The sequence below is a fragment of the Myotis yumanensis genome, unplaced genomic scaffold, assembly GCF_028538775.1.
Source record: "Myotis yumanensis isolate MYYU_CA2020_CCGP unplaced genomic scaffold, mMyoYum1.0.hap1 SCAF_7, whole genome shotgun sequence".
In the NCBI taxonomy this organism is placed as follows: Eukaryota; Metazoa; Chordata; class Mammalia; order Chiroptera; family Vespertilionidae; genus Myotis; species Myotis yumanensis.
This window is the reverse complement of record NW_027223758.1, coordinates 66,072,749-66,361,106: the sequence shown is the minus strand read 5'-3', so window position 1 is coordinate 66,361,106 and position 288,358 is coordinate 66,072,749. Positions and strand designations below refer to the sequence as shown.

Genomic DNA, 288,358 nt, shown 5'->3' with positions numbered 1-288,358 from the left:
AGGGTCAGGCCAACATGCCCAGTGTTGCTGGGGCCAGAGCTGGGGGTGGATCTGCCCCACCCAGGGGCTGATGTCATAAAGGGCCTGGTCTCAGCTCTGCCGGGGAATCTGCCCCTGCCTGGCCCCACAGCGGCAGTGTCCCTCCCCTCCCCCCACCCCTTTCAGTGGAGGTGTCCACCTGTCCCTGAAAGCTGCTACTATGAAAGGGTAAACTCGCTGGGCAGAGCCACGCCCAGAGCCAGCAAGACCTCTGCTAAGGGACCCACACCAGCTGCTGCCTCCTCCGCACCCACCCTAATCACCTGGGCCCCTGGGCCCACCTCACCTTCTCACACACCTCTGCCCCAACTCCTCCTTCAGCATGGTTAACTATTATGAAGTGCTGGGGGTACAGTCGAGTGCCACCCCGGAGGACATCAAGAAGGCCTACCGGAAGCTGGCCTTGCGCTGGCACCCTGACAAGAACCCTAACAACAAAGAGGAGGCTGAGAAGAAGTTCAAGCAGGTGTCCCAGGCCTACGAGGTCCTGTCTGACTCCAAGAAACGCTCACTATACGACCGGGCGGGCTGTGACAGCTGTGAGGCCGGCGGTGGGGCCAGCACCCCTTGCAACAGCCCCTTTGACAGCGGCTACACCTTCCGGAACCCCGAGGACATCTTCCGCGAGTTTTTTGGTGGCCTGGATCCTTTCTCCTTTGACTTCTGGGTCGCCCCCTTCAACAGTGACCGTGCCAGCCAGGGCCATGGCCTGAGGGGCGCCTTCTCCAACTGCTTCGGTGAGTTCCCAGCCTTCATGGAGGCCTTCTCCGCTTTCGACAACCTGGGCCGTGGGGGAAGCGCTACCCGCACCACCTTCTCATCCACCTCCTTTGGGAGCTCTGGCTCTGGCAGCTCAGGGTTCAAGTCAGTGATGTCGTCCACCGAGTTGGTTAACGGACACAGGGTCACCACCAAGCGCATCGTGGAGAACGGGCAGGAGCGTGTGGAAGTGCAAGAGGATGGGCAGCTGAAGTCGGTGACCATCAACGGCAAGGAGCAGCTTAAACGAGTGGAGAGCAAGTAACCATGGCCACCCAAGTCCTGCACCCACCGCCTGACCGCCACCGCAGGCTGATGGTTAATAAACGTTCCAAGTGAGTGCATCGAATCAGCTGGCCTGGCTTTGGGGTGGGGGCATCTACGTAGACCTGCGCAGCGCTGGCTCCAGCACAAGTGGATGTGCAGAGGGGCCTGGGCCTCAGGGCTGCAGGCACTGCCTCCCAAATGCCGCCGTTGGGGGCAGGGACGGGAGGATGCAGGGGTGGTTCTGCAGGTGATTTATGATCTCTCATCTGTATCGCGTCAGTTGATAAATGTCATGACCATCGATCCATCTCAATCCAACCTTGTGTTCTACATCTACTATTTTTTAAAAAAATGTTTGTATTGATTTCAGAGAGGAGGGGAGAGGGAGAGAAACATCAATGATGAGAGAGAATCGTTGATCGGCTGCATGCCCCACGCTGGGGATCGAGCCTGCGACCCGGGCATGTGCCCTGACCGGGAATCAAACCATGACCTCCTGGTTCATAGGTCAATGCTCAACCACTGAGCCACGCCGGCCGGGCTCCACACCTACTATTAACGCCAGTGTGGTGACATCATCCTCACCAGGCTTTGGCCCCAACTTCCCGCCCCTCACAGGGATTCTTCACAGTGTTGTGCTAATGCCCACACCGCATCATGTTACCCACCTTGCTTTAAACCTTCAGTGACACCCTTTGCTCTGAGCATAAAGACCTCAGGCCTCATCCTCATCATGAGACCCTGGGGACCTGGCCTGCCCACCTTCCTGGTCTCACTCCCACCAACCCTCATTCTCTGACCTGCACCCATCCTGGCCTTGCCTCTGTCCCTTCCTTGCACCCCATGCCTGGGAGCCTCAGGGCCTGCGCACAGGCTGTCTCCCACGTGAATGTCCACTCAGCTTCAGGCCTCTGCTCAAACATTGCTTCTTCAAGGAGTCCTGCCCTGACACCCCTGTTCTGAATTAGCTCCCCACCTGCCTGCTCTACTTTCTCCCGGCCCCCCTCACCTGCTTTTCCATGGCCCTTACGTATCCATCTGTGTTAGATGTGTGCCTCTCAATCACCCTGAGGAGCTAGGGAGCAGGGTCTGCCCTTGTTTGTCCCTCACTGTGTCCCCAGCTTCTAGAGCAGTGGTTCTCAACCTTCCTAATGCCGCGACCCTTTAATACGGTTCCGCATATTGTGGTGACCCCCAATTTCATTGTTACAAATTGAACATAATTAAAGCATAGTGATTAATCACAAAAACAATATATAATTATATATGTGTTTTCCGATGGTCTTAGGCGGCCCCTGTGAAAGGGTCGTTCGACCCCCAAAGGGGTCGCGACCCACAGGTTGAGAACCGCTGCTCTAGAGCAATGCCTGGCACCAAGGGCAGGGCACATATCTGTTGGGAGAATAAATGTCTCTGGGTGTTGTGGTGGGGGGGGGGTGGTGAGTGTAGTAGGATGTGTGCAAGTGTGTGTGATGTGATATGTGGGGGTGGCGATATGTGTAATGTGGTGTGGTGTGTGTGAGTGTGTCGTGTGTGTGATGTGATATGTGGGCGTGGCGATATGTGTAATGTGGTGTGGTGTGTGTGATGTGATATGAGCTGGAGTGTGGTATGTATGAGTGGTGTGTGTGTGATGTGGTACGGGGGTTTGGTGTGTGAAGTGGTGTGTGTGACGTGATGTGTGTGAGTGTGGTGCGTGTCTGTGTGTGTGTGATGTGTGCACGGTGTGTGTGTGTGATGTGTGCACGGTGTGTGTATGGGTGCGGCATGTGTGTGGTGAGGTTTGTGTGATGTGGGGTGGGTATGTGTCAGTGTGGTGTGGTGTGTGTGTGTCCATGTATGTGAGTATTGGGTGCTGGGGCATGTGTGATGACTCCAGGCAGGACAAATAAGGGCCTACTGTTGGGAGGAAGTCGGTGCCAGAGCAGGAGATGGGACAGGAGCTGGGCCTGCTCAGGCCCCAGGGACAGTTTCAGGTGGAGGCTCCTGCTGCCTCTGTGGCACTCTGGGACCTGAGGGAGGGCAGCCTTCAGAATCAGGGCGGGCTCTGGGTGTGACACTCTAGTGTGGGCACTGAGGTGGTGGTGGGCATTCTTCGAGCAGTTGTTGGCTGTGGTGGGGGACACAGATACACGGGAGAGTTCACAGGTACATGGCCGCTGTGGGCAGACAGACGGTGGGCACCTGGGAGAACTGCTGGCGGGTACTCTGAGGACTGGGACCTTCTTATATGACTTCCAGGTGATGCCCACGTGACCCTATGTGGGCGGGGGTCTGTGTCATATGTGTGGGCACTATTGTGTGTATGTGCAGCATGGAGCAGTGGAGGGCGGTTTGATTACAGTCTGCAGCCCCAGGAAACCATAAACTCTCAAAAACAGGAGCTCTGTTTTCCTCATTGCTGACCCCAGCACCTGGCTCAGGGGTTGTGAGGAGCCTGCTTGTAGCCATGCCTACGAGCCTAGGTGAGGTCTTATACCTGGGCCCAGGGCCTGTCCTCAGCATTGTATCCTCATTGAAGGAGCCACCAAAGGCACAGACCTCACACTCTCTGACACACTCAGCTGGGAGGGGAGCAGATCCAAGAGCTGTTGCCCAATTAGAAATAAGAAGATGCCCAGTCCTGAAAACTTGTAAATAATTCTGCTTTAAAGAGATGAAGGACGTTAGGCTGGGGAGCCCTGGCTGGGCCAGCAGTGGGTGGGCCCAAGCTTTGTGTGACTACAAGGGCTATTTCAGGCCATGAGAGCAGATGCGTCTGAGGCTCAGAGATCAGACCGAGGACCCTCTAGGAGGGGTGGGTGTCACAGAAGTAGGTCCTGTGGAAACAGCTTTCTCCAAGTCAGAGCGAGGCAGACTCCCTGAGGGTGAGTGAGCTTCCTGTCATGGGAGGGGTGCTGGTGCTGAAGACGGAGAAGCTGTGTTCTGATTACCTGTGGGCCTACTGAGTGACAATCTTTTAAAACTATATAAGTACATATTTATTTAAATGTTTTTATTGCCTTTTTTTGAGAGAGAGAGAGAGAGAGAGAGAGAGAAACATTGATGTGATAGAGAAACATCCATCAGTTGCCTCCCATATGCACCCCAACCAGGGATTGAACCCACAACCTGGGTATGTGCCCTGACAGGGAAGTGTACCGCAACCTCTCCATGCACAGGACAACACTCAACCAACTGAGCCACACCAGCCAGGGTTTAAAGTATATTTTTATCTTGAAATAATCTCAAACTCAAATATGTGTCAGGCACTTTTAATTCAATGCAGTCTAGAAAATATGTATGTATTGAGCCATGGGGATACAGCAACGGGCAAAGTGGTTAGATTCCTGTCGTGTGGAGCTGACACTGTTGGGGGAGCAGGTAACAAACAGGTGTATAGACTATTGTCTCCAGTAGCAGTGAATGTGAGAGAGGAAATGCAGGTAGGTAAGCTGATGGAGGAGGATGGGTGTAGGGGATGGGCAGGGGAGTTTTAAGGCAGGTGGTCCCGGAAGGCCTCTCTGAGGAGGTGGCATTTACCAGAAACTGCAATGAAAGTGATACCGTGGACTATGTAGCTATCTGAGGGGAAAGCAATCTGGGCAGAGGGAACAGCAAGTGCGAAGACCCTGAGGCAGGAAAAGGACTGCCCTTTTTGAGGAAAAGAAAAGAGGCCAGTGAGGTAGATACAGACAGTTCAATTTAATGCCCACAGCTCTCCCAGACTGGGGCCATTGACCATGTTACACAACTGGAAACAGAGGCATGGAGAGGAGCCACACAGCTGGCAAGTGGCTGAGCCAGAATTTCATCCAAGTTATTGACTCCAAAGGATTTGCCTTCAAAATAATTAATAATAATAATAAATAATAATAATAATAAATAATTGCAGCTAAAGTAGGTGTGCCCCTGGGAGTACACGTGTGTGTCTGTGTGAAGCATCAGTATGTTGGCAAGTCCTTGTTTTGTGGGGGCTGGAGTGGAGTCAGAAAAGGAGGTGATTCCAGGTTTCAGGGTTGAAGCTGACTGTGACAGGGTTTCTGTCACTATTAGCTTCCCAGGCTGGGAAGAGAGGAGTGTGGGCATGACCAGAAAAGGTGCTGGGAGTGCCATTGGGCGGGGACCTAATCAGATTTTGCTCAGCCGTGCATGGCAGCTCCTAGCCCAGTGTCTGGCATGTAGTAGGTGTCCAATAAGTAACGGGAAGTGAAAGGAAATGGGAGCAGACTGTTCCAGGGAATGACAAAAAGCAGGGGGTATGCTCAGAGGATAACCTCTGGAGCTCAGATGGGAGAAGATGCTGGGAGGCCTTGAGCCTGGGGCGAGGCTGAAGCCTGACACAGAGAAACCTGGGGAGGAATCCATCCCACGTCTAGATGTAGAGCAGGGATGAACACCCCTGGTGGGGGTGCTCAAGGCCCAGAGGTGGGCCTGGGTGCTGGTTCTCCCAGGGGAGCTTGTTAAAGGCTTCTTCTAGGAAGCCAAAGGGCATCACCCCAACATCTTTTGGGGTTGCAAATCCCTCTGGTGCTGCAAGTGCCCTGGTCAGGAGAACACAGCAGGTGACCTGGGTGCTCAGCTGCACCTCCAGCCTCAGCCCAGGCTCTGGCTGGGTCCCACCTCCAGGAGCCCCTGGGACAGGCTGGCAGCTGGAGGTCCCCTAACCACATTACTCAAGGGGCAGGAGAGTCCCGAGATGCACAGAAGGCCGAACCCCAGCTTCCAGTCCTGCAGGGACTAACTTCATCAAAACCCCTACTACAGCATTAACCACCTGACCTCTGCCCCTGCCGACCTGCTAATTTCACCAATTACTGGCCAGCCGAGCTTGTATCAAGTGGGCCTGCTTAGCTCTGACAGCTGCTGGGAAAATCCAGTTACGGCTCAGCAGCCCAGGTGGTTGCATGTTCCTGGGGTTGGGTGCCCAGCAGAGATCTGGGTGCTTGGAAGGCACTGGTGTTCCTGAACACTCCAGAGACCTCAGGGCCAGGGCTCCCTGTCTGCGCTGCCTACCTTTCACCAAGCCTCCCACCTGAAGCTGGGGCCTTCCCCCGCCACACAGACCATCCGGGCATTCCCCTGCTTCAACTCATCCTGGAGCTACCGAACATGGCGGCTGACGTACCTGGCTGAGCATCCGACATGTCCTCAACTACCTCCCTAAATCTTTGTCTCACCCCTGAGCCCCATTGGACAGATGGAGAAACTGTCAGACAGGCTGAGGAGCAACTAGAGGTGCACCCAAGATAAAGTCCAACTCCCTACACTGTCATTCAAGGCCCCTGCTGTGTTTCCAGGCACCGCCTGCCCCAGGCCCTGTGAGCATCCACGTCTTGTGCATGCTGTTGCCCTCATCTGGGCCACGCTTCTCGTCTCCGTCAGGCCTGTTAAATTTATTTTTGGAGGCCTCCTTGCTCCATATCGCCTCCGTGGCCAAGCTGCACTGGAGCAGGCCATTCTGGCCAAGGAAGCCTCACCAGGAGCCCGCTCGGGGCCTGTGTTCAGGATGCTGTGACCACAGCCGTGAGGAAGCCTGGGGACCCTCCACAGACCCTCCCCCCCCCACAACCCAGCGCTCATATCCTGGCATGGGACCTGCTGGTCAGGTCCAGCATAGTCCAGCCTCCCACACAGGAGGGCCCCTCTGTTGGTCCAGCCCCAAGTTGTCTCCTGGACATCGCACCAGCCTCCTCCCTGACCTCCCTGCCTGCTCCCGCCCCCTCTTTCACCCCGTTCCCATCCCAGCAGCCAAAAGGAACTTGTAAAAACCTAAGAGTTTTGCAAGACACTCAAACTAAAAGCCAAAGTCTTCACAGTGGCTCCCAAGGCCCTGCGCCATCTGGCCCCATGTCCTCCCTGCTTCCCCAGCCTCCCCGCCTCTTCGCTGTCCCGCACACACACCTGGCTCCTGCCTCTTCCCAGATCTTCCCGAAGCCCCTCTCCTCTGCCTCCTTGCAGGTCTTTGCTTATCTTCCTTCGGACTCCCTCACTCTCTATTCTCAGCCCCTCCCCACCTCCTTCTTGGCTCAGGTCTTAGGCACATAGTGACCCCCCTGCTTGAAACTCCTACCAAGCTCACTTGGCCTCCGGTGCCACTTCCCCAGGGAGGCCTCAGATCTGTAGGGTCCCACCTCCTCCACCCACCACTCCTGGGTTCTCACATCCTGACGGCCTAAATCCTGTGGAGAGGGAGTAGTCTCCCCATTGAGGGGTGGACAAGATGGCATCCCCGTTTCCTCCTGGCAGTAGGATCCAAGACCCTGGGGCCTTTTACAAGGCAGGACACCAAAACCCCGGAGAGGGAGGGTGCACCTCAGCTCACAGAGCAGGCAGGGAGCCAGGTCTGCACCTTCCCTCTATGAGTGGCCTGAGCGAATGTCCTGGCCCCTGAGCCTGGCCAGGCAGTTACCCCACAGTGGAGTTTTCCACCAGCGTCTGGTTTCTTTGTGAACTGCGGGCGGGGTGCAAGGTTCTCAGCCCCACTGAGCACACCTGAGGCACTTTGCTCGCACACATTCCCAGAGACTTGCACTGGCCCCAAGAAAGAAGGGTGCCTGTTTGTCCCATTTTACAGATGGGGAAACGGAGGCTCAGAGGGTAGGAGACTTGGTCAAGATGACAGACACATTGAAAGCTGGCCCTCCTCGTCCTTTCCCCTTGCATCCAGGGCCTGGGACCGGTGGGTGGGGTTCAGGCAGCCTCCTGCCCGCCCGCCCTCCCTCTGGCCAGTCGATGTTATGATGTTATCACAGCTGATTTAATTTCAAAGACGGATTGAGCTGTGGTGGGAGGGAGAGCAACTACTCGAAGCCATCTGCCCTGTTGTCATGGGGATGGGCTCCCAGCAATTGTGCAGGGGCTGGACCTAGATAAGGGCACCGAGTGGGCTGGAGGGGACTGCATGGCTGGGGTGGGGATGAGTGGGCTGATGGGGAAGCAGGGAGAGACATGGAAGGAAGGAAAGACCCAGAAAGAGAGGTCGGGACACAGAGACACGAGGGCACAGAGATGAGGGCCAGGGAGACAGCTCACACGTGCCAAATAAAGACATGGAGAGACAGAAAGACACCTGGAGACAGCTGTGGAATGGATGCTGAGCACGGTCTCAGGGCAACAAGCGGTGACAGGGATGCCTTGCCTGCCCACTGCTCTCTCTTCCACAGCCCCCCACAGGGCCCTTGCTGAGCCCTGGCCTCCCACAGCAATGCTCCTACTGGGACAGGGCCGTGGGGGATCTTCAGACCTCGTCTGGCTCCTCTGCCACAATAGGTTTCACAGACCCCAGGGTCTCTCTCTGGACGGAGCCATAGATGTGAGTCTACAGGAGCTGGGTAGGGCTGTTGAGGACAGGATGTTGTGGACATCACCCATCCATAGGGTCGCCAGGAGTCCAAGCTAACTCTACAGCACATAACATACACCTAACATAGAATTCACCATTTTAACCATTTTTAGGTGTTCAGTTCAGTGACATTAAGTATGTTCACATTATTGAGCAATTATCACCATCGTCCATCTTGAGAACTTTTTCATCTTCCCAAACTGAAACTCTGTCCCCATTAAACACCAACTCTTCATTCCCCCTCCCCCCGCCCCTGGCACCTAGCATTCTAATTTCTGCTTCTATGCACTTGACTCCTCTAGGGACCTCATATAAGTGGAATTATACTGTATTTGTCCTTCTGTTCGGCTTCTACTTACTGCTTGGACTTGCCCTGCTCTCTCTGGACTTCAGTGGGCAGACATTCTCACCCGCAGTGGGTAGAGTGACTGGGTGATTTTGGGCAAGGCTGACCCCACCCAGAGGCAGGAGGGCGGGAAAAGCAGTAACTGGGAACAGTCTTGAAAACTTCCACTGCCCTTTACACACTAGTACGTGGACAAGTTTGTATGACAAATTTGAAATTTATTTTGCAGCCTGTGCTTATTGTAACAAATTTAAAATGTATAAAAGAATATAAAATAAAAATACTCTCACAGGCACACCCAACACCTGGCTCTCCAGAGGTTTCACTGGCGCGATTTGCAAAGTATTCTAGCCAAAATGGGCACCATTCCATATGTGTCGTAATGCCTCTTGCTTTGGCCACATAACAATATATTGTGGACAGTAGCTGCTCTCTATGTCGCCCCATCTCACAGAAGGGGAAGCTGAGGCCTCATGAGGGAAGGGTTGTTTGAGTTCACCCCGCAGGAAGTAGAGGAGGGTGTCCCGATTCCCAGTCACTAAGTGACAACCAGCCTCCTACTGCCTCCAACTGAGTCTTCTCTCCTGGAGACAGAGGCCCAGTGGCCCCTGATGGGAGTGGAGGCCTCAGCTTCATCTCTGTTGGGCGATTTCCGTCATTAGGCCTGTCAGAACTCAAATGGATGCCCGCCTTAGGGAGTTGTGGGGAGCAGGGTATACAGATCTCCAGCCGTAGGTGAGATGCCCACCCGGGTCTGATAGGAGAGATGAAGTTTAGAGTCAGAGAGATGGGGGTCCAGTCACTGGGCAAGTTACCTCACCCCTCCAAGCCTCAGTTTCCTTATCTGCCAAAGAAGGCATTTCTACCCACTACATGGTACCCCTCACACCAGTGCAGGAGGGGAGTGTGTAGAGCAGGGGTCCTCAAACTACGGCCCGCGGGCCACATGCAAATATAAATATTGTATTTGTTCCCGTTTTGTTTTTTTACTTCAAAAGAAGATATGGGCCGTGTACATAGGAATTTGTTCATAGTTTTTTTTAAAATTATAGTCTGGCCCTCCAACATTCTGAGGGACAGTGAACTGGCCCCCTGTTTAAAAAGTTTGAGGACCCCTGGTGTAGAGTAATGGCATATAGGTAATGTCTCCCGTGCTCATGTGCCCTTTCTCCCTTCAGTGTCCATGTGGTTGGGATGAGGGTGGGGGCAGTGAACTTGCTTTCTGCTGCCCGCAGGCCACCCTCCCAGGCCCCCTCCAGCCTTTGCTCACACTGTTCGTCATCTCTAGACTATCCTTTATTTTATAATTCAGAGTCTTCACTTTCTTTAGGATCTCTCTGGGTAGGAACCTATATTTGTTTCTTATTGTCACTGTAACAAACTACCACAAATTTAATGGCTTAAAACACACACATTTATTCTCTTACAGTCCTGGAGGCCAGAATGACAAAATGGGTCTCACTGGGCTCGAATCGAGGTGTTGATAGAGCCGAGTTCCTTCTGGAGACTCTGGGGGAGAATCTGTCTCTGTGCCTCTGGAGACTTCCTGCAGTCCTTGGCTAGTGGACCCACCCTCCAGCTTCAGAGCCAGCAGTGTAACCTCGCCTATGTCTCTAACTCTGATCCTCTTCCTCCCGGATGATCTCTACATCTCATGCCCTTAACTTAATCACATCTGCAAAGTCCATTTTGCCATCTAAGTAACATACATATTTGGGGGATTATAAAGTGGACATCTTTGGGAGCCATGATTCAGCCCAACACAGGGCCTTTAGAGAGAACGGAGGTCAGAACAGCTCATGGCCACCTACTTCTCCAATGACCTCCTGCCTGAGAGGGCGCTTGAATATACAGATCCCTGGGGCAGGACATGGCCCCAACTCTCATTCCATGAAGGGGAGCCTAGTGGGAGAAGGCTATACTAGTACCTGGAATCAGAACAAAGAAGAAATCAGGAGGCCACAGCTGGGAGCCAGGACTAGGAAGGAGGACCTGTAAGGTGGGGCTGGAGCCAGTGTCTGTGCGTGTGGCGAGTCTGAGAGGCAGCTGTTGGGGTCCTGGATGTACTCAGCCCCACTTGCTGGAGACCCCAGACATGTCCCTCCCCCTGTTTGGGGCTTGCTTCTCCATCTGTCAAAGCTCTCCCTCTCCTCTCCCCAAGGCTGTGCTGCCTGCCCCAGAGCCCCTGACATCTTGTTCATCCAGAGGCATGAGTCACTCTCCATTGAACCCTGTGAGTAGTCTAGGCACAGGTGCCTGGGAAGGCCCAGGATCACAGGGCAGAGCTGTCCTGGGTGATTGTCCTAGGATGCCAATAGACACTAGGACATCTGCAAGGGCAGTTTAGATCTAAGTAAAGGTTTGATTACAGCTTCTTCAGCATCTCAGAGGGGCCCACCCAAGGGTGAGCGTGACCTCAGATGACATCTCTGAGCTCCCCATCTCCCAGTCTCCCATCAGGGCTGCCTGGCCCCATTTCCTCGCACCTGACACTCCCTGGCTTGGTGGGGTGTGGCCAGCGGATGAGCCTCCCCTCCATGAGTCCTGGGAGGCATGGGAGCTGAGTAGTGCTGGGGTAGGGCCACCAACCACACTATGCTGTCACACCCCCAAAGCAGGAACCTGGCACCACCAGCCACTTGAGCCCCCAGGCGCCGTGGTTACTCCTGCGGTCACCGGAGCAGCCAGTCAGGAAACCCCTGGGGTCGTGGAGTTCTGGATGGCAGCAAGGGTATGTACAAGCCATCTTCTCTCCAGATGCTTGGGCTGCCCTGTACCCCTTGAGTCCTTACCACACCAGCGCAGCCTTTCCGCTACCGCACCTCTGGCCATGTAGCTCCACTCCCAGCATCCTTCCAACTCTTCTCCATCAAGGCCAAGTGGAGCCTTGGCCTTCTTATGGCCCATGGTCTCCCCATCCCGTTTCTCCCTCTTTTGGGACCATAGGAACCAGTGTCTACACTTGACATTCCCGCACATCTTCCACCTGGCATGCATGCTGGCCAATGCCTTGAGGGTAGGGACATTCTCTGCTCTGCCTCCAGAACCAGAGGAAGCCCAGTGGTGGGGGTTCTCAGGTAACTGCTGAGGAGAGAAAGCTTTTCCTTGCATGCCTAAAAGAGACAGCACAGGGTGGAGCTGGGCCTTGCCTCTTCCCCACTCTGCTGTCTCCCGCATGGCCTTCCTGCAGCCCGGCTCTTTGACAGACTCCCTTTAGGAAAAGAAGGCAAGGGCATTTATTGAGAGACTGATTCCCATACTTGTAGACAGCTAAGGAAGAGATGCCAAGTAACCACTTGGATACATGATCTGGGGCTCGGGAAGAAGGCCAGGACCAGGCTGAAAAATTGAAATCTAAATTATGTTGCGGTAACAATTCCCAAATTTTCATGACTTAACCCAGTAATTGTGTATTTCAAGCTCATGCTGTATGCCTCATTCTGGTCCATGGGGGCTCTGCTCCACACAGTCACTCAGGGATGCAGGCCAATAGTCAACCACCAATTTGTAGTGGCACCATCTAGAGCAGCTGTCTTCTTAGTTGCCATGGCACAGAAAAAGAGGCTGGACTATCTTCTTTTAAAAAATATTTACTATGAAAAGTGTCAAATACCTGAAAATCAGAGAGTGGTATCATGAACCTCCTTTCACCCATCACCTAGCTTTGACAATTAACAGCCTATGGACAATCTTATTTCATTTATATCCCCCACCAGTCCACCAACCTTGGACTATTTTTAAGCAACCCCCTGACATCATAGTTCATTCATAAAGATACAATAAAGACTTAAAAACATAATCACAATGCCTTTATCGTACATAAAAAGCAATAAGTCTTAATATCACCATCAAGTATCTGGTCATTATTCAAATTTCACTGATTATTTTTGATTTGTCCAAAACAGCTTTCAAATAAGACCCATAAGTTGTATTTGACTACGTCTTTTTAAGCTCTTGCGTTATAATTTCCCCATCCCTTTGTTTTTCTTTTCAACTCATTTGTTGAAGAAACATTTTCTATTTGCCAATTATATCCCAGGGGTGTCATTGAACATGTTCCTGTAAGCCCCGTGTTTTCCTGAAGGTCTATAGGCTTGAAATAGGTATAGAGGCTTGATCGGTTTTAAGCAATCGATTTTGACAAGGGTCTTGCATAGATGGCATAGTGTACGTCCTATGGTATCACTCTAGGAGATTAATGTCTCATCACTTCCTTTTTGTGAGATTAAGATTGACAAATGGTTCAGGGGTTCTTAGCCTGGCTCATCCTTTATAATATGAGTGGGGAATGACTGGCCTGCGGGCCATCCCATGAAACCATTTGGTCTGGCCTTGCCAAAACATTAGGGGCAAGTTAATTAAATGTTTGACCAAATATAGCAGGCTCATTTTAAAGTTGATAATTTTGTATGGCCCATGAATGATGTTACAGATATTCAAGTAGCCTCTGGCAGAAAAAAGTTTCCCCACCCCTACTTATTAGGTGTCTCATCTGCTTCTCATTAATGATTCTGATAACCACTGATGATCATCCCTTACTTGGTTAATAGGGATTGAAAGTGGTGATAGTCTCTCATTTCCTTTTCTATAATTTTCCTAAAGAGAAATTCCCTCATCAAATAGTTATTCAGAGGAATAGTTCATATAGGAAATGGAGGATAAATGGTTGTTGTTTCCTTTTATTTAAAAGAATTTTTTTGGGACAAGTTAGTTCCTAGAAGACCCAAAATTGACCAATAAGGTTTTTAGCTATCCTTTTATACATGTGGATTTTTAACATCTTTGTAGTATTTCAGTCTACTGCAGTGTTTTCTGATGTTAAAATTGTCAGTGTGGGAGCCTGGGCAAGTTAGCTCTTGAGTCCTCTTTTCATGACCCCACAGACTTGGAGCATTCCCCTTGCATTCTGTATAAGCTATTGCAGGCTCATCTCGAGTATTCTCTGCTCCAGACCTGGAACCAGACATGTATCCAATGAGCCCCGGCTCCTTTTTGTGGGACATGGTATTTAAAAACCAGGAGGATGGAGGACTGCAGGGGGCCTAAAATGTAAAGGAGAAATATAAGTATTTGGCTATGGAGGCCTGAGGATGCTTCAGATTCATTGTGAAGAAAACAGTTGCATGAAAAAAGAAAAAGTGTGTGTGTGGAGAGAGAGAGAGAGAGAGAGGAGAGAGAGAGAGAGAATGGCTGATAATGCACTTCTCTTGGAAAAGAGGGATGAGCTGGGTCCAAGGCACAGGTGAATAGACGGAGCTTGGTTGGAAGCAACAATTCCTCTACAGCAGTGGTTCTCAACCTTCCTAATGCCGCGACCCTTTAATACAGTTCCTCATGTTGTGGTGATCCCCAACCATAAAATTATTTTCATTGCTACTTCATAACTGTAATTTTGCTACTGTTATGAATCGTAATGTAAATATCTGCTATGCAGGATGTATTTTCATTGTTACAAATTGAACATAATTAAAGCATAGTGATTAATCACAAAAACAATATGTAATTATATATGTGTTTTCCGATGTCTTAGGCGACCCCTGTGAAAGGGTCTTTCGACCCCCAGGTTGAGAACCGCTGCTCTACAGCAACAGTAGAGAGGGAAGATGGATACAGGTGTGCTTGGTCACAGCTCCTTCTTCTTCCCCTTCCCCTTCCCCTTCCCCTTCCCCTTTCCCTTCCCCTTCTCCTTCCCCTTCCCTTTCCCCTTCCCTTTCCCCTCCTCCTACTCCTCCACCTCCTTCTTTTTTTAAAAAATTGAAGGTGAGGTCATTTTCAGAGAATAATGTGAGAGAGGAGAGCAAGGGAGAGAGGGTGGGTTTGGGGAGGGTGACGTTTTGAAATGGCTGTTTAGAAAGTTGGAGGATAGGTTGGTCAAAGAAGCATGATGAGTGGCACATCGCTGGGCAGGGTGGAGGGCCTGAATCCACACTGAAACCAATTTGCCTTGGTGTGTGGCTTTCTCTTCTGGGCTCAGTTGCTGTGGAGCAGGCAAAAAGAAGGTAGATAGTTGTGGGAGCTAGCATCCAAGCTGACCTCCTGGTATTCAGGCCCCTGTGTTATCCCCTCCCACCCTAGATGGGCTCATGCATGGAACTAATAGGATATTTCAGAAGTGACTTCTGAGGTCAGATCATAAAAGATATTGTGGCTTTTATTGTCTGCTCTTGGGTCACTTGCTCTGGGGGAAATTAGCTGCCATGTCATGAGGACACTAACTCCATGAGAGGTGCAAAGGGTGAGGAACCAAACCACCTCTCAAGAACCAGTGTTTGCTTACAGCCCTGTGCCGTCTTGGCAGCGAATCCTCCATCCCCAGTCAAGCCTTCAAACGAGGAGAGTCAACATCTTGATCACAACCTTGGGAGAGATCCTGAGTCAGAACCATTCAGCTTGTGTTCCTGGCCCACAGAAACTGTGGAAGAATACATTTGTTGTAGTTAAAAGCTGCAAACTTTGGGGGGTAATTTATTGCACAGCAAAAGACAACTAATATCATGATTGTGACCCAAAAAGACAGTGGGGCCAGGAGGAGATAGTGGTCAGGGTGTGGGGTGTTTGAATTAGTGATCCTGGAGAAGGGACCAGCAGGAGGAGGTCCTTGAAGATGAGGCAATCAGTAACTGAAAGGCCAGATATGGAATAGATTGTCCAGGTGGACATAAAATCCTCCAGGAAGATAGAGCAGTTTGAGATCTAGGGAAAGTCTGTGAGCCAGTTTGCAAAATCTTCAGTGAATGAGGAGTTACCAGGAAATGAGGAGATGCAACATCAAGGATGTGGAAGCCTGATGGTTTGGCCCTCAGAGGGAAGGTTGGACTTTGAGGATTTGTTTTGGCACGAGGAGGAAGAGTACTAGCCAGAAAGGAAATTAAAGAGCAAGGATAAGACCAACTGGGATAAATGGGAAGTGAGAAATTGAAGACCCATCTACAATGTTACTGTCAGGCAACCACCACCACCATCTCCATCATCATTGCCACTACATCACCATCACCATTGCCGCCATCACCATCAGTGTCTGCAAAACCTTGACCATTACCACAAACATCAACTTTACCACAAACATCAACTTCACCACCAACATGAATATCATCAACACTGCCATAACCATCACTACAACAACAAAAACACTACCATCAACACTATCACAATCCACCATTAAACACCACCACCATTGCCACCATCGCCTTTACCACCACCACCTTCATGATCATCTCACAATTACTACCACCACCTAGACTTCCCCATCATTGTTGCCCCTGCCACTGGGAATGCCACCATGACCATCACAAACATCATCACCTATACCTCCATCACCACTGGCATTATCACCACCATTGATTCTAACATCACAGGGAGGAGCTGCTAGATGTCTGCCTCAATATCTGTCCCCTTTTTTCTTTAGACCTAAGATGCCAGATTCTTTAGTGGGTACAAGGCCATGTGGAACAAAGACCACATTTCCCAGGCTCCCTTGCAGCTAGGTGAAACCGGGAGTTTTAGCTGATGGGTTATGAATGGAAGTGTAGGAGACTTCCAGTGTGATTTTTCAAAGATGGATCAGTCCTTCAACCCCCATTTTTATCTCTATGGTGCAGCAACCATTTCCTCTTATCCACGTTATTACAATAGCTTTCTAATGAGTCTTTCAGATTCCCCCTTTGCCTCCTGACTCCATGTAGTAGCCAAAGTATCCCAAGATAAGGTAAATCAGACCATGTGATTCCCTCGTTTAAAACCTTCCAATAGTGCCCTGGCCAGGTGGATCAGCTGGTTGGAACATCGTCCTGTGCACCAAAAGGCTGCAGGTTCAATTCCCGGTCAGGGCTCATGCCTAGATTGTGGGTTTGATCCCTGGTAGGAGCACATAAGGAAGGCATCCAGTCAACATTTCTCTCTATCCCTTCCTTTCTCTTTAAAAATCAATAAAAAAACAACATATCCTTGGGTGAGGTTTAAAAAACAACAAACCCTTCCAATAGCCTTCCAAGGTATCTAGGATAAAATTCAAACTTTTTTTCCTGGCCGATAAGGTTCTAAAAGATGGAGTCTCTATCCAACTCTTCATTCCCATCTCCCACCAGACTCTCTCTTGCTTACTATTCTCTAACTATGCTGCACCCTTTCTGGAGTATCTAATGAATTAATCTTCTGCTCACCGCAGAGCCCTTGAATATGTTGTTTCCTCTCCCAGATGTTCTTCAAGCCCTAACTTCTATGTATTCTTCAGTGTTCAGCTAAAATATCTTTTATACCAGGACCCCTGCCCTGACCACCCCTCCCCCACCCCAGCCATGTCAGGTTCTTGATACCCTTGCTTCATGGCTGGTATCATTGCTTATGACAATATATTTGTGTGCTGACATGTTTAATGTGTATCTCCCCACATATCCTTGAAGGCAGGGATATATGGAGGGGTAGGGGTATGTGTTTGCTAACTTCTATTTCCTCAAAGCCAGAAATAGCACATGAAAGTATTTGTTGAAAATAATAAATGCATGAGTGCATTAATGCTGGCTCCATCTCTAGATGTAGACTCCTGCTTCCGTTTCCTTCAGGCAAGTTACTAAATGGCCCCTTGTCTCGGTTTTCTCATCTGAAAAATGGTGCTAACAATAGACCCTACTTCATAGGGCTGTTTGGAAAACCGAATGAGCTAATACAGATAAAGCATTTAGAACACAGCACACACTAAGGGCCACATCAATGTTGACGGTGACTGTTCTCGCTCCTCCTGCCCTTTGGGTCTGCTTTAATGGCACTGGAGCCCTCTCTCACGTCCAGGCTGCTTGGTGGATGTTGCCCCTCCCCTGGGGCCTGGACCTGCTCCCTACGTGGCAGCTTCTGGCAGGTTCAGACTGTGCCAATGCCCTCCCTACATGATCATGTCTCCTCTTTGTGAACCCTGGCTCAAGGCACAACTGAGTTTACTCTCCAACCCTCCTCTGGGGCACCCCTTGCCGTGCTCAGTGTTGGTCCCTGTAGCCTGGGCTGCACATTGTGGCATATGGGGTGCATTTAGCAGTGCTCAGTGAAGTTTTAAAATGTTATTAAAAAAAACACTAACATACTTAATTTAAAAGTCGAACAACAGAACAATTAAGAAACAAAATTAAATAATCCCACCACCCCAAATAATCATCAACAACCTTTGAGGGAGCATACTTTCAGATGCCTCTTACATGGCCATGCCACGGAGAGGCAAGGAAGTACGGAGCTGGGTCACTGGTATAGAAATGGATCATATTATGCTGGCAGTTTAACAATGTTAAAGGACTGCATTTAACTTCATCTGAATTTAATTGAAGAGAAAAAAAGCTTGCTGTACCAAGAAATGAACTACTGAGTGTGCATGTGCCACCAAATGTCACACTACTTGGACCTGGGGCAGGTGTGCACGTATCCTCATTATCCTAGTGAGACAATGAGTAGTTTGCCAAATTAGGGAAGATTTTAGGGATTCCAAGGTCTGGGGCATGCTGGGAAATCCCTTTTGGGGAAAAGGACAAGCCCTTTTTCTTCCTGCCTCTGACCACGGTTTCCAGGATCTGGGACGCACAAATATCACACTCAGGAATTCTGCCCCAGCCCCCTCATCAGGTGACTGCCCGCTCCAGGTAAGGCCTAGAGCAAGAGAAGTCTCTGCGGAAGGCTCAGACTATGGTTAAGCTACTCAGACTTGGGTCACATGACCTGCAGATCTATCTGTCTGATAGTGGTGACACCGCCCCAGGTGGAGCCTCTGGCCAGCCCTAGTAGGAGTTGCAGTGCCATGCTCGGAATCCTGCAGCAAGGCCCTGCTATTCTAGAAGCAGCTTCTGGAATGCCACAGGGGCTCTGCAGGGCTTGAGCATCTCATGATGGGACAACACGTGACCTTGTGACTGGAGCTAGTCATCAGATCCACCGAATCACAAGACCGATTGTCCAGGGGCGATCCGTTGTGTGATGAAAGTGGTGCACTCGGGATGGGGCCTGAGCAGGTCCATAGCACAGGTCTGTTAAGGAGGTGCCCAGACACGCACACTTTTACCTCTGTTGTTCCTCTCCCACCTTTAGCTTGATGGGAAGTCAGTTCCCTACAGTCAACTGATGAAGGAGGAAAAAAATTAAAGCCTGGCTTACAGATGGGTCTGCAACCAAATGTGGATCTCCGCCATCCTACCGCCCCTGGGAGCATCCCTAAGGGGGAGTAGGATTGAGAGATGCCCCCAGGGGCAGTGTGGTGAGCTGTGCACTGGATTATGACAGAGTAGGGAGGAAGAAACGGCCAGAGGAAGGGTGTGTATAGACTCCTGGGCAGCAAGCAATGGCTTGGCTGGTTGGTTATGACCTGAAAAAAAGCAAGAATGGATGACAGGAGAGAAGGGCATCTGGGAACTAAGTTACAGGGTGGATACAGAAGAGAGATGTCGCAGCTGGGGTAGACTGACCTGCCTAGTGGCCACTCCCGTGTTTGCATGATGAGTCTGTGAACAGAGCAGCTGTGGGTGCTGGCAGACTCCATGCACACAGCCAATAGCATCCAGGCACTGCTGCCAGGAATTGCCTGCTTTCCAGCAGCAGAGACCAGTGCTGAGTCCCTGATGGGGCTGGCCCTTGAGGATGCTGACCAGCTACCTGATGGCAGCTTGGTTACATGAACCCTTTCAACCCTGTAGAGTCCAGCTACTTCTCCTTCCTGGAACTAACCTCTCTGGGTGGCCTCCACCAGTGTCCCCATCCAGGAGCTTATGGGGGTTCAGATGGTCATAGATTTTGAACAGGGGTAGGTGGCTTCCCAATCAGTTTCCCATCTGAACCAAGCACACAAAGATAGAAAGGCGACTTAGGTTCTTAGAGCTTCATTCTCTCAAGGAGCCCTGGTGTCCTGCACTCTACTGTTTCAGATAAGAAGGGGACAATGTGACTATACCCATGGGATCATTGGCCACACTCCATTTCACATCGTTCAGAAGCAGCTAGTCTAAAGGGAAGGCTTAGCTCTGGTGCCAGGCTGGGACATCTGGAGGGCTGGGGCTTGTCCTCCAGGATGCAGCACATGCATGGAGCCCAGACCAGTATGTGGTGTGGGGCCCTGTAGCTGGAGCACAACCAGGGGGTGTACCTCCCGTGTGGGCAACCTCAGGCCTGTGGGACTCTTCCCCAGGAGCACCTCTTTCTGTGCCACCTCTCACTGCAAGCAGGGAGATGAGTTTCAGAGAGTGCACTCAGGTGGCCCCCAAAAGCTGGTGACAGCCACTGGGGTAAGACAGGTGGAGACCCATCCCATCTCGGAATCAGGCTGGGCCTGGGCCACCCCCAGTCTGCCAGCTTGGGTCTCCTGCCCAGCAAACCAATCTGTACAGACCTTATATCTCGGCCATCCATCAAGAGCCACCTGGACTAACCAGTCCTGCCAGAAACTGGATCTGGCCATAAAGGCCCCTCCCTGGAGAGGGGTGTGCGTGATCAACCCCCACCTTCCACTAGCCTTTCCCGCTTCCCAGAGCCAGAGGGCCAGGGCCCAGGGGTGGAGGTGGTGGGAAGCTGTTCTTGCCTCCCCTCTCCTGCTTCTCCTATAACAGGCCAGGTTGAGTCTGGTCTGGGATTGACACACAGTCCAACAGACAGACTGACTGGTGTCCCCACCAACCACCTCAGCCTGAGCCGGGACATCCTGGCTCAGCTTTCAGAGCCAGGGTCAGGGAGGGTGGGGGCCAGCAGCGGATGGCACTGGGGAGAGCCTAGGAGCCACCCAGTGAGCTCCAAGACCAGGTTTTCTTTGTTTAAAAGGAAAACTGAGGCCCAGAGAGGCTCTCATCTCCATTTGTTGACCGATCATAACCCATCATCTCCAAACACTCTGCTTTTCCTTCATGCAAATCATGTGCCTCAGGTGCCCCTGGGGGCACTCTGCCTGTGGAGGGGTAGATGTCAGGGCTGTTCCCACCTTCTCAACGAGGACACTGAGGCCAACTGTCCAAGGTCACACAGGCCAAGGTCCCACAGGCCAAGTCAGGACTGCAAACCTCTACTCTTGGAGAGCCTTCTAGGCGTCAGGGAAATATACACGCTGGCCCACTCATCCTGTCCGTTCCTTTTAAAGATAAAGATGAGTTCCTGGATGTGAAACCACTGGACCAAAGCTCCTGCAAACTGGGAGCATGATTCGTATTGACAAACAGCCTGTGGGAACCCGGGCACTCACGGTGGAGAGGACCCTTGGCAGTGCCCCGCACTTGTCAGTGTTCCTGCTCTGCACCTGGGAGATGGGCAATGCTGTCTTGTTACTCCATTTGCACATCCTGGACTCCGAGCATCTTGTCTAAGCGTCTTGGTCACTTCTGTATCATCTGGCATGAATTCCACTCCTCCATTCTTTGCAGGCAAAGATAAGGGCTGGGGCGCCGCTGGTCCCTGGCCTCAGGCTCCTCATCAGCAAAATGGGGAGAGAAAGTGCTCCCAGGGAGGACCAGGTGACTGACGGGCTACCAGATGGGCCAGGTACTCCAGCCGCAGGAGCGTTTCTCCTCCCCGTCTTGCCCAGGTCTGCCTCCTCACTGCAGGCAATAAATAACTTGGATCACCATTTTGGTGAATCTTTTGCTCTGGGGAAGGGGGGCGTGTCCCCAATCAAGGCCCCACCTCAGCTACCCTCGGAGGCGCCTGGCTGGGTGGGAAGAGGGCAAGTACTTGGAGGGTGGGAGCCCTGGTGTGGTGAACATCTGCTCCATCACCAAGCACACCCACCTTTCATTTACACCCTTATGTCCATCCGCCTACAAGCCTAGCATCACCCAGTAACTCTCCCTGCCTCTGGGCCCAGCCCTCAAAGCACAGAGGGAAGACGGAGGCCCGGTTCCTTTTAGTGAAATCCACGAAAAGCACACAGTCCCAGGGAAGCCCAGCGACTGGAGCAGGCCGCCCAGCATAAAGGAGATTGGGGTACCGGGCGGGAGGATAAAGCGGGTCTTTGCCGCGGGCCCGGGCCAGATCTGGAAGCTAAGACAGTCCCCGCTTCCACCCCTCACCGCCCCCGCCCCCAGGTCAGCTGTTGGAGCAGCGGCGCCCGGCCGCCAGCGGGTCATTTACATGACAAAGGCGCGGCCGTCGGGTGGGAGGGGGCTGGCGAGCGGCTCCTAGCGGAGGCGGCCCCGCCCGGCCCCGGCCCCGCAGCTGCCCTGCTAAGCCTCCACCCCGCGGCCCGAAGATTTGGGGGGCGGGGGCGGCACGCGAGCTCCGGCGCTCAGCTGTGTTTGCTCCCGGGACGCCACGCGGGGCGGCGGGGCGGCGGGGCGGCGGGGCTGGGGCGCGGGACAAAGGGCCGGATCTGTCCGACCCCGCAGGTGGCGAGGGGGGAGGGGAGGCGCGTTGGGGAGTGAGCCCGAGGGGGAGGGGAGGGCCCAGGCGGCGCGGGCGACCGGAGCCCCCGGCTGCCTGATGTTCCCAGCTACCTGGCCTGGGGTCAGGGGGCCCAGGATCCTGGCTTCACCTGCCTGGGTCCGAGTTCCGGAGCTGCTTCCAACCCCCGCCCCGCCCCGCCCCCCGGATCCGAAATGACAAATGATATTAGCATCCATCTTAGCTTGCCCGGGGCCATAGTGTGCTACGTCCTCACTCCACCTACATTTGGCTCTGGGTGATGCCCAGCGTTATGTCCCTGGCGGGCCCTCTCCTCCCAGCCGCCTCCCTCCCGCTCCTTGCCCGCCTGTCTGCCTCAGTTTCACAGCCACCCCAACCAGCTTTCTCGGCCTCCCCCACCCCAGGGAATGGCACTTCCATCTTCTAGACGCAGGAACAAAAAACAGCACAAAAACCCGTGCTCTTTCTCTTTCCCTCGCCCCTTCTGCTGGCTCCACCTTCAAAATCTATCCAGAATCTAAGCAACTTCTCCCAGCCCCTGGTCCAGTCCCCATCATCTCTGGCTGGACTGTCACAGTGGCCTCCTCCCTGTTCTCCCTGCTTCTGCCCCAGCAGCAGTCAAAACCAAAGTCAGACCTCACCCCCCTTTGCCCTACACCAAGCGTGTCAAACTCAACGGCTAACCGGGGCCAAATAACAAGGTTTAAGTTTATGTGGGCCTCAAAAAAACAAATGCTTCGATTTTCATAGAAATGTAGGTTTATTTCAATAGAGACATGCTGAATACAAAGGGCTGCAATAAATGAGTAATCATTAACATAAAATAATAGAACATTTTAATAAAAATTAATATTTTTTCTTGAACATTAACTTACCAGACAACCAAACAAGTCAGTCCAAGACTAATGACGTGGCAATTGGCTGATAAAATACTCGCTGCTAGTATTAGTGGAAATGGTGTGCCTGCGCGTAAGGTGCTAAGGGAAATGAATGCAACACGATTATAGCAATCAGTCATTAGTGAACGTTGTAGTTTGTTATTAATAATTATGGCCCTAACCGGTTTGGCTTAGTGGATAGAGCCTCGGCATGCGGACCAAAGGGTCGCAGGTTCGATTCTGGTCAAGGGCATATACCTTGGTTGCAGGCACATCCCCAGTAGGGAGTGTGCAGGAGGCAGCTGATTGATGTTTCTCTCTCATCGATGTTTCTAACTCTCTATCCCTCTCCCTTCCTCTCTGTAGAAAAATCAATAAAATATATTTAAAATAATAATTATGTATAACAGGATATTGTAAAAATTAAGCAAAGTTTTTATTAAAATGTTTCTTACATACCATCATATTGGCTGGGCCGCAAAAATATTCCGTTGTGGGCCGCATGCGGCCCTCGGGCCACGATTTTGACATGCTTGCCCTACACCCTCCACAGCTCTCACCTCACTCAGAGGAACAGCCCAAGTACTACCAGGGGCCTGATCTGCTAAACCCCCCTCCCCCCCCCCCTCACTGGCCCCATTCTTTTCACTCCAGTCACACCAGTCTCCTTGCTGTTTCTGGAGCTTCCAGGCCTCAGGGCCTTCCGTCCCTCTGCTGGGAACACATATCCCCCTGCCTCTCCACACGTTTCCTTCAGGTGTTTACTCAAATCCACTTCCGTGTGAAGCCCTCCTTAGTCATGCAGTCTAAAATGTCAGCCCTACCCCCTCAACTCTTTTTGCCCCGCTCTCTGCCTCATTTTCTCCCTTCAGCACTTCTTGCTACATGGCATTTCTACACGAGGGCTTACTCATGCTGCTGTCTTCTGTCTCCTGTGGACTGTTAGATGTACCAGGGCAGAGAGTTTTGACTCTTTTGTTCATTGTTGTGCCCTCACCCCAAACCTAGTACTGTCCCTGATGTACAGTAGATGTTCAGTAAATACTTGCTGAATGAATGAATTAACGCACTTAGTCCTCTGCAGCAGCCCTGTAAGTAGGCACTGATATCGTCATTTTACAGATGGAGGCACGGATTGTACAAGCAACTTGCCCAAGCTCACCCAGCCAGAAAGCCTGGGAGGCAGGACTTAAATCCAGCCCCTCACTTCCTAGTGAGGTCTCAAACTAGAGGCCCACAGGCTGGGTTTGGCCCCCCAGAAGGTTTTGAGTGACTTGAACCATTTGTGGCCATTTTAAAAATCAGGAGGTTTATGTATAAACCGATTGCTGAAGGAACCTCTGGCCACACTGGGCCCTCCATCCCACAGGCAACCGTGGGCTTGAGCTGAGCAGTAGTCGCCCCTCAAACAGGGAATGAGCTGTCTCATTTGCCCCAGTCACCACCAGGTTGCTTCCCACCAGGCCCTGCAAACCCTCCTCTTGCCCAGGCCTCCCTCCTGTGAGCTTTCATTCCTGTGGGCTTTGGCCTTTGCTGGTCCTTCTGCCTGGAATGCTCTCCCTATGCTTCTTAGTCACTCAGGTTTCAGCCCAAATGTCACCTCCTCAGAGAAGTCCTCCCTGATTACTCTGGCTAATCGTCATTATCTGAATTATTTCATTAATCTCTTTGGTGTATGCTCATTGTCCGTCTCCCAGTAGCATGGCAGCCAGAAGGGTAGGGCCCAGGTCAGTCTGGCCACCCCCACCAAGACAGTGCCTGTTCCTGCAGACACGGGGTGCATACTTGTTGACTGACAGAATAAGTGAGCAAACGAATGAATGAAGGGGTTGTCTGTTCTAAGCACTTTCTAGGCATCGAATCCTCAAACTTGTGTACAACAGCCTCTGCAGGAGCTCAAAGGATCTGGGGTAAGGTCACACGCAGGTCCCTCGCTGGGGGTACAAACCACAGTGGTTTCTGGTTCTGTAACAACCTTGACCACTCCAACTCCCAGCTCCCCAGCTCCCTGGGCTCTCACCACAGAACTGGAGCTCTGAGTCCTCTGGGTCAGCTGAGTTGTACTGCACCAGGGTCCTCCTTCTAGTGTGCCAGATGCAGCCCTGGGCCTGCCTGCCCGCTGGCCTCGATCTCCAATAGGCCTCATCAGGTTAGCCTTTCAGGAATAGCAGGGTAGCAGGTGGGCTGACTGGCATACAGGCTCTAGCTCATGTCTGGCTCCATCCAGTTCTCCCTGTGTGACCTTGAACAACTTAGCTAGTTTCTCGGAGCCCATCTCCCCCTCCATAAACTGGGACCCCTGCCCCTCCTGGAGACTTGAGAGAGCTTGTGCACGGCCCCTAGTGTGTAGCAGATCCTCAGGACAACAGCAGCTCCAGCCCACATGGGGCCTCTCCAACTGGCCGCCAGGTGGAAGAGCCAGTGGGTGGGACTTCAGGAGCTCACTGTCACTCTGCATGGGCCAGTGGGATGTCTGGGACCCTGTGCTCACTTATGGCTGTGGTCTTGGGTGACTGTATGTTCTATGTGTGTGCATGTGTATGTGAGTGAACACAAGGAGAGTGTGTTTGACAGTGTGGCTGTCAGTGACATGTACATGTGTGTGACAACGGCGGGGGTGGGGGTGGGGGCCGGAGATACCTCACTGGCCAGGGTGGGGTGGGTGGGAGCAGGCTGGCCAGCCCCTCCAGGCAGCCCATGGGGCAGCTGTTCACTGGGTCCCAGCTAACCAGGGCTGGCTGGTCAGCCTGAGCCAAAAGGAACTGGATGCGTTGGGGAGGGAGACCTATACCCCCAGAGCAGCCAATTCCTAAGACCTGGCCCTGCCACTCATTCTCTAGGTCCCAGGACCAGGTCACAGGGTGGGAGGCTGGGCCTTAACGTTGGTCACTGTAGCCCTGGAAGCGTGTCCTTTAAACTTTTGAATTAATAAGGTCCCATGTCTGGGAAGGGCCTAAAGCCTGCATGCTGGCCCCTCCCTACTTGTCCTCCAGCCTGAGGGCCAAAACCTGGCTTCCCTGTTCCCCACACCTGTGTCCACATGACTCTCCCACCCCAGGAGTGGACACCTGGTAAGAGCAGGGTCTCTCATAGTCGCTGCCATGTGGCCACAGGGCTCAATGCATTCATTCAACACGCATCCAGTCCTTCAGCATTTGCTAACTGCTGAGTAAAGTAGATGCACGGCTACTTCTGCCCCTGGTGGGGGCTGCCCCAGAGCTTGTCCCTGGGCCCCAGGCAGGCTTGGGCTGTCTGCCCCACCCCTCCCCAGTTTCTGAGGGGTTCTTCGGGATGCCCAGAGCCTCCCCCCAGTCGCTGCTTTCCATATCCTGAAGCCACTTCTGACTTTGCTTCCTCTGCCAAAAAATCCAAGCTCCGCTGGCGGGGTCCGCCCCACACTCCCTGTCTGCCTAATTCCTGAGGGCCTCAGGTCCACTGAGCAGAGCTTCCCACCAGCCTGGACCTGTCAGAGAAACCTGGCTCCACAAGACTCAGTTTCCCCCCATTGCTCTCTGGGCTACTTGCCCAAGGAGAGCCTCCCTCAGCCTGTCGTTAGTCCAGAGGAGGACATGGCTTGCCGGTGGGGGCAAGGCGAAGACCCCCGGTGAAAGCTGTCCTTCCCTGCCTGCTCCTCAGGAGCCACGGGCAGACTTAGAGGGAGTGCAGGGCCCTGGCTCAGCGGAAGCAGCATCAGCCAGGGGAGCCAACTGGCCCTGTTTCCGGAGTGTCAAACCTGGGATAGAGGCACAGAGACAGAGAGACAAACCAGGAAACACACACACACACACACACACACACACACACACACACACACGTGCACCACTCGGGAGTCAGCTGGAGACAGTACATGGGCCCAGAGGCTTGTGGTCTTCTTGGATCTGGACTCAGAATACAAATCAGAACCCCAACCCCAAGCATCCTGTGTGCATGTGTGCATGTGTGCCTGCAGGTGCAGGAAGTGTTGGTGCTGCTGGTCTGTCTTCAGGGCCTGGCCACGCGAGCAGTGCATAAGCACGCCAGGGCGTGGGGTCTCTGGTGTGTGCCGGGTGTATGAGAGGCAACCTGTGGGCATCCGTGACTGTGTTTGAGTCTCCCTGTGCAAATGTTTGTGATGGCCACACCAGAGCCAGCCCAGAGGCCCTAAGCAGCCCAAGCCAGGAGCTCCTGCCTGCCCCCACCCCCACCCTCCCCCCATCCCTGGGCTTTTGTCCGTTTCTGAAGTGACAAGAGACACACAAAAGGGCTTTTAATTAAATCAAAGGAGGGGGAAACAGACCAGGCGGGCTGCTATTATGTTACCAAATGTGAAAATGAAAACTTATATTTAAAGCTCTGGTATTAATTTGAGATTATTCAGATAGTTAATTAAAAGTGCAGCATGTGTTAAATATTATTTCAACAAAGATTTTCATCGGGCCTCCATGTAATGTGATCTGAGGGCTCGGGGAGCTGTATGCAAATGCTCTGCAGCCAAGAAAGGACCCACAGCACCGGTGGCCGGCCGGCCAGGGCAGGCCCACTCCTCACCTCAGGTCTGGCTCTTTGGGACACAGATAAAGTGGCAGCCAGATCCCTGTGCCCAGGCCCTGGGTGAGGAGGGAGACCACCAGGCCGATCCTGGGCCTCTCAGCCAGCAGCAGGGCCTCCAAAAGTGCTCCAGATGGCACTTGGGGCCTTCAGGGGATGCTGGCTGCACCCCTGTGGCTGAAGGCCAGCACATCTGCAGGTATGTGTGCCTGGGTGTGAGCAGGGGCCGTGCACAGGAGTGTGGACGTGTGTGCCCGTGAGGTCATCACCGACTGGATGTAAGCAGGTAACATTTGCACATGTCCCCGCTGGGATGTTGACAGTGTGCATTTGGGCACTGGTCCATCCATCTGTTACACATGGATCCTTGCATACATATTCGGGCACTTGCCTGTGTGTTTGCGAATGCATGTGTGAACCTGGGCATGGGGCAGCACTGTTGGGTGTGTGCAAGCTGTGTCCATACTCAGTGCCTCAGTTTCTCTATCCATGAAATGGGGATGATCATGGTACAGGCTTCAGAGAGAAGATTAGATGAAGTATTAAGCGGGCGAACAGACTAGTGTATGTAGGCAAGCCGTGTCCTGTACAAATAGAACATGGCCACAAATGAGAGTCAGGCATGTCACTTTCAATTTTAAATAGCTACACTTGAAAAAATAAAAGCGAAATTTATTTGATATATTTTAAAATCCAGTATATCCAAAATGTTATCTTCTCAACATGTGATCAACACAAAAAATGATTAATGTGATCGTTTAGATTCTGTTTTCCATACCAAGCCTTTGAAGTCCGGTAGGTGCGGGACACTCAGCACATCTCAGTTCGGAGGTCACATTTCAAATGGACTCGACAGCTCTGAACCTGGGAAAGGCCCTGCAAGTGGAGCCAATCCTCCCGGGTTCTGCAGGCCACTTTCTTGAGGGAGACGGTGTCGGGTCCCAGGGATTCAGCTGCGGAGGAAGGGTTACGGGTTATCCAAATCCGGGGCGCCGGAGGGTGGGGAGGGGGGAGATGACCAAGGTCTGTCAGGCTCTCTGCGCCCCTCCCCCGCGTCCGGAACTGGGTTCCTGTCCCTGGGTCGTGCGTCCCCCGACACAGACTGACACACACAGGGGTGCCCAGGTCCGGGCCACACTTCGGGACATAGCCCGTGAGCGGCCCGCTGGCTGCGGGCGCCCTTAGGCTGGCATCCTGCGCCCGAGCTGCGCCCGCGCTCCCGGCCGGCGGCGAGGTGCGGGCAGCTCCTGCCCTCTGTCGGCCCCCGGTGGCAGCGCAGCGCTGCGCTCACTCACCCCCAGGGTCCTGGCTGGTTGGGACCCTGCCCCGCTGAACCGCCATGAGTCCACGGCCTGCTGCCAGGACGCCCTGCCAAAATTCTCACCGAGGGCTGCACGGAGGCAACACCAACCCGTTTTACAAACGGGAAGGCACCAGCAGGACTGCAGGGAGGGCTCCGGCTGAGCTGGGGCCCAGGTGTGAAGCACAGTTCTGAGTCTCACTGGGCTGTGTGCCTCCAGCAGGTAACACCTTCCGAACCTCATAGTTCTCAGCTATCAGCTGGGGATGACAGTGATCCCTCTGCTAAGGGTTGCTCTGGGGATCAAATAGGAAAATGTCTTTAAGGTTTACAGCATGTCCCTGGCACATAGTAAGTCCCCAATACATTCATCACAGCCACCGTCATAGTATGCGTGACATGCCTACCGCAGGGCCTTTGCACCTGTCAGGGCCCTGCCTGGAGCCCTTTGACCTGGATCTTGGATCAATGGCTCCTCCTCATCAAACTCACCTCCTGAGGGAGACCCTCCCTGAATGCCCTCTTCCTTCATGTCACCCTGCTTTATGTCCTCAGAGCCCTTATCACCATTCGACGTGATCCTGTAAGTTCATGGGTTATCTTGTTTCTTATCTGCTTTTCTTATTGGATTGTCAGCCCCAAGAGGGCAGGGCCTTGCTCATCTTGGCCACTTTCACCCCTGACCTACCACAGTGCCTGATAAGAATGCAAAATGGTACAGCCACTTGGGAAAACAGTTTGGCAACTACTTATAAAGTCAAACATACCTGTATCATACAGCCCAAACAAAAACTTATGCTCATACAAAAACCCATAAATGAATGTTTATGGCAGCATTATTCATAATCTCCAAAACTGAAAACAACCCAGATGTCCCTCAGCTGGTGAGATAAAAAAAATATAGTAGTATATTCACACAGTGTAATACGATGCAGCAACAAAAGGAAGCAACTCGGATACACACAGGGCATGGGTGAGTCCCTGAGGCACACTATACTACTAAGCAAAAGAAGCCTCACTCTAAAGGCGATGCATGCGCTGGCTCCCGTGGCTCAGTTGGTTGGGCGCCGTCTCGTACACCAAAAGGTAGCCAGTTCAACTCCCGGTCAGGGCAGTTACCCAGGTTTCGGGTTCCACCCCTGGTCAGGGTGCCAGCAGGAGACAAACCGGTTGATGTTTCTCTTTCTCCTTCCTCACTTCCTCTCTCTCTCAAATCAATAAAAACATAGCAAAAATTTCTAATTAAAAAAAAAAGGCGACGTATAATGTGACATTCTAGATGATACAAAACTATAGGGACATGAAACAGCCCAGTGTTTGCCAGGAGTGGAGTGTAGGGGAGGTGTGCTACAGGGGCAGAAGGACCTGAGAGCGGGCCACTGCTCTGTGGTGTTTTTTTTTGTTTGTTTGTTTTTTTAAAAATATATTTTATTGACTTTTTACAGAGAGGAAGGGAGAGAGATAGAGAGTTAGAAACATCGATGAGAGAGAAACATCAATCAGCCGCCTCCTGCACATCCCCTACTGGGAATGTGCCCACAACCCAGGTACATGCCCTTGACCGGAATCGAACCCGGGACCCTTCAGTCCGCAGGCCGACGCTCTATCCACTGAGCCAAACCGGTTTTGGCTGGTGTTTTGACTGTGGTGGGCGTCACACAACTGTATGTGTTTTTCAAAACGTGTAGAACTGTATATGTAAAAGGGTGTTTTTTACTGTGTGTAATAAGCAAGCATCACTTTTTAAAAACAGTCAGAGCTGTAAATGGTTTTCGTGTGTTTACAGAGTTGGGCAACCATCACCACAATCCTAGTTTACAGCATGTTGTCCCCCCAAAAGAGGAATGCCGTATCCACTGTTAGTCGCTCCCACCCTTCCCATGCCCCCCAGCTCCTGGCAACCACAAATCTACTTTCTGCATCTATGGATTTACCTCTTCTGGGTGTTTTACATACATGGAGTTATACAGTATGTGACCTTGGGGTCTAGCTTCTTTCACCGAGCACAGTGTTCCCAGGGTTCTTCCGTGTTGTAGCATGTATCAGTATCTCATTCCTTCTTATGGCTGGTAATATTATTCCATCATATGTGTCAATCACATTTTATTTACCCATTCACCAATTGATGGACATTTGGGTCATTTCCACTTTTTGGCTAATCCGAATCATGCTGCTATGAACCGTCATGTCCAAGTGTTTGTGAGGGCGTATGCATTCAGTTCTCTTGGGTATAGACCTAAGAGTGGAATTGTTGGCTCATATGTTAACTTCACTGTTTCGTTTTTTAACATCTTTATTGAGATATAATTTACATACCACACAATTCCTCATTTAAAGGGTGCAATTCAGTGGCTTTTAGCATATTTACAGGGCCTACATCCATCACCACAATCTATTTTAGAACATTTCCATCAACCCCAGAAAGAAACCCTGCACCTTTCAGTCAGGGCACTGAGATGCTGGCCTGGGAGGGGAGGGGCGCCCAGCACTGCCCTCAAGTCTTTGCAGTTGTCCAGGGCTCCGGGGATGAGCAAAGCTGCAGATCAGAGGGCAGAACTGGGACCCAACCCGGTTCTGAGAGTCAGCCACAGCCCTGAGCACCTGGCGCTGTGCTGGACATCTTGTCTTTATGTCTCCCCAGCGATTTGCTCTATCAGCTGTCAGTGGGCCTGGATAGCATGAGGAGTTTGTCATGCCTGGGAATGTGTAAAGGAGGCTTAACTTGGAGAGATGGGGCAGCGGTAGGGCCCAGCCTAGCTCCAGGTGACTCAGGCTCAAAGACTGAATGAAGACCAGGGTCCTGACTATGCATGATGTCAGCAGGTGGGCCAGGATGGGTGGGGGTGGGGAGTGGCGGGTCGGTGGTGGTGGTGGTGGTGGGGGGGCATTGGATTGGTGGTGGTGGGAGGGGGGTCTAAGGCCCTGGAGGGCAGCCCAGACCTCAGTCCTGTGGTGATGGTGAGATAGGCCTAGGCTGCAGGCCGCCCAGGAGGAATGCTCATAAACCTGTTCTTCCTCCTCCCTGTGTGCCGGAGGTCATTTGGAGGTCACCCTCAGGAAAAGTTGGCACAAGAGGCACCATGGTCAGCTCTAGGCTGTTCAGAACCAGGGGCTACCATAGGTCCACACCTGACCTGGGCAGGGTGGGGCGGGTACAGGGTCAGGGCCTCAGGGGGCTCTCAGGGTGAGGCCCACAGCACAGTTCAAATTCTTGGGGATCATGGAAGCCCCACTCAGAAGTTGTATAGAATACAGCCCCCGAGTGCTCAGGGATTGCAAAGACAAGATCTCAGAAGACACAGGCACGAACAGCAGGCTTCTTCCCATGTCTTGCCATCCGAGTGTCTACATGGGCTCCGTGGAGTTAGGAGTTGCCCAGCTCAGGATGAGGCTGAGCCTGTAGGAGCTGGGCTGTGGGTAGGCTGTGCTTGCTTAAAGGTTGGACAGGTCAGGACTCTGAGCTCAGCTGGGTCACCCTGCCTGTGCCTGGCCCCAAGCAGGATGTGGGCCTGGAGAAGCTGGCAGCAGAGACAAGGCTGCCCTTGGGGTAACCCCAACAAAGGGCACAAAGTGTGGGATCAGCCGGGGTCTTGAGCTCCAGCAGGTGTTTGCCTGCCGGGAAATCCTGTCAGTTTCAGCGAGGCTCAGGCTCCGTTAGCTGTCTGGGATGGCAAGAGAAGGCGGGGGGCCCTGACGACAACCCACTAAAAGGGAGAAGGGAGGCTCGGGGGGCTTCCCACTTATGCCATAGGGGACTCTCCTACCATCTCTCACTGTGGCTGTCCAGACATCAGACTATGAGAGAGACTGATGAGTCATAACTCTGGCCTTGGCCTCACACTCTGCTATGGAGACAGGGAGTGGAGGGGCCCTTATAGGGGGGCTAATGCCTGCCAAGCTTCATAGGACCATCCATCAGCCAGGAGCCCCAGAGGAAAGGCTCTTATCCCGGGGCTGTGCCGGTCCCTCTTCTGAGGCTGTGGGCCCAGCCCTAAAGGCCACCCCACCCCCAGCCCACCTGCCAGGAGCTGTTCTCATGTGTGCAGTGAGGAAGGAAATTGCAAATTAATCTTTATTTCCATCTTGGAAGAAAACCTTAATTCTCTGCATGGAAATGATCCTCGTCATCCCAGGGAATCAATTACGGGCTTTAATTGCAGTCAGTCTTGGCCAATCAGAGCAGGGCAGCCCGCCTGGCCTCTCTCTCCTCCTGCTTCTAGCTCTCTGGAACTCTCTCTTTGTCTCTTTCTGTCTTGGTGTCTGACTCTTTCATTCTTTCTTTCCCTCTGTGTGTCTCCTCCCTTCTCTCACTGTGTGTTTGTGTCTTGGTTGCACTCTTCCCTGCAAGCACAGGGCTCAGGCATGACCCGCCAGGTTTGACAAGCCTCCCGGGGACTGGGTGGTCCGCAGTCTCCACTTTCAATCTATCTTTAGCCCTGAGCTGCAGCTTTAAGGGTGGGAGCTGAGATTGGGATGGGTTATTGGCCTGTCCCTATCCCCTTGGGTCTCTGTAGGAGTCACTCTCTTGCTGACCCATACTTACCCAGGCAGAGCCTGCTTTCCCTGGTCCCACCTGGTCATCAACATCTCTCCGGCCACCCTTCCAAGCCAGAGTCACCGTTAAGCTCTTGCCTGGGGGTTTGGGTTGGGGTCATGAAATGGGGTGGAGCGGTGGGGCCCAAAGAATCTGGAGCCCAGGGACTCCTGGGCCCTTAGGGCAGGAGCTGCTCTGAGTGGGGCCCAGGAAAGGATTCAGAGCAGCCACAGAGGAGTGTCAGGGTCTCACTCCTCAGGACCAGCCTTTTGCAACCAACTTGGCAATGACCAGACAGCTGGTCTTCAGGAAAAGAGGGTCAAGGGGCTGTGAACCACAAGGTGCCTGCATGACCCCCATGATCACCCGTGCCTCTGTGCTTCATATCACATTTTTCCTTGTTCATTTTTAATTCGTGGCTAATATACAAATACAGCCTCTGAACAGAATGAAAAGATAAGGCCCTTTGTCCACCACTGCCCTTTCTAGTTCCCTCTTAGGGCAGTCACGGCTCATTGGTTTGCAGCGCATCCTTGCATGCTTTTTCCTACTTATTTAAATACATATATACCTATATTCATAGAGCACAAATCGTATCCTTTATGGAATTTCTTTTAAGTGTAAAAGGTATCGAGGGGTTCCACTCAAGATGGCAGAGTAGGTAGACACTGCACTCCCTCCCTCCCATGACCACATCAAAATTACGACAAAATCATAGAACAGCCAACCTGCATAACTGTTGGGGGTGATGGGAACAGCACCAGGTGTTAGACCTGTGGGGTCAGAACGGATCTGGGTTCAGTAACCTCGGTACTTGAGTTCTGGCTAGGAAAGGATTCAGAGCCAAGACTTAAAGTATAAGAGAGCATTTATTTGGGAAAATCACAGAGGTAGAAGAAGTAATTTGTAGAAGAAATGGGCTTAAGAGACAAGTTAGAGAGGCAAAGGAAGGGCCCTTGGAATTAAGAAGTGAGGAAGGTAAAGGTGACTTGCCTTGGGAGGATGAGAAGGGGGAAGGGAAAGGCTCTGAGTCCTTTGTCCTGAGGGTTCTAAGGGCGGAGACTTTAGGGGAGGGCCCAGGGGAAGGTCTCAATAGAATATTCAGCAGCTTCCCAGGTGTGTCCTTTCCAGGGTCTACCAGTGATGGCGAACCTATGACACGCGTGTCAGAGGTGACACACGAACTCATTTTTTGGGTTAATTTTTCTTTGTTAAATGGCATTTAAATATATAAAATAAATATCAGAAATATAAGTCTTTGTTTTACTATGGTTGCAAATATCAAACATTTTTTATATGTGACACTGCACCAGAGTTAAGTTAGGGTTTTTCAAAATGCTGACACGCCGAGCTCAAAAGGTTCGCCATCACTGGCGGGTCTCCACTGATTGGTTGGCGCCAGGGCGGGGTCATTATTCAATGCAGCTGGTTCTGAGGTCAGGTATGGATTGCTTCTCTGGTTTTGCTGCTTTTCTGGGTCTGGAGCTGAAATACAACAGAGGCTAAGATGTTATCTCTAAGGAAGAAAAGTCAGGGGGTCCAAACCTCAGGATCAGTGATATGCTAGGGGAGGAGAGATCACCCTGGGGGTGAAGTCCCACCCTATAATTTTCCTTTGCTAGGCACCTGGGCCTTTCACCCTGGTGCTCTTATGTACTTAGCCCATCAGCCTTGCTCTGCTCATGTCTGTCTAACTGCCTACCACATAACCAGCTGAAGACTACCTGAACAGAAGTCCTGTAACTAGGGATATAGAGAAGAAGCCATGTTGAGACTGGTAAGAGGTGTGGAGACGTGAAACAGGCTGGCCCCACAACCACATGTGGTGGTTGAGCATCCAGAGGGATAGCTCAGCTGCAGAGGTTCCCCTGAATATCGAGGGGGTCTCCGTCCAGCGTCAGGCTCCCCAGCCCAGAACACTAGTGAAAATATGTGGGAATTCCATCTGTCCGGGTGAGACAGAGGCTGTTGGAGACCCAGGAGTACCTTTAAAGGGTGCGCACACAATCTCTCACTTGCAGGCGCTCACCGCGGGCTCCATGGATGTGTAAACTAAAAGGAAAGAAGATGTAGGCAGTTAGACAGACATGAGCAGAGCAAGGATGATGGGATAGGTAAAGAAGGTCATCTGGGTGGAAAGCCCTGGCTGCCTAGGGAGGGACAATTGTAGGGTGGAACTTTGCCCTCAGGGCGACCTTTCCTCCCCTAGCATATCACTGATCACGAGGTTTGGACCCTCTGACCTTTCTTCCCTAGAGATAACATCTAGGCTTCAGTTGTATTTCAGCTCCAGGCCCAGAAAAAAGCAGCAAAACCAGACAGGCAAGCCATGACTGACCTCAGAATGAGCTGCATTGGATAATGACCCCCTGCCCTAGCGCCAACCAATCAATGGAGACCTAGAACCTGGAAAGGACACATCTGGAAAGCTGCTGAATATGCTATTAAGATCTTCCCTTGGGCCCCCCTAAAATCTCCACCCTTAGGACCCTTAGGACATAGGACCCAGAGCCTTTCTCTTCCCCCACATCATCCCCCCAAGGCATGTCACCTTTACCGTCCACATTTCTTAACTCCAAAGGCCCTTCCTTTGCCTCTATAACTTGTTTCCTAAGCCCATTTCTTCTATGAATGATTTCTTCTACCTCTGTGATTTTCCAAATAAATGTTCTCTTCTAGTTTGAGTCTTGGCTCTGAATTCTTTCCTAGCCAGAACTCAAGTACTGAGGTTGCTGAACCCAGGTCCAGTTGGACCCTACAGGTCTAACACCTGGTGCCTACAACAGATGGACAGCAGCTCAAGGGGTGCCAGAGAAAAACAGGGAGAAACTGTGTTGTGTGAATTCAGGGTGAGGGCAAGAGGGATGGGCGGCTGCCGTTATCCCTGTGTTGGGTGCCATCCTTCCTGTGTTGAGCCATCCCCCCACACACAGCCAAATCTGAACCTGCATTAGCTGGTGAGCTCCACTATTTCCATCCTTACAAATTCCTGAGACTCTGCCCCACCCAACTAGCTCATTGCCTGAGGTTCTTTTGGTGGCAGCCAGCCTGGGCCTATTGCAGTTTTATAAAACTCAAGAAATTCCCCTCAAGCTCTGGGGTTGCCAGGGACATACAAGGAGAAACTGAGTTGTGTGGCTTCAGGGTGAGGGCTGCCACAGCTGATGGGCACCATATTTCCTGTGTTAAGCCACCCCCCACACAACCAAATCTGAATCAGCATTATCCCTGGTGAACTTTACTAGCTCCACCTGACAACTCCCTGAGTCCCTGCTCTACTACAAAGGTTCCCAGGTTCCAGGTGAGTGGCAGCTACCCTTGGTTACCCTGAGACTTTTGCTAAGTGGCCTCAGGCTCAACACTGGTGTCAAATCAGAATCTGCATTAACCTGGTGAACACTATTCACCTCACCCTGGTGACTCCCTGAGACCATACCTCAACCAACTCATGTAATGCTCAAGACTCAGTGGTTGAACCTTATAGGCAGCCAGCAGATGGTGGCAGATCTGGGAGTGTCTTGTTTCTTTCACTCACCTGCTTCAGGCCCAGTACTGGTAGCAACCAGCTTCATTCACCATGTGGCCTCTCCCACATGCATCCAGGTCCAGCTCAGACCGCTACCAAACATGGATCACTTTTAGCTCTCCCTCTCTTTTTTTAATCCTTACCTAAGGATATTTTCCCACATTTTTATAGTGGAAGAGAGAGGGAAAAACAGAGAGAAATATTGATGTAAGAGAAACATGTGCCCTTGGCCAAAATTGAACCTGGGACCCTTAGGTCCACAGGCCAACGCTCTATCCACTGAGCCAAATCAGCTAGGGCTCACTTTTAGCTCTTGACAGGTAGTATCGGGCCAGTCACAGGCAGAGTCTGACATTGGCTTGCTTTGGTAGCTGGCTTTACTTTTTATTTACTTGTTTTTGTTATTTATTATTTTTCAATATATTTTTATTGATTTCAGAGAGGAAGGGAGAGGGAGAGAGAGATAGAAACATCAATGATGAGGGAAAAATCATTGATCGGCTGCCTCCTGCATGCCCCCAACTGGGGATTGAGCCCAAAAACCCCGGAATGTGCCCTTGACCAGAATCGGATCTGGGACACTTCAGTCCACAGGCGATGCTCTATCCACTGAGCCAAACCAGCTAGGGCTGGTAGCTGGCTTTAGACCACAAAAGAGCACCACCTGGTTAGCTCCACATGTGGCACACCCAAAAGGTGGTCTTGGCAGTCACCAACCCTCCTGGGGTGAATCTGGCTCCATGGGGTCAGTTCCCGCACAGCAGCTTGTAAGCTGTGGTCATGGTCAATCTTCACAGCCAGACAACCTGAGGGTCCCTCCAATCAAGGCTCAACTACACAACCCAAACAAGGGACACCCCTGGAGCACTTGGCTCAGGTGACCAAGGAGACTGTGCCACTGGGCTTCATAGGATACCTTCTAACATAAGGCTACCCTGCCAAGACTGGGAGACGTAGCAGATTTACCTAATACATATAAATAAAAAAAGAGACAGCAAAAATGAGGAGACAAAGAAACATGTGCCAAATGAAAGAACAGGAGAAATCTGATGAAAATGAAATGGAAGCAAGCAGTCTACCAGATACAGAAATCAAACCAATAGTTATAAGAATGCACAATAAACTTAGAAGAAGAATAGATAAACTCAGTGAGAAATTCAATAAATAAATAGTAAGTATAAAAAAGATAGAGCCTGGCCAGCGTGGTCCAGTGGTTGAGCGTCAACCTATGAACCAGGAGGATTCTATTCTCGGTCAGGGCACATGCCTACGTTTCGGGCTCGATCCCCAGTGTGGGGCATGCAGAAGGCAGCCGATCAATGATTCTCTCTCATCATTGATGTTTCTATCTCTCTGTTCCTCTTCCTTCCTCTCCGAAGTCAATAAAAATATATTTTTAAAAAAATAGAAAACTAAAAAGAACCAGTCAGAAGTGAAGACTACAATAACTGAAATGAAGTATACATGACATGGAATCAACAGCAGAATGAGTGAAGCAGAGGATTGAATCAGTGATTTGGAAGATAAGATAGTAGAAAACATCCAAGCAGAAGAACAAAAAGAAAAAAGAATTTAAAAAATGAAGATAGTTTGATACTTCTGGAACATCAAGCATAACAACTTCTGTACCATAGGGATACCAGGAGGAGAAGAGTAATAGCAAGGCACTGAAACCCCATTTGAAAAAAACCAATGACTGAAAACTTCCCTAACCCGGTGAAGGAAATAGGCATACAAGTCCAGGAAACACAGAGATACCCAAACAAGATGAACCCAAGGAAGACCACCAAGACACAACATAATTAAAATAGCAAAGGTTAAAGACAGAGAGAATCTTTGAAAGGGCAAGAGAAAGGCAGATAGTTACTTGCGAAAGAGCTCCCATAAGACTGTCCCTGGAGCTCACATTCACAGGGGAGACACTGACAATGAGCGAGGTAAAAAGCAAACTAGTAAGAAAGAAAACTAACGCAGAAGAAGACGAGTAGCATGGGGGGACTTTGAGGTGCCCAGGCAGGGCTGTACTGAAGAGAGTGAGGGGCAGGCTGGGGGCTGTCGGAGGTCAGCAGGTACCAAGGTTCTGAGGTAGAGACCAGTGGGGCTGGAGCAGGTGGGTGAGGGGGAGGGTGGTAGGATAGGAGGTGAGGAGGTCCCAGGGCAGATAGTACAGGGCCTCGGGGGTCACGGTGCGGATGTTGGCTTTACCCTGAGAGAGGAGAGGGCCCTGGGAGGGTTTTTGACAGAGGGGAGATGTGACCTGACAGGTGTGAACAGGACCTGTCTGGTTGCTGTGAGAGTCTGTGGGAGCAGATGGAGCAGAGACCATTAAGAGGGGACTGCAACCTGATGAGCAAGAGACATGAGGTCTGGCCAGGCCGGTGGCAGTGGGATAAGGAGAGATGGGCTTTGGGTAGGTTCTGAGGGTGACACTGTGCCCTGCTGATGGGTCTTATGAGATGGAGGGGGCCACGGGCACTGCTATTGTTATCCCCAGCTTTCAGAAGGAAACACTGAGTTATGTGCAAGAAGCTTAAAGTCCTTAAAGTTAGTAGGTGGAAAAAAATTGTATTTTTACATAAAATCTACCATATGAAAATGCTGCCGTGTGGCGCACACCGGCTGAGCTGTGCGGCGGTGCACTCTGAAGCACAGCCTGGTCTTGGGGCAAAGGCAGGTGGGCAGCCTTGAGAATGGACCCAGGATGCTGATCTGTGCCCAACCCCGCTGGGCTGCTGGAGGAGCCCAGGCCAGAGGGCAGTTGTGTGCTTGGTAAGGGAGGGCAAGGGACCTGTCCAAGGCCCCACAGCTGGATGTGAATGCCGGTCATGCGAAAACACTGGGCAGGATTGAGGATCCAGGGGTACACAGTGGTATGTATGGGCCCCTGGATGTCTGTGCAAGTGCACCCAGGACCAGGGCATGGTCCAGACTGGCCCGCACTCGAGAGACACAGCTCACTGATTCTGCCCGTGAGCACTCCATGGGTCACAAGCAGGAGCCCACTCCAACAGGCTTCAACAACAAAGGGAGTTTACTGCTTCATGTAATGAGGGATCTGGCTTCAGGCGTAGCTGGGTCTAGTGCTTAGCTGACGCCTCGGGAATTTGTCTCCTATCGCCCCATCTATCTTCCTCAGTGTAGACATCATTCCTTTGTGGTATAAATTTCAGTCTCTTCATGGTGACAAGATGGCCAGAGCAGATTCAGGTTCACACCCACCAACTCAATAACCCTAGCGGGAAGACAGGGCCTTGCTGCTGACGTCTCCAGCAAAAGAACCCAGTGATGCGCACAGGGAGTGGGGGAGCAGGTCAGGAGGAACCTGCTGACCCAGAGTTCTGGAGGGTGATGGTCTGGAGCCAGAGAGACCTGGGCTTCCGCACCTGTGACCTGTAGAGGGGCTGCCCCCTGCCGGAGCCTCCGCCCACCTATGAAGTGGGCCAATTACAATGATGCAGAGTAAGGATGACGAGATGCAGAAGGTATCTTGGGGCTGCTGGCAACATCTGGGAAAGGTGTAGGCCCTGGGCCCTTTCAGGCCCGGTGTCAAGTCCCCACCTGCCTCCTACTCCCGGTGACCTCCTGTGAGTCCTTGAGGAGTCCTGAGACTGCAGCCTTGAAGCCCCACCGGGGCGAGAGCAGGAAGGGGAGCTGGGTGTGGGGCTTCGGGTCCTCAGCGATGATGAACCTCACTCCTGTCGCTGGTGCCCAGCTCCTCACAGCTCCTGACTAAACTCTTGCCTGTGCACCCCTCAGCCCCAAGCCAGGCCTTGGCCTCCAGTGCCCTAACGACTGCCACCGGGCTGTGTGACCCGATAGAGAGCACGTGGCACACTCTGAGTCAGGCCTGTCACCTGTAAGTGAGGTCCCCACGTCCCCACCCTTACTCTGTAACACTTGCAATGTCCCTGCCCTGAACCATTCTTCTTGGCCGGGTAGTCACCCTGTTAGGAGCAAGCTGTGCCTGGAACAATGAGCAGGCGACAGACCTGGTGGAGAGGGTGTCAGGCAGGGGCACAGCATGAGAAGGGTGTGATGGTGGGAAGAGTCTGGCATTTGAGGGGCCCTCAGAAGCTTGTTTGGGGCTGTCTGTGGCTGAGGTGGGACTGGGGGTAGGCAGAGGCTGGAGGCGAGGTGGGGCTCCAGCTGTGGAAAGTCTTGCCAGGTGGCCTCGGGCTTGGCCTCCCCTCCCCAGCATGGTGTACAGCAGCTGCCCAGACGCTTGGCGAGGGCCTCCACTGGGGGGTGGGGGGTGGATGGGGAAAGGAGGTCCTGTTCAGAACCAGCAGCCTCAGTGTTTCCACCCGAGATGTGGGCACCCCCAGGACTGGGCCTCCTCCACCCTCTTCCGGCCACTGGAGATGCTTGTCTGTTTTATCAGGGGCAAGCTGTGACTCTGACAACTGTCTCTCCTTATCAGCAGCCCACCAGCTGTCCGTGGGGTGGGAGCGGCTCCGGTCAGCCAGTGCGTAGACACGCACCCAGACTCCCAGTTCCCAGGGCCAGGCCACCCGCAGGTCTCCCTGTGCTGGGAGTGCGGGGGCGGAGGACCAAGCCTCCCTCCTCCTTCGCTTCCCTTCTGTGAGGGAAGTCCCCAAAGATGCCCCTTAGGACAGGCCTTCCACCCACTCCTGCGCCAGGGGCAGCAGTGCTGGGGGACAGGGCAGACACCTGTGAGTCCCGGCTCCTGTCTGAGCACCACTGTCCTGGGTTCCCCCTCCCACTCTAGCCATCAGGAGCCAGCTGTGAGGGGAGCCCTCGGCCCAGAGAGAGGAGGGGGCTGGTCTAAGATCCCACCAGGAGGCAGAAGGAGCAGTGAGAGCGAAGGCCAGGGAACGCGGGGTCCCCTCAGGGTCAGGGCAGGTGGTGGGCCTTGATTAGCTTGGGCTAATCAGGGGAGCTGGGCTTCTGTGGAGGCCCCGCCCTGGATGGAGGTGCACTTCCTTCCCCTGCTGACCACTGAGAACCAGTGAGGTTGGGGCTATCGCCCGCCGATCACCCAGCGTCACATCTGATTAGGAAGCAAATGGATTCATCTCACACCACACCCATTACACAACAGTCCTGCCAGGTGCCCACCACACCCCCTGCCACCCCGAGGGGCCAACCCCCTTCTACCAAACCCTGCCTGCCCTGCTCTGCCTGCCGCTGCTCTGCCTGCCCCTGCTCTGGCCTGGCCCATCTTCATGCAACGTCTACCACCCCAGGCACCTCAGAGCACACCCTGGTTCCCCCACCCCCCTCCTCTGTCTTCCTTCTGGGCTCACTGGTGCTGCCCGAGTCTCAGTTTGAGCTCCCCCCGCCCCCCAACTTGTCTCGGGCCCTTTTCCCTTCTCTTTCTACTCCCTCCTTGGTCCCACACGTCCCTTGGCCTTGTATGAAAGTGCCATGGCCCCTCTCAGTCTCCAGCCGGACTGCTCCCCGAAGGCCCCGAGGGGTAGCTCAGGAGTCCCACATGGAGTTGTCAAGGTGTCCTGCCCAGTCCCGCCCTGCTGCTGGGCTCCATTTGTGGGCCTGCGGGCAACCAAGCACCCTGACCCCTCCCTCCTGCTCCCCCGCCTGCCCCATTAGTGCCATGGCCAGTGATTTTACCTCCAGCTCATTCCCAATCTGCCCCTCCTCCCTCTCTTCATTGAGCCCACACCTCACACCTCACCTCCCCCCTGGCCAACTGCCTTATGCTTCTTCCCACTGGCCTGCCCTCCCCACAGCCTCCCACACGAATGTGAGGAGGTCCCTGGTGATAGTGGTGAAGGAGGAGGTGGTGGTCTCAGGTGCTGGCGAGCTTAGCCATGGTGATGGTGACAGTACAGGGACAGGGTGAGGGACTGGCTTGGGAGGTCCTACTTGGGTACTGAACTGAGAGGGCAGATGAAGGGCCAGGATGCTGGCTTCCGTGGCCTGGTCTGAGCCCCACCTCTGGACCCTTGGGAAATTTGGGCTTCCAAGGCTTCTCCTAGCTTCAAGGGAAGGTGTGGTTCTTACACTCCACCTGGTCTGCCCCCACCTTTTATATCCCCAGCCGAAAGCCTCCCAGTCCCTCTCACCCACTAGAAGGAACTTAAGAGACGGGAGGAGGAGGGGCCTGGCAGAGCTGCAGGATGGGCCATGGGGTGGAGGTGCAGGTGCAGGTGGAAAAGGCAAGGAGAGAGTGCAGTGGACTCCACAGGTGCTTTCGCAGGTCTCAGGCCACAGACTGGTGCCCCCAGCTTCACCTCCAACCTGCCCCCCTGTGGTTTGCTGCCCAGGGCCAGGCCCTGGCCTCGGGGGCTGGCAGGTGGGACAAGTGAATGGACTGTGGTTGGAGCCAGGCTCACCATAAAGGACAAGAGAGATATGGATGTGGGGGAGAGGCAGAGGCTGGAAGGAGGAATGGAAGGAGGGTGTGTTGGAAGGTAGAGTGCACAGGCCTCACCACAGGCTCAGATGGCCCCTTGGTCAGCCCAGCGAGCACGGCTGTGACAGAGGTGACACAGGCACCCTCACTGGTCACCCGCCTCGACAGGAGGCCTCAGTGAGGAGGGAGCAGAGGCTCTGGCCCATGGGAGTGAGGTGGCAGTTAGCAGCCCGAGGCCTGCCCCCCCCAGGTGGTGATCTGTGGGAAGCCCAGAAGCTGAGGGCTGAGTCAGTGGGGTGTCCCTCAGGGGTGAGACAGGTGGCTGAAATTGGCCCCTTATCCCAGCCTTCTCAGGTTGGTCTGGGCTTCTGGCTGGCCTTTATCTGGAGCCGCAGCTATGGCCGCAGGAAGTGGCCGTTTCTCTGTGCTGCGCTGCCTCCCCACCAGACCCAGTGATAACCTGGAGGGCGTGCGGGGATTGAGCAACACCTTGTGGTGGGGCACATGGGAGACTCCAGGCACATGAGCTCGGACCTGCTGGCCTGAGCAGCGTGGGGTGGGGTGGGGTGGGGTGTAGCCCATCCTGCCTGACAGTAGCACTGCCCAGAGGACAAGCCTGGGCACAGGGTTGCAGGCCACTTCGCGGGACTGTGGGGGGGTGGCCTCCAGGCTGCTGGTGCCCAGCCACATCAGCAAGCACTGGGCTGTGCCCTAGGCCCCCACAGGAGGCACTGATAAATGTGGAGTCATCAGTTTTGGGCCTCTTCCCCAACCCATCCCGATTCCCATGTTCCACTCCTGTGCTTAACCCCAAAACTCCCAGCTGTCCCCTTCCTCCTCCAGGGCCTTAGCCTGAATGGCGCCCTCCCCCAGGCTCGTTCAGCCAATCAACGATCCTGGTGGTCGCCTCCAAACCCCGTCTCTGCCTCTGGTGGGGAGGCAGTGTTGAGTGTCTAGAGCTAGCGGAAGTTGGGGGCCAGAGGGTCTCTTGAAACCCTGACAGTCTCCCCACCTGTGCCCTCAGGACTATAACAGCTTCGAGGCTCCGCCTGCCCAGCCTGCTGCCACAGCTCCTCTACTGCTGGCTCAGTAGCAGCACCGGCTTCCATGGCAGAGCCTGCAAGCCCAGAGCTGGGGTCAGCCACCCCCAGGGAGCACACAGCGTGCCCCGCACCTGCTGTGCTGCCTCCCAGTGCTGGCTGAACTGGGCCAATTAGTGGCTAGCTGGACTCTGTTATCAGCCAGGTGGCAACTGCGCTTTTTGATCAGAGCCACCTGTGTGGAGGCTCCTGCAGGCCCAGCAGGGGCTGGAGGAGATGGGGGACCCATGGCTGCATCTCTCCTGCAGGTCATCAGCGGTGGCCTTGGTCTCCGGAAGGGAACCTGAAAAGCTGAATCCCAGGTGGCCGCCGACCAGGCAGAGAAGGCTGGACCAACCCAGGGAGAGCTGGCACCGAGAGGGTCCAAGACCACAGAGGGACTCTGGGTCTGGGGAAGGGGGTGAGGGGCCCCCTCCCAACCTACCAAGACCTGAGGAAGAGGCCCCACCTCCCTGCAAGCCCCTGCAGCCCAAATAACAAACTGGCCCTGCACACTGGGTCACCTCCCTATGCACACCGGACCCAACATTCCCCTTCTTCACCCTCCTCCCACAGAGACACACACACACAGCCTGACAACCCTCGCTGGTACACGCACACACACACCCAGACACAACAAGGTCCACACACACAGCAGACATGGACAGACACCCAGACACGGGGCACCCCCCTCACCCCTCAACCCCCACACGCACCCCCCAACCCTCCTCCCTCACACACAGGAACTGCAAAGAAAACAGAGGCTGCCCTGCTCCTGCCTGGCCCCTAGGACTTCCCTTTTACAAGACTTTATTTATCAAAACGATATTAACCCAGAAGCCTGTTTCCATCAGAGTCTCGATTCCAGGGACATTTCCAGATAAGCCTTATCGCATTGCTGGTGCATTAGCCTGGCTGGTCCGGGGCCTGCCAATCATGGCTGCCCCTCCTGCCCTGCCTGTGGCAGGGTGCCTGCCCATGACTTCATTCTGGATGGCAGGCAGTGGGGGAGCAGGGCATGGGGCAGCCACGGACACCTGGGTCCAAAGCAGGGCTCCAGAGGGCACCTTGTCCTAAGGGCACACTCAAGGCACTACCGTCAGGGGGAACTCCAGGGTCATCCAGAACTTAGGTTCAAACCCCGGTTCCACCCGAGGCAAGGGCTGGGCCAGCGGCGTCCAGTCCCCCCAACCCCCACCTGTAAAATGGAGCGACACCTCCCAGGCACCCCTACAAGCAGATTCAGTGAGTTTGTGTGTATGGCGGTGGCTGTGGTGGGCTTAGCACAGCATAGCCAGGGGAGGGGGACAGCCCTCAGAAGGCTGGGCAGGCCCCTCCTGCCCACAGCCCCACTCGCTTCCCCTCAGAGGCTGAGCCCTGGCCGCCCCTGGCTCACTGGCGCTCAGGCTTCAGTGGGTCCCAGGCCTGATGGAGGCCCACTCTGGGCGGCCTCTCCCTGTGGCACAGCACAGCTGTCTCTTCCCCTCTCACCTTGTGTCCTCCACCTGAGCTCCCACCCTCTCTGGGCTTGGAGGGGTGATGTCTTCAGAGGAGGTGTGAGGTGGGGAGGAAGGGATGGGTGAGTATGGGGACCCGCACAGAGATCCTGGAAACATGGCAGTGCTGGGTCTGGGGCTGCCTGCACCACCCCTAAGGGGTTTGCAGGCCCCTCAGCTCTCAGTTGGGAACCTGCAATCAAGGTTTGAAGTATGTACCCTTGACCAGGAATGGACCCCGAGACCCTTTGGTCCTCGGGCCGACTCTCTAACCACTGAGCAGAACAGCTGCTTTTATTCTTACTTTGTACATGGGGACACACAGGCACAGAGGTTTGGGGCTGGCCCAACGTCACAGGGCTAGAGGGGCCAGGGCTAACCCAGGCGGTGGCTCGAATTCACCATGTCTGCTCATATCCCCACCCCCATGGATCTGTCCCAGAACTAGTTCCTGCTTACTAAGCACCCTTCCACTGGGAGGGGTGGTTCCACTGGGTCACATGATCCCTCACTTAGAAAGAGGGACAGTGACGTGGCCAAGGTCACATAACCTGTGCAGGACAGGGACCTTCAGCTGAGCTCAAGCTACTCTTTGTCCTAACTTGCAGGGTCCCTAGAGGGAGCCTGGATGGAGGCTGGGCCTCACACCCTTGGTCAGGGAGGACTTGGCCTGACTGGGGCGGGGCACCTAGAGGCTCTGGCCTGAGCCCCTCCCACGCTGAGAATGATGGTGGATGGAGGAAAGTCCTGAGGGACCCCAGCTCCGATCATTTGCATTCACTCCGAAGGGCTGCATGGCCATGGGGAGGGCCAGCCCAGGACCTGGTCTGTGGTGTGGGGGTGGAGGTTACACATGGAGGACCAAAGCCTGGCCTGCAGCAGGGGAGGAGGAGAGGGCCACACAACAGGACCCTGACATTATTGGAGGCATCCCCTTAGGTGGCAGCAACGAGCTCCCAGGAGCTGGAGGTCGAATCCCTGGGGAGCTCCACAGCAGCAGGAGCTGTGGTCAGGGCACTGCTTCGCTCCCCCAAACTCCTCCGGGTTCATTTCCAGCGCAGGGGGAAGAGGGGCCGGACCTGGACACTCCTTGCCCACCCCACCCTCCACTGTTGCTGCCCCCTGAGGTTGGGGTGCCTCTGAGGGTCAGCGAGGGGCGCAGGCCACCTTCACCTGCACCCTCACGAGGGGCCTGTCCTGCCGCTGGCGTGGGATGAGGGCTGCCTGCCGCCACCTCGCCCAGGACAGTGTGTTCTGCAGCACCACCCCTTCCTCTCTGCCAGAGCTCCAGGGCTTACTACCGCCAGGCCGTTTGATCGGAACCTGTCCCTGTTCGTATACTTAATGTCATTTTTGTAAATGAAAGCATAATGCACTGATTACCGGGATAAAAGGGTGGCCTCTGCGTCTGTCTGGAGGCCAAATAAAGGAACGCTGGAACATCTGTTCGTCCCACGGACGTCTCTAAAAGCTTTGGTTCCCCCCAGCCAGGTCGCCATGCCCCCTTTGCTGAGTGTCAGCAGCTTGGCCTCCAGGTGGGGTGGCCTGTGATGCAGGGACAGGAGCAGGGCAAGGCTTACACCTTGGCCTGCAGCATGCTTCTGTGCAGGGCTGTTATCAGCCCTCACTCCACACTCTGGGGAGAGGGTGGGAACTTCTGGAGTGGGGATGAATGAGCAACCCCTCCAGCCAATGCCCTGGTCTAGTGCCCCATGCTCCCTGACATCCCTTGAATGTCCTTCCTGGCCTTGGCTGCCCAGAGAACCCCCATGCCCCCTGAAGGCCCAGGAGATTCTGGGGCCACTCAGTCTTGTCTAGGGGCCCAGCACCCTGTGGATTTCTCAGCCCACTGGGCTCTGAGCTGGGTCCCTCCGCAGGAGCCCTAGTGGTTCCTGGGTGGTTGGTGGTGGGGGAACCCTCAGATAAAAACACAGAGAGATGAGCAGTGAGGGGCCAGCACAAGACATTTATTTGCAGCTGGCAAGTACCCAGCTGCCTGATGTCTGGGTCCCTCTCCAGCTGAGGCCCCTTCCTACTTGGGTGCTGTCCTCCAGCAGGAGGGTGCAGGGTGGGGCACTGCCGTCTGCTGAACGCCGGGCCCGGGGGCCTGCTGCCTGTGGAGCTGTGGGGAGACTGCAGGAGGTCGAGGCATGTCTGGTTGGGCATTTGGCACTGTGGTCCAGCCTGGGCCCAGGCAAGGTGGCCCAGGGCCACTCAGGGAGACTGGACCATATGCTTGTGGGTGTCGAAGACATAACGCTTGAAAGACAGGCTGAGTGTCACGTGCTGCGCAGGCTCCTGCCGCTCCGCACCCTCCTCCTGCTTGGCCATCTCCCCTTTGCTGGCCCGACTCCGCTTCTTGAGTGCGGGTGTCAGGATCTTCTTAGACTCCGGGCCGAGGCCACCTGCAAGGCACAGAGGAAAAGTCTGCCATCTGCCACTCCTCAGCTGGCCCACTCGCCACCCGGATGGGCACCTGGACTGGCCCACCCTCACACTCCCTTAGGCTGAGCCAGGACCCCAAGGTCCCTCTGCTTCCTTCCCCAGCCAACGCACCCAAGGCCTGCAGTCCCCTTTGCCCCCTAAATCCTTGTATGCCAGCCCCTCCCCTATGCTAGTCCATGCCCCAGGTCCATCCAGCTTGGAGCTCAGCAGGGCTTCCCATCTTGGTCTCTGGGTCTCTTGCCCATCCACCCGCCCTGCACTCCGCCCTCCATGGGGATCAACCCCATGCCCAGTAGTCATGTCCTTCCTCTGCACTGAAGTGTTCTGTTACTTTCCAACACACTCATGCTGAGACCCGCACCCCGATACTGAGGCCCGCTGGTGTAGGTGTTCTCCACTCGCCCTTCTGCAGCCTGGGAGGCTGGCTTCTCCTAGGACATCGTGGGCCCCTGTGCCCTCTGGTTTAGCGTATGGTGCCCTAGCATATCAGAGGGCAGAGGAGAGAGCAGCTGAGGTGTGAAGCCCCTTCTTTTGGCCAGAACTTCTGTTGGAAGATGCTGTCTCTGTGCCCTGCAGCCTCCTCGCTCTCCATATCTTACCCGCCCGCGCCTCAGCACAGACCCTCCGCTCCCTCCGGCCAGGCTACTGAGCAGACAGCCGTTTCCTGCTGACACCTGGCTGATGCCCGCCCGACTCCCCCAGCGCCCCCACCACTATTGTGGTGCTTTCCCTACAGTTCGAGGAACACAGGGCTGCTCCTGGGCTCCAGTCCCACTTGGGCCTCTGCACGGACTGTCCCTTCCTGCCGCAATCATCCTGAAACACCAGGCTGCAGTACTCTTTTTCGGGTGTTTGTCTTTTTAAAAAATCCTCACTCATTTTTCCCATTGATTTTTTTTTTTAAGAGAGAGTGCAAGGGAGGAGAAAGGGAGAGAGAGTGAGAGACACACACAGAGAAAGAAACATAGATGTGAGAGAGACACATCAATTGGTTGCCTCCCACAGATGCCTCAATGGGAGGCAGGAATTAAACCTACAACCCAAGTCCCTGCCCTTGACCGGGAATCAAACCCATGACCCTCCAGTGCGCAGGCTGATGCTTTAACCATTGAGCATGCTTGGCAGGGCTCAGGGGCTTGTAGCCTCCTTGTGGGCTGCCGGCAGGGCGAGACCACCTCCTGGCCCCGAGCACAGGGGCCAGGCCCCATCTCAGCTCGACATCAGGGGAGTGCCCTGGAACCACCATTCACCCTCTGTGAGCACCACAACCCCACTAGGGCATCCTGGTGGGAGCAAGCTGGCAGGGCTGTGGCAAGGCTGAGCTGAGGGGGCACCAGGAGATGGGCATGAGGCAGGGAGGCCCAGCAGGTGGCAGTGCCTAGGACTTCTGCTGGGGGAGCTGGGTTCGAAGCCTTCATAATCTGGTGAGTGCAAGCCCACAACCTGCTTCCCAAATGAGGGATCCTGATAGGCCTCCGCGGCCCCCCAGAGAGGACACCCACTTCTGATTTACTCGCAGGGGCTGCATCAACAGGTGCTGTTAGAGGCTGGGTGCCCAGAGCTGGCAGACAGCTGGGGATAAGCACAAGGCTGAGGGCTCCCCTCCCTGCACACCCTGCTCTGTCTGCTGGCCTGGTCTTGCTGGGTTAGCTCCACAGAGAAGCCAGCCGTGGAGCTCAGGCATCAAGCTTCAGTGCTGAGAGGACCCGGCCTGCGTCTCGACCAGGGAGGGAGGGCTGGCGGCAGGGGCGGGCAGGCTAGCTCTTGCTTCAGCCAGGCACTCCATGCTGTCAGCAAACCTTTCAATCTGCAGATGGGAAAGCGGAGCCTCAAAAGGGCAGTGACATACTCAAGGCCCCACTGTGAGCCGAGAAGAGCCAGGATGTGATCCCTGGACCAGCATCCAGTGGCAAATGCAGGCCACTGCCCGCGAGCCCATCACTCCAGGAGGAGTCCACCGTAAGCAGACTCCTAAAAATGGTTCTGTGAGAACATCTTCTACCGGCCCTGCAGCTCTGACATTTAAAAAGGTGCCCAGGAGACTGGTTCAAGGGATACCTATGGAGTCAGTAAAGAACAGCCCTACCCACTGGGAGGAGGGACTCGGCCTTCCTCTTCACAGGAGACTGCCAGCCATTGCGAAGCCTGCCTCACCTGGGAAGGCCGGCCGGGCACACAGCTGATGTTAATGGGGCTCCAGGACGAAACAGGCCTTGGGGGCCTGTACGGAGGCAAGGTTCCCTCCTGCCGGGCGGCAAGGTATCTAATCACAGGCTCCACGCCCGGCTGATCTGCGCACCTCTGAGAATGGCCCCGGGCCAGCCCCTATGAGCAAATGCCAGGCCTGCAGGTATCTGGCCTTCCCTCTGCAAACAGAGAAGGTGGCCGGCACCAGACGCTGACAAATGACATGGGCGGCCTGTCTCCCTCTGGTGCCAGGAGGTCTGATGGCTGAAGAGGAAGGGGGCTCCCCGGTGTCTGCGTCTGGCTGGGAGACAGGCGTGGCCCAACTGGCGGCCCACCTTGCCTGAGATGGCTCTCGTTACATACAGCGCATACCTCCCCTGCCCAAAGAAGGCAGAGCCAGAAAATCTATCTGGCACTGGGAGAGACGTGGCCATTTAATTGCTCTTCTAAGATGGCAAGGCCTGTTTACCACTTATCCATCCCAGGGTGGCCTGGACACAATGCCCAGGAAGCCTGGCCCATACAGACCTGTCTGCTGGGGCTACTGGGCTGTTTGGATTCATGGCAAATGTCACTGGGAACTGCTTTGTTCACAGTGGCCTTTTTTCCTTATCCAATGGCAAATGGAAGGAAGTAAAGGGCAGGCCAGCGTGTTGGGTGCTGGAGCTCATGGGCACTCAGTCCTGAGCCATGCCCAGCTTCGCCCACCCTGTCCCTGCCTTTCACTTGAAAGCACTTCTGGACGCTCCAGGACTGGGAAACACTGGTGGTGAACATGCAGACCAGGACCCCAACCCCACAAAGTTCACTAATCTGAGAAGGGCAGATAGTAATCAAGCCAGCAAGACAGTCCAGAGAGCCACAGACAATCAAGGAAACAAAACCACTGTGTCCCTGGGAGCAGAGGGCAGCCAGGTGCCATGTGCCGAGGGCAGACTTCCCTGAGGAAGAACGCTGGAACTGGGCCAGCCACACGGAGATCTTGGGCAAGGGTCTGAGTGCCGAGGGCTTGGTGGGAATGAGTGTGACACTCGAGGGTGGATGAAGGTGTGTGGCCCACAGCATACCACATCCACAAGGCGCCTCGTGTGCCCCGTTCTGCAGGAACCCAAAACAGAGAGGGTTCTGGCCAATTTGGGGGTCAGAGTGGTGAGGGTGGTGGCTGAGTGCCAACTGCCCGTCTGCCCAGTGGTCCCTAAGTGTTTCCTGTAGGCCTGGGGACACAGAGGCAGGTAGGGCTGTCCTGTTCTCATGGAACTGCCATCCTCTCTCAGGGACCTCCCACTGGGAGGTCATGTGGGCTGAGCAGCAGTGCGTGGCCCCTTCTGGGATGGCTCCTGGCCTCTGGCTTCTGTGCCCGCCTCTTGGGGGACTTGGCCTATACTGCATCTTAAACTTTCCCCCTCGCCCCCCATGCTCCAACACACCAGGCACACTCCAAACCTGGGCCTGTACATTAGAAGATTTCTCCTCAGGAGCTCCAATGGCTCTCAGGTTCACCTTTTTGGAATCACCGAGCACATGTTACCTCCTGGTGAGGCCTTCCCCGTCACCGTCACTGTCACCTCCCTGCTGCCCTAACCACCCTCCCCGCTCTATTTCCCAAGCTATTATCACCTTCAAACATATGCTATTATTTCCTCGTTTGATGTTGGTCGTCTGCCTCTGCTAAAATATAAATCCTACCTGGCAGGGACTGTTGTCTCTCCATTCATGCTATAAGCCCAGTGCCTAGAACAATCACCTGTAGCAGGGGCTCCAAGAACACTGCTGAATGAATCAGTCCTGGACGAGGCCCACTGGGCATGAACTAGCTGCTATGCTCCCCAGATGGTCACAGTAAGGACCCAGCAACCCACTTCTAGGAGTCCAGGTCTATCAAGCAAGCTGAGATTTGCGTCACCACACATTGGGGCACTTGATCTTCACAACACAGTGTGGAAGAAACAGGCCCAGAACAGTAACTGGCCCACGTCTCTCAGCTCTGGAGAGACGGAGATGGACTGACTCAGCGCGGCATCTGACCCAGGTCTGTGTGCGCACCAGGGAGAGCGTGCCCACCAGGGAGACTAAGAGGAGGGCCGTCAGGACAGGACCAGCATGCATCTGCTGTGGCAAGGTATTCTGGGAGATGAAAAGTGGTACCTGAGAAGAGTTTAAAGTTATACAAAGACTGATGCTATAATGTTAATTTAAAAAATGCAGGAATAAAAAATTTTGCAAGAGTTCTGCTACAGCTCTGGATGCAGAAAGAAGAGACTAGAAGACCATCTGGGGTCCGTAGTGCAGTGACAAGCAATCCTTTCTTTTTCTTTCTACTTTTCTCTATTTCCCAAGGTTTCTATCATGACCCTGGGTCCTCACAGGGCCACCTACTACAGGGGTCCTGGCATGTCCTCCCACACACATGTCCGAGCCCAGAGGAGGCAGTGCCCACCCAGTACAGTCTGGCTGCTGAGTCCATGGGCGCTTGGGGAGGCAGCGAGATGGGGAGGAGGCCCCCTAGTGATGGGAGGGAGGGCAGGTGGTGAAGGCTCTCAGAGCTGCGTGGGCCAGAAAGCCCACTGCCATCTCTAGGCCATGGTATGGTCCCTGCAGCTCTCAGCTCTGCTCAGTGAAAGATGGGGCCCGAGCAGAACCCCGGGGGCAGGTGATGCTCCCGGCGGCCACTTCCTGGCGTTAGAAGTGTGTGTTTCTGACATTGTTGCTGCATCAAGATCAGTAACTGAGAGGCACAGGCTTAGGAATTCGCCCTCCACAACCTCTCCTGCAGACCCAACCTCTGTTCCCCAACTTTGCCTCTCTCTGACCTCTCCCCCACAGCGGAGGAGCTGCTCTAATCACCATCTGGGCTTGGCCCCACCACCAGCAGCAGAGTCCTCTTATTTGGTAGCCGGGGCCCTGCATCACCTACCGTGTGCCTTCCTCTGTGCCTCACCCCTGCTCACTCCTCACCCCTATCTCCAACCACGCTTCTAGCTCCAACCAAAAGCAATTAAGCAGGGCCTCCTAACACACACTCCCTTTATCAGAAACCCCCTTCTTGCCTTTCCTGTATGGCCAGCTCCTGCTCAGCCACTATCTCCCTGGGAGGGCACAGGGCTCAGGGCAGGTTTGCTGGATGAAAACAAAGGGAGTGAGCACAGTTTCATCCAGGAGTGCAGGGCATGGAGGGAAGAGAAGTGCTCCCACACAGCACGTGCCTCCAGAACTAGGGATACCAGTCTGCAAGCCGTGGCCCAGGGAGGAGCCCAGGCTCAGAGAGCAGCCCCTCCACCCCACCCCACGTGGTCTGGAGCCTGGCTCCCCACTTTGCAGGGTGAGCACGAGGGGAAGTGTACTACGTGTATACAGTTCACACTGTGGCCATCATTCCACGGGGCCTCAGCAGACACCCTCTGCTCTTTCTTCCCAAACCAGGGGTTCTTGCAGCCAGGGTCCTGCTCTACTCTGGATGAGCCCAAACCAAGAAGGCAGTGGGGGCGGGCTGATGTGACCCTGGGGTGACGGTGCTGCCCGTGGCTTTTCTTGGGGACACTCTCCCAGGGCCCGGCTGGCCTTTCTCACTGAGTGCCAGCTCCACACAAAGGCACAATGGGCTGGAGGCTGCTGGGTCTTGGCTCAGGCTGGGGGTAATCAGGGAAGAATGTGGGAAGCACAACTGTTTCCCAAGCCCTGGCTGAGGGTGCCGCCCTGACATGGCCATCAAAGGCCGGCAAATTGCCTCCAATTGCTGGTGTCGCTTTCATGTTGGGGGCCAGACTGGAAAAGGGGCCTCCATGCTGGTGGGTGGCTTGTATCCTCCCAGTGGGAACTGAACCCTTGCAAGCAGCTAGGGGTCACTGGCCCCCTTGGTGGCCTGATGGGGCCGTAGCTAACTCTAGCCACTCCAGCACTTCCCCCTCCTGGAAAGGGCAGCTTTGGAGAGAGCTGAAATGACAGGGCAGAAAGAGAGCCAGGCCAAGGGGCAGGGCCCTTTCTGTGGTGATGACGAGATGGGCTGTGGGCTCAGAGGGACATGCCTGGCAGCCGGGCAGGGTGACATATGGGGTGGCCTGGCTGGGGTGGACAGAAGACCTTGAATTCAGCCAGACCTTGAGTCTGGACTGGATACTTGACCTGTGAGCAGGTGGGGCTGCCCAAAGGAGGGTCCTCCCTCAGTGAGGGGGTCCCGAGCACTACGGCTGAGGTCCCTGAAACAAGCTGCAGCCCCCAACAGTGAGCGCCAAAATCACACTACACCTAGAGAGAGGGTCTCTGCCCACATGCCCTTGGTTATGACGCTACCCAAATAGGTCACAGGGGACCACAGGAAGTTTGGCAACACAGGGCCTGACGAGACCCTTCCCATGTGGTTAACGTGGCAATCTGTGCAGGATGTGCTGCTGGGGGTGAGGCCGGAGGTGGGCCTGGCTGGGAGGGGACCCAGGGGGCAGAAATGGGCCAGGGCAGGACCCAGTCATGTCTGATAAGCACAGGCCTGCTGTTGCCGCCCCATCCTGCAGGTGACCAGCCGAGGCATCGAAGTGCGAGGACTTGCCACGGCCCATAGTAGTCAGTGGCGAACTGAGGTTTGAACCCCGCTCCCTCTGCCTGCCAGCCGGCCAGGGCAGTGTGGGCCCTGTAAAAGCTTAGCCCTGACAGAGCCAGCAGGGATGGAGAGGGCCGTGCAGCGCTGGGATTGCCAAGTGGTTAGGGAGAGCTGGGTGGGCGGCAGGGGCCAGTGTGAGTGCCCCTTGGGCAGAGAAAGTGGGCTCACTCCTGCTGAGTCCCTGAGCTCCTGGAGACTGGAATCCTCTGCCATCTCCTGGACAGGTCTGGTTTTCTGAATTTATCTTTGGGAGCTGAAGCCTTTAAGCATCCAGCTGGAGTGGAGGGCTGCCTGGTTTTCCTTCTTTCCCTTCTTGCTATGGACCCCGTATATAAACAAAGATGCAATTTGCTTTAAAAAGATAAGGTGATTACGTTTTTATCAGACGTGCACTCCGCTGACCCTGCAGCAAAGGGAATTAGGGGAAGGCAGGAGACAGAACAGGCCCTTTGTGGAAGCCCTCTCTCTGAAGCTCTAGCGCACACTCAACAGGCTCCACGCGGCCCCTCTGCTGGGGGGGGGGGGGGGGGGGGGGAGGTGAGGCAGTGAGCATCTGCACCTCCATTTTGATGTCTTAATGTTGCTTAATTCCTCCTTTAATTTACATTAAGCTCCTTAGCAGCAATGATGAATTCTTCTAAAACAAAAAAGGATGCTTTGCAGAAATCTTTGCCACGCCGTGTAAATGAAAATTAAAATGTAGTCAAGGCTTTGGAGATTGGGGGTGCGTGGGGAGGGAAAGCCAGTGCATTATGTGGAAGAATGATGTTATTTTAAGGCAAAAACAGAACCATTCTGATATAGAAAATGACTTGATCTAGAGAACCAGACAGGGACTCAGTTATTAGAGGAGCAGCTGAAGCAAAGGAAAATTTGCTTCACACGATGGGAGAGGGTGGAGAGGTGGGGGACAGCCACAGTTGTTGTGGGGCTGGTAATGGTTCTGAACTACCCAACACCATCCAACATTGGCTCTTGTCCATCCCTCTTGGCGGAGGCCCAGGGCAGGCATGGCACTCACCTGGGATGGGGCCAAGCCCCCCTGAAAACAGGTCACTAAAGCCATTCCTGGTGTGCAGCCTGGAAGCCCAGGAAGGGTTCAAACCCTCACCTGAAGCTTCACAGCTGTGACAGGGGAGCCCCCCTGGCATCTTCGGTGGCTTGCCATGAGGGTCTCTTTTCTCGGCACCCCAGCAGGTCCTGCAGGAGTAGGTTCTTGGCACCGAAACCACGGTACTGACCCCCTGGCATGAGCCACCAGGTTTTTGTCCCATTAGCTCCCTCTTCTCATCTGCCCTTGGGTCTGTTGTCAAAGAGATTCCTCTAGAACAAAACCTGATCACCTCTCACAGCTTAGATATCTCTAGCCATTCCTCAGTGGGTGTCCAAATTCCTCTAAGCAGCCCCTTACCAAATGCCTCCTGCAGACTCAACCTTACTCACCAGCACCACTCAGCCCTGCACAGGGACCCACCACTCAGCCCTGCACAGAGCTCACCACTAGGCCCTGCACAGAGTCCGACTATTCAGCCCTACACAGGCCCCACCACTCACCTCTACCCTGGCTCTATACAGGTGCTACTGCAGCCTGGGGTACCCATGATGCTATCTACCTGGCAAGCCCTACTTTTGCTTTAGTTCTCAGCAATAGACTTAGCATCTTGGTTCATCCCCTCTGATACTTTCCTGGCCTCTCTCCTTCATGAGGACCAAGACTCTACACACTCTGCCCCACATCCAGACCCCGTGTCCCCAGGAGACAGGCTGCAGCAGTGGCCAGCAGCTCTAGGAAAGGGCATTGCTGGCAGCCTCAGCCACCTGTACTCTATCTCGTCTGCCAGTGGCTGGGTCCCGAGAGCTGGCTCTTTCCCAAGGGCAATCTTCTTCCCCAGGGGGTCAGAGCTCACTCATCTGCTAGCCTGGCTCCTCATCGCCATCCCAGAGCCAGGTAGCAGAGGCAGGCCCTGTCAGTTTACAGGAGACCTGGGGAGCAGGACATCAGAGGAGGCTGGGCTGGGGAGGAGACGGGAGCTCATTGGCCTGCTGTCTCACATGCTGAGCCCAGCCAGCTTTGGAGGCTTTCTCCTCTCCCCTCGTCCTTTCCTCTCCGCTCATGCTCCCTGTATGCACAGGCAGGAACGGCCATGTGGACACCTGCCTGTTCAGGGGGATGGGCCAAGTGCTTCATGAATGGCAGATGTGCTGGATAGGGGCAGGGGCCCTGCAACCCAGGGATGGAGCTGCGCTGCCTCAGAGTGATGGCTTCCAAAAGGTAACCCAGGGCAGAAGTGCTCCTGGGGAATCTTTCTGGCTGAGCTGTGGGCTGAGGTTTGACAAAGTCCCTGGTTAGCAGGGCAGGCTGGCGTGTAGGGCCTGGGCCCGGCTGGAACCCTGCTGTGCTCTGAGGGAGGGAGAGCTGGGGTGAGGTGGGCTGACAGTCAGCGGATATCCTGTAAGTCAGTCTCTAAGCAGGGGAGGTGGCTGCCCAAGGTTGCATAGCTGGTCAGGGAGCAGTGATTCAAATTTAGGCCTGGGGCTTTCCAAAGCCCTCAGCCTGCTGCAGGCTTGGGAGTCTGTCTGTGGGCCTGGCCACCCCAGGGACCTGCTGTTTCTGGGAGCAATGCTGTGGGTTGGCGGGGGGAGAGGGGGAGGCACTAAAGCTGCCTCTGAGCGGGGGCGGGGGGGGGGGGGGAGAAGATGGCAAAAGGCAAGGGTGTGGAATAGCTGGGGGACACCCCAACTCTGGCAGCGTGGGGTGGGTACCTCATCTCCAGAAATTCCCAGGGATGAGCCCAGGGGGCCGCTATGCTCTGGGTCCTAACAGTGGGTGTGGAATAGGAAAACAATGGCCGTGGCCACTGCCCAGATAGATGCTGAAATGGCCCAAACAACAGAGAGGAAGTCTGAAGTGGAAAGACTGTCTTGTATGTAGCAGGCCTGACCCATACTGCTCCCCAGCCAGTTCCCCACAATCACAAAAACACCAACATCAATGCCAGCCAACATTGGCGATGCCTTTGCCATATGCCAGGCCCTGTTCAGAGCCTACATAACAGTGCTCCAAATTCCACAACCACTCCCTGGGGGCCTACTTACATACAAGGAAACCAAGGCACACAGGGTGAGGGGATGGGCTTCAGAGCCAGACTCCTTTCTGCTGTACCAAGGCCTGGCAACTACCAGGCCAACCTCAGGCGCTGGTCCTGACCCCGCACGACCTACGTCACAGGTGTACCTGAAGGGAGCTCACTTCTCTAACCAACTGCAGCTCTCTGAGGGCAGAGACTAGATCAGCCGTGGGCAAACTACGGTCCGCGGGCCGGATCCGGCCCGTTTGAAATGAATAAAACTAAAAAAAAAAAAAAAAGACCGTACCCTTTTATGTAATGATGTTTACTTTGAATTTATATTAGTTCACACAAACACTCCATCCATGCTTTTGTTCCGGCCCTCCGGTCCAGTTTAAGAACCCATTGTGGCCCTCAAGTCAAAAAGTTTGCTCACCCCTGGACTAGATCCTGGAGCCTGACACAGGGCCTGGCCCAGGAAGGATTGGAAAAGTACTTTTCCTCAACTCACATGAGGAGGGCACACTATCTACTCTATCACTGAGAGGGAAACTGAGGCCCACAAAGTGACTCTCCCACGGTCACAGAGTCAGTGGTAGAGAAGTAATCACATGTCCTTATTACTATCTGGAAGGACCCAAATTCTTTTCCAGGTAGTTGGGGGAAAGGACTATCTCCTCTCAGACAGCACCGCACAGGCCCCTTTGTGCCTGACTGATGGTGAGCCCAATGCTGCCAGAGAAGCACGAACATGTGCATGCATACACATGTAGGCATGTACAACATGTGCGCGCACACACACACACACACACACACCTCTCAAACAAGAGATCTCCTAAAGGGCAGGGTCATGCCTTCAGTAGGTCCTGCTCAGCTCCTGGAACACAGTGGCCACTGAGCCAGCCTTAGATAATTATTACAGGACAGGGACCAGGCCTCAGTGAGAGCTGTGAGGGCAGGGGCAGGCAAGGGACAGGTGATGTGCTGCTGGAGCTCTGAGCCCTTGGTCTGGTCTGAATGGTGGCACGGTGGCCTTACTGTTCTGCTCTTTCCTCCCTAGTGGGCTCTCAGACCAGCCTGCCTGTTGGATGACATCTCCCAGGCCACGGGCCAGAGAGGTGGGGATGCTGAGCTCAGTGTCAGCCTCAGAGCCCGCTGGCGCCCTGCATGAGGGTGGAAAGGGAACCAAGAGTCAACAAGGCAGTGCATGTGAAACAGTCAGTGCGTGCACAGCACCTGGTAAACAGCAGTGTCACTATTGTCAGGGAGCTGACTTGTAGCAGGCTCACCGAGCTCGTGGGAGGATACCCTGCAATCTCTATAGCTGCTGTCATAATCTGGCTGTCTGTGAGTCAGGTTAGGTCCCTAAAGGTTCTTTAAAAACAGTGGATCAGTTGCCAACACTGAAAAATGTGGGTCTGCATTCCCAGGGCAACATGTGGTCTAGGAGAGCATGGGCCACTCCTTCAGACAGGGCTCGGTCCCCAGCACTGTGGCCAGTGCTCCCCACTGTAGTCCTCCGCAGGGCCACTCACCTGTGCTGCTTGCTTGGCCCTAGCGGCATTCTAGTTTGCTAGGCCCACCCTAAAAGCTGTCTGAGCTACAGCGGCCACTGACTGGGGGACCTTGGTGGCTGTTGGAGAGCCTAGAAGAATCCAGACTGCCTGTTACACCTTGGGGTGGCCCAGGGAGATGCCGCAGGAGGAGGGAGCTGGGCTGGGGTGGAGAGCCTGGACGCTGTGCCCCTGCCACATGGTGCCCTTTTCTTATTTCTGAGCACTGTGGGGTTTGGAGAAGTCACAGTGTAGGAGGACATTCAGTACTGCTCCTCCTCACAGTCACACAAAACCCCAGGGAGGCCTGGGGCCCTACTTTACTTTTGCTGCTACTGTGAGGGCAACCCTGGGCCAGCCCCGTACCTTTCTAAAGTCAGTTATGTCCTCTGTGAAACGGGTAGCACCACTGCTTCCCAGGCTGCCCCTCACCAGACCATGGGAGGAGGAGTAAGAAAACCCCCGGTACACTTGGTCTAGCAGGGACTCAGAAGCACCGCTGAAGGGGAAGTGGAAGCTCTGCTCCGCACGACTCCTCTCTAGCCTTGGTTGCATTCACGCAGGTGAGTGACAACAGAGTCAGCTCAGGTCTGTGCCCTCTCCCCTCTCCCCAGCAACTGGTGTACATGTGCAAGCGTGTGCATGTGCATGTATGAGTGCATGCAGGTGTGCATATATCTGTGCATGCAGAGGGGAGACGGGCAATAACCGTGCCTCCTTAACAGGGTTGCTGTGAGGCCTATGTGCATTAGCAAAGTTACCTGGGCTGGGCTGGATCCTAAGCAACCACTCAATCACTGTATCTGGTCTTCTTATCTCTTTCTGCCCTTAGAGCCTGGAGCCCCAATCACCCTAACCCCGCACCTCACAAAGCACCCATGAGATCTTCTGGAGGCTGGCTCCCTAGGCTCTTGCCAGAAGCCTTCACACACCTGCCATCCCTCAGAGGGAACCCTGACCTCATCAGGAGCCAAGGTGCCCTGGGTCCCCCAAAGTTCAACCACTCTGGGCAGTGGGAGGGGCAATGCCGAGGCCCTCCAGCCTGAAACACCCTCCCCCAGGCGGTCTCCCACACCCTGCCAGGCTGAGCTCAGTGCCACCTCTTCCAAGAAGGCCTCTTCCCGAAGTGCAGCTGCTGCTTCTCTCTGTGCCCACAGGCAGAGGTGCCTGGCCCTCCTTTCTGAGATCTACCATTCTCATCAGAGACAAAAGAGAAAAATGCCAGCCGGGGAGCGAACACCAGCCCTGCTGCATTTCTGAAATATCTGAATGACTTACTCACCTTCAAACTCAGGACATTAAACGTACAATTCTGGATTTTTAGTTTGTCTTGAAAAACCTATCTTCACATCCCCTGAATGCACCAGTGGGTGGACAGGCTGCGGCTGCCCCTCACGGCCTGTGCTGTGCCCAGGGCCATCGGCCACTTTCTATCATTGCCATGCACTGCTTCTTTTATCTGAGACTGGCTCCCCTCTTGCAGGTCCCTTGCCCATCCATGAAGGCACCCGAGTCCCTTCCTCCAGCCCTACAGCTCCAGTGCCTCTGGCCTGGGGTCTGGCAGAAGGCCAGGAGTGGTGGCGCCGGCCAAGTGCTGGCTATCGTCTGTTGGGCAGGATTCAGTCCAGGTAGCGGCAGCTTGAAAGGGCACACGCTGTCTCCCTGTTGTTCTCCCTGGGGAATCAAGTGTAATGGCCAAGAGCTCGAGCTGAGCACCGGACTGCCAGGACCCAGACCCTGGCTTAGGCTCTGGTCAGGAGTGTGGCTTCATATAAGCCATCTGACTCTGTGCCTCAGTCTCCTCATCAAAAAATGCGAATGACCATAGCACTTTACAGGCTGTTCCTAAGGCCTGAGTGGGTTAATCTAATGGAACGATAGGATCCATTTTTATTATTACACCCCATCACAACCACCTATGGCTAGCTACCATGTAAGTGCTCAGTAGATATCTTACACGTATCTACTGAGCACTTACAAGGCACCTGTTCCAGGTGTGGGGGATACAGCAGTGCATGGGTTAAGTTTGCAAGGGGGACAGACTTACAACCAATAAATAAACCAAGGAGAAAATTTCTGAGAGTGGTAAGTGCTATGAAGGAAGTACCACAGAGCAACTCAGTGATGGCACTGAGTCCAGAGCTCGGGGATGCTGTTTTGGATGGGGTGGTCAGGGAGGCCAATCCGAGGCCTCAGAGACCAGAAGGAGCTGTCTGCAAAGATCGGAGCGGGGAGCAAACGAGGGGCTTCACTCAGGACCTCTGGGGGGCAGGAAGAAGGCTGGGGGGAAGGTTTGGGAAGGCAGGCTGTGCAAACCTCATTCTGGTCAGACAAGGTGGTCTACCTCTCAGGGAGGCAGCAGGTGGAGCCCCAGTCTGGACCCTCCACCAACATCCAAGGGGGAGCTGAATCCAATGTGCCCCCAGCACATCTCTCCTCTCCCTCTTTTCTCTTTTTTCAGGTTCATCCTAGTATGGTTGTGAGGATGTGGAGGGAGAAAGGGCAAGAGTTGAGAGTGGCAGGAATTTATGAGCGCAGAGTGCAGCATGCCTTTGGTGAGGGTGAGGGGAAGAGGGCTCCTTTTGCCAAAACAATATTCAATTTTTTTAAAAGGCAGCTACAAAGCCATGATTAAGCTCAGAGCCCTAAAAGAAGCCCATAAAATCGAAAAATATTTATCTGGAAGGGTGGCAAGTCCAATAAAAGTTTTATGAATGTTTTACAACTGCCCTGTCAGGAAGCTGGCCTCTCACTCACCTCCCTCCTGTGAAAAAAACAACACACACAAACACACGCTGTCACTGGCACAGACACACACACTCACTAAGGCAGATACACACACTCACTGGCACAGATGCACACGCACTGGCATACACAGACCCACAGTGTGGACACATGCAGACTGAGACACACCTGCAGAGACACGCCGCCTATACCAGCTCCTCTGGTACCTTGTTCTCTTGGTGAGCATGGGCAGTGGGAGAGGAGGCGGAGCAGTAGTGCCTCTCTGAGCTTGTACAGTCTTCAGAGATCTGCACCCCATGGGCCAGCTAAGAGTGGCAGGGCCTCAGCTCTGGGCATGCCTCCTCCTCCTCTGCCATGCGTCTGGCTCTTGGCTGCCATCTACTCTTGGCTGGCACAAGGCCCCAGGTCCTCCTGTTGTCTGTGTTCACAGCGGGCCAGCTGGCACCCCACTGTCCCAGGAGAGTCACATCAAGGTCTAGGAGTTGGAAGGCGGCTTTCTGATTTGAGGCCTTGAATTCCTCTCCTCTAGCGGCCCAGGAGGCCAGACTGCCAAGGCTTTATCCTTGGTAACAACCTGGGAGAGTGTTAGGACCCTGTTTTAGAGGAAGAAACTGTCTCACAGAGATGCATGCTCAGGCCTGTCTCTGGTGGCTTCTCCTGTCCTAAGGCTGTGGACAAAGTCCAATACCGGGTCCAGGTGTGAGTGAGCGCCACAGACGTATCCCACTGCTCACTCCCACCCCTGGGCCCAGCCACAGGGCCTTTGTACAGACTTCTTTCTCCTGGCCCCCTTCTGAACTCGCTGCCATGCTGCTCCCTAAACAGTGCTCCAGATCCGCTCCAGGCCCGGGTGAGCCCTGCCTTCTTGCTCTGCACATGCATCCATCCGGAAGCACAAATGCTGTGGGACTGCCTGGCTTCCCCTGGAGAGCTCCAGGCAGGGCAGAGGCAGCCTGAGCCACAGGGAGGTGCAAAGTGCATGAATGAACAAGCATCAGGCTCCAGAGCCTGGAGATGTGGGTGGCTTCTCCAAGGTCCCCACTGGTCACAGGCTGGTTTCTAAAGGCCAAGGCTGACATTGCTCAGGCTGCTGTAACTCAGCCTTGCCTGCCAGAAGCTCACCCTCACCTCCTCCTCCGAGATCAAATCATCCTCACCTGGGGAGAGGCCCTGCCCACAGGCCAGCTTCTAGCAAGCAGTAATCCCCTTTCTAACAACAATAAGGACTGGAGCTCAGGCAGAGGAACTCCTCAGCAGGCACCCACCAGGTGCTTCCAGGTCCCAGCTCCAGATCTGTGAAATGACCACAGTGGGGGGAGGGTGCCCATTCGAACCTACAGCTGTCTGACTCTCAGTTATGAATGGGAAGTGGCCTCTAGCAGATACTGGACAGAGCAAACCAGGAGCCCAATTCCTGATGAAACACCCAGGTTTCGCTTCACCGCTGGTAAGAGCCAACAAGACCCTCCAGCTCCACTCCACCTGGGAGGCTGGAAGGATTCCTACAAAGGCCTGGTATTTAGGGTCAATCCTGATCCTCCAACAAACCAGGCTGAGGACAAGCTTCTAGCAAACCTGACAATGGCATCTCTCAATTGGTGAGACATGGCAAGTGGGGCAAGGCAGAGGTTGGTGGGAGAGGGCAGAGGAGAGGCTGGCAGATGTGTAAGTGGGCACTGCCACCTGGCCAGCCCTCATCTGTCTGCAGACACTCACACTTTAGGGCCAGACCACCACACTCCCAGTGCCCACCTAGAGAAATGCTGACACTGCTCTGCAGAGAAGTGGGGAACAGGTGCATGCGGACTATGGGGTAATGCACAGCAGTGAAATGAGTCAACTAGAACTGTTGGCTAGAATTGCAAGTGCTAAAACAAAAACAGCAAGTGTCCCCAAATCACTTGGTTCGGTGCGAGACCAAGTATGTAGGAACTTAAAGCACACATAAACCATCAAAGCTGTTTGGGTTGCAATCTTATGTAGGGAGAACACAAAAACCCATCATGGGCACGAGGCCCCTGACTTAGGGGAGTGGATGCTACCCACAGGGGAGTGTGGGGGGTTCGCTTTATCAGAAACATTCCATTTCTTAAAGACAGAGAAGAGAGAGAAAGGGTGAGAGACTGGAAGCACATGACATATCGGTTTGATCTTGTTGGCATTAGGGTTGTCCATTACGTTCTGTATCGCCAAAAGTTTTCATGGTTAAAAACAATTTTTGTCTTTTTTTTTTTAGAGAATCGAGAAAAAGATGTCAGGGACAGAGTACGCAGCCCAGCTGAGCTCTGGGCAGTCCCTGTCTACACACATGCACTCGGACCCTCAGCTTCTTCGTCTGTGCACTGGGGACAATGACACCCGTCTCAGAAAGCCATGAGAGCTGGCTGGGCTACGTGAGCCCCACAGCTGTAATGTGTGGCGGAGAACCCCACTGGTCAGGACTTGGACACCTCTACCACACGAGGCCACTTCCCCCGCACCCCCTTGCTCCTTACACACACTGGCCTGAGGCGCAGGAAAACGCGGACTCCCTCACGGGACACCCACGGAAACAATGCAGAGTCGAAGTGCTGTGACAGAGAAGCGGCGGGTGCCTTGGGGATAACTGACCAGGCTTAACCCCATCTAGGGTCAGGGAAAGGTTCCTGGAGGAAGCTGTGACCCCAAAGATACTTCCTCAGCCCTCAGCACTCTTTTGTTCATGAACTTACTTGTAAATAGGTCTCAGTCCACAGGGCTAGGTTGGCTGCCAGGGCACATACCTCCAGCCAGCCTCTTCCTAGGGGCCACATTGTCACCTGGGCCACAGTGAGAAGCCCCTGGCACCACTCTGTATGGATGACATGGGACCATGCCCAGGGTAGGCTGGTGGGCAGATGGTTTCTGTCCACTGCTCTGTGTTTATGTTAATTGCAGATATTTCTAATGTATTGTGTTACTCCATCCATCTTTGTGAACGGTCCGTCTTGTAAAATTCTTTTGATGATGTTATTTTTTCTTGCCTAGCTTCATCATCTGCAATTATTTATAATATCATTGTCTTTGTTTCAAACACTGGATATAAACATTGTTGTAACAGTTCTTCGATGGGGTTCATATCATTTTTACAATTGCTTTGAAATGCTTCAATAGCCAAAGGGGGAGGAGTTTGGTCATTTGTTACGGAAAAATACAGCCCAAACTGCTCTCTGCCCTTGCTGCAAGGTCCTCCTCTGTCAGGGTGGCTTCCGGGAGAGGCTGGCCTTGTCAGGGGTGGTCCCTCCCAGAAAGCGGGGCAGCCTTGCAGGGTCGGGGTTTGGCAGCAGCTAGCTGGCTGCTGGATTAGGTTTCAGTCGCCTTCCCCATAGACATTGGGGCAAGATCCACAAAGGCCACTGTCAGGGTAACATGCCAGTGAGAAAGACGGATGGCTTGTTTTAATTTTTATTGGGATTTTCTGAAACCTCAACTTTCACCCCTCACCTCTTTTAAACTCTTTTCTCCCAAATCTGTTTTCTAGTCTCCTTGGCCGGCTGGCGTGCTGTGTGGTACAGAGCCCAGTGGAAATGCCCAGGGCTGCCTGGGGAGAGTCCAACCTTGCCTTGGGGTCACTGGGGCTATCCTGATAAAGCCAGCTTCAGTCCTCTTGGTCCAGGGACAGCCAGCTTGTGGACAGTTAGCTGTTGGAGAAGGGTCAGCCTGCAGTTGGGCAGCAGCTGGCCTGGTGTGTGGGGGAACAGAGAGAGGGCGACCGGAGGCTTCTGCCCCTGTGCCTGCTCTCCTGTGCTCACTGGGCATTCCCAGGGGCTCCCAGGGGCAATCTGCCAGCCCCTCTAGACCACCAGTACCAACATCCTCCTCAAACACACTTCAGATCCTGGCCTCCTCTGACCAAACACCCTCAGTGGTTCCCCAGTACCTGGTAGTGAGCCCCGGCCAGGCCATCTCTCAGCTTCACACCAAGTCCCCTTGCCTCACTTTGTGCCTCCAGGTAGCTAGGTGTGCCTGCCTGCCTGCCTTCCTTGGATGGTGCCAGGCCCTTGGGATGTAGGGGTGCACAGAACTGTGAGCCCCCTGTCCTTAGAAGGCTCACAGGTGGTCCTTGAGTCTAGCAAAGGGTGATTCATCCTTCAGGCTCTAAGAAGCCCCCCAATTCTTAGTTTTCTCCTGCAGTGTCTCAGACAGACCTCCTCCACAGCCCTGGCCAGTGGTGGGTGATGGAGCTGCCTACTTGTGACATAGCCATGCTGCCTGGGGACTGAGCGGCTGAGGACAGGCCCTGAGTCTGGGCTCTGGGTTCAGGACTTATCACAGGGCCATGTGTAGAGGGATTTGCATTGGGTGGAAGAGAGAGGGTCTTGATGCCTTGGGACTAGAGCTGTGAATCTGAGGTGGACAAACGGCCATCTTTGCAGGTCTTCCTACTTGCACAGGGCTGGGGGACACGAAGTTTACAGCAGGGGTATTCAAAGTTCAGAATCCAAGAGGGACTCAGACCCCAGGCTGGGAGCCCGGGTAGGGAATTCCGGCAGGCATCCATAAACACGCCTGGCTGTAAACTACACCCTCCTCTACTATACCTGCTTCTTTTAATTCTCTTTAAAGAAACCTGAATATGGCAAAATGGTTGACATCACTAATTACCAAAGAAATGCAAATAAAAATATCAAGATGCCATTTTCCATGCATCAACTTAGCCAGAATAAATAGCAGAGGGTCGGCCTATGCCAGTGACACGGTGGAAAAATAGATGCCTTCAGACTGTGCTGATGGGAGTACAAAATGATGTGATACTTTTGGAAATCACTTTCCAGGAGCTTTCAAGAAGTTGAACTTTTTAAATGTTTAGAGTATTTTCTTTTTAAAAATAAGAACTCAACTTCTGATAATATTTAGATAAGGTTGATACACAAAGATGTTCCCAGCAATGCTATTTCTGATAGAGAGAAGCTAGAAACACCTAAGCAAAAGGTGCTGTGGTTCAGCCTTGGGGGACGACTGACACAGCTCAGGTTTGCTGTGCACCAGCTGTGTGCTGGGAACCGTGCTAGTGTAGGTGCTTTCACATCTCACTGCACTTGTAGGTCTCACAGCCCCCAGGCAGGGCACACTCTTATCTCCAGATGAGGAACTAAGGCCTGGAGGGGTCCAGTCACTCACCCAAGGTTATCAATCTGGTAAGTAGTGGACTGGGGTTTGAACCAAGCTCTGTTGTAGGCCAGAGCCAAGCTCTCAACACTACACCATTCAATCTTCCCTGAAGACTACAGTGTAACATAGAAAAGGAGAAAAAAAGTTGTATAATTATAGTAATTGAAAAGAATCAAACACAAAATTGTATATACCATAACCTCTAGGCTACATAAAAAGAAACCCATGAAGAGAAAAGAAGAAGAAGGAAAAATATTAATGATGGGATTAGAGGAGACATTGTATTTTTCTGTAACATGCAAATTTCATTGAATGAGATTATATTACTCTTGGTTATAAAGAAAGTTTATGATTTTTTCAAACCACATAAAACATGTCATTTGGAAGGAGATGCCTGGCGTCAGGCCTTGACCCCTGTGTGGGAAGGTGCCCCTGCTGGGACAGAAAGAAGCCTTCTTTCCCCAAGTGACAGCAAACATGTGTCAGTCAGCAGGGTGAGGGTCCCACCAAATCCTTGGGTCCAGAACAATCACCTGTTCCTGCCACAGGTTCTCAGGGGAATTCTCTCCCATTTCCCGAGAACCATGGCTATGCCCACTCTGCTGAGACTTCTGAGACCTGAGCAGGCCACTGGAAAATCCTAACATCCTTAATGCTTTGCCTTCACACATGAGTGGGCTAGGGCTGATGAGAATGAACGACCTAATCCTTGCCACTAGATCAAGCACTGTGATCGGAAAAGGGAAGGTTGTACAGCTGAAGGGACAGGGCTCCTTCCTAGCCCGCCATGTGTGCACCATGGGGCTTCCTGCGAGGGGCCCTATGACACAGGGAGATCAGCCAGGACCCTCAGCCTAGAAAGGCTCACCTCTGGGGGAGGCTCCTAGGGAGACAGGTGAGAGGCCATAGCAATCCAGAGGTTGCAGGAAAAGAGGCGGGCCCAGGATGCTAAGGGGGTCCTGCAGAAGGTACCGCGCACTACACTGAGGCTGAGCGGAAGCCAGGGGTGAAAGGAAGGCCATTCCAGCAGTGAGAACAGCCTGGCACAACCACTTGGCACATCTGCTAGTAGCAAACATCTGTCACTTCACTTCTGCTACTTCTTGCAACAGCCCCTGGCTTTCCTTGGGGTGCAGAGGTAGAAGCAGGGTCCACCTTTGGAGCCAGGAGCAGCCATGACCTCAGCTGCCTGGTGCATGCACCCAGCCCTGGCACTGTTTTGGGATGGGTATGGAGCTCCAGTACTTTGGTGGGACTACTAGGAGAGAGACTCTTTCTCACTAAGTTTGCAGCTAGGAAGGCCATCGTGGGAGAGCCTGGCTAGGGGAGCCATGGAGTTAAGGCTTCAGTAGTCTATTCTTCAATCCCACCTGGCTCAGTGCAGGGTGATGGTCCGGAGCATCACAGGGGCATGCTCACACATGGCCCTGCAGGCGACAGGCAAGGGCAGAGGTGGCATCTGTGCAGAGCCCAGAGGATCCAGCACAGGCAGCAGAAGGAAGGACAGCTGCCATGGGCCCTTACAGGGCTGAAGAGTAGCATGGGGGACAGAGGGACAGAGTGCAGGAGTGGCAGGGTAGGCAGGTGGGTGGCTGAATGGGAAGAAGCTAAATATAACTAATGAGCTGAACTCTGCTCTGGACAAGAGGGGATGGTCATGGCAGCCCCCACGACAAGTGGGTCTGTGCCCACAGTAAGGGGGGTTATAGGCCAGGGCCTAGTAAAGCAGGAGCTATGAGGACTGGCAGACGTATGTGTTCACAGTCAGGTGCTGGCAAGGGTTATCTGAGAGTTAGGACATTTGCTGGTCCCCAGAGACACACAGACATGAACTTCTGGTCTCATCCTATGCTTCATTCCCAAGTGACAGCCTACAACCTCCATGCACAGAAAAAGAAAGAAACTCACACTTACCGAACGTTTACAAGAAGCCAGGCACTTTATATACATTTTCTCACTTACCCATCTCAACCCTGAAGGCAAGAAAGGCTCCCCTCCTTCATACAGGAAAACTGAGATCCAGGGCATTACCATAACAACCCCAGCAGTGGGGTCAAGCAGAAATTGGAACTTCTGGAATTTCCAGTTGTTGGGCCCTAAGCTCGGGCCACATAGAGCAGATGGACAAGAGGATAAACTGTCAGAGTGGGGAGCAGAGGGGTAAGAGCAAGGGCTGCAGTCAGATAGCCTGGGTTCCAATCTCCATGCTGGAACTCAACAGCTGTGTGACTTTGGGCATGTTCCTTTGCCTCTCTGTGCTTCTGTTTCCTCAATTGTAAAATGGCAATTTCAGTAACTCTAATTATGATGGCATCTTCTGTCAGGTTTGTTGTGAAAATGAAATGATATTAGTACATGCAAAATACAGAATAGTACATGGCACACACTAACTATATCATTGTTTTCCATACATTTATTTCTAACACTGATCACTGAGTCACAAACACTGAAAAAATTCACCTGGTTTTGACCAACTTTTGTCATTATGTATTTATTGAGCGCCTACTACTGCCTTTATTCAATGTGCATTTATTGAGCCCTTACTACTGTCAAGCAGTGGGGTGGGCTCTCCCTGAGCATCCCCCCTCCCCCATCTGCTAGTGAAACTACAGGCATCTATGTGAGAGTGAGGAAGTACCTACTGACGGAATGGTTCAAATTCAAAGCCTGATGCATGAGAAAGGCATGCGAAAGTTCAAAGATGACTTCGTGAGCTGCGTGACCCTAGAGAAGGGCCAGTGTGAGTCAGGTGACTCTAAGAGAAGACGCAGCACAAGCTGAGTGTGCAGTGTGCCATGTCTCAGAGACTCACATGAACAATGCTGCCACTGACTAAAGTCTTCTCTGCGCCAGGCTCTGAGCCAGGCCCTTCGCACATGCTCCAAGCTGCTGTTCTCTCAGCCACCTCATGAGGAGCGAGCACTGGTCCCCTCCTACAGACCACACTGAAGCCCAGAGAGGCAGCGTGACTGCTCCAGGGGTCACAGCTGCTAGGGAACAGGGCAGAGGTAAACTCTGACTCCTGACCCTGAGCTCTTTCTGCCACACAAAGTGACACCTGAAGAAGTCCTGGGAGGAGTCCACGGTAGTGTCACAGAAGTGGGGAGCCTGTGGGTGGCTCCTCCCCTCACCCTCCCCACCCCCCGATTTGTAAGCTTTCTCTCTAATGTAACCATGCAACTTTTATAATGAGTGAGAAGTGGGTTAAGATAAACACGTGACATACGGGTCTTTCTGGTTCCCTACCTCCATCCAGAAGTGACTGACCCACAGATAGGCCGCCGAATGAGCAGCGGGGAGTCAGACAGACCGCTCTACACGAGAGCTCTCTGGGGCTGTGCAGGCAGCAACTCAGACTGTTGAGCCCTAAGTAAACAAACATCAGGCCACAGAAGCCCTGGTCCCTAACTCAGTAGCAGGCAGCAGCAGCACACTCAGCAAAGGGCCAGGCCCCCTGTGAGCCACGGACAGGAGCTGCCTGAGCAAGACAATGGCCACCCACAGCTCACCAAGTGCCATCTAAACTCAGCAGGGTCTGTGGCCTGGTGAGAAGGCCCTGTGGGAGGTGGAGGGCAAGAGTGAAGTGAGCCCAGAGCCTACCTAGAGCAGCAGCAGCAAACCCTGGGTGAGCACTGACCTCCCCATCGGAATGCCAGGTTCTCTCTACCAGCCTGTCCTGCCTGGCTCCAGGTATCCTGGACTTCTACACTCTGCTGGGGTCCAAACCTGTATCCCCCTCTACTGCCGAGCTACATGACCTATGCAGGGTCTCACTGAGACATCTGTACAGTGGAGACCATGTGAGGCACTGGTTACAAAAATCCTCTGCCTTGGGTGGTTCTAGAATGGCTCCTATGGGTGCAGGCAGAGACCAGTGTTACTGCTGTGATGATCACTGCCTCACCTCATCTTCTGCAGTGTACCCCATCAGGGAAGAAGCACAGGGGAGACTCAAAGGTGGATGGAGCAGAACCTAAAGCAGCAGCAGCAAACCCTGAGTGAGCACTGACCGCACCAGGCACGATTTTAGGTGCCTGTGTGGATAACTTGTCTCCTCCCAACCGCAGTCTCTCTAGGAGGGCTGCTATGCAGTGTGGCCCTACAGGCAGAGGGTAAGACCTGAGCAAGTGATTTACGAGTAACATGTGGACAGTTCCCAGCTCTGAGGGCTGTGGGAGAACTACATAATGTAATTTAGGGACGGCATTGAGGAGAGTCTGGCACGCAGCAAGGGCTGAACACTGGCCAGCAGCAAGGGCTGAAGCAGTCCGTGCTTGACCTTGCCCTCCTGCTTCAGGCTCTCCTGTGTTCCAGCATTTGGCTGGGGAGAGATTTTCCTTGGCCAGCCATCCTACCCCTTGTTAATAACTATAACGACAAGGCTCTATGAACACGTGACATGTTTCTGTTAATAAGGTGAATTCTCTAGTGCGGGAAAACTAATGCACGTGAGGTTCTTGTTCCTCGCACAAGTCTTTGGTGGCCTTGAGGTTTGGGGGTGCATGACTAGCTTCAGTCCAGGGCAGTAGGTATTAAGACACAAGAGCTGGCAGAACTGCCCAAGCCAACATCGTTCCGCAAGAGGATGTGGGGTGGCTCTGGTTTCTGGGACTTTCTTTCAGATATTTAAGACTGCTGGTCAGTGGTTATACATCAAGGCTTTCTGGAGAGAGTACTTAGCTAATCACAAAAGTGTCACCACTGCCTGAAACATTAAAACAAATACTCAGTTTGCTCATATGACTTTATTTAGACAGCATAAATTATATGAAAAATACAAATTTTCCCTAAAATCACAAACTGGTAAAAAATTTAAAAGCTTAGGAGATTTATAAACAAAGAGAAATATTTCCCAAAGACGTTTCACTCAGCTTGTAAGAATCCAGGTAATGGTGCTGTGCTCCTAGCACACATCAGGCTGCAAAAAGCCTCTCGCACCCCTAAGGCTGCTGGGTCAGATATCGGGGACCTCCCACCACCCCAGTGCCAGGAGAACATCCCAGGACACGAGACCTCAGGGATGAAGCAGACACAGTGCTGTGCATTGCCTGTCTCAGGGCAGCGCTAGAGTAACCCGAGGCCTCCCTGGGACCTGCCTTGCTGGCCATGTGGCACCCAGAGGAGGCCTGACGTAGAGGCTCTTTGAGAAGCCCTTCCTCACCGCAGCCCACCCAGGCCTGCTCTCCAGCGCCCACTGCCCCAGCCTCGGGGCCTCAGTTTCACCACCTCCTATCAGCTGCCAGGTAGAGCTTTCTGACTAGGCCCCTCCCTGCATACAGGCTCTGCAGCTTCCCCCTCTGCTTAGACTGGTGGTTCTCAACTGCGGCCATTCAGCCTTCCAGGGAAACGTCCAGAGAAGTCTTTTGTGGTCACAATTAGAAAGGGGGTCTGGGGGTGTGTTACTGGCACCCAGAGAGCAGAGGCCAACCCGCAGTGCACAAGGAATGACCCAGCCCCAAATGTCGGTGGGGCTGAGGCTGATGAACTGACCTGACAAAGGCCAGATGCCAAGCATGGGGTTCAGGGCCTCAGGCCCGAGGCCTGGAATTGAAGATGAACAGTAGGAGGATCCCTAGGGGCTCAACTGTGGTTGATTCCATGTAAGCTTTATTCAGAAGAAAAAGTTCCACTGCTTTAAAAAAAGTTCCAAAACCACCATTTTAAACACACCAAACTAAGTTAGTTAGCAACATAAAGAACATTTAGAACAATGTCATACATATTACAGTAAGCAATAAATATGCTGCCCTCTTTCTAGCCTCTGTGTTAGAGACCGTTTTCCCTGTCCTGAATGCCTTTCTTCCTTTCCTTTACCTGGGAAAACCCCTCACCTTCAAGGCCAGATCAAGCCTTACTGTGCCCTACTCCACTCTGGAAGGGAGTGGTCATGCATCCTCCCTGTCCACATGGCCCATAGCATGCCACCATGGTGTTGGTTACTTTCTGTAGTCATCTCCAACAGACTGTGCCCCCCTGGGGAGGGGCGGGCACCAACTCTCTGTGTGTTCAGGTCTGACTTGAGCAAGGGCGAGGGGGGTTGGCAAGGAGACAGATAAAGGGATAGAGAGGACTCTGAAGATTTTGGGAAATAGTAGCTCTTCCTTCCAGATCCTGGCTTAGCCCCATGCAGCTTTGGGGAGGGGGTAGACACCCCTGAACTGGGGCCCACAGAGCCAGCTCTACTTCCCTGCTGCCAGACCAGGGCCTTAACCATGAGTTGCAAAGGAACCTCACAGTGTCCTCCCCTAAGTAGGCCACAGAGGCCTCACATGTGGGCACACCTGCCTCATGCATGGGCACAGCTGCCCTGCACTCTCTTCACACCAGCTATCTTTGGTCCACAGGCTGTCTCCATCTCCTCATTGACCCCCCTAACAATCACCTTAACCAGTGATCAAACTTACATGACCCACGATGGGCAAATGGACATAGCATGCATCCCAGGTGATGCACTAAAGACACAAGGTTGCCTCTGTGGGGTTCCTTCTACATATGCACACCAGAACCTAGTCACGAAGAAACACCAGACAGACCCCAAGAGCACGCCTGGAAAACAACCCACCTAGAGTCCAAAGATGTCAGCATCATGAAACTAAGAGACATGACAACCAAATGCAGGGACAATTGGGGAAATAAAAATGGACTGTACCTTGGGTCATATCATGTCGATGTTAAATTTCTCAAATGACAATCGTATGGTGATCATAGAAGAGAATGCCCTAAACCTTAGGGGGCACATGCTGAAGTATGCAGATGTAAGTGAGTTCCACAGCTAACATTTAAATAGTTCAGCACATACACGGAAAGCAAATGTGATAAAGATATTAACAATGTGAAATCTAGGTTCAATAAACTATTCTTTCAACTTTTCTGTACCATTGAAGTTTTTCAAAAAGTTGGAAGGAAAAACCCTCAAAATAACTCATCTTACAGATGAGGAAACCAAGGCTCACAAAGGTTAAAATTCTAGCCAAGATTCCACCACAGGTCTGGCTGACTCTGAAGCTCTTGTTCTTTGAAGGTACCCTGCTTTCAACCTCCCAGAAAATGCCAAGCAGCACAACCCCAGCCCTGCCAACATCTTTCAATAAAAGTCAATTTGCAGCCGGCTAAGAATGACGATGAAATCCTGAGGACAGGCTGCCCAAGAATCCTCTCCAAACAGAGTCTACGGTTGTGACTGGGTGGGTGGGTGCAGAGAATACATTTTAAAGAAAATCAGTTTTATGTCAAACCCTGGAGGGAACATGCCCAGGGCCTGTTTATGGGAACACAACACCCACAACCTCAGGGCTCCTGCGGGCCCTCACTATGGCACCAAGATGAGTCTTAATTCTCTTTGCTGGGTTTTCCAGAAGCTGAATGATGCCCATGAGAGAGACCCACTTCCCCCTGGGGCCTCTGGGTCCACTGGACCAGTCATCTGCTCCTCAGAGCCTTGGTGTGCCCTTCAGAGCAAAAGGAAGAGGGCTGCAGCAACAGGAGGAGGCGGCACATCAAGGACCTGGCACCAGCAGGCCAGGCACAGTGGCCCACATTTGAGAACTGGAAGATTTCATGTAAAAATCTGGTTTCCTAGTCTCTCTTGAAAAACTGGAGATCTGATCACACTGTCACCATCTTGCTGCCCCAAACACCCACAATGGAAGTGAGCGGTAGCTGCCCATTACGACGGGGTGGCTCGAGCCAGCCCCCTGCCTGGAGGGGTCTCTGCCCTTTCAGGTGACAGCACACAGCAGGCAGATCAGGGCATCTTTGTACAGCAGCCTGTTACAGGCCCTCCAACAGCTTCTCTCTGCACTTAGAGAGTCAAATATCTTCCCTTGGCTTACCAGGCCCCACGTGGTAGCCCCTGACAGTCCAAAGAGCGCCGACTTGCCCTCCAGCACCCAGTGCAAGACCAATGCCTGGGTTCTGCTATAAACTCTCCTGGCACCTCACATTGCTGCACAGCTTGATGCAGTTTGCCAAAATACAAATCTTGTAGGCAGGTGGTCTGCTTACTGCCTGTCTTCCCAACTGCTAGGGGCTGAATTGTGTCTCCCCTCAATTCCATGTTGAAGTCCTAACCTCCTGTACCTCAGCTGTGGCTGTATTTGGAGACAGAGCCTTTCAAGAGGTAATTAGGTGAAATGTGGTCACTATAAGCAGAGGAGATACACACACACACACACACACACACACACACACACACACAAACGGAGGGCCAGCTGAGGACACAGGGAGAAGATGGCCATCTACAAGCCAAGGAGAGAGGCCTCAGGAGAAACCTCAGGGGACACATGCTACCCCAGGTGAGGATGGATGTCTGGTGAGCAAAAACAATGCATGGCCCAGCCACCATTTTTGGAGCCCCTGTCCTGGGTCAGAGACTGCAGGCAGGGATTATGTGATCTCAGCCTAACTTCCTCTCTGGAAATCAGAATTATTCATCCCATGTTAGCACTGAAGGGCTACAGCTCGGAGTGGGAAATGGCCTGTGGCAGTGAAGGGCTTGGCACCTGACTCTGGAGGCCAGTCCCTGTGCTGAGCCAGGAGATCCTCCAAGGAACTGGGCCAATGCCCCCTGCAGTCCTGGCCTAGCCTGCCCACCCTCCTAACCAATGTCAGGCACTGAGAGCCAGTGATGCAGTAGGGGAGGTGCTGCTCTGCTGAGCGCTGAGGCTAATGCAGTGCCCAGGATTCTCTCTGCACAGCCAGCATCCAGGACCTCCCTCCCTGGCCCGGACTCCATTTCCCCTGGCACATCAAGGGCCCAATAAACAGCTAATGAAAGCCAGGTGCATGGAGGCCCCGGCTGCCCCTGTGAGTCTGGGACACAAAGGTGATACTGTCTACCCCCTGTTTTGGTGCAAGGGCTGTGAAGTGGTCTGCCTGAACCTGAGAACCGTAAAAGGGCTGGAAGGGCTCTGACAGAAGAACCACCTGGCAGCACCTCGGTGCCCCTCACTTCTGGTGGCCACTGTGCGGTGCTCCTGGGGATGAAGAGGCAGAAAGAGACTCTGGGTAATTACTGGTTGGGCAGCCATGAGCAAGGGGCCTCAGTTTCTTCACCTGCAGAATGGGACAAGTGGAGTAAACAGAGGCCCTCCCTGCCTTCCCAGCCCAGGCCTCCTTGGCAACGCTGTGGGCCAGAGAGGAGTGCCAGGCACACCTCCACAGAGGAGGGGTCTGGTTTGGGCTTGAAGAATGGTATGGGCAGCAGAGGGAGAAATGGGGCCCCAGGAAAAGGCAAAGTGAGAATTCCCACATCCATGACTCAGATGCAAGAAATGGATCTCAGCGCAGGCAACAGGGGCCTGGACCTGCACTCCCCATCCCATGGCATTTCTCACTGGCCACATGTGTCTAGACCAGTGGTCGCCAACCTTTCGGACTTCATGGACCACCGGTTGGTGACTGCTGCTCCAAAGGTTTCCTTAAACCAACCGTCACCAACCTTTTGGACCTCACGGACCACCAGTGGTCTGCGGACCATCGGTTGGCGACCACTGTTCTAGAGAACATCACATCTCTAATTCCAGCCTTCTCCACACGCCTTCTTCTCCTCTTCCTTTCCAATCCCTGCTTGAACAGCATCTCCTCCGGGAAGTCTGCCCTGACTCTTCCTCAAAGTGGTCACTGTCCCCACCTCATTCTTGACCCTGTGCTCCTATGGACACCCACTGTGCTGACTGCGAATTGCTGGTCTGTGCCATCGTCTCCCATAGGGAGGTGCTTTGGGGCAGGACACTGTCAGAATCATTTTGGCATTCCCAGTCCTGAGCCTGGAGTTTGCTAAGTTGGATGGACTAGTGCCCTTTAAACACAACTTTAAAGGACCAGAGTCTTGTTCTAAAGAACTGTAATCAGGAGATAGCTGTGCTGAGGAAGGCCAATGACCCTGGTGCCTGCCTGAGTGGGATGAAGTTCTGGGGAGGCCCACAGCACACCCACCAAGCACCAGGCTTTTTGGCTCCCACAGGCCTAGGTTCATCCATTTGTCCATTCCAGTCTGTTCCAGTGAACTCCATTTATTCATTGTGCAGGCAACATTTCCTATTCCAGGGGAGCCACCCCCTTTGGCTTGGCAAACCGTGACCGGGATGGTACACTGAGCCCTAGAGCCCTAACCCTGGGGCAGAAGCTGCAGCCAGGAGGCCTAGGGATCCTCCTCAGAACACCCTGCAGAGGTGAGCAGGTGGTGGCTCTCCTGATGTCCAGCCACACTCTCAGGGGCCAGGCGGTAGCCTCCTGTCCCATCAACAGCGACCTCACAGACCTTCTGCTCAAGGGCCTGCCCAGCAGCTCTCTTGGCACCTCTTCTCATACACAGCCCAAGGGACAGAGCTTACCACCTGCCCTGTGCAGGAGAAACCAAGGCTGAGGGAAGTCTCAGGCAGATGTTTCGGGTTCAAATTCCAGCTCTAATGCTTACTAGTATGGAACATGGGCAAGTCACTGCTTATCCTCCAAGCCACGGTTTCCTCCTCTGTGAAATGGGGATACTTACTCCAAGTGCTGAGGTATAAGTAACAGCCAGCCTTTCTGGGAGCTTCCTAGAGCCCTTCTCTGACTGTTGCCATGGCTCCTCAGTGTTGGCTCCTTCTGAAGAGCAGGAAACAGAAGTTCCTTCTGGGTTCTTACTACAAGTACAATTCTATAGATTTCTCTTTCCCTCATCTGCTTAGAGTCCATTAAGTTGTGATTAGCAATTATTAAAAGATTATTAAAGATCACCAAAATTTGATGACCCTAAATGAAAATGAGCAGGACCCATGTCAGGTTTTGATTGAGAATCTGGCAGTGCCACACAAGTTCCTGGCATATAAGTGGACTCTCAGCAAGTGGGGGGGTGGGGGGGGGGGGCGCCCATGGATATGATGAGGCTGTTGCTGTGGCCGCCAATGGCTGTGGGTCTCAATCCCTGCTGCTCTGGCTTTTCTAAGGTGAGTGTCTGCCCGCAGTTCTGTGACCTGGTCAGATTCGTTTGCTGTGACTTGTGTGGTCACCGATGAGGGGCAGTGGTGCCCATCACACCAGTGGTACTTGGAGCCTAGAGTTTTCCAGCGACAAGGCTGTAAGCTGTGTGTGCACTGTGGGCCATCCCCACCGGAGTGCTAAAGTAGACCACACACAACCCTCCCCAAATTGGCAGGTTCTGGAGCACCTTGTGTGAGACGGATCCCCTGCCACGAATCTGGGCTCCTCAAAAAGCTTGCTGTATCCTATCAAGGCACACATAACAGCCTACTGGGTCATTTTAGGGTTAGGAGACTGTTTCAGAAGATGAAAGTGCATGCATATGTTTGCCTTCACTCCTAGAGTCAATAAGCAGGGATTCATAGTGACAAGTCCATTCATCCTCTCACTCTGCCTTTCTCTGGTTGGATGTCATCAAAGAAGTTCTTTCCCCTGCACAGTGGATGTGCAGGGCTGGCAGGGGCTGCTGTCCAGCCCACCATCCAGGCTGCCTCTCATAGTGGGAGCTGGTGCCTGAGGCACTGACACAGAATGGAGGGTGGGAGCAGCAGGACAGCGCTGGCCAGGTGAGCTACAGAAGCCCAGGCCACTATGCTTTATCAACCGCTCAGCAGGGGGGCATCTCCCACCATGTGTGTGCCCCATGGTGCCAAGCCCCCTGAAGCCTGATGGCTCTCTAAGCGCCAACTGGGGAGGCAGATGCTGCACACCCAGAAAGACCCTGGGCAAGGTGCCTCCCCTCTGCTCCCCAGGCCCCACCTTGAGATGCAGATAACAAGACCAGCTCTGACATAAAGCACCTGGCACCAAAGCAGCACTCAGGAAGCAGAGATGGGATGACACGGCAGGAGTCAGGCTGGTCTGGAGGAACCTCACCTCCACCTGGCAAAGTCCTCCGACTATTCTCTCCACCTGCAATGTGACCCAGAGGGCTCCTAACTCATCTCACAGGGCCTCCCAGCCTCACGGAGGCAACTTTGAAGGGAGCAGTTATATAAATGTGGGGCTTTTCAACCTTGAGGTCCCCTAAGACTTTCTGGGAAGGCTCCTTGGGTGACAGAATGAGCCATGCTTTAAGCTACTCTTATTTCCAAGAGTGTCTTCTGGGGAAGCAATGGGCCTAAGTGTCAGGACCCTGTCTCTTAGGCCTGCATCTACAGTGCCATAAAACACTGTTTGCATCTTACATGTCAGCTTCCACTTCTGAATATGAGGTCCAAGTGTCCTTCCTGAAATTCAGGAGTCGCAAGTCACTACAGGCAAAACCCAGCCAAAGGCATGTTTTGTTTGGTTCAGACAACTTTATTTTTTAATCAGGAAATTTTACATAAAAGTTAAATCAGGTAAAATTCTATCCCCGGGCCTATATTTCATATAACAGGAGTTGGCTGGATCCAAGTAGTTCTCCAGGTCCCCACAGTCCCCACCACTCACTATTGCCTAGCACCTGGCCTCTTCAACACCTGCTTGGCCCTGTCAGCATCTGGCCTTGAGGTCAGGGGCAGAGGGGAGGACACCCAGAGGGTTCTCCAGTCTGCCTTCCCCAGCGGAGTCACCCTACAGAGCCAGCAGGGAGGCTGGTAAGCTGCGTTTGAACCAGCTGCATCCACGACCCAAGGGCTGAGACAGCCCCTGAGCTGCTTCCTGCTCCAGGGAGCCTTAAACTGTGCAGCAGCACAACCCCAGGCTTCTCCACCCGGCATTCCCAACGTGCAGCCAGCAATGCTATCCTCCTCCACCTGGCACTGGATGGCTTGGGTTTCCTGAAGAGTCTTTCACAATTAAGGCACTTAAAAATGGTTAAAAGTAATTCTTTATGGGAGGAATCGGCAGGAAAAGACAAGCAGGAGGTGGGGGTGGGCAGTGGGGGTGGATGGGCTGAAGGAATCTGACCAGTTATATTTAATAAAAGGCTTAAAAGCCACAAACAGGAAGCAGACCTATTAAATAGACAACACTGATCTAACAAAGGAATGTGAACTCGAGTTGACTGAAGCAGCGTCACCATGTCTCCCCTCCCTCCACTCCCACCCAGCACCCAGGGCCCCCAAACAAGCCTCCTCCTGCGTCTGGCCTATTCTGGGAACACCCCCAACTCGGAGTTTGCCTTGGGCTAGACGAAAGGGAGCTGAGAGGAAGGTCAGCACGATCCCATCCACCCCCAAAGAAGCAAACAGACGTGCCCTCCCTTCTGTCTGCACCAGCAGAGGCCCGAGCAGCCTGGGGAAGGGGCAGTGCTGTGGTGCAGCCCTCCCTCAGGCAGCTCTGCTCCCTGCACCCTCCTCCCCAGAGAGCTCCACAGGTACTGGCCCAGGCCTGGGCCTGAGGCCTGGACACTGCCTGGCTCACGCCCTGTGCATGTTCCCTGGAGCCTGGAGCAGGGCACTGAGCACCCAATTTGGCTGAGGACCCGAGCAGCTGAGCACTGGATTGGACAGGGCAGGCACTTGAAGCTGGGTCAGGGCTAGAGGTTCCCAAGCGTGTGTTGCCTCACCTGCCCTGAGGGAGTCTCTCCTTAGGGTGATGAGGCTCAGCCCCACCTTGGCAGGGCCTCAGGGCACCGACAGCACAGCCAAGCGTGCAGGGAAGCAGGCCTCTGCTGACCACTCCCTCCCTCAGGAGAGGGCAAGTGCACATGGCCTCTGGACTTCAGGAAGATTCGGAGGCAGGATTCCAGTCAGGCCTTAGGGAGAGTGGAAGAGCTGGCTTTACCTGGTGAGATGCCAGGGCCCTGGGAGTGCTACTTGCTAGCTGGGGCCAGGGTACTACCCTACCTGGAGATTTTACTAAAAAAGCTACCCACACATCTCCACGCTCAGGCCACTCCTGCCCAGCATCCACCCCTCAGGACCTTCTCACTGGTCTCCCTCCCTGTCTGCAGTATGTTCTTCCCTGGGGATTTGCGTGGCTCCCTCCTTTCTTCAGTCAGGACTCCACTCCACCATGACCTCTTCAGAGAGGCTTTTCCTGACTGCCCTGTCCAGGCAGCACACTCGCCAATCCTCCCGATTTATTTTTCTACACCAGTCTATCTTCACTCAGTGTGTTCACACCTGTCCCCTCCCGTGACCACAGCTCTATGTCTGGTACACAGTAGGATGTCAGGAAAATGGGTGTGGGCAGAGCGCATGAGTGACACATCCAAGGTCACCCCAATGGTCACAGTGAAGCGAGAACTCATATTCAGACCTTGACCCCCGCTCAAACCCGATGCTAACTCCACACCAGGCTCCTCCAGGATCCAAACTGGCTTTCCAGCCACAAATGTGGGACCAGAGGCCATGGTGGACTGAGCTCTGCACGGCAGCACAGCAGGCCCAGGTACTGTCAGGGCACGGTCGTTGCTATTTCTCCATGGCCTGCCCACCCCCGAGAGCAAGAGGAAATAACCATACTCACCAGGGATGTTGATCTTAAACTTGCCACTCTGGCCAAAGGAGCTGTCAATGACGCCCAGCTCCCCAGTGGACAGGTGTACCTTGAGCCCCACAAAGAGCTGGATGTTGGTCTCCTTTTTGAACAGGGAGCGGCCGATCACGCTGTAGTCATCTATTACCTGTTCCCACACCCAACCCCGGAGAGAGAAAGTATCAGTGTGTGCTGGTGAAGGCCAAGGCCAAGGCCTGCCACACCCTCCCAGGTAATCAGTCCACCTTACAGATAATGGAAGGCACTGGAACCATTACGATGACCGGCCCCCTTGTTGTTATCACCACCCACCACCACCGACACCTACAGAGCCATGGCTGTTGTCAGGTGGCTGTGAAGGCTTCATGTGAACAAATACGCTTAGCGCTTAGCCCCAGGGCAGCAACATGAGGGAGGCACTTTCTCCACTTTATAGATGTGGAAACTGAGGCACAGCAGAGTGAGGCCATCTGTCTAAGGTCACAGAGCTCCTAGGGCAGAGGTAGCTGAGAATGTAAAGCTGCTCCGCCTACACCTGCCTCTGTGTGGATACCATGCCCCACCTGCCCCCAGCACTAGTTGAATGATAGCAAGTGGTACTCTCCCCATGAAAGCTTTCCTGGATAGGCAGGCTGAGAGGATGATGTCCATCCCTGAGCCTGAACCCTCCTCACTCTCTTCCTGGCTCCCACTCCCATGAGGAATCTCTGAGAACCCGCTCTCTACCGCCCCATCCTGCTACACCCACACACACATTTATGCCCAGAGCACCCTTTCTGGCCTGGCCTACATCTATTCCACAGTTCCACTGCCCCCTCCTCTGTGACACCCTCCTGTCTCTATCTCAGCAGAAGTCCGATTTCCCTCAGCTCCCTAGTGTTCATGCCAGGCCCTATGCTGTAGAGCTTGCACCCCTTCGCCTTTTGGTGGAGACCTGGGCTGAGAGGAGGAACATACATGTGTATGGAAGTCAGCTAGGTGCAGCCTTGATTTCATCACAAGCTATATTCATCTTGAACCTTCTCCCCAAGGGAAAAACTGAAGTGTTACTCTCCCCTTCTTGAGGTCTCTCAAAGCTTAGATTCTCCTTTGGGGAAGATGGCATAGTCAGGAGACCCCCACCAGATGGCCTCCCTGTCCTGCCCAGCTCATCTCCAGGGCCTGTGCAGAAAGCTGCTGGGCCTCTGTGTAAAGAGAAGGGATGTGAGTGTGTGCATGCATGCATGTTAAAGACCAGCCCCTCCCCCAGATGACCGCAGCAGGGCAGACACGATTTCTTCCTGAGATCTGCTGCTCTTTGGAGCAGGGCCTATGCTCCACCTGGACTCGGTTGCACTAGGTCCTGCACAAGGGCCACGGGAGAAATTGGGGAGTTCCTTCTGTTGTCCAGGCCCCAGGCATGGGCCTGGGTTCTTTCTGGGGACATTCTGGTCTGAGCAGGCACTGGCACGGGCAGCAGTGCCAGAGGTGTTGCCAGTGGCGGGACCTACTGCCTCCACCGGGCTCCCTTAGGGAACTCCTGGGGACCCCTGAGGGCTGGGCTGTCCTCAGCCTCAGAAACACCTCACTTCTGCCCAAGATTCATCCAAAGGCCCCGATAGATTGTTTTGAAAAGGAGAAACTGTCCCATTTACCCTAAAAACCTTTTGGAAAAACATATCCTATTCTATTTGATTCATAGCACCAGATAAAAGGTACTCGCATTCCTCCTCTCCAGGGTGATGGATGAATCGGATACAAATAATGATAAGAATAATCATTTCCACTTGCACAGCCTTTATAATTCACAAATCTCATTCCCACACATGAACTCCCCCTCATTCTTCTGGACTTGGCTTCAGCAGAGCAAGCCTTGCAGGCTGGGGCTGCTGTGGGCTCTGCCCTTCCTCCCGGCTCTGCCCTGACTGTGGGTGATGCTGTTCCCACTACAGCAGGCGTCCAGCAAGGCTGCTGGGTGAACTGAATGCGGATGGTTCCTCAGACCTGCAGGACAGCAGAGTCCAGATGAACAGATATCACCAGCCCCAAGTGCTTTCCCATACTTCCCAGCTCCCAGGACCCCAGTCCCATGAGAAGGCCACCTATTCACATTCAGCAGTCCAGCCAGGTGCAGTAGGTATCCAGAACCAATGAATCGCTCTGGACTAGCCATTCCCCATTTCCCATGACTGAAGGGCTCATTGCCGTCTCCTGTCCCCAGCTCAGCCTCTGCTGCTAAAGAGAAAAGGAGTGCCCCAGAGTCCCTCAACTCTTAGAGCCCCTTAGCCCCTCAGAGCCCCTCAATCTTCAGAGCTCCTCAGCCCCTCCCCCCACACCCAGAGTCCCTTAGCCTTGCTCACCGAGACATTAAGGGGCCCCTTGAGCACCTTTGTCTACAAGGGTTTTCATTCCTACTTCAGAGCGGGCAGAGCTGAAGTCAGAACAAGACCTGAGTGGGCTGCGGCCACCCAAGGCAGCGGCACAGCAGAAATGCAAACCCAAGTCTGCAGGGCCCTGCAAAGCAGAGCAAGACCACGCTGACTCGTGCCAAGCTGGAGAAGCGGTAGGTGGTGCTGCCAGGATGTCCTGGTCCCACTGGCCTTGACTATACTGAGACAGATATGGCTGAGACACAAGACCTGCTCCGACGCTGAGGCTAGCTGAGAAACGAAAGAGGACAGTGCTTGCACGAGGAGCTTCCACCCTATACAGAGAACCACCTTTTAAAGACACTGGCAGAACCAAACAAGCCACCCAGGCAGGTGTTCTCTCAGACAGCAGGTCCTCACCACATTCACAGGACCGTCTGCCCTTCTTCCACTGAGAGTCTGCCACGTGCACGGCATGTGGTTAACAACAAATCCAAGCTCCTGCCTCAAGGGATGCATGCATGCCCTAAGAGAGGTAAGGTTTACACCCCCCTTTGTCCCATTGCCTGTGGACGTGCACTGGCAGAGACAGGGTGCCCATCTCTGTGCCAGCTCCTAGTGCCCAGCAAAGGTCCTAGTCAAGGACTTTGTGCCTGCAGTGTCCTGGAAGCCATGTCTCACTACCCCTTGCTCCACCCCCTTGTTCCTCTGCAACCCCTTGGCCCATCTCTGTCTTCAGAGCACAGAGCGCTCCTTGACATAGGCCACAGTTTTATCTTCACTGCTCCCAACCAGGACACAAGGCCATGAAGGCAGAAACATGGCTCCTCTACGCGGTGTCTCCTCGCTGGGTGCTCCCTGAGTGCACCCAGTGCTGGAGTAAGTTCAGGATGTACACCTCACCATGGTTGCTGGGGCGTGTGCAGTACTCACTCGTGTCTGTGGGCTCTCATTTTTTTAACAGCTTCATTGAGGACAACTGATATACAACAGCATGCACATATTTAAGGTATCCAATTTGGTAAGTTAGGATATATGTATAAACTCATGAAACCATCACCACAATCAAACTACTGAACATACCTATCACGCCCCAAATTTCCTCATGTTCCTTTATCACACTTCCCTCCCTCCTACCCTCTCGTGCTCTTCCCAGTTCAGCTTGGGCAGCTTTCCCCACAACAGGCCCCTCCTGTCCCGAGAGTCTGGCAGTTCTGTCTCATCACTGACAGCTGGCCTGTCAGTCTCCCTCACCAAAGACTGGGAGTTCTGTCCAAACAGCCCTCACCCTGTCCCGTGGCAGGTCCCAGTAAATAAGCACATGATATGGAGGTGGGGAGAAGGTGGCTCTTGGCTCTTTGGGGATAAAAGTAAATGACGTAAGTGGACATGCGGTTGGAGGATATGGCCATCAAAGAGTGAGCCAGCCAGCCTGCTCTGGGCCTAGCTGTCTTGCATACCCAGAGCAGGCTGGGCCTCCCAGTGACCAAAGCCCTGGGGTGGCAGGTGCCCCCTCCTTTCTTTTGCTTATAAAATATTAACTTAAAAAGCTAAATGCCACAGAGACAGCAAAGGATCTCTCATTCCCCAAGCCAGGGTCTTGCAATGAGGGCAGACTAATTTTATTAACTTCTGGGGAACTTCAAAAAGCTTCAGGGCTTTCATGGCAGACGGTGAAGACCCCCAACGCTGGTTTAAGTGCTACATAAACAGGTCTAGGGCCAGGAAGTGAGGGCTCTCAGCATTTCTTGTTTACATTCTCATCTGACAGAGTGGGCTGGTGGGCGGGCAGGGCCTGTAATCCTGCTGGTGTGCGATGCCATTCAGTTCACTGACCTACATTACTACAATATTTTTATAAGCCTCCGGGATAAGGTTGGGCGTGAACAGGCTTCTTCTGACCCTCTGAGGAGGCCCGAGGGGCTCCTCTTGCGGCTGGCCTCATGGTCTCACTGGTGGTAGAGTGGCAGTTTAGAAAGGATTTCAGGTTCAAAGGGAGCTCCTGCTTGCTTGCTTTATTATGATGTAGCCAGAAGATACAATAGCACTGACACAACAGCGCTGACTGGATGCTCTCATTACCCACTGTGTCTTTGCTTCCATTTGTAAGTCGGGTGGTGAGGTGGGGAAGTTGGCCTTCAGCACACCACCAGGAACCTGGTCTCAGGAACTCTGGGATGCCCTGTCCACTGAGAGTCGCACTGTCATGTTATAGCATCCTAGAAGAGTGGATCCTTCTAGGAGCCAGCCGCAAACCCCTCTTCTTGCAGACTCCCAGCCTTTGTCCCACCCTCCCACGTGGCCTGCAGCAGGTGGAAGCCACCAGTCGTCCTCAGCCATGCTCTTGGAGAGGTGTCTCCACACCATTAATTAATCTTTAGAAAAGCCCTGCAGGGACTCAGCAAGGTGAAAGGATTTGCCCAAAGTCACATATCCAGCTTTTCCTGCCTTGTGGTGTCCCAGGGGAACAAGAGCCAAGAGGAGGCGGAGGTTTGGCAGGAGTGAAGGAGCCCAGCAATGGCATTTTCCATCCCTTGGGCTCCCTGGAACCAGGCCGTAACTGCTGAACCCAAGATGGCCTGCAAGTCTGGCCCAGGCACGGCTGCCCCATCTCCCCAGTCCCAACTCCTGAAACCCCAAGTTCCTGGAGGAGCTGATCCCCAAGTGCAGGGACCCAGCCCCCATAGGCTATCTACAGGGAAGGAGACAGGGAGGGAGGACGGATGGAGCGTGTCCACAGGAGCAGGAACTGTGGTAGGCCCAAGCCCCTTACCTTCAAAGGAAGATATGCCAGCCCAGACGCACTGCTGTGGAGCGCTGCAGGCCAGACACAGAACGCATGAAAGGCAACTGATTCCCCAGGCCTCCAGTTTCCTCACCCACAAAATGAGGTTGGAGAGAAGGTGAGCTGTCCCCCTCTGTGGTGCTGGTGAATTCCAAGTAACCAGTTCTAGTACAGGCCTCTGAACTTGGGAAAATATGGCACACTACAGTCAAGAGAATACTCAGGGCAAAGGTTATGAGAATGGGGCCAGGTGTGAGGAACGACGAAAGGAGCTAAGAGCAGCCTGGAGTGCTGCATCCAACCAGATTTTACTAGTAAGGTTTCACAGCAGAGAGGGGGATCTAGAGAGCATGGTGAGCTACTGCTTGCGTTGTGGATTGGAGCCAGGGCTGAAAGCCCCAGTCTGGTGGCCTGGAGGACTCTGGCCTGTGTCCTAACTTGTATGGGCCTCAGCTCTAGTCTGCCAAGTGGGGAAAGAGAGTTGCTGCAGCTTCACATGAAGCCTCTGTTGCCCAATCCCCCAGGACTCCCCCGGTTGTGCCATACAGGACCACAGGGCCGTAGGTAAGGTTCTATGCATCCAGCACCACTGGCCACTGACCCGCAGACGTGAGCAGACCTTGTTAGCTGACACAGCACTCTTCCACAGCACCCTGCCAGTCACAGTATCCCTATTCAAAGGCTGTGGCGGGAGCAGCCAGGACGAAGCCTGTGTATAGGTCTCCCAGTACAGCCGCAGCTGGCCTGTGCAGGGTGGCCCTGTTGGAAGTGTGTGTGTGTGTGTGTGTGTGTGTGTGTGTGTGTGTGTGTTTGTGTGTCCTGAAAGGTAGGAGCTGGCCTAAGCACATTTCTGCGTCTTTGAGCTAACCCCTCCCAGAAATCACTGGGGCTGGGGTGGGTGCTAAGAGGGGACTCATCAAATGTCTGCTCATTGAATTAAGTCTGGTTAGAGGAGAGGCGACAGCCCCTCCTGCTGCAGGCAGTGAGGCCTATGTCTCTGGAGAGCTTCCAGAAGACCAGGGATCGTCATCTGTCCTGGGTGTCAAAGGCAGAAGACTGGGGAATGGCTCTCCTCAGCCCTATCCATCTCTAGAATATGTGTATACGCATGCGCATGTGCAATAGTTGGACTCCTCTCCAAGTCACAGACTCTTCACACTGAAGGAGAGACCTCAGAGATCAGACACCAGCACATCCAATAAGGAAAACCCCTCAAAGAACAATTGGAGGTTTTTCATCTTGAAATCAATCACTGTAACATCAAACCAAAGGCGATGCATGTGGGATTTGCTCGGTAGGACTTGCTCCTCGGAAACAATGCTGAAATGGGGCCAGCATAGTTACAATAACTCTAAGAAGGGACTTTCACTGTTTGCATGAATAATTTGCTTCATTTATTAGCTTGCAGTCATTGGAGCAGTCACTGGCTGCACATGAAGCCAGGTCCTGGCTTACATGCCAGGTGAGTCCCCACTGTCCCCAGCTTTTGAGTGGGGACTTGGCTGCCTGTGCAAGTAATTATGTCATTACATGTGTGTGTCTCTCTCAGAGCCCGGCTCCCATGATGAGGCTTGGGAACTGCCCAAGTTCTGAAGCCGGTATTCTAATTAAAATTGGAGAAGTGGCACCAAGGAAAGAGGGTCAGCAGGCTGTGAGATGGAGCTCTGTGCCAGGTCTGCTGTGAGGAGGACTAAAGAGAGAAAAGGAGCTAGGAAGTCTTGAGTCCTGCCTCTGCCTCTTCCAGCGCTACGATCTTGGGCAAGGGACTTCTCTGAACCTCAGTTTCTTCCTCTGAAAAAAGTTGGTGTTGGGGTTAGGGGTATTGATGTGGACTAGAACACCTAAGACTTGGTAGCAGGATGACCACCCAGAGAAAAGACTGGCACAATGTCAAAATGGGAAAAGCTCAAGTGAAGCGCCATTTGGTACAGGGGATCTTCTAATACACTCAGAAAGCACAAGATATAGAGACATCAAACCTGCTGAAGAAAAGCAAGGATGCTAATACATACTCAGCACAGACTACCTGCCAGGTCCTGCCCTCAGATCTCCCCTCAGAACCCAATCCCCTACCTCCCAATCAAAGTCTTCTCCGAGGCTCCCTACAAATAGGGCGTTAATTCTCCAGGGCACTTGAAGGCCACCAGAATGGACAACTTTGCCAAGAGTCCCTGGGATAATGATGACACTCTTGTATCATCCATTCTTGTTTAGCATAGGAAATATTTCACCAAGACTGGCATTTCCCTCCTCCCAGTGCAGGGCCATGGCAAGCCAAGTCGCTCCTATGAGCCTCAGTGTTCTCTCCTGTGAAACAAGAGCAAACATAGCCACCTCCAAGATTGTTGTGAGGAAGAAATGAGATTTCTGAATGAAAGTATGCTGTCAGTGAGGACCAGCCGCATTGCAACCCCTTAGGGTTAGCCCAGACAAGGAAATTAGCCTTCAATTCATCTCTTTTGTCAACTGAGTTCCAGAGGCCCAGGCTAGGAAGACCTAGGGTGGGCCAGGATCTGCACGTCACAGAGGGCACCCACCCAGGGAGGAATCTGCCCCACACTCCCCACAACCAGCTCTCAAGACTAGCCAGCTCTGCCCATTGGTGACAAGCCCTGACTGCTAGCTCCCTCCTCCCTTACAACCTCTTATCCGCATTGAATCCCTCCTTCTTTCTGTTTTCCATCACCCAGGCACCCATGCAGGTAAAGTTCCTGTCAGTGGCTGATCAGGAGGTACCAAGGAATGGCTCCCAAAGGCAGCTGCTTTTTCATGGAGAAGAAAGGAAACTGACATTTTACTGAGCACTTAACTATACTAGTATACCAGGCTCCATGCTTGGCCTTTTGCATATATGCCCTGGCTGGTGTGGCTCAATTGGCTGAGTATCATCCCATGCACCAAAAGGTTGCTGGTTCGGTGCCCGGGGCAAACATATGGTATTGGGGTGCATATGGGAGGCAGCCAATTGATGTTATCCTCTCTCTTCCCCTCTCCCTCTCTCTCTAATCAATTAAAACATTTTTAAAAAAGAAGCAGGTTCTGAGGCAGGAGTAGGGGGAGAGGGGAGACTTGTCCACAGTCAGGCCAAGCCAGCGCCTAGGCGCTCAGTGCATTGGTCTCTAGAACCAGCTCTTTCTACCATGTCAATCTACCTCAACTCTGTGTCTGTATGCAAACAAAAAAGCAATTTTCAAGGCAGGCTAACAGGCCCTTCAGCAGCCAAGCAAGACTCTCAGCTATCAATGCCGATATCTGTAAGAGAGGCTGAGGATTTGGGCCAGGGGCCAGAACACTAGGACAGGCATCTGATCTTATCCTTAAGGAGGGCGCCTTCCAGGCCTCTGCTTCAGGGGCACCTGTCTTTTCCAGTGGCCTGGGGGCTGACACAGCCTTCAGTCTGCTGACAGGGACTGGGGGAACAAGGGACAGCCACGCAGGCCAAGTGCTGCTTCCTCCAGGGGATGGGGTTCTGAAGTTGCCCACCTGGGCTGCCAAGCCTGCCAGATGGCCCCTGGTCAGGAAGTATAGTCCCTGCTTACCAGCGGTAGTCACAGACTGGCCCGAACCCCAGCCAGGCACGTTTAACAACCATCAGCTGTGCAGGGGGCAAGCCAGGAGCCGGGAGGCAGCACTGTTTCCTACTTCAAAGCCAGCCAGTGCTCCTGGTGGTGTTTGCCTATTTACATTTGGTTGGGTGGATGCCACAGGCTCCTCTGGCCCAGCCCTAAGGCCTTCCTACCTGGCACCAGTGGGTGCCAGACCCAGAATGACCAGCATGCCTGGCCCAATCCCAGCACAGGGGGAGGGGGTACCAGCTTCTTGCCACCACCCCAGCTGGGGACCCAGGCATGTATGCCATGAGGCAAGTCTGAGTAAACAGCAATGAGGATGCCTCTGCTCCACAAAAGCCTACCCTGTGCCAGTTACAGCATCTTACATGGACTGATCTCCCTTTCTTATACCACCCCTCAAAAAATAGAGGCAAAGCCCCTATTCCTCTAGTAAGGAAACTGAGGGGAAGAGAACTGCCCAAAGTCCTACACCTTCAGGAGGTCCACCCAGCAGGCCCTGGGACTCTTGCAGGCTGGAGCCTGAGCTTCCTGGGCTGCCCATAGCTGTAGCCTGCAGACACCACCATGCTTGGCCCTCTTCTCTCCTCCAGTCCTGGTCTCAAGGAAGCATCCACTTGGCCCACCTGCCTGCCTTCCCGGCCTGCCACTCCCTAGCACCCACGGCTGGCTTGCCACTAGCTTCACAATTAGTGGCAGGCCAGCCGTGGTGTGTTAAGGTGTGAGCATTGTCTTTGTCCTGGTGGTGAGGTGGGCCAAAAGAGATTTTTGAGCAGGAGCTGGCAGGACTACCTTTGTTTTGTAGAAAATTATTGGGGTGGAGCTGTGCAAGATGCCAGGGCAGGAACGGAGGCAGATGGATGGGGAGGTGAGGAAGGCCTCCTGGGGTGTGGCAATAGAAGGTATAAAACGGAGCAGGCAGGGGTACAGAGCACTCACAGTCCTTGGCACTGAGCCCTCATTTGCCCACTTCTTTTCATGCTATTGTTACAAGTAAGAAAACAGGTGACTTTTGTGATGGCCAGATGATTCAAATCAACTAGAAGGCTGGGTGAGAGGGGCGAAGCTGGGGACGAGTGGACAGCCTCCCTGTAGGCTGCTCTGCTAGCCCTGCTCAGAGCATTTCTCTACTACAAGTTGAACAAACCTCCCCTAAAACCCAGTCTTGCAGTGTTTCCCCTGGTTGAGGATAAAGAGCTTGGCTTCAGTACCTGGCCTGGTCTGCCTCTTGGAGCTCCTGATCCCTGCCCTGCAGCTGCTGGAGACCCTGGGCTCAGGGTTCTTTTCCAAATGGCCAGGGCCTGCATGACAGCTCTGTGCCTCTGCGGAAACAGTGCCTGGAACTGGGAAGCCCCTCTTCCATGTCCTCCTCCACCACCACCCTGCCCCCAATATCTGAACAGTGACGAGACACACCTCAAAGGTCATCAGCTCTTTCGTGCTTTTCCCTGACCAGACCACTTCCTCCCACCTCAGCAGTTCTTGCTTCTCTCCTGGCCCCTGTAGCCCTCTGGATGTCCTTCTGGCATGGGCAGGAGTCTGTCCTGCACTAGGAAGACCCCGTTTCCTGTGAGACTCTGTCCTGAGCGCCCTAAGAGAGGAGCTGCTGGCTCAGGTGCAGGGACCTCTGGGGACAGGGCCAGCATCTCCCAGCCTTGGCTGTGGCACATCCTTCACCCCTCATTACTTTCACCAGATCTTAGCATACGTGTACTATTATTTATTTAATAGTTTTCTTTAAATATATATGTTTAAAAGGAAAACTTCACATGGTACTCTAAAGAGAAAACTAGAGTGGCCTGTCATAAACAGGAACCTGATGGTAAAAGGAAATACAATGAAGAAAATGCACTGAATCCTAGTTCTATACTGCTGCTATGGAAGGGTCTGAATCTTGGCCCTGTGTTAAAGTCATCTTCAAGGGAACCTAAAGCTGTCTGCAATGTAATAGAAGGATTGCAAGAAAACTCAAAAAGAGAAAAAAGTTATTACTAAGGGATTCAACATTATATAATAGTATGAGAAATGGCCTTAACCAATGGACAATTTACTGTTTGCTAATTTCCAAGCAGAAAATATATGAAAGAATGAACGAATAACTGAATACACAAACTATATATCTATAGCCATATCTACATATAAATTCTTCATTTCTAATTTCAATGGTTTATGATTTCTACTTTAAAAAATCCTTTGGGTTTTTTCTGTGGCTTCAAGTACAACTAAAATTCAAATTCCATGAGAGAAGGGATTTTTCTTTTCTTATTCATTGTTATATCTCCAGCCCTGAAAACAGCACATAGTGAGTGTTCTATAAATATTTTAAAATGATTACTGCTGAATGCTCAGTTTCTGTAAATGTGGCATACATATAGGAAAAAGTATATATTCTCTATTCATGGGATGTAAGAATTTCCATCTGCCTATCTAGAAATCAAGCATAGTGACTGTATTACGTCTCTTTATCTTTTATCTGCTGTCTAGTGGACCTGTCCAATTCTGAAATATGCACTCGCAAGTGTCCCACTGCAATTATTATTCCATTTTTTACCAAGTTCTCCTTTGTTTTTATATGTTTTGTGTATACAAGTTTGTAACTGTGCCTTTTATCGTGATGTCCTCTTTATCTTGGTTAGTATTCTTAATCTTAGATTCTACATTGTCTGAAACTAATATTATTACTCATACTTTCTTTTTGTTTATAGTCACCTAACATCTTTCTATTCTTAACCATTGTTTATCACTTTAAGTGTGTTTCTTATAAACAGCATATAACCAGATGTTGTAGTCTCTGTATTTATTTATTTATTTACTTATTTATTTTTTTTAAAATATATTTTTTATTGATTTTTTACAGAGAGAGGAAGGGAGAGAGATAGAGAGTTAGAAACATCGATGAGAGAGAAACATCGATCAGCTGCCTCCTGCACATCTCCTACTGGGGATGTGCCTGCAACCCAGGTACATGCCCTTGACCGGAATCGAACCCGGGACCCTTGAGTCCGCAGGCCGACGCTCTATCCACTGAGCCAAACCGGTTTCGGCTAGTAGTCTCTGTATTTAAATAGGAGAACTCAGCTAGTCACATTTAGTGTGGCTAAAACTTAATTTTGTTCCTTCTGTTTTTGTTATTATTTATGAGCAGTGATCTTGTTTTTCTTATTTTTGTTGGTTTAATTAAATTCATTGCAGTTTTTCCTTAGTTACTGTGGAAATTCTACTACACTTCTTATGCCATTCATAGTTTCTTTTCTTTTATCTGTGTTCATAACCTTACATTTCTATATTTTTACTTAAAAATGGGATATTAACAATTTCCCTCATCACCATATGCTCTAATTCCCTTCCCCAAGCCCTCTCCCTAGAAAGACAGCTCTTTAGAACACTTTCACTTCCCTTTATTCAGCTGGGGTGAGAGCTCTGCACCAGCTCTGTTAACGAAGGCCCACCGGAGAACCTGACTCCTAGGGAATGCAGAGAGAGAGGAGGACTTATAGCGTAGGTGACAGACTTTTCCTTGCAGTATGTGTATTCTATTTCAAGACTCCTATTTACCATTTAGATCAGGGGTTGAAAAACTATAGCTAGAAGGCCAAATCCTGTCCACTATCTGTTTCTGTATGGCCTTTAGCTAAGAATAGATTTTACATTTTCCAGTGGGTTGAAAAATATCAAAAGAAGAAGACTTTTATGATGGGTGAAAACTATAGGAAATTCAAATGTCAGCATCTATAAGTAAAGTTTACTGGCACTCAGCCACACTGACTCCTTTCCATCTTGTTCACAGCATAGAGCTGAGCAGTTGCAACACAGACCTAGGAGGTGCCAGGTGCATGACAAATTGCAGTGACACAGGGAGAGCTCCACAGCATCGCATCCAACCACACGTCTTAGTTATTTACTTGTATTATCAGTGCACATCCACCATTGCATATTCAAAACAGAAAAAGTGGACTTTGAATGTCATACTTCTAAGGCTCTGTGGGGTGTGGATAGTATTTAGTTGAATCACATGGCAAAGTGTTGTGTTTGTTACCGGCTCTGCTGACAGAATACAGTATACACTGACATCACATACAGTCCCAGCTCACAGAAAAACAATGGTCAGAAAAGTGAGAAAATTTCAAACAGTATAAGTCATCACGGCATAATTTCTTCACAAAAATAAAAAATGAGAATGAGGCTGCATCCAATGTCAGTTCCCAAGTGACTCATTTGTTGCTGAGCAAGGAAAGCCACTTCCAGTGGTGAGTTGATTATGTTGTATTTGATTGCAGCAGCTCAGAAAGAGATCCAGAGAAAACTAGCACAGGAAGAGGAAAGGCTGGAGGCCTGAAAGCTGGCCTCTGCAATGTGCCATGCACAGTCTTCAGCATTTCCCAGTTACCTCCCTCAATTATTTTCTTTCTAGAACTTACTAAAATGTGCCCAATCTACTATTCTCTGCCAGTCCCCCTTGTGAAGACAAGAACATTGTCCATCTTGTATCTCCAGTGCCTGTCACACACAGGAGCTCAGTAAACATCTGACCATATCTATATATATAAAAGCCTAATATGCAAGTGTCCCCTTGGGAGTTCGATCACTTGCTATGATATGTGCTGACCACCAGGGGGCGGCGCAGAACGAAGGAAGGCCCCAGCCAGCAGCCAGCAGCCAGAAGGCCTTGATTGGCCCTGATCGCTGGCAAGGCCTAGGGACCCTACCTGTGCACAAATTTTGTGCACTGGGCCTCTAGTCTATATATATAAAAGCCTAAGCGACCATACAACTGGTTGACTGAATGACTGGTCGCTATGACATGCACTGACCACCAGGGGGCAGATGCTCAACGCAGGAGCTGCCCCCTGGTGGTCAGTGTGCTCTCATAGCCAACTTCCTGTGGTCCCTCCCCCCAGCCGGCCACCCTGATTGGCCTTGATCGCAGGCCAGGCTGAGAGACCCCACCCATGCACAAATTCGTGCACTGGGCCTCTATTGAATGAATAATATATTTTAGGTGATAGGTTCAGAAGGCCTATATACTTTAAGCCCTCCAGGTGGAAAGTGTTCATTCAACACATATCTATTGAGGGCTGGGCCTTCCTTCTCTATGAATGGAGGACCTCCCAGAAAGCTGACTGTGCCTGCAGAGCACACAATGAGCCTGCCCATTGTGCTCTGTCCTTATCCCAGGACAGAGTAAAGGCTGGGAGTTGGCTTGCCATGGTGGTGAAGATCCATCCTGGGAGATTGAATTTAACCTGTTCAAGATGCCTTGGCCTCTTTGAGACTTCTTTGAATGGAGGCATGCCCGGGATGCTAGGAGATAGCTGTGATGTGTCCAAGAAGTTTTGGAGGCAGCTAAGTACGGCCAGGGAAAGATCAGCATGGGGCTTTCCCTGCCCTGGACAACTACAACCATGGGCCAGACTGGTTTTTAGCTCCCTCCCAAAACATGCCACTTCCACCAGCCCTGGGTGGTTCTTGACAGGGGTCAGGGCACTGGTCCCTGTGCTTCAAAGAGGGATAATGATATCCAGGGGGAAGGAGTGAAATACCATTTTGGCCCCAAGCTCTAGGAGTTATTATTATGATTCTAAGAGCTTAAAAATTAATAATCATGAAAACAGCAAGCACAGAGTTAGGAGCCAAGTACTAATCTCGGGCCCTCACGTGTATTCCATCTTGTCTCCCTCTGACCTCACAGGGCAGCACTGCAATATACCTGAGGTGCAGGGAAGTCTCATAACCATCCCATTTCTACCTCAGGAGGTGTTGAGGGTGGAACTGACCCAAGGCCTGCCAGGCCTTCGTCCTACACATCTGACCAGTCTCCCACATGGCCCAGACTGTGGCTGACCAAGCGATCTGAAAATCTCTGGGCACTCTGGCTCTTGCTTAAAGCAAACAGGGCCACCCCTCACAAACAGTCCAGCCTTCTGGCTGCATCTGCACTAGAACTCTTACATGTGATGCCCTGTGCTATGGTGGCTCCTTCAATCTAACCCTATGAGGTTGTAGTTTGCCCTGAATGAATGAGGATGCTGAAATAAAATGGCTGTCCTTGGTATGCTGATGCCCAAGTTCAGTGCCTTACCAACCTTACCAGGAAGGAAAGTCTCCCACCAAGGACACCCTAGCTTGATTCATTTTAGCAATGTGTTACTTGCTCCTCACAAACCCAGGCTCCTGTCTTCAAAGGAGGTGACTGCTGCCCCACCACTGATAGGCTTGTGTGTGGGCAATTAGATCCATGAATACACCAAGTGGGGCATTGCTCCACGGTAGATATTTCACCACAAAATAATTATACTCCATAATGCTGCTAACAAATCAAGCTAGACAAATGAGTGATGTGTGCCTTATCACCTTCATCGTCAACAGTCTTTTGGGGCTGGCCTAGGGCTGACGGGGCCCTGGAACAGGCCCCCATTGTCAGCCTTCAACACTTTCCAGTGACCTTAGGAGCTTAGCATATGCCACTGCTCTGCAGATGAGAAAGCCGACATTCACATGGACAGTCCCCTGCCCAGAGAACAGCAGAGGTGGGATGTAGACCCAGCTCCAGGGGCCACACACCGAGTGACCGAGTTGTGCTTGGCTGAGTTGGAGGGCTGTGTTCATCGATTTAGGAATCCTGAGTTTCAGATCTGTGAGCGGGTAAGGAAAGGGTTGCTCTCATTTCCCCACTGGAGGGCAGATTAGGAGTAGGAGTAGGAGAAGAGGGACAGGTCCTGAGTACCTAGGAAGCATTGCGAGATGAGGAGGGGAGGGGAAGGGTCTGCAATGACAGAAAGTTCCAGAGGAGAAAACCTGGGTATCTGGAAGAAGAAAGGGAGACGGGAGGGTGGTAGGCAATGGGAACTCCAACACTGTCTAATGCACAAGGCTCCGGGAACCTTCTCCTGAGCACCTGCTCAGTATAGGTCTGACACTGTCTGAGGAGCAGAACTCTAAGGCCTGCTGAGAGCCTCAGGGCACATTCCACTAGGAGCCTGAGTTCCCCAACACTGGGGTTGCAGCACTGCCATGCTCAGTCAGTTACAGCCAAGTCCCAGCCCTCCTCCTACCTTTCCCCCCCCTAATGACCATCCCTTACCTGCATAAACCCACATCCAGGCAGCCAGCTCCAGAGACCGTGAGATTTGCACATTTGTCCACCCATTCATTTGAGGACCAGTAGGTATGGATTCCTACTCAGACCTATATGGATGGATGTTGAGGGTGGGCAGGTCCACCCAAGGGAAGAAGAGGGTTCCAGGACTTTGGGACCCTGTGTAGGCTCTCTCAGGCCATCATACCCATCCACCCTAATGATAGGCCTATAAACTAGACTGGCTTACTCACACATTTAAAAACTGCCTCCAGTGATATCAGATACCCCAGAAAGCCAGCAACCTGGACCCTCCCTCCCTGTCATCTTCCTGTACCTTCCGCCTCTTGCTCTCTGGAACCCCCTGCTACCATTAGCCCCTACTCACCCACCCTACAGACTTGACCCAGTATGGCCTGTAAGACCAGTCATATACTTCCTCCCCTTGACATAACTGGCTTGGGGCAGACACAGCAGCCACCCTGCCTGATGAAAGCTCAGGCTCCCCTTCCCCCCGCCCCTGGCCCTGAGAGTCAGGGCCTGGCATCAGGGTGATAGGGCAGGACCCAGCCTCCCCTTCAAGGCTCAGGAAGGCCAATGATACCAGTGATTGCTGGCCTAGGTGAAACGCTGCTGCCTGAAACTGGCTGTGTGAGAGCCAGGCCTTCTCTCCCTGTGTGGGCGCCTTTACTCCCTGAGGGCTCCCTGCCTGGGTGTAGGCCCTGGCACAGTGACTAACGAGAGAACTTGGGCCACTTGACCCCTGAGGGCCTCAGTTTCCTTGCCTAAAAATTACCGAAGTTGAGATCAGGTCTCTGATGCCTTCCTGGCTCTCATCTCAGATGCCAAACTGTGCCCATCCCAGCCACCAGAGCCCGGCAGAAGGGCAATGGGCAGGGAGGAGCTGCTTACCCGCTCCACAAAGCCGTGCTTGTGCTTCAATTTGTACACTCTCAGCTTGGGCAGGAGACTCTCAGTGTAGTTCTTGTCCTCCAGCCCATGCAGTAGGATGCCATGGAAGGCCAGCCGGCACATGTTGGAGTGAATGTCCGCATTTAGCCTGAAGCCAATCACCAGGCACAGCTGAGGGCAGGTGACAGGCTTTTCAAACTCCACGAGGGCCCACTGCTGTCGGGGACAGAGGCCTTCTATGGCCTGGACTGCCTTCTCGGTAGCCTGGTCACTTCCTGTTGACCCTTGCTCAAGATCCTTACAGAGGTACTGTTCCTGGAATAGGTATTCTCGGGAGAAATCGAAGGTGTTCAGCACAGGCTCGTGGTCAAAGTTGTCTGGGGCAGGGCTGAAGAACATCAACCGGCCCATAACCGTCTCGTGGCCCAGTGTGATGTGGAACTTGGCCTTGGTCTGCAGGGGTCCCCGGAAATATGGGATCTTCTCCACGGAGATGATGGCCGCATGGACAGTGTGCAGGGACTCAGGGGCACACACCAGGCCACGCTCTAGCAGCTTGGGATCAAACTGAGTGACACAGATGCCCAGCCGGTCTCCCTGCATGGCCGAGGTGACAGGCATGTGGAACATCTGCATGGACTTCACCTTCTTCACCACCTAGTCAGGAGCAAGAGACAAAAGCTCATGAGACCCACAAGCCTGGAGGTTGAGGTGAGGGGCGCCAGCTGAAGAAATCCCTGTCCCAGTGCCGCCAACACTCACCTGGCACCTGGTGTGCCAGCCAAAGGGAGCTCTGGGGCCGGCCAGACTCCTCTTGGACAGAGAAGGCTCCACCCTACAAATACAGGCCTAGGTCCACAGGGCACCTAGTCCAGGATGTGGGCAGTGGTCACAGCAACCAAATCCTGCACTACCTTAGTTTCCTCCAACCTTCTAGTCCCTGCTCTACCCCAAGCCCCATTCCCACACTTTTTTGCCTTAAGCCCTCTTATATAGGCTTGCCACCCCATGCAGAATAGCCCCCCATTTCCTCAGCCTGCCAAGTTATGCTCATCTGTCCTTGAAAGCCAAGGCCAAACACCACTGCTCTGGGAAATCTGCCCAGACTCCAGTGGGTAGGATCTGTCTCTTTCTCCGTGGTGCCACCTCAGCCCCTCTGAATCACACTCAGCCTGCTGTGCTATCACTGCTTAATTTGTGCCTGCCTGCCTCCTAGTCTGTGGGCTCCTCCTGGGCAGGGCCACTCTTCATTCATCAACACATAGACCCTGGCTATGTGCCAGGCACTGTTCTAAGGGTAGGAATAGAATGAAGTCTGTTTCTAAAGAAGTTAGTATCCAGAAAAAAAATTACAAATAAAGTAATATATTAATATTAACTAAATTATATTAATACAAATAAAATACAAAATTTTATGTTTAAGTATATATAACTAATATACTAATATAATATGCGTATTATATAAGTATATATAACTAATATACTTATATAATACGCATATTATATATAACATGTTATAGAGAAGGCCTGAGGTTGAGGGAGGGTCTGGCTTTTTTACTTTTATTTTTTTATTTTAATATCTTTTATTGATTTTTTTAAAGAGAGGAAGGGAGAGGGATAGAGAGTTAGAAACATCGATCAGCTGCCTCCTGCACATCCCCTACTGGGGATGTGCCCGCAACCAAGGTACATGCCCTTGACCAGAATCGAACCTGGGACTCTTCAGTCTGCAGGTCGATGTTCTATCCACTGAGCCAAACCAGTTAGGGCGGGCCCAGCTTTTTTAGATCAGTGGTCAGGAAAGACCTCTGTAGAGGCGATGTCTGAACCAAGACCTGATCAGAGGAAGAAGCTGTGTGAAGGAACAGAAAAAGTTCTAAACAGGGGAACCAATGAGTGCAAAGGCCTGAAAGAGGCTTGTTCAATTTGAGAAATAAACAAAGAGGTGGGAGGGCTTCAGCAGGGAGGGCGGGGAGGGGAGGGCAGGCAGGCGGAAATCACCCAGGAGTTTAGGCAAACTTGATTTTATCTCTGCTTCTAAACCATTACACTGACTCTATACCAGGCAGATTTCTGCACCCACAGTTTGTAAATCAGGAACAGACATGGGATAGGCTCTAACAAATGGTCACAAAATAAATGAATGCTCCTACAAAGATCCACTGTCTCGGAGGTGAGATGAAATCATGTTCATGGATTTCTGCTTAGCAAAGCAGAGAAATGTATATTTCAGAAAACCTACCATCAAAAACTGTTAAACTAAAGACAATTTTGATCTTTAGGTCACAAACATCCCTGTCTACAAAGTGGGGTGTGGGGCATACTCATTTTCTCCCTGGATAAAGGGAGAATGCTATGCTGACATCAGGCCCAGGTCCCTTCCTGGAGAGCCATAATACTCAAGTGTTTGTTTAAAGATCATTAACTACCTACCCAAGAGGTCAGGGGGCAGAGAAAGTGAGAAGCACAGTGTCAAAAGCCACAGCCAAGATCAATCAAAGAGAAACATAAAACATCTCTGAAATGGTCTGTAAGGGCAATGGGAAACTTAGATTTTTAGGAATGCATCTCAAAGTAACTGGAGAATTTGAATATTATCTTACACTAAGTGTCTGCTCAGTGAGGTAGAAACCCAAATCACAACTCTTCTTCTAAGAACTGCAACAGCCCAGTGTGATGTTCTCTGGCCTGAAACCCTGCTCTCCCTCCTCCCAGCCAGCTTTCTAAAACACAGGTTTGATGATGCAATCCTTTGGCACCAACATGTACATGGGCTCCTATCTCTACATCATGACTTTCTAATCTTTTGGGTGAAACTGTTATTAACAGGAAAATGCTTTGGTCAACTGAACTTCTATGGGGAACCAGTCCCTCCCAGTGAGTGACATGCTCAGGGTAGGTGGGGGCTGCCATGGCTCCCAGCACCTTCTCTGCTTGTTGGACTCCTCTGCCTTCACTGAAGCCTCCCACCATCAGGCCCATCTTACAGCTCTTCCTGACCCATGTTCTCCCAACCCTTTAACCACAGCCAATGGAAGCTTTCATGATTCATTACACACCCTGTAGTTCTGTATGTCTCTGCCCTGGGTCCATGAGGCTCCTTCTCCCTGGGACTTCTTTCACCTGGCAAATTCTCATTTATCCCTAAAATCCCAGCTCTCGGGGTACCTTCTGGGAGGGACTCCTCTGGACAGAGCTGCTTACTATCTTCTGTGACTCTGAACCTGACTTGTCATCGCTGGTTGACGGCCCTGTCAGTCCCACCTCTATGTGCTAAATGATTTAAATGACAATATAATAAACTAGATGCCCAGTGCACAAAATTCCTCACCCCAGCTGTACCCTCTCGCAGTCCAGGAGCCCTCAGAGGATGTCCGACTGATGGCTTAGGCCCGTTCCCCATGGGTAGCAGGCCTAAGCTGGTGGTTGGACATCCTTAGCACTGCCACGGAGGCGGGAGAGGCTCCAGCCACCGCTGCTGAGCTCGCCAGCCATGAGCCCAGCTCGGGGCTTCTGGCAGAGCAGCGCTCCCCTATGGGAGTGCACTGACCACCAGTCTCCTATAGATGGTCACTTCTAAATCTTTAAGACAGGGGCCATGGTCTACCTACTGCTGCATCCTCAGTGCCAAGCACAGGAGGCTGCTGAAAAACCCAGTACCTCTGAAGAGAATGATTGCCCCTGATTCTGGAAGAGAAATGCCCTTCGTGGCAAAAACACACCTGGCAGAGCACAGAGCTGAGATTCCAGCCCTGCAGGGGCCTGAGAGACCCTTGTGTTTAAGAGCCTTCCTGTGAGGTGAGACTGGAGGAGAATCGAAGATGGCGGCATAGGTAAACACCGGAGACTGCCGCCGTGGACAACCACTTCAAAAATACAACTAAAAGTCGGAACGGACATCAACCAGAACCACGGGAAGGCTGGCTGAGGAGAGTCTCTTCAACTAGAAGCAAAAACAACAGCATTCCGACGCTCAGCGGAGGCGCAGTGTGGAAAATTTAAAGGTACGGAGGTGCGGTGGTGAGGGTGCGCGCGCAAAGCGGGCTGGCGGCTGAGGGCGCGATTGTCGTTTTCAATCAGGAGCGAGTCTCAGACTCTGGGCTACAGATCCGGGCGAGTCTCTAGGGACCCAGACTCAAACGGGAGAAGCGGGACTGTCTGGCTACGGCCCCTCCGAGGTTTGCAGCGATTGCTGGGACAGAGAGGCAGAGCCCCTGGGGACGGACTGAGAGCAGCCATAGCTGCTCCCTCCCCCCGCCCTGTTGATCCCGCCCCGCCCAAATCCTGCGCACAGCCATTTGCCGATCGCCTCAGGCAAGGGCTGGACTAGCGCCTCCCCTGAGGACTGAAGTTTTCCCACAGGTGATTTCCACAGCCAGTCGGCCTGGTGGTCAAATCCCTCTAGTGTTAACTACAACAATTAAGGCTTGGCTAGAACAAGACTGCGCACAGAGACCACAAGGGGGTGCACCAAGAAAGCATAAAAGATGCGGAGACAAAAAAACATGACAGAAATGGAGGATATGGAGCTAAGAATCGCAATTTTGAGGGCTTGCCATAAATTTGTGCAGAGCCTCACGAAAACTAATGAGACCCTCGATGCTACGATAAAGAAATTAGAAAGTAAGCATACACGGACTGAAATAAAGAATATTATACCCAATAGCAGACCAGAGGAGCACAAGAACCAAACCAAAGATTCGACAAAAAACACCCAATTGGAAAAGCAAAATGAAAAAAGAATCCGAAAGTGTGAAGATAGTGTAAGGAGCCTCTGGGACAGCTTTAAGCAGACTAATATCAGAGTCATTGGAGTGCCAGAAGATGAGAGACAGCAAGATATTGAAAACCTATTTCAAGAAATAATGGCAGAAAACTTCCCCCACCTGGAGAAAGAAATGGACTTACAGGTCCAAGAAGCGCAGAGAACCCCAAACAAAAGGAATCCAAAGAGGACCACACCAAGACACATCATCATTAAAATGCCAAGAGCAAAAGACAAAGAGAAAATCTTAAAAGCAGCAAGAGAAAGAGGCTCAATTACCTACAAGGGAATACCCATACGACTGTCAGCTGATTTCTCAACAGAAACTTTGCAGGCCAGAAGGGAATGGCAAGAAATATTCAAAGTGCTGAATACCAAGAACCTACAACCAAGATTACTTTATCCAGCAAAGCTATCATTCAGAATTGAAGGTCAGATAAAGAGCTTCACAGATAAGGAAAAACTAAAGGAGTTCATCACCGCCAAACCAGTATTATATGAAATGCTGAAAGGTATCCTTTAAGAAGAGGAAGAAGAAGAAAAAGGTAAAGATACAAATTATGAACAACAAATATGCATCTATCAACAAATGAATCTAAGAATCAAGTGAATAAATAACCTGATGTACAGAATGAACTGGTGACTATAATGAATCAGGGACATAGAAAGGGAATGGACTGACTATTCTTGGGGGGAAAGGGGTGTGGGAGATGCGGGAAGTGACTGGACAAAAATCATGCACCTATGGATGAACTCAGTGGGTGGGGAGTGAGGGTGGAGGGTGGGGTGGGAGCTGGAAGGAGGGGAGTTATGGGGGGAAAAAAGAGGAACAAATGTAATAATCTGAACAATAAAGATTAAAAAAAAAAAAAAAAGAGCCTTCCTGTGAGAGAGGGCAGCCAGAGCCTTTACCAACAGCCCCACCCCCACCATGGAGCTGACTGCCTAGCAGGCTTTATTCAAAGCATGTTCTCTTTTCAACAGGGCTCGTGTTCTTAGGATTAAAATAATAAAGAATGCCTTAAGAGGGCACCGTGAAGAGCAGAAAGACTAATAACTGTGCAAATCAAGATTTTAAGGGCCTCGACAGGAAATTGTGAAACAGATAAAGATAGGGACAGGGTAGTGTGACACTACTGTGGGCTCTCACAGGGTGCATGCAGATAGCATTGCCACATGGAGCATTGGCAAGTCCTCATTCCACCAAGACACATTTCAAGAATATAAAATTCCATTTAGGACACCAAAAATAGAGAAAAATAGGTAGTTTTACCAACTTAAGAATGGGAAAAACAGACTTGCCTTTCAGTCATTTATTTTCTACCCATCTTTTTAACAACTCACTCACCCAATATAGGGGTAGGCAAAAGTATGTTTACAGTTGTAATACAAATAAGTAATACAATAATAAATAAATAAGAATAAGTGGTGTTTCACACACTCACAACTGTAAACCTACTTTTGCTCCCCCTATATCTACTAATATCCATGTCAAGAGGCTGAGGCACTGTATATGCACTCATTCAACCCATACCTATTAAGTTTCTCTCACGCATCTCAATGATACAGGGGTAAGTAGAACAGAAACAGTTCCAGTCCTATGCTTGTGGGGGGCGGTGGTGGTAGTGCATGAATTAAATAATCAACTAATAAGTTCAGGATTACAAAACTATGGGAGGTACTATTAGACAAAACAACTGGAGTACCTAATTCCTCCTGGGTGGTCAGGGAGGGCTTCCGTGAGATGGTGGCACTGAAATTGACCAGCTGGATGAGAAGGAACCACCCAAAGGGACTCCAGGCAGAGGAAAGGGCAGGGTGGAGATGGGAAAGAATGTAGTTTGTTTAAGGGACTGAAAGACAGGGAGGCTGGCTGAGGGGAGTGGAGTCAGGCTGGAGACAAAGACCAGCCACCTTCACTATGTGAAGAATAACAGAAAGCCACTGGTGGTAATGAGTTGAGCAAAGGAACGACACCTTTAAATGTGCACTTTTAAAAAACCACTTTGGCTACATGGTGTGCAGAATAGATTAGGAGAAGTGGAGAAATATGAAAGGAAAGAAGGAGACTAGCAAGGAAGAGACTCAGAGGACTCTTTCTGCAGTAAAAGGATGGGATGGTATAACAGACTGGATGTGGACTGAGGAGAGATTGGCACATACAGAAGAACTCCCAGACTTCCAGTCTGAGGGCCCACCTTACACTAACTGGGAGAGAATACGGACGAGGTTTTGGAGGGGCAGCTGTGAGTTCTGTGATCAGATGTCTCAGAAACAGCACAAGAAAAGGACCTGGCAGCTCCAGGAGAGGTGAAGTTCGGGAGCTGGGAGAAGACATACCTAACAGTCTCCTGGCATTTGCACTTGGATGTCTGGTGGAATCTCCGCCTCATTATGTCTAAGACCTATCTCCTTCAGTCCAATTGTTCTCAGAAATGGCAGTTCCACGTTTTCAGACACTTGGGAGAAATGTGGTTCCATTTTGGCTCTCCTCGGCTCTCTTGTACCCAAATCCAGTCATCAGGTGATGTAATGGGCTTTATCTTCAAAACAGGTCCCAGCTCTTCCCACTACATCCACTGCCTACCCTGGTCACTGACCCATTGGGCTTTGTTATGTCCTTCCCCCTGCAATCCATTCTCCACAGCGTAACTTAAATGTAAGATGATATGACACTGGAGTTTTGCCTCCAAGCTCTCTACCAGCTTATCATCTCGCTCCTAAAAAGCTAACGTCCTTACTATGACAAGGCCCTGAAATCAGCCCATTATTCCCTTGACTTTATTTGCTGTGGTTCCCCTGCCCCCCAACTGGTTCGTGTCACTTCAGTAACATAAGCCTTCTTGCTTTTTGCTCCCTAAACATGCCAAGCATCCATTTACCGAGGGCAGCGGTTCTCAACGTGTGGGTCGCGACCCCTTTGGCGGTCGAACGACCCTTTCACAGGGGTCGCCTAAGACCATCCTGCATATCAGATATTTACATTACGATTCATAACAGCAGCAACATTACAGTTACGAAGTAGCAACGAAAATAATTTTATGGTTGGGTCACAACATGAGGAACTGTATTTAAAGGGCCAGAAAGTTGAGAACCACTGACCTAGGGCCTTTGCATTTGCCTCTGACTGGGATGCTCTTCCCCCAGATATCCCTATTTCCCTTTCCTCCTTCACTTCGTGTCTCTTTATCAGAGTCCATCCTTGACTCCCCAATAAGAGATAGGACCACCATATTCTTTTCCTTGTTTTATTTTTCTTCATAGCACTCACTACCACCTGGCATATTTGTTTACTGACTGTCTCTCTATACTGGAATGTAGCCTTTATGACAATGAGGGCTTTGTTTTTTCCATCTTTATTTCTAGTGTTGAGCACACTGCCTGACAAACAGGAGACCTCAATATATATTTGTGGAATAAATGAATGGAGTCATAGATAGGTACAACACTGTCCCTGCCCTTGGAGAATTCCAGTCCAAGTGTGGCATCTACATATCCATAAAGGTCCATGCAGATACATCCCCTTGCTGTGGGAGCAGGACTGGCTGGGCACTTAGAGGTTCCATTCAACCTCCAGGGTAAGGAGCCTTCTAAGCAGAGGAGAAGTAAGGCTGAGGCTCACCAGGGCCCCATGTTTTCCTGGCGAAGTGTAGTTAGAATGGCAGCAGAGGAAGATGGGTGACAGAGCAGGAGGGTTACTGCTGCCGGACACCTGTCTGAGAGGGACAGGAAAGGACCACCAGTCAGGCCCAGCTCCTGGTCTGGCTCCCCACAGGGTATGGTTGTCTCTTCTTGTCTGCCATCTGCCTGGCATCAAGCACTTCTGGGGAAGAGAGGAATGGACTCAGGAAGGGAGGAAAAATACATCAAGCAAGAAACAATTTTTAAAACCTGAGTTCATGCTTGCTAAGCAGTTTGGCCCTTTCTGATGAACAAAGAAGCTTTACCATCATCTGGGTCAGTTATTCTTCATAAAAACCCTATAGGGCAAGTCAATATTTTTACATTCAATTTTATGGATGAAGAAACAGAGGTTTTGATGTCTCCAAGGTCACAAAGCAAATAGGATGAGACTTGGGACAATAAACTCTGGGACAAAAGGCAGGCCCTGTCTCCTGACCAGCTGAGCAGAATCTGTGCCATGGGCTGGCTGGAGCTGGGGGCAGAGTAGCTCGGCCCTGCCAGGGGCTGGGGGGTCTGGATGACGGACAATGCAGTGCCCCCAAGGGATGAACCCAGAAAGATGGCTCTGGAGAAGGAGCAGAGGGAAGATCCCTCACCAGCCACTGTGATAGGAGCCCTTCTCAGGCATGGAATAAAGCCAGGAAAGCCAGGCCTGCCATGAGACCCAGGCTGCAGAGGCAGGAGCAGTCCAGCTCTCTCTCCTCCTGCCATCAGCTGCTGCAGCTGCCCTGGCCAAGGTCAGCAACAGCCTCCTGCTGGCTGAGCCCAGTGATTGGTTTCAGACCTGACTTTCCTGGTGTCTGTCTTTGGGTAGCACGGTAACCCCTAGCACAGGACAGACACTCAGTAAATGTTTGCTGATTGAGCAAATGAACCCTTTCTGTCTCCTCTCAGACCTGACATGGTTAGATACTCTCTCTGGTCTACTATCTGCAATTTGGTTTTCCAGCATTCTGAGGATTTTGCAGGATACTGTGCCCAGAAGGACCTGGTTTCTCTTTCTGAGGCTACTGAAAACCACCAATGGAAGCGATTCCAGGTGGAAATCATCATGAGTTCACCCGTTCTCCTCAGCACATTGCATGGAATAGCAAGCACCCAATGAATGTTCCAATGGACTTCATCATGTCACCACGTGGCCCACAGAGAGATAAAAAAGACACACATTCCACATCTGCTGGATACCTACGCCCTGTGAGGAAGCTTTACAGACCACAGTCCATATAATTCTCCTAACAAGCTCTGAGGTGGCTCACCATGATCTCAGTCTACAGACAAGAAAACTGAGGCCCCAGAGTATAGGACACATATCTGTAGCATCCAGATCTGCCTGTCATGAGAGCCCGTACTCTATTACTCTATCAAACCACAAATACATGTCCACTCCACCACAGAAAACCAAAATGATACACAATCACTACTGTGAATTTCACTTGCCCACAGGGAGGTCTTTGGCAGCATTCCTTCTATAGAATACGAAATGGACAGGCCCAACACCATCACACAAACTAAGGGGACAGCAGTGTTTGGGATCCTCCTGGCATTCTAGAGAATTAACAGATGCTTGAAAGAAGTGGGCAAAACCCTGTGCCTAGGAGTCTTTATGATGTGCAGAAATTTTTGTAATAATGGTATTGGCTGTAATGAGATTGAACTTCTATTATCCATTATCGTTCCATTAATGAGCCTGGGAGCTCCTGGCTGTGCCAAAGGCGAGGGTCGGGGCCTTGCAACTTCATCTTACTTAATCAAATGTAAATCGAAGAGGAAAAGAAACACACAAGATTTGACACTAATAACCTTACAGCAGGATCAGTTACTTCAATTCAAAGAGGTTCAGACCGGAGCGGGGAAAATGAAATAAGCTTTTAAAGATCAGTCTAGGTTTGGCTCCATCAGACCTAATAAGGTTTCAATCTGGCTGCTCTTCTTCGAGCTATGTACAGATAAGACATCCCCCACGTAATGCATTAACTGAGAGAGCAGCGTGAGCCCCTGGGGGATGCCAGCTTTTCCCTTGTTGTTCAGACCCCAACTTCCCTGGCACCACCTCTGGGATGCCAGAACGGAATGTCAAATGAAACTTAGGGACTCAATTCTCACCCACTTATTTTTTCAAGGAATGAAATTCATTCAGAAAGGAAATCAAATAATAACCACCTTTGTTCTCACCATCCGGAATTGACCAAGATATTGTCATTCATACTTCAAGTCTTGATGTTGAGAAAGAAGTCCCCCTGTCCTACTCCTCTCCCTCAAAATCCCCTGTAGCAATTACCTTCATGAATTCTTTATGTCCTTCTATTTATATATTTACACCCATGTATGTGTCCCTAATAGTATATTTGTTTGTTAGTTTATACAAATGGTACCATATTATCACTTAACTCTACTACTTACCTCCTTCCTTCTGTATTATGTTTTTGACATCTATTTATATTGAAAGATATACAGATTTATAGATCTATTTATATGTTTATATAGATCTAGATATACTTCTACCTATCAATCTATCTAGGCTATTATTTCTTACTGCTATATAGTGTTCTTTTAAAAAAATCCTCACTTGAGGGCATACCTACTGATTTTAGAGGGGCTCAAACCCACAAACTAGGTATGTGCCCTGACCAGGAACTGAACCCACAACCTGTCCGTGTATAGGACGATGCTCCAACCAACTGAGCCACACCAGCCAGGGTCAGTATTCCTTTCTATGACAACTCCACCTTTTATTTATCCATGCCCTTATTGACAGCCACCTTGGCTGCTATTCTTCACTACTATAAATAATGTTGCAGTGACTATTCCTGTAGTCATCAACTTATACATGTGCACAGTGCTTTTCTAGTGTAGGTATCTGGATGGAAAACTGGTGTGTGGGACCCATTTTCTGTTTCACTAGGTCTTACTGATTGCTCTGTGAAGTGGTTAGCTTACAGCCCCACCATCAGTGCAAGAGAAGGCTTCTTCTCATACTCTCACTAGCATTTGATTTTGCAGGCGTTTCTAGTGTTGCTAGGCTGATAGATTAGGCATGGTGTTCCATTGCTGTTTTCCCTCAATTATTAGGGAAGGGCTCTGTGAAGTTGACCCCAGAGACAAAGGGGTGAAAGCTCCCCACCTACTGTGACTTTGCCAGGCCCCACTCAGCACTTGGGAGAAGGGGTGAGACATGATGGGGGCAGGGAAGCAATGAGGTGGAGATCTGCATAGGCCTCTCCCTGCTGCCCAGCCCTTCTCCTGGGGTCACAGCCCTCTGGGTGCCAGTGCCAAGAAATGTGGTCCTGGCAGCACTTGAGACACGTTTCCTTCCACCTGGCCTTGTTTTCAGGGAATTGTGCAGGCTGACCAGAGCTGGGATCTGTTCTATGCAAAAACTCCATTGAAGCCTCAGCAAAAGCCCAACTGTCCCATGGGGAGAGAGAGGAAAGAGATGGGGAGCCCTTTCTCTCAGGGGTCCCTGCTTAGCAATGAGAAATGCCCCCTATGAAAAGAAAATGATGATCTTCAGAAGCCTGGAGACCCACAGACACCCAAAGAACCAGACACCCAAAGACCCAATTCCGGCTCACGGATGGGCAGAGCTTTGCCTGTCAATGTGTCTGTCTGCTCTGATCCCTCCTCCCCAACCCAAGCACCCAGGCCAGGCTCCTGAACCCAGGGTGATCAGTGTGCACAGGGGCCCGTGCATCTTCCCTACATACACAACTTTCTCACCCTCCCTAAGCCCCTCGGCCCCAGGTCAGCTCAGGTCATCTGCTCAGAGACTTGGAGCACCCTACAACGCTCCTCACAGCACTCACAGCACCTTATCATAATTTCCAATAGGTGCCTATGTGCTCAGTTGTTTTCTGTGGGGTTCCCACTCCAGGTGGACGAACAGCCACTGTGGGCAGGCTGGGTTGATTCTGCTCACTGATGGTCCCTGCAAGTGCCTGTCACATGGTGGGCTCACAAGGAGAGAAGGAATAGATTTGGTTTCCTACCACATGGCCTGCTGAAGGCCCCTGCCCGTCCATGGCGACCTCACAAACAAACTGTGGTGATTAACCTCCCAGTCGCTGCAACAATGAAGAACCATAAAAGTGACAAGGGGCCTGCCTGCCAGGAAGCTTTATGCTCCTCCTCCCAGCCACCCTCCACACATTTGTTATCCCATAAAACTTTAAATTGAATTACACCAATGTTTGATTCTTCTTTTTTCTAGACGACCGGGGCTTTGTTTTTAATGATATCCCTGGACTTTTTAGGGGGTAAAGGAATCCTTGGGAGGCAATCCAAAGGAACCAGCTTTGTCTTCAGGGCTAGGCCCAGAAAAACTATCACTGTGGAGCAGTGAGCCAACCGCAGCACATCTGAGAGCCCCGAGTCTGCGCAAAGAACCCAGGCAGGCTTGGATCTCAAAGGGTCAGGTCCAGGTGGAGAGAAAGGGGTCTACAGCCCTGAGGCTCCCCTTTCCTTCGGTAGGGTTTACCAAAGCCATGTCGCCCTTACATGAACACACCCCTCCCCATGGTCCCCTGTTCCCAGGAGGGCACACTGGGCCCTTCACTCTAACTCTAAAATTTGGGCAAGTTTTATAATGTTTCTAAGCCTGTTTCTTCACTAGTAAAATGGGGCTAATATGTCCTAGGCCAGAGGGATTCCGTGAAAATAAGGAGGCCTGTGTCTAGTATCTGACAAAGCACTTGCTGAGTGCCAGGCCCACTGAATGTGGTGGCTCTAGTTCCACTTCCGTCCACACTGCAGCCTCTGGCTTCCTCCTCATCCTTCGAGTTTTCATAGCCAATAAGCTGGCAAATCCTGGGGTTCACCTGACTCATACCATCTCTTCCCATTCAAAGGGCCTCATTTCCCACAACAGCCACCTCTTCCCCACGTTTCTCTTAGACTGCCCGCCAAGTATAGAGGCCAGGTCACACAACCCACTAGCACTCAGCCGGACTTCCTCTCCAGCCTGATCGCTTTCGCATCTGTGGAGGGCTCTCTGGAGCTCTCAGCTGGGCCCCCAGCATGCTCCATGTTTCTGTTCCTACTTGCATACCCAGATTGGACAGCAATCTGAGGGTTTATCAGTGGGACAAGCTATGTGCAATATGAAATACCCACACAGGCAGTGGCCAAGCGGTATAGCAGCTCTGTATGTAGGGACGAGGTGAGATATCTAAGATCAATACTGGGAAAACCAGAAAAGTGCAAAAATCATATGATATGATGTCAAACATTTACAAAATGGCATTATGTTGTTGTTTTCTGAATCCTAACTTGAGGATATGTTTTACTGATCTTAAAGAGAGGGGAAGGGAGACAGGGAGAGAAATATTGATGTATGAGGGAAACATCCATTGGTTGCCTCCTGTACATGCTCTACCAGGGATCGAACTTGCAACCTAGGTATGTGCCCTGACCAGGAATCGAACCAGCAACCCTCTGGTGCACAGGACAATGCTTCAACCAAATGAGCCACACCAGCCAGGGAACATTATATAATTTTAGAGATATACATATATAGGTAATGCATAGAGGGGGTTCAGACTGATACACTCAAAAGCAGCGGTCACCAACCTTTCGGACCTTATGGACCACCAGTGGTCTGTGGACCAATGGTTGGCGACCGCTGCTCAAAAGAATTAACAGTGGTGTCTCCTCTACATAGGTAGCAGAATGGGGTGTGATGCAACGACCCCTTTCCCCTTAGCTGAAAAGTTTCACTTTTGTTACAAGAGGCATTCATGAATTAGTTGTGTGATGAAAAAGATAGACATTTAGTTAATTAAATTTAATAGAATAATGTTCCAATAAATGTATGCAATAAAGACTGATAGCCTACTCTGAGCCAGACTTTGGGCCAAGAAAAGTGGAAGATGGAAGTGTACTGGGCAGGCAGGGAAGCTGGAGATTTCCTACTCTCAGCTCAGTGTCCTAACTGTAGACTGAGCCTCCTTCCCCAGCAACACCCTGAAGTCATGGCCACAAGACAAGGAGTCAGAGTGTGAGTCTGGTCTAACTCACACTCTCCACATGGGGAAGTTGAAGTAACTCTGGCTGAAGCAGCTGGCACAGGATGGGAGACTGTCTCTTGTTCCTCCTGAAACCTATGGAAACAGCCATGCCATAGCCAAGGTGAGGACAAAAGAGATGGCGCAAGTCTCAGCTGTTCTGAACATTCCCAGTAGTGCCCAGCACAGCAGCTGGCTAGTAGAAGGCGCAGCCCCAGACCAGGCCCAAGAGCCAGGTGCTCTGAAACACTAAAATATTCTGTCCCAAACTTGAGCAGATCCACCCCAACTCCACCTCAGTGCTCAAAGGCAAGGACCTGTTCTTCATGTAATCACCCGGAGACAAAGACAAGCCCCCTATACCACCATCCCTACTGGCACTTGAGATCATGTTGGTCCAGCCTTTATTAAAGGGCTAATTGCTGCTACATTTTATGGCCAAGAATCCCACCTCTAAGAAAGTCTCCAAATGGCAAAGATGAATCACTCAAATATTCACCTCACTCTTGCTTATGATAGCCAAAAGATAGCAACAGCCTAGCTGCCCAACAGTAGAGAAATGACTAAATAAACCGTGGATGAAAGTATAATAGAGACAGACTCATAGAGAGCAAGCAGACAGCTTGGGTGGGGTGGGGTGGTGGAGGGATCGAACAAAAAAGGAAAGAAAAAAAGAGAGAACTCATGGACATGGACAACAGTGTGGTGATTGCAGGTGTAGAGGGGAATGGGTGGAGGTGGAAGAGGGCATAGAGGGGATAAAAGGTGATAGAAAAATAAATAAATAAATAAAGCATGGATGAGATGTCATATAAATAATCAAATATATGAAGCAATTTTAGCAGCTTGGAAACGGGATTTTTCTACAATACTGAACAAATAATCAAGGCATGAAAATAAATTTAAAATATTATCTTAACTATACATAGCAGTTGCCTCTGGGTGGTGGGCTTCTTAGTGAGGATTTTTTTCTCCTTACTTTCTTTATAGTTTGTAGAAATTTCTAAAGTAATCATGCATTGCTTTGATTTATGGAGGGGGAAGGAAGCTTTTTAAAAACTAAATTAAAAGAAAAAGAAAGACCATCCCACCCAGCTGCAATGTGTTGTCCCTGCAGAAAGACCATCTGATAGATTCTTTCCCGAACTAAATGTCCTCACCCAAATTGAACGTCATTCTCTCTGTTTCTCATAATTCCCCTCCATCCCCGGAAGCAGGTACTGTCATCACCATTTGACAGGTGAGGAAACAAAGTCAGCAACTGCCCAAGGTCACTTAGCTGATAAACAGTGAAAGAGGACACAAATCCAGCACTGCCTGGCCCTGAAGTGCAAGTTCAGTGGCCGACAGCAATGGCTATGGCTGGCACAGAGGTCTAGCCCCAAATCTGCAGCAAAGTGAGGAAGTGGTCACAAAGATGACTTGGGTGTTGTCAGCAAGGCTTATCACCTCTGCCCCCAGAGAGAAAAAAGGGGGTGTAGTCTCTCTTCTCCAGGAATGAAACTGCAGAAACCATAGGGTATGGGCCAGCAGCCACTGTGGGACTCAGGCCCACCAGGGGGACTGAAGAACGCCCCCTCCAGGAGAGAGCAAGGCCTCGGAGAAGGGTCTAGGGCAGTGATGGCGAACCTATGACATGCGTGTCAGAGGTGACACGCGAACTCATTTTTTTAGTTGATTTTTCTTTGTTCAATGGCATTTAAATATATGAAATAAATATCAAAAATATAAATCTTTGTTTTACTATGGTTGCAAATATCAAAAAATCTCTATATGTGACACGGCACCAGAGTTAAGTTAGGGTTTTTCAAAATGCTGACACGCTGAGCTCAAAAGGTTCGCCATCACTGGTCTAGGGGCTCGGCTCTGCCTGTGGTAAGTAAAGCTGCCTCTGAGTGGCCTTTGTCTCTTTTTTTTGTCATGAAGCTGACTTCTAATTATGAATTTATAAGTACTTGCTCAGAAAGTAGTTTGAGTTTAGTTAAGGACAATGAAAATTACTTTTGTGGACCCTGATATCTACTGAAAGAAGATTACTACTAAAAACGGCTCCTGGTGACTAACTGTTCAAATTAAAAAACAAAACAAAGCAAAACAAACAACAAAGAAAACTGCACTTCAGGGAGAAGCCTGCACTGAACTGCCTGCCTCCGCACTGAACTGCATGCTGGCATTGTGTTTCTGCCTTCTGAGCCAGCCCTTATTAAGGAGTTCCTGGAATCCTACTTTAACCAATATGACTGAATAGGACTGAGGCTTTCCCCATCCAATCAGAGCTGCACAGCTATATTTCCCCATAAGCTTCTTCAATGACCAATCAGAGTGGCTCCATTCTAACCAATCAGGACACTGCCTTTTGGACCAATCAAAACTGTGAGGGGAAAAAAACCACAAACCACAAAAAACTGTGAGGATTTGGAGACTTCATTTGCATGAGGACGGATCAATCAGAGACCAGTGGGGGAACTTCTTTCTATGTGAGTCAGCTCCTCTCTGGCTCTGAGAAGGTACTTTCCCTTTCCATTGAACTAACTGTGTGTTTTTCCCACTGGAGCTCACTGGAGCTGGAATACCAACGTCTTATTGGAGCAGAGCAGACTAGTACAGGCAGCCAACTGGCACAGAACAGGGCAGGCCAGACAGAGTGGAGCAGGCCAGTGCAGGGCAAAGAAGATCAGCAAGGAGCAGAGCAGGCAAGTAAAGGGCTGAGAAGAGCTGTCTAGCTGGAGAGGGGCCTGACTCGGGCTGCCTCACAGCCATGGAGCCATGCTGTATCACAACTGAGCTGTTTTGCACTGAATAAAGTTTCCTTCTTCACCGCATCCCAAATTTGGGATTCCTGTTGGTGTTGAATTGGTACCATGAGCTGACACTTTAAACATGTAAATGGGAAATGTTTGAATGGCAGAACATCAAGGGTGCCACTGGGTGGGGTAGAAAAGCTGCACTCTACCAGCCTGGAGAGTCAGAGGGAGCTTTCCATGGAGCTGACAGCTCTATGTCAGCAAAATAAAACAGGACAACAGGAACAGCATGGGCAAAGGTGGGGGATGGGCAGAAGCAGACTCCAAATCACCCCTGTTAGGCTTCCCCACCACTCCCCCTGCCTCCCTGGCCCAGCACCTTCCTCCCTGGCTCCAAACTGCCCACCTCAAAGGCCTGGGTAAGGTGACAACAGTTAGGTTCAACACCAAGTTTCTGCCCTATCAGCTCAGCTACATTCTTCAATAAAAATTAGTGATTAACACTATTGCTATTACTAGTTCATCATCCATAGAATGGCGATGAGCATCCCAACTTTATTTGGATTACTGTGACAATGACATTAAGATATGTGGGATGCCCAGGTGAGGCCTGGCACAGAGAAAGAACTCAAAAGAGTGGTGTGAAAAGGGGCCCTTTGCCAGCTTCCTTGCAGCCCATAAAGAGTTGCAAACTTTATCAGGTGGTAAATATTTTAGGCTCTGCGGGGCAAACACAGTTCTGTTGCAATTCCTCAACTCGGCCACTGCAGCGACCACCGAAGAGAAAGCTCTATTTACAGGAACAGGCAGCTGGCCTCAATGTGCTGCCCCCTGCCATGCACTGGGGGTCAGGCCATTGTGAGCCGAACCACCCAGATGAGAAACACCAACCCTGTGCTGCAGCAGCCAGACACACCTGGTCAGATCGAGGGCAAGAGCACCGAGAGTGTCAACCACTCAGGAACATTTACTCAGCATCATTTTCTGAGCACCTGCTCTGTTCTGGGCACAATAGGCAGAATAAGGCACAGTTTCTGCAACTGAGGGACCAGCGGCCCATGAGGGGAGGCAGCACTGGAAATGGACATGATGGGGACATTCAGTTCAGTTCTCCTCATCTGTAACCTGGACATAGAATAATACCACATGTTGTGAAGCAGAACGAGAACAATGCTCAGAGGCCCTGGTGGTGGCTGGAGTGATTGTTATTCTCACTGGTCTCCTAGGAAGCAGAGGGACAGGGCAATTCACTTGAGATGACTTTTGGAAGCTTAATGGCATAAGCTTGTGCAAAGTCTGTTTGGGGTAACTCACAGGCCAATGTGAGTCATGTTATATCGCAAATCACAATCAGCCCATGAATATCCATAATCCCCAAGATAAATCTCCCAATCTCACAGCAGTAATAGAGCCACCCTTCCTCACCAAGCCAGGAATATTTACCATCCTCTGGCTTTACTGGTCTCGATCTCGGTTCAATTTTGCAAATTAAAATGAGGGCTGCGTGGATAGAGAGATTACAGAAGAGCCTCCTGAAGCCTGCTGTCCCCGGTCAGGGAGCCAGTTAGGGTAAGCTGGCTCCTTCCCAGTGGCCTAGTACTTCTGTCTTGAGGGTCAGAAGCAACAGAAAACGGGATGCAGGAAGAGGTGGGGGGTCAGGACTTTGGAAAGTTCACTGAGTGGGAATAAAGTGGCATCTAAAATGTTCGCGGTGGGAAAGCTGTGAAAATGCCCAAGGTTTCTCCCTATTCTGGCTGAGAAGAGTTTCCCAGTAGCCATAAGAGTGGGCACTTTAAAACCAGATAGACCGAACCACCTGGGTTTAAAGCCTGTTCTGGTCTTGAACCTTGGCATGCCATTTCAACTCTCTGGGCCTCAGTTTCTTCATCTGTAAACGGGAGATAAAAATTGCTGGTATGAGAATCAAGGAGATGCTATACACACCAGGTGCTTGGCCCAGAACACTCATTCAGTGTGGCAATACATCGACCACCTCTCTCCCACATCTGCTGTCTGTTGGCATATGTACTATGCAGGAAGGGACATGAAATTTGGTCATAAACCAGAATGGCAGAAGCAGTGATGCTGGCCAATGAGGAAGCTCTGACTTGTGCATTGAGCATAGCCTTTTCCCAAGGCAATCCTGGCATGGTATCCAACCAGCAGCCTGGCAGCAGTCTACATGGATTTACTAAATGCCTGTCGTGAGGCTGAGAAAGACGCCAGCATTTCCAGCTGGGTCTTGCTGGTAGAAGGGAGCAGGCACAAAGCACACTCTGCTCCTTTGCTCTCCTGGGTGAGAAGGGCAAAGAGAAAAGAAAATCAAATGGCAGCGTAGGGATGGGGGTGCTATGTCAGGCAGCTCAGGAAAACTGCTGGCCTCCAACAAACTCAGGACATCTGTCTGTCTACCACAAGACCTGGTTCCCTAGAAACCAAAAGCCAGAGAAGGATAGGATCACTTAATCTGCCTCAGCTAATCTCAGGGCTCTAAAAAACTAAGGAAAAAATTTGTGTGAAATTTAGTCCAACAAACCTTTGCAAGGACAGCACTACAAACTTTATGAGCACCTATGCTGCGGATATCAGATGAGGCCCTTCCTAAGAATGCTCGGTACCCACAACAGTCTGGGGAGGGATTCCCAGGCAGGCTTTGCAGCTCAGGAGTCTGAGGCTCCTGAACTCATGTAGCTAGTCACAGAACCTCACAGTGCTGAGACCAGGGTGGGCACACCTGGCCAAGGGGCCTCCTGTGCACAGACCTTGGTGCATGCCCTGCACTATATGCCAGGTCTAAGAAGATACAGATGGATCAGACATAACTACCCCAAACGTCAGGAGCTTCCAGCCACCTGCCAACCTGCTCCTCTGCAGGAAACTTGGGGCAGAAATCCAGAGGGGAGGTGATGTTTGTGCTGGGCCTTGAGGATGAGAGGGCAACCTAGGCAGAAGAGGAGTAAAGGCCCAGGTGCCTAAAGAGGATATAGAAAGGATGTACCAGGGTCAGGGGACAGTGAGAGCTTAGCATGTGAGTATGAATGGCTGCAGCTAAGGCTGGAGTTGGCTGTTCTCAAAGCCCCAGAGGTCAGGATAAGGCACTGCAGCTTCTCCCTGCTGGCAGGAGAGACATTGTGGCACGAGGTGAGGGTGAGGAAGGGTAAAAGTCAGAAAGACCCCCCACAGTAGGCCATGTAAAAAAAGGGCTGATGGGGAAAAAACAGAAGACAAAGCAGAGAGGAGAAGCTGGAACAGCAGGCAGGATGCTGGCTCCAGAGGCTGGGCCTTTGTCTTGTTCACAATAACAACAGAGTACTGTGATTTGTCTGGCACACAATAAGCACCAAATAAATGTTTGTTGAGTGAACAAAAGAGCAGAATGAGAGTCTGAACTCAGAAAAGCATGTATGAGAAAATGCAAGGGCCACAGTCTGGGGAATGAGAGGACACTTGGACAACATGTCTGGATGAGTAAGAAGCATGGGCTCTTTCCCTGGCCGGTGTGCTCAGTTGTTAGAGCGTCGGCCTGCAAGCTGAAGGGGCACAGGCTCGAGTCCCAGTAAAGGGCACGTACCTGGATTGCAGGTTTGATCCCTGGCCCCGGTCAGGGCACATGTGGTGCAAGGCAACCAATTGATGTGTCTCTCTCACATCAATGTTTCTCTCTCACTTTCTCCCCATCCCTCTCCCCTTCCCTCCCTTCATTTTCTGGGCACAACAGGCCACTTTCCCCCCTACTCTCTCTAAAAAGCAATGGGAAAATAATATCCTCAGGTGAGGGTTAACAAAAACAAAAAAGAAGCACTGCTTCTTGAGCCTGGCAACAGGCAGCTGGAAACCACCGCTGGCAGCCCGGTCCTTGTATCCTAAGTTAGCAGCACACACCGGGTCTGCAGGGCCCACACGGTGCTGGTGAGGCCTGAGACCAAAGGGTTACTTGCTGCACTCAGAAAACCCTAACCCCCAGCCTGACTAAATGTCTTCTATTTTTCTTTCTGCTTTCTTTAAGACCCCAGATGTGTTCTTGCACATCAAAAGAGAGCAACTTAGAAAGTTAAACTAAATCAAGAGCTTTTGTTCTGAGGCATCGTTGCTGAACTAATTATTCCTGTATGTTGTTTAATGAAATAGTGGTGCCATATATTAAACCAGTTAACAGGATGAGCACATGAGTTACAAGGAAGGTCGGGGCTGGGATTATAAATTTAACTTTTTCTTAAGAAGAGATGAAACAAACCACTCAACTCCCTGCTGTCGTATGTCATGGAAGGGGAAAATGATGGCACCGAGCAGCACTGAGGGAGGGCTGTGCCCTGGTTCATGGATGCTGGCGGCACCGAGCCGGGAGGTGTGTGGAGGGCAGAGGGCCCCAGCTTTCTGGCTCCCAGCCCTGGTTTCTCTGCACCCAAGCTCCAGGCAGGCTCAGTGCTTGCTCCTTATCTTCTGCATCCCCTTAGTCACTAGACCTTGATCTAGGTCCACATAACATGGTGCACAGGCAAACCCCACCAAGCTGAGAGCCATCTAGAAAGTGAGAAATAGTCCAACAATGCTGCACACCCAGAGATGCTGTGCAGTACCCTTCCCCACAGCCAGAAGCACCAGGAACAGTCCTCATGTCAATCGCGAGGGAAGGGGAAATAGTGTGATACCTCCCTTCTGTGGATCAGAATATGTGAAGACAAATGAGTGATGTGTGAAGATTCCACTATATATTAAATGAAAAAATTAACATAGCCAACAGTGTATATAAGAGAAGCCCACTTTGTTTTTTAATTAAATACACACACACACACACATATGAGTATGTATGTGTGTATGTGTTGCATATATGTGCACTAAAAAAGTCTAAAATGATATGTGGCATGTTCTTAACATTGGTTCTTCCTGGAGAGAAGAGTTTTAGGGAACTTTAACTGTCAACATTAGGGGATAGTGTGTTAATTTTTCACAGTAAGCATGCATTTCTATAGTAATTGAATAAAGGAATGAGTAAATAAATATCATTCTTCAAAAAATAAATACACAAACAAGCAGCAGTACCCCTGTGCCAGAGACAAAAGCTAAGAAGGTGATTAAAAAGGACTTCACCTCTTCTGGCAACACATGAAGAGCACAATAAAAGTGTACTTCACATATTACTTGCATAATTAAGATTAATTTAGAAAATTTAAGAAAACATTTAACATAAAAATAATATTATGCATATATTATGCACCTTAAATTTATACAGTGCTACATTTCAACTATATCTCAACAAAACTGAAAGAAAGAATAATATTATGCAAGCAATAAAATGGCAACTAACCAAGAGTTTTCAAATATATAAGGCTGTGTTTGTGAAACAGTGGTGCCAAGAGGCATCAAAACCAATGATATGATATTAAGTAAAAATTAAATACAGTGATTTCCACTGTGCAAATATATACCATATAATCAGAAGCAAGTGAATTAAAGGAAAATCATATAAAAATGACTACTAGAATTATAATCAATTTTTCCTTACACTTTTCTATATTGCTTTTATAAGTAGGAAAAAAAAAAAAGATGTCATCACTAAGAAGGAGAAAAGATTGAAAAGTGTGTCCACGCCAGGGCCCATAATCCCAGCTGCCGTGGCAGTGGAGGAGAGGGCCGGGATCCAAAGGTAGGGTGCTGGCTGTTCAGGGTGACTCAGCAGGCCCCTGGCAAGTGTGCAGGCTTCTGGTAATAGGGCCTCACCTTCCATACCACCAACACTGCAGAGACCAAGGGCCAGGGAGCACTTCTGCCAAATGATTAATTGGCTACAACACACGGTACCAATCGCAGACTCTGGCTCTCTTCCCTCCTCCGGAGCCGGAGCCGAGCCATGCCTTCTGGATGAATGAAAGCAGAGGGCTACATCACAGCAGTCTGGCCCTCGCCCTGGCTCTGCTCCCTATGACTTACCAGCCCTGCAACCCTGAAATGGAGCAAGGTTCTCCATTCCTGAATGTAAACGGGATGAATATCCCTACTACTCATGACTGTAAGTAAATCTAACTGCAACCATCAGTTCAAAGATAAGGCAAAGCAATCATTTTGTTTGTTTTTCTGTAGATAATAGCCATGAATTATCTGACAGACATGAAGATATACCACACACCTGGCACGATGCTAATAAGTAAATGCTCTCTCTACAGGCACGAAGATATTAACCCCACACCAATAAGGTAGCTACTATTATGCCCATTTTCAGCTGAGACAAATGAGTCCAAGAAGAGGCAAGTGTTCTATCCAAAGTGGCAGCATTTTATCCAGAAGCCACAATGTGCCAGGTGCTGAATGTGGTCATCCTCATAGCAATGCCATGACAGGGCATGATGTACAGACAAGAGGACACGACCGGCAGGACTTCTGTGACTTGACCAAGCCCACACAGCCAAGAAATGGTAAACCTGAGATTTCACCCCAGAGCTATACAAGTCCAAAACTAATGTTCACCCCAAAAGAGGCCATCTTCCCAGAATCTCTCTCCGCTGGGTATTCTTTTACAAAAAGATTTAGCTAAATGATTAGGAGAGGAGGGGAAGGAAGGAAAGAGAGAAATTTAAGAGGACCTCCCCCTCCCTGTCAGCCCAGGACCCTTGCCATGTCATGCAACCAGAAGATGCAATGAAATGCAGCCCTGGCATGATCTGTACCTCGAGAAGCAAGTCCGGATCTGAGGCAAGGCTAGCCCCAAGGATGGTGGCCCACCCATCTCTCAACTATTCCTCATTAGCTGGAACATTCCATTTTTCAGCAACCAAGGACATCTATGTCCCTCTTTGAGGGCAAGGGTGGACCCTCTTCTGAACACTGGTATTTTCCTGGTGAGTGCACACAGCAAACAAAGGCTCTCCTATCCCAGCACAGCCTGGTGACACATAGGCACAGGTCCATCTGCCCATCCCCTATGCATGGGAGCAGCCAACAGGTGGACAGGGCCAGAGCTCCAGAGAAAAGAGCCTGGCCTGAGAAGGGGCCCCAAGCCCAGGAGCTGACACAGGTCCAGGAGCAGAGAGGCATCTGGGAGGACGCTGCCTGTCTGAAGCCCAAGATGCCATGTAATCCAGGCACAGGGCTCAGTCCTTTGCACTTGGGTTCTTTCATATCAGAGTGGAAAGGATTAGAACAGCACCTATTTCACTTCACAGGATTATCTAGGGTTAAATTAGAAAGGAAGACATGAAGAAAATGCTTAGCTCCTTATCTGCCATGTAGTGGGGGTCTTTCCCTTTTACTAAAGTTCTTTCTCAGAATCTCCCCAATACAGGTCCGTTGACCACCACAACTAATCCATTAGAGGTGGGAGTGGGGTGTAGCCTCTCTGAAGTCCTTTATGAATCCCCTGAGGGTAGACTGACATTGATGAGCTCTCAGTGGGACCAAGCACTGTGCTAGCAGTTCCAAGATGGAGAGATTAGGAGCCTTCACTCAGGAAGCACAGAGTCCAGCAGAAGAGAGCTGGCGCTGAGAGGACCTGGGCTGAGCTCCGGCCTTAGTACAGACACAGCCCCAGGAAAAGGGGATGTTCCAATGTTCCAAGTGAACTCTGAAAGATCTCTGAGTGTTTCAGATGGTTGGGTTGGAAAGGGCATCCTAGGCAAAACAACAATGATGACAAGTAACACTCTGAGTGCCTCCTCTCTGTACATCATATGATCAGTGTCTCCACAGGACCACTCTGGCCCAAGCTCACAAAAGGAACAGTGCTGTCAAAGCCCAGAGGAACTAAACTAGCTCTGTGGGCCTGGAACTTCACAGGGGGGATGCACAGGGCAGGGCTGCAGCTGTACCACCTGAGGCTTCAGTTCGTGTCCTGAAGATCATGGGACCACTGTGAGTTCGTTGCATTAGCACAGTTTCCCTCCTTTCCTGCAGGAGCCTGGTTTCCCACTCTTTAACTATTCTGGCTCCTCTCCTGACTACCTTTCAGATTCTTTGTAGTAAAATGGCAGACCTAGAACTAGGCTTGGGACTATCAAAGAGAAGACCTTGAATGTATGGATACCAGGGAAGGAGAACTCCTTGCACTTCCCACCCACTAAACATTGCCCAGGGGCCTCTTTTAAAAACTGCAGATAGATCAAATTTCTGTAAAGTTAACTATATTTTCAATGAATGAAGGGACCAAGCAATTAAAGAAAATATCATGGTTAGTCCTTTTCTAAAATATACCATCCTCTCATGAGACTCGGTCAAAATCAAATTTTAATTTTTAAAATTTTCTTAGATATATCCCACATTATAAACAATCTTTGTTAACTTATTTTTCCAGTTCTATTTGCTTCCTTACCTAGACTCTGTTAAAAAAAAAAAAAGGCTTTACCAAGTGGGCTTTTCCCCACAGAGTGTTGCTTTAACAGAAGGCTTCCCTGCCAATGCCATTCCAGGACACACGGACAGCCAAGGTCAAAGGGTGCTGTTGCAGCCAAGGGCAGACCAAGACCCCATGTGGATGGGTTGAGGCAGCAAACTACTTGTTTTCAAAAGCTGAGTTGACAATTCAGGGGGTCAAAACCAAATATTCTCTTTTTCAGTGAAAAGGAACAGAAAAAATGGAGTAAAGTGCAATGCAAAAGGACCCAGAGGTAAATGTATTTGCTGCCTTGTAAAAACTTCCATTTTCTCTATCTGTATGTGTATTTGGGTCATGATGTAAAAATCTGTCTCTGCTGTGGATTGTGGGGAAAAACAGTGCTATTGTGTGCTTACAAAGAAAACAGCAGCATCCCTTGGCCCTTGGGCTTCAGTCCCAATTGCAGACATGTTGTAGGGGAACTGGGGGCAGAGGTGACATGCTGAGAGGCAGTCTACCAGCTCTGACCCTGTACAATGTTAGGAATTCTCAAGGAGTCTAACTACAAGGTTGAGGTGAGAGCCACAACCCCACCGGGGTCAGCGGGAGTGGCAGCAGCACCCTGTCGGCCTCCAGGTCAGCCCTGCACCTCCAAGCACAGGCGGAGGCTTCAGCTATAGACGGCAGGAAATGGTTCTCCGTGGCCCCTTCCTTACCAGGGGAAAGGAGGAAAAACATAGGAAATCCTGCGACTTTCTCCTGGCTTTAATTAAATACACATCTCTGGTGAGCCCTAATTCCTAACCTTGCCAAAAGGCTCCTTGTAAAACACGCCACAGGACCGTTCTCAACTGTGCCTCAGATGGTCTAAACCAGCGGTTGCCAACTGGTGGTCCCCGTCCACTAGTGGTCCGTGAGGTCCAAAAGGTTGGCAACCGCTAGTCTAGATACATGTGGCCAAAGGCCACGCAGATGATAATGGTGACACCTGCTTATCCTCCTGAGAAGTGCAGATACTTCACTGCCTTTGGTTCCGTTAGGACTTCATTAAGCTGCACAAAGTATATGTGTTAACTGAAACAGAACTTTCCCGCTCAGAAGGACAGAACTGGCATGAGGGGCAAAAGCTTGGGTTTTGAGAAGATTGGTTTTACACGCTGTGGCACTGGCTTCCGTTTTTTGTGTGGGTTTTTTAGTAACCTGCAACAAGGGGGAAAGAATACCAGTTTTGGAAGATTCTTTTGAAGATTAGTATGTAGAAAGCCTAGTTCAGCATATGGCACACAGTAGGAACTCAGTAAAAGCTATGTCTTCTCCCAATTCATGCTCCGTCCCCTCTGCCCAACACACATTAAGCCCAAAGTGAATCTGGTCCTGGAAGAACTGAAGTTAGATCCGTGGCCCCTGTCCAAGACGGAGCCATGACTGAGCCTGGCAGGGAGCCCCATTCTCCTGAGGCCAGCTCCAGGACTTGCACAGCAGAGACCTGAGCTCCCTGCTGACAGCTCCACTTTTCCAACTGCACTTATCTGTGTGTGCAGGACGGTTCAAACTTCTTGGCCCATTCACCCTGAGCCACACAGCCCAACTGACAAGACAGACTAATGGTGAGCTCACTGGGACCACACACTGGAGAGGCATCACAATTTAGAGACTGAAGAGAAATGCTGGTCTCACAAAGTGCCAACAAATAGGCACTCTTCTCTCTCAAGCAGAGAGCACAACTGAAACCATCTTCATCATTCCCCAAAATGGAACAAGATAAGGTCCAAGTCTGCAAACAGCATCATCTCTGCTTTGCAGAGAAGGCCCTAAGAAACTCAATGATGGCCACCTTCATGCAGCTGGAAGTGGTGAGGCTGGACTCATGTCCTGCTTGGTGTGAGCACTGACCTAGTGCTCATCTTAGAGCGAGTGCCACATGCTCCGTGTTCTGTCTAAATACACCTCTCTGTCTGTCCTTTTGCAATAAAGCAGCGTAATCAGTTCCTTGCCTACTTCGCCCAGCCAACATTCAACATTCACTGAAGACCAACTAGAATCAGGCCCTGGAGGGACAGAGACAAAAATGAGTGTGAGCCATAGCTCAGGACACTCTGTAAAGACCTTCCAGGCACAAAAAGGGCTGTGGAAGCCAGGCCCCAAGTCCTTCCTCCTCGCTGATAGCCTGAAACATAAATCACACCCAGGAGAGGATCTAGAAAAATCTCCCCTCACCACCAACGAACAAGCCCTTTCCTCTACATTCAGCACTGTGGCCTTGGCCCTCTAAACTGGCTGTCATTTTTCTCCAAGTCTCTGGCTCCATCTGCTGTCTCTGTATGTCACCGGAAAAAGTGCAAAGAGGGTAACTACATTTCGGGAAGGCTTGGTGAGAACCAGAGCAGGAGCAAGAAAGGCCCCGTGCATGACCAGACCCCCACACCCAGCAGCAAAGCTGCCCTCATCCTCAGAGGATGGGGTAGGGAAGAGAGTTACTGTTTGCTTGACCCTTGAGCCCACTGCAGTCTGGTTTTAATTAAGTACAAAAATGAGTCTAGTTACTAGGTTACCCTACTTGCCACAACTCGTCTGAAAAGCCAAAAATCATTCCACGTAGGGTGACCTGGGGTTTCATCCATGGTGCTATAGTTGCTATATAGGCTGAGTAGAAAGTACGGATTTTGGAATTAGAAAATCCTGGATTGGGGATGAATCACAGCTCAAATACTGATTAATGGTGCTACCTTGAAAAAGTCGCCTTCCTGGGTCTTACTTTTCTCCTCTGTCAAAGGCAATAAGAAGTATCTGGAAAGGATAGCATTAGGTAAATTGAGATAATGTATATAGAGTGAATAGCACAAACCTTGTCTTATTCAAACATTTTGTAGTTAAAGATTACTCACTTTATAGATGGAGAAAGTGAAGTTCAAAGAGCTATGTGGGACTTTTAAAATTCATTTTGATTTTTAAAAGGCTACTATGTATTGTAAATAAGAATCACATCTAAAATAACAGGATTCACACAAACTAAAAGTAAAAAAGATAAAGATTACTATGCTAACAAATGAAAACTAGATTACATAATTTAAATCTAACAAGCCTAAATTCTAGGTTGAAAAGGTTAAATGAGTCAAAGGGGCTACTAATGATTAATGAAAGTCTTAATTTGCAATGAGAATATGAATCATAAATATTCACATAACAAAAAGCAGAGCAACAAAATACGTAACACATAAATTGCAGGCAAGGAAAGAAAAACATAAAACAACCAATTTTCACCCGTGAGAAAGAAAAAGTAATATTAGAGGATCTGAACAAAATAAGTGATTAGCTTAAACTAAGATCCAAATATATGTGAAATATAAGGTGTGTGTGTATTTATATCTAAGACTTTATATTCTGATAACAGATAAGTCTTTTTAAAAGCTCCTGGAACATTTACAAAATTGTATATTAGGCATGAAGAAAAAAACTCAATAAACTCCAAACAGCTGACATGACACAGTCCACATTCTCCCCCACAGTGCAATAAAAACTCTAAATGCATAACAAAACTAATAGGAAAAAACCCAATTTGGAAATAAAGAAGATTTTCTCATTAAACAACTCTTAAGTCAAAGGAGGACTTAAAATGGAAGTTGCAGAATATCTAGAAAGTAACAGTAAAATATGTAGTGGAACACATCTAAAACAGTGCTCAGAGGACATTCACAACCTTACCACCTAGATAACTACATAAGATCAACACATCTAGCTTCTAAGTCAGGAAGCTAGAGAAAAAACAAAATTAACCCAAGGGGAAAAGTATGGAGCAAAGAGAACAGCATAAGTTATTTAATTAGAAAAGAGAATAGTAGCCCGGTTTGGCTCAGTGGATAGAGCTTCGGCCTGTGGACTGAAAGGTCCCAGGTTCGATTCCGGTCAAGGGCATGTACCTTGGTTGCGGGCACATCCCCGGTAGGGGGTGTGCAGAAGGCAGCTGATCAATATTTCTCTCTCATTGATGTTTCTAACTCTCTATCCCTCTCCCTTCCTCTCTGTAAAAAATCAATAAAATATATTAAAAAAAGAAAAGAGAACAGTAGAATTGATAGATAAATGCAAAAGCAAGTTCTTTAAAAATGGTAAAGCATAAATATACAAAATTAGAAGTTAAAAAATAGGAAATTAATATTCATAAAAAATGAAAAGACTTACTGGCAAAATTCAATGCAAATAAATTTGAAAATATAACTTAAATAGATAATTTGCTAGGAAATATATTATCAAAATTATCTCTAGAAGAGATGAGAATAAGAAAGATGCAAAGGGAAAAAAATTAAAGTTATCAAAGTGCTATCCTCCAAAAGTAAGCTCAGATGGTTTCAGAGACAAAGTCCTTCAATATTCTAAGGAACTGATAACTAAACTGTTCAAAAAAAATAGAGAAGAAAAGCACCCAAATGCCTTTTGTGAAACTAGCAGACTGATACCCAAACTTAACATGATAAAGTCAAACAGATATTTCAATTATGAATATTAATGTAAGCATCTTAACCAAAATACCTGAAAATATAGTTCAATAGTACAGTAAGAGAAAAATATACTACAACTAAGGAGGATACATGCTGGAATGTGATATTAGAGAACCTGTTAATATAAAACAGGTCAAAAGACAAAAACTATAAATCACTCCAAAAGAGTCTAAAAACGGTTTTTAAACTTAACAGCAATTCTTGATTTTAAAAAATAGGAATGAATGGCTATTTCAGGGGTAGGCAAACTTTTTGACTCGAGGGCCACAATGGGTTCTTAAACTGGACCGGAGGGCCGGAACAAAAGCATGGATGGAGTGTTTGTGTGAACTAATATAAATTCAAAGTAAACATCATTACATAAAAGGGTATGGTCTTTTTTTTTTTTTTAGTTTTATTCATTTCAAACGGGCCGGATCCGGCCCGTGGGCCGTAGTATGCCCACGGCTAGATTTCCTTACTATGAGGAAAAAGATATATGAGACCACATTCTCATTAAAATTACAAACAAAAAGATGCCTGCTATTTGGAATGGAACTTAGTAGTTCCAGAACAATGTAATAAGACAAGTAAAGTAAATTGGAGATCTAAACATTGAAAAGGAAGTATGGAAACTATCACTTTCTGCAAAGGATATAATTATATACATAGAAAACTCAAGAGAATAAATTTTTTTAAATAAGAGAAACAATATTGAAGTCTGTTTTAGTGGTGGATTTTAGCATTAATATTTTAAAAAATCAATAGCTTTTCCATACAAAGACAAATTAAAAATTACAATGAAAGAAAAAATGCTCTTGATAATAAGCAAACCCAAAAGATGAAATGTTTAGTAAAAATGGAAGAAATATGTAGGATCTATTTGAAGAAAGTGCAAAAACTCTGGGTAAATAGAAAAACATATAGTGTTCTCAGGAAGAACAGAGATTATAAAGATCTAAACTCTCTTTAAATTAATCTATATTCAACTGAATTCTAATTATAATATCAGAAATTACCTTTTGGCAATTGAAAAAGTTCATCTGAAAAATAAACATGAACAATAGCTGCGAAGATACTAAGACAAATCCTAGCTGGTTTGGCTCAATGGATAGAGCATCAGCCTGGTTTGATTCTAGTCAAGGGCACCTCCCTGCCGGCCTGGTCACTAACTGCCCCCACCCCCAGCCAGCCTGGTCACCCCTTACTGCCCCTCTCTGCTAGCCTGGTTGCCCCCAACTGCCCCCCCCCAGCCTAATCGCCCCCAACTGCCGCCCCCTGCCAGCCTGGTCACCCCCAACTGCCCCCCTCTACTGATTGGTAGCCCTCAACTGCCCCCCCCCCTGCTGGCCTGGTCGCCCCCAACTGCCCCCCCCCACTGGCCTGGTCACCCTTCATGGCCCCCACGCTGGCCTGGTCACCCCACGAAGCCTGCTGTTCAGTCGTTTGGTCGTCCTCACTAACCCCTCTGCCGGCCTGGTTGTAGGCAGCCATCTTGTGAGGGCTTGAGGGTTAATTTGCATATTACCTCTTTATTATATAGGATATAAACAGCTATGTATAAGCATAAATTTTTTTCTAGGAAAAATTTAGAAAAGTTGTTAACACTAGTTATAAGAGTAGGCCTGGGTTGGAGTAGAGAGGCTTTTACCCTTCGTCCTGTAACTTTTGTGCTTTTTAAAGTTTCTAACCTTGTATATAAAAGAAAAATCAAGGGTTTTCTGAAAAAATGAGATATTGAACCATTTTCTCTTCTGCATTAAAGAAGAAATAAATGTTTTTAGATATTTTGCTTATAAGCCAAACATTTTAAATAATTATTTTAGAATTTTTATTTTTTAATTTCATGGCTGGAAATGAGGGCATTGAGTCAGTCTGTCTGTAGGGTTGCTCTCTGCTATTGTCAGCATTGCCAGGTGAGGTAATGCCCATCTCATCCTGTCTCCTTCCTGGGAGAATATGACCACTGGTGGTGTTCTACTTTGAAATCAGGCACACAGTTACAGCTAAATGAACACTAATATTATAAGTGAGAATAAAAATTAAATACTATTAAAATAGCATCTTTCTACCACAAAAGGAATAGCATATATCTCTGTGTATATCTCCCTCTCCCCCCACCCCCCACCTCATCCCCTTTTTGGACCAGAATGATAAATGTCATGCCAAGAAAGTTATCATTATAACCAATCCACTAGGAAATGGAGGAGAATGATTTAATTTTGACAACTAAATGAGCTTTGACAAATGACTTAACTAACACTCAAACCAACTTGCCCTGATAAAAATCGGGCTGTTTTTCCACTTAAATGAGAAAAATTCATCTTCACCCTACCACACAAATGCTAGCAGCCACCCAGGCTCTTCAGTGGCCACTCCGCACAGGCCCGCAGGCCCACCTTCCCAGTGGGATCCTCTGTCAAATCTCATGCCCTTCTACCCATGGGCCTTTCTCCCAGGACCATACAGCCTCTCTGCTCATGCCCACCTCATGAAATGACTAAACATTTGAAAGTCTCTCTGGGCACCAGGCCCTCCTCCCACTCCCGCCCCACGGAGCTCCTCTCCCCTCCAGCCTGTCAGGAGTGTTATAGCTAAAGATGAGAAACAAGTTGCCATGCAGGGAATAAAGAACAGGGAGAGAAGGGAAAGGGGCTCACAGAAGACACTGGACAGGCAGAGTAAAGAGGAGGGAGAAGAGCAGGGAGTCTGAATTCACAGGTCTGGAATCAACACCTGTCTCCCTTACATTTTAACAACCTCCTGGGAAGCATCTCCCAGGGGCCAGAGGGGGCTTCCTTGCACTGTGAAGTCCAACCAATTCACCACCTTACGTTTCACTTCTGCAGATGACCCCAAGTCCTGCCTGTATGCTGAGCCCAAAGCACAGGAGAGCTCACAGAGGACACAGGCTGTGAGTCAATCCCTCATGGAGGCGTGGGAGCTCACTAGGCAGAAGAGAGAGCAGGAACAAGTGTGCATACCTAAGAATCTGCCAGTGTGTGGGCACAAGCTGGAAACCAGGGCACTATCAGAGATGGGAATTGGGGGGGGGGGGGGGGGACTGCCCATCTACATATCCTTTCACCATTGCTACCAAGTCTCCAAGGCTTCCTCTGCTGCTCCAACTTGGTAAAGTCCCCTTTAAATTATGGCCCCAGTATGAGACACCACACATGGCATGGTCTAACCTGGGAGCCAGCAGGTAGGCTCTTTGGCACATCTGCTGCAATCCTTCCTTGGGGCAGACAATCATATCACCACCTATGCTGACAGAAAATTGTGTCTCTATTCATGGAGGTGGTTTGGGAGAACCAACTACCGAATTTTGCATTTATCCCTATTTAACTTTAACAATCAAGTGCAAACACTTGGAATCATATTAAATACCCAATAAGAAAAAATAATTTATAGTGCATGCAATATACTTCACTGCTTTTAGGAAAGGAGGAGGGATAACATTAATGTGGAAAAAAATGCCTAAGCATCAAACAATAAATATAATGTAGTCCTAGTTGTTTAAAAACCGTTACATATCTATTTATGTTTATATATACACTAGAGGCCCAGTGCACAAAAATTTGTGCACTCGGGGGGGGGTCCCCTAGCCCGGCCTGTGCCCTCTCGCAGTCTGGGACCCCTCAGGAGATAACGACCTGCTGGCTTAGGCCTGCTTCCGGGTGGCAGAGGGCAGGCCCAATCCCTAGGCGCAGCCCCTGGTCAGGCTCAGAGCAGGGCCAATTGGGGAGTTGGGGCGCTGCCCCCTGTCACTCACAGAGCAGGGCGGATCGGGAGGTTGCGATGCCACCCTCAGTCACGCTCAGGGTAGGGCCGATTGGGGGGTTGGGGCACCGCCCCCTGTCACACTCAAGGCAGGGTCGATGGGGAGGTTGCAGCACCACCCCCTGTCATGCACAGAGCAGGGCTGATCAGGGGGTTGGGGCGCTGCCCCCTGTCACTCACAGAGTAGGGCCGATAGGGGAGTTGGGGCACCGGCCCCTGTCATACACAGAGCAGGGCGGATCAGAGGGTTGGTGCACTGCACCCTGTCACACTTAGGGCAGGGCCAATGGGGAGGTTATGGCTCTACCCTGTCACACACAGAGCAAGGCTCATGGAGGGGGGTTGGGGCACCACCCTCTATCACCCACAGAGCAGGGCCGATCAGGGGGTTGGGGCGCCGCCACTGTCACACTCAGGGCAGGGCCGATGGAGAGATTATGGCTCTACCCTGTCACACACAGAGCAGGGCCCGTGGGGGGGGGGGGGGGGCGGTTGGGGTGCCGCACCGTGTCACACACAGAGCAGGGCCGATCAGGGGGTTGGGGCACCGCACCCTGTCAAACACAGAGCTGCAGGGCAATCAGGGGATTGGGGAGCTCCCCCCTATCAGGCACAGAGCAGGGCAGATAGGGAGGTTGTGGCCCCACCCCCTGTAACACACAGAGCAGCAGGGCGATCAGGGGGTTTGGGCACTGCCCCCTGTCATGCTGATCCCGGTGTCGGGAGCCTCGCTGCTCTGCTGATCCCGGTGCTGAGAGGCATATTACCCTTTTACTATATAGGATAGAGGCCTGGTACACGGGTGGGAGCCGGCTGGTTTGCCCTGAAGGGTGTCCTGGATCAGGGTGCGGGTCCCCACTGGGGTGCCTGGCCAGTCTGGGTGAGGGGCTGAGGGCTGTTTTCCGGCTGGCGAGTGACTGAAGCTTCCAACCGCTCCTTGTTTTCTTTTTTTTTTTTTTTTTATTCTGGGCCAGCTTTAGCTCTGAGGCCTCGCCGCTGAAAACATCGATACAATGTTGCTAAAGCCCGGCTGAATGAAAGCCGGTTTCTGGGGTTTTGTTTATCTTCTTATTTGCAACATAGTACACAGTTGGTTAGAGTTGTAGCTCAGAGGCCGGCAAGTGAGGCGGGGAAGGTTGGAGTCCACAGCAAGCAAGCCTCATGTTCGCTTCCAGCTGCCTGGCTGTCGGCCGCCATCTTGGCTGACAGTTAATTTGCATATACTCACTGATTAGCCAATGAAAAGGGTAGTGGTCGTATGCTAATTACCATGTTTCTCTTTTATTAGTGTAGATAGGAAATATCTGGAAGAGCAAAATTTCCAACTTCTTGGAAAAGTACTGAAGGGGCTTTTACTTTTTGTATAGCACTAGGATTATTTCTTCGACGCACACAGTATGTATGTACACACACACACACTCGCAGCACTCTAAGGCACACACAGCTTGGAATCCCAGCCCCAATCATCTACTAGTGAAAGCTCCAGGCCAGCACTGTGACCCCTCTATTTCATCTCCCCAAACATGGTACTGTCCATTCCCTACAGGGCAGTTGTGTGGATTCATGTAAATTTATGCACATTGTCTAGCGAGCACTCCAGATATAACAGCTGTTTCTGTGACTGTAAATTTTATTGCTGTGGCAGGCAGAGCAATGGTCCCTGAGAGGTGTACAGGTCCTCACCCCTGGAACCTGTGGTATGTTATGATACACAAGGGGGAATTAAGGTTGTAGACAGCATTAAAGTTGCTTATCAGCTAACCTTAAAAGTGGAAATGTTCTGGATTATCTGGGTGGGCCCAATGTTACTGCAAGGGTCCTTAAATAGAGAAGAGTCAGCAGAAGAGTCAGAATTAGAGAGATCATCAAGATAAAGACTTCATTAGCCATCTACACTAATAAAAGAGAAACATGCAAATTGGTGTCACTCTGCCACACCCACCAGCCAATCAGGATGACTATGCAAATTAACCCAACAAAGATGGCAGTTGATTTGCATATGCAGGCACCGGAGCGAAGACTGAAGATGACTGAAGACTGAAGAGTCTTGGCTTCTCTGCTGCGGCCGGGTGGGTCCTGGGTGCCAGAGGAAAACCGGTGCCAGCAGCCAGGGGAAGGAAGGCCTATTGCACGAATCTCTTCGTGCAATGGGCCTCTAGTTGGAGGAATAAAAATGAGGCAGGAAGCTCTGGGATACATCAAGTAATTGTGGACTCAAGATTACCTTGAGGTCATGGCGGCTATTATGCCAAGCTTCCCAACATCAGGTGTTTTCCTCCCTGACACAGCTTCCATCCACCTGAAGTTTGGAAGGTTCTTTACCACCCTCTCTTCCCATGAATGAAACCAGAGCAGAGTCCTCAATCCAAAATCAAAGATGGAGGCATTGGTGAAACCAAGCCTCCAGAAAGTAGCTCCAGGAAGAGTTTTTTCCCCCCTAAAATAATTCTCAGAAAGTTATCATCAAACCTAGTGGTAATCAAGAGAAGGGAAAGCATATATCCTAAGCAGCTACTATGTGCTAGATTTCCAATTTATCCCAAGCTATCCCTCCCTTGGGGGATCAAGTGTCTTCACTACGTGTTTCTCCCCTACCCCAGTCCCTGACCACTCCTCCCAGACCCTGGATCCAACAGTAAGGCCCACGCTGCATGTCCTTATTCCACTGTGTTGCTCCTCCCTGCTGCTCACCTCTGGTCTCCCAGGAAGAACGAGCTCACAGAGGATGGAGCACAGAGGCCAGCGCCATGCTGCCAATTCAGCGAGGGGTCACCATCACCTGGGTAGCATGCTTGCTTTATTTCTTTTACAGAAAAGACTGCAGAAGCTTTTACAAATCTCTGGGGCTCTAGGAGATCCCCTCACCTGGGCGATGCAGAACATGAGGTGCAGCTTTTGTGACCAGAGGCACTGAAGGGGACTTTTAGCCAATGCACACTTCCAGGGTGCTGCCTGCAAGGTAACAGTGTCAACTGGTGGTTAGAGGCCAGCGGAAGAAAGGGGTGGATGTGTATAGGTGGAGAGGCAAAAGATGAAGTGCCTACACAAATGCTCCTGACAGAAGAGGGAGTACAGGTCCCACAGGTCATATATGGCCAGCAGGAGGCAAAGGTGTCTAAGGAAACATGAAAATTCTGTTTGCCGTGGCAATGGAGTAAGGCAGGGCACATCAGGATGGCCTTGAATGCGAGACTTTGGGGTGTTGTACAGAGGAGACCAGGGAGTTTTCTGGATGCCCGGGACAAGGTCAGAGGGGCATTCTGTAGTGTCGGCCACAAGGGACAGTCAGCTCAGATTCCCTCCCTCCCCTTGCCTCTGCCCTACCTTTCTCCCTACCAAGGGGTGGGAGGCCTGATCCAGCTGGTTATATTTTAAGATTCTATGTGGACTACACTTTCCCGGGGTGAGGCTTTGGAAGTTTCCAGAGCCAGCCATCCCAATGTGCCCACAAGGCCTGCCCCTCACAGGAGACATACCCATCTGATGCCCTGCCAGGACCCTGTCCCCCAGAGGCAGCTAGGATAGCTCAGCCCTAGGGACCAGAGCCACCTCACCTTCCACTGTCTGTCTTTCCTCCTCTCCTGGGCTGACAGAGGTGCTCCATTAGGCAGGAAAGGCAGAGCCTGCCCCACAGGCCAATGCACACCTAAGAGCTAAGAAGTAAGTGCTGGGGCCTGCTCGGGCTTGCTTTCCTCCTATTCCCCACTTTCACGCTTTCCATGGGGACTCTGTGGGCAGGAGAATGGCAGGGCTGAGAAAGAGCTGAGAACTTCTTGGGTTCCCACCACCCCACTGAGACTGTGTACCAATGGGGAAGGCAGGCCCCACTGCAGGGTGGTTCCTGCTGCATCCTGGGATGCCTGCTGGATTGTTGCCTTTGATCTACTAATTAACACAGGACACTGACAGGGAGCAACCCGGGACCATGTGACTTCATCTTCCCACCCCAATCTCAGCCCCAAGAAATATTTTTTAAAAAGACTAGTGACTTTAGAAAGGCCATATTAAGTGGTTTGGAATTGTTTACTTTGTAAACAAACCAATGGCAATAATTTATGCTGAACTTTTAATAAGATGCACATCATATTAGGTCTACATTTTTGCCAAAAAAGAAAAAAAAAAGGTAGGAGGAAATAGAGAGAGAGAGAGAAAAATGCCTTGAAGTAAAGATCACAAAAGGGGTTTCCTGTTATGAGATACGGATGCATTTCCTTGACCAAAAACAGACTGATCAAAATGCCAAATCAAAAATTAAGGAAACTACAAACAGGTGACAGATTCAAATTTGCTTCCTTTGCAGTCCAGATCTCAGGAGGTAGCCTGGGGGCCCTCCAGCTCTTGTAGTTGGCAAGTGCTTTGCCATCACCACAGGCAGCACGGAGGGGCTGCTCACTTCTGCTAGTGCCAAGCAGAAAGCATCTTGGGGGCCTGGACTCTGTTGCAGCTTTATGAATCAGCCCCCTTTTGTGTCACTTGAGTCTGGATGACCAAATAAAACAAATCACCCGACTGAGAACATTCCAGTGCTGGACAACACACACAGGCTCTAGCCAGCAAACACTCTGCATCGGCCTCTGCTGGCACGACCACAGACATCCTCCCAGGCCTCACAGGGACAGCTCTCCATGATGGGCACAAAAGAGGCCTAGAGGAACACATGAGAGGCTATTTCTTGGTTAAAATGGCAGCAATATGCAATGGAGTGATTGTTTTTGCTTTTGTTTTATAATAATTGTGATTTCAAACAAAAAGGTCAACTATCACAGAACAGTCTTTGCTATTCCATTATTCTGGGTCTTTGCACATGCTGTTGCGTCTGATGGGAATGCCCTTCCCTCACTTTTCCACCTAGTAAACTCCTGTTTGTCTTTTAGGTGCAGGTCATATGTTCCTTTCCTCTCAGGGCCCTCCACATCTCCAAGAAAGCCAACCAGTCCTTTTCTCCCAGCCCCCCTTCTCCTGAGTATGCTCCAGCGTTCAGGTGCTATCCTTCCAGGTGCTCTCTCTCCCACAGATCATGTGCTCTGATCATGTGTCAGAGCCAGTGTCTAACTTAGGTCTGGGCCCCTACCACTCAGCCCAGGGGAGGCACTCAGCGCAACTGTTAAAGACTCACCCTCTGTGCCTGGCAGAGAATTGGCTTGTCATTTCTAGAGGCCCAACACTTGACTTATTTTAATCCTCATCCAAGGATATGTTTAGAGAGAGGAAGGGGGGAGGGGAGAGATAGGAGGAGAGAAAGAGAGAGAGAGAGAAACATCAATGTGAGAGAGAAACATCGAGCGGTTGCCTCCCATACGCAACCTGACAGGGATCGAACCCACAACCTAGGTATGTGCCCTGACTGGGAATCAAACCCACCTTCTGGAGCATAGGACAACACTCCAATCAACTGAACCACCCGGCCAGGGTGCACCTGACATTTTTTAATGTTCAGATATGACTGGACTGAAGTCGCTTTTCCCCTTTAAGTTCCTCTTCCTACAACAAACTTTCAGGAAGATACAGGTCTTCCTTTGTGCCTTTCAAATGTCAGGCCTCAGTGAAGCCAGCAAACTATTCCTGGCAACTTTTAGGGGCAGAGGGAGAGAATGTCCTCCTGCCTGGGCCTGGGGGAACCCTCTTGAAAGGACTGCCTGTTTAGAAAGCATCCCGTAAAGCACCCGGGCAGGGACCACTGATGGCTCTCCATTCCCAGCATCTCCTGCGAGCACCAGCACAGCCAGTCTACAGGAGTCCTGGCTCTGCACGGACTGATCCTGAGGCCAAGGGCAGGGAGCAGCCTTCTCACCAGTAGCAGAACACACATTCTGACTATAGCCCAAATGGAAGCAGCTACCTGTGCATGTAAGTGTTCCTAAATTCCCTGAGTACTGCTACAACTAAAAATACCTACCATTTACAAAGCCAAGACAATGAAGAAAGGCATTTTATACATTTCTCATTTAATAACCCTTCCAACAACCCCACGGGGAAGGTATTCCATTCATTGTTTTAAAAAGTTAACCGAGGCTCAGAAAAGTGAGGTCACTTGTCCAAGGTCACAGAGCCAGGAAGTGACAGAGGTGGCATTTTAAATCACTACTTTCTGACTCTGAGACCCTGTGATTCTATAAGAGAGGTTTAAAAAGGCTGCAGCAAATACAGATGCCTACAAGAAGCAGACAGACACAGAACTAGAGAAGGAGAGGATGTCCATTGCCTGCCTCTCTACATTCCTGTCATTGCATAGGCCATAAAGTAATTATCAACACATTTAAGAGGACTAAACCATAAAAGGTTTGTTCTCTGACCACAGCAGAATGAAAGCATAAGTCAACAACAAAAAGTTAATTAGAAAATTCTCAAATATTTAAAAATGAAGCAACACTTTTATAAATAACTCATATGTCAAATAAGAAATGGCAATAAAATTTCTTAAATAGTTTTAACCAAATGATAATTTAAATATATGACATAATTAGATAAAGCTAGAGTAGCACTTAGAGGAAAATTTGTAGTTCTAGTGGGTTGATAATTAAGGATCTAAGCTTTCATCTCAAGAAACTAAATAAAGAACAGCAGAGTAAACCCAAAGAAATAGAATTATTATTTTTAAAATAAAGAGGAGAAATCAGTGGAACAGACACAATGAACAACAATGAAAATCAACAAAGGGAGTCATCTTAAAAGATTAATAAAATTGATAAACACTTAGCAAAACTGATCAAGAAACAGAGATTAAGGAAATAAAAATTATCAATTTCAGAAATAAATGAATATCACTACAGATTTCAAAAAATGTTAAAATATAATAAGATATTATTATTATATGCCAATAGACAAAACTCAGTTAATTCCTTGTAAAAAAAGTAACAAAACAGATACAAAAAGAAATAAAAATCTAAACAGTCACATATATATGTGATTAAATTGATAATTAAAAGCCTTCTCATAAAGATAACTATAGGCCTTCATAGCTTCACTGGTGAATTATTCCAAACTCTTAAGCAATATACAATAGCAACTTTATATAAGTTCTTCCAGAGAATAAAAGAAAGCAGAAACTTCTCAACTCTTTTTATGAGGCCAGAATAATGTTAATACTAAAATGTCATGACATGGGTATTATAAAAAAGAGAAGGAGAGGATGGAGCAATGTATCTGATTAACATAGACCAAAAAATGCTAGACAATCATGGAGCAATGTATCTGATTAACATAGACCAAAAAATGCTAAATAAAATGTTAGCCAATCAAACCCAGCAATATATAAAACGGACAATATTCACCAAATAGGATTAATTCTAGGAATGGCAAGGTGGATTTGACATTCAAATATCAATAAATGTAATGCACTACCATAACAGAATAAAGGAGAAAACCTGTATGATCATTTCAATAAAAGCAGAAAAAACATTTTAGCAAATCAATACTCAATTGTGATTTAAAAAAACACAACACATTCAGCAAAACTGGAATAGAAAGGAATGTCCTCAATCTGAAAGGATATACATGAAAAACCCCATGGCTAAGATAATATTTAATGATGGAATAGTAAACACTTTCCCAGAAACATCAGGAACAAGACAATGAATGATATCTGTTCTCTCCACTTCCACTGAACAGTGTACTGGAGGGCCTAGTAAGTGAATTAAGGCAAGAACAAAAAGGTAAAAATGGCAAGATCTGGCTGTGCCAGCTCTGCATCTCCCTACATAGCTGAGGTGAACACAGTGCTTCTGCGGTACATCCAGGTCTCCATTACTTACACAGGGCACGGAAGTATAATCCTTCCTACATGCTCTGTCCCTCCAAAAGGCACGTGAGTTTATGATCTAACTCTAGACCTGTATCTAGGAAAGACTCTGGAAGGCACTTGAGAATGTGCAGAAAGCAGAAAGAAAGGCGGGGATGTGATGGTGGCCTCTAGGTCTTTGTGAAGTAGTTCTTAATACAGGGAAAACATCCACACTTGAACTGCTTCAGGGGCTAGCATTTGGGCCATTCAGGAAAAATTCCAGAGGCTGATTGGTGTTGCCAAGAGAAAATGGCAGCCAGAGGGTCCAAATGGTCACAGCACAGCTGCCTTGAGGGAAAATGTGCTGGCACGTATTGAGGAGCACTGTCAAGGAAGCTAGCCACATCCCGCCACCCATTCCCATTACCACACTCTGACCTCTGACCTCTGCAGGTTGCTACAACAATTGAACATGCCACTATTTCAAGGAATCACAATCACCTTCCCTGAATAGCCCCATGCACTCAGGTACAAATGGGCCCAAGAAAAACTGCAAATGTTTCAAATAGGAAATCCTTTGACTACAAATAACTTCTTAAACCTCTGGGAAATGACTGGGCTGTCTGCGATGACCTAATCCAAAAGCACAGACCTTAGGATCTGACAACTAAGCTGCTCTTCTCACAGAAACTCTTTGTATGATGGGGCAGAACATTTCCACCCGGAGACTTCTGTTGGTGAAATAAATACCTGCACCAGAGAAGTATAACATAAAGACCTTCTACTCCAACCCCAATACACCAGCAGATTGCCAAATCCTGTGAGTACTTCCTGAAGCCAATGGCCACAGTGTACCCCAAATCCTGGGGCTCAGGGGTGCATATTATTCAACAAGGGGTTCCTAATCCTTGCTCTGGGCCTGGCCCCATGCTGTGGTCCCAGGGATGAGTCACCTCAGGGATAAACCCAACCACAGCCCACTGATGTGCAGATCACTGTTAAATAGAGGCAGGAACTCAGTCTATTGCTCTGAAATATATAGATATAGATATAGATATAGATATAGATATAGATATAGATATAGATATATGACTTATGTCTCCCAGGATTAGAAAATAATGAAAAGGGCACTGGTGGGTAGTCAAGAGACCCAGATTCAAGTTCCTGTTTAGCACCTCTATGATCTTAAGCAAAACATCATTTACCAGAGCCTTGATTTTTGTCTTTGAACTATCTGCTAAAGCCATCTCCCAGGATCCTGTGAAAATGTTTAACAAACCAAAATTCACTTACCCAGAGTAATTGAAAAAACACTGTGGCCCTAGCTGGTTTGGCTCAGTGGATAGAGTGTCAGCCTGTGGACTGAAGGGTCCCAGGTTTGATTCCGGTCAAGGGCACATGCCTGGGTTGCAGGCTCGATCCCCAATAGGGGATGTGCAGGAGGCAGCTGGTCGATGATTCTCTCTCATCATTGATGTTTCTCTCTCTCTCTCTCTCTCCCTTCTTCTCTAAAATAAATAAAAATATATTTAAAAAACAAACAAACAAAAAAATCACTGTGTCATGAATTTACACTTTGAGACAAGAAACAGAAAAGTCAAGCAGAAGATCGAAGCAACAGAAGTGTCTGTCACTAGAAGAGCTGTAGGAGAAACCAAGATGGCGGCATAGGTAAACACTGGAGATTGCTGCCTCGCACAACCACTTCAAAAATACAACTAAAAGACGGAACGGCCCTGACCGGTTTGGCTCAGTGGATAGAGCATCGGTCTGCGGACGGGGGGGTCCCAGGTTCGATTCCAGCCAAGGGCATGTACCTTGCTTGCGGGCACATCCCCAGTGGGGGGTGTGCAGGAGGCGGCTGATCGATGTTTCTCTCTCATCGATGTTTCTGACTCTCTATCCCTCTCTCTTCCTCTCTGTAAAAAATCAATAAAATATATTAAAAAATAAAATAAAAGACGGAACGGACATCATCCCAAACCACAGGAAGGCTGGCTGAGTGGAAATTCTACAACTAGAAGGAAAGAGAAAAGCATACCGAGAATCAGAGGAGGCGCAGTGCGGAGGTGAAATACTAAGGTGCGGATGTGCGTGCGGAGCCGGCTGGTGGCTGAGGGCTCGGTTGTCGTTTTCAATCAGGAGGGAGTCTCAGGCTCTGAGCTCCAGTTCCGGGCGAGTCTCTAGGGACTTAGACCCATACAGGAGAAGCAGGACTGTGTGGCATCGGTCAGAAACCGAGGGCAGCTTTCTCTCCAAGGAGCTTGCAGCGATTAATGGGACACTGAGAAGCAGAGTCTCTGAGGGCAAGACTGAGAGCAGCCATAATTGCTAACCCCGCCCTGTTGATCCCCTGGGACCCACCCCGCCCAAGTCCGGCAGGGAGACTTTTGCTGGATAGCCTCAGGCAAAGGCTAGATTAGCACCTCCCTAGAGATCCAGGAGCCAGGAAGCCCAGAGGTCAGAGTGGGACCATCCAGTTTGAAGCTCCATGGAACCATAAAAGACACACTCAGGGGGCAGACTCAGTGAGCACCAAAGCCCCACTGAAGCAAGTCTTGCTCCATAAGGGTGTCTTCAGCACAGAAGTTCTCCCAGCATAGACACAGCTGATTTTCACAGCCAATTGGCCTGGAGGCCAAATCCTCCCAGTTTTATCTACAACAATCAAGGCTTAACTACAACAAGACTGTGCACAAAGCCCACAAGGGGGTGCACCAAGAGTGTCCACCTCAGGTAATTGGGACACTTAGCACAGAAAGCCACTCTATCGACACAGCAAAGCATAAAAAAATGCCGAGACAGAGAAACAGGACACAAATGACAGAAATGGAGGAAAGCAAACTACTGGATATAGAGTTCAAAACCACACTTTTTAGGTTTTTCAAGAATTTTCTAGAAACCGCCGATAAATGTAGTGAGATCCTCAAGAAATCTAGTGAGACCCTCGATGTTGTGATAAAGAACCAACTAGAAATTAAGCATACACTGACTGAAATAAAGAATATTATACAGACTCCCAACAGCAGACCAGAGGATCGCAAGAATCAAGTCAAAGATTTGAAATATGAAGAAGCAAAAAACACCCAACCGGAAAAGCAAAATGAAAAAAGAATCCAAAAATACGAAGATAGCATAAGGACCCTCTGGGACAGCTTCAAGCGTACCAACATCAGACTTATAGGGGTGCCAGAAGAAGAGAGAGAGCAAAATATTGAAAATCTATTTGAAGAAATAATGACAGAAAACTTCCCCTACCTGGTGAAAGAAATAGACTTCCAAGTCCAGGAAGTGCATAGAACCCCAAACCAGAGGAATCCAAAGAGGACCACACCAAGACACATCATAATTAAAATGCCAAGAGCGAAAGACAAAGAAAGAATCCTAAAAGCAGCAAGAGAAAGAAAATCAGTTACCTACAAGGGAGTACCCATACGACTGTCTGCTGATTTCTCAACAGAAACTTTGCAGGCCAGAAGGAAGTGGCAAGAAATATTCAAAGTGATGAATACCAAGAACCTACAACCAAGATTACTTTATCCAGCAAAGCTATCATTCAGAAGTGAAGGTCAGATAAAGAGCTTCACAGATAAGAAAAAGCTAAAGGAGTTCATCACCACCAAACCAGTATTATATGAAATGCTGAAAGGTATCCTTTAAGAAGAGGAAGAAGAAGAAAAAGGTAAAGATACAAATTATGAACAACAAATACACATCTATCAACAAGTGAATCTAAAACTCAAGTGAATAAATAATCTGATGAACAGTATGAACTGGTGATTGTAATAGAATCAGGGACATAGAATGGGAATGGACTGACTATTCTTGGCGGGGGGAAAGGGATGTGGGGGGGTGAGGGAAGAGATTGGACAATAATCGTGCACCTATGGATTAGGACAGTGGGAGGGGAGAAAGGGCGGTGGGTAGGGTGGAACTGGGTGGAGGGGAGTTATGGTGGGAAAAAAGAGTAACTAATGTAATAATCTGAACAATAAAGATTTAATTTAAAAAAATAAATAAATAAATAAAAAAGAATAAAAAAATAATAATAGAAGAGCTGTAAAATGAATGAAGGTGCATCTGTACTGTCACTATAGCAACAGTAAAAGGAAAAAAGGCAGATTTGTCTGTTCTCATATAGAAGTACCATATGACACAGAGAGAGCTTTTGTGGGGGAAAATAAGTATAAAACAATGTGTATATTATAGTATTAATAACAAAGTAAAAATAGGGAGTAGGGAGTGTCCATATTATGCTTAAATGTGCACAAACTATTTCTGGAAAGATACTACAAATAGCATTAGTGTGGGAAACGTTCTTTACATCTTTTGTATAGCTTGGATTTTTTTTCTGACCATGAGAATGTTTCACCAATTTTTTCGACTATTAAAAATTAAATTAAATGTTGTAGTTAGTGAATCCCTACTGGCCCCTGGATGCCTCTGGCTTATCAACTGACTTTCCCAGAGAGCACCTGTCAGGGCCTGACCCCAGGGTGCCTGCCAACTACATCTCTCCACATTATCCCTTCTCTTTTTGTCTACAACTAGCCTTGCTTTCCACAGCAGTAACTCCAGTGCACGCTGAGGCCCTAAGGCAGCCAAAGCTAGTATAAAGAGAGGTGCAACTGTTAAATGGTGTCGGCCCGCTCCCCAGCCTCCTCATCTCTCCCAATTAATGTGACTTGTCCAAGTTTCCCAGGGCTCCCAAGCTCCATTCCTGATCTCGCTGCTTCCCTACACTGTGCAAGGCCTCTGGGCAACCTTTCCATGGCAGCTCCTGCCAGCACCTGCCCCCTCTCATTTGCATCTCTATGGACCCTTCCTTCCAACCTCACCTCCTCAGCTGGCAGGCAAGAAGGGACACCATTTCACCAGTTTATCTACTAAATTAGCTCTCAGGGTTTACTCCTCAAAATGTCTGTGTGAACAGCAACCTTCCTGCTGCCACAGATCAGGGCTCAGCAACTTGTGGGCAACCATAGTCAAAAACAACCCTAGAGCATCTGTAGTATCAGAAAGTAAAAAAGAACCCTGAGTGTTCAGTGGTTAGAGCATCAGCCCACAATTGCTGGTCAAGGGCATGTACCTGGGATTCAGGTTAGACTCCTGGACCCAGTTGGGAGGCATGTGGGAAGGCAAATGATCAATGTGTCTCCCTCACATCCATGTTTCTCTCTTCTCTTCCCCCCTCACTCTCTCCCTCCTTCTGTCCCTCCCTTGCTCCCTTCAACTTACTCTTTCACTGGAAAAAATATCCTCAGGTGAGGATTAACAAAACAAAACACAAAAAGGAAAGTAGAAAAGAGCTCAAAAGGCAAAAGGATGGGGCATGCCAAGGGGACATAGGAGCCAACCTGAAAGAGCTCCCAGTAGCTAAGGCTAGAACAATTTGAGTCACAAAATAGTAGCAGTACTGGATTATAACCCAAAGTATAAGGAAGAATTCCAAATAATTTGTGTAAATACTCCTCCCTCAAGGAGGTGCAGCTTCACTCCCTCCCCCCTTGTCTGTCCCAAAGGAGACAGCTAGTATGTGTGCAAGAGCATAAGACAAGGGTGTAAAATTGCTATGGGAATGTCCATCAAGAAAATAAAGGATAAACACACTGCAATCGAGTCCTAATGGAAACCACACTGCAGTAAGAATTCATGAATGAAAACTGCCCACATCAGCAAAAGTAAACCTCACATCACAATGTTGAATGAAAAGAGCAAGCTTAGAGTAGGATGTATAGATGTTACACTTACACACAGCTTTCAAACATGTAAAACAATGGTATATATTATTTGTGAATACAAACGGATGTGGGAGACCCATCTTATAGCAAATTCCAGATAGGGGAAAAAACTAGCAGAGCAAGCTGGTGAGTTCATGGATATTATCAAGTTCTCTTTTTAAATAATTTTTAAAAAAATTTTGAAGTGTGTTGCTAAACTAACATGAACTACAGGATAGTACAGGTGACAGAAAGAGGTACTACACAAGTTTGGGAGGGGTTATGAAAGGAATGAGTGAATGGCCAAATACAGGGTACTTTTCAGGACAATGTGAACTGACCCTGAGGCTGACAGGAGCTGGCTCAGTGTGTGTGTGCTGGGGTAGCTGGGATGGTGTCCACATGGTTGAGGAAATCATGCTAACGTTTTAGAATGGGCTGCAGATTGGGAAGGAATAGGTGAGCACACAGGGTGGGGAGAGAGCGGGACAGGGGAAGTGGACAGTGAGGAGGAGGAGGAGGAGGAGGGGGAGGGAAAGGACACGAGAGCCAGCATCTAAGGCCTTGGTCTCCCACTCTCTCCCACCTCTCTGGCCAGTCCTCCTCTTTCCCAGGCTTGTCCCCCTCTGCCCAATCATTATGTGTCACAGTTCTTAAAAAAGCAAGGCCTTTTCCTCTTTTTAAATTTGCCAGCTGATATCATCCTGCTCCACAATCTCAGTAACCAGCAATCAGTAGAGGATGTCCCACTCTGGACATTGCCTACGGAGCACTGTGTTCTCCACCCAGTTTCATGGGCATCACAGCCCCTGGACCAGGTGCACCTTTTTCCCTGCACACCTGTTCTTCTTGCACTCTCCACCCTTCTGTCATGCAAACCCAAAATCCAGGAGTCACTCTCACCCCTACGCCTTCCTCTCTCCCCGTGCCCATACATCACAAAACCTTATTATAGCAAGGTTATCTCAATGCCACCCTAGATCAAACAATTACCTCCCTTGCCTGGACCCAGTCAGCTCCCTGCACTCACTCTGGCCCCCCTCTAATCAGATCTCTACCCGGCCAGGGTGGTTACTCCCCTACTTTCCCTTCATCCCCCCACCCTTGTTTAAAACCTTTCAGTGCTTCCCTTTGTCCTGGGAGTAAAGGCAAATGAGAAGAGGTTTCCCCTTCATTAGGCAACACTAAGAGTGCCCAGGAGCCCACTTGGACCCTTTGCTCACATCCTGGCCTCTGTGAGGCTCCTGTAACTAGGGAAGGAGCCCTGGTGGCCTGCACAGTGCCAGGGAATCCTCCCACTGGGCAGGCTACCACAGCCCTCTAGGCCCTGCTGGCATGGAGCTATTTAGAGGAGCAAGCAAACCATACACTCAGACAGCTCCAATCCTACAATATCAAATGGTTCATCAAAATGAGCTGAGTCATCAAGAAAAGATGAAATTATATGCAGTATTCTAGGAAGAATTGTGTAGTTCAGAGAAAGAGAGGAGTATAAAATACGTCTTAGAATAATTCCCAAACTCAGATAAAACATAATTACTTCTGTGCTTTACAGTCAGTTTCCTGACTGTATGATCTCTATTTATTGAAAAGGAATGATGTCCGGGCTGCGTGGGAGTGGAGGTGGAGGACACACCGCAGCATACAGAATATGATGCCACTAGTGTTACCGGCATATGTCTGTCTGTGCACTCACTAGAGCTGTCTGTGGAGCGTGTGACAGAGCATATCAATGCTGCTCTCCAGGAGGCAGGACTGGGGGTCATTTTTACATCCTTTTCAGTAGTATTGAATTTTTAATAAGAATTTTTTTTAATCTGAAAAAATGTTAAAACGTGAATCTCCCCCCTCCCATCTGGGGAGGACTGACACTTTCTCCAAATCCCCAAATATGCACACTGTTGGTCTAGGACTAGAAATAGAATAGGGGTTCCAGCAGGCCAGGGGTGATGGCAGCATCACATAGATCATCAGCCCAGAGTACCCAGTTCTGCCAAGGTAGACTACCCATGGAATAGGGCCCCAGCTTGCTTCCCTGGCCAGGTTTCTACAGTGGCACCTGAGTCCTGGGGATCCCTATACTTTGTGTAACATTGCCAGGAAAGAGGGACTGGATAGAAGCTCAAAGGATGGTAACCCAGAGCTGCCCACAGCCCCCACAAGGAGAAAGACTGCCTGAGAGTGAAGCCACTTGGGGCAGAACTAAGTCAAAAAATGGAAGAAGACTGTCCTGACAGCCTTCAAACTCTAGAATCAACCAATCATGCTAAAAGCAGTAGGACCCTGACCTACACTTATGTAAAGCAAATAAATTCCCTTTGTTACATACTTTTACCTGAGTTGGTCAAACATCAATGAGCTAACATACCTATCCCTCTGGATATAGTGTCCTCTTTAGGGAATGCTGTGCTAGACCAGTACCTCCACGCTGCCGGCCTGGGATAGAAAGAGAGTAATCTTAACCACTCCTCCTCTGTGTGCCTCCCAGTTGCAATGGGCCCAGGGGGCAAGAAAGAGTTACGAGAGTCAACTCCAGAAAGGCTTTCTGAGCAGCCCTTTGTACACGCAGCAGAGCTGCGTTTTCAGAAGAAATTCACTGCAGGTCTTCTGGCAGAAAGTACCCAAGTGCATCCATAAAAGAGGGCCACTCACTCAAACAGGAACCATAGGTACAGGGGCCCACATTCTATTCCCTTGTCCTGTGCTAACAGCAGACAGCACGGCTTGCCTCCCAGAGCCATCACCCACCTCTGGCATGGAGCCCTCACAGCAGCCTGTGAGGTGGGGTGAGCCGGCCCCAGCATAGGAAGCCTGGTCCCAGAGCAACAGGTCCATAGACTCCATGGCAGAGCCAAGATTCCACTCCAGCCAGTCTAATCCCAAAGCTACATCAAACCCACCAGGTTGTCACTCCCAAGAGGTAACAACCCTTTGTTTCTTCCTACCTGAAATCCTACCACTGCTAACACCTAGGGGATGAAAATCATCAAGCTACAAGTCCCCAGTGAAAGAGGCAGCTTCCCCAGGCCCCACTCATGAGCCATGTGCTTTCTAGGGCTCTGGACTATTCTCCACAGATTCTGCATGTGCATGTGTGCGCGTGCCCTGGCAAGCAGCTCAAACGCGTGTCAACTTGTGGGTCTGCTTTCAATTGTGCTGGAACAATCCTACCTGATAAACAAAAACAGATCCAAAATAACCTTTGGCAAGCAGCATATTTTTAAAAGAAAGAGAAGGTCCGAATGAACTGGCAAGAGTAAATGCTTAAGCAAACAAACTGGGTCCAGCCAAACATCCATTATGCACATCAAAAGCCCTTTAGAGGGCTCCTTGTGAACCGAGGCCAGCAACGGGGAGGAGGTTGAAGCCGATGCACTCCTGGCCTGAAACGGGACAGGCCACCCACTTCCCACCATTAGTTGCTGGCATTTCATTCAGGTCATAGGATCAACCACCAGTCAGGGCCAGGAGGCCAGAATTGCTCACAGCAAGAGAAGGCAGGGCCCTTTCCCTCCCCTCCAGCCAGGTGCTCTTGCTCCAAAAAGTTCCCTTCAATGGGCTCTGCTGGCCAGATGGCAGTGAGGGTAAGTAGGCAGCATGGGGGTCTGTGTCTTGGGAGAGTCTCAGAGTCCCTGCTCGGTGAAATAGCCAAGTTTCCAAGACATTCCTATCAAAGACCCATTCGAGCCCAAGGGCCAAGACAAAACTAGATCTGCACCTGCCTACTTTGGACCCACTGCCACCACTAACTCAAAGGAACTCGTGTGCTTCCTATCCCACTCTGAACTACAAAGTGCTGAAGATCGCAGAGCTGAAGTTGCAGCCCAGGGCCCCACTGCAAGTGATAAGGCACAAAGCCCCAGCACTGGGCCCTCAGAATACGCAACTGCCTCTTGTGGAGGCTACTTACTTGTCCCTAAACAGTTTCACAAGCCAGGCCACCAAGAGCGCCCCGTCACTAATCAGAAGGGGGCTCCAGAGGGAACATGCTGGTGTCAGACTCTGAGCCACCAGCTCTGCCCTTCCCAGTCCATTCTGGAAGACACAGACCCACCCCTGCCCACTCCTCTCCATCCAGATATTTCCACACTGTGAGAGCTTCCAGTGCCTGGCTTCCTGAGGTCTGAAACCTCCAAAGAGGCTGGGTCCTTCATTGTCTCACCCATCCTTCCCCACTCCAACACACACAATTCACATCTGTCCACAAAGTACATTTTGGGGACTCTGTTCTTACCAGAACTGGGCTGGAGTCTACCACAGAATGCAGGCCACATTACACCAAACCCCTCCCTCTCTCAGGGCCTCACAGGTTCAGCTAAGGTCAAGGATGACCTAGGAGGTCTACAGGGTCCAAGCACTGCTGGCAGGAACAGGGTAACTCCGAGGGACTCCCACAGCAGTGAAGAAAGCTGGGACATGGAGGGCTCAAATCAGAGGATGGCTCCAAGGACGTCATAAACTGTTACAGGCTCACAAGAGGCACACAGGCCAGGTGGAGCGTATACACATTTTGGAGCCAGATCTACATCTAAAATATGTGAACCTGGACAAAGAACTTTACTTCTCTGGGCCTTGGTTTCTCCTCACCTGTTAAATGGGGAAGTGTATCTTTCACGGGTCATGAAGAAGAAACAGAAAAGAACCTGCTATGATAGCGAGAGAGAGCAGGCTTTTGATAAACAGAAGCCTATCATTGTTACTTATCACCATGCAAAGGCCAGTTTGTCAAGGCTGGGGCCGAGTTGGTGAATGAAAGTAGTGTACATATCTGTCTTCTCAGAATATTAACAGGAAATATGGCAGCCTCTATAAAAAGGACAAGAGTACTTACATAAGCTAACATGCAGAAGGCAATGGAGCAGCAGGAAGAAAAGATTCCCCAACAACAGGCCTCATATGCTTCTCTGAGAGGTAAGTGTGGAGAGAGAAGAGTGAGGGGAGAGAAAGAGGGTTGAAACTTGAGAAAAATGAGTAAAAATGGCTGCTAAGAGAATGAAAGGCAAAGAGCACACACAGCAGGCCACAGGAAAGGGCTGGGCAGAGACAATAGGCAAAGGGCAGGGGTGCCAGGGGCTACTCTGCAGGGCGGGAACAGGGCCCACTCCAGCTTTCTGAAGAGGAGGTGGCCTTGCAGCACCACAGTGCCTCCCCAGCAGAGAACGGCTTCCCAGAGCACAAGGGAGGTGAGAGAGAAGCAGGAAAGGGTAAAACAAAAGTTGCTCTTTCTCTGGTTCTTTGCATTTTTTCCATCGTAATTTTTTCAAGCCACACAAGAAACAGATGAATACAAACTTGTTGTGAAAGATCTGCACACCAATTACACAGACTAAAACATGAAAGCTCTGTTTCAGTCCCTAAGTTCCACTTTCCTTCAGTTCCCCAAGATGGAACCACTATTCACAGTTTGCTGTGTCTCCTTTCAGATCTTTACTGACACATTTATATACCAATATATGTACACAGTTTTCTTACATAAATGTGACCAAATTATGCACGTCATTCTGAGATTTGCTTTTGTACTTAACAATATACTAGTATGTATCCCATTTATTCACAAAATATTTACTAAGGGCCTAGGAACTAGATTGACAAGAAGAATCTCTGCCCTCATGAATCTGGTGATCTTAGCGGTAGTCTTTCCACCTACATCTATATCATCCTTTTCAACAGCTGAATGGTGCTATAATTTATATAGCCAGCCCCTGGCACTGCACACAGAGCTTGTCTCCATTTGTTCAAGCATGAACAACACTGCGGCGGACACCCCATGCTCATCTCCTTGGGTTACTGCACTTGGGACAGGCAGAGAAAACAGACTCAGTAATCAGTCCTCCAGGAAGCAAGAAAGACGCACATTTCATCACCCAAACTCTCAACCAGACACTGATGCTGGCAGAGGGTACCCTGTCCCCGAGCAGACTGTACCTGGGGGGGTGGGGGGGGGTGGGGCAGTGCTCAATGAGTTCTGAACCTAGGAACTCAAATTTACATCCCAGCTCTGTCTCCTACTAGTCATGCGACCCTGGGCAAGTAACACCTCCCCTCTGACCCTATGGCCACCTCCTTCCTAAGAAAAATGTCTTCCACACACTCAGCCCTGCTTAGTGCCTCACGGAAGAAGTGGTGAGTCCAGGGAGAGCCCCTGAAGGGTGCAAGCCAGGAAGAGCCTAGCACAGGGCCAGGCAGCTTAGTGAAGCCACCTGGTTCTCTACCATGGACATTTAGAATGCCTGGAGACAGTTTTGGTCATCACAACTGGGAAGTGTTCTTCTGTCATCTAGTGGGTAGAGGCCAGGGATGCTGCTAAACCTCTTACAATGCACAGGACAGAGAATCATTGGGCCCAAACGTCAATGTGCTGAGGTTGGAGGCCTGCTGGAGCCCAGAACCCAAAGAGTTAAGCGGCACACTGACCAGGCTGCCTTTCTGCCCTGCCTGCAAGGACTACATTAAGCGGCCAGGAGATGGGCCCTGCGTCTGGTTCACATTAGCAGAGCTCTGCTTGGCAACATTCCCTCTGGCAAGCTGCCTTCCCTCCCTGCCCCAACTACTCTCCGCCCCAACTCAAAGGAAAATACCAGGATCCACATATAAAACCCGCTCACTCCCCTCTTGTCTCTTACCCCTGTCTTGAATAAAATAAGCTCTTAAACTCCTGACCTTCCGCCCAGTGGCCCCATTTGCATCCCAGCAGCGACAGCTTCACAGAGGCTTCACAGACCAGCGCGGGCACGGGCAGGGGGCAGGCAGGGCAGCTCCTCTCCAGGCCGGCCCAGGAGTCTGTGATCTTAAAGAACACAAACATCCCCAGAAATATCCTCCCCCCTTTCCTAAAATGCCAGAGTCTGAGCTACTTGGACCCTCACCTTTCAGAACTGGGAAGGTTCCCAAGCCAAGAACAAGAGGAGGTTTGGGAGCCTTTAAGCATCAAAAGTAAACCTTAGACGAAACAGCTGAAGTTTGCTTTTTAAGTTCTCTTATCTTTCTTCGCCAGAGGCCCCAATTGCAAAGGCTGGATACATCAACAGCTCAAAAACTCATGTCTTCCCCCAAACTTCTGAGATTCAAACCCGAATACCAGTTTGCCATCTAGAGCTCCTCTCCAGCAGGATACTCCTCAAATATCTCTAACTTATTAAAATCCAACCCATGCTCCCCTTTGCCTCCACTCACCCCCAGACCTTTCAGGGCTCCCCCTCACTGTAATGGCCCCGCCACCAGCCTGCTTCTCCAGCTAGAGATCTGGGAGACATGTTGGACATGCCTCCCCCTCCACCTTCCCCAGGTCAACGCCATCACCAAGCCTTGTTAACCCCACCTCCTGAAGACCCCCAAGTCCCACTGCATTGCACCTCAATCTGCCAGGACTACTACCTCAGCTTCTTAACTGGGCCTGGAAAGTTACTCCGCCCTCTCTCAAATCCATTCCCCATACCATCTGCCTCTCCAAGACACAAAGAAATACATATGCACACACAGACCACATACACCATTCCACAGCATCCTTCCAAACCACCTGCATTATTAAAATGGATTAATTATGTGGTCTCCCACCTACCTCTCATAGCATCTCTCACCCCAGCTCTATTTCTGGTCTCCAGCCAAAATGCCTTTCTTTTAGATCTTCAAATTCTCTAAGCTATCTCCCAGCACAGGACCTTTGTATCTGCTGCTCTCTCTGCCTGACACACTTTCTATACCCACATGTCAGCTCACCTCCTTCTCCTTCAGAACCAAGAAGCCTGCTCTGACCCTCAGCCTAAGTAATTTCCTTGGTTATCTGCTCTCAGAGAACTCTACTCTGGCCCGGAAAGGGCTTAACTCCACATGTGCAAGTGTGCAGGGAAAGAGGATGCCAGGCAGTGAGGCTGGCAGGCAGGCTGATGCAATTGTGTAGACTGGGACTCATCCTCATCTACACTGTTTGTGTCTTCACAAACACTGGTCACTAACAGCAAGCCAGGGAGGTGGCTGTGAGGGCTGATGGAGGCAGAGCCTACAACTGTGTCACAGACAGCTCCGTCCCACAGAGGCTGGCCAGATTCTGAATTACCCCTGCCCCATCTCATTTAAATACTTTAGAAAAGAAAAAAAACCACACAAAAAAAAACTTTGAATGGCTGGAATTTATTTTTAAACAAGAACATGTTATAATAAGGCATTTTAGCAAAACTTCAAACAAAAGCAGGCAAGTGCCTTTATTTTAAAAGACATCTCACTTGCCCTTTCCCCATGATTATTACAAGTTGAAGCCTGTGAACAATTAAAACAATGTTTATGGTATTTTTATTATTGTTTTATTTCTTAAAGGAAAGAATTATAAATATTCAGTTTAAGTGGTGCATTGGCTTTATGCACACTCAGGAAACACTCAATTTTCTTTTAACAAGAAAAATATAAACAAAAAGGTCACAGCAGAGCTCCAGAAGGATGTCAGGGCAACAAGTGCTCACCATAGGCTGCAGATTGGCTGGCCTCTCCCTCAGGTGCCAAGTCAGAGGAGCTGGCGGGGGCTGGGAGAGGTATCCCAGCCAGCCTCACACTGCATCCTTCAGGCAAAGGGAAAGGAAGCTCACATTTGCTGAGCTCTGACTGTGTTCAAAACCCAGACACTAGCCATGGCCTCCAAACCCCTAGACCAGGGGTGGGCAAACTTTTTGACTCGAGGGCCACAACGGGTTCTTAAACTGGACCGGAGGGCTGGAAAAAAAGCATGGATGGAGTGTTTGTGTGAACTAATATAAATTCAAAGTAAACATCATTACATAAAAGGGTACGGTCTTTTTTTTTTTTAGTTTTATTCATTTCAAACGGGCCGGATCTGGCCCGCGGGCCATAGTTTGCCCACAGCTGCCCTAGACACTCCAAGCTGTTGCCTATCCCTCCCTCCTGGGCCCTCCCTCACAGCTGCACATGCCCAGCATGCTCCCATGCTCTCCTCTACAGCTCTGGCAGTATGGATCCTTCTTGTCCAGGGAGTATCACTTCTCAAAGAGAGTTTTCCTGACCTAAAGAGCTCCAAGCCCCTGTTTTTCTTAATCACTTTACCGTAAGGGAAATCAGGTCATTTGTTTGCTGATACCCCTACTGTCAGAAGGCAAATTCTGGAAGGACAGAAATGTGACCTTTACCCTACAACCTGACCTAGTACCTGGCTGAATGAATATGCTGGCCACTTTATGTGAAGCCTTTACCTCCTCATATCCCCTGCAAAGCACCTCCTCACTGTGCAGGTGAGGAGCTGAGGCCCAGGGAGGGGACAGCAGTGCTACAGAGCACATGGCAAATCAGGGATGTGAACTAGGCCTACCCAACTCCAGAGACCAAACCCCAGCCCAGGGTTTCCCCAAATTACCTGATATTAAGAATGTCCTCAAAATGATTGGTGCAAATATTAATTCCCTGGTTCCTGCTGGCTGGGATTTAGGGACATGGGCCGGGACCAAGAATTTGTAATGAGCATCCCAGATAATTCTCTATGGCTCGCCCTCACCCTGAGTATAAAAAATAATGGATTAGATCCTGCTAGGCCCTGAATTCCACTATCAAGGAAAGGAAATCCAGGAGCACAGGCTTGGAATAAATATGAGGGATTTATTCCAATCACTGGGCAAGAGGCAGGGACCAAGCCTGGAAACTGAGCCCAGGAAGGGACCTGGGGCAAGCTGATTACAGGCCCAGAGCAGATGAGCAGGGCTCCAGGTCACATAGCTAGTCAGCAAGAGGGAGTGACAGAGGGCATGGCAACCCCTGGAAGAGCTCTCTCAAGCCTATTTCCTGGTGCAGCAGTGTCTCCCAAATAGGACAAGGAGTGCTCCCAAGCCACACAGGATGTGACCATGGATGTGACTCCAGCTGGAGGCTCCTCTTCTAGACTCAGCCTTTAGAACAGCCGTGGGCAAACTACGGCCCGCGGGCCGGATCTGGCCCGTTTGAAATGAATAAAACTAAAAAAAAAAAAAAAAAAAAAAAAAAAAAGATCGTACCCTTTTATGTAATTGATGTTTACTTTGAATTTATATTAGTTCACACAAACACTCCATCCATGCTTTTTTTCCGGCCCTCCGGTCCAGTTTAAGAACCCATTGTGGCCCTCGAGTCAAAAAGTTTGCCCACCCCTGCTTTAGAACATTCTCCTACTGCCCAAAGCCAGCCTTCTTGTTGTTGATCTTCTGACCACTCCTCTTCCCAGATCCCACCACAGCACTCTGCAAAGGCTATAGGCAAGGCTGGCTTTGGGGGCGGAGGGTGCAGCCTGCATGATCACACAGGGCCAGTGTGCCACCCTTCCTGTTCAAACCAGAACTGTCTTCCAAGCAGAAAGAAGGCAATGGACCTCAGACAGGCCAAGACCAAACACGACTCCGTGGGCCAAGAAGCACCCATGCTCACTTTGGGCACAACCCGAATATGCTGACGGGCATATTCTGATTTTCTGCAGCAAGGCTGCTTCAGCTGGAACTTTGACCCTGGCTGGGCTCCCATTTCCTGACAGACATGTATCTCCACCCCCACCCCGCCACAGTATTCTAAGTTCTGCAGTTCTCAGTCTAGCTTCCCACTCTCCTCAATGCCATGCTCCCCAGGCTGGCTGTAACCCACAATGGAGAAAAATACAGCGTCCCCAGAAGTCTTGGTAAGCCCACACTCATCTCAGCCCACTGCTCCAAACTTTGTGCCAATTGCACTGGGGCTGAGTGAGAGCTTCCCCGTGACTTATTTGACTACTGTGGGGTGAGCAACAACTGCCTAAGGCCCTCAGGAGAACCGCTGCCATGCGAGAACTGTTCTTATTTCTCCATTAAAGGTGGCCCGGTAGTCAATGTCCAGTCACAAAGCTGGGCATTCACACTTGGGACCCCAGACCATAGGGACTGCTAGGCCATGCCCAAGCACTCATATGTGTTATTTTTAATCAAATCACTATCTCTTCCTAAAAACAAGCTGATTTATTTTCTCACAGAAGCTTTTATTCGCTGGAGGGGTTTCCACATGACTTGCAGGGAGACGGCAAGGTGCCACAGTTTCTATAGGGTCCACACTTTCCTTAGGAGATGTGGTCACACTTCCATGACTGCTTACCTCCTGTCCCCCAGGCTCCTCCTGAAGGGGTGCTGAGGAGGGCACCAGGGGCACTAAGCTTCATGTTGTGGTAACGACGAAAATGATTACTGAGCACTAACTCTGACCTAGGCACTACTGTAAGATGCTTACCCCATTAATCCTCACACTAACTCTCTAATGAAGGTAGTATTAGTATCCCCACTTTACAGATGAGGAAGCTAAAATACAGAGAGATTAAGTAATGTGCTAAAGGTCACAGGGCTGGTATGTGGGGTACAAACGCAGGCAGAGTGACTCTCAAAGCTCTGTTCTTCACCTCCATGCTAGACTGCTCCTCACTATAAAGGGCAGGGAACATCTGAGCAGTGGAGGTTTGAGGGGGGCCTTCACTTAGGCGTCAGAGTGGGCAGGGGAGAGGCTAGATCCTAAGATGTCTATCTAGCCTACCAAGGACTTCAGGCAGTTGCAGAAGAGCAGTGCCTGGTCCTGCCCTCAGGGAAAGCAGTTGGTCAGGCTGGGGTAGTGTTTTATTTGTGGTGTCAGGCACTAGAGTTCCATAAAAGGGCTGGGAGTGCTGTAGATCAATTTGGGCCAAAATGGGACTCTACCTACCCACAAGATGATGGACACAAGGCTTGAAACAAACACCCAGCACATACACCCAGATGAATTATACCCTTAGAAGATGGCTCTACTCAGCAGTGGGGCCACAGTTGCTCCTGCTGTCACCCTCTCCTCAGAAGACATCTCTTGGATTGTAGTAGCCATTTTTCTCTCACTCCAATCTTAGCCCAGGAGAGACAAGGTCATCTCTGCAGAGGACTATGTGAAGGCCCCTCTGGATTGGAGACAGACCTACCATCCTAGGTCCAGGCACCTATTGGCACAAGAAGCTGGCTGTGACCTCTGCTGGGACCACTGCCCTCATAAGGGCCCCAGGACTTCCATCTCCTTGAATGAAGTTCCCAAGCCATGAAGAAGGATAAGGCAGAATGAAGTAGTATCTCTAAAGTCAGCTCCAGGGACTTCTTGTCCAAGGGTCCCTGGATCATCTCCACAAAGACCTCATTTGATGTCAGAGGAGCAGGGCCAAGAGGCTCAGTGGCTTCCTGACCCAAGGAGCTAGGGACAGGGTCAAGAGCATACATCTCTGTCTCTGGCTGCCAGAATTTGAATCCAGGGTCCTCTGCTGATTAGTTTGAAGATTTTTGTCCTGTGTTTGTTCTATGCCCTAAAAATGTGGCACAGGAAATATAAGATGTTGGTGGATTAGGTGGAAGCTACACTTACCTCCTGCCAGGACCTAACTAATATATAGAAAAATCCTCCGAATAGACAACTGAATATATAGAAAAATCATCTTGAATAGCCAACTGATATATAGAAAAATCATCCTGAATAGCCAACTGAAGACTACCTGGAGAGAAGCCTTATAACCAAGGTCTTAAAAAGGAGGCCACATCAAGACTGGTATGAGATACGGAGGCGTGAGAGGGTTGGCTGGGCACCCCCGGACAGCAGCTAAATTTCCAGAGAGATAGATCAGCTGAGAAGTTTAGGGTTTAAACCAGTGGTTCTCAACCTTCCTAATGCGGCGACCCTTTAATACAGTTCCTCATGTTGTGGTGACCCCCAATTTCATTGTTACAAATTGAACATAATTAAAGCATAGTGATTAATCACAAAAACAATATGTAATTATATATGTGTTTTCCGATGGTCTTAGGCGACCCCTGTGAAAGGGTCGTTCGACCCCCAAAGGGGTCGCGACCCACAGATTGAGAACCGCTGGTTTAAACCCAAAGCCAGGATCCCCAGATCAGAGCACCAGGACCAGGAAAGGCACTCACATAACATCTGGCTGTGAAGAGCAATGGGGTTTCTGTCCAACAGGGACAGATGGCTAGAAATGCAGACACCCTCTTAAAGGGCCAACACACAAAATTTTGTTCACAGCCACTCACTTATCCTGGGCTCCTGTAGAGGGAGGACATTGAGGACTAGAGCTGTGTGAGGACAGTCTGGAGTTGGTGGTCCTGGGGAGAGAGCTGAGAGGTCAGCCACGAGGATCCCTGTGCTGAGTCATCCCCCCATATTGTAAAAGCCTCCTTTCTCAGGCAGAGCATTCCCCTCCATGCAGCATCAGCCTGGGAGGAAGCAATGGCCTCACCCATTGGAATCCCTCAAGCCCCACCCTGTGGAGCTTATGCCCTACTGAGGAGTATAGTCTGAGGCTCTTTAAGTGATTGAGCCAAATAGACCTTCTGCAGGCAAAGGTGGATCTCTGGATATTTTGAGATTTTTGCTGACCTACCCCTGGGACTAGTGCTAGTAAAAGCAAACTTTGGTGTGCAGCTTGGTCCTTTTCGCAGCAGAGGGAGCCACAAGCTGTTGATCACTGCTAGCTCCAAACAGGTTGTCCAGGATCAGTCACAGACATCTTCTGACACTGGCCTGCACCAGAGTTCCTCCAAAGAGGCCCAGAACCAAAACACCCAGTGGCCAGCTTCAGACAACAACAGAGCAGAATCCAATAAGCTTCACAAGCAGCACATCCACAGGGTGATATTGGCAGGCACCAAATCCTGCTGAGGTGAATTCCGCTTCTTGTGATCATCACCTGCAGAGCAGCCTGTACACTGTGTTGGGGATTGAGCCTCACTGTCAACCAGCCTGAGGATTGAACCTATGCATGAATGGGCCAATAGCAATGAAAACACAATTACAACAGGAGAGCTCACATAACACACACAAGGAACATTCTTAGAGCACCCAGCTCAGGTGATCAGGGAGACAGCTACTGGGTGTCACAGGTCACCTACTCCATAAGGTCACCTTATCAAGAATGGGAATTGTAGCACATCTACCTAACACACAGAAACAAACACAAACAGACAGCCTAAATGGGGAGACAAAGAAACAGACCCCAAATGAAAGTACAACAGAATTTTCCAGAAGAGCTAACTGAAATGGAGATAAGCAATTTATCAGATATAAAGTTCAGAGTAATAATTATAAGAATGCTCAATAGCATGAAAAATGACATAGGAACCATAAAAGATGACAAGTCAGAAATGAAAAATGCCATACTGAATTGAAGGCTACACTGAAGGAATATACAATAGACACAATGAAGCGCAGGGTTGAATCAGCGACTTAGAAGACAAGGTAGAAAAAAACACCAATCAGAGCAGCAAAATGAAAAAATAATTTTTAAAAATGAGGATAGTTTAAGAAACCTTTAGGACAACATGAAGCATAACAACATCCACATTATAGGGTTACCAAAAGAAGAGAGAGAGCAAGAGATCAAGAACCTATTTGAAGAAATAATGTCCGAAAACTTCCCTAACCTGATGAAGAAAAAAACACATACAAGCCCAGGAAGCAGAGAATATCAAACAAGATGGACCCAAGAGGCCTACACTAAGACACCTCATAATTAAAATGGCAAAAGTTAAAGACAAAGAAGAATCTTAAAAGCTGCAAGAGAAAGGCAGTCAGTTACCTACAAGGGAGCTCCCATAAGACTATCAGATGATTTCTCAACAGAAACATTTCAGGCCAGAAGAGATTGGCATAAAATATTCAAAGTGATGAAAGCAAGGACTAACAACCAAGGCTATTTTCCCAGCAAGACTATCATTTAAAATTGAAGGAAAAATAAAGAGCTTCCCAGACAAGAAAAAGCTAAAGGAGTTTGTTACCACCAAACCAGTATTACAAGAAATATTAAAGGGGAAGGAGGAAGAGGAAGAGAAAGAGGAGGGAGAAAAGGAGAAGAAAAAGAAAAAAAGAAAAAAGAAAATGTTAATAAATCATTTTAAATGCAAATGGTTAAATGCTCCAATCAAAAGACATACAATAGCTCAATGGATAAAAAAAGAAGATTATATATATATATATATATATATATATATATATATATATATATTATCTTCAAGAGACCCACCTTAGAACGACATAGACTACACACAGACTAAAAGGAGCGGACAAAGATATTTCATGCAAAAGGAAAGGAAAAGAAAGCTGGTGTAGCAATATTTATAACTGACAAAATAGACTTTAAAACTAAGGCTTTAGTAAGAAACAAAGAAGGACACCACATAATAATAAAGGAAGCAATCCAACAAGAGGATATAACCCTTTTAAATATTTATGAATCCAACACAGGAGTACCTAAATATGTAAAGCAAATCTTGATGGACATAAAGGGAGAGACTGTCAGTAATACAGTCTTTGTAGGGGATTTTAACACCCCATTGACATCAATGGATAGATCTTCCAGACAGAAAATCAATAAGGAGATGTCCTTAAATGACATAATAAATCAATAAATCAAATGGATTTAATTGATATCTTCATAGCATTTCACCACAAAGCAGAAGAATATACATTCTTTTCAAGTGCATGTGGAATATTTTCTAGGGTAAACCACATGCTAGGACCAAAACAAGTCTCAGTAAATTTAGGAAGACTGAAATCATATCAAGCATCTTCTTTTGACCATAATGCTATGAGACTTGAAATCAATCACAAGAAGAAAACTGGAAAACACACAAAGACATGGAGGCTAAACAACCTTTTACTAAACAACGAATGCCTTAACAATGAGATGAAGAAAGAAATCAAACGATACCTTGAAACTAATGAAAATGAGAACACAACAACCCAAAATCTGTGGGACACAGGGAAAGCACTCCTAAGAGGGAAATTCATAGCATTACAGGACTATCTCAAGAAACAAGAAAAAGCTCAAATAAACAATCTAACTTTACATTTAAAGGGACTTAACAAAGAACAACAAACAAAGCCCAAGTTTCCATAACTGATGAGGGGATAAAACAGCTATGGTATATTTACACAATGGAATACTACGCAGCCATAAAAAGGAAGAAAAATTCACCCTTTGCAACAGCATGGGTGGATCTGGAGAACATTAAGTGAAATAAGCCAGTCAGAGAAAGACAAGTACCATATGATTTCACTCATATGTGGAATTTAATGAACAAACTGAACTAACAAGCAAAATATAGACAGAATCATAGAGAATAGGCAGACAACTCTGGATGGGTGGGTGTGTTGGCGGGATTGAGCAAAAAAAGAAGAAAAAATAGAACTCATGGACACGGACATCAGTGTAGTGGTGCGGGGCAGAGTTCAGTGAGTGGAGATGGTAGAGGGTATGGGGGGATAAATGGTTATGAGGAAAAAATAAAATAAAGATAAAATGTGGGACAGCAGAGCTCCCACAGAGTTGTTGAAAGCTCAGGATGAGAACCTGAGAAGGTCTAATACTAGAGCCCAGCACACGGCACTATTTGGCACATATCCAACAAGCCATCCTTCCGTGTGCAATGCCAATAGCCCTCTACGTTTCCACGCTTACACTTCTAAAAGCCATCTGACACTAAACTGAGAAAATACTAGACCCCAGCTAGGCTGGACATGCAGCCTGCTTCATCCAGCCAACAGCAACTCAGCCTGGGCTGTGAGTATCAGCATATCAACACAATCTCTGTGGATAGGCATGTCAGCATAAAAAACCATTCTCAGAAATAAAGACACACACACACAAAGAACAAAAGAGAAACAGGTCTCTGGAAGCGGAAACTGCGGCAGATTCTTAGGGACTGATGTCAAAGGGCACACTACTCATTTGGGTTGAGAGCTAAGGACAAGTTGGAGGAATTCCATAGGGAAAGGCCTGCATAGAGGCAGCTTGCTGCAGCCTGCTACATCTTCAGGATACCAAACTCATGTCTTTGACAGCAGCACATCATCCTGGCTTCCCTGCCTGCTCTGACATCAATCTCTCTCCTTGTTTATTACCTGTTCTTCCTTTGCTAGACCTTGTTAAGGAGACAACAGGATATTACAGCTTGGCTGCTGAGGTAATTCAAATCCCTAAGCCAGCAGAGTGGCGAGGGAGAGGCAAAGGTCTCACAAAGCCCTGGTGCTCGCGGATGCAGGGCATGCTGGGCTTAGGCCACCACACCCCTCACTCACTGCATTCTGTGGGCCAAGTAAAAAGGCACTGTAAATGGGGAAAAGACAAGATTCAGAGTGACATGTGGTAATAAAAATGATAACGACAGCAGTGCTCATGTGCAGGCTCCATTGCAAGCATATTATGTGAATGTCCTCAAATCTTCATGAGTAGTTCACCCAAAAACAGGCTCTAGGAGGTGAAGAAACTGCCCCAGCAAGTAAGTGATGGGGAGGGACTTAAGCTCAGCCTCTGTGACCAGGGCCCCTGGCTACTGAGACATGGACACATGAAACCACAAAGCGCATGGATAGCTCAGTTTTGCCTGCCCAGCATCTATTCTCTAGTGATAGCACCCCATCTTCCTCTGGGAACCTTTCCTCCCAACCCCGGCCCCAGCTCCACGATAAGACATGTAACCAGTCTGGCCCAGTAGGAGTGTGGCACTTGTCCTGGCCACAGGAATGAGCTCCTGGTCCACCAGGCCAAGGACATCCCATTCCATACCTGTGCTTATAACCTGTGGGAAAAGAAGCCTTTTCCTTCTATCCCAAGGAGTAGACAAGCCTGATTGAACAGTAAGGAAATGTAACTTCTGTCCCAAAAGCAAGTCCACCAGAGCTCAGGCCTGCTTTCAAGTCATTTTCCCCTTTCCGCTCACCTCCCTCTCACGCTGGCCAGAACTGTGTAACCAGTCATTAGCAGAGGAAAAGCAACCCCACTGATTGGGTCAATCCTCTGGGTAGCTAGCCACTAGGATATAGCCCACTATACCCTGGACTTGATGGGGAAGAAATGGGAAGCCAGTGCTGTGGGGACAAGACCACAAAGAGCGGCCTGTACTAAAAACATCTGGAGGGAGGCAGCAGTGCCCTCCCAACCCTGGCCTCTCAGTAACTGAGCCAGTGCACCCCCTATCATGTTAAAGCCAGTCTAAGTTGGAGTTCTATCACTTGCGACCAGAGTCCTGACTAATCCACTGAGCAGGAGTGATCTTGTGTGGCTTTGGAATTAAGAGGCTGGAGAGGTGACAAAAGCAAGACCAAATCACACAAATCACTTTAGATTTTATCCTGTAGATGAAGGTGACCCACCAGCAAATTGAGGCTGGGTTAGGGCGGCTGGTGCACAAGGCAGGGAAAGGAACAGGATCTGGAGTGGTCCCAGTGTGAGCCAGGGGAGGCTGGATGCAAGCGGTGCTCCCAGGATAGGAGGAAAAGAGCCTGATGGCAAGGCCCTCCTCAGCCAAATATCCAAGTTCATTGCTTACAAGTTCTGCTTTCCCTGACCAGTAAATGAGAAAATCATACAGCCATTGATACCAAGAAGTTCAAAGAGTAGGTTGAGGAAAAACAGGTGGAGTCAGTGGACCAGAGGGCTATACAGAAGCATGTTTCCATTTTAATAACTCACTGAGGAACCCTGAGAAGAACTATTTACTTACAGCCAGGAAAGAACCCTGCCTTACTAGATCTAGAACTCCAAATAGAAATTCCACATGAAAGTCATATCGAATGGCAATACAACAAGAGTATCAGCCTCCTATATGCTAGGGACTTGCTGTCCATCATCCCAAGGGGGCACCACACCCCTCCATCCCTCTTTCAGAGGCCCCAGACATTGGCCAACACATAGGGGGTCTCTAAGTTCTGAGGAATTAGTGAAACACAGAGAAGCTGAATAACTTGCCTGTGGTCCCTCTGAGCTCCCAGACCTCTCTCAATTTCTCCTTGCTCTCTCTTTCTTCATGGTCTGTGGCTCTGAGTTTTGGATGTTACAACACTGATAGCCAGTCATCACTGGAAAGATCACTAGCCTAAATCCCAACAACAAATCTTACCAGAGGGATTTCCCAGGCTGAGGACCGAGGGAGCCAAAAAGCCTGAGAGGCTGGTGAATCTCAGGATGTCTGGGGTTTACACCATTCTGAGGTCTAAATGGAATCTGGTTTTTCTCCTTTATCCCCTGTTCCCTCAATCAGCTAATGGGCCCCAGCTGGGAACAAACATGGGCAGCAGAAATAGGGGCCAGGGTCTGACAAGCTCTGGCAGGAAAGCCCTGGCCAGGAGGGGAATGCAACCATTTATTTGGAATGGCTGTGCTCTGCCTCTGAGGGAGTTCAAGTGGTCGGATATGTCCAAGTCAATTACTGAAATCTGACAGGGATGTCACTGGGTTTGGGAGGAGGGCCATCCAGTTTAAAGCCCTACTCTACAATGTCCCCAGTGTACAACAGGCACTAGTCGCCAATTTGGTTCATGGAGGGCAGGGGTGAGAAGAGGTCAGGACCTCAGAACCTCAGGAGCTCCATGACCAGGGAGAGGCCTCCGAAGGGCACACTGGGTCACTTACAAAGCTGCTCAGGAGGTTGGAGGGTCCTTGTCCAGAGGAGATAAAATACCACTGGCCCTATGGTCTCCTTGGGGCTACAGGAGCAGCAGGTAAAGTGGACAGAGCATGGTCTTTGGAGCTGGACAAATAACTTCAAACACTGGCTCTGCTGTCTAGCTGCTTAACCCTCCTGAGCCTATATATTCTCCTGTCGGATGGGAATCACAGGAAAGGAAGAAATGAGCAGAGCTGGCCATCAGTATGCAAAGGTTCTGACTCTACTACTAACTTGTGAAGCCTTTTAATGCTAATGAGAACTCAGCTCATGTCACCCTCACAGCAAACCTAAACAGTGAGCTGGGGTTGTGATTGTTCACCAGAAAGTCAAAGTGCAGAGGAATTCAGGGACCTGCCCAAGATAAAGGACTTAAGGCTTTTTATTTATTTTTTTACTTCAGTACTTTCCATCCAAAATCTATATTAGTTTCCTAGGGCTGCCATAACAAATTACCATAAACTTGGTAGCTTAAACAACAGAAATTTATTCTCTTGCACTTTTGATGGCTAGAAATCCAGCTTAATGTGTCAACAGGGCTGGTTCCTTGTATGTAGAGTCTCTAAGAGAGAATGCCTTCCATACATGCCTCTCTCCTAGCTTCTGGTGGCTGTGGCAATCACTGGTGTTCCTTGGCTTAGGGCTGCATAAGTCCAGTCTTGACCTCCAACTTCAATGATCTTCTCTTTGAATCTCTGGGTCATTGGACACTCATCGATGGATAAAGAGCCCACCCTAATCAAGATGATCTCATCTTGAGATCCTTACATTAATCACATCTGCAAAGACTTACTCCAAATAAGATCATATTCTTAGGTTCTGAGTGGACACATCTTTTGTGGGCCACAACTCAGCCCACTGTAGTCCACCCTCTGATCCCCAAAAACTTAACACCCATCGCATGTGCATAATACTTTTATCCCATCCCAACATCCCTAAATTCTCGCTCCATTATAGCATTAACTCTAAATCCAAAATCTCATCCTAATCATTAGCTCAAAAAACTCATCATCTAAGTCACCTAATTAGGCATGGATGATACTATATGATCCATCTGTGGACCTGTGAAACTAGAAAACGAATTATCTGCTTTTAAAATTCAGGCATAGGAAGAAAATGGGAGGTCACTGGCCCCAAGCAAGTTTGAAATCCAGCAAGGCAGATCCCATTAGGTTCCCAGGTCTGAAAACAGCCCTCTGTGGCTTGCTCCTCTGCTCTCTGGACCCACAGAGACTCCATGGGCCCCTGCTTATAGGCCTGCCTCTCTGGCCTCTAACTTTACATCCACAGCTCTGCCTTTGGAATCATTCTTCCTTTTCTTGAAGGATAACATGTGTTTGTAGCTGAGTAGTTCTATAAGTCCATTTCCTTCATGTAGAACACCAAAAGTCCAACTGCTTTTTTCCCTTCATTTCTTCAGGCCTCTGTTCCTTTCAGTCCAGGCTGGCAGTGTTTTTGCTAATAACATTCTCAAAAACCTTGTGGGTCTCTCATATATATCAAGGGGACCTATGCCATTAAACCAAAGGGTTCTCTGCTGATCCTTTCAGGGTAAGCCCACCTCTCTTCCTGGCTTCTGGTGAGATTTTTGATTAGATCCTTGAGTCGCACACCTCATCTCATCAGCAAAGGCTGTCCAGTCTTGCCCTGGGTCTTTCACCAGAGCAAGCTCTCTCAAAGAGAATTTCCTACCTGTAGCATCCTTTGCAATCTGGACATGCCAAGACCCTCCCAAATTAAGTGCTGGTTCCTTTTTACTAACAGTTCTTTCTTCAGAACATTTCCTTCCTCTCACATTTACTATAAGCAGCAAAAGAGAAACAGGCTGCAACCTCCATATTTTGCTTGGAAAACTCCTCAGCCAAATATCCAAGTTCAATGCTACAGTCCTGTTTTCTTTGACTAGTAAATCAGAAAATCATACAGACATTGATACCAAGAGGTTTGAAAAGTAGGCTGTGGGAAAATAGGTACACAAAAGCAAGGAGAGCTTTAAATTTATGTTTGCCAAGCACCTTCCACATACCCGAAAGGCAAGTTCCATCTTTATAAGGACAAGAAGGGTAGCCGAAGACCTCAGAACATGTCCCCACTCAAACATTGCTGTCTACTTAACATGGCCGACTAACTCTGTCTCAGCCCTCCCCCATACCCGTAGTCCTAGCATTACAGCTCCTGACCCTGTCATCACAAACCTTTTCCTCCCTCTAGAGCACAGATGGGGAACCTTTTTTCTGCCAAGGGCCATTTGGATATTTATAACATCATTCGCTTAATACAATTCACTTAATATAAATTTATGTTGCTATGAAAAAAGCTCCTAGATTTATTGAATTTTGAGTCCCACTTGTGGTTGCCTTGGCAGAGCCAGACCAAATGATTTCTCGGACATTATATGGCCCGTGGGCCGGATGTTCCCCACCCCTGCTCTAGAGCCTCAGGTACTCTCAATTCAAAGTCTGTCTCCCACAGAGCCATCTTCTGACACCTCCTTCCTACTCCCAGCTGCCCTCCCAGGCTGCAGAAATGTCTTCTCCCAGGGCAGAGGAATATTAGATTAAGGTGGTCCAAAGGAGTATGCCTACGGGAGCACAAGGAATGGAAAGAAATTTAGCATTTGATTTATTCTCTGTTCCTGCTAAGAATTAACAGTTACTATTATAATCTTAACTTTGTTAAATATTAAGTTTAGTTTATTTTCATAATTTTGTGCTTTATTTTTTAAGAATTATACTTTTAGTCCCTGCACAACATGGATTTGATTTAATCAAAGGCTAACGGTCTTCACAAGAGGATCCACAACAGCCAGTGGAGGAGGGAATGATGACCCACAGTGCCAGGAAAGGCCCCAGGATTCAGAAGGACAGGGCCTCACCCTCCAACTCTTGTTGACATGCCAGGGAGCCCTGGCCAGCCTCAGGCCTATAAAAGCTCTTCTTTAGTTGTTCCTCCCTGATCAGGAAACTCTTCCTTGTTACCCACCCCTGCTTCTGCAGGAGGAAGCAACAGTCACACCACCATAAAATGAGTAGAACAGGGAGATTTAAATCTGAAATTTCCTTTACTGAAAAAGCCCTGGCCATTCCCCTCACCCCTGAAATGCCCTTTCCTATAACCTCTCTGGCTGCCCTAGATCAGGAATGGCCAACATAAGGCACATGTGTTCCCTTGCCCGCCCCTTGCTCAGGGTAGATACTGCAATCATGGCCCTCCTTGCCCCAATATGATAATGAATTTTATGTCAACCTGGCTGTGCCAGTGTACCCAGATATTTGGTCAAGTATTATCCCGGATGTTTCTGTGTTGAGATTAACATTTAATTGGCTAGACTAAGTAAAGTAGATGACCTTCCACAGTGAGGGTGAACCCAATCCAATCAGGTGAAGGCTTGAATAGAAAAAGACTGACATCCCTAGAAGAAGAGGAAATTCCATCAGCCTTCAGACTCAAATTGCAACTCTTCCCTGGGTCTCCATCTTACTGGTTCATCCTATGGATTTTGGACTTGCCAGGCCTCACAATTTTGGGAGCCAATTCCTTAAAATACATCCCTCTTTCTGTGTACATAGATACATACACATACTTTTGGTTGTGTTTCTCTGGTGGACCCTAATACAGCTAGTGAGCCATATTAACACAGCCCTCCAGGGAGAATTCTCAGTTAGCATGCAAAATGAATTCATTTGCCTAGGTCTGTGAGTATATCAGCAGCTGGCATTGTCCCTGGTTGTACATACAGGGCCAAGTGCATGCCATCACTTTCCTGTACTCTGGATTCTTCTAGAACCAGAGAACTGCCCTGGACCCTGAATTCCTGGTACGGTCTTTCTAGTTCTAACTAGCCTTGTTTCCCACCTTCATTCCCCCTGAAGGGAAGGAAAGGGCAGTGAGGGAGGCTGAAAGTTTTTCCTCTAAACTAAAGCCATAAGAAAAGCCCAATGAAGAAGGGAAACATCAAGGCTACTGGACATCTTTTAAATGAGAGCCAGCCAGAAATTCCCAGAAGGTGGAGGAGCTGGGAAGACGCAGAGCTATCCATCCTTCTCACAGGTCTCCAGAGGGATGACATGGCATCTGCCGGTGGTCACTGGGAGTGTGAAACTCATCTGGATGTCTTCCAGACTGTATGACTGAGCAACACAAGATTCTAATTGTGTTTAATTTGTCTTGCCACCCTGACACAGAAAGCTTGCAGAAAGGAGGTTTACACCTGGCACCTCACTTGCTGACCACATGGTCCTGAGCCTAATGCACCTTCTGGAGCCTCAGTTTCATTATCTATAACGGATATAAAGGATAGCAATAAAGGAAGAACCTTGGGAGGCTCATTGCGGCACATCATGGATCTCAAAAAATGGGTGCTGTTATAAGAAATAGGGGAGTGGTAGTTCTAGAATCCAGGCAAGGCATGAAAGGAGATAGAGGAGAGGGCAGCGCCCGCTGGCCAGTCTCAGGAAGCAGACCCAGCTGAGGACAAAGGGACCATTCCTCTCCTTTGCCACTAGAGAATGAGGGCAAAAGAAAGGACAAGGTAAGACTGACCTTGAGGGCAGGAATCTCCACACTGTCGCCGAGGCTGATGGAGCCTGAGAGGACGGTTCCTGTCATCACAGTGCCCTGGCCTTTGATGGAGAAACAGTGGTCCACAGACATGAGGAATGGTCCCGAGGGATCTCTCGTTGGGATGGAAATCTGGGACGTCAGGAGCTAGAAAAGAGATGCTTGTGCCACACTCTGTCGGGAAAGGACTGGATGGGACAGGGCAGAGGAGGGCAGACCAGCCCAGATCAGAAACGGGCAACTTCCTGACTGCACTCCAAACTTCTGCCATGCTCTCCGTGCCTTCCCTCGGTGCAAAGGCAAAGGGCACTTGGAGAAGCCTCATCTATGCTCTCCCACTGGGATTACTTCAACAGTCTCCTAACAGGCCAGGCACCCAGGCCCTCACCCACACTGCAGCAAGGGGAGCCTGCCACAGGACACCTTTGGTCACATTGCTCCCTGGCCTCACATGCTTTTCCATCTACCTAATGCCTGCAGAATTTAAGATTTGTCATCATCTAGGGCCTAGGTATTGCTGAGGCCTAGGCTCCCACCACTTGCCCTTTTCACAGACACCAGCCACTGGCAGGCCCCAAAGTTCACTACCCTGTTTAGCCTTACCCTTACTCTCTAGGAGGGCAAATGGGCAACAACACCTCTGGAAAGGCTTTGCTACCCTTTTTGTCTGACTGCATTTCTCCTCCGCATCACCAGTTAAATGCTATTGTGATAATCTGTTTATTTGTCTCCCCTCCCAGGGCTGTGAGTACTTCCAAGTGTCACCAGCAGCTGGCCTCTCACCTGAGAGAAGGACAAGTGAATAAGGGAAACGGAAGGATTGGGGGAGAGCAGGGCTGTTCCCAGAGGCGATTGCCTGAGTTTGTTAGGACAGGAGGGGTGAAGGCCACTTCTCCAAGCACCCCCTGCAAAGGGCCAGTGCTGTCCCTCAGTTTGTGGTTCTGCTTTTCCTTCTCTGTGGACTCTTTCCACAGTTTCAACCTTAACCTGCCCACTGTCTTCATGCCATCTATGTGCTCAGAGATGGTGTCAGAGCTAATTACCACTAAATAAATAAAAACTAAGACCACATTATTCCTTTTATTTTGCTACTTCCTATCAAAAAGTATTTGGTAGTAAATGTTCTAAACTCTTAATCCTGTGATAACAATTCTTTTGAAAAAAGACTAGAGATTTCAAAACAGGCTTGGCCCGAGATGTATGCAGAGGCTTCTTAAAGGAATATACAGACAGTATTTTTGTGGATTTTGCTTTAACAAATACAACTGTCCCACGCTCCCAGACCAGTACTCTCTAGAGCTGGTGAAAAAGTAACAAAAGCCTTACCCAGAAAATATTGGTTTTGCTACTTCAGCAAGATCAGCACCGCGTAATCGCAGAAACAGTGGTGGCACACAGTCACACCTGATCTTGGCTCTGTGGACCCAGGCAGACCCCAAAGCCCACCCCACAACTGACCTGAGTTTGAATCCCAGCTCCACCACATACCTGCTATGAGACCTTGGGCAAGTTACTTAACCTCTCTGAGGTAATATGGGGATAATTTAAGCCTCCCAGGGTCACTGTGAATGTTAATGAGCTTGCATGTAGAGATCTTAGTACAGTGTTTGGTATGTGATAATCATATCTCACCATCACAGTAAACTGATATAGCACAGTTCTGAGCACATTATACACATTAACTCGTTTAATCTTCACAGCAACTCCACAAGGGAAGTGGTGCTATTTCTCCTCTACTTTATAAGTGAGGGAACTAAGGCAAGAGAGAGCAGGTCATGGGCCTAAGGTCACAGAGAGAGCAGGTGGTGGGGCCAGCACTGTGACCCTCTGAGCTGCCCCAAGTGCCCAGCAGAGGGACACTACAGTCCCTAGTCTCATTGTCATTTCCATAGAAACATCACCATACCCTCCCTCTCCCCCTCCACCCTGCCTGCTGACTGCCCTGGCCAGGCTGTGAATGGCTATGCTCCTTCCCTCTGTCTACTACTACCCAGCCTGGAGGAACAGCCTGAGCCTTGGGCCCTGGGCTTCAGAAGATAAAGCCTCCAGTGTTTTGGTAGAGGCCACAGGACCGAAGCTGTACTGTCCCTGCTACTGGGCCCATCTCCTTCTCCCTGGCTCACTGGCCCCCAGCCCACTAGTCCAAGTGAGACATAGTGGAGGACCTGGTACAATCTGAAGGACTGGAACAGATGGCACAGCCCCAGAGTTCCAGACTGAGAGGATCTGCTTTGTCTGAGTGGAGGTATTTGACAAGAGAAAGGAAAAAGAAAGGCTTAGAAGGGTGGAGGCCCTCAGTTCTGTTTGGGATTAACTTTCTGAGGGAGGTTGCATTAAGCTTTTGGGGCGGCGGGGGGGGGGGGGGGGGGGGGAGTTTAAAGGAACCACCCCAGAATCCTTTTGGGGGACAGGAGACGGGGGCGGAGGGTGATGCTTCTCTGTCTCTCTCAGGCTGAGCAGGACACAAAGGAACCTGCCTGAGCAGAACTGGGGACAGAGACCAACCTGATTCAAGCTGACAATACCTCAATGAGCTCTGAGATGCCCTGTGGAGCTTCTGTTTCGGGGGCCTCTGGTCCCCCAGGCTTGGCCGCCACAGGTATAATTGGTGCACCTCGGAACCTGGAATAGAAAAACAAGTCCCACCATAGTTACAGAGATCATCAGCATGGACCCAGAACACATCTGTGAAGCACCTGGTAGAACAGACCATGAAGCCCTATGGGTATTCTCTCCTTTCCTCCTTTCAGAAGCACCTAAAAAGAGAGTGCCACCGTACCCCACCTTATCATGTGGTCTTAGTTTTTATTTGTTTAGTGATAATTAGCTCTGACTCCATTTCTGAGCACATAGATGGCATGAAGACAGCGGGCAAATGAGGAAATGGAGTCCCCAACAGGAAATGTCTTATATTGAACAACACAATTTAAAAGTGTGCTCCTGACCAAGAAGCAAAGAGAGAGGTCCCAAATAAACCAAATCAGAAACGATAGAGGCGAAATAACAACAGACCCCACAGAAATACAAATGATTGTTAAACAGTACTACGGACAACTCTACTCCAACAAACTAGACAACCTGGAGGAAATGGACAAATTCCTAGAAAAATACAACATTCCAAAACTCAATCAGGAAGAATCAAAAAATCTCAATAGGCCAATAACTATGGAAGAAATTGAAGCAGTCATCAAAAAGCTTCCAGCAAACAAAAGCCCAGGACCGGACGGCTTCTCAGGGGAGTTTTATCAAACTTTCAAGGAAGAACTAAAACCTATCCTCCTCAGATTACTACAAAAAGTTCAAGAGGAAGGAACACTTCCAAGCACATTCTATGAAGCTAGCATCACCCTAATACCAAAAAAAGGTAAAGACAACACAATGAAAGAGAACTACAGGCCAATATCCCTCATGAACATAGATGCCAAAATCCTCAACAAAATCTTAGCAAATCGGATCCAGCAGTACATCAGAAGGATCATACACCATGACCAAGTAGGATTTATCCCAGGGATGCAAGGATGGTACAACATCCGTAAATCAATAAACGTCATACATCACATAAACAAATTGAAAGAAAAAAACCACATGGTCATATCAATTGATGCAGAAAAAGCATTCGACAAAATCCAACACCCATTTTTGATAAAAACTCTCAGCAAGGTGGGAATAGAAGGATCATACCTCAACATAATAAAAGCCATATATGACAGGCCCACAGCCAACATCATACTCAATGGACAAAAACTAACATCATTTCCCCTAAGAACAGGAACAAGACAGGGATGCCCACTCTCACCACTCCTGTTCAACATAGTCCTGGAAGTATTAGCCATTGCAATTAGACAAGAAGAAGAAATAAAAGGCATCCAAATTGGAAAAGAGGAAGTAAAACTGTCCTTATTTGCAGACGACATGATATTATACATACAAAACCCTAGAGACTCCATCAAAAAACTACTAGACTTAATACATGAATTTGGCAATGTAGCAGGATACAAAATTAACCCCAAGAAATCTGAGGCATTTCTATACACCAATAGTGAACTTTCAGAAAGAGAGATTATAAAAACAATCCCATTTACCATCGCACCAAAAAAATTAAGATACCTAGGAATAAACTTAACTAAAGAGGTAAAAGACCTCTACTCAGAAAATTACAGGACGCTGAAAAAAGAGATAGAGGAAGACATAAAGAGATGGAAGAACATACCATGTTCTTGGATTGGTAGAATCAACATCATTAAAATGTCCATACTACCCAAAGCAATCTATAAATTCAACGCACTTCCCATTAAAATACCAATGGCCTTCTTCAAAGATCTAGAACGAACTCTCCAAAAATTCATCTGGAATAAAAAAAGACCCCGAATAGCTGCAGTGATCCTGAGAAAGAACAAAGTAGGTGGGATCTCAATGCCAGATAACAAGCTGTATTACAAAGCCACTGTTCTCAAAACTGCCTGGTACTGGCACAAGAACAGACATATAGATCAGTGGAATAGAATAGAGAGTCCAGAAATTAGCCCGAACCAATATGCTCAATTAATTTTTGACAAAGGAGGCATGAACATACAATGGAGTCAAGATAGTCTCTTCAATAAATGGTGTTGGGAAAATTGGACAGATACATGCAAGAAAATGAAACTAGACCACCAACTTACACCATACACAAGAATAAACTCAAAATGGGTAAAGGACTTAAATGTATGACAGGAAACCATAAAAATTCTAGAAGAATACAAAGGCAACAAAATCTCAGACATATGCCAAAGCAATTTCTTCACTGATACAGCTCCTAGGGCAGTTGAAACTAAAGAGAAAATGAACAAATGGGACTACATCAAAATAAAAAGCTTCTGCACAGCAAAAGAAACCATCAACAAAACAACAAGAAAACCCACTTCATGGGAAAACATATTTGCCAACGTCATATCTGATAAGGGCCTAATCTCCAAAATTTATAGGGAACTCATACAACTTAACAAAAAGAAGATAAACAATCCAATCAAAAAATGGGCAAAGGAGCTAAATAGACACCTCTCAAAAGAGGACATTCAGAAAGCCAAGAGACATATGAAAACATGCTCAAAGTCACTAATCATCCGAGAGATGCAAATCAAAACAACAATGAGGTACCATCTCTCACCTGTCAGAATGGCCATCATCAACAAATCAACAAACGACAAGTGCTGGAGAGGATGTGGAGAAAAGGGAACCCTCCTGCACTGCTGGTGGGAATGCAGACTGGTGCAGCCACTATGGAAGACAGTATGGAGTTTCCTCAAAAAATTGGAAATGGAACTCCCATTTGACCCTGTGGTCCCACTTCTAGGAATATATCCCAAGGAACGAGAAACACCAATTAGAAAGGATATATGCACCCCTATGTTCGTAGCAGCACAATTTACCATAGCTAAGATCTGGAAACAGCCTAAGTGCCCATCAGTAGATGAATGGATTAGAAAACTGTGGTACATCTACACGATGGAATACTATGCTGCTGTAAAAAAGAAGGAACTCTTACCATTTGCAACAGCATGGATGGAACTGGAGAGCATTATGCTAAGTGAAATAAGCCAGTCAATGAAGGAAAAACACCACATGATCTCACTCATTCATGGATAATAAAGACCATTACAAACTTTTGAACAATAATAGATACAGAGGCAGAGCTGCCTCAAACTGATTGTCAAACTGCAGTGGGAAGGCCAGGGAGGGTTGGGGGACAGGAGGGAGGGGAGTAAGAGATCAACCGAAGGACTTGTATGCATCTATATAAGCATAACTAATGGACATAAGACACTGGGGGGTAAGGGAGGGCAGGGGTTTGTCAAGGGTGGGGGGGATAAAAAGGGCACTTATGTAATACCCTTTGTAATACTTTTAGCAAAATAAATAAATAAATAAATAAATAAATAAAATGAAGATTGTTAAAACTGCAAAAAAAAATAAATAAATAAAAATAAAAAAATAAGGCAGATTGCTTTAAAGTGTAAAAAAAAAAAAAAAAGTGTGCTCCTGGATTCACGATGGAGGGGAAGTACACAGTGGTTTCAGCTGCCTGTGGGGCACCACTTACTCATGGGCGTGTGACGGCCAATGAGCTTTTCCCCAAACCTCAGAGATGGGAACCCTGGTGCCCACGGGCTGGTCCGAGGAAGCCATGGCACAGCTTGGCGAGCTCAAGGTCCCATACTTGCATGGACCATCTCCTGTTCTCCAGCCAGCCCCTGGGGGCAGGAGCTAAGGTGGCCATTGTTTGGTGGCTGCGTTTTCAGCCATGTGGGTTAGGAGACTGGCCTCAGACCACAGAGTTGCTCAATGCCAAGCCCAAGGCCTCCAAGGTGGGCTTTCTTTGGCACAGGAGGGAGCCTGGGTGTGACTGCCCGGTGGCCTGATGTTATTTATTTCACACTGATTGTGCCAGTTAATTGGCGAGGCCTGGAGATAGGGCTGTGGGGAAGAGAGTCTGGTTCCTTCTCGCTGGAGCTTTTTGTGTAGGGATAGTGCTTAGAGGGGAGGTACTGGAAGCAGGAAGCCTCACGCTCTGGCCCCCCTTTCTCCAGACTCAGATATTGCTGGGGGGCCTTCCTGGGGGACCTCTGGGAAGCCCCCCCGCCAAATGCTTGTGGTTAGAGGTCACATAGTAGGTCGACCCTATTCCCTCTTTTTCCTAATAATCTGGGCAGGTGGCTGGCTGGCTGGCAAGGCCGGGACAATGGCCCAACACACAAAACAATAAAACAATCAATAAATAAAAGTGTGCTCCTGGGTTTTAACTTCCATTTTCAGAACCCTCCCTGAGAAGGCAGCAATAAATCCTGGCTCCCAGGCCTCTGACTGAAAGACCCCTTAAAGAAGACCAATAAATACCTGCTAGCCTCCTGCAGAGACTCAGGAAATACTGGTTACCAAAAGTCCCTAAAGATGCACCTGGGAGTACACCTCCACCATCCCAGTCTAATAGAGGCCAGTCCTCACAGGACCTTCCCAGAGAGACCCTTTTCTTTAAGATGACATTTATTTATCTTTTCCATTGGAAAGGGAAAATATACAACCCATAACCCATCATTGTGGTGTGCTTTCTTCCAGCCTTGGTTTTCAACACATTGCCAAGAGATTATATTTTTCATATTAGAGGCCCAGCTCGTGAAATCACGCAGCCCCGCACACCCGCGCACACCCATCTGTCCGCCATGCTCGCGAACCACCCACCTGCCTACCTGCACTGCCTTGCCGCACCCGCCTCACTATGCCCACCCACCTGCCATCCCGCCCGCCCACCGGATCGGAGCCTGTGGGCTGCGGGGGAGGAACCGAGAGGTGCTCCATGCACCTCCTGGTAACCAGTCGTTTGGTCGTTCTGGCGTTCTAGCATTACAGCCACTGGCCTTTTATAATATAGATGTGGTTATAGTATGTACACACTTTCATATCTTGGTTTATTTGCCATTATATCAGAAAGAATCTTCTGTTGCATGACAATGTACTCAAATAAAACATAGAAGCATGTGGAGTTGGGTGTTTGACCCTTTTCCAGGCTCAGGATAAACTGGCCTTGCTGATTTCCTGAACATACTACATACTGGGGCACCCTGGCTTCTGGCAGCAGCAGGATAGTTCAGTCGCCCCTGGGATACAAGAGGCCTCACCTGCCTTGGGTTTTAGAACAAGACTGATGTCTGGGTTCTAGAAGCACAAAGGACTCCAACCCAAGATCTGAAGAAGAGCCCTGAGCCCAGACCCACAGCTCAGAGTGTGCAGGCAGGAGCTGACCTGGAGCACATTCAACTGCTTCCCCTGTTCCCAGTGCCCCACATGTCCTCCAGACTCCTCTTGGCACATAATGGGGTGAGCCAGGCCCAGACATACTGAATGTGCATGTAAGCTAACCTTTGTCAAATCACAGAAATGACATAAACAGTATACCTTTTAGGTTTGGAATAGAATTTTAAAAAGCCAATATTTGTTAATACCTTATTTTACTCACCAGTCAAGCCAGACACAAATCCTACCCCTTGATCTGACTGATTTTCATGGAAATTCCTAGTACAGTGTCAAACACACAGTAGTTGCTCCACATGTTACATCTATTATACATAGATTATACATAGTAGTATGAAGTGCCTACTATGTACCAGGCTCCATGTCAAATACCCCATCATAATAAATATTGTGAGGCTGATCTTATCAGTTCCCATTTTACAGAAGAATTATTAACTCAGAGAGATGAAGTAAATTGTCCAAGACCAAACAGCTAGTCAGACACTTAGCCAGTATGGAATGCACACCTTATAAGAATCTCCTTGGCAGCAGCCAAAACACTTGAGATTTGTGAAGGAGGAAGGGCCAAAAGAGCCCCAGTGGGCTCTAAGCAGATGTCCTTGGCTAAAACAGAAATAAAGAAATAGAAAATGTTTAAAAAGCAAGAGGAAGCGCAGAGGGAGTCTGAAAGAAAGATGCATCAAGGATATTGTCAGATGATAACATTTAGTGGAAAATAAAGAAAGCAAGCCTAGAACACAAGAACAGTGTCAAAGTAGTGATAACAACCACCTCAAATTATGTACATGTGGAAAAGACTGACAAGAATTCTAGGGACAAGCACTTTAATTTGATGTGCTGGGAAGATTGTGGGTACATTTTTATCTCCTATTTTGATTTCTGTTAACATTCATAAATGCTTATGCAAGAGTAATTTTAAATGCTTTCAAAGATAAGTTACAGAGAAAAACAATCAAAACTTTGACTACATAAAAATTAGAAGCTTCTGCATGTCAAAAAAAAAAGCAACTAAAGTGGAAAGACATACAATAAATGCTAAAGACTTATCTGTAGTAAAAATGGTAGGTAAAAGGTTAATTGATAACAATATCTTTATTAATATTAAACACTCCTGAAAATAAAAAAGAAAACTTTAAGGAGGGATACAAGGATGTGTACGGGAAGCAACCTATCAATGTTTTTCTCTCACTTCTATGTTTCTCTCTCTAAAATCAATTTTAAAAACCACATATCCTTGATGAGATTAAAAATAAAAAACAAATAAATCTACATGTAATGACAGTAAATTTTAAATGATCTCACCACAAAAAGAAATGGTAATTATGTGATATGATGGAGGTGTTATCTAACACAATAGTGGTAATCACGTCATAATATATTTATAATCAACACCTTGTCTTAAATTTACATAATCATTTATGTCAATGAACATAAATAAAAATCTCAGTAAAGATGAAAAAAACACTTTCCTATCCACATAGGTAGCTGAATGGATAGGAAACCAAAAACATATGCTTTCTAAAAGAGACCTACCTCATAACAAAAGACACACACAGACTATAAGTAAAGAGATGAAAAAAGATATTTCATGAACATGGAAACAAAATAAAAGCTTGGGCAGCAATACTTATATGAGACAAAATAGACTTTAAAACAATGACTATAATAAAAGACAAAAAATGACATTATATGATGATAAATGGAATAATCCAACAAAAGAATATAACCCTTGTTAACATTCATGTATCCAGCACAGGAGCACCTAAATATATAAAGTAAATCTTGATGGACATAAAAGGTGAGAGCAACAGTAATGCAGTCATAATAGGGGACTTAACACCCCATTGACATTAATTGATAGATGTTCCAAACAGAAAATCAACAAGGAAAAAAGTGGCCTTAAATGACAGCTAGACCAGATGGATTTAATTGATACTTTCAGAGCATTTTACCACAAAGCAACAGAATATACATTATTTTCAAGTGCACATGGAACATTTTCCAGGACAGACCACATGTTAGGACACAAAACAAGTCTCAATAAACTTAAAAGTTTTAAATTATATCAAGCATCTTCTCCAACCACAATGGTATAAAATTAGAAATCAATTACAAGTACAGTAAAAAATACACAAACACATGGAGGCTAAATAACATGTTACTAACAATGAATGGGTTAACAATGACATAAAGGAAGAAATCAAAAGATAACTTGAGACAAATGAAAATGCAAACAAAACAAAAAAACAAAATCTGTGGGGCCCAGTGAAAGCAGTCCTAAGAGGGATTATGAAAAGAAACAGGCTGATGCTGGAGGCTATCTAGAATGTGACAGGAGGCCCTAGCCCCTGGCTTCAGAGTCACCTGAGTACTTGCTAACTATGGGCCCTCCCAGCCCTGCCAATTTAGAATCTCTAAGTGCCCAGGAATCTACATTGGTACAAGCAATCCCCCACCTCCATTCCAGGTGATTTTTATGCACGATTACATTTGAGAACAAACTGATATATCTGTATAACCAAAATGTGTGGTGCAATCTCAAATTACAGCCCCTTGAAGACACCTCAGCTTCAGTTCCTCATCTGTAAGATGGGCACATTGCCCTGGCCTCTTCCAGGGTTGCCATGAGATTGAAAAGCATAAGGGATCCAAAAGTGTTTTCTAAACTATGAAGTGGTTTAGGAAAACAGTAGAAGTTTCCTAAGCCCTTTATGAAATTATTCGTTGCAAATCATAAACTGTGTCAACACTAGAAAAGACCATAGAGACTATGTAGCCTCTTACTATACAGATGAGAAAAGTGAGGCCCATTAGGGGTAGGGACCTGTGAAGCCAGCCCGTGATAGAATCTGGCCTACACAGATTCCCAGGTGTGGGATTATAGCCTGTCCCCCTTCACCTCCACTGATAGAGAAGCTACCATTAGAATGGTAAGTCTTATTTGAAAAAAACAAGCTAGAATCTGACAGAGGGTGAGAGAATTCAGCAACAATCCCATTCCAGATGGAGTTTCCTTTCTTCACATTTTCCCAAAGGGTCTCAATAACAGTAATGTTCACTTTATAAAGCCCTCTCATGCCCAATAGTCATTCAATGAACACATACTGAGCACCTGCCACGTGCCAAGCACTATACTGATTGCTGAAGAAGGAAGACATAGTTATTGTTGGCCCATTTTATGATGAGGAAACTGAAGCCCACAGGACATGAGCTTACCTAGCAGGTGAAAAGTCTATTATTCAGGCTTAGTAGGCCAAAGCCAGGGGTTTTCCAAAGCCCTGCCTTCTCCAAAGTATTCAAGTACACACCCTCCCACGTAGAAGCAGGTGCCCTCCTTCCCACAATCCCTCTTCCCCTGCTCAGCAGAAAGGAGTGAATTCCCAGTGTGAAAGCAAGGGAGAGATAAGGGCCTTCTGTATCTAATAATACCCACTTGAAAGCAGCAAAGGCCTGATAGATGGGACTCCTTGGCCCTAAGCCTGGCTGATCTGACAAGGCTGTTCTCAATGTCAACAGTTCTCCTCAGGCTAGCAGGCTTCCAAAAAATTCACAATTACTGGCAGCCACTTCCATTGATGATCTCCTTTCAACCCGATAATCCCTAAGTGAAGATTTTTTATCCACAGGGTGCAGGGAGGAGGAGGCTCAGAGAGGAGCACTCAAAGGTCAAGGTAACACAGCATAACTGAGATGGGAACTTAGCCTGTTCCACAGCAAAACCTAGGTAGGGCCTGCCCTTCATACCCTGCCACCCTCTGTAAATACCGTAAGAGCCGGGCTCAGGGCTGTCAAGATTATAATGTGTGGTTTACAAAAGGTATTATGGTAGATAACGGCTTACTTAATAGGTCCTTACCCCTATCACCACTTCTACCAACTCCCACTCTATAGGAGTCCAAAGAAGTGGAAGCTCCTGGGCCCAAGATCCTTAGGCTGGAAACATCTTTCCCTTGATTATCTCCAAGAGACAGGATTGTGCAGAAATAGCATGAGCTTCTAAATCAAGGTAGGTAAACAGGAAGATTGGTCTGTGTGACCTGACAAGTCAATTCACTTCCTCTGAGCCACACTCATTTATTCTGCATATATTTATTGAACACCTACTGTGTGTCACAGATTGTGCTAGGTGCTGGGAGACAATTGGAAGCAAAACAGATCCACCTCTGATAGCTGGAGCTCACAGTCCAGTGAAAGAGTCAGAATTGTTTTTATGGACCTACACAATATGTTTGTTAAGAAGTTTGATAGGAAAACCAAGATGGCGGCAAAGGTAAACACCGGAGATTGCTGCCTCGCACAACCACTTCAAAAATACAACTAAAAGACATAACGGACATCATCCAGAACCACAGGAAGGCTGGCTGAGTGGAATTTCTACAACTAGAAGGAAAGAGAAAAGCATACCGAGACTCAGAGGAGGTGCGGTACGGAAGTAAATACAAAGGTGCGGAGGTGCATGCGAAGAGGGCTGGCGGCTGAGGACACGATTGTCTTTTTCAATCGGGAGGGAGTCTCAGGCTCTGAGCTCCAGTTCCGGGCGAGTCTCTGGGGACCCAGACTCATACAGGAGAAACGGGACTGTCTGTCATCGGTTGGAACTCGAGGGCAGCTTTCTCTCGGAGGCACTCGCGGCGATTGCCAGGACCTCTGAAGGCAGGACTGAGAGCAGCCATACTGCTGGCTCACTCGGCCCGCCCTGTTGATCCCCTGGGACCCCGCCCCCACCCAAGCTGTTCACGGAGGCTTTTGCATATGAAAGGCCCGGCCCTTTGTAATCTGAAAATAATTTAACAAACTGCAGCTGCCCCAAGGCCATTGCTTTACAGCTGGCTTCTGCCGGGTAGCCGCAGGCAAAGGCTAGATTAGCACCTCCTTAGATCCAAGAGCCAGTGTACCCAGTGGTCAGAGTGGGACCATCCAATTACAACTCCTCAGATCTATAAGGGACACACTCAGGGGGCAGACTCAGTGAGCACCAAAGCCCCACTGAAGCAAATCTTGCCCCAAAAGGGTGTCTTCAGCACAGAAGTTCTCCCAGCATAGACACAGCTGATTTTCACAGCCAATTGGCCTGGAGGTCAAATCCTCCCAGTTTTATCTACAACAATCAAGGCTTAACTACAACAAGACTGTGCACAAAGCCCACAAGGGGGTGCACCAAGAGTGTCTACCTCAGGTAATTGGGACACTTAGCACAGAAAGCCACTCTATCGACACAGCGAAGCATAAAAAATGCCGAGACAAAGAAACAGGACACAAATGACAGAAATGGAGGAAAGAAAACTACTGGATATAGAGTTCAAAACCACACTTTTTAGATTTTTCAAGAATTTTCTAGAAACCGCCAATAAATGTAGTGAGATCCTCAAGAAATCTAGTGAGACCCTCGATGTTGTGATAAAGGACCAACTAGAAATTAAGCATACACTGACTGAAATAAAGAATATTATACAGAATCCCAACAGCAGACCAGAGGATCGCAAGAATCAAGTCAAAGATTTGAAATACGAAGAAGCAAAAAACACCCAACCGGAAAAGCAAATTGAAAAAAGAATCCAAAAATACGAAGATGGTGTAAGGAGCCTCTGGGACAACTTCAAGAGTACCAACATCAGAATTATAGGGGTGCCAGAAGAAGAGAGAGAGCAAGATATTGAAAATCTATTTGAAGAAATAATGACAGAAAACTTCCCCTACCTGGTGAAAGAAATAGACTTCCAAGTCCAGGAAGCACATAGAACCCCAAACAAAAGGAATCCAAAGAGGACCACACCAAGACACATCATAATTAAAATGCCAAGAGCAAAAGACAAAGAGAGTATCTTAAAAGCAGCAAGAGAAAGAAACTCAGTTACCTACAAGGGTGTACCCATACAACTGTCAGCTGATTTCTCAACAGAAACTTTGCAGGCCAGAAGGGAGTGGCAAGAAATATTCAAAGTGATGAATACCAAGAACCTACAACCAAGATTACTTTATCCAGCAAAGCTATCATTCAGAAGTGAAGGTCAGATAAAGAGCTTCACAGATAAGAAAAAGCTAAAGGAGTTCATCACCACCAAACCAGTATTATATGAAATGCTGAAAGGTATCCTTTAAGAAGAGGAAGAAGAAGAAAAAGGTAAAGATACAAATTATGAACAACAAATACACATCTATCAACAAGTGAATCTAAAAATCAAGTGAATAAATAATCTGATAAACAGTATGAACTGGTGATTATAATAGAATCAGGGACATAGAAAGGTAATGGACTGACTATTCTTGGGGCTATTCTTGTGGGGGGAAAGGGGTGTGGGGGGTGCGGGAAGAGATTGGACAATAATCGTGCACCTATGGATGAGGACAGTGGGTGGGGAGTGAGGGCGGAGGGTGGGGTGGGAACTGGGTGGAGGGGAGTTATGGTGGGAAAAAAGAGGAACCAATGTAATAATCTGAACAATAAAGATTTAATAAAAATTTTAAAAAAAAGAAGTTTGATAAATGACACAAAGAAGCCAAAGGTATTTATTCCACATATGCCACCTCTCCTAAACATACAATGACTTAATTTTTGTTTATTGATTTTTAAAGAGAGAGGCGGGGGGGGGGGGGGGGGGGGGGCGGGCGAGAAACATCAATTTGCTGATTCACTTATTCATTCACTCATTAGTTGCTTCTTGCATGTGCCCTCATGGGGATAGAACCTGCTCAGAAAGGGGCACTGCATCCTTGGCATATGGGATCAATGCTCTAACCAACTTGAGCTACCTGGCCAGGGCTGTGGTAACTTAATTTTATTAAGGGCACAGAGACATCCATTGTTAAGTTCTGGCAGAGGGAGGTGGGAAATTCTGCAACATCAATCACATTTGTCTTGAATGATCCCTTGTTGCTACATTGAGGTCTCTGACTGACAGTTTACTGTCCCTGGACATGTTCTGTCATGGTGTCAGCTCTGGCTGTGTCTGAACACAGACCCCTTACCCATCCAAGAGGCCGTCTGTCATAGGTTCAAACCTTGGAGTCATACAGACCCCAACTGTGTAGCTTGGCTAGATGACCTTGAGTGATTTATCCTCTTGAAGAACTTTGCTTGCTCCATCAGTAGAACAAGGGGCAAGGCTCCTTTACAGAATGGGTGTCAGAGGAAATGAGAAAACAGCAAGCAGAGTTTCCAAACAGGTCAACAGGTGTGATTTAATTTGCCTACAGAGTACTTTTTCTGAATTGTGGATTCATTTTTTAAATTTTATAAATTGGAAAATGCTATATAAAAATTCAAATATATGTTTTTTCTTTAAAACAGTAATACCTGGTAATACTAGCCAGGCCATCATGGTCTGAGCAGTTACCGTCCCCCATTTAGCCAGAGCCTTGACCGTCTAGGCCACCAGAGTCCCTGCTTTGCTTGCCTCACTCAGTGACCTTATTTGCCATTCCAGGTATCTGAATTTGCAAACCCTGATGCCTGGGCCTGGCACAGAGTAAACACCCAATAAATGTTAACTACTATTATTACTACCAAGGAACCAACCAGCACCAACACAGCTCCTCTGCTTTGCAAGTGACTAAAGAGAGGTGGCCATGGAAGAGTAGGAAAAGTGGGCATTCATGGTGAAACAGAAGAGATGGGGTTTAGTCCCAGTCGACAGCTGTCTGGCTGTGTGGCCTTGGCCAAATCCTTGGCCATTAGTTCGGTCCATATGTTCAGTGTGGTGTGGGCCACAGGGTCCAAGGTCCAATGTAAGCACATAGGTCTTAGGTCTATAAGCAAACCTACCTTTCCCAACCCATTTCTCTCTGAGCTCATTCTCTGGGGACAGAAACACAAGAAAGAGCAAGGCCTCTCGAGTTGTAGACTTAGAAGCACCATACTTGCACTTCTGCTTCATTCTATTACCCAAAGCCAGGCACATGGTCAAGTCCAGAGACAGAGGCAGAGGACACTTCAAACTTAAATGCCCAAGAGGGTGGATGCAGAGAGGGTAAAAGATCATTCAACCCATCAGCAAGACCTATCAATTCTACCTTAGAAATACTTTCCACGCCTGTCCAATACTCCTTCTATCTTATTGCTACCACCACTTCAGTTCACCATGATCTCTCTTACCTATCACCACCTGACTGCTCTGTCCAAATCTTTCTTGTCCATTCCTTCTCAGACCATTCTCAATGCAGCAACGAGAATAAACTTAAAAAGAAAACCTGCTCTGACCACTCATTTAATTAAGTCTGCCAAATGGTTTCCTATTGTTCTCAGGATAAAGGTGAAAATCCTGACTAAGGCCTGAATTGTTTGCAATTTTCAATTGAGGGGTTATGTTAAAGCAAATAGGTGAACCTGGTGAAAGGGAGAAAGAGAGTGAGGAGGGAGTGTGGGAAAGAGAGGCTTTGTAATGACTTCCATGTGAGGACAGCCTAGGACCCCTTTCTCCAACCTCATCTCCTTCCATCCTTTCTTTCACTTTATGGTTGGAACACATCATAATTTCCCAACTTGTACACTATTTCAAGCCTCTGGGGTCTTAATTGGACTGCTCTGTGTCCAAGTAGAGTTCTTTATCCCTCCTTTTGGTACGGATTCAAAACCCTCTGCCTTTCTCCTTTCCTTCTTCTAAGGAAAAAGAAGAGAGGAGAAGAGTGCAGGTTGGTTTGGCTCAGTGGATAGAGCGTCGGCCTGCAGACTGAAGGGTCCCAGGTTCAATTCCAGTCAAGGGCAGGGAGAGGAGAAGGGAGAGAGAGGAGAAGGGAGAGAGAGGAGAAGGGAGGGAGAGGAGAAGGGAGAGGAGAATTCGTAGCAATTCCGGCCTACCTGAACAATAAAAATCTACAAGAATAATACTTTACCTAACACCTAAAGAACTAGACAAAGAATAGCAAACAAAGCCCAACGTGAGTAGAAGAAAGAAAGTAATCAAGAGGAGCGCAGAAGTAAACAGAGTCTAAAAAACAAAACAAAACAAAGTTGTCCAAAGAAATTGAAGAAGATACAAATAAATGAAAGCATATACCATGCTCATAGATAGAAAGAATTAATATAGGCCTGACTGGTTTGGAGATATCACACCAATATCACACTATACTACAAGGTCACATAATCAAAACAGCATGGTACTGGCATAAAAACAGATATATAGATCAATGGAACAGAACAGAGAGCCCAGAAGTAAACCCATATCTAGTCAACTAATATTTGACAAAGAAGGCAAGAACATACAATGGAGTAAAGACAGTCTGAGAAAATAGTGCTGAGAAAATTGAACAAATACATGCCAAAAAATGAAACTATACCACATTCCTACACCACATTCCTACACCATACACAAGAATAAACTCAAAATGGATTAAAGACTTAAATATAAGACTCAAAACCATAAAACTTCTAGGCAGTAAAATTTCTGACTTTTCTCTGAGTAATATTTTTTTATATATCTTCTCAGGCAAGGAAAACAACCCGCCGCCCCAAAGAAAAACTAATGGGACTACATCAAACTAAAAAGTTTTGGCACAGCAAAGGAAACCATCAGCAAAATGTAAAGACAACCTATTGAATGGCAGAAGATATTCACCAATGATACCTGACAAGGGTTAGTCTCCAAAATTTATAAAAAAGTCAGACAACTAAGTACCAAAATAACCCCAAACAATCCAATTTAAAAAATGGGCAGAGGAAATGGTGATGGAAAGATACATGACTTGAGGTGGGGAACACACAATGATGTATTATAGAACTGTGTACCTTAAACCTATATAATTTTATTAACCAATGTAACCAAATAAATTCAATTTTGAAAATGGGCAGAGGACCTGAATAGACACTTCTCCAAAGAGAACATAAAGATAGAAAATAGAAATATGAAAAGATGCTCAACCTCACTAATTATCAGAGAAATGCGAATTAAAACCACAATGAGATATCACCTCACACCTATCAGAATGGCTATCATCAATAAATCAACAAACAACAGTGTTGGAGAGAATGTGGAGAAAAGGGAACCTTCATGCATTGTTAGTGGTAATGCAGATTGGTTCGGCCCCTACAGAAAACAGTAAGGAGGGTCCTGACACTAGGGGGGTGAGGTTATAAGTGGGGGGTGGTGGGGGCAATGGGGGGATAAGGACACATATGTAATACCTTAATCAATAAAGAAAATAAATTAATTAATTTAAAAAAAAGAATGACAAACCACACATGTGGAATGAGAACTCTATCCATGAATTAAACATTAATTGTATCAGTTAACATTTAAATGTGGTATTTACACAATAAGTTTCAAGTAGAAAAAAATTTATTTTAAATGGAACTCTGCCTTATGACTCAGTGATTCCACTTATGGGTATATATCTGAAGAAACTAAAAACACTAATTCAAAAGAATATATGCACTCCTATGTTCATTGCAGTGTTATTTATAATAGTCAAGATACAGAAGCAATCCAAGTGTCTATCAATAGACAAATGGATAAAAAAGCTGTGGTACATATATGCAATGGAACATTACTCAGCCACACACACACAAAAAAATGAAATCTTACCATTTGCAGCAGCAATGGATGGACCTAGAGGATATGATGCTAAGTGAAATAAGTCAGTTAGAGAAAGACAAATACCATATGATTTCACTCATATTTTGAATCTAAAGAACAATATAAATGAACAAACAAAATAGAAACCAACTCAGATACACAGAACAGACTGATGGTTGCCAGAGGGGAGGGAGGTTCGGGGAACTGGGTGAAAAAGGTGAAGGGATTAAGAAGTACAAATTGGTAGTCACAGTCACAGGGATGTAAAGTATAGCAGGGAATATAGGGAATGTAGTCAACTAGAGGACCGGTGCACAAAATTTGTGCGGGGTGGGGGGTGGGGGAGGGGGGTGTTCTCAGCCCGGCCTGCACCCTCTCCAATCCAAGACCCCTCAGGGGATGTCCAACTGCCCTCTCGAAATCCGGGACCACTGGCTCCTAACTGCTCACCTGCCTGCCTGCCTGCCAGATCGCCCCTAACCACTCTGCCTGCTACCTGCTCGCCCCTAACCTCTCTGCCTGCCTGCCTGATGGCCCCTAACTGCTCTCCCCTGCCAGCCTGATGGCCCCTAACTGCTCTCCCCTGCCAGCCTGATCGCCCCTAACTGCTCTGCCCTACCAGCCTGATAGCCCCTAACTGCTCTCCCCTGCCAGCCTGATCGCCCCTAACCACCTCTGCCTTGGCCCCCACCACCATGGCTTTGTCCAGCAGGACATCTGGAAGGATGTCCGGAAGATGTTTGGTCTAATTAGCATATTACCCTTTTATTAGGATAGATCAGGGGTGGACAACCTTTTTGTGAATGCGTGCCAAAACCAGCAAAATCTCTGACTCAAAATTTTTCTGCGTGCCAACCTTAATTTTTTGAGAACATGTTATGCCTACTTGATATCTCTTAAGGTGTACGTATGTGAAGAAACTTGAAGAAATAATAAAATTCATTCGAGTGACAAAAACAAAGTATATGATGATGAAAAATACATTTATTTTTTAATGTATACATGTACACTGATAGTCCAACAGAAAACTTTATGACTCCGTTTGATATTATCAGTGGGACTTTTGCTGCTGCATCACTGATGACAGAGATTTTACATCAGGTTAATATTTCGTGACCTTCAGAGATATGCACGAGCTACTACTTTCATCCATCAGGCTACTCCTATTATGAGACTTAACAAAATTCATCACTGAAAACAAAGATTCACAAGCATACATGGATGAAACCAAAACACTGGTCGGATCTAGAAAGGCAGAGAGAGTTAAGGCAGAGGCATAGAAATTGCTCTTCCCCTCTCTTGTCAATCCATGTCTATGGTCTTTAAGATAACTTGTTATGTAAAATTATTTATTTATCTAAGATGCACCTACACTGAATTTATCTGAAAAATAAAGAAGTCGATATTAAGAAAAAAATTGTAAATGGAAGATTATAAGAGAGGGTTTCGCGTGCCAGCAAAAGTTACTGGAGTGCCATGTTTGGCACGCGTGCCAGGGGTTGCCCACCCCTGGTATAGATAATATTGTAATGACTATGTATGGTGCCATGTGAGTCCTGGAAGTATCGGGGGGAACACTTTATAAAGTATATGAATGTCTAACCACTACGCTATACACCTAATAATTAATAAAAAATAATATTGAGTGCAAACTAGAATTGAAAAATTAAAAAATATATAATACACTTAAGATTCTACCTCAAACACAAAAAACGAAAGCATTAAAATTGCAAGAAGCAAATACACAAAATATATGGGCATAATTCAAATACACAAAAGCAGACTGTGTAATGTACTTAAGGGAACATGTTCAATCTCACCAGTAATTAAAGAATCACATATTAAAACAAGAGGAAAGTATCATTTCTATCCTACTAAATTTGAAATATATTTTAAAATGATAAATCAAAGTTATGTGCTGACACCTGTGTGAAAAGGGACAAACCTTTTGTGAAAGAATGTGGCAATATACATTAAAAAGTTCTAAAAGGGTCTATACCAGGGGTGGGTAAACTTTTTGACTCGAGGGCCACAATGGGTTCTTAAACTGGACCGGAGGGCCGGAACAAAAGCATGGATGGAGTGTTTGTGTGAACTAATATAAATTCAAAGTAAACATCATTACATAAAAGGGTACGGTCTTTTTTTTTTTTTTTTTTAGTTTTATTCATTTCAAACGGGCCGTAGTTTGCCCACGGCTGGTCTATACCCTTTGATCCAACAATCTTACACCTCAAACCTCTGATGAAGAAAAAACTGAAAACATGGACAAAGTTTAATGATGGTCAAAGATGTTCACCCCAAGGTCATTTATTTATAAGAAAGAAAACAGAAGCCAGTTGAAAGATTCAACAACAGTGACTGCTACATCAAATGTTAATAAAAGCATAATCAAAACTATAAATACCTCATGATTATCAATATGTGGTTAAAAGGGGAAAATTGAATTCAGCAAAATTGCAGGATAGTAGCTTAACATGTAAAAATCAGTTGTGTTTCTATACACCAGCAAAAACAATCTGAAAAGGAAAGTAAGAATGCAATTTCATTTATAATAGCATCTTAAAGAATTAAAGACTTAGAAATAAATCTAACCAAGGACATGAAAGACTTATATACTAAAAACTAGAAACCTGATGCACAAAATTCATGCATGGGTAGGGTCCCTAAGGCCTGGCCGGTGATCAGGGCCAATCTGTGGGGTGACCTGTGGGGCAATCGGGGGAGGGCGGGTTCCTTGCTGGCACCCGCCTTGACTGGCCTATGGGGCGATTGGGGGCCCCACTGGCACCAGCCTTGACTGGCCTGGGGCCTGCGGGCTGGGGGCAGGTCCTGCATTGTCTGCCCCCTGGTGGTCAGTGCACATTATAGCGACCGGTCGTTCCACTGGTTGTTCTGCCATTTGATCAATTTGCATATTAGACTTTTATTATATAGGATTATAAAACATTAATGAAAGAAATTAAAGAAGATCTAACTAAATGGAAAGGTGTCTGTGTTCATGAATTGGAAGATTTAACGCTGTTAACACTTGGAGTGAGGGAAACGAGTTAAGTCGGCTCGCGTGAATTGCGCGTACTCCGCGGGAGCCGTCTTAACTCGGTTCATATAGATTTGCGGTGGAGTGCGGGAAACGTGTAAACTCGGGCCGATTGTAACTGCGTATTACCAAATATTTGTTTGTTTGCCGTTCACAAAGATACCTACCTGCGTATGCGAACCGTTTCATACCCATTGGGGTAATAGGTATCATAAAAATCCCTGATTTTGCGCGGGAAACCTAAATAATTGCCCGCGCCATCTTATATTTTGGCGGGAAATTCACCCGACACCGTAGTGTTAAGATGTTCATACTACCTAAAGTAATCTACAAATTCAGTGCAATCATGATTAAAATTGTAAAAACTGGTTTTTGTAGAAATGGAAATGCAGATCCTCAAGTTCACATGGGAATTGCAAGGGGCCTCAAATAGCCAAAGTAATCTTGAAAAAGACGCATAAAGTTGGAAGACTCAACTCAACTTCCATACTTTGAAACTTACTACAAAGCAGTAAAAAAGTAGTGTGGTACTGGCATAAAGACAGACACATAGACCAATGAAACAAATTAAAGAATCCAAAATAAACCCACACACATATGGTAATTGACTTTTGACAAGAGTAAAGGGAGCAAGGACAATCTTTTCAACAAATAGTGCTGGAAAACCTGTCCATCCACATGCAAAATAATGAAGTTGGGCCCTTAACTAATACTGTATATAAAAATATAACTAAGACTGGATCAAAGAGCTAAATAAACTTAAGAGCTAACACTATAAAATTCTTGGGAAAAAAACTGAAGAAAATCTTCATGACATTGGATTTGGCAACAATCTCATGTAATGCCAAAAGCACAGGCAACAAAAGAAAAAATAAATTGTATTTCATCAAAATTTAAAAACTTTCATGCATCAAAGGATATTATCAAGAAGTGACAAGACAATCTATAGAATGGAAGAAAACAATCTATAGAATGATTTGAAAATCATATATCTGACAAGGGATTAATGTCCAGAATATATAAAGAACTACAACTCAACAACAACACAATTAAAAAATGGGCAAAGGACTTAAATAGATATTTCTCCAAAGCATATAAATGGGCAAAAATAACATGAAAAGATGCTCAACATCATTAGTCATTAGGGAACTGCAAATCAAAACCACAATGAGATACCACTTCATACCTACTAGGATAACTATTTTTAAAAGAAAATAAGTGTTGGCAAGGATGTGGAGAAGCTGCAACTCTTGTGCATTGCTAAAGAGAATGTAAAATGGTGCAGCTACTATGAGAAACAGTTTGGTGGCTCTGTAGAAAGTTAAACAGAATTACCATGTGACCCAGCAATTCCACTCCTGAGGATATACCCAAAGGAACTGATAGCAGGTATTCAAATAGATATTTGTACACCAGTGTTTATAGCAGCATTATCCACAATAACCAAAAGGAAACAACCCAAGAGTCCATCAATACATGAATGAATAAATAAAATATGGTATATGAACACAATAGAATAGTATTCACCTATTAAAAGAAATGAAATTCTGACACATGCAACAACATAAATGGATCTTAAAAGCATCATAGTAAGTGAAATAAGCCAAACACAGTAGGCCAAGTATTGTATGGTTCCATTTATATAAAGTATCTAGAATAAGCAAATTCATCTAATATAATAATAGAGGAATATGCAAATTAGCTGGATGCTGTAAGGTGACGACTGATCTACAAGTGGCAAAGAGCTATAGGAGGGCGGGTCAGAGAGCTACAGAGCAGCAGAGAGCTACAGGAGGGCAGGGCCAAGAGCTACCAGCAGCGGTGGGCGGTGTGCCCAGCTGAGGCAAGAGGCAGTGAGCTACTCGCGCATGGATTTGTGTGTACTAGTATAGACAGAAAGCAGACTAAAGGTTATCAGAGGATTTGGAGAGGGGCGAGAGAAGGGAAGTTATTGTTTATGTTGGGAATCATGAAAAAGTTTTCGGTTTAGACATTCACAGCTTTGTGAATGTATTTGATGCCACTGAATTGTACATTTACAAACAGTTAAAATAATAAATATTATTTATGTATATTTTACTAAAATTTAAAAAGTGGGGGGGCAATACTATGCATAGTGAAAAGATAGGAATGAAATAAACAAAAATGTCAGCAGCAGCTATTTTGAGATAAGAAATCTTTGGGTGGTCTCCTCTTTCTTTTAATCACTTTTCTCTATTTTCCAAATTTTCTTTCAATTACTCTTTGGATAGGAAAAAAATGTTTCATGTTTTAAAACTTCAGGATTTAATACATACAGTACATAGTTCTCCAGCCCAAATTTTTCCCTTGATGATAGAAAATTTCTTTACATTTGGACCAGCATTTACAAAGGATTTACTCAACAAGGGACTATAAGAAAAGGAAATCATCACTTTAAATGATTTAAAGAAATTCACTGTTGCACAGAGGTAAGAACTAATGTTTTCTTAGGAAAGGGTTCACCTTGACCTGGCCACAGGCCCATTGAGCTCACTCACATCACATCAGGGTTTGATATCAATCCTTTCCTTTATCTGAGTTTCTCTCCTAGCCCTTTGGGTGCTGAATGAGGAGAGGACAGGTTTCAAGGCCCCTCAGATAGATAATTTCCTCTGGATGTGTGATAAAGTCCACAATTTGACATTCAACCAATAAATTAAAATAGAATATAATTTAAACATGCAAGTGAGAATTTTTCTTAATTTAATTAATTGAAATAATCAATATTAATTCACCCCTAAAAGTACTCTAAGCCCATCCCAGAAGGTCTTCTTTATATAGCAAATGATACTGACATTGTGCTAGGTTTTTATGCATAAGTCCAAAGGACCTGTTCTCCCCTTTCTGACAAGTAAATAAAACAGTAGGGAATCAAATGACTCACTAAAAAGAAGATATAATTTTTTATCTCCCTTTTTACAGTCTCATATCCACTTCCGTTGGGAATAACAAAGTCTGAATTTTTATGCAACACTTATCTAAATGTGTCGATTTTATCGGATTGATGAATTTTGCTAACAAAAGGCAGCGCTAGGAAATCTTTTATGACATATTTGGCCCATTCACAGGCCTGGAGCTTTAATTTAATCAACTTGAGAATTCTGAGGGAGAACTGCAGGTGTTGGATCTGAAAAAAAAAGTCATAAATGGGAAGGCATATCAATCTTTATGATGGGGAAACAAAAACACTCTACTTGATTGCCCTCCACAGGCAGGAGAAGGAGAGGTGGAAGTAGCAGGACATTGTCTCAGGCTGCATAGCACAGAGGAAGCACTGCTGTCTCCTGGTGACCACTATTTAGTATTGATCAAAAAGTGCTGGACCAGAGAAGAAGAGAGGAATTGATAAAACAATGAGATTGGCCAACACTGTGTGCTCAACAAGGATGTTTTCTCCTTTTCACGACCACATTGGAATTAGTCATTCCCTTGGCCACCTGAGCAACCAGATGGCTTCTGTCCCATAGTCTCCACACCCCTCCCACCCCCACCCTGCCTAATAGCACTGTCACTTTTCTTCCCCCATGGACCTCCCCTATCAGAATGTGCTGACTGTAGACAGAGCCAATAGCCTGACAAGATCTGCTGGATCTCCCTAGTTCACCCTCCCCTCCCTCCACTACCTTGATTCTGAGCCACACTTCTCTCCATGCAAAAACCACCATGACCTCCCCCGATCTGTCTCTCTGTTGCCTCCAGATCCTCCTTGCCATGCCATCCTTTCACCTAGAGCCAGCCATCTCTACATAGGAGGGGAACCTCTTTCAGTCAGTCTCCTGCTCAAAATTTTTTAACTCCCTACTTTCCATAAGATGAAACTGTAAATTCCTTAGCACGAAATACTACAAAGGTCCTTTTGTCATCTGACCTTTCACAGTACCCCCAACACAGCAATGTCCATCGGTCCATTCATCTGTAAAACCATCCAATTTTATAAACCTCTAACGGAAACATCTAGTCATCCACCTGAACTCATATCTCCTTTTCAATTCCTATCTCCAGTTGCAGCTAAAGCGGCAGTGAGGGGATACAGTCCCTAGCTAAATGAGCAGGTAGTATGGAGTCCTCAGCAACAGAATTTCAGTGAGAAGGGTATGCCCCTTCCAGGTCCAGGTCCTAAACACTAGACCTTACTGCAAACATGAACACAGCACTGCCTGTGCCCACTTTGACCACACGAACAAGGAGACACCCTACAGTGGAGGGCCAGCAAGATGGAGGCAACCTGGGTTTCTCTAAATGTCATGCAGAGCAAAACCACACACTGCTCATGTTAGGAAATTACCTATAAAATCAACTTCCTGCTTCTTAATGCCTCTGTACTGTTTGGTCTCTTCCAATAGCACCTTAGCCTTTACCCTTCATGCAAGCAAGGGCCAGGCGATATCCCACTTACTAGGACCCAGTGTTGACAGCTGCCTCCCAATCCATGTGTGCCCTGAAGCCTGCTTGTGTATGTGAACCTTCCTCTCATTGGCAAACCTACTTGGTGTTCTCCAGGGTCTTCTGCATTTTCTTGGTCATTTTCTCTATCGCTGCCTGTTTCTTTCCTTCAGCCAAGAGGTCCGTCTTGTTCAACACCACAATCAGCTTCTGGCAGGCAATCTGTCCAATCACAAGGCATTCTGCTGACTGGGTCTGCATCCCCTTGGTCACATCGATGACCAGCATCATCAGATCAATGATCTGGGCCCCTGGAAGGAGAAAAGACAAGGTTAGAAATGGAAAAGGGAGAGGTGAGCTCAGAAAACTGCCCAATGCCCTAGGTCAGGCAAAACCGGCCAAATTAAAGTATTAAAAGTGGGTGGAGTGGGAAATGAACAATTATCACATACCTCCTAGCACCAGGCCACAGGTGACATGCTTTGACCTATAAGATTTCACTGAATTCTCACAACTAACATGAAGGGCAGGTGTGTTACCCCATTTAGAGATCAGAAAACTGAGGCCTATAAAGGAGAGCTTGCCCAGGCCACACAGCTAGCCTGAGTAGGGCTGAGTGACTCAAAAACCCATGACTTTCTATTGCACCAATCCTATCATTTCATTCCGTCCTACATAGGAAAATATAAGCAGAAAAAAGCTTAGTGTTAGACTTGACAAATGCCTAGAGATTTGCCTTTGCAAAGAGATAGGAGAGAAAGACTAAAAAAGTGAAAGAGAGACCTAGCTGGTTTGGCTCGGTGGATAGAGCATCAGCCTGTGGAATGAAGGGTCCCGGGTTCAATTCAGTCAGGGGCACATGCCTGGGTTGCGGGCTTGATCCCCAGTAGGGGTGTGCAGAAGGCAGCCAATCAATGATTCTCTATCATCATTGATGTTTCTAGCTCTCTCTCTCCTCTCCCTTCCTCTCTGAAATCAATAAAAATATATTAAAAATCAACAAAAACCACACACTTGGTGGCTTAAACAAGAGAAATTCATTAAAAAAAAAAAGTGAAGGAGGAGTTTGGGTGGGGAAAGGGCATCTCCTCTATGGCTCCTGGGCCTTCTCCTCATAGTACTTGTGGTTTCCTCATGATCATTTCATGCTTGACTGGACTGTATCTACTCACTTCTTCTGTCCTTTCTGTGCTGGCTGGGGGCTTCCTGTTCTTTCGGGGGGCAGAGTAGGAGCATTCAACTATATCAACAGAGCATCATATGTGTATATACATATATGTGCATGTATGTGTGTGCATGCATGTGTGTGTGTGTGTGCACATGTCAGATTGTGAGTATGGCCTAAACACACAGCCACAGTTGAACTGAACAATAGCAGGGACAGTGATTCTATCATCTACCATGAGCAGGACAAATTATGTACAGCAGACTCATCTTTTTAAGCAATTGAGTCCAGCCCTAGCTGGTTTGGCTCAATGGATAGAGCATCAGCCTGCAGACTGAAGGGTTGAGGGTTCGACTCCAGTCAAGGGCACATACCTTGGTTGTAGGCTCAATTCCCAACCCTGGTTGGACATGTGCGAGAGGCAACCAATCAATGCGTCTCTCTTACATCGATGTTTCTCTCTCACTGTCGCTTCCCCTCCCTTCCACTCTCTCTAAAAATCAATGGAAAAAATATCGGGTGAGGATTAACAAAAACACAAAAACAACTGAGGCCTATAAAACCTCATCTGAAAGATTCTCTCATTTCTACTGAATCACCAACTCCCTGGAATCCATCTCTGTTCCAGCTCCAGTTCCCATGACCCATGGCAGGTCCATGTCAGCTGTTCCTTAATGGGTCCGTTCACCTCAACTTGTCCCTCTGAAATCCATGCTCCAAGCAGCCTCCCAAAAGGAATTTTCTAAAGATACATAACTGATTCATACACTGTTGGAAGGGTGGGAAGGGGTTAAATTAGTACAACCTCTATGAAGTTTGTGTTGGAAACAGCTATCAAACGTACATAATCTTTGACACAATCAAGCTCACATACATGTAAAATGTCCTTATAGCAAGCTTATTCCAGTTGAAAACCCTGGAATATCCATCAGTAGAGGACAGGGTAAAAATAATGCTACAACCATGTGACAGAATACTATATGGCCATTAGAAATAATGAAGAATCTCTTTCTATAGCACTATAGAATGATCTCCAGGGTAAAGTAAGTGAGAAAAGGAGTAGAACAATGTAACTTGTGTTAAAAGGAGGAAACGTGTGTGTGTGTGTGTACTGTATATGAGTATCTGCTTCTATATGCATAAAATATCTCTGAAGGAATATAAAAGAAACAAATAACTTTTGGTTGTCTGTTGGGAAAAGAGCTAGGTGACAGACAGACATGGGACAAAAGCAGGAAGAAAAATCCTGACTGTAGATTCTTCTGTACCTTTTCATTTTAAACAGGAGTGTATACTATCCATTCAGAAATAAATAAAATTATAATGTTAAATACATAAATATCAAGTAAAACATTGACCTGACTGTGTTATTCTCCTGCTAAGAGCCCCCACTGTCCTATGATTAAAACCAATCTCTGTGGTGTTGCTTCGCCGGGCCCCCTATTACCTCACAGTGCCGAACACTCCCGCTGTGCCAAGGATTACACTGCACTTCACAGAGCCCTTCTCTATGCTCCTCACTCAGCTCCGGGGTGCCTTCCCCCCTCCCCCTCACACACATTAGCCTGAGCCCCACCCACCTCAGGTCTCTCCACATGTTCTCCAGCCTGTCGCCAGTACAGTGCTATGTGGCTAGGTTTTAAGGCAGCAGGATGGGACAAAGCCTGCTGGTAAGCAGTAAGGATGTGCATCCTGGGTTCTCAGCCTGTGTGCACTTCTCAGCAAAGACTTCACAGCAGAATGGCCCCAGTGACTGGCTCAGTGGCCCCCAACACTGGTGGGCAAAGCTGCACCCAGAGAGTTAGGCTACTCTACCCCATGAGTGATTTATGAACCTTGTTTCAAGAGTAATTCCAACTACCCAGGCTCCCTCTAAAACCTAAATGTCATCCCTCACCTCACCCAAACTATTATTGACCGATTTTACAAATGAGAAAATCGGGCCCTAACCGGTTTGGCTCAGTGGATAGAGCGTTGGCCTGCGGGCTGAAGGGTCCCAGGTTCGATTCCAGTCAAGGGCATGTGCCTTGGTTGCGGGCACATCCCCAGAGGGAAGTGTGCAGAAAGCAGCTGATCGATGTTTCTCTCTCGTCGATGTTTCTAACTCTCTATCCCTCTCCCTTCCTTTCTGTAAAAAAAGAAAAAAAAATCAATAAAATATATTTTTTTTTAAAAAAAGAAAGAAAATCGGGCTTAGAGAAGTTAGGTGACTGCCTTGGGTTCTTCAACAAATAGGGGATAGAGAAAAGATCTGAACTCTGGTGTACCCACATGCCATACACAACTTGTCCTTGCAAATGGGGACCAGAGCCTCTCTAGCCTCCTCACCTAGCCTGCACTTTACACTGAGAATCAAGGCACAACCCATGCTAGTTCTCACTCCTTCCCTGTCTTGCTTTTGTTCCTGTTCCTCTCTACCCAAACCTGACTTGCCCTGATCCTTCCTTCCTAGCCCACCCCACACTGAGAGCTCACAGACCAAGGCCTGGATTTCAATTTGTATTCGCAGCAACCAGCACAAGACCCAGCTCAGGCACAGCTTAATCAATCTTTGTTGGACTGACTGAGCAAACAATAGTCCCCCCTACCTCCTCCACTTTCTTTACCAGGAATTGGTTTCTTTCCTCTGAAATTCAATTTCCGATTGGTCTATAAAACTATCCAGGAGTGCCTTCTCTTGGCCCAGTGGCCGGAGGGGAAGGATGATGTATAAGTATTTAGTCTATCTCCCATCTGATGCCTGTTGGGATCTTGGAGATGGGAAATAAAAGTGAACTGACAAACCCAGAAAGATAAGTGCAGACAGGATCCAAACCCTCTGAGGCCTATGGGATTTTCTCTGTGGCCTCACTCTAACATCCACAAGCCGCCTTTGTTGCAGGGAGCACACAGCTCTGCTCCAAAGGCCAGCCTCTTGAGCAGACTGTTGCAGCGCAGCCAACATCAGGGATTTCTAAGGAGACCAAAGGTCACAGTGACTTGACTGGACCTACTGAGAACCAGGGCACCACTGGAAACTGGGGTCACCATCAGGCAGCTGCCCGGCTGCCTGGAAGCAGCTTTTTGTTACTCCATTTCTTCATCAAACTTTTGATCAGACGACAGGAAGTGACATAACTGGCCCATCTTGTCTTTTTCAAAATCTCTAGTATTGCCACAGAATGAATCAAACAATATCCTTCCCAATTCCCACGAACCCAGAGTAGGAAATCATACTGAGACCAGAGAGAGTGGGTGGGAAACACAAGTCAAAAACTAGCAGTGTACAAATGACCCTCTATATTTCTCAATCTATCAGAGCTTTTCATCTGGATCTATTTACTATAGAATTCTTTAAAGCAGTGATTTTCAACCCTTTTCATCTCATGGCACACATAAACTAATTACTAAAATTCTGTGGCACACCAAAAAATAATTTGCCAATCCAACAAAAAAACACTGGGTGGCTATTGTTGTGTTGGCTGTTGTCATTTTTTAATTTGACAACATAAGGGAAAAGATGTTGGTGCCTAATTAAATAGTCAGGTGATTTTATTTTTAAAATATTTTTATTGATTTCAGAAAGGAAGGGAGAGGGAGAAAGAGATAGAAACATCAATGATGAGAAAGAATCATTGATTGGTTGCCTCCTGCATCCCCCACACTGGGGATCAAGCCCGCAACCCATGCCCTGACCAGAATCAAACCCTGACCTCCTGGTTCATAGTTCGATGCTCAACCACTGAGCCATCCACAAGCCATCCATCTCACAAGGGAGTGAGAGACTAACCTGCCGGGCTAGTCAGGTGTTTTAAAAATTCTTGCAGCACACCAGTGTGCCATGGCACAGCGACTGAAAAATCACTGCTTTAAAGGTTTGCAGAGTAATTATAACAAGGTTAAAGTTTCTCAGTAGTTTTGAAATTTCTAATTCTGTAATTATATATTTTAATCATTTCAAAAATAAAAACAGAATTAGTATTTGTATCATAATGCACAACTTAGTAAGAGCCTCCAAAAGTGGCCATCTCCTTCCCTATGATTCACATATACACAAAGGCCCCTGTACTCTTTGGAGGAGGAAGAAGAGGAGGAGGAGTATTAACAACGTGAAACAAGTATTAACAATTTCTCCCCCAAATCCAATGGTATCCATGGTATCTCAGGGATCTTTGGTGAGTGGTAGCCAACAGCCTGGAACACTGTGTCCACCCAAAGGTAGGAAATCCTTATTGTTTTAACCAGGCCTGCAAAGGTGTGCTCCTCCACAAACATCCTGCTAAATTCCACCTGACCAGCCAGGAGACACCCAAGTAGGAGAACCATGCCACACCACCAAATGGACCAAAAGAAGAGCATATTTCAGGTATTTCAAATACCACAGGTAATAAGCAGGAATGGAGTTGACCTAGCAACAAGTGGAACCAGTGTGCTGCTTAATCAACAAGAAACCCAGAAGATGTTGTCAAACTCCAAACAACAGTCACCATAGATTGGGAGCTGGCCTGGTGCCAAGCCCTGGGCTCGGGACTTCACATCTCTAGTTGCAAACTGACACTTAAGAAGTGCAAAATTGGAAAAGAGCGTTCTTTAGCTTGCATGGTGCCTCTGAGAATATGAACATACTACCAACACTTACAATTCAAGAGAGAACACACAAAAATCTTTATGAGACAGCAGATATGACAGCACTGGTTCTGCCTCTGACATGGCTGTGAAGCAGCTGCCTCTTGAGCATAGTGATATATTCCCAATTTTACTCTGGTCCACACAAGTCTCTATTGCCCAATATTTTGGCTTTTATACTACCAGCCTGGCTCTTGATGGCATATCAACTTCTGATTTCCGCTTGACGTGCCTTAGCTCTGACCCTCACCACAACCCCATGCAGAAGAGACTCTCCCATTTTAATAAGGAGTAATCTGAAGTCTGGTCACACAAGAGTGAACAGCAGAGGCAGAGCTAGAACCTAGGCTGTCTGATTTCAAAATGTCTGCTTTTTCTATTGCCAGAGTCCTGCATTTCTGAGTCTCCTAGGAACCCTACAGCATCCTGACGAGCAGGTGGAAAGGCCCTGAAGATGAGAAGAGAAGAAGAGCCAAAAAGGTGCTAAGGCAAACTGCCAGTGTCCTCTAGAACACATCCAAAACCAGAGGTACTGTCCTTCAGGAGGAAGCAGAATGTACTTTATCACCACCTAAAGAAACCCAGAAGGAAAACTGGAAAGTCACATGCAAAAGAATGACAGTAAACTGCTATTTGTGATACCATACACAAAAACTAACTCAAAATGAATCAAAGAGTTAAATATAACTCCTAAAACAATTAAATATATAGAAGAAAACATAGGTACTAAACATATGACCATGGTCTCAGAGAGGATTTTATTAATTTGACCCAAAAGGCAATGGAAGCAAAGGCAAAAATAAATGAAAGGGACCATACCAAACTAAAAAGTTTCTGCACAGCAAAAGAAATCATCAACAAAACAAAAAAGCAACCTACTGAATGGGAGAAGATATTTGCAAATAATACCTCCGATAAACGGATACTACATATCCAAAATACATAAAGAACTTATACAACTCAACCACAACAAACAATTTAAAAACGGGCATAGGCCAGAACAGACACTTTTCCCAAGAAAACACACAAATGGCTAACAGATATATGAAAAGGTATTCAACTTCCCTAGCCATAACGGAAATGCAAATAAAACCACAATGAGATACAACCTGTTAGAATGGCTATTATCAATAAGACCAGAAGTAACAAGTGTTGGAGAGGATGTGGAAAAATGTATATTGGTACAGCCACTATAGAAAACAGTATGGAGGTTCCTCAGAAAACTAAGACTAGAACTACCATATGAATCAGCAATACCTCTTCTGAGTATACACCCAAAAAACGTGAAAACATTCATTCGTAAAGATGTATGTACCCCTATGTTTGTTGCAGCATTGTTCATAGTAGCCAAGGCATGGAAACAACCCCAATGTCCTTCAATGGATGATTGGATAAAGGAGATGTAGTACATAAATACAGTGGAATACTACTCAGTCATAAAAAAGATTAAATTCTGCCATTTGGGACACATGGATAGATCTTGAGAGTATCATGCTATGCGAAATAAGGCAGAGAGAAAAGGACAAGAACCAAATGATTTCACTCATATGTGGGATAGAAAACTGAAAGCAACAAATGAACAAACAAAACAAAAAACTCATTAACATAGACAACAGTACGGTCGTTACCAGGGGGAAAGGATAGGGAGAGACTGAAGAGGGTAAAGGGGTCAAATATATGGTGACAGAAGAAGACTAAACTTTGAGTGATGAGCACTTTACACTTGAAATGTATATAATCTTATTAACCAATGTCACCCCAATAAATTGAATTAAAAAAAAGAAAGAAAGAAACCGAGGAGAACAATGGGAGCAATGCTAGTAGTGCAGAAACAGAGGAAACAGAAAGATGTAAGAAACGAAGAAAAAATAAACAGCCTTGGACAGGACAGCAGAAAACAGAGGTGCTGGACCCCTGCCAAAAGGAAGACAAGCCAAAGCACAATAGACGCTGGAGACTCGTGGTAAAACACTACAGAACTGAGAGCGGGCAGTGGTGAGAATGAGGTTTGCTGGCTGTGAAACCTTGGGTAGTAACCTTCTTTCTTCGAGCCTCAATGTCCACATTTGTAAATTGGGAAAAGCATACAACAGTGACACAGGGACAGTGGGTAGCTGTCTAGATAAAACTAAAAGTGGATCTCTACCTTACATATTGCATCAATTTATACCATAAATTCCAAATGGATCAAAGTTCTAACCATTAAAATATATAAAACTGGAAAAGTATTGGAAGAAAACAAGACAGAACTTTTTATAATCTTAAAAATAAAAAACATGCCCTAACCGGTTTGGCTCAGTGGATAGAGCACCGGCCTGCGGACTGAAGGGTCCCAGGTTCGATTCCGGTCAAGGGCATGTACCTTGGTTGCAGGCACATCCCCAGTAGTGGGTGTGCAGGAGGCAGCTGTTCGATGTTTCTCTCTCATCGATGTTTCTAACTTTCTATCCCTCTCTCTCCCTCTCTGTAAAAAAATCAATAAAATATATTTTTTTAAAAAAGTAAAAAACACCTAGTAAGACAGAAAACCCAGAAACACATTTTGTAAAAAGGAAGATAGATAAATTTAACATAATAATCAAATATTTCTGCATAGAAAAAAATTATGAAGGCCAAAGATGACTGGGGAAAGAAGCCTAAAATGCACAATTCCGGAAAAGACTACTTTTTTTTTTTTTTAAATATATTTTATTGATTTTTTACAGAGAGGAAGGGAGAGAGACAGAGAGCTAGAAACATCGATGAGAGAGAAACATCGACCAGCCGCCTCCTGCACGCCCCCCACTGGGGACGTGCCTGCAACCCAGGTACATGCCCTTGACCGGAATCGAACCCGGGACCCCTCCGTCCACAGGCCGACGCTCTATCCACTGAGCCAAACCGGCTTCAGCAAGACTACTTTTATTAATATTTAAAACAATTCTTCAAATCTCTATATATAAAAGCCTAAGCGACCGAACGACTGAATGACTGGTTGACCAGTCGCTAAGATGCACACTGACCACCAGGGGACAGATGCTCAACGCAGGAGCTGCCCCTTGGTGGTCAATGCGCTCCCACATCTAACCTCCTGCAGCCATCCAACCTCCCGTGGCCCCTCCCCCTGGCTGGCCTCCCACAGCCCCCATCAGCCCCATCACCAGCCAGGCCGAGGGACCCCACCCGTGCACAAATTTGTGCACCGGGCCTCTAGTTGGTAATAAAAAGAGCAACAATCCATTGAAAAATAGAAACAATATCAATAGACAGGTAATACTCAACACATTCACTGAGCTCCTCCTTTGCCAAAACCCTAGTGATAAGAACCGGCAACAACCCCTACCCTTACAAGTGGGGCTCACTGGTTCTGAGGTAAGGCCGAAAGCACACAATACACCTAATTCATGAATCTCACGGAAGGGAGAAGATGATAAGTATCCTGGGGATAAAACAAAGCAGGAAAAGAAGGCTCAGGAATGTATGGGGGGCAGGCTGACATTTTAAATCAGACTATCAGGACAGGCTTCACTGAGAAGGAGAGACATCTGAACCAGGACTCATGGAAGAGGGGGCTGGCAGTTAACCAGAAGAAGAGCATTCCAGGCAGACAGAGGGGTGGGTACAAAGACCCTATGGGATGTCAGGGTGTCAGACAATTAGCAAGGAGGCCAGGATAGCTAAAGGGAAGTCAGACAGGAAACAGGGCCAAAGAAAAGAAATACCCATAGTTCAGACATATAGTAAGATGCCCTACCTCACCAGTAACAATAAAAATGCACTGAAACTACACTGAGATTCTAGATTTTACCTAGTGGGTTGACAAAATTATTGTGACCATAATAAAAGGAGCTGAGGAACAGTTAGTCCTTGCCCTGCCAGGCACTGCCGGTTACACACACTAACTCCCAAAGCCCTCCAGACAGCCCTGTGAACGACCTCCATGTAGAGATGAGAAAAATGAGGTCAAAGGACTGGGATAAGGGGCTAAAATTCAAAGTCAAGTTGTACAGCTCCAGAGGCCATGTCATCCCTCAACACATTTGGTAACCCCTGCTGCTGAGGGTGTGGGGAAAAGAGACAAAACCTCTTTGAAGGCCATTTTGGCAATAGCCATCAAAGGTGCAAATGCACATACCCTGTAACCAACCATATCCCACATGCAAATGAGGCACACACAAGGACATCACGGTACTGTGTCTGCAACAGCAATCACATGGTGCCAACCTGACTGCCTGTCAGGAGAGACGCAGTTACCTACATTTCAGTTTATACACATAACAGAATATTACACAGCTGCTAAAAAGCACACAGTGGTTCTATATCCCCTGAGTGGGTACTCCTGCCAAAAGTGTGTGCACAGTATACTGCCATGTCTACAGATTTTTGCATTTTAAAGTATGTGTCTGAAATCACTGTCCTTGAAATTTTTAGAAGAACTGGTCATAGCAGTTTGACTCTGGGGAAGTAAACTAGGTAAGCAGGGATGGGGTGTAAGGAAGATCCATTTATTTTCCACACTTCTGTACCTCTTAAGTTTTGAATCATGTATACATATTACTGACTCAACAACTATTTATTTTTAAAGTAAAGCTTTGTATCACTGAAAACCAGTATTATTTACCATGAGTAAAAGAATTTTTTAAAAGTACAAGAAAAATAAAACACTGCTACTAAGTTCTAGCCAGACACGGGAGCTAGAGGCACCAGAGACCTCCTTAACATAATCCAAGAATTTAAAGAACCCCAAAGAGGGAATAATTTTCTTACCGTGGTTAACATCCTTTAATGCCATAAAACCATTTAAGGCTCCATTCTTGGTATGCATCTCTCCTGTTAGGAAACTCTTTAAAGAGGGTGGATTTGATCCTACAAGTTATGACAATCCAGCGGTGGAAGCAGAAAAGAGATGAAGGTAGACACCTAATAATGTCTGTGTAAAGGTCATTAAGATATTCTGTTAATGATGTTTCATCCTTCCATAGATCAATGTAGAAACTACAGACTTGTCATCACAGCACAGCCAGCCATGGTCAGGCTTGCTAGAGAGCAATTCCTAAATCTGGGTGTATCAAAGCTATGGATACTACCTTTACTAGCATTTACTTATGTGTTTAAATCAAGTCATTTTTTGAACCCAAATATACTTATAGTAAAAAAACTTTACACCAAAATAAATGTATTAAACTTGACATAAGAAGTTAATTGTAAAGATAAAACAGAAAGACAAAACAATGTGGTGCAATGTTACTAAATGCTAACTAGATCTGCTGCCTGCTGAAGCTCTGAGCCTGAGGCCTGCTCTCTCTCTCTCTCTGTTAAAGAGGGGCAAGAGGCTGTAAAAGATATACTAACACTAAATCAAGTCTTTCTCTTCAACAAAATGGGAGAGATGGGATGAGAATTGGAAGAGGCATGACCTTGCAACCCTGTCAAGCAGAGTATTAATCACACCAGGCACTGCCTCACACCATCCCTCATCAGAGGCATGTGGCCCACCCTTAGGAGACACTGAAGTGAACACCACTCCCAGCGGCCTCCTCAGGAAAGGAGCAGAGGCAGGCTCAGGCATCATAGGAAGAGCAGAGGTGTCCCTGCCTCCTCAGGTCAAGGGATGGTGGCAACCACCATCTCTTGTCCAGGTGGAGGCAGAGGTGGCACCATGGGCTGTGGGCTGCCGACCTCACCAGGCAGTTTGTCTTTTGCTTCTTTAAGCTACTGTATGATAGTCCATCTGGGGTAATCTTTTTAGCTGACTTTGCACAACAGTAAAACTCCTGTTCAGGAACAGTGAAAAAGAGCAGAAAATGGAATTTGAAATGTAGAAATAAAATAAGTGTGGGCCATGAGCTGTAATTTGATTTCATGCTTTACAAGGAAATGAAAGAAGGCTTCCTTAAAATGCACGGTTTCTGTTCTCTCCCCTCAATCCCCCTCCCCACTTTTAACCATTTTAGGATTTCCTCTAGCACCGAAGAGAAAATAGGATTGTGGAAAATGTTCAGTTCTCAAGTGTCACTGCCACTCAGGGGCAAGCTCGATTTTAATGTGAACTTCCCATTCTGGGTAAGAGGAAATTCTTCAATTAATAAACCGGGTGTGTGGAGGCCAGTATTTAAGGTTTAATCAATTTCATCTGTACTTAGGATAAAAAGACTGACTATTCTACTTTTTTTTTCTCATTTACCTTCTTTAAAAAAATAATAAATGAATGTTTTATTTTAAATTCTTTGAGGTTCGTATCTCCTGTTTCAGGAAATATTGTCTATTTCATGCAGTGAGTATAAAAACTTCCTCCTCCTTTTTTACTTTTGCTAAGAATTTTTTTTTTCAAAAATAACTAAATTATCCTGGGCCCTCATATTCTGTAACAGCTTGGGAGATGATACAAATTATACAGGATTTTGGCAGATACTTCAGGGGTGGGGGAGGGAAACGGAGACAAATCACCAAATATGGATGCAAGAACTTCTGGACAAAGCAGTAAGAGGTAGACATGGGAATGCAAATTATGAAGAAAATCCATCCTAGAGCGGCCTAAGTAAACTTCATAGGGATGTCTGAGAGTCCCAAACACACTAGGAAAGAGACCCTGTCCGTGGGCCACCCAGCCCCTTACAGTTCTCTCAGCCAGGGGTGGACACAAAAGGACAGCTCAGAATCTCAGAATGAAACCAGGGAGCTCTCCTTACAGTATCCAATAAACATGAGGGCTTGCTGATCAACCAGGAACAACAGGACCTGGGGAGGGCAGAGAATTCCTGAATCTTTGTTAAGTGGCCACTGACACTCTGGGTCCACTCAAATTCCGGGGCAGAGGTCACAATCAGGCCCCACAGCAGAGGGTAAAGAACATAAACTTTGGGGAAGGTCAACTGGAGTCTGAATCTCTGCTCCACTTACCAGCTATTAGGTCTTTCATGAAACACCTAAAGTCTACGGACACATTTCTTCATCTATAAAATGGAGATGGGAATTGGTCAAAACCACTACTAACCTTTTAGGAAGTTATGTGGTGCACCTAACATAGTGCTTGGAACAAAAAATATACCTGATCCATAAAAACAGGAGGGCCAGGCCTTATAAAGACCTGTGCAATTCAGTGTGATCCCAGATCTTCCCAATGCTTTTATCAAGGTGCCTTGGGAAAAATGCTACCTTTTAAGTCACTATTTTTCACTAAAGCTCTGTAACTCTACGGCAGTGGTCGGCAAACCACTCACGAGCCACATGCAGCTCTTTGGCCCCTTGAGTGTGGCTCTTCCACAAAATACCACGTGCAGGCGTGCACATACAGTGCGATTGAAACTTCGTGGCCCATGCGCAGAAGTCGTTTTCGGCCTGGGCGAGTCTATTTTGAAGATGTGGCGTTAGAAGAAGTGGGGGGTGTCGGTTGGTCGGGTGATGGGAGACGAGACGCAGGCGGGCCGCGGGATACACAGCACGGGGGAGGTACACTGTTTAGAGGTATGTTTGTTTGCTGAGGTCGACCCCTTCCAACTCTCCCATCCACACTCATCCTGTATACTTGTTTCGGAGTGTGGATGGGAGAGTTGGAAGGGGTCGACCTCAGAAAACGTACCTCAATCAGATTGAGGACGTTTTTAGCAAAGGCCAGCTTAGGAGTACCCTAATTAAGTTAATAACAATGTACCTACCTATATAGTTTAAGTTTAAAAAATTTGGCTCTCAAAAGAAATTTCAATCGTTGTACTGTTGATATTTGGCTCTGTTGACTAATGAGTTTGCCGACCACTGCTCTAGGGCTCTGTCAATGTGATTTCCATTGTGAAAATGAACAAGAAAGTTTCATCCTTCATAACAGTAGCTACCAATTAACAAGGGTCTAAATTTTGCTGGCAACTGTGACATGCAACAGCCCATCTACATATGAGAAATGTGAGGCTCAGAAGAGTTAGAAACAGTATGAAGGGCTCACTAAGTGAGAGGGAGAAGGGCAAGGAGGAGGGGATCGAAAAAAGGAGTGAGGGTAGGGAGGAGAAGAAGGAGAAGGGGAGAGCAAGGGAGGTAGAGGAGGAAAGAGGGAGGGAGGGAAGAGACGAGAGGGGACAGTGCATTTCAAGACTGTACAACTCCCACAGCTAGAACATGGTAGAACCAGGAGCCAAAGCTGGGTCTGCCTGATCTAAGACCTTCTCTTGAAGTGGCATGAAAGAGGATTTCTCTTGAAGACAAGTCTCCTGTAATCCCAAAAGGAAACTTGGAAGGAAATTTCATCAGGAGTCTTTTCATATCAAAGAGCAGGCTGATCCCTGGGTTTCAGGGCACATGCATCTTCCCTTCCTAAGGGGAGGTGTGAGGAGAAACACCTGCAGATGTGCAGGTCACCATTAGAATGAGGGCCAAATGTGTGGGAAGGGAGACATACAGGGCTTTGCAGGGAACACACCGGATCCTACTTCTGCTTCGCCTCCCTGCACGCCTAGTGAGACCTGGTCCCAGTGCTCTATATACTTGAGCTACAGTGTGTCCATCTACAAGATGGGGATCATATGTTATTCACAGAATAGTGTGGGACTCATGGGCCATGCATGCAAATCTCATAACCCAGGGTCTGGCACAGAGCAGGTGCTTAATAGTGGAAGTGATCCTTATTCTTGGGACTGAGTTCCGGTTCTCACAAATTCTATGCTGGAAAAAGGCCTGTCCTAAAATGGGGACAATGAGGCACAGTATTCCCAAACATAAAAGCCTGCAGGGCCCTGGGACACCTGAACTGTTTGAGGTGGGCTAGATGCAAGACAAGAAGTGAAACTAGAGGGAACAGAAACTCCTGTGCCAAACTGTAGGGGACAGTCTCTCCTCAGCTCCAGTCCACATGGCCAGACAGGAATGTGGGCCTGAAGTTGCCAGATCTTCCAATTTCTCAAAATAAGCCAAAAACCTGGATTATTATATGAAATTTGCCAATTTTTAAATGTTGACAACCAATTCAAAAACATGTTTAAACTGTATGGCCCAAACAAAACATGTCCGGGGGCCAAAACCAGCCAGTGTGAGGTCTCTGGAGGGAGTTTTCTCTAGAAAGGAAAGTTGGAAGAAACAGAATAAACATCCAGCTTCTTTGGCCGGTATCTGTTTGAATCAGAAAAGCACTCAGGACCTATTAGTCAGCTGAGCTCCGGCAATTTGGCAGTGCAACCCCTCTTGCCCCTATGACCCATATTTTGGTCTTGATGGGGTGGAGAAGGTGGATGCCAAGATGGGTTTACCACGCAGGAAAAGGGCAGTGGGCTCTCTGGTGTAACCAGGCCGCAGAGTGATACAGCAGGTGAGACCAGAGGCCATAGGCTTAGAAGTCTGACAACCCTCCCCTCCACCCCCCACTCCCCAAGCTGGGCCACAGGGTGAGCTCTCTTTTTCCTTGGCCTCGGCCTCTTCCAGACAAATGAAGAGGCAGTGCTGGCTCCCTTACACCCCAAAATTCTGAACTGAGACCCTTACCTAGTACAGCAATAATAGTGTAGCAATACTGTGTAAAACCAGGGTGACAAAAAAGTGCCTACTTCATAGGACTATAAGGGAGTTAATGCACGTAAAAGCTCTAAATAGTGACCAACAATGTTATTTTCCTTCTGGTGGGATTTTTTTTCCTACAGTTTCAAGCATAGATGCCCATATTGAATCTCAAAATACTTCTAGTAGCTAGAAAGTCCAACAATAAGCGAAGACAATGATTTTCCTGGAAAAATGAAACAGGAAAACCTCAGTCAGAGACACCAGGCTGGAATTTTCTCTAGAGCAGAAGTTATCTGTCCTCACTGAGTCCTTGGTATAAGCCCTTTCCACCAGAAATGAACATTATCTTCACAGCTAACATGTAAGGGGTAAGTGCTTTGTATATATTAGTTCATTTACCTAGAATGTAGGTACTATCATCAATAGCCCCAATTGGCAGAGGCACAGAGAGGTTAAATCACTTGCCCAAAATCAAAGAACTGGTCAATGGTTGTTGCTGTAGCCTCAGACACAAACAGGTCTTCTAGAAATGGGTCCCCAATGCACAGAGAACCCCTCCTTTGAAGGAGAGAAAGCAATTATTGACTAATGCCAGCTAAAGGTGCTTAGAAGGGCAAGGCCAGAGTTGCACAGCCTAAGAGAGTGAACTTAGGAAACTGTTTCTGGGGGAACAGAAGAAAAAAAGACAGGGTGGGGTAAATCTGCCATAAAAAGTAAGTAAAATCAGCAGAATTCCTTCATGAAAAGGGTGGAATTAGCATATGGCCTCAGCTGCCAAGCGAGGCCATTGAAGCGAGCAATGTAAATGAGTTCAAGATACAATTAGACATTTTTCTGGACGGAGACAAAGGGGACTGAAGAAGGCATGGCAAGTCACATTTCAGAAAGAGCAGCAGGAACCCATTTCCCTGTAGAGCCCACCATGCATGCCTGAGCAGGTGACCACAGGGACAGCACAGAGGGAGGGCAGGCCAGCATCCCTGGCAAGCATGTTCACCTTAGGGGCACTCCCTCCCCACTATTAATTTCTCAAAATGCCTCAGACAGTACCTGCAAAGCAGCTACCCAGGCACTGAAATAATAGTTCGGCTCTGTTCTACTCCATACATCTGTATGCTACCCCTGGGATGGGCCCCAGACTTCAGAAGTGAATATGACCCAGTCCCTGCCCTCCAGGAGCTCACAGTCTGGTGCGAAGACACAAAAACCCGCAATATCAATACACTGCAGTACATCAAAGTAAGATCAGATGTTTCTGCTAAACAAGCACACAAGAGGGAATTTAGCAATTGAAAAAAAAAAAGAGGCCAGAAAGTTGAGGGAAGTGGCTGTCTGGGAGAGGACACAGCAGAAGGCTATGGAAGCCCAGCTGCCAAAGTCTCACGGAGGAGGTTGAGCATGCGGTTCCCCTAGATCTTTGGGGAGAGGGCCAAGTCACCTTGAGCTTTGTGAAAAAGGATGAAATGACCAGAGGCACCAACCGCTGGCCCATGGACCAGATAGGACTCAACTGCAACAACTCAGGACACTTGTTCCCAATCTTCTCAAGAGCATAGCATATGTAGCCCACCCAAGGAACAGAAAACATTGTCCCTTATGAGGGACACAATTTATTAGGCCCTCTCTAGCCCAACAGGTTCTGATGCCCTCCTTTGTGTGGCTCACAGCACAGCTGTCTCACTTGGTCCAGCTCCCTGGGCCCTGTGTCCTCCAAGGTGAAATAAATATTTACTCTAGTCACTATAAAAGGATGCAAACATTTCCTTGTGTTCTCAGCATATTCGCTGGCACAGAGCATTTCCATTGCCCCTGAGCTCCTGCCCCAACTCTAAGTGGAATTCTGTCCCTGTGCATATCCCAAGAGCCAGAACAATCTCTGCCAACCTCTTGCATCAATGAACTGGGTTTCTTGATTTAAAATGAGAAATAACCCTTAACATGTAGAGAAGAAGATGAGGCACATCCCTCTCTGTGTTTAGCACCCTGTCTATAAAGTGGTGTCACACCAGACCAGGTGAAGGAGTGACAGGACACAGGACAAGTGCTGGGCACTGTCCTTCCCTTCTTCTCTCTCAAGTCTTGTAAACGCTGGATATCTTGCCATCAGACCTCTTCTACAATAGCAGAGGTGAGAGGAAATGGATGTACGAGGTCTTCCTCCGGCTGGAGAGGGGAAAGAGGGGTAGTGGCTGGTGCTGACTCAGTGCTCCATCCTCCTCCATGGCAAAGAGAAATGGCATTACGCTCCCCTTTATAAAAGACTACTCTGTGCCCAGCACCATGTTAGGGACACTTCCACCTACGTTCACATAATCTTCATAACAACCTTGCAAGGTAAGCACTGTAATTCCCTTTTCCACAGGCAGAAGCTCAGTCAGAGAGGTCAATTCCCAGGCCCAAACACACAGTGAGTGAGCAGCAGAGCCAAGATCCCAAAGGCCATGCTCTTCCATAATCCTGCAGCGCTCCCTATAGCCAGGTGTCCTCATTTTAGGGGGTCTTGCAACTGCCCCTACCACAGAAAAAGGTCCTTAAGAATAAACACAAAACCGAAGAAGAAACTACACTGGCCCAGGGCTGGAGATGGTTTTGACTCACCATGGCAATCAGTTCCATCTTCTAAAGAAAAACCACTCTATGCGGGGTGTGCTTCCTGGGATAGTGCTTATCTTCCTGTTTCCTCTCCCAGTTGTAGCCCCTACATCTGTGGGCCATAGATTTAGGCTGAGGTTAAATGTTTCATCCTACTCAGGGTAAACATTCCCAGGCAGTCACGCATAGGGCATAAAACACAAAACTCAGAAAGAGAGGTATAGACTCAAGTCCCAATATCACCACCTGACCTGAGGAAGCTGATTCATATCTCAGAACCTCAGGCTCCTCACCATTATCAAGGACCTTGGAATATAAGTGTCCCTATATCTCTTTTTGGCAGGGGGTAGAGGGGAAAGAAAGGTGCCTTACTTAAAGAATTTTTTTTTAAGAAAACTTGGAAAATTCTGAATATGAATGAAGAATTAGATATCAAAGAGATTAATGTTGTTAGTGTGATAATGACATTGAGTTATGCAAGAAAATTTTATTTTTTAGAGATATATACTGAAGCATTAAGGGTAAAATGACTTGAGATCTTATGAATTTGTTTTAAAATACTTCAGAAAAAAAGTGGGGGGAGAATAGTTGAAACAAGCATGACAAAATCTTAGTAACTATTAAATCTGCATGATAGGTATATGAGAGTTCATTCTCCCTATCTTGAGTATGTTTAAAAAATGGGTAAACTCTAAGGGACTGGGTGTGGCATGCTGTCAGGGACACTTGCCATTCTCACCAAAAACACTGATGAAAACTAAATGCACTAGGAATAACTGGAAGTCACTTTGGAGAACAGAGAACTATAGCCAGAATTATATTGTCTTTTCTGAGTCGGAAATATCTGGATCCGAATGCTGGTTCTGCCAGCATGGCAACCTGGGCTGCTGATCTGTCCCATCACCCACCCATAAGGAGGGATATCATGAGAACTGGCAATCATGTGCATAAAGTACTACAGAGGAAATATAGGCCTGAAGCCTGGTCTGCTTTGGGATGATCCTGAGAAGTTGATCTCTGCTTGCTCTGGTCTCACAGTACACATTCAAGGACAAGCTGGGATTGTTTCTACCAATTCAGCGGTTCTCAACCTGTGGGTCGCAACCCCTTTGGCGGTCGAATGACCCTTTCACAGGGGTCGCCTAAGACCATCCTGCATATCAGATATTTACATTATGATTCATAACAGTGGCAACATTACAGTTATGAAGTAGCAACGAAAATAATTTTATGGTTGGGTCACAACATGAGGAACTGTATTTAAAGGGCCAGAAGGTTGAGAACCACTGTACCAATTACTTCAGGAAAGTACAGAGTCAGAACTTCAGAGCAGTGAGTTAGAAGCAGAGACCAGAAGGGCATAAAAATCCTTATGAGAATGGCAAAGGGAGCTTCTTGCACCTGGAGAAATCCTCAGACTGTGTGGCTAGTAATAGCCATAGCCGTATATACCCATGGGAACTTCAAAGAACCTGGCCGTTCAGACCTGTCTGAGAACATGTTGAGGTCTCTGAAAGGGCCCCTATCATCTGACATTAAAGATATTTATGTCCTCTGTGTCTGCAAACACTTGTGCACCATCACTGGCCACACTGCAACAGACCAGAAACACCATAACAGAGTGCTCAATAAGTGGGAATGATTCCTACTATCCCCAGTTCCACCTCTAGAAATGTAATGTGTCTAAATCAAGCAACTCCAGAGATATTCCCTTGATGGAACTCAGGCACATCTAGATGGCAACACAGACTCAGGAGCCAGAATATCTGGGTTCAAATCTCAGCTCCATTGCTTATAAAGCTAATGACGTTGTTAAGTTATGCATTCTGTCTTTGGTTTCCTCATCCACAATATGGGGGTGATAATAATACCTATCCTATAGTGTGAAAATGAGAAATACATGTTACTCTAATAAAGTGCACAGAACAGTGCCTTGCACATAGTAAGTGTTATGTGTTTGCTATTATTATAACTGTTAGTCATTCTTTTTGCTCATAAGTGCTACTTAGCAACAATACTGTATTCCTTGACACAACTTTAACTAAGACACTGTTTTTACTAATGACCTCAGACAGCAAGGCAGTGATAGGTCCTAGAGACTCAATGGAAGAGGACTCCAAGATTAATTTCATCAGTACATTTTTGTTCAGTGTGTTAACATGGGCCAAGCACTGCTCTAAAGCAGATGCCGTAGTTTCACAAAACAAGCAGGGTCCCTGTCCTCATGGAATTTACATTCTAGTGGGAGAGACACAGACACTCTGGATAGAGATAAAAGCTATGCGGAAAATAAAACAGGATTGTGGTATAGAGTAGTGGGGTGCAGCGGGGTGATAGTCTAAGGAGTGTCAGGAAAGCTCCCTTGGAAGATAAAAGTGAAGAGTGTTCGCAGCAGAGGAAATGGCAAGTGAGAAGGTCCTAATGAGAGGACAGGTCTGAGTGGCTGCACAACAAGCTGCAGGGAGGCTGCTGACAGAGGAGGGGCTGAGTCACATGGATCCTTGAAGGCTAAAGTAGGGAGCTTGGGTTTTATCTCACTTGTAACAGAAGGCCAATGGCAGTTTTTTAGGTGAGGGACTGATATTTTTTAAAAGTTCAGTGGGGACAATGGATTATTAAAGGCAAGAGGCCAGTTGGGAAGTTGCTGCTGTGTGCCAGTGGGAGAGGATGGTGGTTGGGCCAGGACAGCACTGAGTGCTCCAGAGCACTCGGGCCAGAGCGAGCCAGCTTAGACACAGAGGTGGCAAGCTGACCGGGGACTTCAGCCTCACCCCTTCTTCAAATCTAATCCAGAATGACTAATCCTCACATTGTCTGCTCACAGGCCCCTCTCCTCACTATCTGTAAGCTTCTTGACAACAAGCACTGGGTTTTATTCAGTAGTGTTCCCAAAGCACAGTGCCTCTCAGCTTTTTGAAGATGTGAAAGAATGCCCGTCTACAACTGAAAAGAGCAGATGAGAAGGGGAAGAATGATTGTCTTCCTTAGGAGGGAGGCTACAAATAATATCTGAAGCTGAGAAAAACAAAAAATAGCACAATAACATGTTTTAAAGATTATACAAAAAATATTCACTAAAAAAGTTGAAAATGGTTGCCTTTGGGGAGGGAAGAGGCTCGGTTCTTATTTGTCTGGCTTCTCTACTAGATTATAGACTCTGGAAGGGCTGGGGCCCCATCCTGACCACCCACTGTACAGTGCAGTGCCTGCCACGCAGGACGCATTCAATAAATGCTGTTATAATGAATAGCGGTCCAGAATTACTCTTTTAAACCCCAAACCCAAGCCTCTGAACATTCCAAAATAATGGCTGAATGGACACATCTAAAGAAAGAAGGAAACACAAATCAAGAAAGTGGAGCGGCGCAAGTAGCCCACTGTAAGTAGAACACTGTGCTTGGTCCAGAGAGCCAGCCGCATCTGTTTGTTAAAAGCAACTAAAACAAAAATTGTTTTAAGTTACAGCTGGTGTCTGAGCCACTTTATCACCCACTTAAGATATAGAACTGATTATTTTTCCGGCAACAATGAGAAAAGAAAGGCTAAAAGTACGGTGTCCTGTTACCAGCTATTTCCAGAGTGGTTCTTACAGTCTACGTCAGTGCCAGGGCCAGAGACAACTAAAGAGGCCTACCCAAACTTGTTACACTTGGTCTTTTTTTTTCTTTCATTTTTCCCTTCTTGCATTTTAGTTCCTTGAATCATGCAAAGTACAATCTCTTGGATAGCATCTTTCTGTACTCCCAGTGCTATTTGCCAAAAGCTTGCTAAAAAGGGACTTGGATTAAAAGAAACATATGTACACTGTGGTCCTGACTCTTGGTCTCTGCCCCTTACTTGGATCTGGATTCCAACACCATCTCTCTACTGGCCTGCTGTGTGGTCTTGAGCAAGCCTTTCACCCCTGTCCCTAGCCCCAACTTTCCTCTTCTATTAAACCTAAGTTGTGGAGCAAAGTGGAAATATTTTTATAGTGCCAAACAGAGCCTGAAATATAGACACTGCTCAATAAATAGTACGATAATTAATATTTGACTCATTCTAATCACTCACACCACCCCCCCTCTAAGATGATGAGGTTTCCCAGGAGGTCTTATCTCCAGGACAATAATCATGGCAAGAGTGGAAAAGAAGACCACAGCTGAGACAAATTATGCTCATGGGAGGTGAGGAAAAGGGAGCTGTGCCAATGTCTCCCAGACTTTCATGCATTTGTTTAATTCAAACACATCCAGGCAGGTTGTAGGGGCAGGTGAGCAGGCCCAGAGGATCTAGGCCTAGGGGACTAAGAACCAAACTGGAGGGCCAACGCATATGTTTAATTGTCTCACCTGGTGATCCCTAAGCACCTCCTGCGGGGAGACAAGGGAGGTAACACCCTGACTTTGTGCCACATCAGCTACTGGACAGGATACCACTTCTACCCCAACCTCATTCACTCCACCTAGGATGATAACCTCTGGTTAGCACTTGGTCAAATATGGTTGGTACTTGAACCAGGGCATTATGTCAGCACCTCTATAGGCTCAGTGTCCTTGTCACACATACCTCACACACACACACCACAGACCTGACTTCTGTTTCAGAACAAGGGATGAGGATAAAAATATCTCCATTCTACCTCATATTGTTGCTATAAGAATTTAATGAGTACATACAATGGTGGCTGGCACAAAGCATAAGTTATAAGTGTTAACTACTATCCATGGTGGTGGGATTATGGTTAATTTTTATTTTCTTCTTCCTAGTCTCTTTTCCAAAATTGGAAAAAGAAAATTTTACTTCACAATAAATATAAATACTTTATAATAAAAATTGTTACCTTATTGCCTACTAAGATATTAGAGTAAAAATGCTTAAGCTATACATATAATGAGTCCATCCCAGGGTCCAGAGGTCAGGTATCTGCAAACAGTTTTCAAGACCACTGCCAAAGGCAGTGGGGTAAAGACTGCCCCTGCCTGCCTCTCTTGTTAAAGGATTCCAACCTATCTATAGTCTCCATTGCCTAAACCAGTCACAATGAATAGGACTACACTGCTTTGTCCCAAGAGTGACCTAGCAAGAAAGTGGCCAGTGACCTGTGACTTCAGCAAGCTGAGCCAACAGGTTCCCCTGGGGATCTTGTGATTCACTGAGAAACAGAGCCATGAGATGGGCATTGAGGTGAAGGCTGAGTGGGCCAGTCAAGGGGTAAAAGGGTGGATGTGGGGACAGGAACCCTGGCTAGGCAGGTGGAAGGCCAAGCAGGAACACAGCTGTGGTGCATGGTATAGACAACCACCCGCTCCAACCTGGGCTCAGCATGCCTAGCCCAAGCACAGCTCTGCCTCTCCCCAACCCATCCCTTCACGAGAGCCATTCTCACCTAGTTTCTGGTTCTGCAACCATCCGAACCTAAACTAAAACCCATGTCTACAGACCTGTTCACAGACATGAAGCCACTCCAGTGGAAGCTATGCTTGGTGACTGGCCAAACTTTGATGTTCTCCATTTCACAACTGGCCAGAGTCTTGTTTATTTTTCCTGTGTAACTTTTGCAATGTTTCAACTAAACAGGAAAGGTTTTATCAACAATTTCCAGAGCGAAAAATAGCAGAATGTTTGGATTGTAATGAAGGCTGGTAAATCTGCTAGGCTGTGAGAGACTTGGAACCCCATGCAGGAACTGTGCCTCTCCTGTGATGAGGGAGACCAGCACCCCTTGGACTAGTCACAGAGCCTCTCTTTTCCTTTGGGATCACCTCTTTCCCTGACTCAGTCCCTAATATATAAGTGGCAGGAACTCCAGTCCCAACTCTAGGTGTAGGGCTGGGATCCAGATCCAGCTACTCAGTCTCTCCTGTGCCTTCTGCTAGGACTCCTGGGAAAGATCTCTCTGATAGAGGAGCTGGCTCGGCAGAAAGAAAGCTGAATCGAGGAACCATGAGCAGCTCTGCAATCTCATGGGAACCAGCAGCCTGAGAAGTAAGCCAACATGAGGGAAATGGAGGCAGGGTCCTGATCATATCATATGATACCCTGGAACCAGCTGTGCTTAAAGCCTGTCGTCATCATCTTGCTGATTTTAAGAAGCAGTTTGAGTTGAATTTATGTCCTTTACAACCAAAGATTATATACTAATATAATGTATTAGCCCATGCTTTAGCAATTCAATTCACTTTGAGTATCATGATTTTAATACCTTCATAGCATTTTCCATGACTACTTATACACATTATTTCACTTGACCCACCAACACATTATGATCACCCTTATTTCACAGACAAGGCCCAATGAATTCATTAACTTCTACCATCAATGTCACAGTCATTATCATTTTATCCAAAGTCACATAGATATTGGGTAGTAGAGCCAAGATCTAGAGCAAGGCCCTCTGAATCCCAAACCCATGTTCCTTTCCCCAGCAGAGGCCCTGCCACCTGTGTGTGCAATTCCATTCTAAATGTAGGCAGACACAAAAGGAGCACAGGTTGCATCCCTAACATCCAAGGGCTTGCAATCACCTTGAAACTAGACTTAAGTCCATGAACCAATTAGGGATGTTAAAAGCCATAATATAATTGAGAGTCCAAATGTGTGGTCCAGGTAGTAGTCACATGGCAGGAAGGAGAGATGGCAAAAAAAAAAGCTACATCTACCTCAATGATGAAACACTGCATCTTCTAATTCAATTCTTCACAGGCCACCTCAACTCCCCCAGACACATCTTCAACCAAGGTTTCTCCTATTATGTGATCTTGCTGTTGCCCTCCTCCAGACTGCAAAAGCATTCCCTCATAACTCTACACTGAGTAATATTGATCAGGCCATGATCTGCTGCCCACCAACCTTCTTTAAAAGCATCTGAATTATTGCCTTTAGGTGACACCATGCACAATAATTTCCAGTTTTCCTCCTAGAAATAAATAAGCCTCAGATAATTCTATAATCCTACTTTACATCATTAATATTCTGGTGTCAACTGATGGCCTCTGGGTCTATAGGTTATTTTTTATTGAGTATCTTAACTTGCGGCTGCAAATAGTTACTGAATAAATTCTACCTCACTGACCAAGACAACATTTTTAATTTAGCCATCACATCTTATGTAACTAAGAAAACTGAACTTTTTAAAATTCATATCATATTTCCTAACCAACTTACATTATATTAGTGATATGTCACTGAATGATTGTTCTTAGGTCAAAATTTTTTCTTTCTTATCAAATCATAATATAATATTAAAGATATGTCCCAGAAATGATAAGTCAGCAAGGACTCCAAAAAGACTTGAAGGAAAATCCCACAATACAGTAGTTCTCATTCCTATGCCACCATTATAAACTGTGCTATATCCACAGCTTCTTTCTGGCTTTGTTTTCTTTCTTTAAGGATTCAATGCTCATGGAGCTTATCTTCTAGTGAGAGGACAGATAAACAATACTATATAATTAATTACAAAGGTCACTTCAGATGGTGACAATGCAGTAAAGAAATTAAATTTTGATGTTGTGACAGTAACTTGAGGACTGGCAGCATTAGAAAAGCAGGTTTGGGGATCCCTTACTCAGAGGCATATGTTGGAGCTAAGAATGAAATGACAAAACAGAGACAGGGTAGTTTGAGCAAGGGGAACAGCAAGTACAAAGGCCCTACAATTCAAACAACCATGGCCTGTTGTGGACCTAAAACACAGGAGGGTGACAATGTGGGTGCCACAGGTCACCACAGGGATTTGGCTTGACTCAGAGTATAGTGCTAAACCACAGGGGGTTTCTTCATGGGGACATGCTTATTGCTGCTTTTAGTTCTTTAATTTCCCAACATTATATTTTGAAAAATTTCAAACTTATAGAAAAGCTAAAAGAACAGGATAATGAACACGATATATCATTCATCTAGTTGTGCCACCAACTGTTAATAGTTTCTACACTTGTGTTCTCTTTCTCTATGTACATATATGTATATATGTTATATAAATATATATAATACATATAATTTAGATAATATACACAAATGTTTCCCTAACCATTTTAAAGTAGGTTCAGACACAATGGTACTTAAACTGTTAATGCCTACCATCTACATTCTCCTACCCAATAATTTAACACAGACCATCATATTACCTATTCTAACTATATTCACATTTCCCCCAATTGTCTTTCATTTCCCATCTTTCAGAACTGTTCTTTATTTTTTCTAGATATGGTCTCTTTTCTTTAATGTAGAAATATCACCTGCCCCCCCCCCCCACTTTTCTTTTGGTGGAGGGTGGGAGAATACCTTTTATGATCTTGACATTCTTGAAGAGTCTTGCCTGGCTTATTACTTACTTCATATTTTTCTTTAAATTTGCACTTTTTTTTTCTGGGGCACAAAAGATTTATTTGGATTTTGCTGATAACATCAAGATTTCAGTGTGAGTTGTTTTTTTAAAATTCTTTATTGTTTAAAATATTACATATGTCTCCTTTTCCCCCCATTGACCTCTCCCTGGTCACTCCCACCCTCCCACCACATGCCCCCACCCTCCCTAATGTCTGTGTCCACTGGTTATGCTATATTCATGAATATAAATCTTTTGGTTGATCTCTTACTGCCCCCCCCTCCCCCACCTTCCCCTGCCTTCCTTCTGAGGTTTGACGGTCTGTTCGATGCTTCTCTGTCTCTGGATCTATTTTTGTCCATCAGTTTATGTTGTTCATTATATTCTACAAATGAGTGAGATTGTGTGATATTTATCTTTCTCCGATTGGCTTATTTTGCTTAGCATAATGCTCTCCATGTCCATCCATGCTATTGCGAATGGTAAGAGTTCTTTCTCTTTTACAACAGCACAGTACTCCATTGTGTAGATGTACAACAGTTTTTTAATCCACTCATCTGCTGATGAGCACTTAGGCTGTTTCCAAATCTTAGCTATGTAAATTGTGCTGCTATGAACATAGGGGTACATATATCCTTTCTGATTGGTGTTTCTGATTTCTTGGGATATATTCCTAGAAGTGGGATTGCTGGGTCAAATGGGAGTTTCATTTTTAATTTTTTGAGGAAACTCCATACTGCTTTCCACAGTGGCTGTACCAGTCTGCATTTTCACCAGCAGTGTGTGAGGGTTCCTTTTTCTCCATATTCCAAACTACTAGACTTAATAAATGAATTCAACAATGTAGCAGGATACAAAATTAACACCCAGAAATCTATGGCTTTTTTATACACCAACTGGAGGCCCAGTGCATGAAATTCTGGCACTCGGCGGTGGGGGTGGGGGGGGGTCCCTCAGCCCGACCTGCACCCTCTTGCAGTCTGGGAGCCCTTGGGGGATATCCGACTGATGGCTTAGGCCCGCTCACCCCAGGGACATCCTTAGCGCTGCCGTGGAGGCGGGAGAGGTTCCTGCCACCGCTGTTGCGCTTGCCAGCTGTGAACCCGGCTTCTGCGCACTGACCACCAAGGGGCAGCTCCTTCATTGAGTGTCTGCCCCCGGGTGGTCAGTGTGCATCAAAGCGACTGGTTGTTCTGCCGTTTGGTCGATTTGCATATTAGCCTTTTATTATATAGGATAGTGAACTCACAGAAAGAGAAACTAAAACAACAATCCCATTTACCATAGCAACAAAAAAATTAAGATACCTAGGAATAAACTTAACTAAGGAGGTAAAAGATCTGTACTCGGAAAACTATAGGACATTGAATAAAAAGATAGAGGAAGACATAAACAAATGGAAGAACATACCATGTTCGTGGATTGGTAGAATCAACATCATTAAAATGTCCATACTACCCAAAGCAATCTATAGATTCAATGCAATCCCCATTAAAATACCAACGGCATATTTTACAGACCTAGAACAAACTCTCCAAAAGTTCAGATGGAATAAAAAAAAGACCCTGAATAGCTGCAACAATCCAAAGCAAGAAGAACAAAGTTGGAGGGATCACAATACCAAATATCAAGCTATATTACAAAGCCACTGTTCTCAAAACTGCCTGGTACTTCCCTGACCAGTTTGGCTCAGTGGCTAGAGCGTCAGCCTGTGGACTGAAGGGTCCCAGGTTCAATTCCGGTCAAGGGCATGTACGTTGGTTGCGGGCACATCCCCAGGAGGGGGTGTGTAGGAGGCAGCTGGTCAATGTTTCTCTCTCATGGATGTTTCTAACTCTCTATCCCTCTCCCTTCCTCTCTGTAAAAAATCAATAAAATATATATATTTTAAAAACTGCCTGGTACTGGCACAAGAATAGACATATAGACCAATGGAACAGAACAGACCCTTCCACTGGTTCAGCACCCCAAGGGCTGCAGGCATTGCATGGGGCAGCTCTGCCATAGCTGCAGAGCTCTTTCTTTCTCAGGAGAAGTCAAGACTGCATGTGACTTCTAACAAGTCTTCAATGGGAATGGGCCATGTGTCTGCTTTGAGGTAAGTGTAATGCTCCCTGTGTACAAACGAGAAAACAGGCTCACAAAAATTACAATGTTTGCCCAAACTCTCCAAATCAGCTAGACTACAAAAGCACTTCCCACTATACCACCTACATACCTGGACATGCCAAGCACTTCCCTTTTCCCCTGACTAAAGATCTCCAGACCCTTCACCAGGGGTATCACCAAGAATCAGGAGGATGATTCTTATGGCAAAGAACACACAACCAATGAGTAAGAAAGCAGCTATCATAACTCAGGTCTCTAATTCCAGCATCCTTGGTCTCACAGTCACCCTGCTTAGTCAAGGCCTACCCTCAAGGCCATCCACTGAGTAACGCAGGTGTGGTGTGGTGGCCAAAGCCCTCCTAAGGGTCAATGATAGCTTGACAGAGTTCCTCTCTAACCATGAGCTCAAGGATGGAAGCCAGTGCTCCAGATGTGTGCTGGCTGGACATTGCTTCCCAGACCATGGATCCTATGATCACAGGAAAGCAGCCTGGAGGGAGCTAGCTGACATGGCAGCGCCAGCCCATTACTGCTTGGGGAAGCTGGTAGCTAGCTGGAACGCCCAACACCCTTTTCACTTACTCTTGTTTCATTCATCATGTTGGCGTTGGCTCAGTGTCCAAGTCCACAGAGATCATCTGAATTTTTATTCTGCTATCTCCAACAGAGTAGAAACTCTACCCCTAAATATGCTTCTTTTTATAAGCCTCTCTAAAAAAAACTCCACAGCAGAAGGTCAAAGCGAAAGTCTTGTCTCTAAACCAAATATTTCCCATGTCGACATAGAGCTTTTTTTTTTTTGACATAGAGCTTTTAACCATTGCTCTTGGAATGTGACTCTCAACCAGCTTCAAATCCTTCTCTTGGGTGGCATTCATTTCATTATTTTTTGCACTCAATATCAGTGAGAGGTGACACTCAAGAGCAGGGCTTTGAGTGCAACAAGAACTTGATGTAGTCCTTCCTGTAAGGCAGAGGGCCAGAAGGCTCACAACAGGCACAGGAGCCGGTCTCTGACCAGCACTTGGATAAGCAGAAGGAGCAACACCAAAAGCTGACTCCAGTACTAAAGGACAGTGGAGGAACGCCTGTGATGAAGTAAGGGCCAGCCCCTGTTCAGACACAAACTGGGGCAGCACATGCCCTCCCAGCCCTTCCACTGCCTCAAAAGAGAATTAGAGATTCTCCACAATCCCAATCCACACCAATATTCTCCAAGTGGGAAGTATATATATCTCTCTTCTTGATCAATCTAGATCTTCACATGTTGCATTTTCAAGTAACAAAGGGTTATCTCTGGGTGAAGACTTTCATATTAATAACTACCTCCCACATCCCCTATAGAGGTGAGAAGTTATCTACCATAAGGATCCTCACAGATGACACAACTAAGAACAACACCTGTATTTAAAATACACACCACACATCTATAATGAACTAAACCAGTTCTCTAGGTATATTATCTCTGATCCTCTCAACTGCAAAGTGGGTATTATTAAATCCTGTTTTGCGAATGAAAACAGAGACTTCAGGCAGTACCCTTGGCCAGGCTCACAAAGCCAATAAGTGGGGAGACTGTGTAACTGCAAAGCTCTGGCCTCCCAATTACTCCTCTTTAAGTCACTGGGCAGTAAGCAAAGCCAGTCAAGCAGATGGAGAGGGCCCTTTCACTGTTGCTAATATAAAAAGCAGACAGAAATGGATGGGGAAGAATCCCAGGATGCTCAGCTGGCTTGAGCTTGTCCCCAGGAAACAAAGGTCAGCAATTTGCTCTTCCTACCACAAAAACCCACCAACACAAGAATGCCCAGTGTCATCACACAGGTGGAATAATGCTTCTTTCATTCTAGGGAAAACATGCAGCAATCTGCTGATTTTGAAACCAGCTTTCTCCAAAATATCAAGATATGACTGTGAATGTAGAAGGACCTTAAGTAATCATTACTGGTTCCTGGGCATCTGCTCTGTGCCACATGCTAGCCCAGGCACATCAACAACCCTCATAGTAATCCTTAAGGTTGGGATTTGCAATTTCAGTCAAAAGAGGAAACCAAGGTCCAATAGATGAGAGGTGGAGCCAGGAGTCAACCCCAGATTTATCTAGCTCTAAATTATGTTCTTCTTTTTTTTAATCCTCACCTGAGTAGTTGAGGATATTTTTTTTCATTGATATTTTTAGAGAGAATCGAAGGAAGGGAGGGAGGGGGAGAGAGAGAGAAACATCGATGTGAAAGAGACACACTGATCGATCGATTGGTTGACTCCCACACATGCCCTGATCAGGGATGGGGATCGAAACTACAACCCAGGTATGTGCCCTTGACTGGGAATCGAACCCATGACCCTCCGGTCCACAGGTTGACGCTCTAACCACTGAGCGTGCTGAGTAGGGAAAATCTGTTCTTCTTTCCATTAACAGAAATCTTGAATGATACCTACCAATAGATATACATGTATTTCACTTGACTTCTCTATGAAGACTTCCTGCAGAAGCCTCAAATTCAACATGCCTCCTTGATCCCCAAACCTGCCTCTTCACTCACTCCTCAGTCACAGTTGGAGCTACTATGGTTGACCCAGGAGACCAAGCCAAGTCATCTCTGGAATCCCCCTTTCTCATCATTTGCCCCCAAGTCCTGTCCATTCTCTCTGCTAAATCATGCAACAGTCCTTCTTCCCCTGCTGTAGCCATTTCCCCAGAGCCTATTCCTCTGCATTTCTCTCCTGGGCTTCTTTTTTCCTTAAACTACAGCCTTCCCACCTCCAGTTTTACCTATTCCAACCACCACTCAAAGAATTGCACAAACTTACTTTCTAAAGCATAAACTGCTTACAAACTTTTAGTGATTCCCCACTGCCTAGAGCAGTGTTTCCCAAAATGGGAAATATAAGGTATCCCCCAAAAATGTATACACACACTATGAATAATTATAAAGGCAGTGTTTATTAAAATACATTTCATTTTCAAAATTGAGCTATCAGTTGTTAAAATGTGTATACATTTTTGAGGGACAACCTGTATTTTGGGTGACATAATGATCTGGAATTATAGTGTAAGAAAATTATTAATTTTTTGGTTTTCTTTTAATCTCTCAAATAAAACTGTGGCTCAAGTTCATAGCCTGCAGCAGAGTAGATTTTGACAACTGTTTGGTATTCAGTGTGTGAGTGTGTGTGTGCATGCGCGCGCGCCAACATGTATATTTACTCTATTTATAGGCAAGAATACTGGTTTCCACTTGCTTAAATAATACAAAATTTCCATAGGATTATTTTTAAAAATGTAATTGAGCCCTAGTCAGTTTGATTCAGTGGATAGAGCATCAGCCTTCAAACCAAAGGGTCCCAGGTTCAATTTCAGACAAGGGCACATATCTCAGTTGCAGGCTCCTCCCTGGCCTGGACCCTGTTCAGGTGCATACACGAAGCAACCAATTGATGATATCCTCTCACATCAATATTTCTGTCTTTCCTCTTTCTTCCACTGTCTCTAAAAATCAATGGAAAAATGTCCTCAGGTGAGGATTAAAAAAAATGTTTAACTGAATTGATTCAAAGAAAAATATTAAATTAGAACATATGTGGCCTTGAGCCCATGACAGAGTTTGTGAAGATGGTTCTAAAATAATTGTACTTGAGAAAGACTGGCTTCCTACTCTGACCCAGGACCCAAAGTAGTTCTCTAGAAGCTGGCTGTTTCCCTCCAAGTCCCCAAATCTCTTCACTGTCTTTCCCTCCCATATTCTGTCTACTGAGACACACAAACCCACAATTTCCTGGATTAGCCGTGGTCTTTCAAACCTACATGACTCTGCATGTGTTTTCTACCCTGCCTAAACCAGTTTGAGAAATACCAAATACCATATCCTGCTCTTTCAAAGGGAGAGTTCTCTCAGTTCTCACAGGCCTTCGAGGTGAGCTGTGATCCTAACATTTAAAATATAGGAATTTTTCATACACAGTTAGTCCTAAACATCAGCTAACTACTTCGTCTGTGCTCAACAGAGCAATCCATTCCAAGGCCAGAGGAGAAACTGGCCCTACATTGACCTGAGAAAAAAAAGACACCTTCAACAAAGCCCCCTTTCAAGTCATTTTCAAGGGTAATTCAGACAACACATTGCCCTGGTCACAACACGAGACCTGACACAGCTCACATTAAAGGTGTGACTCCCTACAGAATTCACTAGTTTGTCTTGCTGCAGGTCTCTCTCCCTCTAAACTGTGAGCCCCCTTGAAAGCAGGAATGACATCTTAGTCATCCTTTCTGCTCCTGACTTAAAGGGGTATCCAATAACCTGAGAAGATAAACAGATAAAAGGAGAGAAAGGGGGGAGAAAGGGAAAGTGAAGTGGGAGAAGTAAAGTAACTTTGGTTTCTATTAGACTGAAATCTGCAAGGACAGACTCCGAGGGTGCTAAAAGGGACAACCATCTGCCCAATGGTGGCACCTCTCAAAGGGGAGTACAGTCTTTGCTGGGACACTTTAGTGACAGGGAAATAGTGAGGCAGCACCAGGAGGTCCTGGCTGCCTTGTTTGAAATGACTTCCTCATATTGAGCCCAAATCCAAGAAACTGCCTGGAGTTTCTTCAATGGTGATAATTCGGGGGCGGAGGAGGGGGGGAATCTCCCAAGATTAGGAACCAAAAATCTATCATTTATCAAAAGAGAGAACAAAGTAGACAGGCAAGCAGGCAAATTTCCCAGGTGATCTGATGTTACTACCAGCCTGGAATCTATCAGAACTGAAATCTGGGGATTCCAGAAATTATAAGCCCTGAAGTCAGATCTTAAGTTCATTCGGCAGCCAAATGAGCATCAAAACTCTCTTTAGCACCCTTCAGAAATACCCCAAGGGTGCGGGGTGGAGTGGGGTGTTCATGATTATTAACAGGACCTTCTCATCTAGAATTTTACTGAGCTGTCCATCCACGATCAGTTATAATTGAGTAAATGCCAAATGTAAATCCTTAACAAAAAAAAGTTTTGTGAGCCTGCAACCCAGGCATGTGCCCTGGCTGAGAATCGATCCTCCTGGTTCATAGGTCAATACTCAACCACTGAGCCATGCCGGCCAGGCAAGTTTGGTATTTTAAAATTAAGCAAGAAGCCTAAATTATGGCGATAAATGTACTCTTTACACATTCTGATATTCAAAGATGCAATTTTCTTGAACTAGAGCTCCTGGGTCTTTTCAGATGTGGGTAGTCTAAATGTAGAGAGCTGTGCCTATGTTGGGTGCAGGATCCCGGCTGCTCACCCCCAACTCTAAGACCCCAGCTCCTGCAGGTGGGCTTCTGAGTAGGCAGGAAAAGCTTTCTGCAGATCTTATTCCATCTGTCTCCTGACCCGCCAAGAGCAGTGCAGCGAAGCAAGGTGGTGTCCCAATCCCAGTTCTGCACTTCTGTGCCTCCGTTTTCTCATCTGTTGCACAGAGAAAATACTATAACACAGTGAAATGCTTGGCCACTCTGACTCCATCTTGTTCAAGCCTGCTTTGTTCCCATGGCCTTCAGGTTAATAGCTTCTTGCATATAGACATGCTAATCATTAGAGGAATTCTGCTGGCAGCTTGAATTTTACAAAAACAGCCCCTTACCAGAAGTGCCTCTCTGGAGAAGATAAGGGAAATATGTACAAAAATAATGATTGTTTATCAAAGATTTACAGGAACCTCATGACTGGACTCACATCAACTAGAGTCAACAGACTAAGAACAAGTAAGTTTCACAATCTTCCTCAAACCCAACCTGCTGTCGCCCATATGGCTGCAGTCTGTTAGGGTCGCCAAAGGAGAGACACACGAGGCCAAAAGGGGTAAAGGATTATAAATTTATTAGGTCATCTGGAAAACCAGATGGGCTGAGCCCCAAAATGGCGCCAGCACCAAGGGATGGGGAATCAGAAATTTTTAAAGGACTCTAGGTGGGCTTTTTCTGGGCGGGTCCTGAGAGGAAAGATATTGGTCTTTGGAAGTGAAATGTGGTCTAAGCAAAAGGGAATGTGGGTTGTGAAGTGGTCTAAAGGTCAGTTTCCAGGGGAGGGGATATTGATTCAGTTATTTGATCATACCTAACAGTAATTAATCACTTTTTGCCCTTCCCATTTCCCTTCCCTTGATATAAAAGAAGCCTGAACTCTACTTTCTTTCCTAAAATAGATTTGAGGCACCACTAAGTCTTCTATCTTCTTAGTTGGCACCTTCTTGACCAATAAACTCTCTATCCTTATTATAAACTCTGACATTTTGAGTTTTGGCCTTTTGAAGCAAAAGGCACATGAACTTTGGTCAGGTAACAATACCACCCACCTTACATAAAGATCAGAAATAAAATAATAAAATAAAATTTAAAAGATCAGAAATAACACATGCTGAGGAACCAATTTTACCTCTGTCCCTCCTCTTCCCTAATAGAAAGTACCAACAGCAATAGTTGCTACACAACTGTTGCTATGTCATACCTTCGTCATCTTTTTTTCAGGTATGCTCAACTTTCAAAACAAATCTGTGTTCTGTGCGTATGCAGACAGAAGTGACAAGTGTGCTCCAAGCCAAGTGGACTCCCACAGCACAGATGAAGCATTTCCCATCACCCCTTCCTCTAAAGCTGCATTCAAAACATGTCTGATAAAGACAGGAATATTTTTCGAGGTTAATGGCAAGTTAAATACCTTCAAGCAAGCCGATCACAATGAGGAACTTCTGCCTCCTCCAAGGTTTACAAATACTACCAGAAGGCCAAAATGAAAAGATGCTGCCTAGAGTCAGTGAACCTAAGCTCTCCAGCAGTCCCCTCCCAGAAAGGTGTTCCAGAATGCCTCACACAATCCAACTGCATCATTCACAGTTTCATATTCCTTAGAAGAACATAAGACACAAAACGAAATACCAGAGTGATGTATGGTCTTCATTTATCCCTACAACATTAAAATGGGTTCTGAAGATCAGTATTACATTGCATTGTAAAATACTCAGAGTCATTATGTTAACTTGGAAAAAGAGGGCAAAAACATGATCCAAATGGGTTGGTACACTTGGCCACCCCACTGCCAAAATGCTGCACTGTCAGTAATAGCTTACAAGAAGACTCGTTTTTAAAAGGCATACAACTGTAATGCACCACCGAATTCCTCAGCAGGCAGAGCCTCCTGCACTTATCTAGCTCATCTCCCAACTCCAGGAAAACCCTCCCTTGCAAGACAGTTATCCAAGTCATGCGAATTAAACCAGGTCTGTAGGATTCAGAATAAATTAGGTCAAAGAATAAGCCTCTGGAAAAGCAATAGTTTCCTAAAAATGGAAGCGGATGCTCAGCCTTCTTCAGCATTAGTAAACGTGGGAGAGGCCGAAGGCAACTTAATGGTCTAATAAAATGTTTACAAGGTAAAGGATCCTTACAGACAAATGAAATTAGCAAGCCATCTGCTGGGGTCTGGGGACCCTTTTATTAGGCAGATCTGACTGTGATGGCATTAACTGTGCTGCTGGATGGCACCCTCAACTCCTTACCCCAATCAGCAGGAGTCAGCAGCCTTCTGCTCATCTCCTCACTGGGCTCAGTATTATCTCCCTCCCTGCATTGACAGGCTGGTCAGCAGCACTGCAGAGGGTACTCCTGTAGCTGTCTCTCCACAAGGAAGGGGGCTATCCAGATTCATCTGAGTCCCTCTGGCCCAGAGGAAGCAAAGACCCAATAAATTCTGGGTGAACAGGTAAGTGCCCAAACCAATGAACAAATCAATAGATGACTTAACAGATGGATAAATGAAGGAAGGATTGCTATCCCTCATCTTAATTTTAACTCATTCCTTCAACTAGCACTTCTTGAGCACCTACTGTATATTAAGTTATACAGAATTAGGAAACAATGAACCTATCTGCCTAACAACCTACAACTTCAAATGGAAAAAATCTTCCAGGGAAGCCTATAATGAAGCAGACAGAGGTATCATACTAATGACAACAGAAGTGTGACAACTGTGATTCCTTTCTTTTCACTATCGTCCAAATAAATACACCTTTTACAGTTCAGTTTTCATCTGTTACCTGGTCAGGAAAAACCCATTGGGTGAACTTCTCTTCTCGCTGAGCTTAGGAGTGTCTTATTCACGCACAGAATGCTCAGCATAGTTAAAATGTACCTATAGGGCAGGGGCACCTCAGGGTGGGGCCAGCCACTCACTTCCCCCTTATGCAAGTCCGCTTCCAACATGTACAAGGCAGTGGAGACGCTCCTGGGGAGGGGTGGCAGAGAGTAATTTATTTAACAACCGATACTGACTTTACAGAGCAACTTCGTAAGGCCACCTGAGTACACCCCTGTTAGGCACCATGACAAATAAAAAAAAAAAAACTGAGAGTGCCCTGCCCTGCCACACACAAGGAGAAGTAGGGTAATACCAAAGCTATGGCAATTCTTTTTATTAAGAAAAGAAGGAAGTGGGAGAGAGAGGGAGAGGGAGAGGGAGAGAGAGAGAGAGAGGGAGAGGGAGAGAGAGAGAGAGAGAGAGAGAGAGATTGATTTGTTGTTCCACTTATTTAAGCATCTATTGATTCTTGTATGTGCCCTGACCGGGGATCAAACCTGCAACCTTGGCATATGGGGACAACACTCTACCAGGGATGGGCAAACTTTTTGACTCGAGGGCCACAATGGGTTCTTAAACTGGACCGGAGGGGCCGGAACAAAAGCATGGATGGAGTGTTTGTGTGAACTAATATAAATTCAAAGTAAACATCATTACATAAAAGGGTACAGTCTTTTTTTTTTTTTTAGTTTTATTCATTTCAAATGGGCCGGATCCGGCCCGCGGGCCGTAGTTTGCCCACGGCTGCTCTAACCAATTGAGCTACATGGCCAGGGCTGGCAATTCTTGATTAGGCTGAACAAGCTAAAAAAGGCAAGGCAGTCCTGCCAAAGATTAAGAAATAAGTATCACAAGTACTAGTATACTACTACAAATAACAATAATAATAATAATAGTGAATATTTAGTGAGAGTTGACTACATACCAGGTTATATTTTAAGCACTTTATATTAATTCATTAATCCAAAATATGACTGTTAAAAGTAGGTATACTATTATTAACCCTATTTTACAGATGAGAAAATTAAGGTACAAAGAGGGTAAGCCACCAGCCCAAGATCACAGAGTAAACAAGTGATGGTGCAGACCCAGAGAGGATAATATAGTCTGGGGTCTGTCCTCTTACAACTCCTATTCAATTATATTGTCCAGAATTTTCCACATTCCTTTCTTATCAAGGTTAAGTAGTCTATGAAGATTTGTAACTTGGGAATACATCACCTCATTTTATAATATAGAAGTCACTGAGAAAATAGAACTCACTCATCTCATAGAGAACCATATCCCTATGCAATTATTTATTCCCACAAATAAATAATTCTGGGGTTTCATTTACATTTGGCAACCATGTTTCATGCCAAGGATTCCTGGAATTATTGACATATTCTAAAAACAAGGTTTTCCTATCTTATGGAGCACCAAGCTTGGCATTCGATAGGCTCAGTTTAACAGTGACTCAATTATTAATCAACAAGATAAGGTGATATCAACTAATAAACTATCTTGGGAACTCTGTTACTTTACCGTTAAAGCTTAAAGAGTCACTCCAAAATTCAGAAAGTCTCATATTTCACAATATAAAAAGGTAGATGTTGCCCTGCCCAGCGTTGCTCAGTGGTTAGAGCATCAGCCCACACACTGAAGGGTCTTGGGTTTGATTCCTGATCAAGGGCACATACCTGGTCTGCACGTTTGATCCTTGGCCCCGGTGGGTGGGTGTGAGAGGCAACCAATCAATGTGACTCTCTCACATCAATGTTTCTCTCTCTCTCTCTCTCTCTCTCTCTCTCTCTCCCCCTCCCTCCCTTCCTCTCTCTAAAATAAAAAATTTTACAGCTATTTCTAAAATTTATTTGTATATTAAATATAAAAAGCTACAAATTTCCCTTGAAGTATTGCTTTACAATAGGGGTAGGGAACCTTTTTTCTGCCAAGGACCATTTGAATATTTATAACATCATCCACTTAATATAATTCATTTAATATAAATTTATGTTGCTATGAAAAAAGCTCCTAGACTTATTGAATTTCGAGTCCCACCTGTGGTTGCCTTGGCAGGGCCAGACCAAATGGTTTCGTGGGCCTTATATGGCCCATGGGCCGGATGTTCCCCACCCCTGCTTTACAACATGGTTTTAATGGGTTGATACAGATTTTTATTTTCCAGAAGTTGATTATTTTGCCCACAGATCAGACAATAGGCAGAATATAGATTATAGCTGGGAAGAATGAATGGTTATGTCCAAAAGGTGAAAATTTGAGATAGGGAAACAGCAGAAGTGGCAGGGACTTTGTTCTATCTCTGACATTCTAGTGGAATTTGTTGGGGAAGTATGATTTGATTTTTAGCCCTTTAGTAATGCTTATATTATGGAGAAAGCTATATCATTTATATTTCTCTTTTAGTATGCCCTAATTCATAATCTTGAATCATACATAATAGGCTGTTTTCTTAGTTATGTCATTATTTCCCCTTCAGCAGAGGAAGAAGAGTGTTAGCAGATGGCATAGGAAGGGGATGAACACAAGTCCCAGGACTAGAGGAAGTAGAGGTCAACCAGCATTATAGTAACAGAAAAAACAACAACACTATGCTCATTTCAAAAGATGCAAAAAGAACACCTGACAAAATTCAATAATAACTCGTGATAAAAATGATCAACACACTAGAAATAGAAAGAAAATTTCCTCAACACAATAAAGGGCATCTATGAAAAATACATCACTAACACTATATTTAATGGGGAAATACTCAATGCTTTCCTCTCCATGATCAGACAAAGCACAGAAGTCCACTCTCATCAATTCTTAAAACCTTTAACTGAAAGTTTTAGCCAATGCAATAAGGCACGATAAAGAATTAAAAGGCATAGAGATTAGAAAGGAATAAGTAAAACTACCTTTATTCACAGGCAACATAGTTGATTATTTATACAGAAAATCCTAAGAAATCTACAAAACAACCACTAGGATTAAAAGAGATTAGTAAATTTTCATGAAACAAGATCAATATACACAAATTAACTATGTTAATATATTAGAAACAAAAAAATATATCATTTACAATAGCATAAAAAAATAAGATATCTAGGAATAAATTTAACAAAATATGTATACAAGATCTCTATACTAAAAACCACAAAACAGTTCTAAAAGAAAACCTAATAAATGAAGAGCTATGCCAAGTTCATAGATGCAAAGGACCTATAATATTCAAAGCAATTTTAAAGAAAAAAGTTGGAGGACTTTCACTACTTGACTTCAAAACTTACTTTATAAAGCTACTTAATAAAGATAGTGTGTTATTGGTATAAGGATAGACAAACAGATCAGTGAAATACAAAAAAGTCCAGAAATAAACTCATAGTTAAGTGATTTTCAATAAAGGCAACAAAACAATCCAATGGAGAAAAACTTTCAATAAATGATAAACAGGAACAACTGGGTAGTCATATGGGGGGAAAAACATACACAAAAATTAATTCAAGATGGATCATCGATCTAAACTTTTTACTGTAATAGCTATGTATTTACCATACTTTAATAAGCATTGGAGGAAAATGTAACTAGCACCTTATTTCAAAGATAATATTAGGAGAAGATCAAATAAAATAAATAAGTCCATTTAAAGTAAAAAATTAACAATAATAAAGGTGGTGTGTAGATAAGATGAAGATGGCATGAGTGGATTGTGAACAACTCAAGTCTGAGATCACTAGAACCAGGGATCACCAGAAGCCAACAAAATAATCACCAGCATTATTGTCCCATCCCAGGGCAAAGAGAAACTTGAACTTCTCTCATCAGAGACCCTCCACTGCACTCTAAGGTACCACATTCCCTCAGTGAGCACAAATGTCCTAATGGGGCAGTGTGGGTGATATAGACACCAAAACCTGACCACAACGAACAAAGGTTATTCTCCAGCAGCTTCATGGTTGTTGTTTTGCAGGAAACCTGCATTCTATTCATTTTGCACAAATACATGCCACCAGACTTAATTCTCCCAGGGTCTGTCCAAGACACAGCTATGAAAACATGACCACAAAGAGAAATTCACGTTAGCACTCAGAGAGAGAACATTTTCCTTGTATTTATCACCACAGAATTGGAGGTCTGGCACATAGCAAGCACACAATAAATATACAATGAATAAATGAAAAGTGACTAATCTTGGAGGCTGGGTTTTTCAAATTCAAGTTTGCAAACCCAGGTCTGCATGATGGTGTGTCAGGGCACACCGAAATTAATGTCAGATAAAGACATAAATTTTACAGAAAAAAAAATTGCAGAAAGAAAAATAGCCGTGAGATTTTACTGGTAAATAAAGCCTTCATTTTCCCTGGTGGTAACTCACTTAAAATATTACTTTTATACAATAAACATAGCGAGTACAATTTTTGGAGTTTGGAACAGCTCTGGCAATATCTATTAAAATGTAATTGTCCCAGCAATTTCCATTTTTAAGACAGAAATCCACAGAAACACTTCCACAAGGGTTCTAAAAGGTATGTTCACCTAGCAAAGGACAAGAGAAACCCTCATTGGCCACCAACCGAAGGACTTTTATGCATGCATATAAGCATAACCAATGGACACAAGACACTGGGGGGTAGGGGAGGCCGGGGGAAAGTCAAGGGGGGCGGGGGAAGGAGACATATGTAATACTCTTTGTAATACCTTAAGCAATAAAACAAAATTAAAATTAATTAATTAAATTAAAAAAAAAGACTGGCTAAATGATACATGCTTACAAGGCAGTATCCTACAGCCACTAGAACAGAATGCACCTGGGCTATCTGAACACATGTAAAATATCTCCAAGACACTGTCAATTAGGGAAAAGCAAAGTGCAAAAGAACAGGTATACTGTAGCCCTGCTGTGAAATTTGAAAATAAATTTTTAAATGATACTCATACTAATACTAATATGAGTATAATTATAAATCTGTATGGAAAAAGCCAGATTTCATTAACATTGGAAAGGGTAGGGAGGTTCTCATTTTCTCAATATTTATGAAACGCTGAAATGTTACAGAAACTTTATACTCGGAAAAGAGTTCGAAAACAAAAAGGGAGTGTTCCCATGTAAAAATGCATACATTAAAAAAAAAAAAATAGGTTCAAAAAAAGTCCCCTTCCTCTGGGCCTCATCTTCAGAGCTGCACCTCCAGGCCCAAGTTCTAAGTTACACACACACACACACACACACACACACACACACACCTTTGGTAGGGCCCTTCTGAGGAAGGTGTAAGCAGCTCTCTGAGATAGAAAAGTGCTGCATTAGCAGAAAAGAGCCTTCCTTAGGCCAGAGTGCCCACAGCCCAGCCTCCCTCATGTTGTCTTACACTCCAGTGATTCCATAAGAAAGCCCATAAGAGTGACGATGTCCAACGCTCTCCACAGGTCAGCTCCTGGCCCTGTCTCGGTTTTGCACATCCAACTTTCTGGACCGCCCTGAGCAAAAAGATACTACAGACCCAAGCTGCTGCCAAAAGAGTTCCCTTTCTGAATTTGAAGACATTTTTATGTTCTGTATTTTTTGGTTATGTTTTAAGGGACTTGGGGGTTTTACTGAAGATTCTTTCTTGGGATTTTTGCTTTTATTTAAATATACATATACAGAATTCAGCCACAAGAACTAGTTCTCAGGAGGAAATGCTAAGAGACCACAGGAAGATATAAACTTTATTAAGACTAAGCAACTCCTAGAGAGAATTGGTCTCTACCAACTTTGAAAATGGAGAGAATAGAGTTGTAGCACTAATTCCAGAGCTATATAAAAATACGTTTTGCAAGTCCAAATGACTGCTGGAGGCAAAGAGAACCTTCTCTTGATCAATCTCCTGTTCTCTCCTTCCCTCTCATCTGCAGTCCTCCCGCCTCCTGCCTACCCTGAAATAACATTGCTCAGGGCTACGACCATCTGTAGCTGCCAGGGGAAGGCACAATACATTCAGAAACTCTTGGACCCACATATCCCAGAGATTGGAAGTGCACAAACAAAGGGTTGGGAGAAGGGGGAAGGGGGTGAAGGAATAAAGGCTTAAAGATTAAAGTCACAGGCAGAGACAGACGGCTCCGTTTTTTAATAACTGAAAACACGAGTTGGGTCTGAATGTGCTCATTGTTTAGCAGAGGGGGCAGTCTATGCAGGCAGGACTGGCTGGCGACAGGACTGCCTTCCCATCAGAAATAAGATTTACCAAAAGCGGGGGGAGTAAGGCTGAAGCAGACCTCAACTCGGAGCTCCATTTACTGATGATGGCACAGAGCACAGCAGCCAGGTGAGCATTAGATCACTGCTGCCCTGAGCCATGGTGGAAGGAGAGGGGGCTGGAAAAAAGATATCAGTCACACGGACTTCTCTTACATGGCTGCTCTTGTGAGTGTAGACTGGTACAACCTTCTAAGAAGAAACTTGGAAATTTGGATTAGAGGGGTAAAAATGCATATGCCCTTTGGCCCTGTACTTCCATGTCTAGGCGTCTAGCTCCAGGAAAAAATCTAACCCAGGACAGACCTTGATGCACAAAGATATTCTGTGCAGTATTATTTACAATTACAAGAAATTGGAAACAACCTAAACATCCAACACTATAGGGAAGAGTTAAGTGTCTATTTCTATCTGCCTACTGCAAAAAGGATGTAAAGCAGCTTACATAAATACACAGAACAGAGGGGGGAAATGCAAAAGAACAAATTACAGCACCAGAAAAAAGAATTTGTTTAAAAAATAAAGCCAGAGCTGGACTGCTGCTTCTTAACACACACACGCACTATGAGGGCCCATAGATAACAGGGCCATTGCCACCAACAGTAACAGAAGCTATTACTGCTGAGGGCCCACACTGTGCGAGGTTCTGTCCATTCTCACTGAGTCCTCTCAGCAGCCCAACAAGGGGCTTATTCTGTTCCCGTGTTATAAATAAGGAAACCTAGGCTCCACAGGTCACTCAGAGCCAGGAAATGACAGGTTTTCTCCCTCTAAGTCAAAGCTTACAAGCTTTCCACAACACCACATGCTTAAAGGAGTTGTATATTCATACAATGCAACTCCAACAGGCATGAAAAAATGATGTTTGGAGAAAGTGACTGATGATGTGGGGAAAATGCTTAGAATATAATGTTAAATTTTAAAAAGCAGCAGAATGCCTAGCGGTGTGGCTCAGTTGGTCGAGTGCTGTCCCATGCACCAAGAGGTTGCTGGTTCAATTCCCTGTCAGAGCACACACCCGGGTTGCGGGCTCAATCCCCAGTAGGGGGCGTGCAGGAGGCAGCTGATCAATGTTTCTCTCTCATCGATGTTTCTATCCCTCTCTCTGTCTCCCTTCCTCTGCCTAAAAATATCAATAAAAATATATTTTTAAAACATTTAAAAGCAGAAAAAAATTACATGAAATGTATAATTCTGACCATTCTTCCTTATAGTTCTGCCTATTACCCAAATTTTCCAAAATAGGTCTGTATTAGTTTTAGTCAGAAAAAAAAAAAAAAATACGTGCCAAAACCGGTTTGGCTCAGTGGATAGAGCGTCGGCCTGTGAACTGAAGGGTCCCAGGTTCGATTCCGGTCAGGGGCATGTACCTGGGTTGCGGGCACATCCCCAGTGGGGAGTGTGCAGGAGGCAGCTGATCGATGTTTCTCTCTCATCGATGTTTCTAACTCTCTATCTCTCTTCCTTCCTCTCTGTAAAAAAAATCAATAAAATATATTTTAAAGAAAAAAAAATATGACTTTGTATTTAAAAACTATATAAAGGGCCACTGTGTTTTTGTTTCATAGCACACATCCGCCCATATGCACACCAACTCACTTTTGTTTTATATAAAAATTCTACATATGTAGTAGAATCAGAAAATATGCATGCTGAGACCTAAGCCAAGGAAAACTTTGTGTTTATGTCCACCGTTCTATGAATCATAAATGAACAACTTCATTCTGCTAGAACCTTATTATTTTAAGTCATTTAGGGTTATACATGTCAGAAGACAATTATTATAAGTGCGTTTGGTTTCCTTTTTATTCTTCTCTTTGGATATAGATTCTCATACATATAAGCAGAGAGACACAGATCAACTTTCTCAGGCCTTCCTCCTGGCTAAAGCACAGACCCACCCACATGGGTATCAGGCCCACATTCTGGGCCCTCCAGAAAGTCAACAAGGAGAACCCATCACCAAAGTCTAGCCAGGCCACAATTGCTTCTTGAAGGCCCTGCAGCCAAATACCTCCTGAAACAGTTATGTGCTTTTTGCTGGGGAGAAGGGCCAGAGCTTTCCCATTTCTCAAAGGGATCTCTAACCACTAATCTATACATGCCAGTCCCAGACTTCACAGCAAGTCTTGATGGTCATTTAGATGGCTTTACCATCTAAACGCATGCCCAAACCTCACCCTACCATCCAGAAACACGAGAAGGTTTAGCCATCTTTGAAAACTAACATGTAAATGACAGGCACTTTTATACACTTTTATACAAAGACTAGAGGCCCGGTGCACAAATTCATGCACCAGTGGGGTCCCTTGGCCTGGCCTGCAAGATCGAGCCAAAACCAGCTCTCTGACATCCCCCAAGGGGTCCCAGATTGCGAGAGGGTACAGGCCAGGCCGAGGGACCCCATGGGTGCATGATCAGGGCCGGGGAGGGACGTGGGAGGTTGGCCAGCCAGGGAGGGACCACGGGAGGGCTCCAGGGCATGTCCAGCCCATCTCACTCAGTCCCGATTGGTCAGACCCTAGCAGCAAGCTAACCTACCAGTCGGAGCATCTGCCCCCTGGTGGTCAGTGCATGTCATAGCAAGCAGTTGAGCAGCCTTAGCATATCATTAGCATATTACACTTTGATTGGTTGAACAGCTGACCGGACAACCAGACACTTAGCATATTAGGTTTTTATTATATAGGAGGATAAGGAGACTGAGGCTCAGAAGAGGGTCACACAGCCAGGATACACCTGTGTCTGTTAGGCCCCACACACCCTATTAGATAAAACAGACCTTGTAGGTGGCAGTGGCTCCAAGTCTGACTTTGGAAAGTTCTTTTTTTCTGCTGGTCACCAAATTCTGTGCTCAGTAACAAGACACAAGCTTGGTTTTCTATTATGAGACAAAATTATAACAAGTTCCCAAGAGCTACTTAAAATGTGCCCTCTCCATTACCACGGAGTTAATAGCCCTCACTAGGAGTTGGCTTCTAGCACTGACCAACAATGGAGAGTCACCTGTGTTTTGGTTATCTGAAAGAAGGGGAGAACATATTTTAGTATTTTTTAAATGCTTTAATATTTAAAAAATAGAAGACATTTCTTTCAAAAAGCCACAAAATAGTCTGGCCCCTAAACTTTAAAATGAGCTTAGGTTAAAGGAAGTATCCTAAACTAATAACAGACTTTCATCAAAGATTGTGTGAAATATTAATTATAATGCTGCTCCTAGGGACCAACCCCCAGTGCTCAGAGAAGGAGCTGGGTGAACAAGCAGCATCGACTGACCACATCCTTTTGCCTCAGCTATGCAACTCCTTGAAAGAGGATCGAGGACTTCCTAGCCAGAGCTGTGTTTTGATTTTTATGAACTGAGGGAGGGAAGACTATTAAACTAATAATGTTCATTACAGAAATTTTGGAAAATAATACTGGGAAAGAGAAAACCTTGGGAAAAAAATACCTTTTTTATAAAAGGAAACAAAAAGTGACCTACATTCCCATCCCCTAAAGTTAGAAGCTATTAACATTTGATTTCTGTCTTTCTGGTATCTTTCCTGCTTTTTCACTTGACATATTTAATGCGATTATGTTTTATTAAATTTCTTCATAAATATCAGGGTTTTTTGTTAGTTTATTTTGTTCATTAGATTCCATATATAAGTGAGATCAGATGGTACTTGTCTCTCTCTGACTGGCTTATTTCACTTAGCATAATATTCTCCAGGTCCATCCATGCTGTCACAAAAGGTAAGATTTCCTTCTTTTTTAAGGCTGAGTAATATTCTATTGTATAAATGTTCCACAGCTTTTTTATCCATTCATCTACTGATGGGTACTTGGGCTGCTTCCAAATCCTGGCTATTGTAAATAACGCTGCAATGAACATTGGGGTGCAATGACACAGGAGTGCAATATATTCACCTCAAACCTATCAAAATGTTTATCATCAATAAATCAACAAACAATAAGTGTTGGTGAGGATGTGGAGAAAAGGGAACCCTCATGCACTGTTAGTGGGAATGCAGATTGGTACAGCTACTGTGGAAAGCAGTATGGAGTCATCTCAAAAAAATAAAAAATGGAACTTCCCTAATACCCAGCAATTCTACTTCTGGGAATAAATCCAAAGAAACTTGCACTGTCTAGAATTCCTGGTGTTGAAGCTCATGTTTCACATCTCCCTTTTCCAACATCACAGGTGCTCAATAAACATTATGGAAAGTGTTAATCAAGTAATTAAATGAAAGGAGTAAAAAAAAAACAACACAAAGAAATTGAAAATGAGGAACAAGGGGGGAAAAGCTACAAAATTGGCACAAGAGTGTAAGCGCTATAAAAATACATTTGTAAAGTTCAGGGAGATCCCTGATCGTTTTGGGTTCTGTTCTAGGGGTCAGAGCAATAGGAGCAAGGGGAAGAATGTGATTAGGGAGATAAGACTCTGGATCACAACACCACATGCACACCCTTTAAGGAACTTGTAGAGGAAGAGCTGGTCCAGTGCCTGTAGCTGTGCTGCGGTCTCTGAGCACATAGAGGGGAATAAGGTAAAGCAGTGAGAAGGTTTCTCACATGCGACCACATCAGAATCACACAGCAACCTGAAGGGAAATGAAATATGATCCCCTGCCCTGGCCAGGGTTGGTTGGGCATTGTTCCCCAAGCAACCCCAAGGTTGCTGGCTTGATTTCCAGTCAGGGCACATGACCGAGCTGCAGACTCAATCCCAGGTAGGGGGTGTGCAGGAGGCGGCCGATGAATGTTCTGCTCTCACATCAATGTTTCTTTCTCGCCCTCTCCCTTCCCCTGTCTCTACAAATCAATAAAAATATTTATTTTGACAAAAAAGGAATATCATCCCCATTTTACAGATGAGGCTTAGAGGTGAAATAATGGCCCAAAGCTACAGAGATGATAGCTAGAGCAGGCAGAATTTAAGTGGTTCTCAAAGTTGGGTCATTCCAGCATGCACACCCTTTAAGGAGCTACTACTAGAGCTATATTGCACTACTGCACCAGCCATCACTCCTGGTCAGCTCCATCTTTTCCACTATATTACAGTGACCCACTCTATTACTTAATATTTTTCTCTAAATAATTAATTGTGCCTTCTTTTTTAAAACCACTTTTTTCCTTAAAGGAAAATTTATTACTTTATCCAACAACTCCACTTTTAGGTATATATGCAAAGGAATTGAAAGTGGGAACTTGAACAGATACTTTCAAGCCAATGTTCATAGCAGCATTATTCACAATAGATAAAAGGTAGAAACAACTCAAGTGTCCATCAACTGATGAACAGAAAAACAAAATGTGGTATATCATATTATTCTGCCTTAAAAGGAAGGAAATTCTGCATGCTTCATGCTATTTACGTGGATAAACCTTGAAAAGTTGATGCTTAGTGAAATAAGCCAGACACAAAAGCACAATTACTATATAATTCTACTTATATGAAGCCCCTAAAAGAGACAAATTCAGAGACAGAAGGTAGAATGGTGGTTGCCAAGGGCTAGGGAGTTATTGTTTAAAGGGATGAGGTTTCAGTTTGAGGTGATGGAAAATTTTGGAAATAGAAAATGATATGGTTGCACAACATTGTGGATATACTTAATGAGTGAACTATACACTTAAAATGGTTAAAATTGTAAATTTTATGTTATGTATATTTACCACAATTTTAAAAATACCCCCCAAAAGGAAACCTTATATGGCTGCCTGAAATTGAAAACAGTAACATGCCAAAATTAGAAGGTAACCATAAAAAAATTATAAATATTAAATGATGTTGCACCGTCTGTGAGCTGCTTGCTTCTGGTCAGGGAGGGAGATTGGCAGTGTTCAGAGAGCCTATGATCCTCTCTCTTCGACACTGTCAGAGGGAGCACAAGAGGACTGAGAATGGAAGGACTCACTCAACAGGTGATTCAATGCCACCTGATTTAGATAGCCCCTAAGACCATTGCTGATCCCACTATGGGGGGGAGGGGTGACCCACTTGAGAACACCGCTCCTCACCACCACCCCTATGCCAGGCACTGGATACCTCAGCCCACTCACTCATCCATCTCCACACAGACCCACACATAGGGAAGGAGTGGGCAGTCCTGGGGCTAAGACTGTCCTTTGCACACAACAGTACATCATCCAACTCCCTGCTGAGGATGGCCAGAAGGATAGGTGGGTAAAGCTAAGAGATGAACCAGGGTTTGGAGATGAACCAGGTACCTGTGAAGAAGGGGTACCAGTAAACTTCACAGATGAAGCAGCCTGAGCAAAGAGGGGCTGCTGGCAACCTCCCTTGCGTGTACAGTCAAAATGTACAAGAACGTTTGGAAATAGTCAATTAGATGTGATACTGTGGAATAATAATAATACCAAGGTCGGGAGTGGAACACATTAGCTATGCATTCCAAATACCTGATTCCAGGGCCAGGTCTGCAAGGCAGATACATTCACCATCCAGCACAAAGGGTCAACAATACCAAGGCCGCCAAACCTTTGCTGGAGGCAACATGGCAGCTAGCCAGGATTCCAAAAGCTGCACCTGATTGGCATAAAACAAAGTCAAACGGAGCCCCTTTCATCTACCCAACAAAAGAGGGGCCCTGAGGTTGTTGCCCCCTACCTCCCCCAGCCCTGCCTTGACTGCCAGGCCTCACTGCAGCAGAGTTCTCACCCCTCTCCCACACCCCCATCTCATACCCATTCTATTCTAACCTCCCCCTCTCCTTCCTTCCCCTTCTTTAAACTGCACTGTCCCCAGTGGAGAGCTAGTCCCCTGATCTGGACAGCCTACTTCCTAACTTGGGTTTTCTCCTCCCTTTCTATCCCTGCCTTACCACCTAATCTGCAGACCCGCCTCCAAAATGGTCTCCTGGCCTCTCGCCCCTCTATCCCACCTACACCAGGGTGAGCTTTGTAAACCACAGATCTTCATTTCCCTGCTTAAAACCCCACAAATTTCACATCCCCCCATACCCTGAATCCTTCAGGTTCCTGAGCCCCAGCACACACAGTGCTCTTCTCCTAGAACTCACAATCTCTCATGTGCCACCAGACAGACTGCACTCCATGTCACCTCCTCTGGAAGCCTTCCCTGATTTCTCTGGAGCCTCAGAACCCCTTCAGCACTCTCTTAGTCTTTGACTATGGCACATCTATCTGACATTCAGCACAACTCCAACACAATAGTGAGTCCTACCAGGCAGGACCATCCTTTATCTGCCAGGGTGTTCTCAGTGCCTAAGCATTCAGAATGCCCTGCTCCTGGCAGATACAAAATGCATATTTGCGCAAAAAAAAAAAAAAGGAAAAAAGGCATCCATCCATCCATCCATCCATCCATCCATCCTTTACCACATGGAGCCATTCACTAAGATACTAATAAAGAATGTTTTCCCTCACAAGTAACGGAAACTGATTAATTTTAAGCAAAAAATTAGAATTTACAAGGAGGATCATGGATATTTCTGAAGAACCCCCAAAGCAGAACAGCTCTGAGGATCTCAGCAGCCTTCTCTCTGGTCTAACACACTATTTCCCTCAAAATGCCGATTTCCAGGACTCCTAGATTCTCAGCCCCTTCTTCCCAAGTTTCAAATTCCCAGGGGAGAACATATTTTTAGTTCATCTTGGCACAGGACCACTCAAACATGGAGATGGTCAGAGTCACCAAGCCCAAATATGGTTCCTGGGTGCTCACATTTGTATAGCAGGAGTTCAGAGATTGGGGACTTCTTGAAGGCTGCCAACCTTCCAGCTAGTATACAGCATCTCATGTTCAAGGTTTGGATTCTAGAAATAATCACATTACCATGCTGAAACACAGTGATGGTGTGAATGTCAGGAAACCTATGACGAGCTTCAGCTCTGTTTTCAGAATTTCCTAGAGTATGCCATGGAGATCACAAAGTAAGACAGATGAGGAAGGTAATGTGGTGATAACTGAGGAGCTGGAAAAACAGTGCCCTCCCCATGGGTTAACAGCAATATATTATCTAATCCCTAAGACTCTGGAGGAAAATGTGGTTCAGAATCCAGAACATTTTAAAAAGTAATTCAGAATAAGAATAGACACTTAGATCAATGGAATAGAGTTGAGAGTGTAGGAATAGAATCTCACATGTACAGTCCATTGGTTATCAACAATAGTGCCAACACAATTCTATGGGGGAAAGAATAGTCTTTTCAATAAATGTTACTGGGACAACTGGATATCCACATGCAAAAGAATGAATTTGGACCCATACCTCACACCATATACATTAATTCCAAATATATCCAACACCTAAATGTAAGAGCTAAAACTATTAGAAGAAAAATAAGTGTACATTTTTATAATCTTGGATTAAGCAATGGTTTCTTAACACAAGCAACAAAAGCAAAAATAAATTGGACTTCTTCAAAATTTAGAACTTTTGTGCTTCCCAAGGACACTATTAAAAAAGTGAAAAAACCCACAGATTGGGAGAAAATATTTGCAAATAATATATATTTGATAAGAGATTATTTTGAAAAACTTACAGCTCAACACAAATAACCCAATTTTAAGATGAGCTAGAGCTGAATAGATATTTCTCCAAAGAAGATATATTAATGGCCACATTAAAAGATGCTCAACATCATTAACCATCAGGGAAATACGAATTAAAACCACAATAAAATTAACACATCACACCCACTATAATTGGTACAATAAAAAGAAACACAATAATGAGTTTTGGAGAGGATATAGAGCAAGCATGTCAAACTTGCAGCCCACAACGAATATTTTTGCGGCCCAGCCAATATAATGGTATATAAGAAATGTTCTAATAAAAATTTTACAACTTAATCTTTACAATATCCTGTTACACATAATGATTAATACCAAACTACAACGTTCCCTAATGAATGTTTACTATAATCATGTTGCATTCATTTCCCTTACGCGCCTTATGCACAGGCACACTGTTTCCACTAATACTAGCAGCGAATATTTTAGCAGCCGATTGCCACATCACTAGTCTTGGACTGATTTGTTTGGTGTGTGCAACAGGAAATATTTCACTTTCAGAGAACAAGAAAAATAGGCTTATTTGTGTTACGCTTATTTGTGCAGTTATTCAGTGTCTGATAAGTTAATGTTCAAGAAAAAATATTAATTTTTATTAAAATGTTCTATTATTTTATGTTAACAATTACTCATTTATTTCAGCCCTTTGTATTCAGCATGTCTCTATTGAAATAAACCTATGTTTCTATGAAAATTGAAGGTTTTGTTTTTTTGCGACCCACATAAACTTAAACCTTGTTTATTTGGCCCATGTTAGCCTTTGAGTTTGACACGCTTTATATAGAGAAATTAGAATCCTCATACATTGCTGGTGGTAATGTAAAATGGAGCAGCTGTTGTGGAAAACAGCCTGGTGGTTCCTCAAAAAGTAGAAATAGTTAGCATATGAGTCAGCAATTCCACTCCTAGATATATACCTAGGAGAGTGAAAACATATGCCCACACGAAGACTTGTACAAGAATATTCATAGCAGCATTATTCATAATAGTCAAAAAGTGAAAACAACCCAAATGTCCATCAATTGATGAATAAACAAAACGTGATATATCCATGCAATAAAATATTGTTTGGTCATAAAAAAGAATAAATTATAGACTTATGCTACATAAAGTGAACTTTAAAAACATTATGGTAAATGAAAGAAGCCAGATACAAAAGGCCACATATTGTATATGATTCCATTTATATTAAATGTCCAGAACAAGTATATCTATAGACACAAACAGTAGATTAGTGGTTGCCTAGGGTATGGGGAAGGGGGAAATGGGGAGTCACTGCTACTGAGTATGGGGTTTCTTTGAGGAGGTGATAAAAATGTTCTAAATTGATTGTGCTGCTGATTACACAACTCAATAAGTACTAAAAACTATTTAATTAATACCTTAAATGCCTGAATTGTATGGCAAATTAATTATATCTCAATAAAGCTCTTATCTTAAAAGCTTTAAAAAATATGATAGTTACCATACAATTTTCCACTATAAATTAATATCATAGAAAGACATTGTTATCCAGTAAAAGTTACATATGAAGTGCTTTATATTACACTAGAGGCCCGGTGCACAAAAATGTGTGCACTTGGGGGGAGAGGGGGTCCCTCAGCCCAGCCTGTGCCCTCTCGCAGTCTGGGACCCCTCGGGAGATAATGACCTGCTGGCTTAGGCCCGCTCCCGGGTGGCAGAGGGCAGGCCCAATCCCTAGGTGCAGTCCCTGGTTGGGCTCAGAGCGGGCCGATTGGGGAGTTGGGGCGCCGCCCCCTGTCATGCACAGAGCAGGGCGGATCGGGAGTTTGCGATGCCACCCTCAGTCACGCTCAGGGTAGGGCAGATTGGGGGGTTGGGGCACCGCCCCCTGTCACACTCAAGGCAGGGTCGATAGGGAGGTTGCGGCACCACCCCCTGTCACGCACAGAGCAGGGCCCATCAGGGGGGTTGGGGCTCCTTACCGTGTCACGCACAGTGCAGGGCCGATCAGGGGGTTGGGGAGCTCCCCCCTGTCACGCACAGAGCAGGGCCCATCAGGGGGTTGAGGAGCTCCCCGCTGTCACTCACAGAGTAGGGCCGATAGGGGAGTTGGGGCACCGCCCCCTGTCACACACAGAGCAGGGCGGATCAGGGGGTTGGGGCGCCGCCCTCTATCACCCACAGAGCAGGGCCGATCGGGGGGTTGGGGCGCCACCACTGTCACACTCAGGGCAGGGCCGATGGGGAGGTTATGGCTCTACCCCATCACACACAGAGCAGGGCCCGTGGCGGGGGGTTGGGGCGCCGCACCCTGTCACACACAGAGCCATAGGGCAATCAGGGGGTTGGGGAGCTCCCCCCTATCAGGCACAGAGCAGGGCTGATCAGGGGGTTGGGGCACCTTCCCCTGTCACGAACAGAGCAGGGTGGATAGGGAGGTTGTGGCCCCGCCCCCTGTCACACACAGAGCTGCAGGGCGATCAGGGGGTTTGGTCGCTGCCCCCTGTCACGCTGATCCCGGTGCCGGGAGGCCTCGCGGCTCCGCTGATTCCGGTGCTGGGAGGCATATTACCCTTTTACTATATAGGATAGAGGCCTGGTGCACGGGTGAGGGCCGGCTGGTTTGCCCTGAAGGGTGTCCTGGATCAGGGTGGGGGTCCCCACTGGGGTGCTTGGCCAGCCTGGATGAGTGGATGACGGCTGTTTGCAGCTGGTCACACCCCCTTCAGGGTGGGGGTCCCCACTGTGGTGACTGGCCAGTCTGGGTGAGGGGCTGAGGGCCGTTTTCAGGCTGGTGGGTGACTGAAGCTCCCAACCTGTCCTTTTTTTCTTTTTTTTTATTCTGGGCCAGCTTTAGCTCTGAGGCTTGGCTCCAGCTCTGAGGCCTCGGCTGCTAAAAGCAGGTATCTGGTTTGTTTGGGTTCTATAATTGTAACACTGTTGCGGTCCTGCTCACTCCAGCTCTGAGATCCCGGCTGGCTGAAAGCAGGGATCTGCGTTTGTTCTATAATTGAAACAATGTTACGGTCCTGCTGGCTGAAGCCCGGCTGGCTGAAAGCAGGTTTCTGGGGTTTTGTTTAGCTTCTATATTTGTAACAATGTTTCTTAAACTGCAAGCTCAGAGGCCGGCAAGGCAGGCGGGGAACGTTGGCTTCCTCCATCACTGAAGCAAGCAAGCCTCCTGTTCGCTTCAAGCTGCCTGGCTGCCGGCCGCCATCTTGGTTGGCAGTTAATTTGCATATTGCCCTGATTAGCCAATGGGAAGGGTAGCAGAGGTACGGCTAATTACCATGTTTCTCTATTATTAGATAGGATTAGAGACCCGGTGCACGAATTCGTGCACCAGTGGGGTCCCTCAGCCTGGCCTGCGGGATTGAGCCGAAACTGGCACTCTGACATCCCCCGAGGGTTCCTGGATTGTGAGAGGGTGCAGGCCAGGCCAAGGGACCTCACTGGTGCACAATCAGGGCTGGGGAGGGATGTGGAAGGTTGGCCAGCCGGGGAGGGACTGTGGGAGGGATCCAGGGTGTGTCCAGCCCATCTCACTCACTCCTCATCGGCCGGACTCCAGCAGCAAGCTAACCTCCCGGTAGGAGAGTCTACCACCTGGTGGTCAGTGCAGTTGGAGCGTCTGCCCTCTGGTGGTCATAGCAAGTGGTTGAGCAACCTTAGCATATCATTAGCATATTTCGCTTTGATTGGTTGAACGGCCGAAGGGTCAACCAGACACTTAGCATATTAGGCTTTTATCATATGAGATTGTGATATTATGAATAAATTAACATATATTACCCCTAAACAAGGTAATTCAGAACATATAAGAATATACCATATATTAAAAAAAAGAATATACCATATATTATTTAATAGCCTAATAGGAATGGAGCCATTCCACATAATAAAACATTTAAATAGTCACATTAAATGGAAAAATAAAAGCTATAAATAGCCTCAGTCAGTTCAGATCAGGTTTGCATCGTAACACTCCCCCCAAAAGATTTTCAATTTTTAGAGCTTTTTGAATTTTGGAATTATGGTTAAGATATGATAGACCTGTCTTTTTTACCATATCCAAGTAAGGTACAAAACACAGCCATTCGTTGCTGCTAACCCATCTCGAAGAGTCTGCAATACAATCAGGCATCTCAAAAGGAAAATGAGCAGAGCTCAAACCACAAACTTCTCAGTATCACTGGAAAATACCATTAATTTCAAAAATATGCAAAGAATTTAATTTAACTAATTCTATAAGAAATAAAGAAAAGAAATAGATAACCTTCATTTTAAAGAGAATCAGCCCAGTCAGTGTGACTCAGTGGTTGAGCGTCGACCTATGAACCAAGAGGACGTGGTTCGATTCCCAGTCGCAGGGCACATGCCTGGGTTTTGGGCTCGATCCCCAGTGAGGGGCATGCAGGAGGCAGCCAATCAATGATTATCCTTATCAATGATGTTTCTCCCTCCCTCTCCCTTCCTCTCTGAAATTAATAAAAATACATTTTTTTAAAAAACTTTTTAAAAGAGAATCAAAACAGTATGTCATCACTAACAATAATATTCACAAAGATCAAGTAATAATGTGGAAAATAAAATGTGTTAAGTCAAAGCAAAATACAAAACTATGGAGATGGTTATAAATAAATGTGTGTTTATGTATTTAACCCATGCTTTTAAAACTTGGAAGAACATACATACAATGGAATATTATTCAGCCTTAAAAAGGAATGAAATTCTGACACATGCTATTACATGGATGAACCTTGAAAGATATTATGCTAAGTGAAATAAGCCAGTTACAAAAGGCCAAATGCTGTATGATTCTAATTATATGAGGTATCTAGAGTAGTCAAATTCATAGAGATAAAGTAAAATGGTGGTTTCCAGGGGCTGGGGGAGGGTGAATGGGGAGTTAGTGTTTAATGGGCACAGAGTTTTGGTTTAGGAAGATGAAAAAGTTCTGGAGATGGATGGTAGTAATGGTTGCAGAGCAATGTGAATGTACTTAATACGATTGAACTGAACACTTAAAAATGGTTTAAAAGTAAATTGTACATTATGTACATTTTATCACCATTAAAAAAAAGTTGGAGGAAAATAAAAGAAAACATTAAAGTAGTTGTTGGTGTGATTCATGGGTGTGTGGAAGGCCACACCAATTTAAATGCACCTTTCTTTTTCTGTAATACCTCTCCAGTTATTCTTACCATCTCTCTGGGGAACAATAAAAGAGTGGTAAGTGACAAAAGAAGCCCAGTGGTTTGCACTGCTGCTCCTGCTAGCAGTGTATGGTATCCTTTCAGGCAACACAGAAAGCAGTCAAAGTTAAACTTCAGAGTACAAACCGCGTCCACCCCTCTCCCCCAAGATAATACTTCATATATCATTTCCTACAGGGACAGCGAACAGAAAGTGACTTTATAGCAAGTCATTATATAAACACATTTGAGGAACCCTCAAATTCCCTCCAGTAGTCTATACATCAGCAAAATTAAGAAGAAAAATGAACCAACACAATAACTGAGGACCTACTTTGTGCCAGGCACTGGGCAGGGTGCTCTACATTTATCAGTCCTCACAATGACATGAGAAAATAAAGCACTGCCATCCCTATGGTACAGACATGGAAACTGAGGTAAAAAAAAATAGAATGTATCTTGTTCCAGTCACATTTCTAATAAGCATGGTAAGAAGCAAAATGTCAAGAGTCTTCCTTGGAAAGAGATAATCATCTCTGGGATGAGACATGATAAATGATGAATATAACAAATATGAGATATGATTAACATAGGTTAAAGAATTTACAACAGTGCCTGACACAGTCGAAGCTCAAAAATGCTAACTACTTGTAGTACTCGCAGTATTAATATTCTGTTTTCTCATAGCAAATCTCAGAGGTAGGTATTAGGAGCAGCAACTTCACTTATTATAAACCTTACGCTTAGAAAGGTTAATAAGTTGCCTAAGGTTACTCAACTAATAAAGCCGTAGAACTAGAACTCAAGCCTGGGCCAGTGGGATTCCAGAAAAGGACAAGATGACAGAGCACAAAACAGGGAAAATGGAAAAGCCTCTCATTGCTCCATCTCTCCAGCAGGGGCAACTACTCAGGACACAGGCTCCTCAGTGGCTAGCAGAAGGCAGGCCAAGAGCCAAAGCAGGAGCTGTCACCAGTCTCAGTGGGCAGGTGGGAGCCTTCTGGCCTCTCTAGGCAAGGACAACAGCACTAAACCCAACTAAGAAGAGAGCGGTCAATGGTGTCTACACAGGCCTGCCAAGTGAGACAACCCCATTTCCACGCAGGATTCTGTCTCCAGGAATACACCCTATAATCATGCACACAAATGTAGAAGATAAAATAACAAAGTCCATTCAATGTTGTTTGAAATAGCACAGAGTCATATTCAGGGGGTGCGACAGTAGGCTTCCATTTTTTAAAAAATGAAGTGAAGTTATTACACACTGATATGGACTCATCTCCAAAATATATTCATAAAAGGAAATTGATATGCTGGGAAGAAGGCAAATAAGGAGACCGAGCACAGAGACCGGAGGAAGACATACTTTTCACTGTATATCTTTCAGTATTGTTTGAATTTTCTACCATGTGCATGTATTAACTAATAAAAAACATAATACTTTTTTAAAAAATCATGGGTCAGTTACTTTCCTACTATATAGTTTTCGGTAGTTACTTAACGTCTCTGAGTTACCTTTTCTTAATTTATTTTTTAAAAAATTCCTCCCAGAATTCTTGAAGGGATCAAATGAGATACGATTAATAAGGACTCAAATGTGCAGCTTTATTATCTTTAGCTGCCATAAACTTCATTTGGACACTTTCTCCAAATAAATAAATAAATAAATAAATAAATAAGGATTTAACTTTGCATTGCTTGTGTTTCATTTATTATTCCTCAGGACATTTCTCAAGTTAAAGAAACACAGCCTCAGAGCAATAAGGAGCCCACCCTCTATCAGTCCAACTGGGGTGTCTGCCAGGAACAGACATGCTGGGAGACAAGTTCTTCTCCAACAAGAAAGCTTTTCAAAGGAGAGACACTTCAAACTCCTTATCGCATCTCCTCTAGCCACTGCCAAATTCTACTTCCATTTTATATCAAGCCTTCTTTTTTTGTTTTGTTTGGTGTCTTTTTCCCCCTCTAAATCTGGAATAAGGATGGAAGCTGGCAATATCCCTTGAGAACTAAGGACCATGGCTGAAAACACAAAAAAAGTGCTCAGAAGGCCCATCTGTTTGCCAAGCACATGTGATCTGCTCAGAAGAATGTCGGCACAGGCTAAGGGTCTTGATGGGAACACAGTAAACAAACACAGAATGCTCTCCACACACAGAAAAAGATTTTAGAATGGAAACAATGAAAGTTATTCTCCAAAGTATTTTATCCTACATCTGAAATAGAAAGGCGGCTGCATTGGAAGGAAAGGCAAGGCCCCATAGCAAACCCTGGAGGCCCGCTACCAGGCAGCCAGGCCACACACCCACACATGCCCAGGCTAGGTCCCTATGTCACCTGTCCAAAGAACATGGTCAGTTGGCTAGGCCTTCCAAGGTCATGTCCTGAAGTGCCCCTCAAGCAGCCAAGGCTATACACTTATATTTTTTAAATCCCACCTGACTATATGTTTTATTGATTTTAGAGAGAGAGGAATGGAGAGGGATAAAGAAAAACATTGATGTGAGAGAAACATTGATCGGTTGCCTTCCATGCACATGCAGACTGGGGATTGAACCCGCAACCTGGGTATGTGCCCTGACCAGGAATCAAACCCATTCTTTTCAGTATATGGGACAACACTGCAACCAACTGAGCCACACCGGCCCGGGCCCTAGGCTATACACTTTTCTTTCTTTCTTTACTAGTGAGACTATTTTTTCAGTGCCCTTTAATAAGGGAGGGAAGATGCTTCTTTTTTTTTTTTTTAAGGACTTTTTAAAAAATATATACTTTTATTGATTTCAGAGAGGAGGAGAGAGGGAGAGAGACACACACATTAATAATGAGAGAGAATCATTGATTGGCTGCCTCCTGCACGCCCCCTACTGGGGATCGAGCCCACAACCTAGGCATGTGCCCTTGACCAGAATCAAACCGGAGACCCTTCAGTCCGCAGGCCAACGCTCTATCCACTAAGCCAGGGGTGGGCAAACTTTTTGACTCGAGGGCCACAATGGGTTCTTAAACTGGACCGGAGGGCCGGAACAAAAGCATGGGTGGAGTGTTTGTGTGAACTAATATAAATTCAAAGTAAACATCATTACATAAAAGGGTACAGTCTTTTTTTTTTTTTTAGTTTTATTCATTTCAAACAGGCCGGATCCGGCCCGTGGGCCGTAGTTTGCCCACGGCTGCACTAAGCCAAACTGGCTAGGGCTATACATTTTTAAGTAAAGCTCAGGCCCTGGCAAAAGGGCAGCCTGTTACCCAGGAGTACAGTAATGACCTTCTTCTAAGTTACTGATGTCCCCAAATTCTTGAAATTAGGCAGTCAAATCAAAGCTTCCAGAAGTAAAGGGTCTTCATAAGTCACTCTTTATTAAGTCACATGTGATGTTCAAAGACTAAACTTTTCCTGCTGTGTCCCTGTCCTCTGGAAAAAAGCAGCAATTCCCAAGCCTCAATTACCCAATAGGTCCTAGTTTCTACCAGCCCCTAGGTGCAAGGTTCTTGCTTCTCTCAGAGGCCTGCCCCACCCCTTAATGCAAGGCAAGGTGTCCCCCACTGAGTATAGGAGAGAGGAAGAGGCATCTCCAGAGCTGGTGCTACCTGACCATCACTGCATCAGCATCTCACACATGTCCTTTCACACCATCCTCACAACTCTTTAAGGTCTTACTTTTCCTATTTTATAGACAAGAAAATGGAGCCAAACCAGTTTGGCTCAGTGGATAGAGCATTGGCCTGCAGACTGAAGGGTCCCGGGTTCGATTCTGATCAAGGGCACATACCATGGTTGCAGGCTCGATCCCCGGCCCTGATTGGGGCACATGTAGGAGGCAACCAATCAATGTGTCTTTCTCACATCAATGTTTCTCCTTCTGTCTCTCCCTCTTTCTTCCACTCTCTCTAAAAATCAATGGGAAAATATCTTCAGATGAGGATTTAAAAAAAAGATAATGGATGAATACATTTAAAAATAAAATAAAGACAAGGAAAAGTATTAAACATATCCCAACCCAAGACTGCACAGGCACTGTGCGAAAAGCTGTGTCACACATGTGTCATGCCCAAATGCTGCCTACCAGGTTAAAAAAACAACATGGGTATAAGGGTTCTTACTCTGAACAAGGGGAAGGAGTTTATCAAAGAAATAACTGTTACCCTAAGCCAGGTCATTTGGTCAGAAAATCATACAGCATTTTGGATGGAGCACATCTGGCTTTACAGGACACATGAAGGTTTAGCTACATGTTGAAATCCTTTTCAGCTTTGTCTTTTTAAGTACTCAATTTGACAGGACAAAAACAACTTCTGTGCTTTAATCATTCGATGAATTATTCTTTTCAACAAAGAAAATTAAGTTTTCTACCAACCTACATGAGCAAAAAAAAAAAGAAAAAAGTGATAAAGGAAACTGGAAACTGGGATCTCCTCTATGCTAAGCACAATACAAAATGCAAAATAACAGATCAAAAGGTTTTTTTTAATATAATTATACCCTCTTGTGTGTTTTAGTGGTTAAAATCTGGCAATTTGAGGTAGTCACTCTCAAACATGAACCTCAAACAATGGGTTTTATCTATCTCCTAAAAAGTTTGGATCTTGGGGAAAGAAATTTTTCTTACCCTGATAAGACAGGATAATCTCCCACCTTGCTGACTCAAATGTACTTGCATATTAATTGCTTCAGACTCCAAAATCCCTGCTGAACTGGCTAAACTGTGGGACAAATTCAATGATCCAGCAACCTCCTATTCAATGCCTCACCAAGATAACTTCACATGTTTAATTTAAAAGTACTGATCGCTTTTAAATGAAGTGCTAACGCAAGCCCATCTGCCCAGACTCAAGCCAGGGCTGCATCTGATGGACAAGCTGCAAGTTGGAGAGCAAGACTCAAGTCTGAGAGCACTCTTTGGACAACGCGATAAACAGCTAACGTCTCTCTTCCGAACAGTATCTGTTCCCCAAAATCAACCCTCTATGACATGCCCCTTTAGGTTAATTTCCCTGATATACAGGCAATGAGATCTAGCCTCAGATACTCAAATATTATCTATACCAATTTTATCTGATTAGCAAGAAATACACAATCCTCTAGCCAATGTGAATACCTACGCTATTTTAGCTGAACTGACCTAAAGCATTTTTTCCTTTCTCCTTTGCAACTGTGTTTCATGTTTGACCCCTCAAATTTATTTCAAGTAGTTTTGCAAATAGCTTCCTAAACTCCTTCGGCCCCCATACAGCCAGCAGCTCACATTTCTCCTGCACAGAACATGTTTTGTCCACCTTGGGAAGTGGCACTTGAGGAAACGGAGAGACTGCTTCAGTAAAATCAGAATCAGAAATAGGCTCCATTCATTCAAGAGATTAAAACAGTATCAAGGGCAAATTTTTGTTCTACTGAACAAACCAGAATTAAAGCTGTGATTCCCAAGTAATAGAATTCACAGTAACCTTTCTAGCCTGTGAAAACAAAAATCTTACTCCCGGGTATCACAGTGAAAATGCTCTAGAAATATATATCAAATCCCTGTATGGCTTCATACTCATACTAATCACCATAATCAAGATGCAAGGCTGACTCTTTTCAAACCAAAGCTTGTTCCATAATAGTGACAACAATAACTATTACAATAAAATAACAATCACAATAATAATAATAGAGATTTGGAGATTTAAAGTAATAAGGTTGAGCAACTGCAAGAAGCAGTCTTTGGTCAGTGGTAAAGTAAAAAGGTTCAGATAGATGGTGCAAGAAAAGAACGATAGGTCAATCTGAATTTATTTTAGGTTCTGGGCTTTTAGAATCACAAATGTTCCATTGCAAAAATTCAATATGAATTTTGAAATGTCAAATATTAATTGAGTTTAATAGGGAAAAACGTGTCATTTTGTCCTTGGATTTTATGTACTGCTTCTACCAATTTGCCTTCTCCAAAATTCACCTATCTTTAGAAAGTTTTATTTAGACATTTCACTTTTAAACTAAGTTTGAGTTCGAATATAAAAAAAGCAAAATTTGGAGAAAATATTCACATGATAATTTGTCTGGATGCTGCTGACTTCTCATAAAGAATGAGTTTGAGAAACTGAATTTTCTAGTGCTTCTCCTCAGTCCCCAAAATAGATTACTCACCAAAACTACTTCCAGTTTCACTTTATATGCTGAAACACTTGGGGGGGGGGGGGGTATTTAAATGTTTTGCTTATAGAAAAATAAGATAATTTTCATATTTCAAACTTGCCCAAAAGAGATATTCCTTTAAGACAATTAAAAAGACCTAGTTCCAAAATAATAAAAACATCACTGAAAATTACGTAGTCCACTCATTTTTAGTACTTAACTCATGACTCCAAGCTCTGTTTCATCTGCTTACATGCATTTACTATGGTATACTATTTTGCCATGCGTTTCCACACATGCACCAACGTGCATATAAACTAACCCAACAGTTTGAAATTCACCTCGAAGTCCAGTGTGTTTGTGTTAACAAGCATTTTTTTTGAGGACTGGCTGGTCTATCCATTTATTTAAGGAATGTCTACTCATATTATATTTTAAGCTTGTGGTTTCTCCAAATTCTAAATGTGCCACATGTCATCTCCTGTCTGCTACTCCTCATTCAGTTTTTGCAAATCAATATTCCTATTTATAAAAACAAACTTGAGCCCGCTCCTCTAAGACAAGTGACACAAAAATGAGTATTCCCTCTATTTTTTAAAATTCACAGCCAATTTCCCATTTAGTTTAAGCAACCTGCCCTACTGCAATATGCAAAACAAAAGAATGTAGGAGGTTCTTTAAAGTTTAAAATAATAAGAATTGGCTTGATATGGAGTTCTTTACAATCCCAAAACAAAGGTGTTTTCTTGCTCAGCTGGAGATGCAAAACATCCAGAAATTTCAGAGTAGCGCAAATCTGAGGGAAACTGAAAGTCAGCAAGACCTTTTTAAATCCCCCATTAAGTTCTAATGTTTTATTGTTAGTTTAAAAACTTAAAATCATTTATATTTGATATATTTGGAAATGTGCATGCCTAAAAAATAAACAGTAAGTTCAAGGGGAAAATCTCTTTCTGCAATTTAAATGAGGGCACCCCCACTCACATCTTTAAAAAAAACTAAAGTTTTCTGAATTTTTCCCCAGGCGTACACACAGACCTCGTTCAGGCTCTAAAAATAATAAACTATTAAGAACTTTTTCTGTTCTGGTTTTAAAATAAGGCATTAACCAAAAAAAAGAGCCTTCCAAAACTTAGTCATAAATTCATTTATGAACTTCTCCACAACAGTGACCAATGCTCCAGTATATATACAGTTATACTTCAGAAAAAACTATAGCATTTCAGGGAAGCCCACATTTATAGCTGACAAAGTAGAATCACAAGAGACTGGGAGCCTTTATTATCAGGAGGAAAAGTAATGGTGATAACAATAACCATGTTTACTAAGAGCTTATCGTGTACCAGATACATTTCTTCTAATCCTTGAAATGGTTCTTTCCTATTTTGCAGAGCCGGAAGTAGAGAAGTTAAGTTATCTGACCAAGATCATACAGCTACAAATGTTGAAGCCAGGATTCAAATTCAGTTTCTCAGACTCTAAGCCTCAAGCTTTTAAAATTATACCATGTTTGCATTTATGCTGTTTTATATTGTTTTGTGTTTTTTCTTTAATACTGATGAATAAATTATTTAAAGAAAAGTTAAGCTCCTCCCATAACATATTTTTGGGTACATCTGCATTCAGCAGTGATTGGCACCTATCAGCTTCCGAACACAAAACAAGCCAAGGCTTCCTGGAGACTGATCTTTCCTGGTAGACAAAACATGCTGCTTTCTAATAAACCATCTGCATTTCTTTTCTGGTTTCTACCCTGTCTTTCCCCATCATGAGCCTTCCTCCTTTCAATTCCAACTGCACTCACAATTTTACAGCCAAATCAACGCAATTAAGTACTTAGACTCTGATTACTTCAAGTATGTTCTCTGGAGTTTCTCCAACTACATTATCACCAATTTAAGAGAAGAGGCAAAAATCATATAGTACACATGCTATCAGACACCATCCATCTAGCCTGCTTTCCCAACCAAATATAAGACTCTGACAAATGATTTGTTTTTATACAAACAGTCTTTTAAAGATTAAGAATCAAATCATATTTAGTTGTCACAATAGCTAACAACATTTATTGAGTACTTTATAGGTTGCAGGCACTGAGATAAACACTATACATAGCTTTAAAAAATCTGCAAGGTGATTCTCCCCATTTGAATATGAGAAAACTGAAGTTCAGAGCAGTGCAGCATCACAAGCTAACCAGAGTTAAGGCTTAACCATAGGCCAGCATGCCCAGCCCAGCTCTTTCCACTGCTTTTTATAAATAAGGGTAGTTACAGGTGTCACAAGCCACTGTTAGGGAAAGAAGGAAAAGATGCAAATACAGGCCCTTGGGGCCAAGCACATCACCAGAATAACTGGATGCCTAATTAGGTGACTCACAACTGAATGTCCTCCTGCTTTCTGAAGAAGAACCCCAGTGAGCTACTCCATTTCCCTAGGGCAGTGATGGCGAACCTTTTGAGCTGGCGTGTCAGCATTTGAAAAACCCTTACTTAACTCTAAATTTCACATATAGAAATTTTTTTATATTTGCAACCATAGTAAAACAAAGATTTATATTTTTGATATTTATTTTATATATTTAAATGCCATTTAACAAAGAAAAATCAACCCAAAAAATGAGTTCGGGTGTCATAGGTTCTCCATCACTTCCCTAGAGCAAGGACCCTAACTTTTTCTTTAGGCTTTTCAAAACCAGTACTGCATTGGGCTAGCAGAGCCCACTCTGCTGGTATACTCATTAAATGGTGAGGTGATGTTGAATTTTCTCAGCCCTCCCACAGAATTTCCTCCAGCATCTGCCAGGCTCAACCTGGCCTGAGACCCCAGGTAAACTTTATCCAGAAGTCAGTCCAGTTTTCCATCCACACCCATCTTCCTCCAAACCTTGCTCATGCCAACATCGCCCTGTCACCAGCCCACTGCTCTGGAACTGTGAGAGCGTGTCCAAGAGCTCCCAAATGTCACAGCCCTCTTTAGGAGCTCTTACAAGCCCCCAAACTAGCTTTGGGGCCAGCACCTGGCACCTCCCTTTGAAAGCAACATGAAATGTTGAAGAAGAGACCAAATACTGCAAAAGAGGAAATAATTCCTAGCCTTAGGGGATCTCCAGAGCATAAGATTTAATCCCAGGCTCAGAAACTGAGAATGACTTTGAGCAAAAGGGGGGTGGGGGTTGTTGCAGTAAAAGTAGGAAGAGGAGGAGGAGGAGAAGGGTGAAGGAGGAGGGAAGAGGAGGGAGGGGAAGGAGGAGGAGAAAAAAAGAAGAAAATGAAAAAGAAAGAATGCCAATGATGACATTAGACAGGAGAGAGGCCAGCTTTGTCCTGCATCCTGTTGAATAGCCAACTAAAACAATGAATCTGTTTCTTTCCCTCCCCTTCTTTGCCTTAAAAAAATTCAAGAATTTCATTTCTTTCTTTGAAACATAGCCCTTGCATAATTTCAATGCTCTTTCCAGCTGTCTGCAATGATGAAGGGAGCGGGTGTCTGACTCTCCCCAACGACCTCTGAAGTAGAGACATTCCTGTGTCAAACTTTGCAATGCTGGCCTGCAGGCGACAGTGACAATGGGAGCTGCTTCCATTTCCTGCACCTCTGCCTCGCACCCAGAACCATGCTAACCATATCAGTTATTACTGCTACTCCCAACAGCAAACCCCAAGGGTAGGTATATTCCTTTTTTGAAATAGGTGAAGAAACTAAGGAAAAGCAAAATGTCACACAATAAACAAGTAGAAGAGGCAAAATTCCAATTTAAATCTTTCTGACTCCAGAGCCCAGACCTATTGCACTGCAGCTTCTTAACTCTTTGGGAAGTTCTCTAAGGCAAAGTCTGAAATCTCCTCTGGATTTCCCAAAGGCAGCCATCTATTAGGCACGATAAGCAAAGTACCAAAGTTTACAGTGTTAGTAAACTTAAAAAATTTACTGGCTCCAAAATACAAAAAGAAAACTGCAAAAACTGAAATGTAAGAGAATGTCACCTAGCAACTTGGGATTCAAGGCAGATGTACGTATAAACTGTATTTTATGTGAGATGTCAGCACGTTTTATCCATGTTCGTCTGCTTTCCAGGCTGTGGGTGTGGGACCTCAGCCCACAAAGGGCTAAGAGCAGCCATCAGTTTCTCTTGCCCTTCTCACCAAAGCCCATGACAGACACTGAGGAAACAGAGAGGGAGGGCCTCTGAGAGCGAGGCCAGCTCAAGCATCTCTCACAGGTGTCAGGAATAGCTTTCCCAGCCTCTTCTGAGTTTCCATTCCCAAAAGATGGCTGTGCAATTGGTTCCTCACAAGTCCCCCTTCCCCTTTCTGTGAGGACTGTGATGAGGCTGAAGCCAAACAGACAGGCCATCCAGTTTCCAGACAGGCCCTTCAAACCCCCTGACCATTATCCCTACCATACACACATGACACATATAACCGCTCCCTGCTATCTTAACTTGGGGACACCATTTTCAGCAGCATTGCTTCCCATTTCCAGCTCTTCCCCAGTATTGGTAAATATTGATAATTACATCCAAATGCAAAAGCAAAGAAGCAGTTTGTGTTTTGAAATGAGGATCATAATTCAAACTGGAAGCTGACACTAATCATTTGATGTTCACTTAAAAAGAACAGATAGGTTATGCAGAAACATTTCAGTAGAGGGACTGATAAGGAGAAGGAAAATAAAAATTATTGGTATTTACTCAGCTGCAATGCTTGTGGAAGGAAACTCTTTTGAAGGGAGCACTTCAGAATAGTTATACAATCTGAATTTTACAGATAGTACTGGAAATATTTTCTCACAGAATGCACTCTATCTCCACCATCATCTCTCTCCGGTGTGCCATTCACATCTTTCATTGCAGGAATTCTCACTCAATTTTGCTCCATTATGAGCTGATGGTGACCCGAGTATACAAGGCATTCAAGAATCTGACTGGAAATTACTACCAAGAAACATCTGTCCCATTCCTCGTTCACCAACCCTGCCTTAGGGAGAGAAGATGGAGAACAACCCCGAAGCCACGAGGAAAAACAACTTTTCATTCCCCTTCCAATTAGGCTTCTTTAGAAATTGAGGACTCCAGCATTTTTCAGAAATTATGTTCCTGGAAAAACATAGCTTGAGCCTCTTTTGAAACCCTGCAGCTCAAAAACCTTCCGCTCCTACCCAGACCCTTCTAATAAAAGCCAGGACAGGAACTTCGTGGGGAAGCAAATGAGAAGGCCAGCCATGGGTCTCCTCACTCAGTGCTGTCAAATTCAAATTCTGTATTAAATGCCACTGATCAATTAAACTCTGTGAGGATGTCACACATACTAATATGTTCTACTGCGTATGCACATCTATCTTATAGACATGTTCACTTTGGAAGATTTATGTTGCGATTAGAAAAGATTAGAAGACATCTGATTTCATATAGGGCTAAGCCTGGGAACCCAGCTTTTCTCCTCGATGGCTATCAGAGGATCAGACAGCAACGCGGCTCCCCATACGTAGATTTCATTTTGCCTTGCCGCAGATGCTCACAGGGCCAAGCAACAGACATGCTCAGTGAATTGAATAAAAGAACTACAACCCTGTCTTTGTCTCTACAACCCCCACCCATATGCTTATAGCTGGTCTGGGCCAGAGGGACCAACATTACAAGAACTGTTCCCTACTGTGTGCCACAAGCTTTATAGACATTTTCTCTAAACCTCCACCCTGAGAAGGATAATCACCTGCATTTGAGGTACACAGACTCAGAGAGGTAACCTGAAGTGTCACTGACACTGCAGTGCCCACAGCCAGGTCCAGGCTGCCTGAGACCAGCTCCTTCCACCTCACCACCATCTCTAGTGTCTCCTCAGGATGCTGACCTCCCTACTGCTGTTGTTGTACATTAAGCTCTTTTGGGTGTTGACATTCTGGAGGGACCTGAAATCAATAGTTCCCAGGTTGGGGATAAGGGGGGGGACTAAAAAATAGTGTGAGACTCCAATTCTGGCATAGTGGAATCTAGTGGGACAGGGTTGTACACCAATATGTCTTTCTGGCTTGAAAGCCTCTACAAAAAAAAAAAACAACACAGAAGAGTTGAAAACAGGCAAATCCTACACAAAAGCAGACATGGCATATTTCATATAGCACTTTGTGCCTCCAGGAGGCAAGGAGATCGCCTTTCTTTCTCCTGGAAAATCTTTGCTTTGGTTAATACCATAAACTTGCAGAAAAAGAAGTAAGAAGGGTTGGTGACTGAAGTCCACATCTTCAAATGCTTGTCAAGTGAAGTCAGGTCATCTTTACACTGATGTTAAAGGGGGAGCATATATATTGACCCTTGCTTCAAACAAAACACTTCCCATGTGGTTTTTAATTAGAAAGTAGCTGTTCTGCTTTCACAACACTTTCTAACCTTTGCCATTGTAGGAACAAAGCTGCAAACCACATTTTCATTAATTTTTTTTAAATGCTGAAATAAACAATATTTTTCTTTTTAAGGAAAAAAAGATAGCAAGCAACTATATTGTGAATGAATGAAGCACTTATAGGCATATATAGGAAACCATCATGGCTGTGGCTTACAGTTTATTTTGTCTTGAAAGAGTCCGAGGTCATTCTAACTATGCTGACCTGATCATCTCCATCCAAGACTGTAAGCAAACACTGCCCTCTTGTGCACCAAACACTCCCGAAGTCAGCATGGAGAAGGTTTCCACCCACCGCCCCGTAGACAGCCTGCAATTGTACAGCTTCTCTCTCCAGGGCCTGGAAATGTGTCAAGGAAAGGATGATACACATCTGTTACCAGGGTGGTGCTTGCTAAAATGTCCCCAGATTGCCTTCCAAGACAGATTTTGAGATAAAAGGAAGAGGGGGAGATTCAGCTGAAGAAATCAAACCAAAAATAACTGACTCTTATCTTTCCTAGAAAATATCCGTTCCTCGAAAAGAAGCTATTGGTTACCATGGAAAGTTTCTTATTATGTACTTTTTAAAACTTTTAGAAACAACTAATGACTCTACAATAACAAGTATATAGTACTTCTTTTTATCTAGGAAATATCTGCCAAGAAAAGAGATTCCATTTGCTTCCAAAGGCAGGGGGAACCCTGGTTGCTTTTTCTCTGAGGAATCCCCTAAGCTCGGTAATATATTCTTTCTGAAGAGCCCCTTCCTGGTAGAATTACCTGCAAACATTCTCTTCTCCAACCTGGGGCAGGGTTCTGTCCCCAAAAGACTAAACTGGCATATTACAAAAGCTTTAAAGGATATAACCTACTGTTCCTTTATTAAAGAACTTGAGAAAAATCAAAGGCAGAAAAAATCCACTCAAGTCTGAGACCAAGCCAGGCCAGGCCTGCTTGGAAGGAACCTTCAGGGTCAGGCTGTGGTCTTCTCTGAGTCTCCAGTTCCAGTTCTGAAGTACAAACCATCCAAATGTTGCACCACCCCTCTACCCTTCTGGGAATAATCCAGGCTGGGCCAATCTCATGCCAAACTCACTTCTGGGAGAGAGAAAACGGCAACATTTTTCTCCCAATGCATTATCTTGAACTCCACAAAAAAAGGGGATGAAGAAAATATTTAGGGGCCCTAGCCGGTTTGGCTCAGTGGATAGAGCATTGGCCTGCGGACCAAAGGGTCCCGGGTTCCATTCCGGTCAAGGGCATGTACCTTGGTTGCAGGCTCCTTCCCAGCCCGGGCCCTGTTCGTGGCACGTGCAGGAGGCAACCAATCAATGTGTTTCTCTCACATCGATGTTTCTCTCTGTCTTTCCCTCTCTTTCACTCTCCCTAAAAATCAATGGAAAAATATCCTTGGATGAGAATTAACAAAATATATATATACTAGAGGCCTGGTGCATGGATTCATGCACATTGAAAATAAATTAATTAGAAGGTGGCCAGTGGGGTTGGATTGGATGAGATGGGCCGGACATACCCTAGAGCAAACCTCTAGTGGTCCCTCCACAGCCAGCCGCACCTGGGGTGGTGCCGGGGCTCGAAGGGCGTCTGCGGAGTGAGCAGGGCCCCTCCAGCAGGTCGGGTCCATCGGCCTGGCCTATGGGGAATTGGGCCGAAACCGGCAGTCTGACATCTCCTGAGGGGTCCTGGAGTGCGAGAGGGCACTCTGCAAAGTTGCTGTCGCTCAGCAGCTCCTGTGTGAGCATCTGTCCCCTGGTGGTGAGTGTGTGTCATACCTATCAGCTGGCTGGTCGCTTTTAGCCTTTTATATATGTAGATATATATATAAAAGAAAATACTTAGGGGCATGTGCTCTACGGGCTTTGACCAGTAGTCAGAAGTTGGGCTGGTTACCAGTGAATTCAGCTACTTCATTTACCATTTTGCTTGGTACAGTGGTTCAGGAATACATCCTTAACCTCTGCCTGACTGTGAATCATAAGTAGTCAATGAGCTAATAGTAAATGACCAAATAGTCACAGAGCAGTGAGAACTCTGGTTCATTGTATGCCAGGATTACCTGCCAGCTCCTACCTTCCACTTCAGCCCTTCCCTCGACAACAGGAAGGAAATGAGAGTGCAGTACCAGAAACCTACAATACTATGGGTGGAAGAAGACCAAAAGGACAGCCGTGCTGAGACCAGATGCCTCCAGAGGCTGGCTGTCTTCCTCCCTCTTGTTCTCTGCCCTCATTATCAGAATGAAAAGACATGCAGTTGCTTTATCTTCCAGCAAAATCGAGTGACTTAGAGTCCAAGTATACATATTTGTCCAAATATATCGGTTCCGTACCAGGTCTCTTTTGTGGAAACTATCTATGAAACAGTCAGCCACATTGACTTCTTACTTGTAGAACAGCCCGACCTGTCTTCTGCCTCAAAACTCTCACACGTGCCACTCCCTCCCAACACTCCAGTGGTCAGCTCCTGCTCCTCCTTCAAATTTTAGATTAAACTTGATTTCCTCAGAAAGGCCTGCCCTGGCCTGCAAACTAGATTCCCCTCACCAATTCATCCCTCTCTGGACATCATGTATTGTCCTTCATAGCACTATCACAACTTATAATTCTGCACATTTGTTTACTTCTGTAATGTCTTCCTCCCACACTACTAGAAGTGAGGTACATGAAAGTAGGAATCACTGCTGCCTTGTTCACCAATGTAAACCCAACTCCTAGCATGTAGTAAGTTGCTCAGGGTTTGTTGACTGAATTAATTAATGTAATGAAACACCTTTACTTCTACAATGTCTGACCTTCAGGAATAAGGTAACCTAGACAAATCTTCAGGACACTAAGAATGTGGGGAGAAGAAATGAAAGAAAGCCAAGGAGCCAGATCAGGTGCTCAAACATCCCCAACCTACTGAAAAGAGTGAGTGACAAAGCAAACAAGGAACTGTCTAGTGACAGATTGCAGGAGTCAAGGAGCCAAGACACCAGCCCCAAACCCCACAGGGGCCTATGACTGTGATGTCACACATTTTGGGGTGTCTTTGGGCTTTCCTTTGAGAAAACACATAAAAACTAAATGGTGAAACTGGCTACCTGATGGAGGTGAGTCAGTCTCAGAGCAAGACAACAGGAGCAGCATCGAATTTCTACCCTCTTGCCTCTGAGAACTCCTCTCTTTCCCCAGCAAGTTTATTTTTGTAATGGTATATGAACCCCAAGTTCATGCCTGGCCTCCCAAGTTCATAAGAACTTGGTGCTAAAGGAAGTTTATATTTGGAAGGGACTCTAGGCCCCCAGAGATAGGAATCTCTTTTTGTCATGTTGTCAAACAAGACCTGAACAGATCTGGGGTCACCCACTGGACAGCAAATATGCCCAATCAATCTCTGGAAGGCCGCCTCTTCCTTCACCTTCACAGACTATTTGTAGAACAATCACTGGCACCAGCCACAGGCTTGCATTATGCTCATTTCCCCGACCCCAAGCTCTGGGGCGAGTTTAAAAATCTTCGTCCTGTCTCAGAATCAGGTCTGAATTAATACCCTTCCTCAAAAGAACTCCAGTAGCAAAGTGAAAACAGACACACTAGACAATGCCCTTTGAAAGCCCCAGCAGGGACGGCTGGTGACAATGCAGCCCCTGGCTCTGAAAGAAACCTTAAGGTTAAAGGTTCACAGAGGCAGAAGAATTACCAAAGAACAAGTTTGTTCAAATTTCCTTCAGCAGATTTAAACAACCAGGGTCAAGCTGAAGATTGCCGGCAAAACCTATGAGAAAACTCAATCCCTTTGAACTACGTGGAGAAAGGAAAATATACGGTCTGGGAGGGATCTATGTTATAGCTTTTTAAAATGTTCTTGAAAAGGTCACCCCTGTTAACTCAAAATCAGTCTGTTGAAGGATGTTTGAAAACTGCTTCTCTAAAATAACAGGGCTGCCAGGCCCTCAGCGTGTGCGGTGAGCTGCACTGTGGTCGCTGTGTTCCAGGCACTAGTGTGCTGACCCTCTGTGGGCCATGAAATTAACCATCAGCACAGCAGAAATCTGCTCCGAGTTAAACTACTTTGCTACGCAAAGTGGCCTGAAAATGAAATATGAGGATTGAATTTCCACTGAAAGATTAACTTGTCTAACCTCAAGGCAGGCTTCCTCCACTGTGAACTCTGTTTGGCCAGTGGTTTAAAGTACCACAGGAGGGTGCATAATTGCTGCAGGCAGTGGGAAATGACCTCTTCATCTATTCATTCATTCATTCATGTATGCAAGTACCAAACATTTACTCTGTGCCAGGCCCTGTCCTGGGCCCTTAAAGATGGAGTTGAATGATAATAGGCCCCTGCCCTCAAAGGGATCAAGTCCAGTGGAAAACATAATCCAGTAAACAGAAAATAACAACAAATGGAAAGAAAATGAGATCCTAGGGAATGTTATAGGCCCTCAAATGACGGTCACCTAATCTAGGATGTGGAGGGCCAGCAGTGAGGGCTCCCCAAAACATGCACGTCAGCCAGAAGCATCTGTCCAGAGATTTGCAAGTAGTTCATTAAGCTTGGGAGTCTTGACAGAGACAGAGAGATAGACAAAGACAGAGAGACACAGACCCATCTGGAAGGACCTTGTCAGCCATACTGAGGAATTTGGCATTTATGCCAATGGAGAACTGAAGACTTTTAAACAGGAAAGAAAAAATAATTATATTAGCAATCAGAGACTGTGAAGAAATGTTTTATGCATCTAGTCAGGAGCTAGAAGAGACCTGTTCTAAGGAAGTAGCTGTGGTGAAGAGGGTAAAGGATATGCAGGAGGGATATACAAGACCTGGTAACTGATTCATATGAAAGCAAAGGAGGATATGCTGAGGATCATATCAAAGGTTGTGCCTTGCCCTAGCCGGTTTGGCTCAGAGAATAGAGCATCAGCTTGCAGACCAAAGGGTCCCGGGATCCATTCTGGTCAAGGGCACGTACCTTGGTTGCAGGTTCCTCCCTGGCCCAGGCCCTGGTCAGGGCACATGCAGGAGGCAAGCAATCGATGTGTTTCTCTCACATCGATATTTCTCTCTGTCTTTCCCTCTTTCTTCCACTCTCTCTAAAATCAATGGGAAAATATCCTAGGGTGAAGATTTAAAAAAAAAAAAAAAAAGGTTGTGCCTTTTGAGAATGGAGATATCATTTCATTGGGAAGGGAAGGAAGTAAAGAGGGTTGTCTTACAGTTATGGAGTCTGAGGGCCTCTGGTGTTCACTGGTGGGGAAACCAGCCCAATAAGCAGTTAGATACTCAGGTCTAGAATCACCTATTCATATTTAAATTAATTAAAATTTCAGTTCCTCAGTTGCACTAGCCTGAGTGCAAGTGCTCGATAGCCCCAATAGCTAACAGCTACCATGCTAGACTGTGCCACCCAGAATATTCCCAGAACAATCTGTTGGAAAGTACTGTCAGCCCTCTCTTGGCCATGCTGAAAACTAATGGTAAACAAAGGGCTGGCAAAAACTAGCTTTCCTTCCCAATCTTTCCATGGTCTACTGTCTGTGGGCATCAAACAGCAAGTGCTCAAAAAATGGAATCCTTCTTAGGTAAAGTCTTTTTTCCCTAGAGCAAAAGTTCTGAGGACCATCTCTGAATGTGCCCTGGATCATTTTAGAGAATAGAGAACACTGAGCACGCACACCCACACACACGAGGGTCTTTGGTGCTTATGGCTTAAGCCCTGAAATTCACCTGGAAATGACCACAAGTAGAGCTGTTTTTTTTAGTACCACACTACAATATAACTGGGAAGGCAGAGCTCTAGTCCCAGTGTCAGAGGACCAAGAACAAGCCATTGACCCTTCCAGAGCTTTAAGCAACCCAAATAAATCTGTGGTAAAGGATGAAGCCAGGGCAGGTTCCTGAGGCCAAGTAGGTCAATGCTAGCAATTCCAAGCCCTAATTTTAAAAAAATAATAATAATTCAGGTTTATCTTTAGGTAGCACCTGTGCATGCCACCAAATAAATATCCTCAGGAAGCAGGTTAGAGACAAAGGAAATTATTTCAGTCTTCCTAAAGGCCCCAAGACAAGAGAGGCATCATCACAACACAAGAGATATGAAAAGAGAGAACGTCAACTTCTCTCTCAACAGTAAAACTTGTTTCTTCTCTTGCCAAGAGAGGATCACCATGTTAACTAAGTCCTTCCCGCTCCCTCCCCACCCAACTAGGGCCACTTCAAAGCAGCTGAGCCTAATCACACAGCACAAGAAAATAAAAGACCCAATTAACAAAAAAACAACTCAAATAATCCAGGAGAGAATGGAAACAGAAATCTCTATTTTTGACAAATTGACTATCCATAAACTCCTCAGCAAGGATGGGGCTAAAGTCAAAGAGTGGCTCCTGGGCAAATCAGGGGCTCAGAAATCTGACTGGGTTAAAACCCTGCTCCATCCACTGGCCTTCGGAGTCCTGTTTTTATGGGCTGTGTAATATAGAGGGGAAACACCATCCTCAGAGCCTGGAGTGCAGGGTGCAGTAAGATGATCAAGGGTCTAGAACAGTGTCCAGCAGACAGGGGCTGTTCTTAAAAATGTCCATTCCGCTTCGCTTCCTCTGAGTGGCAGATGGCTCTTCAGCCTTTACTTAGCCTCCCATATCCACACCCCAGGTGCCACACTTTCCTTCTGATGGTGCCCTTCTGCCAGTGGTATCACGCTCCCTCTCCCTCTCCCAGCAGCTCTGAAAGCTGCAGTCACAATGGGGAGAGGGATGTCCAACCACCAGACTAGTTGTCACTGCCCTCTCCTCAGACTCTTCAAAAGCCAGTACACACTCAAGAGGCTCTCCAAACTCCTGAGCTCTGGGCCACACCTGCCTCTGCAGCTCCAACACCCTAATGGTTCCTCTGTGAACTTCACATTCCGGCCCTTCCTTCATCTTGGCTGTATCTTTGTCTACTTCAAGTCCTGTAGCTGGAAAGCCTCCCATCTTCTCCACTGGCAAATTTCAACCATCCTTCAAAGTGTCAATAAGACAGCCCCTCCTCCTCCCTCACCCATTATTTTGATGCCCTAGCCTCACCTCCCACTTCCCCCACACTTCAAAGTGGCAGCTACTGACTATTCCTCTTCTTTGGCCAGGTACACTCTCATACTACTGACCACTCAGTTTGTGCCATGGGTCAGCTCTGCCCTTTCTTTTTTTCTGCGTGGAAACTTCCAGACCACCCTTCTAGGGTATGCACATCTTATGCTCCTTTTCATAAAACCCTTATAACTCTGCATCTTATCTTAACCGGCTGTTGGCACTGCCCCTGCTCTTCCTTAGCCTCAGGACTAGGAGCTCCTTGAAGATAGGCACTTGCCCTCACTTTCAAACAAATGCACAATATATGTTTGCAGAATCAATGAATAAGTGGTTGAATACAAGCCCAAATGTCTCCAGGGCCCAGGCATGTAAGAGAAAGAAGAGCATTCTGAAGCACATATACCCTTTCTACTCGGCTTTGGGCCAGTGCCAACAGGCTGGAGCATGGCTCCATGGCCACGAGAGTCTCCTTGTTTCCAGACAATCCAGGAATCTGGGTTGTTATATAAGAAATCCTGACTTTTAAATGGTGATGAGTTTTTAAATTTTTTAAGCTGTTATATGGGCCATCAAAACATATCTGCAGGCTAGACCAGGGGTGGGCAAACTTTTTGACTCGAGGGCCACAATGGGTTCTTAAATTGGACCGGAGGGCCGGAACAAAAGCATGGATGGAGTGTTTGTGTGAACTAATATAAATTCAAAGTAAACATCATTACATAAAAGGGTATGCTCTTTTTTTTTTTAGTTTTATTCATTTCAAACGGGCCAGATCCGGCCCGCAGGCCGTAGTTTGCCCACGGCTGGACTAGACCCTGGACAAGACCCTAATGTGGGATGAGGCCCTACCAAGGTCAGATAACCATCTCCTGCGAGGCAGGAAAGACAAATGGGCAGATCCAGGAAAAAAAACAGAAGAGAACCCAATAGGCCTTCCAGAAACAAGCAAATGGCACTTGCTACACACCTACCACAGGCCAAATAATGTGTTGAGAACATTTAATTCTGTCAATATATATTTATTTAATTCAACTCAACTCAATTATTTCTTTAACTCAAATATTATTGAGTAAAGATAACCCACAGAATATTTGCAAATCATATATCGAATAAGGGACTGGTATCCAGAATGCAAAAAGAACTCTCACAACTCATTAATAAAAAGCTAAATAACCCAATCTTCCATAAAGTCTGAATGTTTGCTGACCCACCTTCAGGTGCCGTGCAGCTAAAAAAACAGCCTCGGAATTCAGTGTGGCCTCTCCCATGGGCAGCTAAACCCAGTGGAGGCGGCCACAAGCTGTGGATCACTTGAAGCTTAATTGGATTTAATTGACATTTATAGAATATTTCACCCCAAAGCTGCAGAATATACATTCTTCTCAAGTGCATATGGAATATTCTCAAAGATTGACCACATGTTAGGACACAAAACAAGCCTTTACAAGTTCAAGAAGATTGAAATCAAATCAAGCATCTTCTCAGATCACAATGGCATGAAACTAGAAATCAACTACTATAAATCAATTCAAAAAAATTAAAATACATGGAGACTAAATAGTATGTTATTAAACAATGAATAGGCTAACAATGAGATAAAAAATGAAATAAAAAACTTCCTGGAAACAAGTGAAATGAACATACAACAACATAAAATCTATGGGACACAGCAAAAGCACTCCTGAGAAGGAAGTTCATAGCATTGCAGGCCTACCTACCTCAAGAAACAAGAAAAAGCTCAAATAAATTATCTAACCCTACAACTAAAAAAAATTAGAAAGACAACAACAAGTAAAGGCCAGAGGAAGTAGAAGGAAGGAAATAATAAAGATCATTGCAGAAATAAATGACATAGAGACTAAAAATAAATAAATAAAACACAAAAGAAAAGATCAATGAAACCAAGAGCTGGTTCTTCAAAAAGATAAACAAGATTGATGATCCTTTAGCCAGACTCAACAAGAAACAAAGAGAGAGGACCCAAATAAATAAAATCAGAAATGAAAGAGATGAAGTGACAAGTGATACCAAACAAATACAAAGGATTATAAAAAAATATTACAAACAAGTATATGCCAACAAATTGGGCATCCTGGGTGAAATGGACAAATTCTTAGAAACATACAATCTTCCAAAACTCAATCAGGAGGAAGCAGAAAACCTGAATAGGCCAATAACAACTAATGAAATTAAAGGAGTAATTTGAAAATTTCCAGCAGCCCTAGCTCATGTGGCTGAGTTGGTTGAGTGTTGTCCCGTTGCACCGAGAATTCACTTGCTTAATTCTCAGTCAGGGAACATGGCCAGGCTCAAACCCAAGTAGGGGGCATATAGGAGGCAGCTGATTGATGTTTTTCTCTCTCACTGATGTTTCTCTCTCTGCCTCTCCCTTTCTCTCTCTCTAAAATCAATAAAAACTTTTTTTTTTTAAATCCCAACAAACAAAATTTTTGAAACAGACAGATTTATGGGCAAGTTTTACTAAACATTCAAAGAAGAACTAACACCTATCAACCACAAACTATTCCAAAAAATTCAAGAGGAGGGAAGACTTCCAAGCTCTTTTTACGAGGCCAGCATTATCCTAATTCCAAAACCAGATAAAGACACTACAGAGGAAATTACGGGCCAATATTCCTGATGAACATAAATGTTAAAAATCCTTAACACCACAAAAGTTGCGGGTTCGATTCCCTGGTCAGGGCACATACCTAGGTTGCAGGTACAGTACAGTCCCTGGTCGGGACACACGTGGGAGGCAACGATCGATGTTTCTCTCTCACATTAATGTTTCTCTCTCTCTCTCTCTCTCTCTCTCTCTCTCTCTCTCTCCCTCTCCCTCTTTCATAAATAATAAACTTTTTAAAAAGAAGCCAAATGACCCAATTAAAACATGGGGAAAGGATCTAAACAGATAGTTCTCTAAAGAAGATATACAAATGGCCAACAAGTTCATGAAAACATGCTAAACATCACTAGCCATCAAGGAAATGCAATGAGATACCACCTCACACCCACTATGATGGCTATGATCCAAAAGACAAACCAATAACAAGTGTTGGTGAGGATGTGAAGAAATTAGAATCCTCATACATTGCTGGTGGGAAAGTAAAATGGTATAACTGCTGTGGAAAACAACCTGGAAGTTCTTTAAGTAGAAATAGAGTTGCCCTATGGGCCAGCAATTCCACTCCTAGGTTTATACCCAAGAGAATGAAAACATTCCACACAAAGACTTGTACACCAATGTTCATAGCAGGATTATTTATAACAGCCAAAAAGTGAAAATAATCCAAATGTCCTTCAACTGATGAATGGATTTAAAAAAACAAAAATGTGGTCTATCCATATAATGGAATACTGTTCAGTCATGAAAAGGAATGAAGTATAGTTGGGGTAAGGGGAATGGGGAGTTATCATTTAATGGGTATAGAGTTTCAGTTTTGTAAGATGAAAAGAGTTCTAGATATAGATGCCACCAAATTGTAAACATAAAAATGGTTAAGATGGTAAATTTCATGTAGTATATACTTTACAACAATTAAATTATTTTCAAAAGAGGAATGAAGTATATATAGTTCATGCTACAACATGGATGAACCTTGAAAGCATTACACTAAGTAAAAGAAGCTAGACACAAAGGTCACATATTGTATGATTCCATTTATATGAAATGTCCAGAAAAGACAAATCTATAGAGACATTAAATAGATTAGTGTTTGCCTAGGTCTGGGGGAGAGAATGGAGAGTGACTGCTAATGGGTATGGGGTTTCTTTTGCCGTTTTTTTTGTTGTTGTTGTTCTGTTTTTTAAAATATATTTTTATTTCAGAGGAAGGGACAGGGAGGGAGAGACAGAAACATCAATGATGGTGAGAGTGAAAATCATTGATTGGCTGACTCCTGTACACCCCCTACTGGGGATCAAGCCCGCAACCCAGGAATGTGCCCTTGACCAGAATCAAACCCAGGACCCTTCAGTCCACAGGCCAACGCTCTATCCACTGAGCCAAACTGGCTAGGGCTAGGGTTTCTTTTTGTAGTGATGAAAATATTCTCAACTTAGACTATGCAACAGCTACACAGTATTGTGAATATACTGAAAAAACAACCAAAACCAGTTTGGCTCAGTGGATAGAGCCTTGGCCTGCAGACTGAAAGGTCCCAGGTTTGATTCCGGTCAAGGGCATGTACCTTGGTTGCAGGCACATCCCCAGTAGACGGTGTGCAGGAGGCAGCTGATTAATGTTTCTCTCTCATTGATGTTTCTAACTCTCTATCCCTCTCCCTTTCTCTCTGCAAAAAATCAATAAAATATATTTAAAAAACAACAACAAACAACCACATTGAAGTGTACACTTAAAATGGGTGAATTTATGGTATGTGAATTATATCTCAATATAAATGTTTAAAAACATTATTGAATATCTACTATGTGCCTGGCCCACACCGAGTAATTCAGCTGTCTCTGTCCTGTGATGCCCTTGTGAGGCTAATGGGAACAACAGTTGGAAGACAGCCTGCAACAGAGGAGTGGAGGCATGAGGTGGAACTGGAGCCCAGCCGGCGAGGGCTCATTCCTACTCCCCGCTCCACCCTGAGGCCACCTCAGAAATGACAGGCTCCACCTCATCAGGACTGAGGCCTTAGGGTTACCTACAGCATCAGAGCTGCATATACTGTACTGTCATCTTCGTTCAGCATAGCCCAAGGTCAACTGAGGCTCCAGCCAACGAGGAATGACAGCCATCGTGGAGTGGAGGTGGGGAGTAGGGTGATGGGGATATGTCCCAGGGCTTAATTTATGATGCCTGGGATGCCTGTTCAAATCTTATTCCATCCTGGATGGATTGACTTTGAAGAAAAACCCAAGAGACATGCTGAGAGAAAACAAAAGAGATGCTAAGTGAAAAGTTTAAAAACAATTAATTTTAAATGATTACAGCTTTACCAAAAGCTTTGGCTATGATTTCCTTCTGACTTTGATTATAACCTTCCAGCAAAAATATCTGCCTTAAGAAGGCAAAGTCTTTGCATTATTTTCTATTCCTAGCATGACTACAAAAATATTCTTTGATTTAACATTTGATATGTTTTGTTCTCAAGGGCAAGCCCCATGAGAAGAAAAATGTACCCTAACAGAATGAAATATGACTACCTGTTTCCATTTTTCTTTCCTGTTGGTTCCTGTTCAAATATTCTGCATTAATTTAAACTCAGAGCTGCATCTCTGATATTGTGCTACTCCCACACTGTCATCGAAACTGAAGTAAAGTCACCCGCTGTCCAACTCCAGGAGAAAATACTGCAGACACAGTTCAACTTGAGACTCTCCTAGAGATGGCTAAAGGCACTCCAACTTGGATAGAGATCAGGTAGGGTCAGAGAGTGAAAAGGTAGCAGACAAAACAGGAAAACTTGTATCTGAATAGAAAGAAGCACACTTGGCACCGAGGGAGGCTGACTTCCAATCTGGACATAAAGAGGCTTTAAGCAAGTTAAAACAAGAGACACCAGTAGAGAACATCACAAAAGTGGCACTGGCCCTAGCCGGTGTGGCTCAGTTGGTTGGGTGTCATTCCGGCCCCGAAAGGTTGCTGGTTCAGTTCCCAGTCAGGGCACATGCCTAGGTTGCAGGCTCAGTGCAGAAGGCAGCCTATCAATGTTTCTCTCTCTCTCTCCTTTCCCCTCTCTCTCTAAAAATTAATAAAATAAAATAAATTTAAGTGGCACTAGAGAAGAGAATCTTTAGTATGGTGCACACCTTTCAACAAAGAATAAAAAAATAAACGGCAACTTTCCCTGGGTGAGCACCAAGGTTCGGGGAACCTATACCTGGCAGATTCTAGGAACTAAAGAAGTTAAGGTTAAGGAAGCATTGCCACTTATATCAATTCCTTTAAATATGCCTCAATAGCCCTAGCCAGTTTGGCTCAGTGGATAGAGTGTCATTCTGTGGACTGAAGAGTCCTGCGTTCTGGGCTAGTGCAAGAGGCAACCAATCAATGTGTTTCTCTCACATTGATATTTCTCTGTCTTTCCCTCTCTCTTCCACTCTCTCTAAAAATCAATGGAAAAATGTCCTCGATGAGGATTAAAATATAAGTATATATATGCCTCAATATTTTAGGGCAGCGGTTCTCAACCTGTGGGTCACGACCCCTTTGGCGGTCGAATGGCCCTTTCACAGGGGTCGCCTAAGACCATCCTGCATATCAGATATTTACATTACGATTCATAGCAGTAGCAACATTACAGTTATGAAGTAGCAACAAAAATAATTTTATGGTTGGGTTACAACACGAGGAACTGTATTTAAAGGGCCAGAAGGTTGAGAACCACTGTTTTAGGGCAAACATATATTAATACCACAATGTATTTCTACACAGATTCATAAAAAGACTTAGGGACAAGGAAAACCAAAAGTAGGGTTTTTTCCTTTGCTTGGTTGGTTGGTTGGTTTTGCATTAGAATAACATCCAAATATCTCGAATGGTCAGGCCCCCAGTTTGTTATCTCTGCTTGTCCTGTACGGCTTTCTGGGCATTATGTGCAAATGCCCACACATTAATATAAAAAATCTGATTGAGCCCTGGATGGGTAGCTCAGTTAGTTAGAGCGTCATCCCAATGTGCCAAGGTTGCGGGTTCCATTCCCAGTCAGAATACATACAAAAATCGACCAATAAATGCATAAGTAAATGGAACAACAAATCAATATATCTCTCTCTCTGTCTGTCTCTCTCTCTCTCTTCCTTTCCCTAAAATCAATTTTTCTAAAAATCTGGTTAAAAGCACACATTCAGTAACACACACAAACACCGTTTCATGGGGCCAAAGAAAGTAGCTCAGACAGACTGCAAGCATACTCCTTGATAAAACAGGACAAAGGGACAAGCACTTTCTCCACGCTGGCACCAAGAGCTCAGAAAGCTGGAAAAACAGAAGGCAACTTAGCTTGTTTTACAAAGGACGTTCTTTCCCAGGCTGCAGAGATAAAAATTCCGGGGCTGCTGACTGTTTTTCCTCCAAAAAGAGTAACCCTGAGTTAGACTTACAAAGCTTTGGCAGCTTTCGTCAGCTGTGTCCAGGGGGACCTGAGATGGTCCAAGCCACGCAGGAAGAACCACTTAAATAAATGGTAGGCACAGGAGGCAAGAGATCAGGGCAACAAGTGGTGGCAGAAGAGCTGCTGTTCATTAACTACTGGAACAAAAGACCAGGAGACAATACACTGTTAATCCTAGCAGCCACTAGAGGACTATAAATTGCCAAACCAATATACCGGCATTTTTCAGCTCTCCTCTTTGCTGCCAGAGTTAGATTAAGGATGGGTCCAAGTCCCTCATCCCCACCCAAGTCTTTAAAACATACATTATTGAATCTTTTCGAAGTTCTAACCCTGAAAGGTTTATACTCAAAATGGATTAGAGAAAAATGCTGCCCTGAAACACCACTATAGGGGACTGGAGAGGACAGGCACACTTCGTCATTCACACTGAGAATGCCTGAGTATAGGCTGTGTGGTCAGATCAACATGGATTCAAACAGCTCTGCCATTTATGAATTGTGTTTCCTGATCTCTCTGAGCCTCTGCTTTTTCATCTGTAAAATTGGAATATCTCTTACCTCACACATTGCTGTGAAGGTAAACAAAAAAACATGAGGGTAGCATTAAATAAATGGGAAGTACTACTGTTGTTATTAACCTCATAGCCCCACTTACGAGTTGTATCTATGGCCACATAGATCAAGGAGATAAAACCCAATTTTCTCTAAGTTAAGAAATAATTCTTTTTGTATATGAAACTATTTAGGGGAGCAACAGGATTAAAGAGAGCCAGCTTTATGATATATTAAATTTCAGAGAGAGAGAGAGAGAGAGAGAGAGAGAGTGTGTGTGTGTGTGTGTGTGTGTGTGTGTGTAAAAAAAAAATTCAGAGATATCATCATGGAACTCAGACAATAGTTCTAATTTCCTCCTACTGAGAATAATGTATTCAGCAAGGGGTCCAAACCATTCACAACAGCCTGGGAACACTAACAAAAGCCCAATCTTCCCGCAATCCCAGGTATAGGTGCAGTGCCTTCTGCCAGTAGGAGTCCCTGCCCAGCGATCTTGCCTTTCTAAAGTTTGGGCCTGAACATATCACAAACATGCTTTAAAAGCCTCCCAGTACCCTTAGGAGAAATCTACACTAAGGGCCTAATCCAGCCGTGGGCAAACTACGGCCCGCGGGCCGGATCCGGCCCGTTTGAAATGAATAAAACTAAAAAAAAAAAAAAGAGCGTACCCTTTTATGTAATGATGTTTACTTTGAATTTATATTAGTTCACACAAACACTCCATCCATGCTTTTGTTCCGGCCCTCCGGTCCAGTTTAAGAACCCATTGTGGCCCTCGAGTCAAAAAGTTTGCCCACCCCTGGCCTAATCTAAGCCAAACACTTACCACTCTATGGGATCTGGCCCATCAACATTTTATTTTCATCTTCGGTACACCTCCCTACACACCATGCTGATTTCCAGCTGCACCTAAATGCTAGCTGTTATCTCTGATTCTAAACAAACAAGACAGCAGATTTAAGCCTCAGAGCCCTGCCCAGGTATTTTCTCTACTAGGAAAGCTCTTCTTTCCCTATCTTGCCTCCCCCACCCCTGCCCCCAGCAAATTAGGTTATTCCTGCTTTTGTCCTATGTGCAAAAAGCTCAATAGGTCACTCTGCACGTGGAACAGTGCCCTCTCCCTGGCTCTGTTGTCAGCTCCTAGGAGGGAAAAGAATCAGCATGCATGATGTACCTACTTCATACTGACTGCTTTCTGCTCACTATACCCAGCTAGCCCAGGAGCTGGTACACAGGTTCATTCACTTGGAACTTACCAAGTGCTACTATACCCCAGGCTCTGGACCAAAAAGAGAGAATACACTGGAGAACAGAGACAATTAACAAGTAAACACATAAAGAATATCAGATAATGGAAAAGGCTATATGGAAACAAAATATGGACACGAGAAAGTATGAGGAGAAGAGAGGTGGAGACACTTTAGATAGGTAGATCAGAGGAGGCCTCTCTGAAGTGACATTCAAACTGAGATGTAAATGATGGGGAGCCAGATGACTAAACAGAGAGAACAGCAGGTGCAAAGACTGACCCATTCAATAAGTAGAAATGAAGCCAGTGTGGCTGAAGGTAGGAAGGGATGAGGCTCGTTGGAAAGCAAAGGCCTGACCATAAAGAGGGTCTCTTCCTGTGGGCTATAAAAAGGAAGCTGGATTTTAATCTAAGCACAATAAGAAGCCACTGGAAAGCCTTGAAGCTGAGGGTTGGCAAGATCTGAGGATCATTTGTAAGAGCAGTACACTTTCTACTACATGGAGAATGAGTTAGAGAGAGGAGTGCAAGTGGTTAGGAGAGGAAGAACAAAGTCCAGATCTATAAGAGTCCAGCTGCCACAAGCTAGGATTTGGCCTCTGGAGAGATTTCAAGAAGGCAAAGATACCATGGTCTTATGGATCATGAGGATAACTAAAGATATTGACCAGATCCAGGTTAAGGGCAACAGAGTTAGGTTCCAACATCAGCCCAGGGTATTTTACTTCCCAAGCTTCAGTTTCCTCATCTGAAAAATAGGACTAATATTCCCACTACATGCCCACCACTTGAGGTTGTTGCATAGAATCAAATTCTTGGCAACGGGCCTGGGTCAGAGCAGGACCTCAAATGTGAGCATCCTTCCCCTCAAAAGAAAAAACTCTATTTTCTCCTTTCCCCGAAAAGGAGGGTGGGAATCTGACCTATTAAAGGATAAATACTAGCAGCCATGGTCTCACCACTCCAATGTGCTCAGGTCACATTTTAATGCCTGTAACAAAAGGAAAGTCTCACTCAGGAGGTGAGAGAAAAATAAAAAGATTCACAATGTACACATAAGAGAAAAATTCCTCCTTTTCTTCTATAATTTTATAGTCTAGACCAGTGGTCAGCAAACTGAGGCTCTTTGGCCCCTTGAGTGTGGCTCTTCCACAAAACACCACGTGCGGGCACGCACGTACAGTGCGATTGAAACTTCGTGGCCCATGAGCAGAAGTCGGTATTTTGTGGAAGAGCCACACTCAAGGGGCCAAAGAGCCGCATGTGGCTCGCGAGCCGCAGTTTGCCAACCACTGGTCTAGACCAAGGACTTGCCAAATTCTTGGGGCATTCGTCATATAGAATCAGGGCAGTATCTGAAACCTTTGTGCCCTATCAAAAGCTTCTCTATAAATGTATATGTTAGAAGGGGGCTGTGGCAGTATAAAGTGGTCTGAGGAAGCGTGGGGAAAGCTTTGCAGTGAAGCACATCTGGGCTATGCCACTTATTAGCAACACCCCTACATCCCAATTACCTCAACTGTTAAATGGTAACCACCACACTTTTTGTAGGGTTTGCCCAGAAAATGGCAAACATGCCAGAAAAGCAATGCCAATAAAGAGATTTGTAGTTACTACTATCTGCCAGTGTTGGAAGGCCCAGAATTAGATTCAAAAGTCATACAGTTAGTAAGAGTGAAAGCCAGGCCTCAAGCCCAGTTCTGACTCCAAAAGTACATCCTTCATCACTTTACATTATATACTAAAAAAACTAAGAATTTGCCTTCTCTCTCTCTTTTTTAAAACCTGTCTCTTCCACTTCCAACCTAGACTGACTCAGAGTACATCCCTTAAAATACATTTTTTTTAATATATTTTTATTGATTTTAGAGAGGAAGGAAGAGGGATAGAGAGATAGAAACATCAATGATGAGAGAGAATCATTGATCAGCTGCCTCCTGCACACCCGCCACTGGGGATCAAGCCTGCAACCCAGGCATGTGCCCGTGGCCGGAATCGAACCTGGGACCCTTCAGTCCGCAGGCTGATGCTCTATCCACTGAGCCAAACCAGCTAGGGCCATCCCTTAATATATATTTGGATGTGACTAAACAGAATTCAGTTACAAGACGAGGAGAAAAGGATAGAGAAGGTCACATGCCCCTTTATATTCATCTGATGACTGAAATATATATATATATGGCTTGAGTAGTAGACTTTAGGCAGCATGATCTTGGGCCGATCCCCTCCCTTTTTTGAGCCTCCATTTCCTCTACTATAAAATGGGGAAATTATCTCAGACTGCCTACAGCATGGAACAGTTAAGCGGTAACAATGATGAAAGCACCTAACATACTCATCACTGTGTTATTGGACTTGGCATGCCCATGGACCAATTAGGCCAATAAAATCATCAGCCCAAGACAGACCACGTTAGGCTCATGTCAGAGTCCATGTGGAAGACAAGTTGGGATTTGCACCGACTGGTCCAATCAATACTCCTGAGAACATACTTCTAGAACAGCCGTGGGCAAACTACGGACCGCGGGCCGGATCCGGCCCGTTTGAAATGAATAAAACTAAAAAAACTAAAAAAAAAGACCGTACCCTTTTATGTAATGATGTTTACTTTGAATTTATATTAGTTCACATAAACACTCCATCCATGCTTTTGTTCCGGCCCTCCGGTCCAGTTTAAGAACCCATTGTGGCCCTTGAGTCAAAAAGTTTGCCCACCCCTGTTCTAGAAACTCCCTTCAACCCTTGCCTGCTTGGCCCTACGGCACCAGCAAAACAGCTGCCTGGAGGGTCCCAGGAGAAGGACATGCTCTGTAAGATTTTCAAGATGCCACTGATGAGCCAAGTGGTGACTGCTAGGAACCTGCTTTGGCTCTACTTCCAGTTGCCCCTTCTCATCCTTCTCCCCACATAGAACTTTTCAAAATTCTTTGATTCCTCTTTTTTTATGTTTTTATTGATTTCAGAGAGGGAGAGATAGAAACATAAATGAGAGAGAATCATTGATCTGCTGCCTCCCGCATGTCCCCCACTAGGGATCGAGTCCTCTGAAACCCGGGCATGTGCCCTGACCGAGAGTCAAACCGTGATCTCCTTGTCTCATAGGTGGACACTCAGCCACTGAGTCACACCAGCTGGGCTCTTTGATAGATTTCAAATCTATGCCTATGTCACTGTTTTTCATCCCTTCTAATAAATATTTGAAGATGCTGTTGTTGTAGAACTGCGGGTTAAACATGTTCAATAAAAAATAATCATCTGGCCCAGCAGAGGCTCAGTGGTTGAGCGCCAACCTAGGAACCAGGAGGTCACAGATCGAATCCCAGTCGGGGCATATGCCCAGGTTGCGGGCTCAACCCCCAATCGGGCAGAAGGCATCTGATCAATGATTCACTCTCATCATTGATGTTTCTATCCCTCCCTCTCCCTTCCTCTCTGAAATAAATAAAAATATTAAAAATATATATACACATGCCCTTTGCCCCTGCCAGTTCAGTTCTAGGAGCTTATCCTACAGATATACTAGCACACCCATCAAAGATTTCTGTTCTAGAAAATTCACTGAAGCATCATTAGCAAAAACTTGGAACGGCATAAATATCCATCATTAAGAGATAGTTAAGAAATGTTGGTGCAAGTATATAATGGAATTTTATGAGACCTTTAAAAGAATGATGTAGCTTTATATGTACAGAGATGGAACCCTTAGAGTAAAATAGTGTATATGTTGTTACCAATTTGTTAAAAAAAAAAAAAAAAAAGGAAGAAGAAAAATAAGTAGGGGGATATAGGTATACACAGATATGCTTGTCTTTATATGAGGTTTTCTGAAATGACACACAAGAAGCTGGGAACAGTGGTTGACTCTGGGAATGGGAACAAGGCGACCGAAGGACAGGTGAGTGGAGACCTTTTTGTGACATTTTTTACGTATATAATTTTTGTACTCTTTTCAGTTTGTTCGTGTATAACAAACACATCTTGACTTTTTGAAAAAGAAAGAACTTTTTTTCTTTTTTTTTTTTTAAGGAAAGCACCTTCCTGCTCGGTGGTGCTGGGTGGGAAAAGCTTCCAAGTCAAGCGCCGGGGGCCTTGGGCCAGTCCCGTCCGCCTCGCGGGGCCTCGCCGGCCCCACCTACTGAGCGAGGCGATCTCCCTCGCCCGACAGCGGAGCCCGGCCGCTCCGCCCGGCGTCCGCGAGCCCGGCTCCCGTCCCCGGCCCGCGCTCACCGCCAATGATGGTCCGGATGAGGGAGGCGTGCCCGGGGCAGTCGACCAGCGTGACCTGAAGCTGCGGCTCGCCGGGCTCAGGCCCGGTCTCCGGCGCCGCGGGGTGGGACGTGGGCAGCGCCGACCGCAGGCGCGCGGGCAGCGGCACCGAGAAGCACGAGAAGCCCAGGTCGAGCGTGATGCCGCGCTCGCGGCTCTGCGGCTGCTTGTCGAAGGCGGCGGTGGAGGCCGTGGTGCTCAGCGCCCGCGCCAGCGCCGTCTTGCCGCTGTCAATGTGGCCCAGCACGCCCACGTTCACGTTTATCCGCACCCCTGCCATGCCGCCGCCACCCTGACCACCAGCCGGTTCGCCCCTCCCGCGGCCGCCGCTGCAGTCCGACCCTTTAAGCTGTCCCCTCCGTCACCCGCGCGACAGACATCCCAGTTCCGGGCCCGAAGTTTCCGCCTTCCAGGCACCTATGGGCACCGCCAGACCCAGCGCAGAAGGAGGGTGTCCCAGGACGGGACTCTACCGAAGTCGCCGAATACAGTGCTGCTCACCTGGCTCCTCCCACCTAAAGCTTGGAGGAACCTGAGCTTGGGGAATCCGTCCTGCCATCCACTGCAGAGCTAGAACAGCATAGAATACACAGAATCAGAACCCTGGACCCAGGGCGCGGCCCTCTTACTTCCTCACTCCCTCCCTCCCTGGTGATCTTTCCTCTCTCTGGGCTTTAAGAGCCATCGACTTTTAAATGGGTATCTCTAAGCACACTTAACTGCAGGTTTATACATACAACTTGAATATCTAATATGTATCTCAATCTTAGTGTCCTCACTCCACCAGCAGCCCCCATCACATTTTGTGAGAACCACATTCTCAGTTCCTCAGGCAGTAAACCTGGCTCAGTCCCTGAGTCCTCTTTTCCTTTTATATCTCACATCCAATTCACCAACCAATCCCATTGGTTTTACCCTTAGAATGCAACCACATCTCACCACCTGCACTGCTAGCACTTGGTCCAAGCCATCATCTCTTACCTGGGTAACGGGAACAATAAAATTCATTCTTTCTGGTGTATGGTTCTATGAGCATTGGCAAATCCACAATCATGTAACCACCACCATAATCAAGATACAAAACAGTTCCACACCCTCCAAGAAACCCCTCTGTGATCCAACACTTCCACACCTTTAAACCCTGGAAGCCACTGATCTACGTTCTCTATCCCTACCAGCTTTGCCTTTCCCAGGACATGATGTAAATGGGAGCATACAATGGATAGCCTTTTGGGTCCAGCTTCTTTCACTTAGTATAGTCACAAAATACCGACTTCTGCGCATGGGCCACGAAGTTTCAATCGCACTGTACCTGCGCGCCCGCACGTGGTATTTTGTGAAAGAGCCACATGTGGCTCGTGAGCCGCAGTTTGCCGACCACTGGCATTGTGCATCTGAGATTCACCCATGTTGTTGCCTGTAACTGCAGTGCATACTTCTTTTTATCGCTCTTTACTATTCCATTGTACGGACAGACCATCATTGGTTTACACCTTCACCTAACATATGTGTAAAAAGCATTGCTCTGGTTTCTATATGGAGAATAGGCCATAGGAGAGCAAAGCTGATGCAGAAAAAATGATTTCAGTACATTGAAATCACAGTGAGCTACCACTACACACCTATTAGAAAGGTTAAAATTAAAACAAAATAACTCTCATACATTTCTGGGGGGTGGGGAGATTGAAAATGGCACAGCCACTCTGGAAAATAGCTCAGCAGTTTTTATAAAATTGACCCAGCATTCCTACTCCTAGGTATTGAGCCAAGTAAAATGAAGACATGTTCACACAGAAACTAATGCCTAAGTGTTTAGAGCAGCTTCATTTGTGATATCCCAGAGCCGCATCCAGGGCTCAGATGATGACACAATGGCACCAACTTTGTTTATATGTCTCCCTTCCTCCTTCCTCTACGTTGCTTTCATTCCTAGGCAGGCTCTCTCCTCATGGTGACAAGATAGCTGTCAGTACCTCCACGCTTGCAACCTCAGCAACTGTACATGATGTGCAATTCAAGTCATTGTCTTCGATGAAGTGCTGTGCCCCAGCACTAAGCAGAGAAATACAATGCTCTCCCTAGCCAGGCGTAAGTCATGAGCTCACTCCACGAGCCAGAAGGAAAGGGGGGACTCCCTATTGAAACTGGAGTGCTGTTGCCAGCAAAATCCAGGTCACATCACTCTCCTTCATTGTGTCCTTTGTCTCTATCCTGGCGTCTACTACACTGAGTCAAGTTTGCTTGACTGGTGCTCTGATGCTCTCCCCCTAGTCTATAGGCTGAGGATCCTTTACACATTTTTTAAAAGATTTTTTAATTGATTTTTAGAGAAAGAGGAAGAGAGAAAGAAAAACATCAATGTGAGAGGGAAACTTCAATTGGCTGCCTCCTGCACACCCCCCACCCTCACCCCGGGCAACTGAGCCACACTGGCCAGGGCCTTGTACATCTTTGATAGATGGGGACTAGCACATGCAAATGTCCCATAACTCTTCCTTGCGAGTACTCACTCCCAAACCTCTGGCTCAAAAATACCTTCTCTATAGCAGACTCCTGGGTCACACAGTCCCACAGGCTGTGCACAGTCCCTGGGAAATGATTGACAGGAAATCATCTGCAGAACTGTGATTATTTGGGATTTGTTCTTAATGTGATGCTGGTTCCTTTCTGTTCCTTTAATGCCATTTTGTATTCACGTAGTTCAAAGTTCTTTACAAACAGCTAGTAATTAATTCAATTTCATTAAAGCCAATTAATCCAGGATTAATTATAAATTTACCCAGAGGAAGTTATTATACTTTGCTCTTTGATTTCAGTTTTGCCTTTAAAGATTCTCTTATGAGTGAAATGGAAATTTCCCTTTTCTCTGAGGGTATCTACCTTGCCAGCGATTGTGTTAACCATTACCTTCCTCCATATGTCCCATAATAACCTGGAATGAGATTGTCACCCAAGCCACCAGCTATGTTTCATGGCATTCCCAGCACTAAACAGGGCTGCTAATGCCACCTTAGTCACAGGATGAGAAAGATGATGTCCTGGAGAGAACTAGTTCCATGCAGGTTCAAATCATGGCCCTACCCCATGGTAACTGTGTAACTCACCATTTCTTCCATCTCCATGTGGATATAATCATATTTTGCAAGATCATTATGGTCTGTAATGGTCAGCATCCACTCCCCCTTCTTCTGTAAGACTCCTTGACTCTCCTAGGAGATATCTCACTTCCTCTCCTCTAGGTCACTGTGGGTGTTGACCCCACTCTAGCTCTGAGCATGAGCCTGAGACTCAGATTCATTCCACCAGCCTTGACAATTGGGATTTGTAGTGAGCATGTAACCTAAGTTAACATAATGGGAGAAAAACTTGGAATTTTGTCCAGAGCAAGCAATACAAAGTGTGCCCTCTGATACTGGATTAAAACTTGGGTAAATCAGTTTGGGTCATAGTGGAATCCCAGGAGGGGATCCTGGCCATGGCAGAATAAAAGCCCTTCAAAGATGTCCGTATCCTGGCACTTGTGAGTATGATACCCAACATAGTAAAGGGGACTTGGTAGGTGTGATTTAGTGAAGGATCTTAAGATGGGGAGATAGGCTATCCTGTGAACCTGATAATGTTAGGGCCAAAACTAGAATATTGGGGACTAGCTTTAGTTATAAAAAATACTAATCATGCTCTGCTGTGATTGCCTTGTTCTGATTAAAGAAAGGGCATTCTAATCTGGCTGGGAGTTGTATGCCACCGGACCTGGGAGTCAACCATGGACCTGGCAGTCAACCTTAGACCTAGGAGTCAACCTTGGAATGCGGTTCATTCCCAATCATTAACTGCCTATTGTCATGTTGCCCAAACAATGGAGTACTGTCCCAGCACGAACTGCCTACTTCCCCGTGCCTGTAAAAGCCATTTTGCATACCCATTCTTATTCC

The 288,358-nt window shown here is 47.1% G+C and overlaps 2 protein-coding genes across 3 annotated transcripts; one reads left to right on the top strand and one right to left on the bottom strand.

Moving 5' to 3' along the window:
* The first annotated feature begins 361 nt into the window (after positions 1–361).
* On the top strand, positions 362–1,063 carry DNAJB8 (DnaJ heat shock protein family (Hsp40) member B8). Its single transcript, XM_070421589.1, has one exon. It carries the CDS (start codon positions 362–364, stop codon positions 1,061–1,063), a length of 702 nt encoding a protein of 233 aa, XP_070277690.1.
* A 46,639-nt stretch (positions 1,064–47,702) lies between these two features.
* EEFSEC (eukaryotic elongation factor, selenocysteine-tRNA specific) lies at positions 47,703–284,733 on the bottom strand. Of its 2 annotated transcripts, XM_070421586.1 has the most exons (7): positions 284,388–284,733; positions 195,566–195,773; positions 172,251–172,347; positions 169,708–169,872; positions 98,535–99,191; positions 81,837–81,993; positions 47,703–48,161 (listed from the first exon to the last, which is right to left on the bottom strand). In XM_070421586.1, the coding sequence occupies exons 1-7, from the start codon at positions 284,704–284,706 to the stop codon at positions 47,971–47,973; spliced, it is 1,794 nt and encodes a 597-aa protein (XP_070277687.1). In that variant the 5' UTR covers positions 284,707–284,733; the 3' UTR covers positions 47,703–47,970. The 2 variants fall into 2 exon arrangements, with proteins under 2 accessions (XP_070277687.1, XP_070277688.1); XM_070421587.1 differs by lacking the exon at positions 169,708–169,872.
* Between the last annotated feature and the right edge of the window lie 3,625 nt (positions 284,734–288,358).

What these genes read in the sequence shown, in the direction of transcription:
- DNAJB8 (XM_070421589.1), top strand. Translation starts at nt 362, where the DNA reads ATGGTTAACTATTATGAAGTGCTGGGGGTACAGTCGAGTGCCACCCCG.
- EEFSEC (XM_070421586.1), bottom strand. Translation starts at nt 284,706, where the DNA reads ATGGCAGGGGTGCGGATAAACGTGAACGTGGGCGTGCTGGGCCACATT. An exon ending in AAGACCCTGGAGAACACCAA is followed by an intron (nt 172,348 to 195,565) that starts GTAGGTTTGCCA and finishes TTTCTATTCCAG; the next exon opens with GTTCCGAGGTGCACCAATTA. An exon ending in TGGAGATTCCTGCCCTCAAG is followed by an intron (nt 99,192 to 169,707) that starts GTCAGTCTTACC and finishes GCTCCTGACTAG; the next exon opens with GTGGTGAAGAAGGTGAAGTC.